The sequence below is a fragment of the Eleutherodactylus coqui genome, chromosome 7, assembly GCF_035609145.1.
Source record: "Eleutherodactylus coqui strain aEleCoq1 chromosome 7, aEleCoq1.hap1, whole genome shotgun sequence".
Taxonomy (NCBI): Eukaryota; Metazoa; Chordata; class Amphibia; order Anura; family Eleutherodactylidae; genus Eleutherodactylus; species Eleutherodactylus coqui.
Genome location: NC_089843.1, coordinates 196,139,640 through 196,397,070, shown reverse-complemented (window position 1 = coordinate 196,397,070; position 257,431 = coordinate 196,139,640). Strand labels below are relative to the sequence as shown.

General features: G+C 44.6%; 6 protein-coding genes across 13 annotated transcripts in view; 4 read left to right on the top strand and 2 right to left on the bottom strand.

Annotated features, from left to right (window-relative positions):
* The window catches only part of SMU1 (SMU1 DNA replication regulator and spliceosomal factor), a 16,289-nt gene extending 9,777 nt beyond the window's left edge, over positions 1–6,512 (top strand). Inside the window, exons 9-12 of the mRNA XM_066574224.1 lie at positions 1,560–1,686; positions 2,568–2,735; positions 2,905–3,057; positions 6,173–6,512. Of these exons, the coding sequence (XP_066430321.1) occupies positions 1,560–1,686; positions 2,568–2,735; positions 2,905–3,057; positions 6,173–6,271 (547 nt within the window). The 3' untranslated portion in view covers positions 6,272–6,512. The remainder of the gene's footprint in view (positions 1–1,559; positions 1,687–2,567; positions 2,736–2,904; positions 3,058–6,172) is intronic.
* A 10,910-nt stretch (positions 6,513–17,422) lies between these two features.
* DNAJA1 (DnaJ heat shock protein family (Hsp40) member A1) lies at positions 17,423–28,899 on the bottom strand. Its single transcript, XM_066574219.1, has 9 exons — positions 28,794–28,899; positions 21,176–21,331; positions 20,812–20,992; positions 20,632–20,736; positions 19,579–19,806; positions 18,872–18,986; positions 18,678–18,793; positions 18,491–18,591; positions 17,423–18,194 (listed from the first exon to the last, which is right to left on the bottom strand). The coding sequence occupies exons 2-9, from the start codon at positions 21,305–21,307 to the stop codon at positions 17,973–17,975; spliced, it is 1,200 nt and encodes a 399-aa protein (XP_066430316.1). The 5' UTR covers positions 21,308–21,331; positions 28,794–28,899; the 3' UTR covers positions 17,423–17,972.
* On the top strand, positions 28,693–61,341 carry APTX (aprataxin). Of its 3 annotated transcripts, XM_066574223.1 has the most exons (9): positions 28,699–29,051; positions 37,240–37,376; positions 43,704–43,750; positions 47,901–48,203; positions 49,355–49,417; positions 51,396–51,622; positions 56,425–56,528; positions 60,161–60,349; positions 60,532–61,341. In XM_066574223.1, the coding sequence occupies exons 2-8, from the start codon at positions 37,247–37,249 to the stop codon at positions 60,310–60,312; spliced, it is 1,026 nt and encodes a 341-aa protein (XP_066430320.1). In that variant the 5' UTR covers positions 28,699–29,051; positions 37,240–37,246; the 3' UTR covers positions 60,313–60,349; positions 60,532–61,341. The 3 variants fall into 3 exon arrangements, with proteins under 3 accessions (XP_066430318.1, XP_066430320.1, XP_066430319.1); XM_066574221.1 differs by lacking the exons at positions 60,161–60,349; positions 60,532–61,341 and adding an exon at positions 59,462–60,088 and having other exon boundaries at positions 28,693–29,051; XM_066574222.1 differs by having other exon boundaries at positions 60,161–61,341.
* Positions 61,342–65,808: 4,467 nt separating this feature from the next.
* LOC136573067 (actin-like protein 7A) lies at positions 65,809–68,739 on the top strand. Its single transcript, XM_066574218.1, has one exon. It carries the CDS (start codon positions 67,074–67,076, stop codon positions 68,325–68,327), a length of 1,254 nt encoding a protein of 417 aa, XP_066430315.1. The 5' UTR covers positions 65,809–67,073; the 3' UTR covers positions 68,328–68,739.
* Positions 68,740–68,850: 111 nt separating this feature from the next.
* On the bottom strand, positions 68,851–151,878 carry ELP1 (elongator acetyltransferase complex subunit 1). 2 transcript variants are annotated; one of them, XM_066574217.1, is made up of 37 exons: positions 151,731–151,878; positions 149,502–149,671; positions 144,011–144,163; positions 142,202–142,283; positions 140,777–140,857; positions 140,597–140,682; positions 137,721–137,820; positions 135,374–135,464; positions 131,996–132,119; positions 125,660–125,750; positions 124,512–124,742; positions 122,345–122,515; positions 122,153–122,246; positions 117,923–118,081; positions 114,462–114,571; positions 111,077–111,180; positions 110,078–110,131; positions 109,872–109,977; positions 109,573–109,688; positions 108,815–108,888; positions 105,534–105,612; positions 105,381–105,460; positions 104,044–104,181; positions 101,485–101,570; positions 98,834–98,979; positions 96,394–96,517; positions 95,176–95,273; positions 94,431–94,632; positions 93,925–93,986; positions 89,510–89,572; positions 81,642–81,702; positions 81,419–81,532; positions 77,851–77,962; positions 77,653–77,780; positions 75,853–76,007; positions 73,725–73,803; positions 68,851–70,820 (listed from the first exon to the last, which is right to left on the bottom strand). In XM_066574217.1, the coding sequence occupies exons 2-37, from the start codon at positions 149,649–149,651 to the stop codon at positions 70,756–70,758; spliced, it is 3,969 nt and encodes a 1,322-aa protein (XP_066430314.1). In that variant the 5' UTR covers positions 149,652–149,671; positions 151,731–151,878; the 3' UTR covers positions 68,851–70,755. The 2 variants fall into 2 exon arrangements, with proteins under 2 accessions (XP_066430314.1, XP_066430313.1); XM_066574216.1 differs by having other exon boundaries at positions 151,622–151,740.
* Positions 151,879–161,870: 9,992 nt separating this feature from the next.
* TBC1D2 (TBC1 domain family member 2) lies at positions 161,871–208,820 on the top strand. Of its 5 annotated transcripts, none has more exons than XM_066574212.1 (14): positions 161,871–162,079; positions 166,816–167,227; positions 169,227–169,362; positions 174,259–174,388; positions 175,694–175,785; positions 180,072–180,244; positions 182,260–182,640; positions 182,723–182,833; positions 183,945–184,135; positions 186,868–187,338; positions 187,494–187,614; positions 194,880–195,065; positions 204,641–204,762; positions 207,798–208,820. In XM_066574212.1, exons 2-14 carry the CDS (start codon positions 166,832–166,834, stop codon positions 207,997–207,999), a joined length of 2,712 nt encoding a protein of 903 aa, XP_066430309.1. In that variant the 5' UTR covers positions 161,871–162,079; positions 166,816–166,831; the 3' UTR covers positions 208,000–208,820. The 5 variants fall into 5 exon arrangements, with proteins under 5 accessions (XP_066430309.1, XP_066430311.1, XP_066430310.1 ...); XM_066574214.1 differs by having other exon boundaries at positions 161,871–162,132; positions 174,262–174,388; XM_066574213.1 differs by having other exon boundaries at positions 161,871–162,132; positions 180,075–180,244.
* The last annotated feature ends 48,611 nt before the right edge of the window (positions 208,821–257,431 follow it).

Here is a 257,431-nt window from a genome sequence, read left to right as displayed (position 1 = left end):
CAAAATAATGTTTTGAAGTGTTTTTTTGTTGTGGTGCTTTTGTTCCCCCCCCCCCCCCCCCCCCCCCCCCGTCACTTATTTTTATATAGATTTTTTTTTTTTTTTCGCTGAATTTTTTCTCTCCTTTATTTCCATTTATAGTTTTATTTTTAAAATGAGTATGTTTACACTAAAATAAAGTACAGGAATGGGTTCCATAGATTGTTTTGAACATTTGATGTATAATTTGTATGAGCTCGTATTACAGAGGGCATATGGCGGCAGTTTAGGTTGACGTCAGCGGTGGGTCATTTATTTTTTTATATATATATTTCTATTCTGTAACTTTTTAAATTTATTTTGTAACTTCTTTTTTAACATCTCTGTCCCTCATGACGTTATATCAGACTTCTGTGGGGTCACTCACCTGGTCGTCATCACTGCATTGCTCTCGTTGAGCACTATTTAGCCCGCCAGAGAGATGACAGAAACCATGAAAACCATGTGCTGCCTTCTCCTCCAGGCTCTGCTAGGTGCAGGAGCTTTAATCCCAAGCCGTATTTTTTCTATCGGCTGGTATTAAAGCCCAGGACCGAGCGCTGTACATTTGATCTTTAGTGGGTTAAAACTATTGTTCTATTACCAATTTGTCCCCGAACCATTAAAGTTTATGTAAAACACAACAGAAAAAAATGGAAAAATGTGTCTTTCAACTTTATTTGACATGAGTTTCTAACTCCTTGAGGACTGCGCCTGTTTGTATCCCTACATCCATGGTTGAGGTTATTTTGTGTATTTATTTAGAAGAGATGGGGAAAAACACGAATTACACAGAAAGGCAGCCCCATCGTAGTGTTAGGCCTGCCGGGCAGTGTACATTTGTGGGCACCAGCAAGCTGAAGGTTGGGGCAGCTATCCCCCCTGTTGAATGACTGATGAATTAGCAAGGAATATAGTTCTCTCGGTCCCCGGGCTATTGGCTGGGGCATTCACTGTCACTGCTACTCTTCTGCATCTGGGTCAGTGAACACGGTCGCTGCATCCGGATGGCCACAGCCCTGTACATGTCCATGAAAATGAATTTTGGGGGTTGTCTAGCTTTTAACTATTAACGACCTGGGCTGTGGATAGGTCATCAACAGTAGATCGGTGGTTTGTTGACCTAGACCCCCACCGATCTGCAGTTTGCTGGGCTGGTGCACTCGTGTGGAGCTGGTGTTTTGCAGGAAGTAAATGTCTCCATTCCCACTGCAGTGGCTTTCTTAGAATTAACCCCTTAACCTTATATGCTGTTTACATATTGCAGTGGTGACATTCCATATACACACATGACTGCTGCAAGCAGCCGCACACCTCAGCGCTGTACAGTGATTCATTGCAGCACATATGTGTATATGGACCATTGCAGCATGTAAGTAAAACCGGCTGCGGGGTGTGGAGCCGGTGAGTGTAGATTACTGTATCGGATTATACCATTGGCTGCTGATGTAAAGCAATAATGAAACGACTCTGACAACCGTTCGGCCCTGTTGTATTCATTTAATGGTAATTTATACGTGTTTATTTTTTTTTAAATTAAGAATCCATGGATTGAAATCTGGTAAAACCCTAAAGGAATTCCGAGGACACTCGTCATTCGTGAATGAGGCGACTTTTACACAGGATGGTCACTACATTATAAGTGCATCTTCTGACGGCACTGTGAAGGTATTGTACTAACACATGGAAAGGATATGGATTTCCCTGCTTTATTCAGTCTGGTAGTTTAATAAATATCACAATTATATATTTGTAATACTAATTACTCAAGTGTAATAAGGTGGAGAAAAACATAAGAGCAGGGCTCACACGCACCGATCAGTATTACGGATTCCACATTCGCCGTCCACCTGGACGATCCACGGTAAAACGCGGGCATTAAAAGGCATGCATTTTTGATTTTTCGTTCACACACACGGATACTAATTGCGTATTCAGAGAGCAGAAGAAAAATCGCAACATGCTCTATTTTGCCGCAGAATCTGTGCAGACGGCACATGCACAACACCGCGTCTATTGATGTCAATGGAGGCCGTCCAACCTGCAGCCCATACGCAATTAACATTCCGTATAGTCTGTGGGTACCCCCATCACAGAAAAGCAAACAAAAAAACCTATACTGCTCATGATTGTCTGCGGGACTCCACGGTCATACGCAATACAGGTTAGTGCCGTACACAGAGTCTGTGGCCGGGCTCACAGCCGGAATCCGTTACAGGGCTCCTGCATGCAGAATCCGATCCGGTCGTGTGAGCCCAGCCGTAGTTAACACAGCTGTAGTTGCATCTGTAGTATGTTTATTAACACACACATGTATACGTTTCTTTAAAAGGTTGCATAATAAGAGATATTCTAATGCCACTTCTGGATTGTTAATAGACTATGAATGTCAATGAGGTCTATTCACAACCTTTTAAAGAAACGTATACGTATGTGCGTTTATATACATACTACAGGTACAAGTCGTGTCTGCTGATGCCGGAGTGTTTTTTTTTATACCTTTGTATTACACTTGAGGGTTTCATTGCTTGTCCGTTCTGTCAATTAAGGTTTGGAATGTAAAGACCACAGAATGCGCCAACACCTTTAAGTCCCTCGGCAGCACCGCAGGAACGGACATCACAGTGAACAGTGTTAACCTGTTGCCCAAGAATCCGGAGCACTTTGTTGTGTGTAACCGATCAAACACCGTCGTCATTATGAACATGCAAGGACAGGTAAGGAGAGCCAAAGTGCCGGCACACGGGTTCTTGTATGATTGGGGAGTTCCTTTTAAGTCAAAGTATGAGGAAAAAAGCCTAGAATCGAGTAGGATCTTGGCTCTGGGCAGAGTGAGCTGTCTTGCATATATTATAATGTGTATTTTATTACTGACTTGCTGTCCAGATTGTAAGAAGCTTCAGCTCCGGTAAGCGAGAAGGTGGTGACTTTGTGTGCTGCACGTTATCGCCGAGAGGGGAGTGGATCTACTGCGTTGGAGAGGATTTCGTGCTCTACTGTTTCAGTACCGTCACCGGCAAACTAGAGAGAACTCTGACTGTAAGTAAAGATGGTCATGATATTCCTTTACTGTCAAGTATGGAGATTGCGGACATCCAAGTCACCCTTGTCTGTTTATCTGAACGTCTGACACCGAGCGCTGATTTAAACACGAAGAATGTGTTAAGGTGCTTGCACGGGGAACTATTTTCCAAAAATCGCTGGATCGTTCAGTGTAGACATGGCGAATGATGAGCAGTAAGCGAACAAATTATTGCTCATCTGTCATTTCATGCCAGCATGAAAATCATTGTTGGCTCGTTGGCTAATTGTATTAAGCTTGGTGCAAGTCCCTACACACAACCTTGGGGGTGAAGGGTGGAGACGCATCTTGTATGTAAAGGTAATTCTAGCTGGAGAGGAAAGTGTGTCCCTGAGCTGTGTGCCCACCTGCCTGCTGCCGCCACCCTCCTCCAGCGCCCGCCCGTAATTAGAGTGCAACACCTCGAAGCCTGCCATAAGTGTAATTGAAAGACCTTTTCTGTCTCTGTCCTGCAGTCAGATTAGGGTACTCCCTTCTCTGCTGTAATATGTTGCCCCCACAGGAGGTTTCTAAGAGGGTGTACAAACAGTAATTTCACACATAAATAGAAATTATGGGGCAGGGAAGGCATCAAACCCCAGATCATACTCCTAGATAAATTCAGACCAGCCCCTTTAAACAGATACCCTCTTCCGTCGATCTGCGCGGCACTAGAGATGGCACAACATGGCATGTGCTTGCTGGCACAAGTGGGCTTAGCAGTAAATGCACTGAGTGCAGGGGTTCAAACCAATACTTATACTTTGTATATTGTATACTTTATAAGGAGATGTTATTTGTGATTAGTGTTGCTTGGCTTGATCGAATCCGGTAAGTCTGAGCCGTTTTTTGGCGAAAATCGCTGGAAAATTGAATTTCCCATACTATCTGCTGCAGAGGTCAGCGTGCATCGATTCAGGAGCTAGGACCCATTGCTGATGTCACTAACTATCTTGCATATGGGCAGCAGTTTCATTGGATGCCTGCATCACATGACCTGACCATATACAACAGAGGCACTGTGTAAGTAGTGGCCATTTTACAGTTGAGCACAGAAGAGAAGCTGCATCACATTTATATGTCTATATAACACGGGGTCTGTTGTTGGGGACAGATTCTACGGAGGATATATTGTTAGTGGTGTGGAAGGTTCTATACCAGCAGGGAACCTAAATACGGGTCTATTGCAGGGAGCAGAGAAAGAAGCTGCATCACATGTATACGCTTATACAAAATGTGGTCTGTACATTGGGGGAGGGGATATTTCTGGTGATGTCGCTGTGTATAGCAGCAAAGCAGACAGACAAACAATGCTTTGGCATGGGGAATACTGCAGATCTCAGTTTGTGGTCCCAGATGTCGTTCATAATCGCCAGTCCGGCCACTACGAATGAATTGTAGACCGTACGCAGCTGGTAGTTGTGTTTTGGGAAATTCAATTATGCTGCAAACAGGGCGCCTTCTGTGACCTTCTGTTCTCGTATCGGGCCGCCCACGGATTGTGGCTTATTTAGTTAGCAGGGTTTAGTTTTCCGTTTTATATTAACAAAAAAAAAAACTGCAAACGCGCACAATGCATGTCAGCGGCCTCAAACAACGTTCAAAGTCGGCAGTCTGGCCATTATGAAGTATAACTAACAGCGGTTTTCTGCAAACTACAAAGTTAGCTAACACGTTACGTAAAACTACACTAAAAAGGAAACAAGAAAAACATAAAAAACAAATGAAAATCATAGAATGGTAGAGTTGGAAGGGACCTCTAGGATCATCGGGTCCAACCATCGTGACAGAAGATGAAGAAAGCAAGTGGCAGGGGATACATGGGTCAGGGGTGGAGGTGGTAGAAGACAGGCCAGGTTGACCCCTCAAGCAGCTCCACTTTCTGCAGGAGACGAGGCACGCCGCTGCCATTTCTTAGAAGTAGTTCTCCCCGTGCGTTACATCCGCAGCACAGGTCGTAGAGTGGATGGCACAGCATGCCTCAAGTACCAACACCTCCTTGTAGTTACAGTGACAGGAAATGACAACCTGAGGACTTCCTTAAAGAAGTGGAAGAACCTGCTGTTGTTCCTGTCCCAAAGAAGAGCTTTAATTGCAGATGGCATTTTGTTGCTTCAAAGAAATGGGAGGCCGTGCTATTAGAATATTCTTCTGGCAGCCATTTATGCGGAATCAAGACATCGTATTCTGTTGGGTGATCAACGCCTTCCTAACCGGAAAGGGAGCAGATAGGATGTGTGGGCTGCAGGAATGCCAAGAACCAGAGGAATCTAGTCCCGCTAGCGCCACCATATCTTCAGCCTCATCAACAGATGATTTTGAAAAATATTTGGACCCCGTAGCCCAGGCAAAGCGTCGCTGCAGAGAAAAGATTACCTTCCCATAGACAACAAACTGATTGATTATCATCAAATTTGTCACAAGCGCTCAAAGAATTAGAACGATTCGACCATTCATCAAAGCTGACTGCATGAAGCGATTCCTTTATACCCCGGAGTTGTTCTGGTGGTTACTGCTTGGCCACCAACACAAGTTAGTGGAGAGCGGCTGTTCTCTAGTCTTCAAATAATCAGATTTGAGGTCCTCCATGTAGGAGGATCTGATGGGGGCAATACTATTTCTGAGCATTAATTCAGGGAGGGCACAAATGTCATATGTTTTGCTAAACTCATCGTGTATCGCATATTTACAGATTGGTAACGGTTTGTATTCCAATAAATATATTTTATCTAAATAGGTTGATTAATTTATCATAATGGTGATGAAAAGCCAGATGTCACCGGTTTAATACAGTAAATGCATCACTCTAAAAACAGGAGTCATACAAAGCAGGCTTGGCTTACTGACTCCACCGCACTGCATAACCCCAAGCGGATCAGAGCTGGGCAGAATTGAGATCACATGACTGATGAATTATTTTTTTTTAAATCACCGGAGTGATGATGTCTTTCACCTTGAGTTAAGTGTGGCTCCTGACCATCACTCCAAGTTGAGAGTGTCTCACAGGGTACAAGAGGTTGGAGAGCGCTGCTCTGAAGTATATTTTGACATTAACTTACATTTTCCTGACCTAATAATGTTGTTCTTATCTAGGTGCACGAGAAAGACGTGATTGGAATCGCGCATCATCCTCACCAGAATTTGATTGCCACCTACAGTGAAGATGGCCTTCTAAAACTTTGGAAACCATAATGGGAAAAATCATATGATCTGGTGGAAAGAGACTGTTTGTTTTTAGAATTTTTTTTTTTTAGCTCTTTTTGTTTTTGTGAGCTTTTTTTCCCCATTGTAATGTAGTATACAGCTGATGTGAATATCCCAGTTGTAGTTCATGTCCGCATATATATGATGCCATTTTATAAACCTCTAACTAGAAATGTTCTGCAATGCAGGTGATCATTGTCCTATTTCAAATATAACCATTTCCAAGTGAGGAATGTGCTTGTTGTATAATCTGTGTGTACGGCGGTGTCTGCACTAAATGGAGAAGTAGGAAGGGCTTGACGAGTCTCGTTACTTTCAGTTCTAGGAAATTTGATTAATTCCATCTTTGTTCCTTTTTCCTTGCGTAGAGAATTCCTCATATGTGGGCAAGATGATCCAAACAGGCCGTTTTTTTTTTTAGGATTACTGTATATTTGTAATGTGATTTTGACAACACAAATCTGACTGCAGATGACTACATACTATTCCCCTCATGCCTTTTACGTTGGGTTCCTTAGACTGCACAACTGCTTGAGTTGTCCTAATGCTGCCAGTAACATGGAGACTGTATGGATAGGGCTAATTTTTTTTTCCGCTTTGGATGTTGAAAATCAAAATCTACTTGACTTCTTAATCTCGCTGGACCGCTATTTGTTAGTTGTGGAAATTAAATAAGACAGTATTCCTTCTGTGTCAAAAACAGTGGGAAAGCTTAAAGGGGTTGTTCAGTGGGTGTGTTAACAGTATCAGCCACCTTCATGGCCATTCTGCACAGCAGCATATACATAGTATGTTGCACGACCCCTTAAGCGTAAGAAATGCTAAAAATCAAAATTGAACCACCGCTGGAAGAGTCCTCTCCTATCGAGACGTTTATCCTGTTTTGATGCCACTCAACAAACTCTCAGCTGGAAGAAGAATATTGCTGTGGCTTTGGTAGTGTGAACACTGACCACTTCTGGGGAAAGACCAACCTTCGCTTTTGTATTAAATAGTAGGGTCACTCCGTCACCTAGAAAGCTCTTTTTGGAATATGTAGATTCTCAGAAACTGCCCCACATTTAGTGTCTCTAAGTGCTTTTGCTGCTCTGATGTAAGACTCTGCAGTATCATATCTCTTTATTAGTGAAAAGTAGACATTTGGACCTGAATCAAGGCCGAGTCCTCCATCACTTTATTCTCCGGGAAGGGTAGATAAAGTTCTCCGAACAATGAAAGCTCGATGATCTTTTTGATGTAATTGCCACAAGGCTAGCCACCTTTGTTGACCGCAATAACCATTCTGCCTCCCATAAAGCATACTCCTTTCTAAGACTATTTTGGAAACTGTTGACACCAGGGAAATGCAGTTTCTGAAGAGTCCCTAAGAACAACTTTTATCAGAAGGTCTTTAGCTAGAAACTTGCAACGGAAGGCTGAGTGTGTGGACCCGGACTTTTACTGGTTAGGCTTAGCCCTTTCTCAAATTCATTGTGTTGGAATCGAAATGTATATCCTAAAGATGGTTCCTCTGCTATTATCCTCCCTTGTTCATACCACACCTATACAGGGCTCTATTTGTTGCCGTTCGTTAGGTGGCCAACGGGTGAGACTACTATAACTGCAATTAAATAGGCTTGGTCTTGACTGACCTCCACCAGAATGTTTGAGACCTTTGGTACTACTTCTTTACACCGCCTAATATACAGTAGTGGGCTTTATTTGTTGCTGTTCCTCAATCGGCATCCGGTTTGCGATTTCTTACTCTTATAAACCTATGCTCTTTGGTAAGAGACTGTCAATTTCCATGTTGTCAGACCAAATACTTGCAGGTTCTCACATGGCTGACTGTTCTGAATTGCCAGATCTGATCTGAGCCACCTAAGATTCCCTGGCACATCCTCTTGGAACAGGCGCAATCACACGCTCCTTGGCCAGATTGGTAAGACTGCTATTAAGGATGCGTGGTCTTACCTGACCTCTTCCATGACTCAGGACAAAGGGCACTTCCTTGTTCATACCACCTCCTGAAGGCGGCCACTATATGGGCATAGGCTTTATTTGTTGCTATTCCTCAAGTAGCCAACAAGGTGGAGACTATGCCATCCTCTAAGACTATTATTTATTTTATTTTTTTTTTTACTAGTGCCTGTCTGTTTCCAGTCTATCAGACTCCTTGACATCTAGCAGCTCTGAAACGCCAGGTCTGGTGTGAGCAGAAGCCGCTATATGCTCCTTGACTCATCCATAAGAGCAGGGAAAACTAGGCTCTCTTTGACCAGATTGGTAAGACAGCTATTTGGGTGGCCTGAATATAAAAGAGGGAACAGGTGCTAAAGGTAAAGTGTCTCCAGATAAATAATACAATGAAGAATCCTATTCTACTCACCGAGGTCAGTTGTGAACACACAACATTATATACTCCTAATGGACAATCCTCAGACTACCGCCAACTCCACAGATGCCAAATGCCTGCGGTTCAGAAGAAGGGATTGTGATCAGATTCTGCAGCTAGGATGGAGTGCAACCTGGCGCAAATCCTTTTTAGAAGTTGTACATACAGAGAATAGGGCTGTAAGCACGTAAAATAGAGGATACTGCTTTCTCTTTTGTGTGCATACTGCAAGTGTGAATGAATCAATAAAAATCAATGTACTTTCATTCACCCCATTCATCACATATCATGCATGTGTAAGACTCGGTGAAATGAACCCTAAGGGTGGCTTCACAGGCAGCGTATTTTTCTGCAGCAGAAAACCCACAGCAAATACAGTGGAAATCTGCAATGGCCAAATCCACACTAAAATGGGTTGGAATCGGGTTGGGGTTTGATGTGACTCTGCTATGGATTTTAACCCTTGTAAGTAGGCACGCTGTGGATTTAGAGTGCGTGTGTGTGTGGGTGGTGTTATCTTTTATAAACAATGCGGAAACTTTCTACTCCCAGGTGCAAATATTAGAAATCTCCATATGGTTTGTACTGTTAATGCTGAAGAATATCTGCAGCGTTTACACTGTGTGTAAAACCGCCCTAAATGTTCCAAGGTGGATATGCATGCTCAGTCTTGCTTCTATCTCCGCTCCACTGGATCTGCGCTGAGTTGAGCTGGCCGCTTCTGACAATGCAGCATCTTCTCTTCTTATCAGAGATGCTAGGTAAGTGATGAGACAGAATTAATGAAATTGTGCTTACTCAGCATCTCCTGAAATGGCTGCACTATTTTGTCTGGGAAAGATAGTATTGTGGAAGTTGGGTGGAGTCCATTATACTCAATAGTGGCCATTGAGTGCTGTTTGTCTCAGTCAGACAGATTCCCATGATGGAACTTAAAAAAAAGTAGGCTGAATACCATTTTGAGCCCAGTGTGAGCCATCATGCATCTGTACAGAAGTAGCAGAACCTCTGGCTTTTACATGAATTGCATATAAAATTTTAAGCCAGTTTTCTCATCCGTGTCATTGGAGGACACAGCAAGACTAGGGTATAGTTGCTGCCACTAATAGGCGGACACTAAGCAAAGAAAGAGTCCCTCCTAGTAGCAATACCCCTCCTGCAAACATTGACCTAAATCGGTTTGCTAGGTGTGCCATGTGTCTGAGCAGGTCAGCTCTGCCCCTAATGCTTCCCTACATGTCACAGTCTTGCTTCTGGACAAGAAATGTCAACTAACCCGCTACTATATCATTGACTTCCAGGGTGCTATCTGTCCCCCTTCCCTTATAGTGGGGACTGTAGACAGCCTGGCAGTGAACCTCCTTTCACATGCCCCACTCTCTGTCCCAACGGTTTCCTGACCTGGGGTAGTCCTGGGTCTGCTGTCTACGACGTCCCCCTAAACTTAGTTGTGCCACACTCACAGACTAATCTGTTAACACATTAGTCTTGGTGAGAAGTGTCACTATCTAGGTCACTACAATTTGCGTATGTAGCCGCTGGCGCGACTCTGAAGTTCTCTTCGGGTTCACATTAGAGTAATGGTAACACTTTGCATCCCCAGCATCAGTCATGTCTGCATGGCATTGGAGAGTCCAAGGCCCAATGTACACGGGCGGATTTTAATGATAAAATCCACGCGAGAGATCCGCAGCTCTAGACGCCCATAGGTATGCATTAGCATCTGCAAAACAATTTAGAGCATGCAGATTTTTTTTTTCCCCTGGCGTGCGGATCGCACATGCGGGAAGAAATCTCAGCATGCTCCATTTTTCTGCGGATCCTGCGGGTCGGCTTCCATTGAAGTCAATGGAACCCATCCCATCCGCGGCACAGCCACACCTGCCCCTGTGGACATGCCGTGGATCCGCGGGAAAGCAGGAGATTTAAAAAAAATAAATAAAATTACACTGCCCATGTGCTCGACACGTCGCCAGCGCATCCGGATGCATCCGCCGTGCTGAAGAAAGGAGATCCGGCTGGCACAGAGGAGCCCGCACAGGAGCCGGACAAGTAAGAAAATCTCTTTTCTTGTCAACGTCTGCGGGCATAGCTAGTATCTGCTGCAGGATTACGCTGTGGAATCCGTGTGTGCAAGTGGACATTGGGCCTTACCACCTAATTGCCCTCTCCCATGCACGGAAAGGTATTCCTGCTGGACTCTGTTTCACTCAGGACTACGCAGCCACGACAAGCATTACCAGTCTTATTACTCTTGTAGAGGGGTAAGTGTATTGCTGCTAGATTCGGCACCAGACATGGCTGCAAGTCATAAGGAGTCTCGCAACGCACAAATCTCTTGCGATTCTGTCGCCCGTGTGAAGGCGGCCTCAGGAGGAATAATTGCATTAATTGTAGACTCTTCATTAGGCATGTCTGTGCATAGCTGCTCAGTTATGGTGTGCATCTGCTCTCCAAACGGAAGAGGAACGCGGAATCCCTAATGCAGGTGTGAAAGCACCCTTACATGGGCAGTATAATGGGTCACATCTATACTCGGTATGTTACAGGAGTACATGTCACTCCCAATGTCTGCCACATGACCCCCTGGAAGTTGTAATTGTATTACCGTTTTTTTTTAAATAAAAATGGCCCCCTCTGCTTTTTATGAGCATCAGATTGCCTCTTTCCATGAAGTGGCTTTTGTAGCAGGCAAAAATCTGTATCCTGACACTCAGTTTGTGTTGACGCCAGCCCACATTACCAACGCTGCCTTCTAATGACCCCTACCCAGGGACTTCCATTCCAGGGTTTTGGTTTCTGTATGTTCTACCATTGAATCTTGAATGGCATATATGATGCATTGTTTCTCAAGTCAGACGATAGCGGGTCCTCCTTGCACTCCGCTTTACATGTAATGAATTTAGACCAGGACAATGAAGCATGAAGTCTGTCTAGCGACAAACTTCAGTTTCCTCTTGTGGCATGCATGCTGTGGGTGCTTTTCACCCTATTTAGTGAGCTTTTTTTTTCCCTAAACCCACATTTTCCACTGTGGAGAACCTGGACGTGATAGAACAGATCCAGAAACAGTCTGGACATCGTGAGTTTCCGACACTAGTTCTTCTAATTGGACATCTATCCTGCTCAAATGAGTTTCTGGGATATTCTTTCCGAGTGTCCTGCTGTTTGCCCCTTAATAAACATAGGTGGAATGGGATCCTCCTGGCCCTCACAGATACATATCCTCCTCACGAATCCACTGTCTTCATCATCAGACCTCTTTCTCCTGATTGTCTCTGGCCCACTAGTTCTATCCGTTCCCAGAGATCCTAGCAGTCATTGCTGTGTGTACTGCCCACCAACCTATTTTCTTGGGGGATCTTAATCAGGTCATGGCTCAAGTGGATCCTCTGTAATTGTCATGTTTCTTCCTTTCACCTTACGGTAGATCCAGCCTTTTCTGTTAGCCAGGGCACGGTTATCCTTCAGTTACTCTTCTGTAGTCATTTTACATAGGGTGTTCCTGTTAACGGGCTAGGGTGTCACTCTCTGGGGAATGTGTTATTCCTTCTGCTGTCTCTTGAGAATAGCAGACACTTCACCACCTGATCAGCATACATCCTTGGTCTATCTAGCGGTGGGTCCATCTCTTAGTCTTTTGTTCACACTCCTAGGTTCTATAGAAGTAATTCCTGTACACTGTAAGGTTGATGTCTCGAGTCCCATTGGTTCGCAAGTGTTAATGCACTTTCAGCACGCACATTTTATTTTCCCACCCCTTGGGTACTACTCTTGAATGTCCCCATTTGGGGTACACAGCACCCATCCACTTTTTATTCTTTCTCCAACTCTAGTTATCCCTCCAGACAGGTCCATCATTTCTTCGTTGTTTCTACACAGTTCAATTTATTTTGCTGTACGGGTTCCACTGACTTCCATTTCTTAAACGGTGTTTCATCTCCTTGTACAAAGTGATTTAGATCAGTGTCTACAGTGTCTTTGTTTAGTGTCTGCAGCTCTACCCAAGGTCTTACTGTGCCCCCCACCCCAATGAACTTATTTTCCAGCAACAAAATTCCTGTTTTATCCCCTGCAGACTCCATCTCTAATTGTCACGCCTGAACTAGTGGGTGGAGACAGTCATACATATTATGGCCCTTTTACACAGGCCGAGAATCTCATGACATCACCAACTTGTTTGCTCTCAGACACCCCGTTGAGAATTGTGCAGGCCTCAGGCACATAACATTCAATGTTTCACATACCGATGTCCGCCCCCCCCTTCCCAAACTGGTGACAGCCTGGCATCCACAAACCCACCCCCCCAAGACCAGTGACAGCCCGGCACCTGCATATCCCCCCCCAAGAACAGTGGCAGCCCCCTCCCCCCCAAGACCAGTGACGGCCCGGCCACCCCAGACCCCAGTGACAGCCCGGCACCCCCACCCACCCAAGACCAGTGACAGCCCCGCACCTGCACACTCCCCCCCAGGACCCCAGTGACAGCCCGGCACCCGCACCCCTCCTTCCCCAAGACCAATGACAGCCCAGCACCTGCACCCCCCCCCCCCCCCCCCATCAAGACCAGTGACAGCCTGGCACATGCACCCCCCCCCCCCCCCCCACCAAACCAATGAGAGCCCAGCACTCGCAGCTCTACCGGCGCGCACACACACACACACACACACACACACACACACACACCAGTGACATACATACTTACCCACCAGCTGAGGACAGTCCGTCGGGGAAAGCTACTCTTATTCAACGCGAGCCAGCTGGTGAAGCCGTTGCCATGGAGTCAGCGGACTGCGCATGCACCTGCACCAGGCACGCTCACAAGGACCCGACCGGCCGGCAAGAGCTACTGCACTTGCGCGACTAGAAGATCAAGAGACACCGCTGGAATAGTCGTATCCAAGGACAACGGACAGGTAAATATAGGGATGGGGCACCTGATCAGGTAAGTATATATCTTCTGTATGGCGTATTTACAAAGCACACATTATATTACAAAGTGCTTTGTAATGGCCATACAGAAGTATATAGAGCCATTTCGCAAGGTGGGACAACCCCTTTAAGCTGATAATCCATTTTAACCAACTTTATGGCCCTTTTACACAGACCAACAGTCGGTCAAACTTCACTGCCGGATCATGGCATTTCACTCAATGCTTCACCTTTATGTGATGCGCTGAGTAGGGAGCGTTTACACTGAACGACAAACCTGCAATTATTTTTAAGTTGACTGAAAAGTCAGTCATGTAAACCTGTGAACAAATAGTGAGAGATTTCTGTGCATTTACACTGCATGAGTGCCGCTAAAATCATCCCGTGTAAATGGCCCATTAGTCTCTTATAGGGGACCTTAACTGCTACATTGTCTTCCATACACTACACTCAGCAATTCCAGCTCCCTTTACAACACCCTCAGAAGCAGCATGGAGGACAATATACAGCAGCACTTAAAGGGGTTGTCTCATGAAATCAAGTGGGGTTATATACGTCTGTATGGCCATATTAATGCACTTTGTAATATACATCGTGCATTAATTATGAGCCATACAGAAGTTATTCACTTACCTGTTCCGTTGCTAGCGTCCCCGTCTCCATGGATCCGTCTAAAATCGCCTCTTCTGGCGATTTTAGACGCGCTTGCGCAGTCCGGTCTTCTCCCTGGTGAATGGGGCCGCTCGTGCTGGAATCGGCAATGGACCGCACAGAGCCCACGGTGCACCATGGGAGAAGACCCGCGGTGCATCGTGGGTGAAGATCCCGGCGGCCATCTTAGTAAGGTAAGTAAGAAGTCGCCGCAGAGCAGGGATTCGGGTAAGTACTATATATATATATTTTTTTTTTTAACCCATCCCTTGTGTTTGTCTCGCGCCGAACGGGGGGCCTATTGGGAAAAAAAAAAACCTGTTTCGGCGTGAGACAACTCCTTTAACAGGGTATTTTGGGCACAGACAATGCTAAAATACATCACAATAAGCCATTCTGTAATAGCTTCACTGTACCTGGTCTAGATACTTTCATTTTCTAGGTCTCATAACTCTCTACCTGAAAAATATCTCTACTTCCTATGACATCTTGTCTGCATTTACTACTTCCTTCCCCAACCATAGCCTGCAATATCCTGTGAGCAGTGCTTGAGAGGTCAAAAGCAATAGCACTGCACGACTTATGTGCCGTTCAAAGGGCTGAAAGGTCCTGTCTGCCTGCTTTAGCAGGTTTTCTCTTGCACTTAGAGAGGTTGGTGCTAGTAAGTTGCAGGACCTGAGAGTGGAGCTACAGCACTGGCTGGGAAACAAGCTCTATGCATGCTAGAAGTTGTAGACAGTCTGCTGCTGTGTTTACTGTAGAAGTGATGCATGTGCAACAAGTGGAAAGAGGACTACACACTCAAAGCTGTTTTCTAAGAGATGGCTTGAGGGCCGTGTCACGGTGGCAATGAGTGTAACTCTCTAATAAAAAAAAACAAAAAACTTGCATACAGGTGGAGGAGAACAACATCATTTGGTCATTTAATGGAATTAGAATCCTGACTAGAGATAAGCGAGCATACTTTTCTTCCGAGCGGGCAAGTACTCGCTAAGGACAATGCTCGCTCATCTCTAGTCGTGACCCAAGTGACTGATTTAGATGAACTTTGTTATGAAATAAGACTAACACACATTTAAGTAAACTGCAGGCACACCATTTACTTTTGAACGTGGCAGTCTAAGAAATCAAGAAAACACTATAAATGTGTATGTACCCAATGATGACACTTGATTTCCTGACAAAGCACCCTAGTGGAGAAAGATCCTGTGATAATAGCAAAATTTAGAGAGACCGACTAGGCCTATACCCCTTTAACCCAACTAACACCCGATTAACCAACCTGATACACGAGCCAAATCTCCAGTACTCAGCAAGATTCTCTGGACCTGGCAGCGTGTTACTCTGTATCTTTCCGGCTACTTGATGGAAGCACTGTTGGAAAACATAACTATGCGGTACTTCCACCTCTGAAGGCAAACAGTCTAAGCTTGGTGGGTTGACGGATAGCTGAAGAGGATCCCTGCAGGGGTCAGTCTTCTCCAGTATCAGAACAGGGAGAATGCCAGTAGGAAGGATATCCTTTTCTGCCCAGCTTCTTCCTTTTAAATTTTCTAACAGCGACACAGCCCAGGTCTAAAGACTCATTTCAACCCTGCTGTGGTTAAAAATTACTTGAGAGCACTGCGGAATAAGTTGGTGCTATACACCTGACCCTGTGAACAGGCAAGAAAATGGGAGATTGCACGACTTAGCCATGACGTTCTCTCTCGTGTGATTTTCAGCCACCATGTGGGCGGCCAAAAAATTGCACCGCCTATATAAGAGCCCTTCTTCCAGCTACTCAAACTGTTGTACTAAAGTGATGTGTTCCACCAAACTAATTAAACCCCCAATCTGGCCACATCTCTAATTAAATTGAAACCAGCATCACTACCCTTCCTAAATGAGCAGAGGTTAGGACAGTTGTTCCCGATTTGACGTTAAGTACCTTACTTCTAGTGCCATACTTCAGGTCACTACACATGTAAACAGCTGCAGAGTGGTGGTGGCTACACAGGATGAACATCGAGTGGCAGATATGGTTTTAAAAAAAAAGTGTACATGTTGCCAGTACTTAACTGTAATTCCTACAGCACTTTCAGAACTTACATTTTGTGTCTGGAAAACCCAGGCTCACACAGCCATTGGTGTAACACTGGGAGTCCTGCACTGTTTTTCAGCTGTGGAGCTGGTGGTGACCTGGCATACTGCCACATATGGTGGCAAAATTGTACTGACCATGTCAGTGTACTCAAGCATGCTGTAGTGTGCAGTACACTTTGATTTATATTTACACCGCTATTGCCAATGTAAGTGTTATGGTTATATATGTGTGCCCATGATCAGTGGGCTCACGTATACACATGGAAAAAGGGAACATGCATTTCTTTTGCGCTTGCACATTATGGAATTTTGCCATGCTAGTGTGATTGGAACTGCATAAGGCAATGTACTTGTCTGAGTTACAGGATATGACATGGTAAACAGAGGTGTGATCACAGCCTTACAATGGAGCTGTGAATCCAGCACTGGAGGTAACAAACATTAGCATCTCTTGCTCCTGAAGACATCTATGGCCTGCATGAGATAGCAGCAAGCAAAGTCACCTCAACTTTATGTAATCCCATCTTTTAGTTTCTACTGTTGGAGATGGATTTCACATAAACTTATTATCCACTTGCTTAAGAGTTAGGAAAGATCCCAATGGCCGCATTTGTGATTTTTTTTCAGTGCGCACTTCACTTTTGTGAATAAGTTTTGCTGGTTCTCACATGTGCTTTGATAGCCAAAAAGGTTTGTTGCAAGCGCCATGGAGCATGGCACTATGCTATAGACCAGTCATGGATTTTGATTCCAAGCAACCTCAGAGTTAGCCCAGCTAAGGTGTGGGAAGTACAGTACAATGCAAAATCAGGGAGATTTTGCATTTGTACTTGCCTTTGTCACTACTGACATTATACCGATACATGACCCCTGCAGTGTCCAGCTGCCTTTATCAAAATTCTGTAATTACCGATTCAGGCTGACTGAACTTCCCTGCAGGAGGTACTTTTTTTACCCAAATGTGCTTTTGCATGTAAGTGAAAGCAGAGGCTCCAGTTCAATAAGTCATTTAATAGGATGTGGTTTTACACTTTATAAACACTTCTGTCAACCATCTGACGCATGTAAGTCCTGCTGGACACAAAACAAGGCAGGGATTCTGAGAGTTGTGTAATGTTTTAATCAGGCTGTCAAAATTATAATTATATGTATATAAATTAAGACCATGTAAAAAGTTTTATTCACAAGTACAAACTTAAAGACTAATGAGCCAGACTATCAGCAAAATGCTTGGGATTATTGTCAAACCAATGCCTGTAGGCAGCTAAGACCTTTCTGAAGAGTTTGAGAGTTAACATGCCATTGACCTGAACTCACAAGACATTTACACACCACTAGTGAAACTGCTGAGAACAAGTTAGACTTTAGGAACAGAGCTTTAACATTAACTGATTTCTTTATTCAATTGATACAAGGTTTCATATTAAAACATGTAGCATATGCACTGGCAGAAGAGTCACAAGTTCATCAAGCTTCAGTACTGAAGAAGCCTAAAACCCATTGCTCAGTGTTGTCTATGCATCTTCAGTACAGAAGTCAATGCCAGTAGCAAGTGGCTTTCAAGCCAAAGAAAAAAAATGCACTGTATTTCCATCTTTTCCACCAGGTTGGAGTCCTACCAGAAAAATACATTTTCACAGCTTCAACTTAAGAGGTCTGGCACTGAACTCCACCTCTTGGGTGTTCATCGTCATCATCATGATATGCTTCTCCGTTGTAATGTGAACGCCTCTGCTGAGACGGGTCAAATTCCATAAGCTCAACTTGCTCTATATCTTCGCTCTCTTCAGTGGCTTTTCTTGAAGGTAGGAGCTTTTCTAACAAAGGAAGTTTGTCTGCTGAAACGAAACCACTAGAAGGGAAGTTAACCTGCAATAAAGCACAGAGCAATGAGGGAAAAATGGCCAAGACTTGCCGTTTCTTTACAGAACTCTACAACATATGCTCAGTATGGGGTGTGATCACCTTCCACTGCAGCCCACATGCACACCGCTTTGTTGACTTAAGGGCAGCTAGACTATAGTACCAGATGCACACCATTATGGTCCTATACCACATAAGTGACACGACCCCTTGTTTTCTAGGACCACCACTTATCTGTTTCATCAGCTCAATATTTCCACTAGCTGATGTAATTCTGGAAATACAGAAGTTACATCACTTACCTGGAACTCAATAATAAGGCGTCCCTTCTCATATGGCCGGCGATAGATTGGCATACCTTCATTTAATACACATTTTATGTCTCCATGTTTGACCACCTGACCTGAAAGCCAAGACATGTTACTTTACAACGGGTTCTATGAACTCTGCAGTGATGCTATGGATTGGATTTGGAGTCAGTCTACTAACCGGCATGAGAAGTAATAATTATAGTCCTTGAATCCAATGTTGCTATGGGTTTTTGAAAACCACACAGTGCCTCCACAAGCTCGATTTCCATGTGCATCAAGAGATCTTCTCCCCTCCTGCAATAAGAAAGTAGTTAAAGTTTTCCTACTTGCAAATTCCAGAGACAAATCTCTGCACGGAATGTCACTTCATACCTAGTAAATAAAGCATGATCCTTTACATCCAGTACAATGATGATATCTCCTGGTTCAAGGCCAGGTTCCTGGTCACCCTCTCCAGAGAATGTGATCTTCTGACCATCCTTCATTCCTGTTGATGAATGGACTCCATGAAGTATTGTGTGAAGACATACCACAACCCACATAAGTATAATGCTACATTCACACGGGCAAGCATGATATCTGCCCAAGAAACTCAGCCCAATATCATGCTTGTCAACATGCTGTTTACCTGTGGATGCAATTCAATAACCCATTTAAAGGGAACCTGTCACATCTCCACAGCACCATAAACTAAGTTATGGTGCTTGGTAGAGGATGTGACAGGGAACCAGGTGATGCATTTTTTTCTTCTCTTTAAATAGTACCTTACTCCCACAATCCAGCACTGCCACACAATCTTTACAGCATTAAAAGAAAAATATATATATATAAAAAAAAAAAAAAAAAAAGGTACCTGTCTACCACATCCCCGAGGACCATAACTTGCATAATAGGTTCCCTTTAAGTATAAATCTGGGCTAGGTCATTAAAATGGTCTGGCCATAGCCTTTAGGGAAGGGTAAATTCTAGAGATAGTGCTGTGAGAGTTCAGCTTACTGCATATTTTCTTCCTTATGTCAGTCATGAAGCAGAGATGTTTTCTATGACACTTACAAGTCTATCAGTTCATTTCCACAAACCTTTGTCAATGTGAACTTCAAGAATCTTCTTTTCTCGGACAATCTTCCTGCCGTTGCAGTTCTTACAGCGGTCTTTTGGGTTGATTCTCTCCCCTTGGCCTTGACACTCTGGACACACAGATTGGATCTGCTGGACCATTCCTGGTCCTATTTGATGGATTCTAATTTGCATGCCAGAGCCTCTGCAGTTTGTACAGCATTCCACAGCCCCTTTTCTACCACCACGACCTGAAAGTGAAGTTGCACACATACATCAGGAAAGTTGGATTTAGACAAGTCAATGCTACAATACACAACCCCATGCAGAGTTTAGATTACAATCCATTTGTCATGCTAGGAGAAAACCCCAATATTAATTCTTCTGTAGAGACTGCTGTCATTTTAACTGCTTAGTCACTTCCAATATGCCTTTTGACAGCCACCAAAGGGCCTTATTCCAAAGCATGTGCCTTATGGTGCATCAGAAAAAGGCTAAAGGCGGATGCCATGCCAGGTATATAGCAAGAGCTTCTACTTTAACTGCTGGTTAGGAGAAACAACCAATCCTAGCCATTTAAACCCTTAAATGCTGCAGTTAATACCGATTACAGCATTTAGAGGGAGTGGCTTGCCATGGCAACCAGAGGCCTGGTAATGGCCTCCACGTCTACCATACAGTTCATAGATATTAGGCCCTACCAGTATAGAAGGGTTTCAGATTAAAACATAGCTCTATGTAATGCAGGCGGCTGTGAGGCCAGCCTTTTACGCAGTACGAGCCCAAAATCTTCCCTGTAAGTCTGACCTAGCAGGACAGTTAAGCAGATGTGCACCCCTGTTTTAGATGAACAGCAGTAAGGATTTTATAACATCACACATTTGATTTCCAGAACAGTTCAGCAATATTAAGAACACCCATTCTTATGAGATGAGGCACATACATTCTACTCTGCTCCGCTGACTAGTTCTATCTACGGTCAAAAAGTGCATCTTTAGAACTGGCTTTGTAAGGAAGTTACTTAGAAATCCCTTAAGGTAAAGTTGTGCTTGGAAAAATAAAGTGTCCCATCATACCTTCACATTTGTCACAAATGGTGTTCTTCTGTAAAGCCAGCTTCCGTGTTGCCCCGTTGTATAGATCTTCCAGTGACACCGAGAGCTGATGGACTACATTTTTACCTGCAGGCAATACTCTGGGTTAGCACAAAAACACCACACAACTAGTTTTAGTGAAGACAGCTGTATGCCTGTTACCTCTTCTTTCTCGCTGCATTCTTCCTCCTCCACCAAAGAACATATCAAAAATGTCCATTGGAGAGCCAAATCCGCCACCTCCCATTCCTCCCTCTTTGATGGCTTGCTCACCACCCTTGTCATACAAGTCCCGCTTCTTTGCGTCAGAAAGTACTTCATAGGCCTGGGAAATCTGTTTAAACTGTAAAATGCATTCCAGTTACCATGTAATTGTAGAATACTTAAAACAAACTGCTAAGCAAGCATTAATTACTCAAGAAACTTGGAAGTCCCCATCCCAATCCATGGCTACCCTTGGACAGGCTTTGCATAACCTTGTAGTCAGGTCCTGCTCAATCAAGTTATAAAACATGGCGACACCAACCTTCTCTCCTTCATTGGGATTCTTGTCTGGATGGTACTTCAGGGCAAGTTTTCTGTAGGCCTTTTTGAGCTCATCCTGGCTGGCATTAGGCTTCACCCCCAGCACATCGTAGTACCCGGTCTCGACCACCATTATTCTTCAGATATCTGCAGTCTACTGCAAAAAGAAGCATTTGTCTTTAATATACAATCCATCCCAGGACACCACAGGCTTACCAAAAAGACAGATAGTTAAAGGGATTCACAGATGCTCTACAGCAGCCAAAGAAACCTGTAGACTGGAGATATTAATTGACTTCTAGACATGTAACCTGTGCAAGGAGAAAGGGAGGTAGTCCCAGACGATCACCTATTGTGCATGGTAAATCTTGTGTTATCTGCATATAGGCATCACCTTTATTTATAAGCCTGGCTGACAGTGAGATGACCGCCGAGAAGCTCCCCTGCAGAACAGGAAGTGAAAGCCCATTACTAGGTTCAGTGGCCAGAGTGAGAACTGCAAGTTTTCTGGGCTTTATTCTAATATACCGTAGATCAAGATTACTCACTAAAACTTAGAGATGTCCAATATACAGGATTTAAACAGTCATTTTCCAATGACATTTCCTTGAAACCTGTAATCATGGATACATGCCAGCAAGATGAACCCTAAAGTAAACCTTTCTGCGATGTATCGCAGGTCTTCTGCTGCAGAAACACGACTTGTTTGTCTGAGCCCGGCCTAAGGAAGAATGTTATATTTTGTCAACTTTGTATTCTGCTCTTCAAAATAAAAGTTGTGCCGTCATTGGTGGCCGAGGGCAAGGAAGTTACTTTATGGTAGTTGTCACATGAGCCCCGTTATCTGCAGGACAGTTGTCAGAGCGCTGTGCATCGCATATTGTTGCTACCTTAAAGGGGTTGTCCCGCGGCAGCAAGTGGGTCTATACACTTCTGTATGGCCATATTAATGCACTTTGTAATATACATTGTGCATTAATTATGAGCCATACAGAAGTTATAAAAAGTTTTATACTTACCTGCTCCGTTGCTAGCGTCCTCGTCTCCATGGTGCCGACTAATTTTCGCCCTCCGATGGCCAAATTAGCCGCGCTTGCGCAGTCTGGGTCTTCTGCTCTCTTCAATGGAGCCGCTCGTGCAGAATGCAGGCTCCGTGTAGCTCCGCCCCGTCACGTGCCGATTCCAGCCAATCAGGAGGCTGGAATCGGCAATGGACCGCACAGAAGAGCTGCGGTCCACGGAGGAAGAGGATTCCGGCGGCCATCTTCACAGGTAAGTATAGAAGTCACCGGAGCGCGGGGATTAAGGTAAGCGCTCCGGTAAGCTTTCTGTACGTCCCTGCATCGGGGTTGTCTCGCGCCGAACGGGGGGGGGGGGGGGGGTTGAAAAAAAAAAAAAAACCGTTTCGGCGCGGGAAACCCCTTTAAGGTACCCAGAAGAAAAGCCTACAAGTTGTCCCGTCCCACAAAAACAGACCTGATGCATCGGTCAACTAAATAAAATTTTAAAAGTGCCCTGGTCCTGAAGTGCGGCGCCACGCAGGTTATTTATTTTACCTGTTCATATGGTCCAACAGTGGTGCAACCTCTATAAAATTTGGTGTCGTCATAGACTGACAGGTCAGATCTCACTGCGAGAATCCTTGCAGTGGATGTGACCCCGTGGCCCCCAGCAGTGACCTGTGGCTCTCCTATGTGCTGGCTGACGCCCAGCCGCTGCAGAGCTGTCACGTTAGCAGTGACTTCTGTGCCTCACACAAATAGGACAAGCTGCGATTTGTTTACCACGCGAGTTTTCACGCAGTAAAATCACGGCCGTCTGCGTAGGATTGCATCAACTAAAGCAATCCTATGGCAGCGTGCATGGGTGGACGTTCTGTGGGAAATCCCACTGTAGAATCTCCACCTGTGAGCGTTCACCCTAAATGACATGTAGAATAACTAACATTTATAACAGAATGCCATAAAAATGAAATCATGAACCAAACATTGGTTCATATATAAAAAAACTAGAACTTTGTCCTGCAAAGTAAGAGGTTACATTGTGTGAAGTTCTGACCGCGGGGACAGTAGTACACAATTTACTGGCTCTTAAAGCTAGAATTAGTTATGTCCCTGAGGCCGGGCTCAGCTGTAGGCCTGCCTCCCTGTACGCCTTGATACGTGCAAACTTGCAATTACATTACCTTACGTAGTTCCAATCACATTAGTGTGCCAGCATTGCATAATAAGTGAGCGCAAAAAACCAAAGTTGTGGCAGGTTCCATTCTGCTGCGTATACAAGTGAGACAGCCCATTCTATGGGTGCATGTATACGCACCATTGCAAAATTTTAAAAAAATATCTAACAGTGGTGTAATGCGCGTGACGAGTCCATGAGATGCACGGTACAATATCACTGCCACATGGGACAATACTTGGAGCCACGGACAACTCCACAGCAGTAAACGCTGTGCGGGCCCCTGGAGAATTTTACGCTTACAGCTGTGCAAGGGTTAAAGAATGCACTTCTGTAAACAGATCTGGTGCACAACTGTGGCCTGAGACATTCTACAATAAGTGACATTGCGCAGAGGGATTTCCATTATCTGCAGCTGCAGGTAAGGCTGGCGGAGTCATCTTGGGGTGGACGGGTTAGAGAGTCACCAGGGTTGAGGTCCTGCAGGACTGCAGCAGTTCGTGCGGCTCGAGGAGTGTCAATTACAGCCAAGACCCTTCAGACCAGCGTTCCATCCGGCCTCGTTCACTAAAGCTGTATAAGGACAGACGGAGGGGAGATTCAGGAAACACTTGGTCTCATTTTAAGTTTTAAAAAAGGCACAAGGCCCTGCGAACACGAATGGTCAGGCTGCGCGTGCGGGCGGCCTGCGGCGGACTCCAGCTGTGACCCAGCGTACCTCACTAGCCTGTACTGCATGTGTCCAGAGGCTCGGTGGTCATGCACATTACAGGCTTTTTGGTTGCATTTCCCATGTTGTCGCTTACTTATAACGCAGGTACCTGCAGCCTGTACATGAGGTTAGTTGCATATGGGCTGCGGGTCAGATGCCTCCATTGGCATCAGCGGAGGCTGTGCCCACAGACTGCATGGTAAAAGCATGCTGAAACTTCTCTTCCACTTGCAGAATCTGCAATCTGTATCCTGAAGGAAGACTTGAAAACTCATGCATTTTATTGTGGAAAGTCCACACGAAAACACCGATCGAGAAATCTGCAGTTCAAAGCTGGTCTTGTTAGCTCGGCCTTAGTGTAAATGACATGCGCCATATCTATGTGCCCTGGGCACCTATTCTAGATGGATCATGCCTAGATGCACCACTTTTCTTTGCCTAAACTTATGGGCATGTTAGAGGTGGTACATGTGGACGTCTCCCAATGACCCCCATCAACATCGGATTAATTAGATCCTGTGCAATAATCATTGGGGGATTAATGTTGCAAGAGACCCCCCCCCCCTCGCGCCAACTGCAGCACTGATCATGAATTCCTTGAAGCAAAGATCAAGTTCCATTGCATTAAGAAAGGCGCTCCATTGAGAAAATCCAACACATCTAAAATCCTCCAAATCACACACTGAGGTAGCAAACAGATTAGAAGTGCCAGGCACATCAGAGAAGCATCCAGAGGAACCATGGCCTGATACAGTCCAGTTATGGAAATGGCCAGTAAGCATTACTGCCTGGCACAGCGCTGTGATGGGTCCCACTGGTACTGGCAGCACTAGCTCTGCCAGTATGTTCTCTATGTCGTCTGCTTTATTTTGGGCTAGTTTCATTGCCAGAACCACTTTTGACTCCATAATGGAGCTCCAAGTCCACAGGCTCCACCTCATGCAATGGTCCAGGCATATATTCCCTCTAACTATCCTTGATCGTGTTGGTTACTCCGTTCCTTCCCATTTTTGCCTTTGATTGTGCTATTGCATGCTGAAAAAGGTTTTCGGGCCATCTTGACCTGTGAGAATAGGCCTCGCATATGGCTTTTCATGGCTTCTGCTTTGAGTTGTTTGCAGCGCTCATTCTAGTCCATTTCCTTGCCTCTCACTGAAAATCGGCATTTAGCTGCCGGCTGCCTTTGCTCCTTTATCGGCTCTTCTGAGGGTTTGCTCGGACAACCAGTAATATCCCTTTTCCTGCTTCTTATAGGCGAGATGCTTACTGGCCGTTTCCATAGCTGGACTGTATATCGGGCCGTAGCTCCTCTGGATGCTTCTCTGATGTGTCAAGCAGTTGAGTCCGTTTGCTACCTGAATAGAGTATGATTGGGGGATTTTAGAGGGGTCCAATTTTCACCTTTGTTAATGCTATGGAATTTAATCTTAGCTGCAGGGAGTTCATGGTCAGTGCGGCATTATTGTAGGGGAAGCATTTTCAGATGACTCTGCTCCAAAAGCCGTGACTTCGGATAGCAACCTGACATCTTCTACCACCTCTTTATGCATCTGTAAACACCTCGTTTGTAGAAGTGTCCCAAGGCGGCACTTCTGGAGAGAAGAACTAACAACTGCCAAGTTTCGTTGCTCTCAGTCCACAGGAAGTGGGTCAGGGGGAACTCTTTAACCCCTTAAGGACCAGACACTTTAGGGATTTTACCCATGTGGCGGTTTTACTGCTCTATTCTTTTCCTTTAGCTACCAAAATTATTTTTGCTGCGTTTTTTGTCCGTGACATATAGGGCAATTTTTTATATCTTTTTCACTGACTTTTTTTAGCTTTTTACCCACAATAAAACTAAAAAATAGAAGAAAGATTTTTTTTAACATTTATAATTTTTTTAAAATCTTTTTTATATTCACACTAAAATAAAGTATGGGAATGGGTTCCTCTATTTGCTTCGGACGTTTTGATATATAGTATGTATGGTTTTGGTTTACAGGGCGACCGTTTTTGTTGACGTCTGCTTTGTGTTATTCCCTTTATGTATATATTGTTTTATTCTGTTTTGTTTTACTTATTTATGTAATCATGTTTTTTACTATCGGTGTCCCCCATGACGTCATATAAGACCTCTGGGGGACATTCACATATTTTTTTCCCCTTTATTTGTAGCAGGGAATCCCAGGAGGTCACATGACCCCCGAGGCTCCCTTAGTGAAAGTACATGTTACTTTCACTTTCCCCATACAGTGCTCATTGAGCACTGTATATCGGGGAAGCAGGAGGCAGGAAGGGTTAAAAAGCCCTCCTGCCTTCTGCTCTGGGTTATCAGCTGTTGACAGCTGATAACCAGTTCCTGCCTCTGACTGATTGCAGAGCCAGGAGACTTAAAGCACCGCCCTAAGCCGTAATTTTACTATCGGCGGTGCTAAAAGCCCAGGACCAGCCGCCGTAAATTTATTGTGGCTGGTCCTAAACAGGTTTATGAACACTCCTTGTAAATGTCCTATGTTAAGTCCGGTGGCACTCTTGTGCTTCAGCTAATAATGGTTTTCCTGCTACTTCATCAGAATAAACACCCCCACACTGCACCCTAGTATCCCACCATTCACCAATAGGATCTCCCCCCCACCCCACAAGCTGCTCCCCAGCATCCCACCATTCCCCATGTTCCCCAGCAGCCCCCAGTACACCCCTCCATCTCCCCATGTTCCCCAGCAGCCCCCAGTACACCCTCACACCTCTCCCTAGCACCCCACCACTTCTTGTGCTCCCCCAAGTCCTGCCATTCAGTTGTACCACCCTACAATCACCTCTCAGCCCCCAAACATGCTTTACGATTCATTCCCTGAAACTCACCCCAAGACCACCACAAGCATCCCTGCTCCCCAGAAACACCATGTGCAGCTCATTTTAATACACCTCTCCACAATCCCTCCAGAGTAACCTATAGCCCCTTATCTAACCCTCATTCTCATCCTGCGCACCCAGAAACTGCCTCCGTCTCCACACCTCCCCCTACAGGTGGCAGCTGCTGCAGAGTGCAGGGAACTTCAAGGCTGCCCTGGAGGATGTCATGTGACTGGAGGATGTCATGTGACTGGAGGATGTCATGTGACTGGAGGATGTCATGTGACTGGAGGATGTCATGTGACTGGAGGATGTCATGTGACTTGCTAACATCAGAAGGTTCTTACTGAGTTTAGGATTAGCCATTACCCATCGATGCGTTGTTGCCCGGCTACGGGGTGGGGCGCCGATCAGTGTTGGATACTACGGCTACTGGAGAGGTCGGGGCGGGCATAGAACCTCCACCACCTTACATCTGCCATCTTACTTGTGGCCGTGACTTAGCTGATTCCAGCTGTTCTAAGGGAGGGCAGTTACTGACCTGCAGCTATAGGAGGAGTGGTCAGAACAGAATGAAGCCTTCTCTGATTTCATGTTGCTTAGCAACACTTGACTCTCCCCAGCACCACTAGACTTACCATAGGCACTGTGACCGCTCCTCACAGGTCAGCGGATGTACCAAACTGTAATTATAGGATTCTATGGTGGGGAGGATGTACCAAAGGCCACCGAGGGGGTCAAAGTGTGGAGCAAGAAAAAGCTGCAGGCTCGTTTATAGTAGATGAGCCACAGAAGACGCTGCGGCCCTTCCCGTTTCACCTCCTCCCTCCCCCATCAGCTCAGTCCGTCGACTTCCTTGTGGGGCGAGTCGTATTTCTCAGTGATCCCATATAATGTATGAGAAACTCTTAGGAAGTTCTGAGTAAAGTGAAATGGACCCCCCCCCCCCCAAAAAAAAACAAAACAAAACAAAACACAATTCGACCATCTTTGGGGGGGGGGGGGGCTTTTTATGGCACGCACTGCAGCATAAACAAAAGGTGACATGTTTGTTTTATTCTGGGGGAATTACAGCGATACCAAATTATTGCTGGGCTACAAAAAAAACCCTCAATAAGTTCCTGCCGCCTTCCTTTGGTACTTTTGCGCGGCCCGCTGTTTCATGTAGGAGGGCCTGTGATTCCTAACACCATTTTGGAGTTTAATTGCTTTTTTAACTTTGTTTTTTAAGGAAAAAAAACCTAAGACCAAAAAAAAAACAGGGCAGTTGTGGCGTATTTTACTGCCGCCGATCCCTGCGCAGGACGAGACCCAATCACTGCTGGATCACAAGGACGCAGCGACCACAGACAGGTCATCTTCTTACTAAGGGGCAGGGATTGTATTTTTTTACAGTAATTACATTTTTTCTAGTGCCCACCGAGGGGCTCACAGCCATTGGAAGCCGCAGGAGCTGAGCGGCACCTCGCAGTCTTGGACTGGACACCATGTCCATAACAAGGAGCAGCAGCGCCCCAGTTGCCATGGCGATGTCCAGGCTGGACAGTTGGGGCCCCATCCAACTACTAGTGACCAGTATGGAGGAGGCCACAGCACCCCTGGAAGCCCCCTGTGTTACTGAGCCACTGTGGCCTAAAGGGGGCACCAACTACCCCACAGGCAGCTATGGCGGCCCCCTCTATGTAGCACATGCCCGCCGAGGTCTCACACGACAGCCATGTCCGGCGCCCTCTACTGGTAACCGAGGAGGGGCGGCTCAGTAACAGAGCACCTCATGAACGAAGGGCCGCGGCCGTTGTGCGGCGGCTTCACAGACCCCCTTCCTCGCGAGGAAGCCCCAGCGCCCCACAGACGAGGCGCACATTCCCCCGCCATAACCGCCCGCCGCACTCACCAGCCGCTGTCGTCTCCGCCGTCCTTCTTCCTCCACCAGCAGCTTCTGGAAAGATCGAACAAGAGAGCCGCATCCGGGTCCTTATGTGAAGGAGGGCGGGGCAGGCCGCGTGACGTCAGCAGACCGGAACCGGCTCGCGCTGTACAAACACAACTATGGCGGCTGGAACGCAACGTTGGAGATTTGGAACGCAACGCCGACACGTCGGCGCGGAGGTGCAGATGGAGTGAGGCTGCTCGTACTAGTGACTATCAGTGGGTAAGGCGGCATGTGGTCGGCAGGTCGGGGCTGGGGGGCACAGTTACTGCTTGTTAGACCCCCGGGCTGGGGGCTTGTGCTGCTGGTCAGGGTCGCCTTTAAGCTTCTGGACGGTCCATAAAGGGGCGCTTTATCACCAGTGACTATATACAGTTAGTGGCGCCTGTTGGTTTCAATGGCTTTATTCACAGCTGCGTATTTTTTGTGCAACCGTAAAAAAAAACCCGTAGCCCGTTCTACCTTGCAGTCAATGATCGTGCGTAAATCTGCGGGAAACCCACGTATTCACTGCGCACTTGTGCACAAAGCCAGCAGGACGTTGTGCGTTTTTTCTTTATACATAACGGGGAGGCGGCTGCGTATGACGGCCCACTCCTAGACTGCGCCATTCCCGTCTTTGGAACACTTAAGTGCTTTCCTGCCTGTGTAAGCGACCGCCGGAGAGAGAAGACAGCGGAGTGGTCTCCCCCCCCCCCCCCCCGTACCCCTCTATGTGTCCCGGGTCCAGTCCAAAACTACATGGAGGATGAACGCAGGATGGATCCCACAGAGCCGCGTGACGGCCGCCTGGAACCTCCCCATAGAGGCCGATTGTCTGACCGAGACCAGAAGAGTTCTTGTGGTTTCCGCTGGCGACCCTGTTTTATCACTGGATGGAACGGTGTAGATGATGGGCGCTTCCCTCCGGAGCTGGCCCTTTAAGAAAACGTGTATCGGATATGGCATTGGTCAGAGGCCTCCCTTAAACTGATACCCTGGGGGCTCCTCTGATGTCACTGACCATATATGGAGGCCCTTGAGCGCTCCTACACTGAAGAGTCAAGCTGCTCTTCAGTCAGGGGCTTGTAGTACCAGAACCAGGGGCGTAACTATAGAGGATGCGGTTGCACCCGGGCCCAGGAGCCTTAGGGGGCCTATAAGGCCTCTCTTCTCCATATAGGGAGCCCAGTACTATGACTGAAGCATTATAGTTGGGGGCCCCGTTACAGATTTTGCATCGGGGCCCGGGAGCTTCAAGTTATGTCTCTGACCAGAACTGTCAGCGGGAACATGGCGCCCGATCTACAGGTGTTATAGAGCCGGACTGATCTAAAGGGAATCTGTGAGTACAAACATGGCGTCCAATCTGCAGGCATGATGTTGTAACCGAGATTCAGTAGAACTTGCATTTTATTCATTTATATCTCTGCTCATTCTGAGGGGAAGAGTCCAGTGGGCGGAGCCATCAGTGATTGACAGCTGTACATACAAGAGCTAGCTCTCAATCACTGATGGCTCCGCCCACTGGACTCTTCGGCTCAGAATGAGCAGAGATCTAAATGAATAAAATGCAAGTTCTACTGAATCCTCCCCATAAAACTATATATCCATCTGCTCGGCTCCTCCTTGTCTATAACATCATGCCTGCAGATTGGACGGCATGTTCAAACTGACAGATTCTCTTTCAACAAACTATATATGTGTCTTCTCCAGTATGCCCGCTGTGTATGAAGAGACTACATTATGTAATAGGTTTGTAACCATTAAAGAGGACATGAAGGAGGAAAACTGCCATTAAAGAGGCAGCGCCAAGTGTCCGTGCCAAACTAGATCCAGGCCGGAGTGGAAGCTGCTCCCCCTGTGTAGCGGCCGGCTCGTGTAACTGCAGGCGCAGCTCTCAGGGATATCAATGGGACCCCAGCCTGCATTACAAGCACAGCTGCCATTGATGTCACTGACAGCTGCGCCTGCCATGATGAGCACCAACCACTACACAGGGGTCAGAGCAACAGTGTCTGCTCCAACCCTGGTGTATCCCAGCACTGACAGCCGCCACTGTCTGGAAAACCCCTTTAATGTGCCCATGAATTGCCTCCTCTTACTGCTGCGCCGTCACCTGCGTCCCCATTCCATATGTAACCGTCATCACCGGCGCCCGCAGCACATCCTACGGCACGTCACTTGTATTATCCCGGATGGTTATCACAGCCGGGAGGTAAGTACATCAGCTGAGAGGCGGGATCCCCCCCCCAGCTGTGTATACACGGAGATATGGAAGACCCTGCGGCTGTAGGACAACACGGCGTCTGCATCAGGTGAGGACAGGTGTAAGTCTGTGCTGTGTACCTGGGGGCGAGTGGCTTCACAAAGTGGTGAGCTGCCTCTGTATACAGATCCCTGCCATACCTGACTCACAGGGAAATCCGTAGGACCCCTTTAGGCCACCTGCACACAGGCGGATTGTTGCTGCTGAATCCGTGGCCGCCATCCGTACCGCGGGTCCGCAGCATATACCATCCATACCAGGCTATGGGAAATCTATTCTTCCTGCACAGAAGCGGAAATCAATTGCGATTTCCACTCGTGGAGGAAAAAACAAATCGCAGCATGCTCAATTTTTGCGCGCATTCCATTGAAGTCAATGGAAGCCGTCTGGCCCGCGCTCCTTCCGTAATGACATTGCGAAAAGGTCGCACGTACCCGTATCATCGCCTAGCGACGGCACGGGAAATATAAACATTTGGAATATAAAAAGCTGTACTGCACATGTCCGCCGGCGAACGTCCGGACCATCCGCAATACGGATAAAAACGAAAGAACACCGGTACGCGGGATCGCCGGCCGATATTAATCCGATTCCTGCTGGAAGCCGGACTCTGATGGATTTATTGGCCTGCGTGTAAAAAGCCCGAATAATAAGGACTCCCTAACTCGGGCGTATTTAGGCTGCGTATTGTGCGCAAAATTCGCACTGCTAAAAGCCAATGGATTTCCGTTAGTGGCCATGCAGACGTGTGTTTGTGAGGCACTCGTGGAAAAAAGTAGCATGTCGTATTTTGGTGCTTTTTAGGCGCCATTATAGTCTTTGGGGGCATAAAATCCGCAGTAAATACACGTGTTGGGCGCATGAAATACGGCACAAATAACACGCAGACAACATTCGCCCGTGTGAGGGAGCCGTAAGGCCGGCTTTACACGAGTGTATGCGCGATTGTGCATCCCTCAGCGCAACATATTTATGCATAGAACAAGGCTTTTTTTGCGCATGTATCTGCGTAGTTTACGCTTTCTGCCTGCGGGGCTTGTTCATTTGTGCGCGGGACACGGACGCATCGATTGAAATGGCTAATTCATAATTCCACTGGAAAAGAGCACATCTGGATGCGTGGTTCACGCATCTCCTTGTGTATTGCACGTGCTTTTGCGCACCCCACATTGACTTCTATGGGGACCTTTTGGTGCACAAATACGCAGAAAAATAGAACTATGTAATTTTTTTTACGCGCGGCCAAAATACACGTACAAAATACGGAAATGTGTTCTATTCTCTGCGTATTGAGGACGCAAATATACGGGTCCGTGTGAAGCCAGATTTAGAGTAGAGGTCGAGACTGAGCTGCTGCCTGTGCGGACGCCACAACGTAGCGAGGAAAGGGTTAAGCTCAGGGAGGCAGCTGATGCAGAATTCAGGTGGGGGAGATAAAAGATGGTGGCACAGGGTGGTCATGTGACTTCCCAGCCTTCACCACAAGAACTAGCGGAGACAGCAGACAGTATACTGGAACTGGTGATGAGCATGTCTGGTGGTCTGCAGCTGAGGTTTTGCTGTATTGAAGGGGGAGCAGGGGCTACATACCCCACTTACTGCCTATACAGCAGGTATACCGGAGGAGTCCTCCCACCTACCGGTGGACCAAGCGTTAACATCACTCCTGGCATGTTAGGATGCAAAACATCTCACGCCTGTTGAAGTTGTAGCATCACATACTGCAGTACACCAACTCAAGTGTTCTGCAATATCTGCTTGTCCACCAGGTGGCAGTTGGTACAGAAAACAACAGCCAGCTAATGTTTGTGCTCCTCCTGCTGTACATACCCCTCATTCTCTTGAGGCTCTAGTTCCCCGTTGTGCTGCCTCTAGCTTGGATACAAGATGTGATACGGGCAGGCATGGAGGCTCTAGTACCCTGTTGTACCACCTCTAGCTTGGATACAAGAAGTGATACAGGTGGCATGGAGGCTCTAGTACCCTGTTGTAGCGCCTCTAGCTTGGATACAAGATGTGATATGGGACAAGCGCCTGGAAAAGGTTCTGAAAGACACACGGGTGTAACGATGGTGCCACCTGTCTCTGGATGGTGGGCAATAGAACAGTTGGAGCTGCTGGTGTTTATCGCACAACCAGATGCTCCTCTCTACTGGTGGTCTGTCAGGCGTCCTGAGCCCGGTCACCCTGTGTGCCCTCACACATCCACTGGTCCTAGCACTCTGGTCGGACGCTTCTCTCTACTGGTTGTCGGTCGGGGGCGTCCTGAGCCCGGTCACCTTGTGTGCCCTGACGCATCCACTGGGCCCAACACTCTGGTCGGACGCTTCTCTCTACTGGTTGTCTGTCAGGGGCGTCCTGAGCCCGGTCACCTTGTGTGTCCTCACGCATCCACTGGTTCTAACACTCTGGTCAGACGCTCCTCTCTACTGGTGGTCTGTCCAGGGCGTCCTGAGCCCGGTCACCTTGTGCTCCCCTCATCCACGGGTCCCAACACCTCCTAACAGGCTGGTCAGACACTCCTCTCTACTGGTGGTCTGTAGGGGGCGTCCTGAGCCCGGTCACCTTGTGTGCCCTCACACATCCACTGCTCCCAACACCTCCTAACAGTCTGGTCAGACGCTCCTCTCTACTGGTGGTCTGTTGGGGGCGTTCTGAGCCCGGTCACCCTGTGTGCCCTCACACATCCACTGGTCCTAGCACTCTGGTCGGACGCTTCTCTCTACTGGTTGTCTGTCAGGGGCGTCCTGAGCCTGGTCACCTTGTGTGCCCTCACGCATCCACTGGTTCCAACACCTTCTAACACTCTGGTCAGACGCTCCTCTCTACTGGTGGTCTGTCGGGGGCGTCCTGAGCCCGGTCACCTTGTGTTCCCCTCATCCACGGGTCCCAACACCTCCTAACAGGCTGGTCAGACACTCCTCTCTACTGGTGGTCTGTCGGGGGCGTCCTGAGCCCAGTCACCTTGTGTGCCATCACACATCCACTGCTCCCAACACCTCCTAACAGTCTGGTCAGATGCTCTTCTCTACTGGTGGTTTGTCGGGGGCTTCCTGAGCCCGGTCACCCTGTGTGCCCTCACACATCCACGGGTCCCAACACCTCCTAACAATCTGGTCAGAATAGCCGGTGGAGGACAATTCAAACACGCTGCAGTTTGTTTTCTGCATCCCAACGCGGTGCCATGCAGGAAAACATCGCTAATGTGAATGAACGTCTCGCAACGCACAAATCTCGCATGATTTTATCACCAGTGTGAAGGCGTCCTAAAGGGTGTAAGAGGATGATTCCAAGTTTACCCAGTGGCTCCCTGTGGAGACGTACACCGGGACAGGTAACCTCTCATACCATAGAGTTTGGGAGTGAGGCCCTGCAGTACGCCTCCTGTGGAGATCTGGAGGAATCCTTGAAACAGCAGAGATGGCCAAGTAGCAGCTACCTCCTCAAACCTGTCCTATGGACAGGAAACGGGAACTGAGGAGGTGAAGGGTGTTCTCGCCTTTAAAGAGATCTGGGAGGTTCCTGTTTTCTTCCCCAATGGGGAGCCAGGCTCTCATGAGTGTCATGGACATAAGGGAAAAAAGTTACAAGACCATAAAATCAATAAAAATGGAATACTCTTCTATCCTGGCCACTGCCCATCCAGCGCTTCAGCCCCGGGCCCTGCTGCACGGAATCTGGTGGAAGCAGGGGCAGTCATGTGCCTTCATGGTACATATGACCATTCAGCCAGACAGGCTTCAGCATTGAGTCTTCAATGGCTGCTGAAGCCTGTAAGTAACTGAGCATGACCACCCACCGCTTCTTCCAGATTCCATGCGGCACTCATCAGGGCTGCAACGCTGGATGGGGAGAAGCTGGGATAGGTGAACATTAAATTTTTCTTGATTTTCTAGTATTGTGTGTGTTTGTCACAATGTCCGTTGGTGCCAGTTCTTCTAGTTCCCAGCTTATCAGGTGGTTGTCAGTAGATCTCGCTGAAGTCAGAAGGATCTGACTACCAGTAAAGACTCTGCTTGTCTCCAGCATTGGTGTTGGACATTATTGCATGGTTGATGCAACACCAGAAAGAAATGAAAACCTGCTGGAACGAATACCATATTGGTCTCCTTTTCAGCAACGGAAGCGTATGGGTTTTATCCTGGGGTTCCGTTTGAATACCATTTTGGAGGCTTCAGATATAATCCTGATGGAACCCCAGGGTGTAACAATATTGTGGTGTGAACTGAGGCTTAGTAATAAAGCTATATAACGGTACGTTCATATGTAGCAGAAACTACACTGAAATTTGTGGCAAATTCTGCAGCATTTTTGATGCAGATCCGCAGCAGACTTCACCCTTCAACTGAAAGGGTAAAATGTTATGGATTTAGATTCGGATCTACACCAAAATACATAACACAAAATATGCTCTTGAACAAATCGTTTACCTCCCTAATCTCCCACTGCCTTTCTGGCGTGGTACAGGTAGTATTTCCAAAAATACTACTTTGGAGGTTCTTGCCCTAAGCTTACATCTTAGTTCCCTGAAATCGTGTTTAAGGACCTTCCACCTCCCTCTAACTTTGTCATTAGTGCCAATGTGTACCATGACCGCTAGATCCTAGCCAGCCCCCCCCCCAGTAATCTGTCCCCCCGATCCGCAATGTGTCGAACTCGAGCGCCAGGAAGACAACACACCGTTCGCTGATCCCGGTCTTTTGTGATGAGTGGCCCTGTCTAGGCACCTAATAATTAAGTCTCTCACTACCAGGACTTGTCTAGCCTGCCCTGCACTCCTATTCCCCTTCTTACTTTAGCAGATATCCCTCTGGTGGTCAGAGGGCATGTCATGCAGCAGAAGCTTAACCCTGTAATGGCATCCCCCTCATCTACCAACTTGGTAAACCTTGTTGGGGTGTTGCAGTTCAGGACTAGCCTCCCTGGATCTCTTCCCTCTGTCCCCCAGCTAGCTGCTAGCTCATCCTGCTCTCCCAAACTACCATCCAACCCAGTTACCCAAGTGAGTGCCCGCTCAGTGAGCAGCAAACTCTTTGACATATTGGCTATGTATCTCAGTGTTACAAGCTGCTCATTTAGATCCAGGATCTCTCAAATGCACAACACACTCGCATCTCATACTGCAGTCGTCACCCTCGTACTGCTGCTCAAGGACCGCATACATGGCACACGATGTACACTGGACGGCATTCATGGAGCACATTCTAAATGGGGATCGTACAGATAGATAAAATAAAAAATCTATATATGCAAAAATTCAAATAGACAAACCCTAAATAAATACAAGTGATTCTTCCAAAGTCCCAGACTCCAGACTCCAAAGTCACTAATCGCAAGTCACACACTTAAGACACAGTACACTTAGACTACAACCACGCTCACTTGTGTTGATTTATATAGACCTTATCTGTAATACTTCTGCTCCTCCTCTGTTGGTTTTTCTTTACTAGATCAGTTTTCCAATGGGTCAAAAGTTTATATCTACTTTGTTAGTATCTATTGCCATTGTATTTTACCTGCTTAATCCTTAATCCCAGCGTTAAGGGCCATTTACACGGGGCGATTGGCACTCAAAATTGGTTCAAATGAATAAAATTGAGTGATAATCGTCCCGTGTAAACGCCAAAAAAAATTGTTTACTATCTATTCAGTTCTCGTTATCACTGACTTTCAGTCAGCATAAGAATCCTCGCCAGATCATGGGCTTATCGGTCCGTGTAAACGCTCAAAGCTCCAAATAGAGGGTGAAGTGCAGAGTGAGAGGCCCACGATCCAGCGGTGAAGTCTGTCAGTGTACACGCTCTGCATGAGCGCGGACGACCCTAGTGGTGACGTTCACACTCTTGCGGTAGACTGTCGTCCCGTCTAAATAGAACATTGGGGCTCAGTTCAGGGTTTCCGTCTCGTTAGCTTATTGCAGATTTACTCTCATAGTTTATATCCTATTTATGTGATTATCCCATCAGTCGATGATAACTGGGATGTTCAAGCAGTCGCTACGTTTTGTTTTTTTTTCAATTGACTTCAACTGAAGACGTTTTTAGAACCGCTCTGTCTCTAAAACACGGACAAAGGTTGGCGGTTGTTTTTGACGTGCGGAAAGCCTCGCCGTGCCGCCTGGTGTTCATTTACTCTTTCTCAAATTTTTTGTTTTGTTTTTAGGGTCACAATGCTTGATTGTTGGTTAGTAAGTAAAGATAATCCGTGCTGCAGAATCCATCTGCCTCATGCTGAGTCGGTAACTATTGGGCGAGGGCCGGAGACACAAATAGTGGACAAAAAATGTTCCCGGCAGCAAGGTAATGTTATTGTTTTACGTGTTTGTGGCTATATTGACTACCTAAGGGCTTATTCACATGAGTGACATGCCTGCGCATGAATATGAAATCCATTCTTTTGCATGGACTGCAGTGCGTGAGCAGGGGTTTGTTTTCTTTCTTTCTTTTCCTTTTTCTTTTCTTTAAAGCGATACTCTGTCTTTCTATCTTGCCAGTGTGCGTTCTTACGCTGATGGAGGCGTTTTTCTGTCAAAAATGCCTTTCATGACGTCTGTGAAGTAGCGATCCTCCGGCGTGGCTTTTAGAGGGTCAGCAAGTATTTCCTTTTGGCATGCGATGTGTTTTACTGTCAGATTCTTTTTTTTCCTTTATCATCTTCCGTGACGCGGTGCGAGAAAATATTGCTCATTTATACGGCTCTGTTCAAAAGAATGCAGTTCATATTCGTGCAAAATTTGTGCGTTTCGCGAAGCACAAATCTTGCATGAGTTTCCCAGCCACGTGAAACTGGCCTGAGGCTTCATTCACACAAACGTATATCAGCCGCGCTTTCACGGCCGTCCGATATACGCTGCCCATCTCATGCATTGGTTTACAATGCATCAGTCCAGATGGGCGTATTCCCACGGCGTAAAAGTGCCTGGCCAGCCAAAGTAGCACATACAGTGCGCATTCCGGTCAGGCACTTTTTCGCCGGCCAGAAAAGGTAGTTCCTGTACTATCTTCTGGCTGGAATACTGTGGCGGCTCCCATCGACTCAATTGGAGCTGCCGGAGGTGGGAGTTGAGCAGTGTGACTGCTTAACTTCCATCCCCTTTCCTCCTCCTTGCTGGCTGTTTGCAATGGGATGGGGCGGGAGCTAGTTGCTAAGCTAAACTGCCTTCCCCCATTCAACAGTATCCCGGGCGCAGAGTATACTCGCCGCACCCAGGCTGTCTGAATGGGCGCACAAATTCAGAGAGATTTGTGCGCCCGTTTATGCGATTTTCGGTCGCACTGTGGCCGTGACACGGCCGACCGAAAATCGGCTACACTCATTTGAAAGAGTCCTGAGGCTGCTATTACACAAGTGTTTCTCCAATGCAAAACGCAGGTGGAGGAACACTGATTACAGTCGGCACCTGGACTCATCCTATTGAATGAAGTGATGCTTTTAGGTGTCAGCGAAATCGGCATTTACCATTACGTCCATCCTGACAGCATACATACATGGAGGTTGCCCTCTTGACCTCGTTGAGACAGGAAGGGGAGACTTCACAAGGCCACCTCCCACCACCATTCTCCAGTGTTCTTCCTGTCCCAACGGAACACGAGAGAGTTCCCATGTGTGCCGGAGGATGGAAGAGCCCTGCTGTGTGAAACTCGCTAGGATTCGGCGGTGAACTGTACTGGAAAACAGAGGCAGTCTCAGGATCGCCGCCCCCTGCAAATGCTGCTGCATCCCTGCAGAAGAGGACCCAGACTGAGCGCTCCCGCAGGACATCATGCTCAGTCCGGATTCCTGCTTAGGAGGACCGGAGACGGTCTTGGGATCGTTGCCCCTCTGCAAATGCTTTGCATCCCTCCGGAGCGGCCAGCATCTAGGCCCGACGTGGGGAATTGAGCGGAGTAATGATGTGAGGCGCCCCACCCCCAACGTGATGATGTCAGAAGCTCAGTGATGTCTGAAGGTTTTCGGTTGGCGCCTGGTGGCGCCAAATTCAAACTTACAATGACATTTGGATCCCCTAGAGCTCACCCTGTGGGCTACAAGCTCTGGATCACCTCCCTAAAGTCCAGACCAGTAGAAGGCATGGACAGCATGGAAGGTGACAGGGCAAACCCACCAACTGTGAGTAGTCCACTTGGATAAACAAATAACAGTGATAGCTCTATTCTGGGTATAATGGCTTCTCCTACATTCTTTCAGGTGGAAGCATCTAAACAAAAATTGGAGAGCAAAAAGAGAATTAAGAGATGTGCACTATGTACTAGCAAGTTAGATGGCAGTTGAAAAAAACGTATTTGCGTGGTATGTACAGCAAAAATCATAAAAGAGGAACAGTCCCTAGTGGACGGCCTCCGCCAGATGGTAAGGGAGGAGGTACAGGCTATAAGAGCCCAAACCAATCTCCCATCCCCAGCCTGGACCTTCTAGGCCAGCAAAAAGGGCTCAAACACAGATCCACTTATCATCCACATCTGAGCCATCAGAGATGGCTTATTCTGAAGGAGAAATCTCCAAATCGACAGCACCCATAATTGTGGATGAAGATAGTAAAATGTTTTACTTCTCAAATCAGGATCTGGAGGAACTGATAGCAGCAGTTCGCAACATGATAGAAGTGGCGGATATACAACAACCTAGATCTGTCCAAGATGAGATGTTGGGGGTCTGAGGTCTCGGCGCAGGAAATGCTTCCCTGTAAGTTAGCTCATATCAGAAGAATGGGAAAAAGCCGAGAAAGCATTATCTATGTCTAGAGAATTTAAAGACAGACTTTTGTTCGCACCTGATGACACAAAATTATGGAACGAAGTACCAAATGTGGACATTCAGGTGCCAAAATGAATTAGGAAAACCTCTCTACCTTTTGAAGATGCATCGCAACCAAAGGAGCTTACGGATAGAAAAGTAGATAGTCTCCTGAAAAGAGCGTGGGAAACTACAGCAAACCTAATAGTTGCTAATATAGCGGCCACATCTGTAGCACGATCCATGCACATATGGCTCTCGCAGTTAGTCACCTTTTAATACAAAAAACCTCTAGGAAGGAATTGGTACAGTGTATCCCATTACTCAGGAAGGCTACAGGATTCCTAGCTGATGCTTCAGCGGAGTCAGTGCGGTTTGCTGCTAGAAATGCAGTTTTGGGGAATTCCACCAGACGCGCTCTGTGGCTTAGAGTCTGGCCCCGAGATACTGCCTCTAAAAATAGGCTTTGCTCCATTCCATTCCGGGAGAATATGTTTTTGGTCCAGTATTAGACAAAATCCTGGAAAAGGCGGGAGATAAAAAAAAATGAGGATTCCCAACAGATTACGCTCCTAAAAGCAGTTCGGCCTTTCACAGACAGTCGTTTCAGTTTAAACACCAGAGAGGCAAGGGCAAGACAGGCAGCTGGTCCTATCCAAAAGGAGGCAAGAGTAAGAATCCCCTCTTTCCCCCTAGATCCGAATGTAAGTTAAAATACAGGTCTGATGGGGGGGAAGGTTATCTCAATTTGCAGGGAGATTGTCCCAGATTTCTGGCAATCCCTGGATTCTGGAGATTAGAATATCGGGGTACAAACTTGAGTTTTCATCCCTCCTTCCTTAGAAAATATTTGTTTACCCCAAATCAGACACCTCTTCTTCAAGCAAGATTGGAGGAGGGGGTTAAAAACTTACTACAGATGGGATCTATTATCCCAGTTCCTTCAATGGAACGCAGTTTTGGTTTTTATTTGACTTTGTTTTTGGTGCCAAAACCCAATGGTTCTTTTAGAACTATACTTTAGTTTAAAATCCCTTAATGAATATATCTCTAATCGTCAGTTTAAAATGGAAACTATTAACTCCACAATTCCCTTGATTACACAGTCAAACGTCGTGTACAGTAGGTTTACAGTTTACAGTAGGACGCCTACTGTCACATTCCAGTTAGAATGGGCTTCAAAATTCTCTATTTTCAATTTATCTGTCTGCCTTTTGGTATCTTGACCGCTCCGAGAGTTTTTTCCAAAATCATGATTGATCCAATTGGGTTCCTCTGGTCTTTAAACATGGATGTGTTCCAGGTTTTGACGTCTCAGTGGGGAATCTCCCAAGTTGACCTGTTTGCAGGAAAAACAAACACAAAATGTCGCAAATTCTTTTCCCTGAACCCCAAGGACAATCCACTGGCCTTGGACGCTCTGTCCCAGGAATGGGGTATGGATCTGGCATATGCCTTTTCTCCTTTCTATTAATAGTTCGGGTCCTTCAGAAGATCCGGAACCATCGGACCAGGGCTATTTTCATAGCCCCAGCATGGCCAAAAAGACCTTGGTTTCCATTGTTGATCTCATTTGGCGTTACATATGCCAATTACGATACAACTCAGACAGGACCTTCTGTCCCAAGGTCCGGTCTTCTGCCAGGAAATGCATCGGTTGAAACTGACGGTTTGGCTCCTGAACATCGCAGGTTGAGGGATCAAGGACTTCCGTCTATGGTAATAAAGAAACTCTTAAAAAGCCGTACAGAATCTACCTCTATGATATACTTGAGGGTTTAGAGGAAATTCACCCATTGGTGCAGTCCCGATATTCCAGATCTAGATAATCCTAATCTAGCAAAGATCTTAGAGTTTCCACAGGAAGGTCTAGATAAGGGTCTTAGCCCTAGAATCATGCGAGTACAAGTAGCAGCTCTTAGTTCTGTGTTCGATGTCGAACTAAGCGAGAATAGATGGATACGCCGATTTCTACAGGGAGCAGATCGGCTTAAACCATTTGTAAAGAGATCAATTCCTGCTTGGCACCTCAATGTGGTCTTGGATGGTCTCTGCGAACCCCAATTCGAACCTATAACGTTAATACCGCTAAGCAACCTGTCTATTAAAGTAGCCTTCTTAACAGCCATTATGACTGCTAGAAGAATTGGTGAATTATGAGCTTTATCCTGCAGAGAACCATACGTAAAAATTCTGAATTTTTACGTAGAATAGTCTTTAGACTGGGTCCTTCTTTTCTTCCCAAGGTAGTGTCCAAATTCCATGTGGAACTAAAAATAATTCTACCTTTTTGTCAGAATTTCAGGAATGATAAAAAAAACAGTGTCTGCATAATTTAGATGCCAGACGGGCAGTCCTAACTTATTTACAAGTCTCACAGATTTTTAGGAAGTCAGCTAATCTATTCCTCTAGTTCCAGGGTAAAAATAAGGGGAATTCAGAGTCAAGAGATACCATTGCTGGTATACACAGATGGATAAAGTTTGGCAATTCAGGAAACCTATAAATCCAAAACTCTATTGGTTTCGGAAGGGATAAGACCCCCCCTCCACCTCCCCAATGAGGGCTCTCACCTCTTCATGGGCCGAACGTAGTGAAGCCTGAACAGAGCAAATTTGTAAGGCTCCAACATAGTCTAGTATCCACACCTCTTCCAAGCACTATCGCTTGGATCTCCACTCTGTGAGGGATCTGGCCTTTTGGCGGAAGGTCCTCCAGGCCGTGGTTCTTCCATGATGTGCCTGTAATAATTTGGTATTGCTTCCATGTGTGCTGTCAGGATAGATGTAATGGTAAAACTGGAATTATTCTTACTGTTAATTCCTTTTCCAGGAGTCCATCATGATGGCACATACATACCCACCTTGGTAAATTACTGTATATTGTGCATATAACGGTACGTTTGCTTTTTGAGCAACAATAAAAGATTGAGCCACATACCTGTTGTGATAATTTGAAGTCACTGGAGATGGATGGTGAGAGGTGGCCTTAAGAACTCTCCTCTTTCTGTCCCAACGAGCTCAGGCCGGGCAGCCTCCATGTGTGCCGTCAGGATGGACTCATGGAAAAGGAATTAACGGTAAGAATAATTCCAGTTTTCTCTGGCCTACATTTGGCAGTGGAGAAACGTGCAGTGTAGTAGCAATTTACGATCAGCCCTTACTTATAAGATAAAAAGTATTAACTAACGATCTATTCGGTTTCCGACGGCTAAAAATGTTTTAATGGTTCTGCGCTATAAATGAACTCTGTCTCTAAAGATCGGTGTAACAAGTCAAGTTTGATACACGACTATTTGGTGTTCTAATCTGATACTCCCTCTGCTGGATACTGTGTCTTCAGAGATGGAGTATTTCTTAGTGCAGTTGACTAGATGTTTTAGGGGTTGGGTAATTGAATTGCATATATTTCTTTTTTCTCCCTGGCATTACATATAAAGGGGTTTAACAAAAAGTACACCAGGGTGCAAAAAATAGCCATTACTCGCTCCCTAGTAATTTCTCCAGTGCAACACCGCTGATCTGGTCTCCTCCTTAGCATTCCACGCTGACACGCGAAGCAATGACGTCCGAATATCACTCGTGATCGCTGAGGCTAGCGATTGGCTGCAGCGGTCATGGGAATGATGAATGTGACATCATTGCTTCAGGAATCAATGGAGACCAGAATCGGCTGTTCCGCTGCTGAACTGGCACTGAAACTCTCGGTGCTGTTGAGAAACACATCTGTTGTATAGAAGGCATACAAAAAACTTTGTTTTATTCCACATATGCTTTTAGTGTAGAAGGCTGTTTTTTGTTTTTTTTCTGTTGGATGGGTTCACAACGCACAAAAGCCAGAACACTGATTGTTACAATATTTCATGCTTCTAAACAAACTTTTTATTGTTGCAGTGCAATTGATGTCCGATTGCAACAAAGGATATGTGAAGGTCAGACAGGTATGTATTTCATATCGGGAATTATGGGTGTAAAGGAGAATGCCTCCGTATGTCACAAGTTATGAGAATCATTCGGATTTCAAAAAGTGAACATTCATCTAAGCGTTAACGGCTTGGTTTTTGTTGGGAATTCTACATGTCTGATAGGTGCAGTACTGTCATAATATGAATGCAAGCTGTTTTGGTTGCTAGAAGCCTTAAATGTTGTCACGTAGCAAGACGAGATGTGACCTCCATTAACAAAAGATGAGTTATAGTTAATAAGTGTTGATTCTTAATAGGGATAAAATGTTTTTTGTTTTTGCCATCCATGTCAACAATCAATATTTTGAACATCAACAGCTTTTTGGATGAAATAATGAATTTAAATTGTATTCTCTAGTGCAGGGCTGCACAACTTTTTCTGGTCTGAGGGCCACATTACCATTCTGAAACACTTCCAACAGCCACATGGGTAATCCTAAGTATAGGCCATAATAAATCAAAATTACTTCCACTGTAAGGACTCACATCTATTGGGAGATTGGGGGGAAGCTGACCCCCAATCAGCGCTCTAAAGAAGAGGAGACAATGAACATGGCTCTCTCCATGGTAGATAATGGATATCGAGGTAACAGCTTGGCATTTCATAAGTTCTATACTACAATGTAGAAAGATGAACACATATACGATGTCTAACTCGCATACCCAAGGGAAGGAAGACCTGATAAAACTCAGACCTCAAGGTTGGATTTCAGAAAGGCAGATTTTAATGAACTCAGAAAGAATCCGATGGCTGGATGTTCTTAAGGACAGAAATGTCCAAGAAGGTTGGGAAATATTGCAAAATGAGATTCTTAAATTACAATCGTTAACAATCCCTAAAAGAAGAAAGAATGGGAAGCATTTAAAGAGATCAGGATGGATGAACACAGAACTTGCACACATGTTAAAAAGGAAGAAAAATATGTTTAGCAAATGGAAAGAGGGGGGATATCTAAAGAAGAATATAATGTGGTCTGCAGAAACTTTAGGGCAAGTGTCAGAAAAGCTAAAGCTAATAATGAATTGAGGCTTGCAACAGAGGCCAAAAGCAGTGAAAAAGGATTCTGGGGGTATGTCAAAAGAAAAGTCAAAGATGCTATTGGATGCTTACAAGATGAAAATGGTGAATTGGTTAAGAATGATGTTGAGAAGGACGAACTTTTAAATTCCTATTTTGTATCTGTTTTCTCTCAGAAAGTAGATGGAACATTAATTGATCTTCCCTGTGCTATTGGGGCAATAAAAGAATCCAGGCTATTTATAAGCAGAGAGATGGTGAGGGAACACTTAGCTAACTTAAATGAATTTAAGTCTGAAGGTCCAGATGAATTACATCCTAGGATACTAAAGGAAGCAGCGGAGGTAACTGTGGAATCACTCACCATAATCTTTGAAAATTCCTGGAGAACAGGAGAAGTCCCAGAAGATTGGAAAAAATCTTCAAAAAAAAAAAAAGGAAGAAGGTGTATTCAGGAAACTACAGGCCTGTGAGTCTGACTTTTATACTGGGAAAGATCTTTGGACAAATTATTTAACAGCATGTATGCAAGTACTTGGATAAAAATGGAGTAATTAACCAGAGCCAGCATGGGTTTGTAACAAGCAAGTCATGCCAGACTAATCTAATTTCCTTCTATGGCAGAATCGCCGACCTGGGTTGATCAGGGAAATGCTGTGGATATAGTATATCTTGACTTTAGTAAAGCATTTGACAAAGTATCTCATACCATACATATTGAAAAAAATGATCAAATATGGAATTGGCAAGGCAACTGTTAGGTGAATTCACAACTGACTGAGTGATCGTACTCAAAAAGTGGTCATAAATGGCTGCACATCCAAGTGGAAGAATGTATCAAGTGGGGTACCACAAGGCTCTGTTCTAGGCCCAGTGTTGTTCAACATTTTTATAAATGATTTGGAGGGAATTGATGGGAAACTGATCAAATTTGCCAACGACACAAAGCTAGAAGGGATAGCTAAAACTAGGGAGGAGAGAGTATTCAAAAAGATGTAGAAAAGTTTGAACAATGGGCAGCGACTAACAGGACGGTATTTAACAAGGAAAAATGCAAAGTCCTACATATGGGCAAGAAAAATTAAAAAAAAGCACATACAGAATGGAAGGAACTGGGCTAAGCAGCAGCACATGTGAAAAAGACTTGGGTATACTAATAGATCATAGACTGAACATGAGTCAACAATGTGATGCAGAAGCCAAAAGGGCAAACCCAATTCTGGGATTTATTAGGGGAAGCATAGACTCTAGATCACGTGAGGTAATTATCCCCCTCTACTCTTCCTTAGTCAGACCTCATCTGGAATGCTGCGTCCAGTTTTGGGCACCCCACTTTAAAAAAGACATACTGGAGCAAGTTCAGAGAAGAGTTACCAAGATGGTGTTCGGTCTACAAATCATGTCCTATGAGGAACAGTTAAAGGATCTGGGAATGTTTAGCTTGCAGAAAAGAAGTGTGAGAGGAGACTTAATAGCGGTCTACAAATATCTGAAGGGCTGTCACACTGCAGAGGGATCAGCCCTATTCTCATCTGCACAAGGAAAGACTAGAAGCAATGGATGAATCTGAAAGGGAGGAGACAAAGTTTTTTTTTTTTTCTAATATGTAATTTGTGACAGTGAGGGTGATCAATGAGAGGGGACAGGTTGCCATGGGAGGTGAGGAGTTCTCCTTCAATGGAAGTGTTCAGTGGCTGGACAGACATCTGTCTGGGTTTATTTAGTGATCCTGCATTGATCAGGGGATTGAACCAGGTGACCCTCGAGGTCTCTTCCAACTCTACCATCCTATGATTTCATGAGCCAAACGGGTCAAGAGACTCTTTTCTCCTTATATATAGGGGACCCAGACATGGCTACACAGTGTACCCTTAGTACTTGCCTGTTCCTATTGCCCTGCTATGTGCCGCTTCTCTTCACCCTGACACGGAGCAGCCACACATAGATATTACGGTCTCCGGACAATTGGCGGCTGCACAGAATGACACTGAGGTCCGCATGTTATGTCCCCCTGCTCTAGAGAATTGTCCAGCAGTGCGGTGATTAACACAAGGTGGAGGCATCCCTGTAGTGATTGGATAGAGAAATTACCCTGGCTGTGGCCTTCAGGAGAGATTAACCCTTTAGTGACCAAGCTCTTTTTATTTTTTTCAACTTTATTTTTTCAATTCTCCGCTTCTGCTCGCAATAACTTTTTTTTATTTTTTGACATAGTTGTGCAAGGGCTTTTTTTTTTTTTTTTTTTCTGGGACGTCCTGTAGTTTGCGTTGGTACCATTTTGGAATACTTAAGACTTTTTGATTGATTCTTAGCTTTTTTTTTTTTCTTGTAGACAAGGTGACCAAAAAAGCGCATTTCTGACGTTCTTTAACACACACAGCAATACCAAATATGTGTTTTTGTTTTATTATTTTATAATAAATATGGCAAAGGGATTTTTTTTTTTTTTAAATTTTAGCACTTTTTTGAATAATTAGCAAGACTTTATTGATGTTGTTTTTCCTTTATTTTTTCTTTTCCAGTCCCCAGATGGGGGTACGAACTTGCTATAGTTCGATCGCTCCAGCAGTATGATGTAATACTGCGATTGGGCAGGCAGTCTATCAAGTCACCCCACGGGGATAGCTTGATAGGCATTCTGCCATGACAGCACTGGGGCCTTTCAGAAGGTCCATGGCTGCTGTGACACCCACACATCTTCCTGCGATCTCACTGCGGGGGGCCATACAAGAGCCCTGAACATCGGTCAGGAGATTTAAATGCCGCTCTCAGAATTGACAGCGGCATGTAAAGGATTACCAGCCCCGATGACCTGCGTGACTCGTCGGAGCTGTTGCCGTCGGCTGTCAGCTGTAAGAAACAGCTGACACCTGTGATGTATTGAGGGAGATCTGGACGTATGGAGGAAGGTAGCCGCACGATCTCCTTTCATACATGTCCTGAAATACCAGGACATAAGAACACTCTAGGACGGTCACTAAGGGGTTGAACAGCGGAGGGTGTATGCTGCCCAGCTGCCTTCTAGCTCCTACATAAAGCTGTCCGCAGTTCGGCAGTACTAAGTGCTGACAGACTCCCTTTAATTTTAAATAACTTCTTTTGTTGTAGACGGGAACGAACCCGAGTAGTGTTGAGTCGATGGATGTCGGTAAAGATCAAGAAGCCAAGCTGAAGCCGGGCCAAGTGTTATATATTGTAAATAGGCTGTATCCGTATGCAGTAGAGTTTGTTAAAGCAGCAGCCATCTCTAGAACAACAGATGTTCCAGAAACCACGAAAAGTGGAAGCAAGAGGAGCCACAAGAGTTCACAAGATGATCATTTGGAAATCTCCCCGAAATGTACAAAACTGGAATCTGAGGATATTCGGGACCAGACCAAAACTAAAGAGACGCCACCGCCTACGTCTGAGGTACGCGAACAGGCCGTGTGTAAAGAGCTGTTTCTGGAGGATAGCTGGGGGCGCCGCGTGCTGAGAGGGTACATTGGGGGATTTCTTCATAGCTGCCACAAACCCTATGATGGGACACCCCCACCCCACCACTTTGTTGTCCACTAGACAAGGTTTTCGTTATGTGGAGTACAGAATAGCGTCGTCGCCTGCGTTACTCTCCAAATATAACCAAAGAACATGGGAACCTTGTAAAACACCGTGGTGTCCGCTAATGCAGGGGAATGCTTGGGGGTTCCGTCACGGTGCTGTTTTTGGAAGCTGAAACAGAACCCCCTGAATTAGGTCTCACACAGATGAGTCGGGATTCTGCATGCAGGAGCCTGCAGCGGAACCCGGCTCTAAACGTGGCGGCGCAAAAATATTTCAATATGTATTGCGGATGGAACCAGCTGCTCGCCGCGGTAGATGCGCAGTGCATCATTTTCTTTCTAAACCTTTTTTTTCCCCCGCATCGCTGGGCGATGATGCGGGTAACCGCGACCGATCCGCAATGTCAATAGGCTGCAGGTCGGACAGCGAAATCCGCACATGTGGACTACAATTGTTTAGTTAACTGATAATCCAGGAGAGCTGCACGTTCTCTTAAGGCCGGCTTCACACCAATGGATTCCTATTGCTGAATCTGCGGTCGGTGTCCATAGCAAATCGCACGCATTGAAAGATATATACTTTCGCTTTTTCCTTCATGCTCATGGATACAAATTGCGTATTCTGCGAGCGGAAAAAAAAAATCACAGCATGATCTATTTTGCTGCGGGCGGCCCCCATTGAAGTCAGTGGAGGCAGTCTGATCTGCTGTCCATATGCAACTAATATTGCAGATGGTCCGCGGGTACCCGCGTCATCACCTAGCCAAGGCGCGAAAAATAGAAATATAAAATATATATATGTCCCGTGCATGACCGACAGTAGCGTCCACGGTCAGCCAAATTACAGATTTTGAAGGTACGCGGGGTCGCCGGCTGAAGTAAGAGCAGAAATCTACTGCGGGAACCCACACGTGGAATTCGACCCGGTTGTGTGCAGCCGGCCTAACAGAAGTGTGTTATTTGTTCTTCTGACATCTTTAGGTGTTTTGTGGTAACTTTTACTGTTTGTTAACTAAATAGGTTAAAGGCCAAGGACACTGGAGTCAAGGACTAAAGGCTTCTATGCAGGATCCCAACATGCAGGTGCCACTCATTTATATAGTAATGCTGTGAAGTAACTCCCTTAATGACGCAGCTCTTATTTCTTTTTTTTTTGTTTTGTTTTTTCCTCCCCACTTTAAAAAAAAATCATAACTTCTTTATCCATCCACATCGCTGTCTTGTGGCTTGTGTTTTGCGGGACAAGTTGTATTTTTCGATTGAACTGTGTAACGTACCATATGTTGTACTGAAAAACGTAAAAAAATTCTGAGTGCAAGGAAATGGTGTGTGAAAGGGTGGGGGTGGGGGGAGTGGAATTTCCGCGATCTTTGCGGGGAGGGTTTCTTGTTTCTACGGCGTACACACTGCAGCAAAAAAATGACATAACGTTCTTTTTCTATGGGTCAGTGAAATTACTGCAATACCAAATTTATACTGTTTGTGTGTGTGTGTGTTTTTGTTTTTTGTTGTGTTTTGCTATACTACATATAAAATATATTTGGGAAAAGATTTTCTGCCACCGTCTTCTTTTTTATTTTCTGACAACGTTCACAATGTGGGGTTAAGGATGCGTTAATTGGATAGATCGGACTTTTATGCACACAGCGATACCAAATATGTTCTACTATACAGACCTGAACCCCCATGACTTAACTGTACATCCTGAAGCAATACGGGGTTAAAACAACTTTCTTATTGCAGTGTTTTGGTTGGTATTTTGCATCTTTTGCAAACGAAACCTCAAGCTTTTTAGTTTCCACTCCTGATTTTGCAAAAGAATAACTGTAAAAGTAGTAGTTTAATTTGCACCGTGTGACAATAGCCAAAGGGTGGATTTCATTGGGTTGATCTGCACTTTAACTCCAGTCAAACTTTATGGGACTGAAGGAGACCGCTGAATACACTGCTGGTCAGTTTCCCTCATGCCTATATTGATTTCCGCTCCATTTACACTTCTCCACCCATTCCAATGACGGAAGGTCCCAGTGGTGATCAGCCATTTTTTAGCTACCTTGTAAAACCGCTTTAAGCCTTTATACTTGGATGCGTCTAATCACTTCCAACACTACATCTTACATAGCGCCTGAGGAAGGGCTTCCATGGATGATCTGCGCCCTAGTGTGCTCACATTAATGCGGATAGAATTGATGATTTCATATGTAAACAGAATACATGGAGAGGGCAGCTCCGGCACGCAAAGTTGGCATTACACACAAAAACCTTTATTCTAACACTTTAAAAAGCATGTGCACTAGCTGGAGACTCTTGTGCGTTTCAGCTCAAGTAGATGAGTCTTGACTAGAGATAAGCTCCATTGAAAACAATGGTCTGCCGGAACCCCTGAATTGTTTTTCATGGAAGGGCTTTACATATATATGTCGTGTGACAGCTGTGGTAGAGAATTGAAGAATTCCTCTGCTGCATCTGTCACAGATGTGGCAGGTGCGGCATCAGGGAATTCTTTTTACTGGCGGGGATGAAGGAAAAGTCCTGGTCACATATCTTGGACTCAAGCCTGGGACACTATTGGGTTTGCTCCACTCCTTTCCTTTCTTTCTCTCTTTCTTCTATTTTAAAGCTCACCTGTTTGAGTTGAAATGCGTAAGAGGTGTCCAGCAAGTGTGCATTTTTTTATTTATTTATTTTTTTAATTTTAAATGTTCGAAAAAAGTTTTTTCTTGGTTTAAATTTCAACTTCGAGTACTGGAGTCGCCCCCTTCAGGTCTTCTGTTTGCCTATGGCCAAGGGGGTAATTAGCTCCGAGCACCTACAAATGTGAGTAGTCTGGATAATGGTGACCTTTATCTGATTTCATATATGTATCCATTTCTTTATTAGTTTGTTATATTTGCTTAGTGTTATGGAGAAGGTCAGTATTGCTCATAATCGGAGATCCAACGATCGCACCTCAGTATCATTTATAATGGGGCTTTGTGCTCAGGATCTAACACTAGATGCGATGCAGTTGGCGTATACGCTGCCTTGTATTCATCCTGACACTTATTGTTCTATATCATAGGTTTTTAAAGATGACAAAGTTGTGGTCATTAAGGACAAATACCCTAAAGCGCGTTTCCATTGGCTGGTTCTACCATGGCAGTCTATCTCCAGCCTGAAGATGCTGCAGACAGAACACTTGGAGCTGCTGGAGCACATGCATGCCGTGGGGGAGAAGATTGCGCAGCAGCATTCAGTCCGTAGTAGAGCACCATTTAGACTGGGCTACCACGCTATTCCAAGCATGAGGTAAGAGTAATCCGCTGTAAATGATACTAGTGTGATTACTGACAGCGAACTTACGTACACAACTTCCATTGACATAGCTACATGAGGGCTCGTTATATGCAGTCGTGTTCTTCACTGGTACCTTATAATGTACTGCATAATTTACTGGAAAACTTTTGAAAATTTTTACGTGGAGTGGAATGAAGAAAAACCCACAATACCTCCATCTTTGTGGGTGAGGGGTTAGTTTCTACTGCATACATATTGCAGCAAACTTGACATTGGCCGCCTGCACACGGGCGGAAATCCCGCGGCGGTATTTCCGCCACTGAAAGTTTGCATAGGAGTGCATTACAATACGCACTCCTATGCAGACGGCCGCGGTTTGGCCGCGCAAAATCTCGCGCGGCAAACAAACCGCGACATGTCCTGTTTTTGTGCGGGGCACGCACTCACCTGGCCGCCGGCTCCGGTCTGTGCATGCGCCGGCTGCGCCGCAGCCGGCACATGAAAGAGCCGGGGCCGCCAGGCGCGGGTGAGTACGCGCTCGTCTCTGCAGGCTCTCAGGGTCGGGTCCCGCGGCGAGAATTCTCGCCGCCGGATCCGACCCCCTCGTGTGCAGGCGGCCATTAACTGTATTCTGCGGGTCAGTACTATTACGATACCAAATTAATATAGTTTTGCTGTACGCCTTTCAAAAAATAAAATATCCTAAATTACTGTATATTATATATTTTTTTCAGCCTTCTGCCACCATCTTCTGATTGCCATCACTTTTTTTTTCTTGGGAACGGCATGACCAAAAATACACAATTCTGTCAATTTGTTTTTCTGTTCCCGAGGCTCACCATGTAAAATAAATAATGGGTTTCTGTAATAATGTGTTACTTTTATAATATGGGAAAAGTGAGAGTGGGGGGGGGGGCAATAAACTTCATTATTATTTTGTTTCAATAATTAAAAACCTTAAAAATAAATATATAGTTTTTTTTTAGTCCTCACGGAGGACTTGAACATACGATTTGTTTGATCGCTCATACAGTATAATGTAATACCATAGTGGTGTATTATATTGCATTTTGACAGGCTGTCTAGGATGCCATGCTACAGGCACGCTTTCATAAGCATTTATTCATAGAAGTCTTGTGGGCCTCCAGAAGGCCTCTGGCTGCCATGGCATTTGAACGGCCATTTGAGACTCTTGAACAATGATCGAGGTATTTAGAGGGTTAACAGCCACGATCAGCGTTAGACACACGCCCACAACAGCCACGATCAGCGTTAGACACACGCCCACAACAGCCACGATCAGCGTTAGACACACGCCCACAACAGCCATGATCGGCGTTAGACACACGCCCACAACAGCCACGATCGGCGTTAGACACACGCCCACAACAGCCATGATCGGCGTTAGACACACGCCCACAACCGCCACCATCGGCGTTAGACACACGCCCACAACAGCCACCATCAGCGTTAGACACACGCCCACAACAGCCACCATCAGCGTTAGACACACGCCCACAACAGCCACCATCAGCGTTAGACACACGCCCACAACAGCCACCATCAGCGTTAGACACACGCCCACAACAGCCACCATCAGCGTTAGACACACGCCCACAACAGCCACCATCAGCGTTAGACACACGCCCACAACAGCCATGATCAACACTATCACAGACAGCCGACACTCTCCTTGTTTGGACCAGGACCAGCTCATGATCCCGCTCCATATAACAGCCCACCTCACCACCAGGACATAAATATACACTGTGTGATGTTCGGCTGCTTTCACACGGGTGATTTTGTTTGTTTTGTCCTTTTTTTTTTTTTTTGAGCTGTTTTTTTGTGAGGCAAATCCAGGAGCAGGTCCAAAATACGGAGGGAATACAATCATTCCATCATACTTTCTCTCTGTACATTCCACTCTTGCCCGTGTGAAAGTGGCCTTAAAGGGTTAAAGCATATCTGCTCCTTTTTTGTCATGTAAAAATATTTTGAAATGGGTATTTGTGAACTTAGAGGGGTTAACCCTTTCCAATCCACTGTCTGACCTCTGAAGTCATTATGATTTAAGGCTGTACAGCTCCGATGTTGGAAGACATCCGTCGGGGTTCTCTTACTAAATATCACCAGCCTCTCTGCTGTCGGATCCTATCCAACGTGTCAACTCATGCAGTACTGGCTTTAGCCAGCAGATAGCGCTGTTGTATAACAGCAGAAAGAGTACGCCCCCTAGGAAAACCAGGATACAAATTTGATTGGAAAGGGTTAAATAGCCGCATGTTGTTGGTTTACGGTATTGGATTCTATTTCCAAGAACTGCTTTCTCTGACGTGACTGGCTGTGCGCCCACCGCTTCAGAACTTGGGGTACTTTTACTCGGGCTGATCGTTGCCCTTGTGATCACTCAAAAGAACTATTCTATGCGACAATCCTCTCGTGTAAACTTGTTACCCAGCATGGCAGGTTAGCGAGAATCTCTCACTTATCGGTCGCTTGGTTTTAGCTTTCCTATAAAACATGGAACTCTGCTCAAGTGCTTGACTGTCATCCCATGGAGAAGTAACCTTAGGGTGCGTTCACACGTCGCTGAGGGTTCTGTCTTCAGGTGTAGATCTCTGGCTGCAGATTTTGTCAAGGGTTTTGGTGCAGCTCTGCAGTCCTTCAATTCGAATTCAATTGAAAGGTTGAAATCTGCATCAAATCGGCAACTTGTGAACAGAGCCTGAAGCCCCATTTACATGCAATGATGATCGCTCAAAAATCGTTCAAAAGATTGGATGAGTTACAGTTTGAGCCATCATTTTGCATAAACTAAGAATGGGAACTGATGCCCATTAGTAGCTTGATTTGCATGTAAATGAGGCTCCCTTTGTTGTATGCAGATAACAGCAGGGGGGTCTGTTATCTGCATACAGCTCCATTGTTATCAGTGCTTCCACGGAGAATCACAGCCTGCGGTCCCTGCTGTCAGCTGGCCAGCAGAATGATAGTTTTAATACTGAACTAAAAATAATCGTTCGGCAGAAAATCAAACGATGGTAGCTTTTACACGCTACGATTTTTGCTCAAAAGACATCGTTTGAACGAATTTTGAGCGATAATCGTTGCATGTAAATGGGCCTTTAGTCAGTGTACCCTCTGAAGCATGTTCTTTTTTTTACCCCTCCCTCCTCTCCTCACACTGACTTGGGGCCCTTTTAAACTGGACAACTTGTTGAGTGGAGAAGCCCGATGGGTCATCCTTCTGATGATCCTTTCTGTGCTTTTTACATCTGGTCCACACCCTTCTCCAGTAAACAGGCTGTCGGTCATAGATGTACAGCTGCCTGTTTACATGGGCTGATTATCGTCCAGCTTTTATGCGTGCAGAAACTGAACGTGAAATGATGCGCATGCTAGATATTTTATATCTTTATTTTTTTATGTATTTTTTTCCTACATCTCTGCACGGGTCTTGAACCTGTGATCCTATGATCTCACAGGTAATACACTACAGTACTTCTGTACTACAGTGTATTATCTCTATTCTTTGCCATGGCAGACCTGTCCGATTGCCAAGGCAACCCATCGGATCTCTATGGTTATATGGTGGAGAGCCGGTGACGTCACAGAGGGAGCTCCCTCTTTTAACTGCCTAATTGCGGGGATTGTAGTTCTCAGATTCCCATTGTGGCAGGGCCCTGGCAGTCAGTTACAGACGACTCCAGCTGTTAGTATTGCATTTTGTATGAACCTGTACCCCTATTTTGACTTGCATGTATGTTATGGGGCAGGAAGAAGTTAACAGGATTGGCCTGTTTATAAAGTGTTTATGGTCTGTACTTGGGATAGGTCATCAAGAGTTGATCAACGGTACTCTGCCACCTGGGATGCCTACCAATCAGCTGTTCACCGGGCTAGTGTGCTCATGTGCTGAGCCAATTGCTGCTGGAAGCAGACAGCTCCATTCCCACTCCAGTGGCCCAGCTTGGTATTACACACAAAGTTCCCATTGACTGCAGTGGGTATGGAGCTGTCTGCTTCCTGCAGAAATTAGCTCAGTGCATGAGCACATCGGGCTGCAGACCCCACCAATCTACTACCGGAGACTTATTCTTAGGATAGGCCATCGATTAGTTTTTAACTGCACAACTCCTTTAACCAAACCTGTCTCTGGCTAACTTTAGAGGGAGCGCTCACAGCAGGGCTGTGCTGTTTGTGTCTGTAGACCTGTTGGAGATGGGTGGTTTGTTTCAAGAACACTGACGTCCAGGAAGGACTTGATTTGAGGTCGGTGAGAGCCAGCGTACACTTGTCGTTAGTTTTTATGCTAACGGAAAGCTATCGCTGGATCACGGGCTTGTTGTTGCGTGTAAACGCTCAGCACTTCACATAGAGGATGAAGCACTGAGCGAGAAGCCAGCGATCCAGCGATGAAGTCTTTTGGTCTAAACGCTCTACTTGAGCGCTAACGACCTTAGCAGTGGATCGTAAGATGCGACTTTTTGGGATTGTAGTTTGGCGTACCTGGATTTAGGGGGTCTTGTCATGTGGAGACCCCGTATAAAGTTGTCTCTATTTTATACTGCTAATGTCTACTCTGCTCCTGCTGTTTGACCCTTAGAGCGCTTTGATTTATTTTCTTTATGGCAATGGGCTAGAAATACAGACTGAACCCGGTCAGGTAACCCGTTTGAGTGACAAAACGGAGTCAACGACCGGTTGACTGAAATATATTATTCAAGGGTTGGAGAGCTCCTCTAACTTAGCCGATCTCGGGAGGCCCTGTGCTTCGGTCTGTAACTCATTGCAGTAATGTATTTACTTCACAGCCATATTCATCTGCATGTCATCAGCCAGGATTTTGATTCTCCTTGTCTTAAAAACAAGAAACACTGGAACTCCTTCACGACCGATTACTTTTTGGACTCTAAAGGTAAGAATTGAACAATCAGATGTTTTAAAGCCTCGTTCACACTTCTGTATTTGCTGACTAGATTTCCTCACAGCCAGGAGCAGATGTTGCCACAAAGAGGATGAAATGGGGGTATTTTCTATTTCTTCTCTGGTCTATCTGGAAAAACTCATGGCACGTGCTGTTCCTCTCCGTTTCGTGGATGAGAAATAGGACATGCGGATTTACGTCAATGTGTGGTCCGTTGCAAGTTGCTCCCACTTACGGCTACGTATGCACCTAGCTTATGTATAAGGTCTGGATAATGCTGATTGAATTCAACTATTGAGTGACAGCTGCAGGCTACACTGTTGTATACAACTCAAGGTCATCCTTCTGGACTGCAGATGTAGCGCTGTAGGTAAAGGGGATTTCCAGGCCGTAGCGTCAGTTATTGCTGGAATACATCAGGGTTGGAGCGGATGCCGCTGCTCTGACCCTGTTTAGCTGCCAACGCTCATATTTGCAGGCGCAGCTCTCATTTAAATCAATGGCAGCTGAGCTTGTAATTGCAGGCTGAGATCCCATTGACTTCATTGAGAGCTACGCCTACAATTACGAGCCCCGCCACAACACTTGGGTCGGAGCAGCGGCTACCACTCCGACCCCGATGTATCCTTGCAATAACATCTGGTGCTGCCTGGAAAACCCCTATAAAACAAGTCAGTAATGCTACCATTGACACAGCACAGACTGAGATCAGTAGTTGAAGCGGTGCTCCCTGATGCACATCAACGATTCCATCAAGGACGCGGCACCGTGACCATATTGCAAACCTGCAATGGACCGTGGAAAAAGCCATGTCAGAGAATGTCAAAAGAACATCTACGTGTGAGTCGACCATGACAAGCTACGACAGGCCCTAAAAGAGCTGGGCGTATCGGCACACCTACTCAAGCTGATAAAATCACTTTCTACCAATCAAGAAGCCGCTGTGAGAACACAGTATGGGGGCACAGATTGTGTTTGTATCGGCAAAGGCGTCTGACAGGGCTGCATCGTCTTACCCTTCTTGTTTAACCTAGATGTGGAAGTGATCATACAGAAAATGGACCTAGACAAATTGGAAACCAGGGAGAGAATAGGTGGCAGAAACATCAACAATCTCCATTATGCAAATGACATGACATTACAGAAATGGATCTGAAGCAGCTGATATGGAAGATTAAAACTGAAAGTGAAAAAATGGGCCTCTAGCTGAATTCAAAGAAGACTAAAATTATGGCAACTGCAAAAAAATGTCCAAATTCAAATCAAAATCAGCAATGAGGTCATAGAATGCATGCGAGACTTCATCTTCCTGGATGCGAAAATTGACCAGGCTGGAAAATCTAGGCCAGAGATAAAGCGGAGGATAACATTGGGGTGAAGCGCGATGATAAACAGGGACAAAATCTGGAAAAGTAGGGATATCGGTATAGCAACTAAACACAGGAGAGTGTAAACCATCGCTTCCCCATAACCATGTATGGATGTGAAAGCCAGACTGCAAAAAAAGCTGATAGGAGGATTGATGTGTTGGAGCTGTGGTGCTGTCGAAAGCTGCTGCGAATACCCTGGACGGCGAGAGTAACAAACAGAGAAGTCCTGAATCGTATAAGACCCGATATATCATTGGAGGGGGAGATGGCCGGGCTCGCTCATGTACTTTGGCCATGTAATGCGAGCAAAGTCGCTAGAAAAATCTATAATGCTTGGACAGCTCAATGGCAAAAGGCCTGGCGTCAAAGAACATGATGGCTGACATTGTCAAAGCCGATACTGGCATGGATCTCACACAACTGGAACAAGCTGTTTAAAACCGAAAAACATGGGAGGGAGCCTTTAGGGGCGTGAATGACTAAACAGTGCTACAGTTGGCAATTGTGTTGCCCTAACCTTACAATTTATTACATGACATTATAGGATATATTTTTTAGGCTGGGGCCAGATGCAGTGAACTTGCTGTTCAGAATTCGCAGTTTACAGTCCAATAACCTATCCTAAAAAACTTTCAAAAACTAATTTGCACTGTAAAGCTGAGCATGCTACAGATTTCAAAACGACCATTCTGTTGCGGAAATGTCAGGGATTACATCATTTGTGGTACCTAGAGGGAAATTTGAAGCAGAAATTAGCAATTGTGCCTGGACCTGGCCTTAAGGCCCATTTACACTGGACGATTATCGCAAAAAATTTGGCAATCGTTTTAGCGATAATCGGTGGGTGTAAATGGAAGCTGGGCACCCACATATCCATGGGGGAGTGCTGATAGCATTGTTTTTGGAGAACAAAGGATCTGAGCCCAGCTAATAGCCTCCGGCTATTAGCCTGTGCTGAGTGAAGGCTTCATTAACGTACATAATTGGCATTTAAGTAGCTGAGTAGCTACTTGAATACCAATAATTTTCTATGCAAAATAGCTTGTGTAAATGGGCCTTTATAGTTGTTCCATATATCAGTCTTTGTCAGTGCTTTAGCCAGACTTCACATTCTAATTCAATTTATCTCGATTTCTGTCGGGCTTCTAGCACCATATGTTATGTGGGTAATGTACACCAATATTGGCACCTAGAGTTGCAGGAAAAGTAAGTGAACCCTTTCGAATTACTCATGGAAGTTAATGGGGTCACAGTGTGATTTACAAGTTGCTGAGACAGTGAGCCACAGTTTGCAAAGAGTGCAACCTTTTAGGAGTTTTTGCGATCTGCATGTTATGTTCACTGTAGCTTGCAAGTCACACCTGCAACCCCATTGACTTCAATGAGCGTTTAAGGTCACAGGTCTACACAGCAATCTTTGGTTGTAACCCTAACTAAACTAATACCACCCACACAGTTATGCCATTCACATCTCTTATTAAGCACACTGAGTTAACATCCACAGTAAAGAACAGATTTGTCAGTAACCAAGCTTTGTGTGTCTTTATTTAATAGGCAAATTGCCGGTGAAACTTTCAACTCCTCAGTTGAAACCACTTTACTTTTGCCACCTACTGTACTCCTTGAAGAAGTCATTAAGGGTACTTTTAGGTGGGATGACTGTCGTTCCTGTGCTTTCAGACAGGAGGAATGGCCAGTCAGTGACTAGAGACAGTGCACATCGGAGATCTCTTCTGGGAACCTGCCTCAACTTCCTGTGAACAAGTAGTTAAGACAACGATGACTGAATTCCAGTTTCTACAGAATGAGAAGCTTCTCACCAGTTGCTTAATCTTAGTGAGCTGAAACAAAGCAACTTAGTGATTTCTCTCTCAGCACCCCGTCTGACAATGATCAGTCAAACCTGCTCATTTGAGTGATAGGATCCTTTTACATAGGCCAACGATCGCAGTGGTTCACTTACTTTTCTCCTTGCACTGTGGATGTTTACTCAATGTGCTCAATAAAAGATGTGATTGGTTGTGTGGTGATTTTGTTTTGTAAGCCACAATTAGACAATCTGAAATAGCCGAGCACATGTTATTAGTTGGCAATGCAGAAATCCAGGTAATTCCAATTGGAGAAAAGTTTCTAAAGGATGCCTCCATCTGAACACAACCTCATGCTTGATACCGGTCTATGTTTTGCACGCGTTGTACTACTTGTATTAATGTGTATGTACCCAACTCTTTTTTTTTTTTTTCCCTCCTTCAGCGGTGATGGACATGGTAAAACTAAATGGGAAAGTGACTGTGAAAGATGGAGTGTCTGACCTTCTGAAGTCTTCCCTCCGCTGTCATGTGTGCAAATTACAGCAAGCCACCATTCCTCAGTTAAAAGAGCATTTAAAGAAACACTGCACCTAATCAGGACTGAAGAAATCCCAGTGTGGGATGTAGTTTGGTAATACAATATCGGCCATACAGGCTCTCGCTCTTAAGATTAGTTTACTGTTAACAGGCGCCAGCAGTAATACATACAGCTGACCTGTTTAGCTAATTATTACTTTTTAGTTCATTTTTGTCTTGTAAAGATACTTTATGGTTAGTTGGTTTTTTGACAGTTTCACTTTTTTTTTACTGTAGGTGTTGTACCTTTTTGGAGCACTAAAATTTACAATGTTTTTGAAAACTTTCAGCCCTATGTCTATCCCTAAAATCACCATCAGAACAGATCTCAAATGGTCACCTTTTTGGTGGTCTTAGACAACCTGCTGAAAACAGGCAGATCCCCTTATTCAGATGGCTGATTGCAGGAAACCATTGGCATACAAAAAAAGGCAACAAGTCCTGCAAAAATCAAGCGGTCGTCCAGCGCTGTAGCTGAAACAAGGTTCTATCTCTTGAAGATGGTGATACAAGTAAAAAAAAAAAGCTGTGAAAAATGCTTTTGTTGGCAAAAGTAGTAGAGAAAACGAAAGCAAATAGAAACATTTGGTTTTGCCGTAACCACCCTGATCTACAGAATAAGGAAAACATTGCTTATACCGCATAGTGAACAGATGCCTAAAATAAGTATCAGATTGGCATTTCCTTTTTTTTTTTTTGGCTGTCTTTTTTTTAAAAAAAATCAAAAATGTTGCTGCGCCGCAAAATGGTACCCATGAAAACCTCCTCTTATCCTGCAGAATAACCAGCCCTCGCGGAGCATCGTAGATGGAAAAGCTTCAGAAACGAGAGTTCTCTTACTGGCAGGAAAAATTGGCCCAACAAGAGCGGCCACAAAATCCACAAGGGGCCCCTTCACTGAGGCCGCTGTTTGGGTCATTTTACACAATGGGGCCATGGGGGAGATATTTCTAAAGACTGCAGATTCAGGGTAATAAATATTGAGTTTTGTTTTTCCAACTTCTGTTGTATTACAGGTTTTTGATTGAAAATGACTTAACTTTTTTTTTTTTTAACAAAAAAAAATATTATCCTCCACTTTGCTTTAGTTCTTGTGAAACGCCAAACGAGTTAAGATTTTGAAAACTTTGAGGCGCGCTTTTTAAAATAGACCGAAATCCGCGCCTGCTATTATACGCTGGGTAAAAAGACAGGGCTGGGTTGTAATTGAGCCCCTCGCAAGCAGGATCAGACAGCATTCAGCAAGAGTAGAAATCAAACAGAGGATTAGTGAAGAGACCACTGCATTATATGCAGACAATACAGTGCCATTTCTTGGGGATGCTGGGAAATCACTGGAAACAGCTATATGAATGATCAGTGAATATGGGAGTTACTCCGGCCTAGGGATCAACTGGGATAAGTCAATAATATTACCACTAGACAACCCTGGCTTGTCTGTCTGTATCAAACAGGCTCCGATTTGGGTGTGTATATACCCAGAACCTTCACAGACTACACTAAACTAAATCCAGACCCACTGTTTATTAGATTTAAAGGGGTTGTCCCGCGCCGAAACGGTTTTTTTTTTTTTTTTCAACAGCCCCCCCCCCCCCCGTTCGGCACGAGACAACCCCGATGCAGGGGTTAAACAAGAACACCGGACAGCGCTTACCTGAATCCCCGCGCTCCGGTGACTTCTTACTTACATGCTGAAGATGGCCACCGGGATCTTCTCCCTCGGTGGACCGCAGGGCTTCTGTGCGGTCCATTGCCGATTCCAGCCTCCTGATTGGCTGGAATCGGCACGTGACGGGGCGGAGCTACACGGAGCCCCATTGAGAAAAGAAGAAGACCCGGACTGCGCAAGCGTGTCTAATTTGGCCATTAGACGCTGAAAATTAGACGGGCTCCATGGAAACGAGGACGCCAGCAACGGAATAGGTAAGTGAAAAATTTCTTATAACTTCTGTATGGCTCATAATTAATGCACAATGTACATTACAAAGTGCATTAATATGGCCATACAGAAGTGTATAGACCCACTTTGTTTCATGGGACAACCCCTTTAAGCAAAGATTAGAGGTAGGGTGTAAACATCCCCTCTGGGTAGGGAGGAGAGCAAATTTAATTAAAATGTTCAGTAAGTATAGCAACCCTGCCATCCAGACCAATTTGGTACAATAGATTGTTCAAAGCTTTTCCTATAAGGTCAACTGCCCAGCCAGAGACCTTATATGGAGAAGAAGAAAAAAAAGTATAAAACAAGAGAAACTCTGTAAATACGATTTTCTAGGTACCTGCGTCACGCCTATCAGCCAGAACAGGGTTTCATGGAATTGAAATCACTAATTTCGCAGTAGCAGAAGTCCTAGATACATCTGTTTTTGAAACCAAGAAACATTGTTATATACCAATTTGCAAAACCGTCTAAACTCGCGGAGCCTAGATGTGGCCAAGAGTAAGTGGCCGGTGGATATTGGACCTACAGAGGACCCCCAGTGGAGCAAAATACTGCAGTAGACCCTCCCCCAAATTATCCGAGTAATTCGCAGATTATACTTACTGTATAGAGTGTACTGTACGCCTCCTTTTCTATATAAAATAGGGGTGAGGGACAGCTCTCTGTGTACAATGTAAAATCCATACTGCAGAACTAATACACTAATGATGTGATAATGTCCAAAACTTCAGATATTGGACAAAGGTGAGCGCTCTGCTGAATGCTATGTATGGGGTCACCCTGGACCTCACACTGCTGCTCTGTATCCTCGGGTAAACTATCTACCAGTGGCAATGGTGAGACTCATATATATCGCCAGGAAGTGGATAGCACAGGATTGGTTAAGGAAACCCCCCCACAATAAGAGAATTTAGAGATGAACTCAACAGATTATTACCATGGGGATATACCTCATACGTAAAGCGGACCACAAATACAAAGTTATGGTTAAATTGGTTGAGTACTTCAGGATTGGTGCCGTTCAGTTTACTCACTCGTATTCCATGGGGATGATTGTCACAAAAATGTAGGAAGGGAATGCTAAATGACTTGGAGAGTGAGCGGTGGCCCCAGGATTAAATATGAAAGGGGATAGAATTGTCAAAGTTTAGTTGCCTACACTCCAGGGGGGGGGGGGGGGGGGGATGGTTGATTGAACTGCAGAGATACATTTTTAGATAAATTGTAAACCATCTGCCTCTATAGACGACCAGATTCCACAGCAGAGGCGGCCTCTATGGACTTATGTTAGAATATCTTGCTGAAAGCATGAATGGACTAGAAGTTATTTACATGAGTGAGCTTTAACCCCTTAGTGACCACCCTATAGTGTTTTTACGTCCTGCAGCTGCAGGACGTGTATGGAGGGGAGGTAGCGCCGCTATCTCCCTCCATACAGCGCGGGCGTCAGCTGTTTATTACAGCTAACACCCGTGGGCAATAGCCACGTTCGGCCGATCGCGGCTATTAACCCTTTAAATGCCGCTGTCAATTGTGACAGCGGCATTCAAAATCCCCCGACCGCTGTTTGGGGGTCCCGCACGGCCCCTCCCCCCGCGGTGAGATCGGGGGATCCATGCAGGTGTCATGGCAGCCGGGGGCCTAATGAATGGCCCCAGGGCTGCCTTAGCAGACTGCCTATCAAGCCATCCACACAGGGTGGCTTGATAGACTGCTTGTAAGAAAGCAGTATGACGTAATGCTATAGCATTACCTCATACTGCAGGAGCGATCAAAGCATCGCATGTTAAAGTCCCCCAGGGGGACTTCAAAGTAAAGTTAAAAAAAAAAATCAATAAAGTTTTTCAAATTGTAAAAAAAAAAGTTATAAAAGTTGAAATCACCCCCCTTTTGCCATATCAATCACTAAAATCTAAATCATAAAATAAAAATATGTATTTGGTATCGCCACGTCCGTAAAAGTCCGATCTATCAAAGTAGTGCATTATTTTTCCTGCACGGTGAACGTCGTCCGAAAAAAAAAAATAATGCTAGAAATACACTTTTTTAGTTACCCTGTCTTCCAGAAAAAATGCAATAAAAAGCGATCAAAAAGTTGTATGTATTCCAAATTGATGCTGTCGGAAACTACAGGACATCCCGCAAAAATTGAGCCCTTGCACAACTACATTGACAGAAAAATAAAAAAGTTATTACGCGCACAAAATGACCGCAGAAAATAATTGAAAAAAAAATCTTAAAAAAAAATACAAGTACTACAGCAAAAAAAAAACTATATAAGTTTGGTATCGTAGTAATCGTACTGATCCATAGAATAAAAATATCAGGTCGTTTTTGTTGCAGTTTGTGCGCCGTAGACACAGGACGCACCGAAAGATGGTGGAATGTCGTTTTTTTTGTCCATTTCTCTCCGCTAAGAATTTTTAAAAAGTTTTTCAGTAAATTATATGGTACAATAAATAGTGCCATTGAAAAATACAACTCATCCCGCAAAAAACAAGCCCTCATACAGCGACGTCGATGGATAAAAAAAGGAGCTACGATTTTTTTTAAAAGGGAGTAGGAAAAAACAAAAATGGAAAAAAGCAAAAAAGCCCGGTCACTAAGGGGTTAAAGGGGTTGTCCCGCGCCGAAACGGGGTTTTTTTTTCCACCCCCCCGTTCGGCGCGAGACAACCCCGATGCAGGGACTTAAAAAAAAAACCGCACAGCGCTTACCTGAATCCCCGCGCTTCGGTGACTTCTTACTTACCGGTTGAAGATGGCCGCCGGATTCTTCTCCATCGGTGGACCGCAGGGCTTCTGTGCGGTCCATTGCCGATTCCAGCCTCCTGATTGGCTGGAATCGGCACGTGACGGGGCGGAGCTACAAGGAGCCGGCATCCTGCACGAGCGGCCCCATTGAGAAAAGAAGAAGACCCGGACTGCGCAAGCGCGGCTAATTTGGCCATTAGACGCCGAAAATTAGTCGGCTCCATGGAAACGAGAACGCTAGCAACGGAGCAGGTAAGTGAAAAACTTCTTATAACTTCTGTATGGCTCATAATGCACAATGTACATTACAAAGTGCATTAATATGGCCATACAGAAGTGTATAGACCCACTTGCTGCCGCGGGACAACCCCTTTAAGGGAGTGGGGTTGAATTATGTAATGGGTTAATGTCTGTTACAAAAAAATAAAGCATTTTCAATAAACATTAAAAAAAGTCACGGGGGAAGTGAACTTCCGACACCACAATCAGAGGGTGTTCATGAGCTAGCATGGCAGTCAGAGACTGCTGAAACCTCCAAGGGTTGCCACTAGAGATGAGCGAACGTACTTGTTTCGAGTAATTACTCAATCGAGCACCGCGATTTTCGAGTACTTCAGTACTCGGGTGAAAAGATGCGGGGGGAGGCGTGGCAGCGCGGGGGGTAGTAGTGGGGATCCCCCTCTCTCTCCCTCTCCCCCCCCCCCCACTCCCCCACGGTGCCCCCCGAATCTTTTCGCCCGAGTACAGAAGTACTCGAAAATCCCGGTACTCGGGCGAAAAAGGGGCGTGGCCGAGTAGGTTCGCTCATCTCTAGTTGCCACTCATAGATGCCTATCAATCCCTGAGGCTGGGCTTGAAAGGCAACCTCAAAAATTGCTATATACTGCAATACTGTAGTACTGCAGTATATAGTGCAAACAAATGATTGCAAGTTCAGGTTCGCAGTGGGGACTAAAAAGTATTGGGAAAAAATTAAACCAAAAATTAAGTTTAAAAACTTCCTCTTCTCATTTTTCTGGTTAAAAAAATAAACTACATATCTGGTATAGCCATGTACGTAAAGCTCCAAACTATTAAGATATCACAAAATTTATTTATCACACACAGTGAAGGCCGTAACAAAAAAAGGTGCCACCATTGTTTTTCTCAAATCCCCGCACCCAAAAGATGTGATCAAAAAGATGTATGCACCCAAAAATGGTAATAAAAACTACAGCTCTCGATACAGAATAGTTGACGGAAAAATAGTTATTCTGAGCTTAAAGGTCCAGTGGGCGGTCCTATCGGTGATTGACAGCTGTGTAGGAATGTATATACCGCCCACTGGACCTCTAAATTCAGAATGAGATTGAAATTAAGAAAATGCAAGTTGGGGTTCGTTCACACGGCCGTATTCGTGCTGCGTATCATGCAGTGGATAGAACGCACTGATTTGAATGGGTTCATACACTTAAGCACATTTTGTCACACAATGTGTGATCACAGGAAAAAATATGCGGCATGTCCTATCTCGGTAGGCATTTGAGCACGCTGGAGCGCATTGAAATCTAGGGGCTTGCGTAAATGCACAGAAAACTGTGATTTTGTGCGTATTTACGTGTGCAAACACAGTGTATATGCGCACACAAATACACGCCGGCGTGGACTAAATACTCTGCTGCGCAGACAGGCGACGTATTTGCATGGCAAAAATGCACTTACACCTGTGTGAACCTGGCCTTATACTGAACTATATCTGCTCTAGAACATGCTGCCTGCAGAATAGACCAGTATCAATGTACCAGGTTCCCTTCAATGCCTAAAGTACCAATTACCGCGTTCGCCCCTATTCATATGGTGGATTTTGCATCTGATTCGATGCAAAATCTGCATCCAAAAGTGCACCTTTTATTTAAATGGAAATCTGCAGTGTAGTTTATATGGCAGGGAATTCCCCACCCCCCACAGGGCGAAAAGGCTGTGTCTCATTGCTCCATTATCCCGCCACTATATGCACTGCTGACTTGTAACACTGTGTAAGAACTATGACATCATAGTAGTGGCAATAGTAGAAGCTACCTATAGAGTTGTTGCTCAGTGCACCAATGGAGGGCTGTAGCATGGACCACGTCAGGACTTCTAAAGCAATCCTTAAGAGGGGGCTGTGGGCTACAGCTACTGTTCTGCCCGGACCTGCTAAGAGAGCTCTGCTAGTTAGCAATAATGCAAACACAGAAGTACAAAGCACGGTAAGGGCAAAGGTCGTAAAAGATACAAGGCCAGTGATAATTGACATAGGAACAAGTTCTTGTAAAATTGGATATGCAGGGGATGCAAAGCCTTCGTTTATTGTATCATCTCGAGTGGGAAAGCTGGGAGATAACCTCAAGGAACACTTCATTGGGAAAGAAAGCGATATTTATTCCAACATCTCCCAAAAGTTTGCAGATCCCATAAGACACGGTATAATTGTGGACTGGGATTGCATTGAAGCTACATTGGAATACCTTTTTGTTGAAGAGATGAAGATCCGACCGATTGACCACCCCGTTCTGTTATCTGATCCTCCACTGAGCCCAATCACCAACCGAGAGAAATACACAGAGATGATGTTTGAGACCTTCAACATCCCAGCTTTCCATATAGCTCATCAGTCAAGACTATCTATGTACTCCTATGGAAGGACGTCCAGCCTCGTCGTAGAATGTGGCCATGGTGTGTCGTATGTAGTCCCCATCATTGACGGACATGTTCTGCCAAGTTTAATACGCAGAGCAGATTATGCAGGAGCGGATGTTACAAAATACTTAATGCAGCTTTTAAATGGAAGTGGCCAGACATTTAATGAAGAGCACCTGGACATACTAGAAGACATAAAAAACAAATATTGCTACATGGCCTTAGACTTTAATAATGAGATAGCTTCACCATCAACTAAGTACTTAATGGAGTATAAGCTACCGGATGAACAGAAAATCACTATAGGAAAGCAAAGGTTCATATGTCCCGAAATGCTTCTCCAGCCATCACTAATAGGTTCACCTCAACCCGGTCTTCAAGACATGACCATGACTTGTATTAATAGGTGTGATGCTAGTTTTACGGAGAGCATGCACAACAACATTTTGCTATGTGGAGGTATGACTATGCTCAAAGGATTCCCTGAGCGCTTTAGGAAGGAACTGAACAAGCTTCCATCTCATCAGACACCTTGTGTTGTAGCTTGGCCCGGACGACAATTTTCAGCCTGGAAGGGTGGCTCTGTCTTGGCATCCCTAAATTACTTCCAACAGATCTGCTTGTACAGAAGGGAATATGAAGAGTATGGTCCTTCCATCGTCTACAGGCAATGCTTCTGAGCAGTAACAACAACACTAAAAGGGAATATTTACCGCAATGATGCCAAATAAACAGACTAAAGAACATGTGTTCCCTGCGTGTGTGTCATCCTTACATGTTATTACTGACACTCTGATTGTTCTTTGCAGTACATCTACCTTTATCCATTGAGTCGGGCCGACTCTCAGACCCTTTATGTATCAGCGCTCTCCATGCGGTTCTGTTCTGTACGGATTCTTTCAGTTCAATCATTTACATGTTGGTTTCGGCTGTGACTATGATTCCAGCGCGTTCTTTGGCGGCAGGTCTTTTGCCGCTGACTACTCCAAGCATATCAGTGTATATACTCTTAGCACTTCTATTTATCTTAGGGACGGCAGACCTTTATATGCACCTAATATTACTACACCCGCCACAACAGAAAAGTACAAGAACATCTTGGGGTTTAGAGATACTAAGGCAACGCAAGAAACAGAATAGTTTGTACAAGTGAAGTGTAAGGAAAAGCAGTAGATTGTTACTAAGCAGAAGGCAAAAAAAAGCTGGTTTTGAAAATGTTTTAAGCTTTAATACATATAAACAGATCATATATAAATAACAGGCTTCATATTTGAGTGTACAGACCGGTGGAAGAAGTACGGCGATGTCAGCAGATACAAACAAACCCCCACAAGGACTTCATATATGCAGTTAGGTTCCAAAGTATTTGGATAGTGATACAATTTCATAATTTAGCTTTTGCACATGAGTAACAGGCGTCTCTCCGCAATTTAAGGGGTTTAGTAAAAATATTGCATTAACAGTTTACATACTGTAGTCCCTCTATTTTCACACGCTGCAAAACAATTGTGTATGGCTGGCCCGTTACCCTAATGTGTCATGAAATCCTGCACTATATGTTGGTATTGCTGTAGGCGCAAACAGGGCGGCTGCCGGCTACAGCGGGTGTTTGTTAACGGATTGTTATATGGTGGCACAGTCTTTCAGATAAGCATTTCTTTCTCGCTGTCTGTAACGGTTTTATGGGTAAAACTGGTCAGGAAAAGCTGCTTCACGACATCAAAGGCAAGAACAGTCAAGGAGGTCGGCACATCGATGTGAATGCCTACAATCAATGTAATAAACACAAATGGCTTATCTCATGTTGCCAAATAAAACTTTGCTAGAAAACATCTGGAACGTTCTGGAACAAGATTGTTTGGGGAGATGAAACCATGATGAACTTGTACCAGAATGATGGAGAGAACACAGTATAAAAGAGAGAGGATTGTGATCCACGTCATCTGTTGCACGTGACGGCAGTGGTATGGCACGGGCATGGAACTGGGTCACGGGTATTTACTGATGAGGTCACTGTGGAGAGATGTAGCAGGATGAAGTGTAGCGATATATATCTTCTCATTCAAATGTTACCAAACACAGGACCGTTCTTCATGGTATAGATGGATGACAACCCACAAGACATATGCAAAAGAACTCTCACGATTCAAGCGCTTCTTCGGGCATGCTCACAACGTGCATCTGATACTTAATCCGCAACAGAAATCTGAGGTCGGGTCTTGGAATAGTAAGTACCATGGATTTGCACGTGGATTTACCCGCAGTCCATATCGGGGGGTATTTAGCCAGTCAACGGGGCAAATCCTTGTATGACCACTGCATGCAGTTTCCACACCAACTAGAGTATTTTCTAGGACGTGGATTTCCACAGCATTCAATTGACAGCTAAAATGGCATGGATTTTGGTATGGAATCCACAGCAAAATTATGCTTGGTTAAAAACTTGATATTAATGTTTGCCGAATTACTCTTGAGTCTGTGAAAAAGGAGAGACTATGCAAAAAACAGCTGTAATTAGCAAACCATTAAAGCAATATTTTTCATAACCCTCAAAGCTGAAAAAGTGCCCACTTAAATCATGACTTGATGGCTTTATTTTGTGGTGATATATAGAAGTTAAAAGGCAATCTGTCAGCTTGAGCATGTTGTGCAGCCTGCAGGCATCATGTTATAGAACAGGCGGAGCAGAATTAGATCTAGTTTTATGGGGAAAGATGCAGTATAACTTGTATTTTCTTCATTTATATCTCTGGTCGTTCTGAGCTTCATAGTCCAGGGGGCGGAACTATCAGTGATTGACAGCTGGGTATGACTGTACATACAAGAGCTAGCTGTCAATCATTGATAGCTCCGCCCACCAGCTAAGAACGAGCAGAGATATATAAATGAATAAAGTACAAGTTATACTGGATCTTTCCCCATAGAACTATATATCCGTCTGCTCCGATCCTCCGGCTCTATAACATCATGCCTGCAGGTTGGACGGCATATTTAAACTGACCAATTCTCTTTAAATTATGACAATTGTGTCACTGTCCAAATACTTTTAGAGTCCCCGTATTTCTTTGTCTGCAAGATATTGATCTTAAATAGAGAAAGAGATAGTCTTTAGTCAAGTAGGTCAAGCTTCCACTGAATGGTTTTTCTAAGTTTCGGAGTGAGGCGTTCAGTGTCTGAAAAGGTAAAAGAAAATCGATTTTAAAAAAACAAACACAAACAATGGCTAGATTAAAAAAAAAAAAAAAACACGACTCCACAGAGTACTTACAAAAGTGCCTTTTTGATACAGTTTTTAAAGCCAAAACAAAAGTTGTAGATCGGAAAGAATCTTTTTTTTTTTTTTTTCCAATGTAACACCCTTCCCTTTACAATCCACACAGCAATAAGCCACATGCGGTGAAGGCGCCCTTAGCGAGTCGGCTTATTAAAGGGGCACCACAGCTTTGGAATGCTGGATGTCGACCTGATTTCACACTACTTATACCCCTGCATTTAGCATATATGTCAGGAAAGCTCTATTGGGTGATGAACTCCATTATAGTCAGTGGGGTCAACTAAGCAACGTTTGTCTCACTGGAGTGCCAAATCCAGTACTACATTGATTTTCGTTGTTCACGCCCTATGACAGAGTCGAATAACAGAAACCCCCGAGCACAGATGTAAACAGAACCTGAAACTGATAGCAGTGCAGCCAGCGGGTGATGGATCTGTTAGAGCAGGGGCACCGCCGGGAACTTTTGCTCTAAACACAAGGCCCGCGGTCCGAATCCAGCCCGCTGCCTTGTGCTATCTGGCCCGCGGCGTGCCGACGCCGCTCACCACTGAAGCGATTACCAGCGGGGGAGCCGCAGCTCCCCGCTGGTAATCGCGCTGATCCCGGTGCACACTGACCTCAATGTGCAGCCAGGATTCTCCTCCCCGAGTCCCCTGCTCATTAGTTCCGCAGGAGAGGACTCGGGGAGGAAGCGTGCCGGGCTGCACACTGACGTCAGGGCAAGCAGACAGAGAGCGACGCTGTAGTAAGTATATGGGTTGGGGGGATGCTTACTACTGAGCGGGGGAAGGGGGGGGGGGGCAACTTATTACAGGGGAAAGGGCTGCTTATTAATTGAGGGGGGGGGGGGGGGTTGGTGGCTGCCTATTACTGGGGAGGGGCTGCCTATTACTGGAGGGATTGCTTACTGAGGGGCGGGGGCTGCCCACTACTTACTGAGGGGCGGGGGCTGCCCACTACTTACTGAGGGGCGGGGGCTGCCCACTACTTACTGAGGGGCGGGGGCTGCCCACTACTTACTGAGGGGCGGGGGCTGCCCACTACTTACTGAGGGGCGGGGGCTGCCCACTACTGAGGGGCGGGGGCTGCCCACTACTGAGGGGCGGGGGCTGTCTATTACTGAGGGGCGGGGGCTAAATTATATGCTGCCCTATTTGTGTGCTGGGGGGGGATAGATTATATACTGCCCTATGTGTGTGCTGGGGGGGGGGGGGATTATATACTGCCCTATGTGTGTGCTGGGGGGGGGGGATAGATTATATACTGCCCTATGTGTGTACTGCCAGGACATTCTAAATGTCATAATTAAATAAGAATGCACTAAACTCCAACCCCCTTCATAACCCCGCCCCATATAACCAAAGTCCCACCCAACCCTGCCGGGCCTAGTAAAAATGGTCTTGCTTGAAGCCGGTCCCTGGTGCCAAAAAGGTTGGGGACCACTGTGTTAGAGGGATGCCTAACATTCACCCATAGGCTATAATGACATACGTTTAACGGATCTCATTAAACTGGATTCACAAAGTATTCTTGCTCTCTATTGAACTTTCCAGAAGGAACATCTGAATACCTAAAGATGGTATTTGAACGTATCCCAAAGCAGAACTCTTACTTTAATGAGGCACGGTGGCATCATTGGACTCCACTTGAGCCGCTTTCTGTTTGTTCTTTTTGGAGGATATAATAGTATATACTCTACTACACTACTGCGTCCGTCTGGTGTGAGATGAGAAGATTCTGCTCCTCGTCCTTAGAAACACGAAAAACAATACTCCCCTTGTCCCCTTCAGTGGCGCACCGGTCTCCTCAGCTTCAGGCTGGGAATTATCACGGCTAGGTTTACACTTGCTTTTTGTAGAATATTTCTTTGCGGTCATTGATATCAGATTGTCCCAGGCTTACATTAGTCTCTAAACTGTCTAAAATATCTGCTATAGTTTGTAACCTAATGGCAGGAAAATACTAATCATGGAAAATAAGCTGGAGTGTTTTAGTTGGGAGTCCCAGGGAAATCAATAACGTCATGATCAGATCATGACACAAAACAAAAAGATTAAAAGGGTTTTTCCAGGCAGCGCTGCTTGTCAGTGCCGGGATACACCGGGGTCGGAGTGGAAGCTGCAGCTCCTCCTCTGTAGCGGCCAGCACTTGTAATTGCAGGTGCAGCTCATTGAAATCAATGGGACCCCAGCCTGGAATTACAAGCACAGCTGCCATTGATTTCAATGAGAGCTGCGTCTTCAATTACGAGTGCCGGCAGCTACTCGGTGGGAACAGCAACTTCTACTCCGACCCCAGGATTTCCCGGCAGAGACAGCGCTGCCTGGAAGGCCCCTTTAAGAGTGAACCCAGCCACGAGTCACTTTCTCATGAAGCATTCTTCATCAGTATCTGTTAGCCAAAACCAGAAGAGGACATGTCACGGATGCCAGAGCAATAAACCATTTGACCTTCTAGAATAATCCATGGGAACGTAGAGACTTTAAATCATAATATCCGTTTTTGCATTAAGACTGGGTTGCATTTACTGCATAACATAACTGGAACAGAAGCAATACTTTCTCCTGTAGCTCAGTTATACAAGAACATTAACCTAGTTTTACTGCAAGAATTGTTATGTAGAACCAGGAGTGGAGCCTACAGAGAGAAAATATGCAAAGATGTGCTCCCTTTCCACATTTAAGACCAACTCTTGTTTTTGGTCTCACAAATACTGATGCCATATACTATATATTAGATAGCTCTATAGGACCCACCCCTCCCAAATGATGGTCAAAATCACACACTTCTGATGGGTTCTTACCTTGCTCTGCGGGTTTTGTTGTTCTCTGTTGTTGATAAGAGGACATTATGCTATTAGCAGTAGAATGAGGACCCAGAACCTGGAAATAAAGGAACATTGAACTGAAACACATCCGCAAATTGCTTATATGTGAGAATATGTAGGCCTGGTTTACAGACCGCAGCTTTTACATGCATTATGAATCCAAATAGAAAACTTAGGGGGTGGTCTAGTGGGCGGTCCTTTCAGTAACTGACAGCTGTGTATGACTGTACATACAGGGAAGACTGTCAATCAATGATAGCTCCGCCCACTGGACTCTTCAGCTCAGAAGTTTATACTGACTATTTGCCCATAAAATTATATATCCATCTTCTCAGCTCCTCCGGCTTTATAAAGGCCCATCTACACACACACACACACAGATAGCTTTCAAAAGATTGAAAGATCAGCGATCGTTTTGAATAAAGTACTAAAGGCCCATTAACGCGCAGCAATGATCGCTCAAACGACAGTTTGAGTGACAGCTTTAAGCGATAATTTTGCATAAGCTATTAAGTAGCTACTTGGCGTGCAATTGAAGCCTTTAGCTGAATGTAGTTAATAGCCAGAGGGCTCTTATCTCCATTCAGCTGCTTTGTTCTCTGACAGGAAACAATACTATCAGCACTACCCGCGGAGAACTCAGCGTGTGGTCCTGATAAGACCACAGGACGATTTTTAGGTTGACCAGAATTTAGCAATCAGCTAGCAGTGCATGAAAAGTGCACGATGGCCGCACGTTTAGACAAAATGATTATCGCTTAAACAATCGCTTTTTAGCGATTTTTGAGAGATCATCCCTCTGTTTAAATGGGCCTTAATAGGCACTAATTGCTATTAGTACTTTATTAACTTCATTTGCATGCTAATGGGCTTCTGGAAGCTGTTATAGAACTCGGCAGGAGTTCTGAGCTCTGTAATTAGCTCCATTGTTTAGACAAAGGCTCCCTTTGGAGAATTCAGCAACATGGACAGCAGACACAGCCTGTGGTCCTGCTTACCAGCTGTTCTGCTTTTGGGGCTGAGAACTGAGAACAGCTGTAACAATGTATCAGCTGTAATCAACTCTCCCTGGGCAGAACACAGCATGTGGTCCTGCTTATCAGCTGTTCTGCTGAAGGAAGGTTTTAAAGCAGAGCTGAAAACAGTCGTTTGTCCTAAGAGTGAAAGATGGACACATTTAAACAACATTTATTCCTCAAAAGACGGCTTTTGAGCGAATTTTGAGCAATAATCATTGTCTAAAAGGGCCTTAACATGATGCCTAAAGTGTGTAAAGCATGTCCCAGCTGACAGGTTTCCTGTAAGCCCATACTGGTAAATCCAGATGCTGGTTTAAAGACAATCTGTCATGGAGGTATGTACTGCCATAAGTATGTGGTCTGTGACTAAGTTCCCACTGAATGCAGGGGCCGCTATTTGGAGTTTTAAAGCTGCAGTTATCTTCACGCACCGTACAAATGGCTGCTCTGTGGTAAAGGTGCAAACATACTAGCTGACAAATAAAAGGCTTCAGACACAAAGTCGCAGCATGTCCTATTTTTGCCCAATTCTCGGACGAAAATGGCACATGTACATATGCAGGGTCCCGTCCGTGTGCAGTCCCATGTGAGTTGCACCTAAGAACATCCGGCGCAACTTCAAAATTATCTGTATGCAGGAAGCCTAAGGAAAGAAACTCCCCGTGAAGACATCCAGATAAAGCTCCATACAAGCCTGCATTACAGCTCCATTTATGAGCCAGAGAGGCAGAACTAAGTAGGGAGTCCGATCACATCCTGTAAGACTAGACAACTACTTACCAAAGCGAGTGCATCAAAACTCAGAGTAGTAAGTAACCAAAGTTTGGTACTTCTGGCCACTTTCTGGTTTGCAGTAGAGTACATCTTTTGGGAAATGAAGTGCAGCCATGTTGGTTCCACTACTGAATTCATTTCACAGAAATTAATCGTAAAACTGTCACTTTTTAGCCTCTTCTACCAAAAGCTGGAGCGCCTACAGATGGTGAAGCTGGGACTGTGTGTCTTAAGTTATAAATATTTGCCAAGTTCACCCTTAAGAACGAACCTTTTCTCTCCAAGACAAATGCAGCCTAGTTGATACTTACCGGAGCTGCGACAGATGGCGGTGTAGAGGGGGTCCAGATGTCTGGTATGGAGGCCTCCAACAACTGGAGCAATTCCTGATACACACGCTGTAGTTCTCTTGCATCCGTGTCATACAGAAACAGGACAAGCGCTTTCAAGAGACTATTCACCTCACCTGCAAAACACAGAAATTAAATGTTTTTCTCTACTGTTTTCCATCATTTTAATATTTCCTAGGCTTGTCAGAAATTTATTTTTTTTGTTCCATCCCATTTGGTGCGGATTTACACTTGGCTTTTGCTGAGGAGGAGCAGCAGATCTTACTCTGTCATCTTAGAGGCGTGAAATCTGTGGCAGATCCACAGCAAAATCCGCACCAGTGGATTTTAAAGTTTTTTTTTGTTTGTTTGTTTTTTTTAAATTTAAACTCGTTTTATTGAAAACTAAATAAATGACAACATCTTTTGTAGCATTGTAGTACATCCAAAGGCATGACAGATTAACATACAGCTGAGAACATAGGACAAAGGGGGCAATTCACCCCAATAACTAAGTCTTTACATAGAGGGAAAGAGAAGGAGTTTAGACCCATTGTTAGTGGGCCTCTGGTTCCAGCCCCAAAATGTGCCTGTTAATGGGGCGTCTCTGAATCATTGAAATAGAGGATGAGGGTAAGCGTGGAAGGTAGGACATTAGTGGGGAACCGTACCATAGACTCCACACCTTATAAAATTTTCCTGGACATCTGCGTCCTTTATAAACTTTAAAGTGCTTTTTGCTGTAAATTTTACGCTGCGGAAAATCCGTAACAGATCCACTACATGTGAACACAGCCTAAAACTGAAATCGCACAACATTTTCATCAATCCCAAGTGCAGCATATCCTTAATCCTTTTTAACAGATTTAATAAAAAAGACCCTATTAAATCCCTACCTATAAAGCAGAACCCCCGCCCTGACAATGGTGACCCTGCTCTCCTTCGTACACCCTTATTTTTAGTGAAAGAGATAGGTAGTAGGGAAACATCAAGACAGGTGGTAGAACAAAAGCTTCAAGTCAGAGATATAAATACAATCCAAGTTCAAAACTAAAACATCAGAATATATCATCTCCAAATTTAATCTGGAAAATACAATTTTGGAGCACATAGGGACAAGAACTACAACTTCGTCAGAAAGTGTAGAACAGTGTAGTGTTAAAGGGACTAGATTTCTCTATCAATAGCCTGCCACACCCAACAAACAAAAAGGAGTGCCGATATATCTCCCCCTCATGGTTGATCAGGGAACCAACATGAAATTAATGTCCTTAAAACAAGAAATGAGGATATCAAAAATACTTAGAAACAGAAATACTTGCGACCACCATAATAATTACTAGCAAATCACTGGTAAGCATCAGTGACAAAGTTCCATCAGCCAGTAATTCATACGTGCCAAAATATTGCAGTTTACTGCTAATACTGACCACCTCCCTCTTACAATAGCTTAGAAGGTATTAAATAAAGTATGCCCCCTCACGGTAGAGCCATCTTATCACATCCATCATGTAATGTAGGACAACGCTTCTCCTTAACAGGGCTGAGCTGCAACAGCAAACACAATCCATGAACAGACTTGTGCATCGCCCAAACATGGAACATGCTGCGATTCTTTCCGTCACACAGCATTGCTTCGAGAGACAAAACTCGCCCATGTAATCACAACCACTACAAATAATGGGTTGTATCTTCGTGCGTCTCGCAATGCGCAGAACTTGCACGATTTTCTCGGCCATGTGAAGGCACTCATCACTTGGTTTCCATGAAGCCACAACTCACTTCTCATGCTGTCCACTGTACGGAGAATTTCCCCCAGTGCTTCCAGAAGCGCCACATCTTCCAGGGGGCTGCCTTCCTTCAGACTGTGCTTTTTGCGTTCTGCTTTCCGACGGTTCTTAGATGATCTCCTGCAGGGAGGAGGAGGACGTCACTACTTGTGCCGATTAACACATACAATTTTATATTTGCACAACTTACGAGGAAATTCTTGAATTACTGTGCGAATATTTCCCACTCGTATCGCTGGCTGTCATGACGCTGCTGGTGTCGGAGAACAGGTCAGACTCGGGGCCTCCCGGGAGTTCATCATCTAATAAAACAAATATCAAGTACATTTTAGTGATCTACATTTTATGGGGCGTTGACAATATTTTTAGGAATAAAACAGAAAACTTCCAGGAACAAGAAAAAACAACAAATAGTTACAAGTTATTCTGTAAACTAAATCATGCTGAGAGAACTGCGGTCACAATTTATGACACAAACTGCACATCAGCCAACCAGAAACCCGTCACCGAGACCGCAACCTCTAAATTATCTAAAGGGGAAAAGGGTATTGACCCATCTAAATGACACAATATAGGCCTGTGGAAAGCAGATGAGTTATAATCCATGTGTATGTCTGGGTTGCATCCATGTCTATTGTGTGTCACCCCCCCCTTTTTTAATCCGACACTCAAAAAATATGGAAGGCGGTTCAATTTTATTTGTGGAAAAACAGAGAAACCACGGATGTCCTTTGTGTCCTGCATTTCTTTTTGTGCCCGCACTGACGTGACAGCATGACTGTTGTCTGAGAAGTTGGGCCACAATACGTTTTTTTTTTCTTTAATGGACAGTAAAAAAAAACGCAAAGAAGAAGAAAGAAAAAACAAAACCATGTCTTTATAGCCTCATTGACTGTAATAGGTAAGTGTGCTGTCCGTTTCCAGTCTGTTACATGGGCAATTTGCACAACCATGTGCTGTCTGTATTTACAGTAAGTCCCAGGACATACTTTTCAGAAAGAAAAAACCTGCTAAAAAGTGCCTGCATACTTTAGGCTGATGTCAGGGAGGTCTGGTGGTGCCTAACCTCCCTTAATGATCCAGCAGAGCACTAATAAAACATTCTGCCTTGTCATTGAGGGGAACTGTGCAGCGATACGCTCCATGGCTACACTGTTTTTTTTTTCCTCTCAAAACTGATCTAGACAAGTGAAAATGTTGATCGCTCACCAAATAATCTGAGAAACAAAGGCTGCTAGAAAGCTTACACTCCTCCCCTGGTGGTGCAGTTCTCCTCTGTAGAATATACAGCAGGCAGGGAGCACTGACAGGCAACAGAAAAGATGAAAGGTCCTACAATACGTTGAAGGACCTTTCATGATGTCATGGACCAGTAGTGTCTTGGAAGAGTCAGCCTATAGTAAGATAGTGTAACTTTACAGGTACTGTAATACCAGAACAGACCCTGGACAGCGCCATAGGAGGGAATATGTGAGGCGGAGACTTCTTGTCTGTGTCACAGTTCCTACATCATTCTTTTACACATAATAGAAAACCACCAAGTACAGAACCAGCGCTGCATTCACACAATGTACTGTGAAACCAGCTGTAATTGGCTGAAACTTTTCTATGTTGCAGTTGTGATAGTAAATGCCCCCTACTTAGTGCAAACCTTTTCACTAACCCGCTATTTGCAACACTGGGCTTATTAGGATTTTCCTCGTCAAACAGGCCTCTTCATGTATTTAGCGCATCCCAGCACGTCCGAGTGTACAACCTGGCGTCCATTCTAGTATAATTTAGGTCAGCTTCTGGCACAAACTATAGAGAAACCTGTTGGTCCGGGGGAAGCCACGTCCCCTCCTAACAAGCCGCACCTACTTTTCCGTAAATTGGCAGGGTCGGTGCAAAATGCAAAAAAATTACCTGCTTGCTCTAGAAATTGCAATTTTCCATCAGAAACGGGTGTAAAAGCTTTTGTAAATATGCCCCAAAGTATAAAGAAAAACTGGAGATGCCCAAAGCAGCAATTTAGACTCAGAGGGCAGTAAGGTGACTCCGTGGTTAGCATTGTTCCGGGTTTTGAATCCAATTAGGGGCAATATGTGCATGGCATTTATATGTCCCCGTGTTTATGTGTGTTTCCTCTGGTCTCCCCTCACTCCAAAAAAACCACACCGATAGGTTAAATTGTCTTGATAAAAAAACTGACCCTAGTGTGTATGTATTTGTGATAGGGAAAATAGGTTATAGGCCCCATAGGGGACAGGAACTGATGTGAGTAATGAAAAATAGAAGTACAGCACTACAGAGTATGTTGATGCTATACAAGTGCCCTTTTATATGGGACGGCTAGTGGGGTGCAGATGCCGGACAAGTCAACCCAATGATAACCGATCCTGTGTTTTTACACATGAATGATCCTCGCTAGTGAATGGAGGTGGAGCAGATAGGGATCATTCCAGCCCGCCAACATTCACAGTAAGCAGGCAGTCGTTCATAAGTGACTAGTAATTATTAGGAAATTATAGTGTCAGCGTTTCTGGTGGCTCTGCTACATGCACGTCACACACACAGCTGTGGTACATGGGTGTGTGACTGACAGACACACACAGCTGTACTGCATGCCATGTGCCTGACAGACACAGCTCTGCTACATGACATGCGCCTCACAGACGCAGCTCTTGTAAATGACATGCACATTGTACAACACAGCTCTGCTACATTATATGCGTGTGACAGACACAGCTGTGCCACAGTACATGCACGTTACAAACTCAGCTCTACTACATGACATGGGCGTCACAGACACAGCTTTGGTACATGACATGCGCATGGTACAAACACAGCTCTGCTACATTATATGCGCATGACAGACACAGCTGTGCCACAGTACATGCACGTCACAAACACAGCTGTGCTACATGACATACATCCATGCTGACTATACACATTACACGCACAGCACATAAGACAAACAGCCACTCGCAGTTCCACTATATTTATGCTGAATGCTTACATGACACACAAAGCTCCTGGATACAGTGAGGAGCCCCTGGTCATGTGATCCCTGACTCTACTCACACAGGTGATCACATGACAATGACAATGACAGGTCCTGGTAATTTCTGTTTGTTTATCCAGTATACAGTACTACCAAACTCCAGAATGGCTCCTCCCAAAGCAGTGACATCACCACAGGTCCTTCAGCCCACCAGTAGGTCGGTGTCTCCTGTCAGGACTGCCGAGTTATAGCTGACATAATAACAGCTTACTTGTATTCTCAGTGTGTTAGGACCTGCCATAACGGCGCCAGGGGGCTGGGCTATGAGACTCACTCACTCACTCCCATACATACATACATACATACATACAAACAGACAAGTGGTCGTTAGTAGTTTGATACTTTGTTTCGTTGGCCAATCCATCGTGCAGTTTTCTACATGCAGAAACTAAATGACGAACGTGATGTGAAAATATTCTTATTTGTCCTTCAGTCGGGGCAGAATTTACACTGAACAATAAATCGGTCAGATTCCCACTGGATTGTGGCAATCCAAATGGTTATCGGCCCGCATAAATGCCCTTTAAGCAAGAAAAATGAATAAATAGATCCACTGACCCGATTTCCTGCAATAGGGATAAAAATCGCCCTAAACGTGCCATAAAGTCTACAAATCAGATTATCCTATTTCCTATGTTGCTTGTATTTAGCGTAAAAATGACATCAATCTCAGTACTTCGTAGCATCATTACAAGACGCCGCACCATAGCGGTACCTAGTAAGCCTTGTCGTGCCTTTTCTTTCAGGTCTCGTACAACTGAAAGGCGCTGCTTGTGACGAATGAATATCATTTTCTGACCATCCAGGAATATCACATGACTTTTTTTAGCTAAAAATAAAAAAAATACCAGAAGTTATTATTACTAGACTGCATTAAACACCATAAGTCATTATTACACACTGCATATATAGATACTACTTAAAATGACGTTCTTTACCTTCTATGACAGCAGGCTTCACGTTTGTCTCTATTATATCCAGGCGTTTGTATTTGTGTATCTGTGGGGAAAATATAGTTACTAATGAAGAAACATCGAGACCCCTATAAGTAACCCTGCGTGTTCCCCCGCTGCACGATGCATTATATTTTGGGGAACAGGGGCTAAAATACAGCAGCCAGATATCAGTAAAACATGACAATGTCTACATGCAGAGCTTCAGTTGTCCTGGTGTCAGTGATGTAAGTACAGCATTTTTTTCTGGTGGTTTTGGCCATTGGCTTAAAAAAAAAAGCCACCTAAAGGCAGTTGGTTTGGTGCAGGGTAAAGGGGTTTTCCGATTTCGAATCCACGGTGTGACCGGGTGACGTCCCCTGCTAGATCAAACCTATATAAAAAGAAGATAACTTGGAAAATCCCTTTAAACCAACTGCACCTAAAGAAAAAAAATGTAAAGCGCATTCCACAGCTTTTTTTTATGTTAAAGCTCCTAATGCCGGCGCACCTTGTAACGTTTATTTTTAATCTTGCCCGTGCTGTATGTTAATAGTACGCAAACAGTCCTTTGGGCAGGATAGACAGTCTCTGCTGCCATAGTTATCTCCATAATCTGGTGTACCCCTGCTGGGTGACATTGTTGGGACTCTTCTATGGTGCCTCTAATTGAAGATGCCACCCCCCCAAAAAGAGGCATCGGTTGATTCTGCCCACAACAGAGCTAAATGATCTGTGGATGTGCCAGTTCCTGGTCGGGCTGGGCATGCGCAAGATTTCTATGGGCCTGTGGATAGCGTAGCAATAGAAAGTCCGGGTTTTAGAGACATCTTCGGGAGAAATGGTCAGGTCTGCCCCTGGACCATTCGAACACTATTAACATGCGGTACGTGAAAGATTAAAAGTGAATTTTACAAGGTAGGCGGGCATTAGGAGCTCTAGCAAGAAAAGAAGACGTGGAATAAACTTTATTTTGTTCTTCAGGTGTTTAACCTGCACCAAACCTAGTCATGGTCACAACTGCCGCAGAACAATAAAACTGCTGATAATGCAGTTTCTGAATATAAGTTTAAAGCGATTCCAAAGTTAAAATTTACTTTAAAAACTATATATACATGGAATATACTTTTTGCAAAAATTCCGTAGCAGATTTCACTCCACTCAATAAATAGGCTTGAAATCTGCAGCATAAGTGGACATTCTATGGCTATAGAATTGGCACCGGGGGGGTTAGTGCATATCTGCAAAATCTTGTCAAAGGAAAGTTACAATATGACCAGCAGAGGCATACGGGATGGATACAAAGTGGATTCATATTTACTGCCCTAACAGCTCAAAAGGCCTTGAGTGCACAGAATGTCCCATGCGGGGGAGATAAAGAATCCAGACCGACGGCCGGTGTCAGCACAACCTGTTCCCCAGGAAGGACCTATATCTTACTGTTTATACATTTTTGTACATTGTGTTTTGAGAAATCTATTACACATAGTTCCCATCAACTTGAGAGACTCAGATGTTAATATTCTTATAAAGGACCTTGAATTAAGTTGGAGACACTGTGTAATCCTAAAGGAGAGGGTGGACTTGCCTTGCCTAACCCCATGTCATTTCTTCTAGCGTCACAAATACAACATTTCAGGGGATGGGAATTGGAGGATACGCGGGATGGGAGCTTCAGTCTTCTGAAAACTCATTTCCATAATGCACATCTATTTGAGGCCCTGGAGACCTCCAGGTTTTGCTGGTAGCCCCCAGTTTCCCAACTTTAGCCCTCATGCATAGGGTCTGGTGGAAGGTCAGAGAAATAATGGGGGTCAAGGGTTTCACATGTTATACTCCTATCTGGGACAACCCGAGGTTACAGGAGTTGGAGAAGTTAGACGGCTTTCAAGGGTGGAAGGAGAGAGAGATCAGATGACTGTCTCAGATAGTGTCAGGGGCCAATATAAAATTCTTTGAGCAGTTGAGAGATGAATATGGTCTGCCACACACACAATTCTTTAAATATCTACAGCTCAGACATGCCTTCCAGGCAGAAAGATGCCTTGAGGATCTTGAATTTGGAAGGTTGCCACCGGCAGAAATTGTGGGAGGTTTTACTAGTACCAAGGGGAAGATATCCTGCATGTATTCCTATATGCAGGGTCAAATAAACCTGCGCTACCGTCTGGCAACTAAGAGTAAATAGGAGGAGATTGGCCCGATTGAGGAATCACTGTGGGCAGAAGTGTTATAAATGACTCCTAAACTGTCCCTGAGCAAGTCTCATAGGATATCACAAATCTATCTGTTGCATAGGGTATATAGAACTCCTGCATTTCTACACAGCATAGGTGTGAGATACCCTTCTGTGTAATAGATACAATTTGTAAGAAATACAATTGGAATTTACCCCATTGGTGTGTGTCCTGGGGTACATGAATAATGTGCCCCTAGGTGAAAATGAAAATTAGCAGTGGCCAGGATATTATAACTAGCTAGAAAACTGATAGCACAACATTGGCTGGATGAGATTCCCCCTGATCTAGCTGAACTTAAAAGAAAGCCACTCAAATTCTATGAATTATATGGATTGTGAAGTGCCATCTGAGACTATGGATAATCAAAGGACTCTAAAACAGTATGCTAAGACTGTGCAAGAGAGACTCTTGGGTTATCTTCCCTGGGGGGACTAGTTGTTGTTGCTGCTGCTTATGCGTTTGTGTTGTATGTACGCTAAAAGTGTCTCACGACGCAAAAAAAAAATTTTTTTCAATAAAAAAAGATTTGAATTAAAAAAAAAAAAAAATTATATATATATATTAATATTCTTGTTTAAGTTTACTAACCAATGATAATTAATGAATTATACTTATTATAAGTGAGGCGTGTTCTAGTCTCATAGCAAATGTATTTTGTATGTATACCCTTCTGCTTGCTAATGCAATAAAACAGATGACTTCAGGCCCCTTTAACCCCTTGAGTGGCAGGTTTCCTACCACCCTGTCGTGCCCACCAGGGCAGGTTTTTTAAAATGGTCTAATCATTGAATTTCAACTAGTTTTGCAGTTGCGTCTCAAGAGCCATAACTGTTTCATTTTTCCATTGACATGGCCATATAAGGGCTTGTTTTTTGCGGGACAAGTTGTGATTTTTTAAACAGGGGGGAGGAAAAAAAGAAATGGGGAAAAAAGAAAAAAGGGGCCATGTCATTAAGGGGTTAAATAATGTATTAACTTCCTTCTCTGGGTCATTACGATGCACATGGATACCACATGTGTGATTGTATTTTTGATTTTTTACAAAGTAAAGGGAGACAAGTGTTTTTTTTATTTTTGTAATAATTTTTTTACTTTTTTTTTTTTTTTAATTTTTTAAAAAATTTTCATTTTTTTTGTCCCTTTAGGGGACCTCCACAGGGACCCATCAGGACCCCTGATCACATTCCAGGGGTCCGATGGTGACAGCCCTTAACATGCTGCAGTGACAGCCCTTTACATGCTGCAGTCACATAGACTGCAGCATGTAAAGGGTTAACACAGCAGAGATCGGAGGTTTTCTCTGATCTCTGCTGTAAGAGCTAGTACCTAGCTGTCCTCTGACAGCTAACAACCAGCTCTCCCTGCCACAGAGACCATCGGCTTGCTTGACAAGCCGATGGTCTCTATGGCAACCTGTAAACAAAGCAGGACATTGCCGACATGTCGGCAATATCTTCTGCTGGTTTTTCAAAGCCCTTGCTTTGTTCTCTGTGGGACTGTGCAGGCAGAGCACAATGTTACAGCTTGTGGCATTGTGCTCTGCAGCTCCCATAGTGATACATAGCCCGGAAATCTTCCGGGCTATGTTGCTATGAGCAGTGGAGCTCGTCACGGAACTTTTCCGGGCGTGCCACTCAAGGGGTTAAACGGGACGAATATCGGGAAAATGATGTCCGACACTCGTCCCCGCACATACTCGCTCTTGTGCTGCTGCACGGGAACTAGCATGGCTAGCTCACAGCAGGGCAACTGGAGAAGATTTCAGTGCTCGCTTTTCCTGGCCCCTCTCCATTGACTTAACATAGAGGCTGTTCAGTACTGAATGGCTGCTATTTACACTGAACGCTCATCGTTCAGCTTATCGTCCATTGTTTATACTGCATAAACGATGGAAGATGAGCTGAACGATGAGCGGTCAGTGTAAATAGCAGCTGTTTAGTACTGAACGGCCGCTATGTTAAGTCAATGAAGAGGGGCGGGGGAGAGCGAGGAGTGAAATCTCCTGCAGCCTTCCGGCCCCCCTGCTGGCCGCTCTGTGAGGGAACCAGTGATACTAGCTCCCGTGCAAGAGCATGGGAGCGAGTGTATGTGGGGACGAGTGTCGGGCATCATTTGTCCGACATTTGTCCCGTCTAAATGGGCCTTTCCTATCACATCCAATAGACAGGCTGGACTAGATGGACAATGTCTTCATTCGGCCTTACATACTATGTTACTATGTGTGTGGTCGGGTAGGGTAGACTGGAAAAAGGAAGGAGCCACACCCCTCGCCCTAAGCCTGATCCAAGCCTGGGCCCGCCTCACGAGAGGAGGACAGGTAGTAACGATCCCCAGCCCTCTGACACCCTTGGTAGGGAATCCGCAAATCCCTGCCACAAGATCTAATTCAAATCTGGCTTTTATACCAAGTAGCCCGGCCCCGCGGATCCGGGAGATCGTAGACGCGAATGGGATATGTCCCTTGAACGAACTGAGGGAGGGACCTGGATCGAGGGAGGGACCTGGATCAAGGCCAGGGGACTGGATGCAGTACTTCCAGGTGAGAGATTATATAAGGACTCTCAAAGCCTCCGAGTCACTCACGGCGGAGCTCACCCCATTTGAGAAAATATGCGTCGACAGCACCCCCCAACACATGTAGTATCTCTGCTGTATGGGTTGTTGATCAATGAGCGGGCGAAGGGAGTCCGACTGAGATGGGAATCGAAGTGGGAGGAGGAACTGGGAGGCCGGCTCTCCGAAGAACTCTGGACCAAATCCTATACCCTCTCACACAAATTGTCAATATCGGCTAAAGCCCAGGAATTAAACTACAAAATAGTAACTCAATGGTACAGGACCCCGGACAAGCTCCACAGAATCTTCCCGGAAATACCAAACGAGTGCTGGAGGTGCCATTCAGAGGTAGGCATTATGAATGACATATGGTGGAGCTGCCCGATGGTTGCTTCCTTGTGGGGTGATGTTGCCAGACTGTACGGAGCAGTAAGTAGATCCCCCCTGAACCTGTCCCCCGAGATCGCCCTCCTCTCTGTTACCAGGCTCTTTATCTCACGCCAAAAAAGGGTTACTGAGACACTTCATCATGGCTATGAGGCATACCATAGCCCAACACTGGAGACAAGAGGGGGCGATGCCGAGGGTGACCTGGGTGAATGCCCTGGAATCTATTAAATACATGGAGGAACTTGTGAGATCGGACCGAGATCCGAGCCAGACAACAGATGACACACATAGCGCATGGACCGCATGGATAGACTTCAAGGGTTCGCCCGCGTTCTCCAGGTGGCTCGAAGAGGGGGCGACTTAGGAGACGGGGACGGAACCCCCTCAGTGGACTGATGGACGGAACTTAGCCTCAGCCTTGACCTTAAGCCAGGCCTGGTACTGGGGTTAACCTCAACATAGTGCTAAGCACTTACCATAACAACACCTTAACCACAACATCTACACGAGAGAGATGTGGGAACCCAACACCCTACCCACTACCTAAGCCCAACCTCCCTAACATCCCTCCCCCCCCCCTATCCTCTGGCTTCCTTTAAGCCTCCTTTCCAACCTGCTCTAATCCACTTTCACATTCTATTCTATATTCTTCTTTATACAGTTTTTTATTTCCACGCGTGCTAGGATAGCCCAATACAACAGCTAAAATTTATTTTGATTCTGGTTTAAACTAAAGAGGGCTCTATATTCCTCCCCTCGGGAGGCCCAGCCGATGGGGATACAGGGCGGATCGCCCACCCGCCTGACGGGTCTCCTCGCGCCTGATCCTCTGGAGGGGTACGCTTAAAGGTAGTTGGTTTCATAGTTGAAGGTTTTATTGACCGTTTAGTTATCTGATGGAAATTAGCAAACAATGTGTCTTTGTATCATTGCAAGATAAACATCCAACATTATTGTACGTAAACCTGCCAACAATGGAGATACAAGCACGTAACCTGTTACATGTAAAGTTAAACGAATAAACATATTTTGAAACCAATGTGTGTGTGGTCAGCGAGTTACTTCAAAGCCCAACTATAAATCAATTATTTTGGAAACCTAAAGACATACCTATGAGCAAATCTTTATGCTACACTAACAGAGGGTCAATCTATCCTGGAGATTTTTATGCAGAGTGTGGATGAAATCTGGTAAAATCTCATACGTTTAGTTGGAAATTAGCCACTTGATCTCAGAGTGCAGCATAAAATCAAGTTAGCAAATTTCCCGTGAATCAGTTTTAGTGTGAATCTATATTAGAAAGTGAAAATTGAACGATCTGACAAACTTCGAACTAGGCATACTCATCGGTGCTAGAGGACCAGTACTTCAAAAACTTCAAAAACGTGTGCATCAATGTCGAGAGAAAACACAGAATAGTGTGAGCAAGGAAAAACATCTACCGTAACTTAGCATGGCAGCACACACCTGGATTTGGATTGCGATTCAGTGATTGTCCCCTGCGTGGACGATCCTCGGCATTTTGCATCCATTAGCTAGAATAAAACATTCGCATGTCTGCTCACACGAGCAGACAGCAATTATGATTTCCACTTGCGGGGAAAAAAAAATTGCAGCATGTTCTATTTTCGCGTAAATTCCGCGTGGACGGCTTCCATTCAATTCAGTGGCCCTTCTGACAGCACAGGAGAAGCATTGATTTTATTAAAAAAAAAAAAAAAAACAACCCTGCACTGAGCATGTCCGACGGCAAGCCGTCCGGACCATCTGCAACACAGACAAATACAGGTACTCGCGGACACCGGCTGGGCACAGTGTCGGATTCTGCTGCGGTCTCCCATGTACAGCCGGTCTTAAGGGGATTGTGTGGAAGTACACTAATCATCAATAAAAGTGGTCAGAGGAGGATGCCAAGAATTGTTCTCACGAACAGGCAGTGTCAAGAAAATTGCAGCTGAATACACTGCTGGTGCTCCAAGTATTGTGTCCAAATGCAAAACTGGACATTCCTTGGAATCGATGGACTAAAACAGCAGACAAACAGTTTGAGTGCCAAGAAGAACAAGGCGGCAAGACTCCGGTGAGCAAAAGAGTGTAAAAACTCTGAGCAGCAGAAAAACATTATCAGGTTAGATGAATCCAGATTTCTGCTGCACCGTGCCGATTGAGAATTTGGCCCAAGCAGGATGAATCAATGACCCCTTCCCGTCAGCTGGTCAGAGCATATCAGGACTTCCATCTAGTCTGTGGCAACTGCAAGAAGCCTCCCGTCTACAAGAGCAAATATTCCTGCAGAACAACTTCATCACCTAGTAGGATCTACGTCATGACAAACTGTTGTGGGCCAGAAGACGTCCAACACACAACCACTGCACGGTGTATACAGAATTACTCACATGCTAAGTCCACCCCTGTTCCTTCCCTCTACATACAGTAGTTTCAGCATGTGTATTGCACATTGTGAGCCATCTTACAAATTGCATGTCAATTCAGTATATATGTGTAAACCTTGTATTCACCAATATCAGTGATTGTTAACAGACAGGACAGAACACAAAGTAATGCTGAAAAGTTACTTTCTGGCCTCGCTTATAATATTATATGGCATATTCGTAAACTTCGTGCAATTCTATGGCTCATATTCTTCACAGGCAATGCAGTTAACAGAAATCAATCAAAATATCTTACCAAGCGTAAGGAATCTTCCCAGAGCGCTCCTTCCAGAAGTAAAATAATTGCTTCTTCATAATCCTAAAAAATACATTTACCATTGTTGAGAAGACAATACTTTGCCTCTTTATCGCATATACCAGTATACTACTATTTGACACCTGAGGGGACTTTCATTAAAGAATCTCCCCGGTGGAGTTTTACTTTGCAGACAGTTTAAGACGACCTCGAGTGAAAAGCACAACTTTCCATCACTGCACCCCCCACCTGACTGTCTGTCACACTCTGGACTACAGTCATGTATACTGTACTCACATCCCTGCATTTCTGCTTCAGATAACGGATCCTCTTGAATTTTAGATTTCACCTACTTTCTCTTCCTCTAGGCTTTGCCTTCAGTTTCATGAACTCTCAGCACAGCACTACATGACCAGCTAGAGCCAGTACCATCTCTACCCGCTGGGAGACTGCGTACTTCTCTTCTATATAAGCTGACCTGGTTACTTCTTGTAGGAGCAGAGAGTAGAAACAAGTTTGTGTTTTTTTTGGAAAAGGTTGACACTTGGACTGGACAGGGGAGAACATTTAATTTTAGCATTATTACACCACAAGCAATCAACTAAGCAGTTTAACCACAAATATACACATGGTAAAAAGAGAGGCCAAAGTCCACCAAATCTGGGTCAGAGGGGTAAAATTCCCATCCGATGCAGAATTCTCAGTAAGGTACCTACTCACCTCTCCTCAGCCTGTAAGTAATCTCATAACAAGAGTCCCCGCTACATGTGACCCCCATCTAACCGTAAAGCCTTCATACAATCTTTACCTTATACACACACCATGGAAGGACACACTCCCACTACGAGCCTCTCTTCAGTTCTCTTGCACCCATTTTCTCCTGGATCCCTTTTTCTTTCCCCTCATCTACCTTATGAATGGGGCACCCTGTTCTCATTAGTCTTTCTTTGCTTCTCCTTTTCTCAGCCACCAAGAGCAACAAGTCCTGAGACCTCCCTTCTGTTTGTACTCTGTAGAATTATCTTGGTTTTCAGTGCTGTGTTGTGAATAACCACATATTGTGATGCCATTTTGTTCATATTTTAAGGGGTCACTCCGGTGATTTTCCCCCCATTCATGATGCCTCATTTATTTACTGAGGATTATATAAAAGTGGTCTCATTTTACTTTGGTTTGTTATTCCTTTCTGTCAGAAGCTTCTTGGCCTCTTTCTTCTCATTTGGTCATGTGATCTCAGTTCTGACCAGCTCAGCTCTACTTGGGGTTATGCAGGCTGAAACTAGTCAGTTTCATAGTCTAAGTGATACGGTTGCATAAATCCTACCACAAAAACTGCCTGGAGGGGCATACAAACATCCCTATCATATGTAGGGAGCATGCTCATAGCCTTATTGTACATGCTGTGAGACTCCGCTCGGAAGGTCTGTGACAGCTGCTGAAAACAGCGATGTGACGGAACACCGAATGGGAACAAAAGTAACCACTTATGTTGTGAATTGGTCACCTATTTGGTGTTTTTTTAATAAGTTTTCCATTTTATTTGGCGTATAGAAATAATTGACTACGCTATTCTATACTCCAAATAGTGCAGTGACAAACAGAAACCTTGTAAAACAAGCACCACATAGGTCTGATTCACAACAGAAGTGAATGGTTCCTCTTGTTTCTGTTCGGTATTCCTTCACATCACTTTTTCAGCAGCTGCCTCGGAATTCCAAGCAGAATCACACAGTGTTTACAATAATGTGATGTGTATGCTCTCTAACTGCTGAAGATCATGCAGCTCCTGTCACACAGGTATAATGGAGGAGACCACAGCTCGTCCTCCTGACTGTAAACTTATGGTCTGCAGCATATTAAAGGTGAATATAGAAGGTAATGAGAATTAAACTGTACCTCCAGCAGACAGAATAGTACAGCCTCTAGCTAGTGTTGTGCTAATGCATCATGGGATAGATTTGAAAGTAAAAAATCTCCACATCAAGATGGTGCATAAATCAATCATTCAGCGCGTCATACTTAAACAACCAATAATGTTCAAAAAAGATAAGTGAGTGACGACTCACCTGGTGCTCAGTGGAATTCTCTAGAGAAACTACTGGCACCCAGTATCCACGATGACTTTGTATAGCAATCCAATGTTCTGGAGAGTCGTCTCAGGGTTGCAGCCTTCGTTTAGGCTGTATGTTCCAAACAATTGCACTCCAAGTATAAAATACCCCCACACTCCGGAGCCCAGAACAATCAATGGTATATTCTAAATTCCATATGTTTCTTGCGACGCGTTTCGTCAGCAAACACCCGCCTTTCTCAAGCAATCCAAAAAATGCAATGAAATACAACTATACATTCTACCTGTATTACCATTTATCTAAAGGCTTATTTTACAATCATTCCATGATTATAATACATATATTGAGCTAATCAAATTCTTTATAAAATTCATACGGGGAATATTGATATACTAAATTCATCCATTTCCTTAATTAAAAACTTATTTTGCATATTAATTTTAAACTACCCCTTAGATAAAAAAAATGCATAAATTAATAAATTACATTTTCTCTAAGGCCTCATGTCCACGGGGAAAATCAGGCCCGCTATGGATTCTCTATGGAGAATCCGTAGCGGGTCCCTCCTGCCCCGCGGACATGAGGGCTGAGAATAAGAATAAACTCACCTGCTGCGGTCCGTGCGTGTCTTCCTTCCTTCGCGGCCGGATCTTCTTTCTTCGGCCCAACGGATGTGCTCGGCACGCCGGCTGCGTGCCGCGCGCATGCGCTGGGCACATCCGCCAAGCCGAAGAAAGAAGTTTCCGGCCACGAAGGAAGGAAGACCTGCATTGTCCGGAGCAGGTGAGTTTAATTCAGGCGCGGGTCTCCTGTGGATCCGGACGGCTTCCATAGGCTTCAATAGAAGCCTGCGGGAGCCGTCCCCACGGGAGACCCGCACCTAAATGGCGCATGTCCGGATTTTTTCCTGCACGCGGGACCCGCGCCTGCAGGGAAAAATGACATCCGCAGGTATTTAACTACCTGCAGATATCTAATGCATCTCTATGGGGCGCGGATCTGCGTGCAGGAAAAACGCTGAGGATTTAAAGCCCGTGGACATGAGGCCTAAGGCTAAGTGCTTTTTAATAATGGAATGATTGTAAAATAAGCCTTTAGATAAATGGTGATACAGGTAGAATGTGTCCTGCATACATATGGGGATATACCCATACATATAAAAAGAAGTTCATAAAGGATAATAAGCAAGTGAATGGATAAACATGATGTGGCTGATGAACTAAACATCGGAGTATAGATAACAATTTGTTTTAATATAAAATCACCTTCTAATGGGTTTTTATAGAAAACATTGTTTTTAAAGAAATAAATATAAAAGGTTTCTATGTAAACAAAATTGTTTAGATGTAACGCTTTTTATGTGCATACGGATATATACCCATATGGGAGGAGTGGAGGGGTATCTGTAATTGATAAGTCAGATAGCCGTGGGATCGGTGGGAAGAGCTGAACGAAGCTGATCTAAGCTCCGTGAATGGATGTGTAATGACCTATACCATCACGGGACAAGTGTAACATTGACACGTTTTTTTGTGAATGGATATGTCGAATGATGTGGTATGCCACGTGATCAATGTGACGTAGTGGGTCACGTGGATCGACCTGCCCGACCCCGTGACACCAAGATGGCGCCGATACTGGCGTCCTCCGGAGCAGGTTATGGGAGTTAACTTTTTAATCTTATTTATTTATAGTTGTATTTCATTGCATTTTTTTGGATTGCTTGAGAAAGGCGGGTGTTTGCTGACGAAACGCGTCGCAAGAAACATATGGAATTTAGAATACACCATTGATTGTTCTGGGCTCCGGAGCGTGGGGGTATTTTATACTTGGAGTGCAATTGTTTGGCTTTACTGCATGGAAGTTGCTGCAATACACAGTGAAGACCTCTAGAGTACGATAGGCAATTAGGTGATGGGGCAGGCATGGAAAAAGGTGTTTTCACTAGAGTGCCTCTATAATAAAATGTATTGTTGTTAAAAAAAAACAAAAACACACAACTTGATTACTGCATTTCTCACCCCGAACCACAGGACTGAATCTGATCAGATGAACACCTGCATGGAGTTTATATGTGTAACCAGTGCCCACTTGAGGTTCTTCCAAGTACTACAAGCTCCTGCGGTTCACAGACATTACAAGTAGCAATGCAGCGAGGGAACGCTTACTGTTATGCAGCACTGCAAAATCTGACCAACAAGTATAGCACCAGTTATCTTAAAAGGGTCCTCAGAACCAAAGTTCCACTTGGGTGTTTGAAAGCCACAACCACATGAAAACACTGTAAAAGGGGAAAGTTAAAAAAACAAAACTAAAAAAACAAAAACTCCTGGACTGTAATACCTCGGCATACTGCTCTAGTAGTACCGCTGCACTCTCATACTTCCGCTGCTCCACCAGTTTACCTGGAAGAGAAACAAATATAGATATATAAACATCACCTGGTAAAGCTATCTAGCTACATAGCACCACGGAGAAAATTGACTAAGCGCGACATTTCCTGCGGCGGGTTTACTACAATTTCCCCCGACGCATGTGGCGTTCAACACGTGAAAAGGCGACCACGTCATCATGCAATTAGCGCATCCCCCACACCTCTGCGTCTTGACCAGGCGTACATTTCTGACATAATTTAGGCAAGCTTCTGGTATAAAATATACACAAATCTGTCGGTCCAGGGCCGCCACACCCCTCCCCAAACAAAGGTGGGGCTGGTGCAGAAGGCTGAAAAGTTGCAGAATTTTGTAACTTTTCCACAGCAGAAAACTGTTGTAACGCCTTCTTAAATGTCCCCCACGTTCTAGCATGCATGAATGTACACAAGACCTGCTGACTATCATGTCACACACCTGATACACTCCTAGCCAACGCTACCATTTTGTCCTTGGAGTATTGTAACTGGGAAGCCATGGATAAGATATGCTGCCAACTATTACATGATACAAAAGCATCAAGAGCCTTCTCAAAACTGTCACAGCGGGCAAAGATGAGGCCAGCTTCTTCATAGTGTTGTCTGGAGAGTAGATGGTCTCCGTAAGCATCATTAATAGCCTGAAATAAGAGGAAAAAAATGAAAAGACATGTATGCTATACTAGGAAGCAAATACGGACTTTTTGTACAAGTTCGGCCAAAACCGGATATTGTGCCATTTGGCAAGTAGGAGTAAAAAAAAAAAAAAAATACAACAAACGTCTAATTATAAGTCCAGTGTATTCAGAGAGGGGCGCTGCTCTGAGTCCTCCCACCAGTGAACAATGGCGGGTGGTGGTGTAAGCGGATACACAGCCATTCACCAATCACTGCTGATGGCTACGGCGACTCTCAAAGGCGGTTTATACAGTGTTGCAAATGCTGCGCTAAACACTGTAAAACGCCTCCCATGATTTCAATGGGGCTTCTCAGACAAGCGTTCAAGTGACATCTGCTCTTTTTTACTGTGTTTCAGCGATTTTTAACCGCACCTCATCACCCATTGCAATGATGGCGCGCATTTAAAAATCCAGTTCAAATAAAAACGCAACGTTTTTAAAGACGCCCGTGTGAGAGCTGCCTAAGAAAAAGGAATCCGTATTTTCCTGAAACACCATGCTTACTTTATATTCACTGGAGCCAACAGGATGAAGCTTCAGGGCGTCGGTGTAGAGATTCTGATCTTTAACCAAATTTAAAAACTCTATGAAGTGCTCTGGTCCTGAGGAAACAAGAGGACTGAATGTTAGAGGCCAAGTCATTTATGCCCGATTTATATACATTGCTGAAGCTACCCCTCTAGCAAAATACTATGCCTCCAGTGGAGCCCCAATGTGGCTTACTCCATAAGCTCCATCAAGTGCCCCATCTACCCTCTGGAGTCTTCTCTGAATTACCCCGTCTCTAGGTCACAGCTTACCAACCCCATCATGGTGTACGCTCTTCATTTACATAGTGGCCGATGCTTGTAACTGCAGGTACGGCTTGCATTGATTTCAATGAGAGCTGCACTTGTAGTTACGAGCATCAGACACTACACGGAGGTCGGAGCAGAGACTTCCACTCCAACCGCTGTGTAATTGGCTCACTGTTAGCGGGAGCACGATCAGCTGATTAGTCCTGGAGTCGACGGACCACAGCCGATCAACTATTGATGACCTATTCCGAGGATAGGTTATGAATTGTATTCTCCTTGGAAAACCCCTTTAAGGAGATTCTGTCACCATATTTTTGCAGCCCTCTCCGAGGGCAGCATAGTGTAGTGCCTGTCACACTGATACGTCTGCTGTGTGAATCTCTGCAGGAGTTTTGGAGAAACTTGAATTTTATCAGTAGCAGCACAGCACATATTTATGAGCTACAGGCTAGCTGCAGCCACCCCTCCCTCCAGCCAATGATTCATCAATGCCTGCCTTTTACTGTGCATAGAAAGAGAAAGCTGCCAATCATAGGCTGGGGGGGCTACCCTGCAGCTCGTGAATATGAAGGACTAGTTCTGTGTCTGGCAGCTACTAATAAAATGCAAGTTTCTCATAAAGTACTGCACAGATCCACATCACTGTAATCAGTGTGACCGGCACTACCTTATGCTGCACTCAGATAGGGGTGCAAAAACATGGTGACAAGAGTTAACTTTAAGTGGACACTGGCCGTTTGCGTATGAACACAATGTAACTCAACTAATCAATTCCTGTTAATAGCAATTCCAGCTAGAGAGGTGCTGACTGTAGTGCTTCAATGACATTTCCATACAAATATCAGCTTATTAATTGAGGTAGTGTATTACAATTGAGGGGCTCGTATAGGTGTACATGCATGAATTAGGCAGGGCTAGTACTTACCACATTTGCTAAGATGTTCCAGAGCTTTTTTATATCTTTTCAAGTGTTTGTCAATGGTATATCTTTGATAATTAGTTTCCATCTTCTTTAGTGTATTGAGGAACGGAAGATATTCTTTTGGGTCCTAATACAAAAAAGCAATATTGTGATCCTTTCTTAGTAAGCAATGAGATGGAATGAGAAGGCAGCAGCTTCCATTGAACAATGTAGGAAGCAAATGTATCCAAGTCTCAAAAAAACACAAAAATGGCTACTTGCAAACAAAAAATCTAGTTTTAGTGTGAAAAAAGTGGCTTTGGACTGCAGCATAGTGAAACTTCTCATTATATGTGCTGAAAATAATACATTCTGCCAGACAATTGTAAATGGCACAGACCTCGCTTCCAGCTCCCACATAATATATGTCTAGGTTCCCCTAATGAACAAATAGCCCTGCGCTCAAGATGTGGAGTGAACTGACCACAGGGCTGTAAACTATAGCATTACCGCAGCAGCGGAGGGAAGCACTTCCCATACCGACCAGCCTGAAGCTGGTTTTCACGGATCATGGTCCCCTTGCGTTGGGCAGTCTGTCCTGCAGCTGGTTTTCATTCTAACAGGTATAGCCATGCCATATTACAGAAACGTACCCCCTTTCTGGGTTATTATCCCATAAATATCACTGGCACTTCGTGCCCGAAAGTTTTCTCCAAAAGAAGAGCTTCTATTAGACTACCATTGAACATTAATGCACACGTCAAGCACAAGGCTTGCAGGTCGGATGCGGCCCGCCGCCTCATTTTACATGGCCCGCTGGCCGCACATCAAACCTAACAGGAATTCTACTCACCCTGCGTGCAGCTCTGGTCCGACGGCGGCAGTACAGTCTGTGACCGCTGACCTCTTCCCCGAGTATTCGTGAGTGCACTCCTGTACGCAGTGCAGAAGCGAGAGGTCAGCGGTCACAGGCTCAGCAGCGGCTGTCGGACCGGGTGTTGTAGGCTGGGGAAGTGGAATGCATGTAAGGATGCTGCCCAGCAAGAGGCCGATAGGGGGGTTGCCATCATTACAAAGATTACTATGGGGAGGGAGTCACTATTACTACTGTCCCCAATGTAGAGGATAGCATTACTACCGAAGCCTATATGAGGGGCACTATTACTACTGAGGCCACTATGGGGGTCATTATTACTACTGTAGCCACTATGGGGGTCACTATTAGGGCTTTACATGGGCGTGTAGATATGCAAAAAAGAATGCAGACAGGCCTACTAAAATGGTGTGCAAATACACGGGTTTCCTGTGTATGTGCGCACGCCCATTTACTTCAATGCGTATTGTGATGCGTAATATGCACCAAAATGGGTCATGCCGCATATTTTTCCACATGATTGCACATTGTGTGAAAAAATATGCTTCTGTGAACAAACCCATTGAAATCATGTGCATTACACTGCTGATTTACCCTGATGAGAATGAGCCATTACTGTACAATTACGTGTACATTCGACCTTTTGAAGGCACCATAATGCTGATATACAATGGTGTGATACCCCTGCTTTAAATATACACATTTCTTCAAAAATGGACAAGAAAACTAAATGACCTGCACCTAAAGATTATTACATTCAACCATGAATATCCAAGTAGAAGGCCTCATGTCCACGGGCACCTACGGTTTCTAAGAGTGGAATCCTGCAGCGGTTTCCACCTGTGCCCGCAGCCTTGAGTCCAAAAATTACATTTTACTCACCTGTCCGGACGCTGAGGGGCTCTCCTTGGTCGCATCTTCTTTCTTCTGCCCAGCGGATGCGCCCGGCATGCTGGCAGCTTGCCGCACACATGCGCCATGCTCCCCCCTTTTTTAAATCTCCTGCGGATCCGCGGCACAGCCATAATGACAGCTGCGGGTGTGCCGTTGTAGGGGCAGCTACTATTGACTTCGGGATCCGCAGAAAAATGGAGAAGGCTACAATTTCTTCCCACCCGGGCAATCCGCGCAGGGGGAAAAAAAAATATAAAATCACATCGGCATGCTTTAAATTGCCCTGCAGATGCTAATGCATTCCTATGGGCTTCTAGATCTGCAGATCTCCCGTACAGGAGACACATGCGGATTTTATAATTAAAATCTGCCCGTGGACATTGGGCCTAAGACTCCCTTTATTTTTTTGTGGCAGTTTCTTTGTGCTTGTGTATAAAAATAAATAAATTAACCTACAGCTTTGCTGTGTTTCCCCAAAAAATGCCACTAACAAAAAAAAAAAAAAAATCCTTAAAAGTGAGGAAAAATGCAGCAAAAAATAAAAGCAGCTCGATTTGTAGTGCATTTAGTGTTTCCCTACTGACGTGCATACAAGATCTGAGTGTTACATGATCTGCTTAAAGAAAAGCGACAAAAACAACACTAAGTACAAGTCCTTTTTTTCGCTATGTGAGACCACCATAATCATCATTTCACCTTCTGTGACTTTTCTGTAACCATTATGACCAAATCAAAGTCATATGTCCCGAGTGAGTGGTCATAGAGCTCGTTGACATCCACAAGGAACAGCAGGTACTTCAAGGCTTCCTCTGCGCTCACAGCGTCCGGAGATGGCGGGCTCTCTGTAGAAGGAAGGAGGGTGCAGCATGAGACAAGCCGCATACAGGAGCAGCATCACACCCATACTACATCCCTGCTAACGTCGTGCAAGACCCGCTCTTCATGTCTACCGCTCCTTACTAGGACATAGTAACCGCTGCTTCATGTCATGAGCTCTTATAGAATACACTGCGTTGTGTGTTCTCTCAGCAGTGGGGAGGACAAGAGATGGAGTTGGGCAGAACTTACAGATACAGGTCTTGGTTCCTCGTATCCACATGCAGTATTAATATATTGTATCACTCTATTAACCTTCATTTATTACTAACGACCGTAGGCGGCATTCACATGGAAGAGCGCAATATTGGTCCGAGAAACTCAGACAGATATCGTGCTTGTGAAAGCTATTCTGCATGCGAACATGACGTGTTTTTGCTTTAAAAACAGATCACAACTATGTACTTGTGACTTCTTTGTTTTTGCACGCAAGTGCTTCTCATAGTTTTCAATAGTATAAAAAAAAACAAAAAAACGCATGACACTTGCAGTTTTTTATTTTGGTTCCCATAGGAAATAATGGTCAATACCAGTAGTGATATTTCAATCTTGCAGCATTGGTGCGAAATGACTTGTGAATAAACACATTGAGATCCATGTGTTATTAACAGGTACTGATTCCATCCATATCGCTATGGGACAGAAGTCGCTCGTGAGAATTAAAGTGAACGAACACTGTTGAATATATTGTACACAGAGGATTTGGAAATCTGCATCACAAATACTGATCTCCAACCCCTATGACAACAGACGGAGAATAGAACCAGCACAGAATAAAGGCCCATTTACACCAGCAGATGATCGCTCAAACCTCAGTTTGAGTGACAGCTTTGAGCGATCATTTTGCATAAACTATGAAGTAGCTACTCAGCTACTTAAGTACCAGTTAGGTGTGCAAATGAAGCCTTAGCTGAATGCAGTTAATAGATTTCAGTGAGGGCTATTATCTGCGCTCAGATCCTTTGTTCTCCACGGGGAAACAATGCTATCCGCACTCCCCGTGGAGAATTTCTGATAAGGCTGACAGATGATTTTTAGGTTGGACTGAATTTAACGATCAGCTAGCAGTGCACGAAAAGCGCACGATGGGCGCACATTTACACGCACCAATCATCGCTAAAACGATCGCCGATTAGCGATTTTTATAGCGATCTTCGGCTGGTGTAAATGGGCCTTAAAGTTTAGAGATCTACTTCATTTTCAGAGCTTGGATTTTCTAATAAGCCAAATAAAAGGCAACCTCTTCATTCCAAACTTACTACTTTCCTTGATGGCCAACACTTCAATCTACTATCCACCATCTACTGAAACATATGTATAATGCTGCCCTACTTGGACTCCCGTTCACGTCATTTGGGCTTTCCATTGAGGTTACGGTCACTTTTGACAGCAAGAAGAGCGGGATTATTAGTCATACGGAACATTAGAAATGGAAGCCACAGCACAGATGGGAACAGAGCTGTAATTTTAGGTTTCATCATGTACTATATAAACTACATGCAAACTTCCTTTGGCTTCCTGTTAGAAAATTAGACTAAATGAATTGACCTTTTCTTATAGCGCCCTGCTGGCTAAGTGTCTGCACAGAGAAGCTGTGCCGGATTGTAACAGCACTAAAGTGCTTCACAAAGGTTTTCAGGTACAGCCCCTGACCGGACGTCACGGCGAAGCAACCGAGTCTACTAAGAAGAAGGTCTGCAGACCCAAGAGAACACACTGATGAGCTAAAGGGCAGACCCTGACACTTCTTATAAAGAGGACTTTGCAAAGGACTCCAGCTTCTTGTTGCACTAGTCCTGGAACAAAGATGCATCAGCCGCTGGTTAAGTGGTGCGCTTATCTAGACAAGAGACCGGAGGGTCGGGAGACCACTTTTTTTTAGATTGCTATCAAAATGTTTGGGTTTGGAGAAAAAATAAAAAAAACTTTGCTGGAGAGTTCCACTCCTTTGCTGAATTCGGCATGGGGCAGGTAAAACTTTTTATGAATGCTTGGGCCATCTAAAAGACATGAAGGTGGAGGGTTCTGAATCCTTGACCTTAAGAGTCTCCTTTATGGCTGAAATGAGGCTGTTGACCAGAGAAGATACCTTGGAGATCTGTTCTTCAGTAAGTGAAGAATCCGAATCAGAAATCTCACCTTCTGAATGGGAGTTGTCCTTAGGCACCCAAGGGGTTCGGGCACCACTTCCATCAGACACCTATACGTGTGCTGTCTGATACTCTGCTGGCCCGCACATTGACAAGCATTTGCATGTCCTAATTCTCATCCATAATAGGGACAAGAACAGGACATGTGATGTGGTTTTTCATGAAGTTCTGCGCTCTCCTGCATATCCGGGGGGCAGGAGTTCCGCTGTAGGGAAGGGTTCACAGCTCTAGATCAGCTCTGTGGCCCCTTCATTTACCATGTCGTTACGTTTATTATTGACAGTATGATGCAAAAAAAAAATGGCAGCTTTTCAATCTTACCTCTGAGCTCATGAACTTTCTGAAGAGCAGTCTCCAGCTCTGGGACCGTCTTCCTGACGTAAGATGTGAGTATTGACAAACAGTATCTAAACAAGTTAAAAATAAAGAAGCAAGAGATTAGGGCGAGGGCTACCCTGCAATCTAACAGACGTTATTGCAGTAATGTTGTGGCTCACAAAGAACCGTGACCCACAGACAGGAAGAAATCCATTATTTTTGGTTTTCTCTGTTGGGTGACAGTTACAGTTACTTGTGAGCTGCAATGTTAATGTATTGACTTCTGTTACACTAGGAGGTTGGAGGGCTATATTGCAGTATTTGGCCTTGTAACCTTTGTCACCATGTAGCCCTAGCCAAAAGGTTTCTGTATATTACACAAATAATATCAATGAGCCTGAGGACAACGGGGGGTGGGGGGGGATACAAACAAGAACAGCTTGTTATACAATTAGAGATTTAAACTCATTTAGCACAAATTACATATATTGTGGGTAACAGATTCATTTTCAAAATAATTTCTTGACAAGTTAGAAGTGTTATAATGATCTAAGAATGCCAGCAGTTGGTAGAAGAAGCCAACATATGCAAGTGTCACATGGGCTTAGATTCAGGAATCTAGAATACATCTCATAATCGACAGCTGGTAGCAGAGATACAGAGACCGGGTCAAGTGACAAGTTACTGGTAAATTACAGTTGCAATCAAAATTATGCAGCCCCCACAACAATTTAGGTTTATTCGCCAAATGTACTAACTTTCAGCTGTTTTTGTTTGTTTTTTTCTTTTACAATCAAAGAACAATTTAACCCTTTCCAATCCACTGTCTGACATCTAAAAAAATTCTGATTGAAGGCTGTACAGCTCCAATGTCGGAAGACATCCGGCAGGGTATTCTTACTGTATATTACTGGCCGCTCTGTTGCCGGGGGCCTTTCCAGCATGTCCCATACCACAATACTGGCTCTAACCAGCAGACGGCGCCATTGTATAATGACAAAGAGAAAGCCCCCTAGGAAACCCTGAATCCAAAATTGAATTGCAAAGGGTTAAATAACACCACAACTAATATAACAAGTGGTTTCCCCAAATGTAACACAAAATGCCACTTTTAATGACTACCACAGTCTCAAAGATTCTTGTCCTGAACGGCTTGAATAATTCTAAGACTTAGTAGAACACCTTTTGCAGTTATGATCTGCTGCACACATGATGCATAACTAAATCCCAGTTTATGGCAAGGTTCCTGAGGAATCTTAGTGCATTCCTCATGAGCAATGGCTTTCGGTTCACTACTATGGATACTCTTGGATTTGCGTGCTGCAACCGCCTTCTGCAAATCCCAAAGATTCTCTATGGGGTTAAAGTCACGTGACTGTGATAGCCACTTGGAGGACTTCTTTTAAAACCTTGGACTTTGAGGCTTGCTTGGGATCACTGTCCTGTTGGAAGGTCCAATGATGCCTAACCTTCAGCTTTCTGACAGAAGGCATGACATTTTCTCCTAAGATTTCCTGATAATTCATTGAATCCATCTTGCCTTCCACACGCTGCAGGTTTCCAGTGACAGGAAGCAAAGCAGCATTCTTCATCCTCCAGACATACCGCTGGTCCATAAGCCAAAAAAGTTCAAAATTTTGTTTTATCACTTCACAGAACAGAATCCTCAAATTTCTGTGGCTTATTTATATGGGTTTGAGCATATTGGAGCCAACTTTTCTTGCCCTTTTGGCCCAGCAGAAGTGTTCATCTTTGAGTTCGGACATGAAGACCTTCAGGGTTTAGTATACAACTTACCGTGCAAACAGAAACACAGTGAATGTTGCCAATAAATCTCGCTGCAGGTCTTTTGCAGTCACTCGAGGGTTTGTGACATTGACAAGGAATCTCTTTCAGTGCAGCCAGTGTTCCTATAAATTGAAATTACTAACTAGGTTTCCAACTGTATCACTAGGAACATTCAATGCCTTTGCTATCATTTAGCAATGAGCTCTTAACTTTTTTGACCACTCTCTTGGCTTAAGTCGTTTACATGGGACGACTATCCGATGCTAAAGCACCTTACAGCCACCGCAGCAATGACCCCTCCTGTGCTTTTAAACAGATGTGATCATCACTTAGCGAGTGGAGAGGAAGCGGGCCAAAGGTCGTTCCAACTTGGCTCCACTCACAGTGTGGTTCACCTTTGGGGTGCAGGGCAACCCGATGGATTGAAATATGGCGAAATTAATAGGTTTTAGGCCTGCATGGTGCCCTACATGTACTGTGAGACCTAACACCCTGTATGTGCCATTTCTTGTGCAAGAATAGTAGAAGCAGTCGCTCCCCTCAGTACAAGGAAGGTGTGTGAGTGGTACCTTCACCTGTGCAATGCTCCTCCATATAGCAGTCTGCATGTTAAAGGATAAGTGGTGTATATACCTGCCCTCTTGTATCAGTGTATCAGTAAGTATATGGCCGCTTTCTGTGATTTGCAATGAGGGTTGGATCATTTTGATTGTCACTGAAGAGGTTATGGCCAAATATAATATCAAGTTAAACATCTCCATAATCCGTACGTACTTCTGAGGATTCAGCCTTTCCATAGAAGCTCTCATCACATCACAGATTATATCAACCTTCCTGGCTCCAGACTTCTGGAAAGAAGGGTCTGGAGAAGCCGAATGGGTGGGATACATTGTGGTAGTTACATCTTCTTCTCTGTAAAGCAAGATATTGCACAATCTGAAGAATTCATACAATGCAGACATAACTGGAATCACAGTTCTCTAGAAAATATTTGCTAAGAACAGAAAAGCTGCTAAAATAATAAAAGCTGCAAACTTACCTGTTCAATCACCCCTCCAGAAGTCCCGCCGGACCTTGTATACTCGTCTGGCAGTGATTACTTTCCCCATGTGCCCATGACCATATCAGGCAATCATTGGCCTCAGTGGTCGTGTGCCAAACATCCAAGCATCACTACTTAAGGAGCGTTTAGATGGAACGATTATAGTCTAAAAAAATGTTAAAACGAGCGGAAGTGAGCAATAATCATTCGGTCTAAACGCGAACCAGTGACTGAATAACGAACGAGAAGCGGGCGATTATCATGTGTTGTTCACTTTCAGCTGGTATAAAATAATCGTTGGCTCGTTCACATTGTGTTTAAACATGTGAACGCGCCAGTGAACGATTCTAGATGATGAATTCGCTTATGTATACAGGCTACACGAGCGAGCTGATGATGACCTCACCAGCTCATTCACTTGTGCTAAGGCTGGGTTCACACAGGGCGGATTTGCTGTGGTTTTTCCTCAGAAGAACTGCTTCTGCGGCAAAACCGCTTCAAAAGGTTAATTTGGGCTTGCGGATTTTTCAGCTGATTTTCGTGCAGAAAAATCCGCAAGCGTTTTTTTTTTCCGCAGCGGTTTTTTACTTAGAGGTCTATGGACAAAAAAGTGCTGCGGAAAAGACCGTAGAATGAACATGCTGCATCTTTTAAAACCGCGCCGCAGTTGCATTTCCGCACTGCGGCTGTGCGGAAAAAATCCGCCCTTGAGAACAGCTTTTTGGCAAATCTCATTTGTGCTGCATTGCACTGCAAATGCAGCGGTTTTGCCGCAGTGCAGATAGGCAACGGCAATCCGCAGCAAAACCGCAGCAAATCCGCCCTGTGTGAACCCAGCCTAACGATTCTTGTTCAGTGTAAGAGGAGTATCAGGCCAATAATTGCTGCAATGCTCACATGCATGTACGACACATCGGAGAACTAAACCGAAACCCCCGGCGATTGAACAGGCGAGTATAGGGCTTCTGTTTAGCTTAGCAACTCTTCTAAAGAGAAGCTTCCGATCTACGACAACCCTGATAAATGCGTTATAGTGCAATAGTCCTCCTCTATCGCTAGATGTACTTACTTGAGCTCAGTCAGAAACAAGTTGATATAATTCACAGAATCAATCTGCCTTACAAATAGGTCCACATGGTCCAGGAAAGCCTGCAGCAGAAGAGAAGTGGGGATTACTTAGTAATCCTGCAGATTGATGAAAGATGACATAAAACAGACGTACCTTGGGATTGTGATCATAAAATAAGTTCAGGTTTATTCGTAGTTTCCGCATACATTCAAAAGCATCTCTGAACTGACGGCTGGAAGAAACACATAATCCAGAGTGAGAACGTCAAGCTTTTGTGTTTTCCTACACTCCATTTTAGTATATCTGTATTTGAGACTTATCTTAGTACCAAGCATATTTTGGGATTAAGGGTACATTCTAAACAGGGATGTTCGCTGTGGAATTTGCTGCCAAACGTCTGCCGCGAATTCCGCAGACATAGACATGCTTTGCTTCCTCGTCCAGGAGCGAAAAATCGCTCTGCACTGCGCATGCAAGCTGGCTTCCCAGCCAAGACACTCGCGTTGGATCTGGAGAGGTGAGAATGGATCTCTGGGGGTCACCGGGTCTGATTCCGCTGCGAGATTTCGCAGTCTGAATCTGACCCTTCTGTTGGCAGGAAGCCTAAGGGTGTATTCACACGGGTCAGTTTCACGCACAGGTTCCGTCCGATAGTGGTATGGTAATAGTCTTGATTTCAATGTGCTACTCACATCAGCAATTTCTGAACGGGATGTATCACAAATATCAATGCATGTTCTGAAAGGAGTCGTTGGCTCATAGAAAAAGAAGTTTCATTACATAGCCATTTACCCATAGGTATCCATTGTAAATTTGGGTACAAACCTAATCTATGGGTACCCTCGCTCCCCAAGGCTCACTGTATGTGGCTATATCCCTCAACCGTAACATCAGCTTGTTCCCTCTAAAGCCTGTATGATCGGCAGGCAGATCATCATACCAGATAGCATGTCACATGACCAGGGGACACAGGGGTGTTCGTACCCAAATTTAAAGCCGACCCCTATGAATAGCGCTGCAATCCAGCTTACAGAAACAATACATCTTTCTCTGTGAACAACCTGTGGGACCCCATCATACCTAAAGCATAGGGTAAGAAGGTTCTTTAGGGAGCCCTCCTGCGCCATAGATGTGATCCCAGCCAATCCCTACGCAGGAAAATGCAACAAAGCTTTCAGTAGCTGTACATGCGGCTGAACAGAGAAAAATCAATGAAGGTTCCCAACTGTTAGCCTCCCGCCCGCTAATTACAAAGTGATGCTTGATCAAGCAATCACTTGCTATGGTGGGCAAACCCCTCCAAAGACCAATTTTGTTAAAGGAGATGTCCCGCGCCGAAACGGTTTATTATTTTTTTTAAACCCCCCCCCCGTTCGGCGCGAGACAACCCCGATGCAGGGGTTAAAAAAACCACCCGCACAGCGCTTACCTGAATCCCGGCGGTCCGGTGACTTCAATACTTACCGCTGAAGATGGCCGCCGGGATCTTCTACCTTCGTGGACCGCAGCTCTTCTGTGCGGTCCACTGCCGATTCCAGCCTCCTGATTGGCTGGAATCGGCACGTGACGGGGCGGAGCTACACGGAGCCGCTCTCTGGCACGAGCGGCTCCATAGAAGAAAGCAGAAGACCCGGACTGCGCAAGCGCGGCTAATTTGGCCATCGGAGGGCGAAAATTAGTCGGCACCATGGAGACGAGGACGCCAGCAACGGAGCAGGTAAGTATAAAACTTTTTATAACTTCTGTATGGCTCATAATTAATGCACAATGTATATTACAAAGTGCATTAATATGGCCATACAGAAGTGTATAGACCCACTTGCTGCCGCGGGACAACCCCTTTAACTTTCTCCAACCACTGACTAGTTAAAGAACGTTCTGCATTTTTGTTTTCCATTCCACTAGGTTATTACTAGTGAGTTTTTAGCTGACGTTTGGCACATACATCTAGGAAATGTCCTGACATGTACAGCCAATGTAAACTCCTTGGTGTGCGCAACTGTTCTTTTCAGTACATTTGAAAAGAAGCTTCCCCCCCCCCCCCGAAAAGTATTCCACACAGACACTTTTGGCATACGTCAAGTGAAGAAGAGCCACAAACAGCTACTATGTTACCAAAATCTCCATTTTGAGAGCACACGGTATTCTATGTATAAAGACACAATTTATGACAATCACTTCTGGCTAAAGACACGACCTGGAAGATTGTGAGGAAGGCATTTAGGCTACCCTTTAAAATTTCAAAGCATATGAAGATATGGAGACAACCAAAATTTAAAGAGGGGCAGGAAAGCAAATTATTTACACAATGGCAAACGAAAGGTATAGAGACCGTCCAACATATACTACATCCCCAGGAGCCTAGACTACAAACTTTCCCAGAACTCCGAGAAGCCTTTTGGCTGGGTTCACACTGGGCGGATTTGCCGTGGAAGTTCCGTTCAGAATTTCGACGTGGCAAATCTGCCTGCGGCCGCTAATCCCAGGGTTGGCAAGCCATGTGGTCGAGATGTCCATTCTTTTTTTTTGTTGCGGCCGCGTTCTCCTCTATGGGAGTTCCAGCTGCAACGGAAAAGCCTGCGGCCAAGTCACTCCAATACCCACAGCTAGGTGCCACGGGTTTTGAAGCAGCGGGAAAAATGCTGCAGATTTTAATTCTTATTTTGCCTGTGGACATAAGGCCTTATAGTAAGCAAACGTTGCCTATTAACACAGTGGCTTCAGCCGCTAACTCCAACATCACAGACAATACACACAAACGCAAACAATTTTTGTGCATGGAACGATTGGAATTAGAACATAGGGTGGAGTCATGAGTGCCAGGTTTTTTTTTAAATGGCGTGCGTCCATCGAGGAATGTTTCACTACACAAGAGATCGTAGAATGTATGAAGTCATTCAAGGATACCTCATGGTACCTTAAACTGCATGATGCAAACTAGCTGGGTAGATTAAGAATGGACTAAGAGAGGCGAGAAGAAAAACGAACAGCCAATAGCAGGCAAATTTTCGATTCAGAACGCCAATGTTCATGTATAATATCAGGTGCAGAGAGGGGTAGAGTGACCTTGGTGCCCAGAAGGCGAATTAGTTGAAATAGGTTGACAATAGATGGTACAATAAGGCAAAAAGTTATACAACATTCATTAACCCTTTCCAATCCACTGTCTGATGTCTAAAGACATTCTGATTGAAGGCTGTACAGCTCCAATGTCGGAAGACATCCGACAGGGTATTCTTACTGTAGATTACTGGCCGCTCTGTTGTTGGGGGCCTCTCCAGCATGTCTCATACCGCAGTACTGGTATAGCCAGCAGATGGCGCCATTGTATATCGGCAGAAAGAGAAAGCCCCCTAGGAAACCCTGAATCCAAAACTGAATTGCAAAGGGTTAACAGTATATATAAAAGATTCCCTGTTTACAAATTTACTCACCTATCCAGCCACTTGCGGATCTGTGCCAATACAAGAGCCCTGTGATGGATAGTTTCTAAGTTGCCCCGTGGCATCTATGAAAGAAATAAATTAAATCATGCATACAAATTGCAGGATGGGAGATGTTTGATCTGGATTTGTGTGCCGCCTCTGAAAATGACATTATTTCACAATATTTATTACAATATGGGCATAAATTAGATGGTTTGATGAGACGAGCAGGCCCCTATATTAGATGGTTGCTTCCGGGAAACTTGTTGGTTAGGCATTCATAAATAACGCAGTGATGTCACAACATGTCCACCTTGATTACAATTATTATAAAGAATAGTCCTTGGTGCAGAGACTGCTTCTACAGGAAGGGAAGAAGCGGCCTTTAAAGGGTTATCTGGGGGCTTAGTTTTATTCAAAAACATCTTCGGCCTGCAATACTAAAACAACAGGATTCATACTCACCCTTCGTGCTGCCCCGCCAATGCCATTTTGCCGTCTTTCCGGTCTCCGCTAGTCTTCACGTCCGGATGCAGGAAGCTGGCGATGATCTGATCAACAAATGGGCCATGTGACCGATGCAGCCAATCACAGTCTCCCTCCAGGAAATTAAGTTCAGTGTGGACCGGAGAGACGGCAAGACAGAAGCATGGAATGGCGAGTGTGAATTCTGTTATTTTACTACTGCAGGCTGAAGTAGTCTATGTTAGTGTTGTAGTTCTTGCTCTCTAAGGAAATTGCAACAATACAAGGAAACAGCAGCTGACCTGTAAGATCACTTTGGTGTCCTGGGGAACCACAGTGACGATGCGAGATCCTCTTTCCACTTTGCGAACAGTCTCATCATTGGAGTTTGATGTGCCACTTAGGAGTGCTTCTAGCGCTAGAAGAAAAAGTTGGAAAATGACGACAGACAAGGATGTCAAGGAGATCATTTCTGAAAATGATCCACAATCCAAGTATCAACACAACATATATGTAACCTGATCAGTGTAGATGGCCTCCAACAAGTTCTGGCTGTATGTTTAAATATACAGTCTGCCAGAGAGAAAGAAGAAAAGCTTACCTTTCAGTGTTGTATCCCTTAGTGGCACGTATCTACAGGTATGAGAGTGGGTAGTAAAGAGCAGGAATTCATCATATATGGCAAAGGAGGTTATATTCGTGGCAACCTGGTATAAGGGATCACATAAAAAAAACACAAAATCACATGAAATGTATGAGTGCCTCACACGATTCGAATGAGAAGAGTTAGAAACAAAAACCACTTACCAGCGAATTATTGATGAATAAATGGAATCTGTCCGTAAGGCCCAAGACAACTTCCTGCAATGTAAAAGGTTCAGCTGGTTGGACAAGTACAGAATTCTTACATATTAGTTGATGCACTAATGAATTAGTAGTAAAATAGTGGCCAACAGCGCTCTGGGTTGGACAGCTGACATAACTTATATGCAATCTACAGATGAACACACACAAGGGCTCCTTCACACTGGTGGGAAAATTGGGCGATTTTCTTGCGATGCGAGAGTGAGTGAAAACGCATAGTTATGAAACCGATTAATTTCAATGGTTTCATTCTCATTTGCAATGTCTTCACTCCTGAAATGCTACGTGAAAAATAAAATCACAGCCTCTCCTTTCTTTTGCGATATCAACAATTGTTTCCAATGGGGCTGACGGCAGCAGCGCCACCCCCATTGAAAGCAATGGGAGAAAATCGCCATCTCCTGCTGCAGCTGTGGCAGCCGCGCCATGGGATTCCTTCAGCCCCGCACCTTGCTCTCAAAGGGGCTGGCAGCAGCCCCGGCCCCACTAAAAACAAAAGCAGAACATCGCAATCCTCTGGCGCTGCTGTGACAGCAGTGGCAGGGGGTTCCTTCATCCCCGCGGGAACTCCCCTCATCACTGAACACTGTGACAGCAGCGGCAGGGTGTTCAGTGATAAGGGGAGTCCCCGCAGGGACGAAGGAATCCCCTGCCTCGCATTTTACCCACTTTTTGATCATTACACCCTTCTTACACCCGTGGAACCCATTTCCCACAAATTTTGTTCCTGATTAACCCTAGTAGCTAAAGTCTTAAAATAACCATAAAGCAAATGGACCTACAAGGGCCTATCCCATGAAGTCACATGTACTGAATGTTAGGAGGTCACTGCTGAGGTCTGTAGACGTTTTACTGTGAATGGACATTGTAGATGTACCTTATAGTTTCTGAAATGTGGTTTGTAACCAGTTAGAGTCCATGCTAAGCATTGTATCACTGTACCTCTCCTCCCATTTCTGTGACGGCAGTCTTCATACAAGGATGTTGAAACTTTACATTTTGGCCCATCGCATCCTTCCAAGGTTCTAGAACAGGCGATGGCGGCTCTGAAAAAAATACTGAGAGGTTGATCTAAACTCTGAAATACCGGTAATGAGTAAAAAAGTGTAAAGTTCTCCAGCTGGATTATATTACTTCAAATGTGCCCGTTCTATACCTGGTGGTGATCCCTCTTTCTATGCATCATGCCAGTGAGAGCTAGCATCACAATCATTAATTCCTATCCAAATGCTGTGAAATTAGGGATAGCAATTTAGAAGTGTCAGGGTCTGCCCTTTAGCTCAATCAACATAGTATGCTAATCATCTTTCATGTTCCCCAGTACTCTACAAATCAGTGGGCGCAGGTACAGCCAAAAGTCAGACATCAAAGTCCGTACTAAACGTACTATTTGGATAATAGGAGTGAGGGCCCATCTCGCAGAAGCTTACTGTACAGAGGAAGCGGGCCACGAGTGGTGTTCAGCCATCTTTTATATAACTATACACTGGATTTTCAGATTATGAGACGCCCCCTGGGTTTAAAAAAATATTTCATACTAATTTAAACGTCTCTGGGGTCTAACAAAGTGGAGAGGCTACCAGCATTACATTTGGTGTTCTAGTAAAGAGGGTGAACAGAGAACAGTCGGCTGCTATTAAACCTAGTGTGTCCATTCAAACAATGGCGCAAGCACACAAGTTCACATTATACACAGCACTGCTGCAGGCACACTGTACATGTACACGGCACACTCAGCTTAACTACATATACACACATATACAGATCTACTGCATACACAAACAGCTCTGCTACATGCATGCACACACAGCTCATATAGCTCTGCTGCATGCACGCATACACACCTGCAGCTGGTATGTTAAACACGGATTTGTTTTTTATTATTACCACTAAATCTCCCCATACAAGTGTAGTAATACATGACCCGCTGTGTGTACAGAGGAGGACTCGCACCCCGCGGAGACATGTGAGTGATCTCAGTGTTATCTGAAGGAGGAGACTTATGAGGCAGGAGGGGAAGGAACGTGCAGCCACGGTATGTATGGCTGCAGAGTTCTCCTGATCATTGATCAGCGCACTGTTGGATCATGGGTCTCTGACAACGGTGAGGGGTATCTGGAGCTAGCACACCTCCCTGCCTCTGGAGACCCGCCTACCTCTGAACGGTAAGGTACAGACACTTTCAGCAGGATTTTATGTTGCTGAGCACTTGAGTCTTACAGTTAGAAAAATATGGTACACAAAAGCTGTATGAGCCGGTCACAAGCCAGCATCTGTGTATGCAGATATGAAGTGCATTAGGGATGCATTATATGGATTGCGGGGAATATTATGGTTTCTAGGGATCAGGTTCTGAGAGAGAATGTAAAAGAGGGGTAAATAGAGAAGAGTTAACTTAGGAATCATCATAGGTCTATCTAAACTAACATATTATAGAGACAAAACAATGAATGTTTATAATATGTGTAAAGGCCTGTTTAGACGGGACGAATGCGGGATTAATAATGTGATATTTTAATAAATTGTACTTTCACGGTTCCAGAGATGCAATATTTTTTTTAAGTGACAACTGAGAAAAAAGCTTTTTCAAAAATTAAAGCTTTTTAAATTACAAAAATGTTTAACCTTTTTCTGAACTTGAGCTCTTTTGATCGCCTATACAATATAATGCAATACTTCAGCATTGCATCATACTGCATTTTGACAGGCATTTTATTAAGGCATGCCACAGGCATGGCTTATTAGGTAAACATTCATGCCAGCCTCAGAGGTCTTCACAAGGCCCCAAGCTGCCATGACACCTGATCAGTCACCTACAATCTCACTGTGGGAGAAAGGTTTGGGACATTTAGATGCCACCGTTAGAACTGACAGTGGCATTTATAATGACTAGTAATTATTAGGACATTATAGTAGCAGTGTTTCTGGTGGCACATCACACAAACACACACATTAGCTTGATTACCACACAAGACAAACAGCTTGGCTCCTCCCATAGCAGTGACATCACCACAGGTCCTTTAGCCCACCAGATCTCTGTGGTAGAGGTAGGTCTGTGTGTTCTTCCAGGACTGCTGACTTATGTAGGAAATTATTCTGGTGACGCAATGCGGCACAAAGCTCTGCTACATAGTACATGAATTATGATCCCCACTAGAGATGAGCGAACACGTTCGGCTCCGCCCCTTTTTCGCCCGAACACCGAACTTTGCGAACACTTCAGTGTTCGGGCGAAAAAGTTCGGGGGCCGCCGTGGCAGCGCGGGGGGGTGCGGCGGGGAGTGGGGGGGGGGAGAGGGAGAGAGAGAGGGCTCCCCCCTGTTCCCCGCTACTGCCACCCGCGCCGCCGCGCATCTCCCCGCCCCCCGGCGGCACCCGGACACTTACGCGCGAACACTGCAGTGTTCGGCAAAGCCGGTGTCCGGGTGCGGATGTGTCCGTAACGGACACGTTCGCTCATCCCTAATCCCCACACATCATACACACAGCTTGGCTCCCCCCACAGCAGTGACATCACCACAGATTCTTCAGCCCATCGGATCCCTGGGGTGGAGGTAGGTCAGTGTGTTGTGTCAGGACTGCTGAGTTGTGTCTTCTGAGAAAATAACAGCTTCAATGGTGTCACCAGGGGGCGGAGCGATGTTACCAGGGACGGAGCATGAGAAGCATTGACTCACATACTACAGACAAGTGGTCGTTAGTAGTTTGATGATATCTGTGACTGGGGCTGGATGTTAGGTGATAAAGGCCGGTTTCACACGACCGGATCTCAATTGCAGAATCCTCGATCATCACACAGTATTCTGCACCAATTGAAAGAACTGAACATTCGCATGTCTGCTCAGAGCAGATCGCAATCAAAATTTCCACGAGCAGATTTAAAATTGCAGCATGTTCTATTTTTGTGCATAATCTGCAAGTCAATGAAGGACGTCCGACCTGCAGCCCATCCGCATTTGACATTGCAGATAGGCTGTGGGTACCTGTGTTATCACCTAGCGACGGCGCAAAAAAAACAAATATTTAAAACACTAAATCTGTACTGCACATGACTGCGGTCATCCGCAATATAGAAAGAGAAGGTACAGGTGGTCACCAGTCGGGAGCAGAGCTGGATTCCGCTGTGGGCTCCCACATGCAGCATCAGTCTTGTGCAAATGCAGGCGGCCAAAAACAGCTGCCACCTGCCGTGTATGCAGTAGGCGCGGGTCTGCTCCATACAAAGTCACCGGATATCTGCTGCATATGTAAGGTGTACATATAGAAGTTTTTTTTTAAAAAAAGGCTAAACTATTTGTCATTTCTAAAGCCTGTAGCAATCGACTTACCCCAAAGATACTTCCAGATTTGTCCATTGGCTGTCTGTAAAGCACAAGTCTTGGTCTTTGTGTTGTAGAACACACTGATAATATGTCCATCAATGGATACAGCAGGTGTGCTATTGAGAAAAAAAAAAAACATACTAACTACATACATACAGTATGTCCTTTCTTAAAGGGACTCGGTCACCTACTTTCAGCCCTATAGGCGAAGCTTATGGGCTAAACGTAGATGACTTGCTGAGTCAGAGGATGTAAGTCTTAAGGCCCTTTTAGACGGGGCGAATGTCGGGTAAACGATGCCCAACACTCGTCCCCGCTCATACTAGCTTCCGTGCGCCTGCAAGGAAGCTAGGGTCATTAGCTCTCCGCGGGGCGACTGCAGGAGATTTCTCTCCTCGCACTCCCCCTCTCTATTGACTTAGCATAGCGACAGTTCAATACTGAACAGCTGCTATTTAAACTGAGCGATCAGCTCATCGTCCATTATTTATGAAGCATGAAATAATGAACGATGAGCAGACCGCTTAGTGTAAATAGCAGGCGTTCAGTATTGAACGACCGCTATGTTAGGTCTATGGAAAGGGGCATGGGAGCACGAAGAGAGAAATCTCCTGCAGCCGGCCCACGCCCCTGCTGGCCGCTCTGTGAGCGAGCTAGTGCTACTAGCTCCCTGCAACAGCACGGGAATAAGGACACACAGGGACGAGCGTCGGGCATCGTTTGCCCAACATTCATCCCATCTAAATGGACCCTTATACTTACCTTCCCCATTAGAAGTGCTGAAAGCGGCTGCTCAATACATTGAGCGTTGCCAAGTAATCTGCCTGTTCTAATTTAAGAATGGGTGGACTACTTGGCCTTCCTTCCAGCGCTGATACTGGGCGAACAGCGGAGAAGGTAAGCATAATACCTACATCCCCAGACACAGCCGGTCACCTAGTTTTAGCCTAGAAGCTTGGCTTCTTGGACTAAAAGTAGGGGAGAGTCTCCTTAACTTTTCTCTAAACCTAACATATTCCGAGATGTATGGCCCAAGATGTTAAAAACATTCTTTAAAAGAAAAAAAATAGACTAAATGTTTAATATATATATATTATTTTTAGCGAATGGCTGTGAAGGATGCCATCCGTTACCCATAAACCACTATGTTAAATTAAAAAAAAAAAAAAATAAATACTCTTAAATATACTTCTTCTCTCAGTGTTTTGAGACTGTATTAAATTGGTATCATGACAAATTGCAAAGTTTAACACAATTTAAGAAAAGTTAGACAGTACTTTCCCTTTTTTTTTCTAAGGTGGGATGGGGGTTCTGAGTGGGACACATGATGATGACAAACCTTGTAATTATAGGATTTTGGCTCCTTGTTGTTTAAAATTGTTGCTGAACTTCTGTATAAGAAGCATATTGCTGTTCCTATGTTAGGTACATAAAGCACCTGTAAGTAAGCGGTGTAGGTACTGCAGTGTGTGAGCCGGCTAATCAGCCATTGAACACTCTGCAGACAGGTTTTGGTGGGGCTGCAGGAGCAGGCATGGGCGTCAGACACAAGAAGAGCGTTGGATGCTGAAGAACGAGCCTCTGTCTCCAGCGAGCCAAATGTTCTTTAAGTGTGTGTACAAATGAAAGCATAGAGGAGTCCGCCCAATGTGCCAAGTGGCAGCCTCCCGGGCTGACAGAGAAGAAACGGGAGCCAGGTTAGTTAGGAAGGAAAAAAAAAAAAATACACCCTCAGACTTCGCTGCTCCTGTCCTAAAGGCCCATAAACTCCATTGATGGTGCTCACAGGATATGGCAGGCTCCTTTCAAACAAAAGCAACAAAATCCTGCAATTAAATGCATTACAAAGTTTTGTTTTTAAAGAGACGGTCACCTACTTTTAGCCCTATAAACTAAGCTTAGGGGCTAAAAAGTAGGTGATCCATGAAGCTGGGGATGTGACTGTTATAATTACATCCCCCATTGTTCCTCTGGTGTCGGCGTTGCTCAGTAGTTAACTGTTGTAGTAATAATAATATAATTGTGTTTCTTAAAGCAGCCTATGCAAATATATGTATGTATATATTCATATATCCACCTTGATAGAAAATAGCTAGCAGTGAAATGGTTAACTGGTTCATTCTTATGCTGGTATTCTGAAATACACTCCTACACAAGTTCTACAAGGTCCTGAGATGTGTTTCTCATGAGAAACACCTGTGATGCCCTCCGCTCATAAGGAGGGGGGCTACATTGGCTCGCTGCATTGGCTGCCCATCCACTGCAGAACTAAATTTAAACTGCTCTACCTCACTCACAAAGCTCTGCATGGCGCTGCGCCAGCATACATCGCCTCCCTACTGTCAGTACACCACCCAGCGCGCTCACTCCGATCGGCTAACACACTCAGACTAAACACCCCTGTAATACGAACCTCACATGCTCGCCTACAGGACTTCACCAGAGCAGCACCCATCCTCTGGAATGCTCTACCCCAAGGCATCCGGACAATTCCCGATGCACGAAATTTCAGACGTGCCTTAAAAACGCACCTCTTCAGGGAAGCATACCAAATCTCCTGACCTAGTCCCTCGCCCCTCCCTATGGTGCCCCACCCTGTTTGCCTTCTAATAAATGATCTGTACATGAAATTTCCTATTGCCTGTGTTCCCCAACCCCTGCACCTCCTGTACCACCCTCAACCCATTTGTGTCTAACCCAATGTACCTCACATTGTAATTGTTGCAATTGTTGTATTGTTTTGCATTTATCCATGCCTAAAAGCGCTGCGGAATAAGTTGGCGCTATACAAATAAAGATTATTATTATTATTACTTCTTATCTCATGTCTTGAATTCCTTAGTCCAGGCAGAGATATTGATAGTCTATTCTAGTGGCGTTTCCTAGAAATTACGTTTTCACCTAGCAACATACACCTGGGGCGTAAACATATGTTAATCATCAGTGTCGTTACCTACTAGGCCAATCATGAGTTGTTATGATGTTGGGAGGGGTATGCATTTAATTGGTGTGTCATATTCAGTATAACTGTGTTGTACTTCCTTACAATAAACCAGAAAGGTGTGGGGGCTCAAGGGGAATACCCCTGAGTTCAAATACATATATTCATGCATGAAGCTTCTCCATTAATACCAGTCTGGAGCAAACCAGTGAAATCTTCTGGAATATGATTTATTCCTATAACATAACCCATTACAAAATTAGAACAGTGGACTACATTGAGCAGCGGACTACGTTGCTGACACCGGGGAAATAAAGTCCCCGGACTCAATGGGTCACCTACTTTCAGGTCATAAGTTTAGTTCATAGGGCTAAAAGTAGGTGGCAGAGTCTCTTTAACATTGCATGTCTCACTTAAATCCCTCCCACCTCCCTTATGTATTCTCTATGGGTGGGCAAATATGTAAAACGATGGCAAAATAACATTTATACAATGCTACGTATAAGAAAAACAAAAATGTACATACTGGACATCAGCAGTTTGACCCTCGGTTGGGATCTTCACGAGGTAAACATTTGATTGACTGGAGTTCTCTCCCTGACTTACAACCAAAAAAGTGTCATCTTGCACCCACGTAAGATGGCGGAAGCAAAGAGGATGCGTGTTACACGATGGAGCTTGAAGTCTGCAAACAAAAAACAACTCTGTATGACGAAGACTGATGGAAAATATAAAAAAAGTTTTATTAAAAGATTATCTGAGGAAAAATGGCCACAAGCAGCCGCCTCTCCCACCGAGGTGCCTAAAGCATATTAGGATTTTAAATCTATTCCCCAATTTGGGTCTACGGAAACAATTCATTTTTAGGCTTCCGGCCTGTGAAGTAGTTTGTCATTAAAGCACAAGGATATCATTCCTTCACCCTGTATGCTTCATTTTTAAACTCAACTATTCTGATGTAGTTTATAGCAGACTGTATGTGTTATTGCTAAGAACTGTTTTGTACCGACTATATAAAATGTAACTGACGTTTCAGAGGACTTTCCAGAAGAAGCTGCCGTGTGTACCTGCGGAACAGCATGACTTAGCCATTATGACTTGTATCCAACCAGCATGATGGAGGACATTAAACAGCAGTACTGATCGGTGTAGATGCAATTTCAGTAGCTGTGACAAAGTAAACACTTACTATTACCTGCAGCAGCATGTCTATGTGAGTCTCTCTGTCTCCAACACTGCGTAGTAGAGAGACTTTTATGGACAGAATGAGACAACACCCTCCTCCACTTTCCTGCTATCCATCTAGTTATCTTTGCTATTAGAAACGAACTTCACATGATAATAGGCAACAGTCAGCAAGTTAGAAGGAAGGGGGTCATCGAGTACCCAACACTATTAAGATGAGTTTTCAACAAAGCAAGCTATCACATAAGCATACTTGTTGAAAAGTCTGAAGAAGGGGCTGCGTCCGCAAAACAAGTTATTTGTGCTGGCAGTAATTTAATTAATAAAGAAGAAATTGGGTTAATCCCTTTGCTTTTTATGCGTTTTACATTACAAGGGCTGCGCCCTCCTTTTTACAATCAAGCATTTCTTTGTCACATTAACTATGGTGACAGTAATTAGACTGGCAGCAGCCTACTAACTATTCTATAAAAACCTATTCTGAATTTTAGGAAAAGCAAGTAGGAAAAAGCCCCGCTTTGGACGCCAAGAACTTTGACTGTAAGTTACCCATTTAATGTGCACGCTTTACATTTTATCTATGCTTGAAAAAGGTGCTATATAGCGCCGAAACGCGCTGCATTCGTAAACCCAATAAAATAAGGTTTTATAACCATTAGACCAATTTGGGTCTTGAAAATACCCTTTGCCCCGAAGCGTGGAGCTTTTTCCTACTTGCTTTTCCTATTGTTTGGCTGCAAGCTCCTGCATACCAGAGAGCTTCTAAGCTCCGAGACGTCTCTCCGCTATAAGAGCCCAACCGTATACCAGGTGAGTTATTTTCACTATATCTACTTACACTATGGGGCGCTGATATATGTTGACACACTACCTTTGCTTATTCTGAATGTTGGGCCTCTTTCAGACAAGCTTGTTTTTGCGCAGTAAAGGCACGTGAAAAGATTGCGGGTATACTATACTAAAGATCGCGTGAACGGGTTAATTCCAGCTATTTCAATTAGCCTGTTCACACGATCCGAGGGGCATGTTCCAGCTCCCATAGGAGTCTATGGAAAGCACGCACAAATGATAGGCCAGGTCCTATCTTTTCTCGCACGATGGAGCTTAGGTGCGAGCTTTGCAGTGCCTGTCTTATCTTTGGAAGGAGCGAGGATTTTGCGCATGTAAAATTCTTTCATCTGAACACTTCTACAGGAAACCATTGGCTCTAATAGAAGCGCTTTCTGTACGCTCCACTAATGCGCTAAATCAGCGCTCGTGTGAATGAGGCCTTAGGATCACATCACTAATACGGGTCGCTCCACCGTTCTCTTCTCTTGCATAGCAGGAAATGGCATGGCGGCTTGTCCCGTCAAAATAGGCACTGCACTTAGAATCAACCTATGCTTATGTAATAGCCAAAGTGATAACTATCAAACGGGCAACTCATGTGAAGTCTGTCTCTAGTAACACAAGCACAAGACAGATTAGAGAAGGTGGGGGGACTGTGCTTGCTGTGGGCTTAAGATGTCCATAAAAGTCTATGGCATGGGGCAGTGGGACTAAGGCTGGACTCATACAAGCAGATCAGGCCTACAGCGGATTACAGCTGGTGACCCTGTGTAAGGCACTTTGCTGTATTGCATATAACCGCAGAGGCTTGCAGTTGGTCCATGCGCAGTACAGGTTTGTTCGTATTTCCTGTACCGTTGCTTAGCGATGACGCGGGTATCTGAAGCCCATAAGCAATGTTAATTGTGTATAGTCTGCGGGTCGGACGTCTCTATTGACATCAATGGAGACCGTCCGCACGGATTCCACGGTAGAATAGAGCATATGTGAAGGAAAATCCATGCCTTTCAAGGTGTTTCCAATTGCAGAATCCTTAATTCAAATCTGGTCATGTGAGATATTGCTGTAGCCAATAGTATTTACTGTTTTACAGCTAATAGAATTACAACTACACTGCTCAGTACTGCTATATAATGTCCTCCATGATGCCGATACTTGTGAGGGTGAGCTGCAGAGAGAAGAGGCCCTGCTGTCCTATGTGTGCAGTGTATGGCGACATTATAGCAACTAGTTGCTTCCAGCAGCTCAGGGTAAACTAACAATAGATAGAGCCTGCAGAGTGGAAAATTGGTGAAAACGCAGAATAGAAGTCATATTGTTTATGGCTATTGCCAGAAATACAGCTACGCCTCATGTACACATGTAATATTTACTCTGAAAAGAAACATCTTGAAAATGAGATCAGCACTAACAGTCCTTTATAATAGAAGGATAATGGCTATGCAACAGTCCAATCTGCCACGTCAGTTCATCTCAGTGCCAAGATCCATATAAAAAAAAACAAACAAGCAAGCTGACCTCGGCATCTGCAGATTCCACTTTTATTAGATCCACATTGTACGAATGAAGTGCCCCGTCCTGGCTGTGGAGCAGCCTTCGTCAGAGTTAGGCTCACACGGACGGGTCGGATTCCCTCATGTAGATCTTTACAGTGAAGGACCGGAGATTATTTACGGAAAATTATGGAAGATCGTGGATGCAAACATTTTACCTCGCAGACATACAGCGCATCATCTGCACAGAAGAAAGAGCTCTCTCCTGACAGCATTCCGACTTTTCTATCTGAAGTAGCGAGAGTTTCTGACGCTCATATGTAACATTAATTGCTTATGGGCGACAGAGCACTCGCATCCATTGAGTTCAATGGAGGCCGTCCGCGCAGATTTCACGCTAAAATAGATCATGCTGCGATTTTTCTTCCACAGTTTCTGCCCGCACGTCTGAGCGAACTAGCCAAAGTTGATGCTTTTTGATGCCCGTGTCTCATCCAAGCAGATGCCGATCGTGGAATTCGCAATTCAAATTTGTCCGTGTGAGCCCGGACTTATTCTGAAGAGTCACCTAAACGTGCGGGTGGACTTTAAAAATTGTGGACTATGTAGTCTTCTATATTTTACATTTACGTACTAATAAACCTAATAAGTGAGCCGATGCATTCACATTTCAGGATCATGCAGATGAAATAGTGGATCATATCTTGCACAGCAGTTCTTATATTGTCTTTTATCTATATGGTCTTTATATTATTGTACAATTCCCAATCCACTTATATATTCATTAAAGGGGTTTTCCGGTCGAAAATACTATTGATGACCTATCGTCGGGATAGGTCATCAATAGCTGATCGACCAGGGTCCGCCGCTCGTGACCACGACCGATCAGCTGTGCGAGCGCAAGTCGTCAGCGCCGCAGTAACAGAGGTCAGAGTGGAAGCCTCCGCGCCGACCTCCCATGTAGTGGCCAACGCTTGTAACTGCAAGCACGGCTCCCATTGATTTCAGTAAGAGCCGTGCCTGCAGTTATAAGCACCATCCATTACACGGATGTCGGCGCAGAGGCTTCCACTCTGACCTCTGTGTTATTGCGGCGCTGACAGCATGCGCCTGCACAACTGATTGGTTGGGGTCCCGAGCGGCTGACCTGGCCAACCAACTACTGATGACCTATCCTGAGGATAGGTCATCAATAGTATTTTTCAACGGAAAACCCCTTTAATCCAACCGTAGCACGCATACATTACCTGCACTCCTTTTCTAGTAGCGGCATGCTAGCGTCTAGTTTGCATCCATTCCCTCGTATGGCTTTCACGTTAGACTCCTTAGTCGTGTCAATTCCTGCAAGACAAAGCCAAAAAACAAACCCCTCTTCTATATTCTTAAGGCCAAGTAACAAACACGTAGCTTTCAGTCGGCTATATAAATACTTTACGGACCATATCTGCAGATATACAGCGTATTGTCACAATCAAGGACCGCAAAGTCACTGCTCTTGTCAGGATCCGCACGGAAAACAACATCATTCACAAGACGGGGGAACTGCATGTGGAAGGTGCACATTGGAGGAGGAACCACGGCCTGACCAAAGGACGTCACCAAAACCTTATCTGTACGGGAAAAAGGGGAAATGTATATCATGTAACGTTACTTCACTGGAGTCACTCAGAAACAACAGATCCAAGTACTTTTAAAGTAATTACAGATTACCGGATTTTTCGGACTAGAAGATACCCCCGGGTTTAGACAGCAAAAAAAAAAAAAATGGGAAAAAAATTTCATACTAGTTTTAAACATCTCTGGGGGTCTAATAAAGTGGAGGGGCTACCGCAGTAGCTTTAGCATTCTATTATAGTTATTAAGGTCAACGGAGAATAGTCGGCTGCTATTATACCTAATGTGTCCATTCAAACAATGGCGCAAGCACATAAATTCAGATTATACACACATTGTACAAGCGCACAAAACACTCTGCAGCATACACAACTGTGCGACACACACACACAGCTTTGAAGCATTCACATACATACAGCTCTGACACACACACACACACACACACACACACACACACAGCTGGCATGTGAAACACTAATGTTATTAACACTAAATTCCCCCATACAGACCCCCTCTAGGTGCTCACATGGTTATGGCATCATCTACGGTCCTGCTACTACTACAAGACCTTTGAGGTTTGCTATTATCCATCCCTGTGTGTACCTCAGAAGACCTGCCAAGAAGGCGCAGCCAATTAATAAATCCTGCCTCCACAACGTGATGGCTGTGATTGGTTCTTGGAACGCCGTGGCTCAGCCAATCAATGCAGCGCTTAAGGACCCAATCACAGCCATTGCTTTGTGGAGCCGGGATTTATGAATCCCATACCCAGGAAGTCATCTTGTGTGGGCAGCTGAGAACTGCAGGAGAGCTCTGGAGAGCAGAGGGAGGGACTTGGACCGAGCCTGCTAAGTATAATAAGACATCCCTGAAAATAAGCCCTAGCGCCTCTTTTGGGGCAAAATTCATATAAGACAGTGTCTTATTTTGGGGGAAATACTGTAGTCAGAGATGGCCAGCTACGAGAGACACCAATAAGTATAAACTAAAAGTGATTATTGAAATCTTATCATTTACAGAGAAAGAGGAAAACACAAAATAGTCACATATTACTTAAAGGGGTTGTCCCGCGCCGAAACGGGTTTGTTTTTTTTTCAACCCCCCCCCCCCCCCCGTTCGGCGCGAGACAACCCCGATGCAGGGACGTAAAAAAAAACCGCTCAACGCTTACCTTAATCCCCGCGCTCCGGTGACTTCTATACTTACCGGTGAAGATGGCCGCCGGGATCCTCTTCCTCCGTGGACCGCAGCTCTTCTGTGCAGTCCATTGCCGATTCCAGCCTCCTGATTGGCTGGAATCGGCACGTGACGGGGCGGAGCTACACGGAGCCGGCATTCTGCACGAGCGGCCCCATTGAAGACAGGAGAAGACCCGGACTGCGCAAGCGCGGCTAATTTGGCCATTAGAGGCCGAAAATTAGTCGGCACCATGGAGACGAGGACGCCAGCAACGGAGCAGGTAAGTATAAAACTTTTGATAACTTCTGTATGGCTCATAATTAATGCACAATGTACATTACAAAGTGCATTAATATGGCCATACAGAAGTGTATAGACCCACTTGCTGCCGCGGGACAACCCCTTTAAAAGGGGATTCCAACTCTTTAAGAAAAAAAATGCTGACCTATCCTGAGGCCATCAATAGCGGATTGGCATAATCCCAACTGGCGGACGCCTGCCAATCAGCTATTTAAAGGGGCCACTGTCACAGTTTACAAAGCAAAAAAAAGACAGCTCTGCAGTCCTCAGCGTAGTTTTGCAAGCATTGAAGTGAATGGGTACTGTGCCTGCAATGCTACACCAGACTACTGCACAACGTACAGAGCCATGTACATCATGACAGCAGCCTGGCGAAGAGTTGATCAACATGGATGGTGGGGTCCCAAGCTGCAGACCCCTGCTGATCAGCTATTCTCCTGAGGACAGGCCATCAATTGTTTAGAGCTGGAGAACCTCTTTAAAAAAGAAGAATACACTCCTTCAAGTTCTTACCCCCATCAACAACAGCCACATCAGTCGGCCCTCCGGCACCGTGTCCACCACTGCAGTCTGTACTCCAGGTCCAGTCATAGCAGAAGTACTGCCACCCAGTGCATACAACATGCAGTCTGTAGGAGAACTCGGGGTCCCACTCTACGGACACAACTCTCTGGTGTTCCTCAGTCCCAAAACGTAAGCTTTGTTTCAGATACCAATGATAATTTCCAACGACCCACAGCTGAACTAAAAAAGGGACAACATATGGTAAAATGATGCAAAACAATTAGAAGTCAATGTCATGGCGAAGAAAAGGCGGGAGCATCACGAGGCGAACAAGAGTTCCATCCAGCTGCTTTAGTCCTTGCGGTCCAGCATAATAAAGTGCAACGCTTCGGCTAAAATGACTGCAGCATTCAAGCTTGTCAAAGGCATGTAAGCAAAATAAAGGCAGAGCAAAATAGCACAGGCTGGTTAATGTACTGTAGTTACACAACATAATGGAGGCCTTATAAAACCACTGAGCTCCATGTAATCAACTTAGGCCGCCTGTACACGGCCGGGTCGGATTCCACTGCGAGAATTCTCGCAGCGGGATGCGGACCCCTGCTCCTGCACAGCCTTGCGGCTCACCCGTTCCCAGCGTCTCCCCTGCTCTACGATACGCTGGCTGCCACCCAGCTGACGTATGTGCGGAGCGGAGCCGACGCGTCGCCAGTGACATTTCTGAGCGGGCCTCTGCGAGACCCGCACAGAAATAGAACATGCCGCGATTTGTTTTCCGCGTGTGTTTTCACGCGGACCAATCGCGGCTGTGTGCATAGAATTGCATTATCTAATGCAATCCTATACAAGTGGGCATGGGGGGGAAATTCTGCGGGAAATCCCGCCGCGGAATTTCCGCCCATGTGCAGGGGGTCGTCTACAGACAGGGCAGCGCCACATACTGTATACAGCAACCAAAAACAATATAGTAAACAAAAAAGTGTTGCAAAGAAAACACAGCCTTACCCTCCCTCCACCTCCTCCATATAGCAATGTGCAGCCCTGGTGCCCCCTTGTCCCACAAGCACTATTTGTGTATATGATATGCAGTATATACACTGTATATAATACACACAGGTATATTCATCACAGTTGTGTTAATCCATTTCTGTATTTACCATCAGTATTCAGTTTTGAACCCTCCTCATCAATACCCTGTAGCCAAACCGCTAGAACGGTTGAATCGGAGTTCCACAGAAGTTCTCTCACCTGTTACAAAACAACAGAAAGTAATAAAATACTGTATATTGCCTATTTTTTCTAAACAATATACAACGAAAATAAAAAAGTCTTCTGATCCAAAATGGTGATGTTCCAAAAGCTACATTTTATCTACTGACTTACTTTCTGAGAAAGGTTTTCAAATAGACATGATGCCCCTCACACTCAAAATACCCCTAAATCATAGTGCATGACTTCAGCCTCCACATAACAGACCTCACTGTCATGGCACCTCATTACATCCACATAGCAAGACAGCAATGGCGGTGGTCCAGGGCAGTCCTTTACTCAAATATGAGAGTGCCCGACCCACTGTGCCCATGTCCGTACCCCCTATATTAGTACCCCTCTAAGGCCCCTCTCAAATCTGCAATAGGGCTCCGTTAGGACTTTCCATCGCTCTGTTTAAGTTTTGGGAGAAGAGGAACAGAATTGAAAAGGAAATACACGGATCTGGTTTTCCACAAAAACTCCTTGATTTCAAGAAGTTAAAAAAAAACAAACCTCTGCACGCTTTCGTTTCGCTTCCGATCGGTTTACATTTTGCTAACTGAACAAATAGACTGTTTTGTTCCATGAAAAATCAGCAACCGAACAAAAAGATTTTATTCGATTTCCATTTTTGTTTTTTTAAACTCCTTGAAAAATCAAAAACGGATTCATTTGAATCCCTGCTTCAAAAACAGAACAGAGAAGCAAAAAGCCCTAGCAGAGCCCAAGAGCAGGCGAGGAAGGGCCGTAATATGGATTTAAAAAAGGAGAACTGCCCGAGCCTGCGCTAACGATCATTACAGATTAACGTCTCTGAAGCTTCTCTGGTAATGTGTCCGTCTGGTTGCTGGGTACTGACTACATAACATAAATGGGGATGTCAGGCAGCTACCAGAAAGCCTTGTAGAAATGACTCCATTAGACTTGTAATACAAAGTGTGACTGGTGGGGTCTGACCACTAGGACCCAGTGAGAGAGTGTAAGGTTTGTTTAACAAGCCGTTCTGCTTCCACCTCTGCTCTCCATCTCGGTTTCTTTCTCACATGCCAGAAACCCAGAGCGAACCGCAGCCTTTAATGTGCGCAATCGAAACCACTTCTCCATTTCCTAGGAATTCCCCATCCCAGACAGTCTTGTCAGCTGGAGAAAAAAAGTTTCATCCACCCTTCCTTTCAAAGAAAAAAAAAAACAGAAACTTTGGGAAACAGGGACCAAAGTGGTCTTCGTTCCACACGCCCAAGCCCATGCTTCATCCAGGTTTTCTTCTCGGTTCAGTTTTCGGTAAGCAAGAAAGAACTCAGAGACGGAGAGCATGGGCGGACCGGAAGCTGTAGTGTGAAGACAGCAAGTTATACTAGACCTCTCTGAACCTTTCCAGCCAACAACCTCTTCACCTCTGCAGTCACTTATAGCGGACGCCCATCTCTCTTTTTGGATGATGTACATTCGGTTCTGTTCACATCAGCTTTGATCTTTTTATCAGTAGCAAATAGCGGTCTATGCCTCCGAAGGCTCCAAGATACCCCACTTTATAGGCGTAGGGTTTGTTCATACAAGCGTTTTTACACAGCTATGTAGCAGCGTTTTCTCGGCCGTCCGAAAAACGCGACCATCTGTGGCATTGTTTTCCGAATTTGCAGCGTGTAAAAACATTGCACCGTAAAAAATAGAACATACATAACCGAAATCCGCAGCTGCTATTATAAGCTGGCAGCTCCCATAGACTCCTATGGGAGCAGAAAAAAAAAAAAAGAGGGGGAGGCAGTATAGCCACATCCAACACAGGAAAAAGCTTACGGGTGCCTCTATTTAGGCACTGAAGTCATTCCGAGGATTTATGCTGAGTGAGGGATTTCTGGCTTGCGTCGTATTTTTTTTTTTGCAAATACATCGCATCCAGTCATGTGAATGGATGAGAAAACGCTAATTAAGCTCGGGACTTGTTCGCGAAAAATCATCCATTCATGTGAATTAACGGTGCGTACGAGCAAAAGTAAAAACACATCCGCTCGAGTAAAGAGCCCTTACAGTGGGAAGCACTACTTTCACCGTCCTCTGTTGACCCTTACAGCCTGCTCAGCACTACACAGCACAGTAGTGTAGCAACCAGCAGTGAAATAGTTACACGCCGTTGTACCGTTTTCAATGAAGGCTTGTGTAAAGTTCAGGTCAGGAAGGGAAAATGGGAGCCGTGGTGCAAAAAACGGAGAAGTTAGAATTCTACTCTAGAATCCTAGCAGGGTCATACGAAGGAAGGGGATATTGGGGGGCTGTGATGGCACACCGTGGCCCTGTTGCCCACCTGTTCACATAAGTAGGGCCATTTAAAGCCCAAGTTCCATGGTACAGTGTGCTGCATATTACAGCCAGACTCCGTGGTCCCAATAGTTCTGCATGTCTCTGACTGCTGGAGAATCCAGATCCCCAGAGGAGGCGGAGCCTGTGAAGGGTGCGATACAATGCCATCCATCACTCAGACTCACATTTAAAAAAAAAAATATATTATAAAAACAGGATTTTGTGATTTTTTTTTAAAGCAGTATACTGACATCTACTAGCCAGATGTAAACCGAAAGGACACTCTTTTGGCCTCTGTCTGGCAATGAAAGGCTATGGACAAATTAGGCGTGTATCTTGGGAGCTTTGTGGCTATACACACTTAGGCTGCATTCCCACGAACGTATATCGGCTCGGTTTTCACGCCGAGCCGATATACGTCGTCCTCAACTGCAGGGGGAAGTGGGGGGAGGATGTAAGAGCCAGGAGCAGGAACTGAGCTCCCGCCCCCTCTCCGCTATTTGCAATGAAAGGAGGCGGGATGGGGTGGGGCTAAGTTCTGAGAATTAGCCCCGGCCCCGTTCCGCCTCTCCCCATTGCAAATAGTGCAGAGGGGCGGAGAGGAGGCAGAGAGGGGGCGGGAGCTCAGTTCCTGCTCCTGGCTCTTCCATCCTCCCCCCCCCCCCTGCACATGAGGACGACATACACTACCGTTCAAAAGTTTGGGGTCACCCAAACAATTTTGTGTTTTCCATGAAAAGTCACACTTATTCACCACCATGCGTTGTGAAATGAATAGAAAATAGAGTCAAGACATTGACAAGGTTAGAAATAATGATTTGTATCTGAAATAACATTGTTTTTACATCAAACTTTGCTTTCGTCAAAGAATCCTCCTTTTGCAGCAATTACAGCATTGCACACCTTTGACATTCTAGCTGTTAATTTGTTGAGGTAAGCTTGAGAAATTGCACCCCACGCTTCTAGAAGCATCTCCCACAAGTTGGATTGGTTGGATGGGCACTTCTGGCGTACCATACGGTCAAGCTGCTCCCACAACAGCTCAATGGGGTTCAGATCTGGTGACTGTGCTGGCCACTCCATTACCGATAGAATACCAGCTGCCTGCTTCTGCTGTAAATAGTTCTTGCACAATTTGGAGGTGTGTTTAGGGTCATTGTCCTGTTGTAGGATGAAATTGGTTCCAATCAAACGCTGTCCACTGGGTATGGCATGGCGTTGCAAAATGGAGTGATAGCCTTCCTTATTCAGAATCCCTTTTACCCTGTACAAATCTCCCACCTTACCAGCACCAAAGCAACCCCAGACCATCACATTACCTCCACCATGCTTAACAGATGGCGTCAGGCATTCTTCCAGCATCTTTTCATTTGTTCTGCGTCTCACAAACGTTCTTCTTTGTGATCCAAACACCTCAAACTTGGATTCATCCGTCCACAACACTTTTTTCCAGTCTTCTTCTGTCCAATGTCTGTGTTCTTTTGCCCATCTTAATCTTTTTCTTTTATTGGCCAGTCTCAGAAATGGCTTTTTCTTTGCCACTCTGCCCTGAAGCCCAAAATCCCGCAGCCGCCTCTTCACTGTAGATGTTGACACTGGTGTTTTGCGGGTACTATTTAATGAAGATACCAGTTGGGTACCTGTGAGGCGTCTGTTTCTCAAACTAGAGACTCTAATGTGCTTATCTTCTTGCTTATTTGTGCAACGCGGCCTCCCACTTCTTTTTCTACTCTGGTTAGAGCCTGTTTGTGCTGTCCTCTGAAGGGAGTAGTACACACCGTTGTAGGAAATCTTCAATTTCTTAGCAATTTCTCGCATGGAATAGCCTTCATTTCTAAGAACAAGAATAGACTGTCGAGTTTCAGATGAAAGTTCTCTTTTTCTGGCCATTTTGAGCGTTTAATTGACCCCACAAATGTGATGCTCCAGAAACTCAATCTGCTCACAGGAAGGTCAGTTTTGTAGCTTCTGTAACGAGCTAGACTGTTTTCAGATGTGTGAACATGATTGCACAAGGGTTTTCTAATCATCAATTAGCCTTCTGAGCCAATGAGCAAACACATTGTACCATTAGAACACTGGAGTGATAGTTGCTGGAAATGGGCCTCTATACACCTTTGTAGATATTGCACAAAAAACCAGGCATTTGCAGCTAGAATAGTCATTTACCACATTAGCAATGTATAGAGTGCATTTGTTTAAAGTTAGGACTAGTTTAAAGTTATCTTCATTGAAAAGTACAGTGCTTTTCCTTCAAAAATAAGGACATTTCAATGTGACCCCAAACTTTTGAACGGTAGTGTATATCGGCTCGGAGTGAAAACCGAGCCGATATACGTTCGTGGGAATGCACCCTTAGGCTGAGCTCACATGGCATTATGCGAAAAACCCTGTGTGAGCCACACAGGGTCTTACCGATGTGGAGCCGGCTTATTGCTGCGTATGGCAGACATATTGTACTGCACATGACAGCGTGTCTCACACAAGCCGTAATGCACAGACTTCCAAGTCTTTTTTGTTGAAATTTCCTGCTCTGTCACCTCATGAAGGCGCGTATATATATGTCGCCCATATACAATGTAAATGCATATAAGTGGCGTTGATTATGCACCTATAAGGTGCAATGGGCTCTCCCGTGTGTCATGTGTGGCGACATACAACATGCTGCATTCTTTTCTGCACTTGTGTATTGCTCAATTCTTACACGCAAATATGAGCAAAACGAATGCCTGTGAATTACCACGTATCAGGCGAGCATACATCGCAGGCGTAATACGTGGTAATTAGAGATGCGCGAGTATATTCGCTAAGGCACATTACTCGAGTGAGTAGTGCCTTAGCCGAGTATCTCCCCGCTCGTCTCTAAAGATTCGGGGGCCGGCGCCGGTGACAGGTGAGTTGCGGCGGGGAGCGGGGGGGAAAGAGAGGGAGATCTCCCCTCCGTTCCTCCACGCTCTCCCTCGCCGCTGCCCGCCCGCCGCCGGCCCACGAATCTTTAGAGACGAGCGGGGAGATACTCGGCTAAGGCACTACTCGCTCGAGTAATGTGCCTCAGCGAGTATACTCGCTCATCTCTAGTGGTAATGCTACGCTCGTGCGTGAGCCCGGCCTAAATGTAGAAATTAAACATAATGTGAAGAGATCCCTTTGCTTCTTCAAAAGCGCTGTTACTTACATTATGTTTAGACTTGCGAAAGACGCTCAGTTCAGCACCGATGCAGCATGGTATTAAGGTTTTCCGTTACAAACAGGTACCGCAACGCAGTTGTGTACAGAGCATTACAGGGGCGTCTCACACAAACGGATTTTAACTGTGGACTCCATGCCAAAACGTAGGCATTGAAAAGCATGTATTTTCGATTTTTCCTTCACGCTCGTGGATACAAATTGCATATTATGCGAGCGGAAGAAAAATCGCAGCAGGCTCTATTTTGCCATGGCCTCCACTGAAGTCAATGGAGGCGTCTGACCCGCAGCCCACACGCAATTAACATTCTGTATGGGCAGCGATTCCCTGCGTCTTCGCTTAGTGACGGCGCAGGAAATACAAACAATGAAAAAGAAAAAACTGTACTGCACACGACCGCCGGCGAGCGCCACAGTCATCCGCAATACAGAGAGATCAGGTACGCAGGGTCACCGGGCGGGTCACATTCAGAAGCCGCTGTAGGCCTCCCGCATGCGGAATCTGACCAGTTCGTGTGAGCCCGGCCTTTACTGGTGTGAATTTCAGGTCTTACTGCCAGCTGGTCATTTACTTGTCTGTGCCATCACCAGTATTAGGTTGGCATGTTAGGGAAAAAAAAAAAAGTTAAAAAATGCTGAATTTACTGTCTCTTAATGGTGAATTAACTACATCTGTAAAATGAAATTGAGTTAAGAGAAAACAGACTGCCAAGACAGCAGGCCAATGTACATGAACCAGTCAACCGGTTCTGACTTACTTGAACCTCTGCTTTTGCAAAAGGTAGTGTGAATTCTCCATGTGCAAGCCCGTTCTTCTCAAAGAAAACCACGTCCCGTTTGTTGGGCTTGCTCTGAGTCGAGGCAATCAGATTACCGGAGGGTCTTGAGGTTTTCATAGGGAAAAAATATATATATATATTTAAAGGGGCTGTCCCATGATTAGAGACCCCATCCCTCCACCAGAATCTAGCAATCATTTTAATTTTAAAACTCATGAGCCCCCCCCTCCCCCAAATCTTTAACTAGTTGAGACTCAAAAAGAGAAAAAAAAAAAAAAGCTACATACTACCCCTAACCTCGCCGACTTATCAGAGAAAGTTGCCAGGCACTTTCAGTTTGCTGCTCCCAGAATGCCCTGCGGCTACATACAACTTCAGAACACAAGTCCTCACTCTCTAAAGAACCTTTTAGACACAACGATATTTGCTCAAAAATCACTCGAAGCCGCCTTTTGAGCGATAATCGTTGTGTTTAACTGCACTGACATCCTGCAGTTTTCATTTAGCAGTTGCTGATCTTTCAGCAAGCCGAAAGAGAGTGATCAGCCTCATCAGGGATTCACAGCGGGATACAGCTGATACTATTGTTTCAGCTGTATCCCGCTCCCTGATCACAGGCGGGGTATGAAGTACAGAGCGGTCCAGCTGTGTTCTTCATACCCTGCCGGGTGCTCTGAGCGAAGAACAGCTGGATGCAGAAGACAAGCGGCCCCACTTGTCTCCTGCATCCCCGCTCGGAGCGCAAGGTGATCGTTCAACGTTTGAGTGATCATCTTGCGCTGTAAAAAGCACACAATAATTATCGCTCAAAGGATTCTTTGAGCTATAATCGTTGTGTGTAAACCAGGCTTTGGATGGATGGATGCTGGGCCTGCCATGATGCATGGGTGCCAGATCAGGAGCTGCAAACCATTAAAGTGACTTTTTCAGAAAAGTAAGTGGAGATGGGGGCTGCTGCCTTTTTTAACGGGTTTCAGAGTTTACAGTTTTGGGAAGTTATACATTCTATCTATCTATATAGTATAGTATGCAACAGAAGATTTCAGGTTACGTTAGGGCATCATGTTATTATTCATCTAGGGTCGGTGCATAGTTTAGTGTGCTACAGATTATTTACAGATTCCATTATACGTTAGGCCATCACATTATTTTCTATCTAGGGTTAGTGTTTTATATATACATATATACATACATACATACATACACACACATACGTACATCAGAGCACCATACTATTATCTATCCATTTCATAATTTCTGTGGGACAATATTAGTTTTTTGGGGGTTTTTTTTATACACGGTTCTCTTTTATAAATATCCAGGTGGTTATACAGTTTGGAGGAGGCATATGAAATGCTCTGCTCTGACTCAGATTCAGAAACTGAGACAGACGCTTTTTCAGACATAGCTTTCCTTGTGAGTGACAGCGACGGCGCTTCCGATATCTCTTGTAGGGCTGCCAGCACAGACGTACAAGGAGAATTAGCAGGGCCCAGTAGCGCTGCAGCGCAGGAAATATCAGTTCCTCCCATTGAAGTCGCCAATCTTGTGTGGACACCCACATCATTTACTCCCAAAATAGCTGACTTCATCGCCACCCCATGAATAAACCCTGGATGTCACAAATTTCTCCCTCATCGATTATTTTTCAATTTTCATAAGTGTTGAACTCCTGATTGACATAGTCCGCTACACTAATCTGTATGCTAGACAGCACATTGCTCAGCATCCCTCTTCTACGCACGCAAAAAATTGGAAGCCCACAACCCTGTAAGAGTTAAAAAAAATTCTTGGGGCGCACGTTAAATATGGGAATTGTCAAGAAGCCCACGATCTTACTGGGCATCTACTCCAACACATGCCACACCACTATGAAGAAATATTACGATTTCTTCACTTCAATGATAATCTGCAAGCCCTTCCCAGAACAGATCCACACTTTGATCGTTTATTTAAAATTCGGCCATTAATGACATATTTAAATGAGATATTTAAAACTCATTACACCCCAGTAAAAAACCTCAGCATAGATGAGTCCCTACAAGGGGCATCGCCTCTACACGGACAATTGTTATACAAGTGTTTAAACTCCTGCGCACATCAAACACCGGAGCATGTGGAACAACCGGTAAAAATAAAAAGGGCTTTCCACAGAGCCTGGTGGGAAAACATTTGTAAAAAAAACCAAAAACCTAAAGATCGTACTTTCGTTTTTTTTTTTTCCGAACTGCTTTGCATAAATCACTCAAATAGTGGGGTCAAAATGCTCACTATTCCCCCAGATGAATGCGTAAGGTTGTCCAGTTTTCAAAATGGGGTCATTTGCTGGGGTTTTCTCTTGTTTTAGCAGCGCCTCTACAAGCGTGCAACGGAGCCTGAAACATTCACCGAAAAAACTTGTGTTCCAAACGCTCCCGGGTGCTCCTTTCATTTTGGGCCCTGCCATGTGTCCCCATATAGGATTATGGCACAATGGGCATATTTTTGAGCACTGGAGAAACAGTGGTATCTATTTTGCGATGTATTTCTTAGTTTTAATGTGCTCTGCACAAACAAAAAGGCTGTTTTTAAAAGGACACATTTGTGAAAAAAAATGAAATTTTAATACTTTACACATGATTTGCATTAATTCCTGCAAAAAATGTGGCATAAAAATACCCCCCCCCCCCTCAATGAAGACCTTAAGGGGTTTTTATTCTTTCAAAATGGGGTCAAATTTCGGGGTGACTATCAGTCTGACACCTATAAGCCTCTGCAAACTTGGGTTGGTGTAAAAAAGGAAAATGTACTTCAAAATTTTAATAAATACTGTTAGATCTGTAAGTCGCCTAAACTCGGCAAAAATCCAAAAAAGGTCACAAATATGTTTCCAAAATAAAGTAAACAGATGGAGATATTTGATGTTAAAAAATTGTACAGTATAATATATATATATATATATATATATATATATATATATATATACACACATATATATATATATATATATACACATACATACACACACACGATATACAGCTGCTGAAAATAGGAAAACACATCGAATTTTTAGAATTTTCCGTCAATTTAGTACTTTCAATAAAAACATACAAATCATACTGATCTACTTTTCCCACTAAATGAAGTACAACATGTGTCGAACAAACAATGTCAGAATCACTTGGATATGCAAAACTCTTAACAAAGAGTTATTCTTTGTTAAAGTAACACATGCCAGATGTCCAAAGTTTGGCTTGGTCCTTAAGATACAAACGGGCTTGGTCCTTAAAGGGTTAATAATGTAACAGATTTAAATGTAATCCATTTTAATAGAACAAGGGTGAAAAATATGTTTTCATCTGTTAACATAAAACTCACTTCCAAGACAACGCCTGCTCCAAGCCATCCACAGGTTCACTGGTCGACTGCAAGGACAGTTCTCTGTTCCACACTCTTACCTTACGGGAGCCTGGGGGTCAATGCAGAAGAGTCAGCTGTACGCATGGCATTACATGTAGAAGATTCATTCTGATGCTACACTGTAGCGTAGGCTAGAATCAAATACAGGGTAACCATAAAGCATCGAAGAGATGACAATACCATCCCGTAGATCTACAGGAAGTCTGCTTACACCGGACAGCGAGCTTTGGAATCACATGATACAGCTGTCCATAGTAAAAGGGTGCAAACTGTATGGATAAGACTGAGCAGCAACAAAAGAAATGAGTTTGTGTTATATGAAAGAAAAACAACTGAATCTGCATTACCGCATTCCAAGATTCATAACATTTTATTTTTCAAGCAGTGGAGCCATGCGAGATCCTAATTTTTGTAGAGAGAGTTGCAGTTTTTATTGTTACCAGTTTAAGGAACCAATTGGTACCTTGTGATTGCACTGCAAGGTGCCAAGAGGAGACAGGAGGAACCCCCTGTCATCTGCTTACATGCTGCAGTTGCAATTGATTGTGGCATGTAAGGGGTTCAACTGCTTGGATCTGAGGTTTCTCTGTTCCTGGCAGTCAAAGCAGGAGCCTGGCTGTCAGTAGTCCGCCAAGCCAACACCTTAACCCCTTCATGACATGGCCTATTTTGGGCTTAAGGACGCAACGATTTTGGCCGGATTTTCTTCTCCATTTTTCAAAAGTCATAATTTTTTTATTTTTTCGTCTATGCAGCCATATAAGGGTTTGTTTTTTTGTGTGCCGAACTGTAGTTTTTATCGGCGCCACTTTTGGGTACATAGACTATATTGTAAAACTTTTATTTATTTTTTTTATGATAACAGGGAGAGAAAACGCATCAATTCTGCCATAGATTTTTTTTTAATGCGTTAATCATGCAGCATAAATGACACAATCTATTTTTTCTGCGGGTCAATACGATTACAACAATACCAAAATTCTTATTTTTTTTAGGTTTTTCCACTTTTCTGCAATAAAAACCCTTATTTTTGGAAATCTTTTTTTTTTTTCTAAATCGCTGCATTCAAAGTCCTGTAACTTTTTTACTTTTTTATGTACGGACCTCTATGAGAGCCTATTTTTTGCGCGACGAACTGTAGTTTTTATTGGTACTATGTTTGGGTACATAGGGCTTTTTTGATCCCTTTTACTGCGGTTTGAGGGAGGCAAAATGCTAAAAATTAGCATTTTGCCTCAGTTTTTTTTAACGCTTTTTTCCCTGCACAGTCAAAAGCATGTGCAACTTTTACACGTGTCGTTACGGATGCGATAATACCAAATATGTGGGGTTTTAATTTTTTTTAACCTTTTTTTATGCTAAAAAAAACAAAACTGCCCTGCCATGCCTTATCGCTTATACAGCGATCACAGGCTATGGCAATACAGGACGCCAGTGTCTGGCGTCCTGTTGCCAAAGCAACTAGCCGGGCTCTCTGCGATTATATCGCGAGAGCCCGGTGACGTCACAGAGCATTGAACCCCTCCCATGCCGCGATCTAAATAGATCACAGCAGGGAAGGGGTTAACAGCGGGGGCGTATCTCCGATGCACCCCCGCTGTTGCAGCGGGAGGCCGGCTATGGCTGACAGCCGGCTCCCACTGCGGGATAGCACAAGATCATAAGTGATCTCGCACTATCCCCAGGACGTAAGTGCTGTATGTGCAGGTTGAAAGCCCATTAGTGACCGTTGCAAAAAAAGCATATTGGTGGTCACTAAGGGGTTAAATAATACGAAGTCTACTGAACTAGTCAGATGATATTGATATTTACAAGATCTGCAATTTTGTGCAAAATTTGGAGGAAATATCATCTTAATCCTTCTATATCATCTGACAGGTGGGTGACTTTAGTTACAAGTTATAGAATGAATGAATGAATGAATGACTGACTGACTTGAATGTGTGACATAATCTAAATACACAGTTAACGTCACAAAGAATCACTCACAGGGAAAAGTCTCATGAGTTTCCAAGCACTAATAAATTTGCACACACTATGAAGCTCCTGCCACAAAACCAGCAATAACCGTGATAGGAAGGAGGTCTCCAGTGATCATGAAGGAAGTAGAAAATACTGCAGAGAGCGACGGGAAGAGAGCAGCCAAAGACTACTGTCCTGTGCGCCGCAGGTCCACAACCCTCCACTACGCAGGTGCAGTGAATAGAAACCACTTTATCCATTCAAACGCATTGTAAGGTCCATTTCTAGTAGCGCTACTAGCCATAAATAATGTCATGATTGTGGACTTCTACTGCCGTCCTACCTGTCTCTGGACAAATGGCACTCACTGCAAAGAGTTGACCATCTCCTCTCCAAGTAACACGAGCTTTCTGGTCATCCCAGGACATAGCAGGTTGTACATTCTGAAACAAAGGAGTTATATTAACACGGGAACAGTTTAGATAGATATATATACAGATAGATATAGATATATTACACACACCTTTATAGGTTTATAATAGCGGTCTGGAAAAGAATTTCAACAAAGTCAAAGGTGTATTCTGGAGGGTGGCCATATTTTTCAAGCTTTCATTCATCCACTGGATAGGTGAAAACTAAGATCTGTGGGGTCCAAATGCTGGGACCCCATGTTCCCATTTCCCAGTGCAGGATGGCTTAATCCCAAATGCCTAAAGCTGAAGTGAATGGACCTCTGGTCTCACATGCACAGCAGCGACTCTTCTTTGGTGCAAACAGATAGCTGAGCACTATGCTCCGCGCTTTTCATCAGCCCCATTGAATGAATGGAGCTGCTGCCATTCCACTCATCTCATAATGGAGCACAGGGCTTGGATATTTCTGTCAGTCCCGTTGAAATGAATAGAGGGGCAACGGCTCCATACATTCAATGGGACTGATGAAAATAGCTGAGCATAGTGCTTGTCTGTCCGTGCCATAGAGGTGAATGGAGGCACTGCCGTGCGTATGCGACCAACGGCCCATTCACTTCCAGCAAATTTCAACACTGATTTTTAGGAGATTTTCTGGGCGTGCCACTAAGGGGGTTAAGCCACCTTGCACTGGGAAGTAGGGGGATCATTCTTGGAATCAGAAAGGTTCCCAGCGGTTGGACCCCCACTCTTTATGGACAAGCAGGGAGATACTCGTCTAAGGCACATTACTCGAACGAGTAGTGCCTTAGCGAGTATACTCGCTCATCCTTACTTGATAAGCAATCTACAATGGCAGGCAGCCCTGGGGCCTCTCAGAAGGCCCCCGGATGCCATGGCAACCAGCGATCTTATGGGGGACCCCCAACCATCGATCGGGGCTTTTAAATGCCACAGTGTCAGAATTGACAGCGGCATTTAAAGGGTAATAGCTTCGATCAATAGCTCTGCTTAATCGGGTGTAAGAAACAGCCGAAACCCTCCATACATACCCTGAACCTGCAGGATGTAACTGTACGCCTTATAGCATTGACCCTTTGCAATCCACTGTCTGACGTCTAAAGACATTATGATTTAAGGCTGTACAGCTCAGATGTTGGCAGACATCCGTCTGGTTTCTCTGACTGTATATTGCCAGCCTCTCTGCTGTCAGAGCCTATGCAACGTGTCACCTCATGCAGTACTTGCTTTAGCCAGCAGATAGCGCCATTGTATAACGGCAGAAAAAGAGTAAGCCCCCTAGGAAAACCAGGATACAAATTGGATTGGAAAGGGTTAAGGTGTTAACTCCAATAATTATTAGTTTGTGTCAGCCCACATAGATTTAGGAAATGTGGACATCACACTTTTAGACACCGGGTCCATCTGCTCTGTCAAAGCAAGTGGCAGTAATGTGACTTTTTCAGACCAGTCAGATGATGTGTGACAAAGGTAATTTCCTTGGTTTGTAGAGGTCCTATAAAATAATTATACTGCTCTCAAAGTGGAAATCCCCCATTGTAGTTTACAACAGAGTGCTTTAAGACAAGGTTCAGCTGAAGCATGACTATTGTTGGCCGCAGTCCAGAGCTCCGCACTCATGCCGATATCTGCTTGTATCACCCACACGACTGTCTGTTATGACAGGAGGTAATAATATCGGTCATTGTAACATCAACACGAGTAACAAAGATAGAAAAAAGGAGGGTGGAGCTAAAATACTGGTGGTGAAGGCCAAAACTCTAAGCTAGCTGAGAGGTGCTGCAGCACCTCTTTCCTCCCTGCCTCCCTATCACATACAGGACGTCTGGAACATGCAAAAGCCTTTGGAATGGTGTCACCCCCAGGCATCCTGTTGCGTTTAATCCAGCCAAACTGACAAAGGGGCTCGTCCCCGAAATTAGTTTTCACTTGCTGGTTCTCTATGTTGCTTTCACTATCGCATCTTAACATTCAGCCAGCTTAGAGTGTTGCGCCTTCACAACCAGTATTTTACCACATTCTCTTTCGTAACATCAAGTCAAGTGTCTTTGGGAAAAACATGAGCCAGATGGCACCCCCCCCCCCAGGTCTAGAACCAATATAACTAATGCGGAGACATCACACCCCCACTGCTTCTTTTAACGACATTTATGAAGGCTTCTGGGCAATCTGATATTTGAACCTAAAGAGTTATAGCAGTTACAGCAAATAAAGCTTATTAATGATATACCGTATTTTTCGCCTTATAAGACGCACCGGTCTATAAGACGCACACCCGTTTTAGAGCGGGAAAATAGGGGGGGGAAAAAAAAAATCAGTACTCACCTCCCCCGGCGTTCTGCGGCGCTGCTGCAGGCTGTCGCTCCCTCCTGGTCCCCGGCAGAGCATTGCTTTCTGGACGCAGAGCTTGAAATCCCCGCCTCCAGAAAGCTAATACTGTGATTGGCTGAAGGCGCACGTGTGTTAGCCAATCCCAGCCATTCAATGATGTCACTGAATGGCTGTGATTGGCTGACGGCGTGTGTTAGTGAATCACAGTATTAGCTTTCTGGGGGCGGGGATTTCAAGCCCAAGCCCTCATAAGTCTATGTAAACAAGTTATGGCTCTTGCAATGCAATAATGAAAACTGCTTTGCCCTTAGGGCAAAAAATAAGCTGGTCACTAAGGGGTTACAATAGTGGGTGAGCGCTTATTGCATTCTGATACTGGACATGCACAGGCACCCCTAAATAAAACCAGTGAGGACTTTACATTTCCGTTTCATGCACTTCTAGGAGGACACGTTACCGTTACTTTCGGTCTCGCCGCCTGTTTTCCTTCAGATCCATGGAATTGGGTTTCCTTTTTGCCCCAACCGACTGTAATAAATTTACCTGCGTAGATGGGAAACATAAAAGATGAATAAGTTACTATAACTTTTTTATGTTTTTGCCAGTGGAGACGTCACATCACACAAACACAGATTACCTTCTCCGAAGTCCTCCTGATGGATCGGGATTTCAGCAATTGGTTCAAAGTCTTTGGTCATCAATATAAGGGTCTGCTGACCTAAAACAACACATATTAGAGGAGCGCTCAGTCAGGGCTCAACACGCATCTACCAAATCTATTCCAACTAGAGAATGGTAAACTACAAGTCAGATGTCTAAAGCTTTACATTGTGAGACGTAGCCAAGACTAAGACACAGTTCAATGTTATGCGAAGCACCGAAGCGAGCTCGGGCCGCTGGAGCGCGAGGCACAGAAGCGAGTCTGGGCTGCTGGAGCGCGAGGCACAGAAGCGAGTTTGGGCTGCTGGAGCGCGAGGCACAGAAGCGAGTTTGGGCTGCTGGAGCGCGAGGCACCGAAGCGAGCTCGGGCCGCTGGAGCGCGAGGCACAGAAGCGAGTTTGGGCTGCTGGAGCGCGAGGCACAGAAGCGAGTTTGGGCTGCTGGAGCGCGAGGCACAGAAGCGAGTTTGGGCTGCTGGAGCGCGAGGCACAGAAGCGAGTTTGGGCTATTCTGCTTGTAAAAACATACAAATAAATCAGTTTTGCTTTTTCTATCAAAACCAAATCATTTGCTACAGATTGCCCATTACAGTAGGGTGCGTTCCCTCTCTTGCACTGCCTCCATGATGACACCAATTGGATCCACTGTTGAAATTTGCTTGAGCTGAGATACTGCACTTTTTCTCATATGGTCAGATGGTCAAACTCAGTCCGATACCGAACTCTAAAACTCGTGAGTCTGGGTGTGAGCACATTGCGATTCTGCTTTTTTTTTTTAAAAATGCATCATGTCTACCATGTTTCACAGAAAATAAGACCCTGTCTTATATTAAATTTTTGCCCCAAAGAGGTGCAGGGTCTTATTTTTGGGTCCTGTAGGTGTATACATACTAACTGCAGCAAATAAAAAGGCTGATTTTTTTTATATAAGTTATGTACGAGAAGCCCCAGAAATATAAGGTGCCACATCCTCCAGTCTTCACTCATATTTATCGATGGCTAGTAGAGATGAGCAAGTATACTCGCTAAGGCACTACTTGCTCGAGTAATGCGCCTTAGCCGAGTATCTCCCCACTCGTCCCTAAAGATTCGGGGGGCCGGCAGGGGGCGGGGAGCGCCGGGGGAGAGCGGGGAGGAATGGAGGGGAGATATCTCTCTCCCCGCCGCAACTCACCTGTCAGCTGCGGCGGCCCCTGAATCTTTAGGGACGAGCAGGGAGATATTCGGCTAAGGCACATTACTCGAGCGAGTAGTGCCTTAGCGAGTATACTCGCTCATCTCTAATGGCTAGACTTCGCTGACATCCATTGGTCTTGCATTATCAGCGCACAGCAATCAACGAGTAAAACCTGACACTCTAACATGCAATTAAAATATTCTCATCTCCCCACTAATAGATATACCTGTTATAAGGAGCACAAGTTCCTGATCAGGACTCCAGCTCATAGTAACAATACCGCTATCCACCGTGCCGACACATTCCAGCTGTGATGCAAAAACATCATTAGTGCTCAGATATACAAAATAATCAAAAGGAAAACTATTCAAATTGGAATATTTCTATCCAGATAGAAATTGAATCAAATGGAGACCAAAGCATGCAGTCGTGGTCTCCAACTGACTAATAATAATAATCTTCATTTGTATAGCGCCAACATATTCCGCAGCGCTTACATAGACAGGGGGGAATACAGAAAGACAAAAAATACAAACATTACAGAACCACGGTTACATAGTAATCAGTTGATGGAAACAATAGGGGTGAGGGTCCTGCTCCACAGAGCTTACATACTACAAGTAATGGGGTGATACAGAAGGTAAAGGGGCTGGAGATGTGCATGGTATGGCGGGTGGAGAGTGAGGGATGCTATACATATAAACAATGGTCAGACATTTAGCCGTGTGACAGCAGAATCAGCATGACTACAAAGGCAGTTGAAGCCTAGCATGGATTGCACTCACTAGGACAGGGAGCATGTTATCAGGCGACGTACAGAGGGGTTTGGTTTAAGGGATGTGGTATGCCCCCTGAAGAGGTACGTTTTTAGAGTATGCCTCAAGTTTTGGGAGTCAGGGATTCTGTGGATAGTTTTGGGTAGCACATTCCAGAGGACTGGTGCTGCTCTGGAGAAGCCTTGGATTTGGGAATGAAAGGTTCGAATTAACGTGGCACTCAGTCTGATTTCGTTAGCACAGTGTAGGGCCCGGACTGTGTTGTGGATTGAGAGGAGGGTGGCAATGTAGTGTGGCGCAAAGCTATGGAGAGCTTTATGGATAAAGGTAGTGAGTTTAAATTATATTCTGTATTTGACGGGCAGCCAGTGCAGTGACCGGCACAGGGCAGAGGTGTTTGAGTAACGGCTGGACAGGAAGATGAGTCTGGCTGCTGCATTCAGGATGGATTGGAGGGGGGGGGGGGGGGGCTGGCGCGGAGGAGGCCGATCAACATCGAGTTGCAATAATCGAGCAGAGAGAGGATGAGGGCAACAGTTAGCCTTTTTAGCGTATGCACGGTGAGAAAAGGGCGGATTCTTGCGATGTTCTTGAGGTGCAGCTGACCTGTTCGGGTCACAGATTGGATGTAGTGGGTAAAGGAGAGATCAGAGAATATGATCTCAAGGCAAATGGGGATGTGGTCGGTTAATAGAGGGCGGAAACACCAGTAGGTCAGTTTTGCAATGCAAGTATGTGGCTTTGTCCGGAGTTCCCACTGTTTGCAGTTTTTGGGCATTTTTCTGATAAAAACCAGGGCGAAACACACAAACGGGTGCATGAATGCAGTAAGAACCTAGTCTGACTGACAGTGGAAGTAACAACTACTTCCTGCTAAAAGCAGGCCAATCTAAAGCTAACTTCACATGTGCGATATTGGGCCGATATTGCACTCACCACAATGGATTTTCCCTGCTGATGTGAGGCATTTTTATGCCAAAACTGCCTCCCATGGCTTCAGGGAAGTAGCGATCCTCTGCTGCGGCTGTCAGCCACAGTGGAGGACCACGGAGTGTCTCCTATTGTTTTCAACGGGGAAAATCTTGCATCGCATCACACCCCCAGCCCAATTGAAAGCAATGGGAGATGCGATGCGAGAGCATGCACAAAGATAGGATTACTGCCCTGCATCATGGTGCGGAAAAACATTGCTCAAGTGAACGACCCAATTCAAAAGAATGGAGTTCATATTCATGCAGAATTTAAGGGCTTTGACTTACGTGGCCGGTGGTCAGATTACAGAGGATGACATCGCCGGTGGCAGTAGCGATGCACACAGACTCCTGGTCAGGAACATCCTGTATGCCAACAACATGACCACTTCCATCATCCGGTAGGAAATTCTCAATTGTTAAAGAGACATCTCTAATGATCTAGAAAGAATGTAGGAATCAGTTAGTTACAATGATAGAGCGCACAATACCGGATATTAGCTGTCTAGGGCCGGTTATTTCAGGTTGATGTTTTCAGTCCATATAGCGGCTCCTTCACACCTCTATTACTCTGCTATATCTTCTATACCTCCTTCCTTAATTTCAATCACAGAAGTGTCACCTGTCCTGTAACCACCAGTAGACATGGCGCACACCAACAACTCCCCCAACTCAGCGTCCAGCTACTGCTCACATCTTACCCACTCCAGACCATATCCAATGCCCTCTGACACCCCCTCTCCGACTCCAGACCATACCCAGTGCCCCCCGGCACCCCCTCCCCCACTCCAGACCATACCCAGTGCCCCCCGGCACCCCCTCTCCCACTCCAGACCATACCCAGTGCCCCCCGGCACCCCCTCTCCGACTCCAGACCATACCCAGTGCCCCCCGGCACCCCCTCCCCCACTCCAGACCATACCCAGTGCCCCCCGGCACCCCCTCCCCCACTCCAGACCATACCCAGTGCCCCCCGACACCCCCTCCCCCACTCCAGACCATACCCAGTGCCCTCCGGCACCCCCTCTCCGACTCCAGACCATACCCAGTGCCCCCCGGCACCCCCTCCCCCACTCCAGACCATACCCAGTGCCCCCCGGCACCCCCTCCCCCACTCCAGACCATACCCAGTGCCCTCCGGCACCCCCTCCCCCACTCCAGACCATACCCAGTGCCCTCCGGCACCCCCTCCCCCACTCCAGACCATACCCAGTGCCCTCCGGCACCCCCTCCCCCACTCCAGACCATACCCAGTGCCCTCCGGCACCCCCTCCCCCACTCCAGACCATGCCCAGTGCCCTCCGGCACCCCCTCCCCCACTCCAGACCATGCCCAGTGCCCCCCGGCACCCCCTCCCCCACTCCAGACCATACCCAGTGCCCCCCGGCACCCCCTCCCCCACTCCAGACCATACCCAGTGCCCTCCGGCACCCCCTCCCCCACTCCAGACCATACCCAGTGCCCTCCGGCACCCCCTCCCCCACTCCAGACCATGCCCAGTGCCCTCCGGCACCCCCTCCCCCACTCCAGACCATGCCCAGTGCCCTCCGGCACCCCCTCCCCCACTCCAGACCATGCCCAGTGCCCTCCGGCACCCCCTCCCCCACTCCAGACCATGCCCAGTGCCCTCCGGCACCCCCTCCCCCACTCCAGACCATGCCCAGTGCCCTCCGGCACCCCCTCCCCCACTCCAGACCATGCCCAGTGCCCTCCGGCACCCCCTCCCCCACTCCAGACCATGCCCAGTGCCCTCCGGCACCCCCTCCCCCACTCCAGACCATGCCCAGTGCCCTCCGGCACCCCCTCCCCCACTCCAGACCATGCCCAGTGCCCTCCGGCACCCCCTCCCCCACTCCAGACCATGCCCAGTGCCCTCCGGCACCCCCTCCCCCACTCCAGACCATGCCCAGTGCCCTCCGGCACCCCCTCCCCCACTCCAGACCATATCCAGTGCCCTCCGGCACTCCCTCCCCCACTCCAAACCATATCCAGTGACCTCCGGCACTCCCTCCCCCACTCCAAACCATATCCAGTGCCCTCCGGCACTCCCTCCCCCACTCCAAACCATATCCAGTGCCCTCCGGCACTCCCTCCCCCACTCCAAACCATATCCAGTGCCCTCCGGCACTCCCTCCCCCACTCCAAACCATATCCAGTGCCCTCCGGCACTCCCTCCCCCACTCCAAACCATATCCAGTGCCCTCTGACACCCCCTCCCCAGTGCACTTCGAGATGCTGCTTACACCTCACTGACCAGTCCTATAAATGCTCAATATCCGAAAAATCTGGAAGCTGCCCTGACGTAGCTAAAGGATTTATGGCACATCGCTGGGCTCTTAGTGTCCCTCATATCGCTACAAGGGGTGAAGCTAACTTCACAGTGGTGAGTGCAATTTGGGGCCGTGAATCCCAACCCCATATCACACCCCACCATGTGATATCCTCAGGGATGCAAGGTGTTTTCATAGGAAAACAGCCTCGCATCACTTCGGAGATGCAGGGATCCTCTGTCACACCGGCTGCAGAGGATCGCAGAGTTTCTCCCATTGCTTAGAAAACAATGGGGCTACAATGTGAGATTACACAGCCAGATAGCATCGCCATGTGGGAAAACATCGCTCATGTATAATCAATGGGGTTCATATTCACACGTCTCAAAATGCACAAATCTCGCATGACTTTACCAGCGGCGTTAGGCCAGTCTGATAGTGTTGTAAGCGATGGCTCATTCGATCATGGCACCAGCAGGGGGCAGTGTGCCACTCCACCGCAAAGGCAGTATTGTAGCGCTCAGCAATGAGACCTCCATACTGGAACACAACTGTCATCGGCTCTCCAACAGAACAGTTATGGGTTGAGGCATTACTGGCAGGACACATAGCAGAAGGAAAGGTGATGCAGCGGCACTTGGTAAGTGCGTGGAAAAGGTCCGGGCAGAGACAGGGGTCTGTAATGAAGGGACCAACTGTGTCTGCATGGCGGATAACAAAACTGTTGGATCAGCTCCTGCGTGTCAGCAGATCAAATGATCCTCCCTGCTGGTGGGCCGTTGGGGACTTGGCAGTTCAGTGGGCTTGTGTGACCAGCACTCCATACAGTCCCCCCCTCATTGCAGGGGTGCATTAGCCCACAGTGAGGAGGACGGGGGACACGGGAGTCCTGTTCTCTGGATCAGCAGAGATCTCAGTGGTGAGACCCCCACCGATCATCAAGTTACCCCCTTATCCTGTAGATATCCTATAGATAGGGGATAACTTGCTACTCTGGTACAACCCCACTAATGACGAGGACATAGGAACGCTCTGGTTTGGGGCTTACAATGCTATGAGGGGCTGCGGGGAATTCTGATCTGCCGCTCTCCTCTTTTTTTTTTTTTTTAACTCGTTTTATTGAAAAGTAAATAAATTACATCATTGTAGCATTGTAGTACATCCAAAGGCCTGACAGATTAACGTACAGCTGAGAACATATGGCAAAGAGGGCAATTCACCCCAATAACGAAGTCTTTACATAGAGGGAAAGAGAAGGAGTTTAGACCTATTGTCAGTGGGCCTCTGATTGCAGCTCCGTAATGTGCCTGTTAATGGGGCGTCTCTGAATCATTGACATGGAGGATGAGAGTAAGCATGGAGGGTAGGACGTTACTGGGGAACCGCACCATAGACCCCAAACCTTATCAAATTTTCCTGGACATCTGCGCCCTTTATAAACTATATAATTATATGGAATAACGGAATTGACCAATTTCCACCACATTGACACTGAGGGAGTCCTATCATCCATCCAACACAATGTTATTACTTTCCTAGCTAAGAAAAGTACCTCTCTCAAGAATGGTGCTGCTGTAATGGACTGTAATAAACTACATGAAATGCCTATTGCAAATATGTGCCTCTCCTCTACACCACTAACACAGCTTCCTATCTGAAAGTGCTGATTAACTACTCGCTCACCAGCTCCCACCGCGTTCCTGGCAATTTACTCAATATGGCGACTCCTTACTCTAGGAATTTCAAGATGATGACGATAGCTCCTGGAGGGAGAAACCCCTTCAAAGCAATAACCAATCAGCTACAGATTCGTACTTCATGACATACCAAGGCTGCATTCCCATGAACGTATATCGGCTCGGTTTTCACGCCGAGCCGATATACGTCCTCCTCATCTGCAGGGGAAGAGGATGGAAGAGCCAGGAGCAGAAACTGAGCTCCCGCCCCCTCTCTGCCCCTCTGCACTATTTGCAATGAAAGGAGGCGGGTGGGTCGGGGCTAAATTCTCCAGATTAGCCCCGCCCCTCTCCCGCCTCTCCCCATTGCAAATAGTGCAGAGGGGCGGAGAGGCGGCAGAGAGGGGGCGGGAGCTCAGTTCCTGCTCCTGGCTCTTCCATCCTCCCCCCCCCTTGCAGATGAGGACGACGAGCCGATATACGTTCGTGGGAATGCAGCCTAACTATGTATACTGTCTATAAAACCCCATGCAGCTTGATTAGAATAAAGAATAGAGATGAGCGAGCGTACTCGGAAAAGCACTACTCGCTCGAGTAATTTGCTTTATCCGTGTATCGCTGTGCTCGTCCCTGAAGATTCGGGTGCCGCTGCAGCTGACAGGTGAGTCGCAGCGGGGAGCAGGGGAGAGCGGGCGGGAGAGAAGGAGAGAAAGATCTCCCCTTCGTTCCTCCCCGCTCTCCCCTGCAGCTCCCCGCTCCGTGCCGGCACCCGAATCTTCAGGGACGAGCACAGCGATACTCGGATAAAGCAAATTACTCGAGCGAGTAGTGCTTATCCGAGTACGCTCGCTCATCTCTAATAAAGAAGTTTCATTCAGCTGAACAGCAAGTTTCAGTGTGATTCTTCCGTGCATGCACAGGCCTCGGGCCTTCTAATCAGAAAGGGGGCAGATATTCATCATTAGGTATATTAGTACCAATCTATAAAATTGTCAAGTCTCCTCATCAAGTATCCCGAAGAGGCATACTTCACGGCTAGTAGGGACAGGGATTTCCAAAACCTCAGGAGAGGAGGTCCGTGACCTTTCCCCAGAAGTCTCGAATAACGGGACCAGAGTCGTGTGGGCATCTAATGCACTTAGATGATGTTCTGCCCATTCTCTGCAGCCTCACTGGAGTAAGGTAGCACTGATGTACAATGTATAACTGTATCATTTTGTTATTAGCCGCAGGGGAGACAAATAGAGGCGATTCTAGTAAATCTTGGAAGGAGCTGCCTTTGCTGCAATTAGTGAGGAGTACAACGTGGATATGCAGCCCTGTTGACCTTGGGAGCGTAGTATACCTATCGGAGGGGGGGGGGGGGTAGTGTGATATAGAGGGTACAGGAGATGGGAATTGTGTCTGATTTGTAGGAGTCTGAAGAAATGGGTACGAGGTAGTTCGTATTGCATAGTTTCCCCACTCAGAGGCGTCCTGCAGGGGAAGCAGTTCTGTTAGACCAGCATTATACCATATGGGGATGTCGGCCACAATATCGGTAAATCTATTGATTTAGATTGTCTCCATACATTCGAGGCCAGTTCATGTATTGGGAGCGTTATACAAGTTAGTGAGGAGGGCGGCTCCAACACTGCCCACAAATTAGGGATCTTTAGGAAATGAGCTAAATGTGACTCCGAATTAGGGAGCGGGTCATCTCTCAACTTCTGTGATCTAAGTGTCCCCTCCTGCTAACGGGTGCGCTGAAGGCGGCGGTATATTGTCCACAACTGCTGGGAATGTAGAGGGAAAAAAGTGAGATTTAAAGGGAAGAGTTGAGCGATCCGCTACCTGCTCTGTATTCGGGTCCAACTCCAGGAAGCCATAGCTTGATCCGATGAGCAGCGTCCCGGTGTCGGTACGTATAGTCATGCATTGTGGGGAGCCAAGACCGTGAGCCGAGCCGCAGTGCAACGACTTCAGCAACTTCAGGTTACGCATAATGATTAATTACAAAAGATCTGTGCAAAAAAGATCAACGACTTGTGAGAACAGGAGACAGATATGAAGACAGCGCGATGTTTGCTGGTTGATATAGTGCATGGATGGCTGCCATATACAAAACATCACTCCTTATACTCATCATCCAGGCTGCAACACGGGCATCAGCGTCATGTGATCATGGAGCAATGTACGCTCTATGGGTACTATGTAACAAAGCAATTTATGGTTAAGGGCGCCATCCAGGCAGCGCCGGCTGTCAGTGCCGGATACATTGGGGTTGGAGAGGAAGCTGCTGCTCCCCCTGTGTAGCGTCCGGCACTCATCAATGGGAGTTGCACTTGTAACTGCAGGCTGGGGTCCCATTGATTTGAATAAGCGCTACGCCTGCAATTACAAGTGCTGGCCACTGCACAGGGGGAGCAGCAGCTTCCACTCCGACTCCGATGTATCCCAGCACTGACAGCCGGCGCTGCCTGGAAAACATCTTTAACAATGTAGATGCCGGGGTCAGACTACACTGTCTAAGCAGCGAGCCATGTGCCCAGCTAGATGCATTAATGAGGTGCCGCTAGCATGGCAGCCCAAGTCTAATGAAGGCTCCTAAGGCTGCTGTGCTGGATGCCTATTGAACCCTGCTTGTGGAAGTGTTACATACTATATACTGCAATACAGAAGTATTGCACCCTGATGTCCCCTAGAGATACTAAATAAATGTGAAAAACAAAAAAATAGTAGGGAAGAATAGTCCCTTGTCATTATGTCAAATCATCAGGCCTGCTACAGGTTGGGTTTCTATGGAGTGGGATCATGACCTGATCGCGCTCCAAACAAGGCGGAGCCAGCGGTCTGTGCTAGCAGACACCCGCCTACAACAGCCGCGATCAGCACTAACACTGAACATGGCTGTTAGCCCTCAAATCTGCAGTTAAATGCTCCGATTGTTGTTTAGGGGTCCTGCCCACCAACCCCCTCCTCTATGTAATTGTGGGGTGCCTCTCAGATGCCATGGCAGCAGGGGGGGGGGGGGGGGGGGGGGCTGCTGAAAGGGCTGCCAAAAATAAGTGCCTATGTCAAAATGCGATATAATGTAATACTATGAAATACTGTATGAGCGATCAAACAATCGCAGGTTCAAGTCCCGTACAAGGACTTTAAAAAAAAAAAAAGGTTTTACTTTAACTATTAGAATAAAAAGTTTAATAAAGCCCCTTTTCTCATCTTAAAAATAATTTGAAAAAAAAAACTAAAACAAAAAGCAGATTATCCATCACCGCGAACATAAAGGTATGATCTACCAAAGTAGCACATTACTTATAAACGAATAACGCCAGAAGCGTGCAGCTTTGGTTGAGCATCTACAAGAAAAAATAAAGTGATCAAAAAGTCGTATGTACTCCAAAACTACAGGACGTCCTGCAAAAAAAACAAACAAAAAAAACAGCCCTTGCACAACTATGGCGACAGAAAAAGTAAAAAAAAAAATTAAAAATATAAAGGTATGGCAGCGGTCAAAAGATGGCGGCAGAAAATCATTAGATTTTTTTTCCAAATAATTTTTTGTTGTTAAAGCAAAAAGTTCAGCAAAAAAAAAAAATAATAAAAAAGCATATAAATGTATCGTAGTCATCGTTCCGACCTGCAGAATGACGTTATATCGTTTTTTGCGGCAATATGCAGCTGGTGGAACGGTTTTGGGTTTTTTTTCTATTTCACTCCACTTAAAAGTTTTTCAGTACATGATATGGTACATTAAATATCACCAGTGAAAAATACAACTCGTCCCGCAACACACGAGCCCCCTACAGCGATGTAGACAGAAAACTAAAAAAACTTATAATTTTTTGAAAGCGGGAAGGAAAAAACAAAAATGAAAAAAAAAAAAAAAAAGGCTAAAAAAATTTTTAAATATTCTACACCCAGGGATCCTCACCAAACATGTAAAACCCCTCAGAGACCCCGGAGCAGACCTGGGGACACTTCCTGGCAGCACACAGTCTATGGCGCTCTGCACACTGGCAGCACACGGGCTGCGGTACCGCCGGCACTCAGGTCAGGTGTAGCTCCTGCACTACATACCTGTCCACGCTCCCTGCATACACGACACGGCGGGCCGGCGCAGCAAGGAGGCGTCACAACCTCCTCAGTATTCTGTCTGCCACCCAGTAGCTGCATTCTATGGGGGAGCCATCTTACCAGCTACCACAGACCGCTGCTTGCTCCAACGGACAGACCACTCAAAAATGACTCCAGTCATGAGAGACTGAAGAGGAGATGTTCCTCTAGTGACTCGGAGAGTGACCAGGGCGGAACCTTTGTGCAGGTCCATGTGTACGTCTGTGATTGCGGTCCCCTGTAGCTGAGGGGCGTGGCCTCACGCGGTTGCCCCGGGATACTGGTGTGCGTACAGATATATACCTGCTCAGCTAATAGATATATATACTGTTTATAGTGGAATGAACATACACATCATAAGGCCACTCCCACACACACTCCTATACACTATAAGGCCACTCACACACATGGTTTCAACAGCGTTTTTTAACGCACCCCATCATTTTGATTGGTGATGAGTTGCGCCAAAATAAAGCACACAACGTTTGAAAGTCGCAGGTTTGCAAGGCCCCATTGACGTCGATGGAAACGTAACGCAGAGTTCAAAACGCCGCAGTAAAAAGCGCATGTATTTGTGTGCCCACAAACGTATCTGTAATAGCCGCAGCATTTTTTTTAATTCCCCGCCCTGTTTCATAGCGGGGCTGTGTGTGAATTGCTGCACATGCGCAATATATTGCGTGCTTACAGCGTATCATACACAGCCTATATCAGTGTACAGGGCTCACGCTGCATGGTATACAGAGAAAGAAAGCATGCTGCGATCTATTTCTCGTGCGTATGGATCCAGAGTCTACACGCCGGTGCGCAGGGATCAGTGAAAGTCCATTAACTGCATTAATGTGTCCATGCGACACGTATAATACGTGGTTAAAAATACGGTCGTGGACATAAACCCTGAGGGCTTAAACAGACGCGCCAATACTCTCGCCTCTACGGAGCGTATTAGCGCAGGAACCAGTGGGTTCGGTTTTTTGACTACATGCGAGTCTGAAAAAGAAAGCGGAAGGTTAAATCTGCCTTATCCTTTCTCGCGCGTTAACGCTACGCTAGTAAAAAATGAAACCATTGCAATCAATGGAGTCGCTTCGTTGTGTGATTTTCAAAATCATGGTCGCCCTAAAAGTAGATGTTTATATGTAGAGATGAGCGAGCATACTCGCTAAGGGCAATTACTCGATCGAGCATTGCCCTTAGCGAGTACCTGTCCGCTCGGAAGAAAAAGTTCGGCTGCCAGCGCGGGTGAAAGGTGAGTTGCAGCAGTGAGCAGGGGGGAGAGAGAGATCTCCTCTCCGTTCCTCGCCGCTCTCCCCCCGCCGCTCGTCGCTGGCAGCCAAACATTTTCTTCCGAGCGGGTAGGTACTCGCTAAGGGCAATGCTCGATTGAGTAATTGCCCTTAGCGAGTATGCTCGCTCATCTCTATTTTTAAGTTTCCTGGACAGGACAGACATATAGTTTATAGTGGAATGAACAGAAACGCCACATCAGTACATGCCTAATAATTTTATGCCTGAAAGACGTGAAATTAACAGATATCGCACATAGCTAGGCGCCCAGTAAGTTTTAACACCTAAGGGCGCCTTCACAGTGTCAAGAAAATTGGGCGATTTTCTCGTGATGCGAGAGTGAAGTGAAAACGCATGATTATGAAACCAATGAATTCCAATGGTTTCATTCTCATTTGCGATGTTTTCGCTCCTGCAATGCTGCGAGAAGGAAAAAAATAAATAAAATAACAGCAAGTTCGATCGTTTTGCGATATCGCCAATTGTTTTCAATGGGGACGGCACTGCAATGGGAGAAGATCGCGATCCCCTACCACGGCTGTGACAGCTGCAGCAGAGGATTCTGTTGCATTTAGGGCTTACACCTTCTTTTCAATGGGGCCAGTGGCAGCAGCGCCGGCCCCATTGAAATCCTAGTGAGAACATTGCAATCTCCTGCCGAAGCTGTGGCAGGGGATTCCTGCATCCCTGCGGTGAGCCCCTCTCATCATTGAATACTGTGACAGCAGTGGCAGGGTGTTCAGTGATGAGGGGACTCCCTGCAGGGATGAAGGAGTCCCCTGCCACTGCTGTCACAGCAGCGGTAGTCGATTGAAACGTTCTCCTATTGCTGCTGCTGCCCTATTGAAAGCAATGGGATGAAGGCAACCCGCGTAGTGATGCTAGGCTGTTTTCACATGAAAACGCCTCGCATCCTGGGTTTTTTAAAAGGTTTGCAAGAGCGATATAGGGGCCGTGAATCACAGCCAGATATCGCCCTCCCCAGTGTGCAGGAGCCCTTAGGCTTCGTAGCTTTTTGCGGCCACAAAAAGTGACAAATCAAAACTATTGATTTCAATGCTTTCGTTTTGACTAGCGGGATTCTCACACGAGGAAACAGGACTTACCCCATCTTTCCCCCATAGTTTTTCTACATGCAAGAAAAGATTCGGCAGGACCTTTTTTTTTTTCTTTATTAAACATGTGCACAATAGCCAAAAAAAAAAATCACTGGTTCAGTGGAATGAACGGTACTTGTGGGTTATCTGTCACCACTTTTTAAATTAATTTCACAAATATTTCACCCATGTGTGTAAAAAAAAAAAAAAAAAAAAAAAAATTATTTTTGTTTCTTAAATTCTATTTCTCCAAAACTTAAATAAATATAATATTATTCAGGTGGTGGAAACACTGTAAAGCCTGCAAGATTGCATCCATAATAGAACTGGTGGCCGATACCCACTGCTACCGAATGAACGTCCTGTACAAGATAGACGGGGAATGAACAGGATATATCTGACAAAAGTGGATTCCTAACCATTTTCTAGTGGAAGATAGATATGGAATGAACAGATATTCTACATATTTACATGCCTAATAAATGTCCGGTGCATAATAGACGAGGAATGAACAGGATAGATGTACAGTTTAAATTGAACTGAGCACAAATTCCACATAACTACTGTGTTTTCCAGAAAATAGGACATACCCCGATAATAAGACCTACTCCGGTTTTGGGTGGAGGCTTGAAATATAAGGCCTCCGCCAGAAATAAGACCTAGCTATCCTGCATTAAAAAAAAAACAAAAAAAAAAAACAATAATCACCTGGTCCGCGGCATCCCGATGGTCTCCTGTGGCGCTGCGGCAAACTGCAGTGTCCTCCTCGTCTGCCATCTCAGCTTCTTTCTGGTGACTGGACTTTGAATACCTTGCCTCCAGCAAAGCGAGTGCCTCTTTTGGGGCAAAAATTACTATAAGACAGGGTGTTATTTTCAGGGAAACACAGTAGGTGCCTAATATACAGGGAACATACAGCATGTATGAGGAATGAACAGGCTATACATACAGTTGGAGTGTAATCAATTCATATTCCATATAAGTAACATAGTTCGTAAGGCTGAATGAAGACAATGTCCTTCTAGTTCAGCCTGTTTAGCCTCCTGTTTTGTTGATCCAGAGGAAGGCAAAAAACCCCAAGAGCAGAAGCCAATTAGCCCTTTTGGGGAAAAAATTCCTTCCCGACTCCCTAATGGCAATCAGACTGTTCCCTGGATCAACCCCTAATAGTTCCTACCTGCCTGTATACCCGGATTAACAAATAATCTTAGATTTATAGTTTATAATATCCTTCCTCTCCAGAAAGACATCTAGTCCTCTTTTAAACTCCTCTATGGATTTTGCCATCACCACTTCCTCAGGCAGAGAGTTCCACAGTCTAACTGCTCTGACAGTAAAGAATCCATTTCTGTGTTGGTGATGAAACCTGCTTTCCTCTAATCGTAGCGGACGCCCTCTTGTCACCGTCATAGTCCTGGGTATAAACAGATCGCGGGAGAGATCCTTGTATCGTCCCCTCATGTATTTATACATAGTTATTTGGTCGCCTCTTAACCTTCTTTTTTCTAGAGTAAATAATCCCAATTTGGATAGCCTCTCTGGGTATTCCAGTCCCTTCACTCCATGTATTAATTTAGTTGCCCTTCTTTGAACCCCCTCCAGTACTGTAGCATCTCCCCAAGGTCCTTTTCCATCTCACTTTTCCCTAGCAGTACCCCATTTAGTGTATATTGGTGACATCTGTTTCTCCTGCCCATGTGCATAACCTTACATTTATCAACATTGAACTTCATTTGCCATTTTTCTGCCCAAGCCCCCAGCTTATCTAGGTCCACTTGTAGCCATACATTGTCCTCCGTTGCATTGATTATATTGTATAATTTTGTGTCATCTGCAAATATTGATATTTTGCTGTGCAGTCCCTCTATCAGGTCGTTGATAAATATATTGAACAGAATGGGGCCTAATACTGAACCCTGTGGCACCCCACTGGCGACGGTGGCCCAATCAGAGTATGAACCATTTATTACCACCCTCTGCTTTCTATCTCTGAGACAGTTCCTTACCCAGATGCACACATTTTCACCCAATCCGAGCTGTCTCATTTTATATATCAGCCTATTATGTGGCACGGTGTCAAATGCTTTAGAGAAGTCCAGATATACGAGATCAATAGATTCTCCCCGGTCCAGCCTAGAGCTTACTTCATCGTAGAAGCTGATCAGATTGGTCTGACATGAGCGACCCTTCATGAATCCATGCTGGTGAGGAGTTATTCCCTCGTTCTACTTGAGGTACTCATCGATGGCATCTCTCAGATACTTTTGCTGTGCCTGGTTCACGTGGAATGACTGGGATATGTACATAGCTTATAGTGGAATGAACACATACTCTACGGGATTATATGTATAATAATTGTCCTGTGCCTGACACATGTGGAATGTATAAGATATATGTAGAGTCTGTAGTGTAATACTGCAGGTTTGGTATGAATAGATGCTCAATAAATATCCTGCGCCTGACGCACATAGAATAAACAGGACAGATGTATAGATCATAATGGAATGAAAACATTCTGCGTAGATGATAATATTATCTTTGGGCTGGGCTCACGTGAGCTTATTGGCATTGCATATTACATGCGCACGATACGTGGTAAATGGTGATCAATAAAAGTACATTGATTTTCATTGTTCCACTCACACTAGCATATTTATTGCGTATGTTACGTGTGTAAAGAACGCAGCATGTTCTATTTTACCACTTATTACGCACATACAGCTCTATTGTTCTCTATGGGTATGTTCGAAACACAATGAATACGCAATTACATTGTGTACTATACAGATATACATGAAAGCTGTATGTGCCAGCCATATTTGTGTATAGTAGGAAGTTCCTTAGGTTGAATGAAGGATAAAGAGGAGGTCAGGTTTACAAGAGGGCGTATATAAGTGGAAAAGAATTAGGGAATATGGTAGGCCTCCCTGATAAGATGTTGAAAGGGTGTGCATGAAACTGTGGGCATTGAAAATTAACCTGATTGTCTTGGATAGCGCATTCCAGAGAACTGGTACCTCTCTGGAGTGTTGGAGTAATCCCTTAATTTAGGCCGCCTGCAGACGGGCGGAAATTCCGCGGCGCCATTTCCCGCGGACTTTCCGCCCTTGGAAGCTGCCATAGGATTGCGGCAATCCTAGGCAGACGGCTGCGGTTTGGCCGTGCGAAATCTCGCGCAGCAAACAAACCACAGCATGTTCTATTTCTGTGCGGGGCTCGCACTCACCGGCCGCTGTCTCCGGTCTGCGCATGCGCCGGCTGCCCGGCAGCCGGCACATGAAAGATCCGGAGCTGCGGGGCACGGGTGAGTATGCGCTGCTCTCTGCACGCGCTCGGGTCGGGTCCTGCGGCGAGAATTCTCGCTGCCGGATCCGACCCGGCCGTCTGCAGGCAACCTTAGGTGATACTCAAGGGGTATCAAAGCCTCATCAACCAGCCCAGTTGTCTGTCCGGTGCACCGGAGAAGAACACAACATGGAACAATTAAGTGTTGTGTAAAGCGCTGCTGAAGAAAGTAGCTCATTCACAGGGGTTTTTGTTGCAAAACATAGAACAAAGAAATATGTAATGGTCCAATCCCCGTGGACAACACCCTAATTTACACCTTATTGCAGTAGAAAAGTATCAAATCATTCCAAGAATTTAATACTGACGTGTGAATACATAATGTGACATGTGTATACATTAGCTGGATTGATAAGAGTGAGGAATTTGGATGCAATTACTTAACCCCTTCCTGCCACAGGACGTAAAGTTACGTCATGGCAGGCTGATACTTAAGACAACATTACGTAACCTTACGTCATGTGGATCTAGCGGGATCTGAAGAGATCTCACAACATCCGGAAGCGGGAGCTGGTTGTTACTGATAGCTGGCGTACCGTTGCTATCCTGGCCTCCCACTGCAACAGCGGGGGTGCATCTGGACAGTAACCCTCGCTGTTAACCCCTTACACGCCACAATCTATGTAGATCGCGGCGTGTAAAGGGTTCACGGAGGGAGCACACTCCCTCTGTGACGTCATCGGGGAGGGCCGACGGGTTGCCATGGCAACAGGACACCAGCTACAGCTTTGTCATTGCCTATGATCGCTATAACCAGCGTTAAAGCATTGCAGGATATAGGTCCTGAAATGCCTTATCATAGCAATCAGAGCTGCTATGGGTCAGGTCCCTGCCTAAACAGTGTAAAAAAACAAAAAAAAAAGTGTAAAAAGAAAAAAAAAAACTCTTTTGCTCATTTTCCCCTAATTATATAATTTTTTTTAAATTTAAGAAAAACCCCACATATGTGTATCATCGTGTCCATAACGACCTGTGCTAGAATTTGAGCACACTAGTTATGGTGTTCATCAAAAACCTTATTCATTTTACCTCAAAAAAAGAGCAATAAAAGCGATCAAAAAAGCCATATGTACCCGAAAGTGGTACCCCTAAAAACTACAGCTCATGCCGCAAAAAACAAGCCCTCACAGAGCTCCGTCCATGAAAAAGTAAAAAGGTTATGCGGCTTTGAATGCAACAATGCAAAAATAATTTCCACAAGAAGAAAGCGGAAAAAACTAAAAAAATTATGTTTTTGGTATCGTTGTAATCGTACCGATCCGCAGAAAAAAATTATTTTTAAAGTGTAATTTATGCTCTTTGATTGACGCTGTAAAAAAAAAAAACAATGGCAGAATTGATGCGTTTTCTCTCCCTGCTCTAAAAAAAAACAAACAGTTTTACAATACATTTATATGCAACCAAAAATGGTACAAATGGTACAAAAAAATAGTTTGCCATGCAAAAAAGAAGCCCTCATACGGCCATGTCTACGGAAAAATAAAAAAAGTCATGGTTAAAAAGTGGAAATGAAAATCCCCCAAAAAGTTGTGTTCTTAAGCCTAAAATATGCAGCGTCTTCAATAAGGTCTCCAGAAAATGCTCAAGCCCAAAGTATCAATACACTTAAATACTCTCACAGGAGATGTCCTGAAGGTGGAAGGTTTAGGTTATGGGGGCTGAAACTGTAATATAGGCCTGGAATGAACCGGATATATGTATTGTTTATAGTGGAACACATATTCCATACAAGCAGATACTCAAACATTTCATAGACTTGTTCCTTATGGAATGAACGGGCTATACATAGGGTTTATGGTGGAATGTATACTTATTCCACATAGATGCCTAACAATGTTCTCGTTCTTGATCGATGTGGAATAAACAGGATCTACGTACAGTTTATAGTGGGATGAAGACATTCTATGTAAGTAGACGCACAATTTTCCGGTTGTTGCGCTACAACAAGGGGGGACGCACGTACCTGCCTTTCTTTCTCTTCATCTGTACTGCAATGGCTCGCCGTCGGACATGCGCAGTATACTTTTTTTTTTAAAAACTCCTCCATTTACTGCATCATCGCCTAGCAATGACGCAGAATCTGTGAACTTTCCACAATTTCAAATGCGGAAGGGCCACGGGTCAGACGGCTTCCATTGACTTCAGAGGAAGCCGTCTGCGCACTATCCGCTCAAAAATAGAACATACTGCGATTTTTTTCCTCCGGAGGTAGACGCCCGCCCCAGATTCCACAATGTAAATCCGCCCGTTGCAGGCGGCCTAAACATACTGACCTATAGAATAGTTACCTTGTTGTTTCTACCACATGATAAACAGTGAAAATGCAAAAATCAATGGTGGAATTGCTTGTACTTTAATTTGCAGCCCCGCCTCAAAAAATATTATGTACCCGGAATGGTGCCATCGAAAAATATAATCTGTCCCACAAAAACCAAGTTCAATGAAACGATGAAAAAGTTATGGCTCCTGGAATGTGACAAATCAAAAAAAATCCTGTTCTTGTAAGGGCTTGTGCTAATGACCACAATTTCACTGCCGCGTGATACACGGTGAATGGAGTCACGGAAAGTACACGGGTTTTCTTAGATCCATTCACATTAGCGTGTAATATATCCGCATGTGAAAAGGATCACAGCATGTTCTATTATTTCATGTATCACACACAAACAACCCTATTCTTTTCTATGGATGGCATATACATTGCATATAGGCGACTTTGCATATAAGAGACAGAGCAGGGAATAAAAAAGAAACAAGTCACACTGCGCTTCACCGCATGCATAAGATTTGCTGCCATACGTAGCGATAGCCAGCTCCGCAGGATGGTTTTATGCATACGGCCATGTGTATGAGCCCTCGTTTGAGCCCACTGTTTGCAATGGGAAGGGCCCCATCCCGCCCCTCCCATTGCAAACAGTGGCAGGGGCGGGAGCTCAGCACACTAGCTCCCGCCCCGTCTTGCCTCCTCCTTGCAGAGAGTGGCAGCGTGTATACGTCCATGTTAACCCTTAATGGGTTAACTATAATCTATTGTTACAAAACATCTATGTCTAAAACACTGGACAAAAAAATAAACACCAGTAACATACTTTATTTTATATAGTTATAAAAAACATGCGGTGGAGAAATATCCTAAAACTTGGGCCAAGTGGATTTCCTTTAAGAAGAAATAACTCGCACTCCTCAGCTGAGCCTATCAGCCAAGGTATATACGGTACGTCTTTAATATAATGTATTTTTCATTTACTGCTGTGAATGGATCAACAAGCAGCGCTCCTATTCCCCTGCGTTCCTGTCCTACCCTTCACCTTTGTTAACTCTGTCTCACTTTTTGTAATTCCATTCATTGATGTTGCAACACAATTTTACAATTACGATGGTTGTGAGAATTCGGGTGTGCCGTTACCTGTACCCCTATCCCCTACTGTAAAGAATGTATATATAAACAAAACACATGCATAAAAAGTAGAAATTGTGTCCCTCCGATCGGCTCTACGCGGGGACAGATATCCAATCGAGTGATAAATACACAGATATAACCATCATAAGGCCGGCTTATACGAATGGGTCAGCTATCCGCAGCGGAAGACCTGCGATCCATTGTGGAAAGTAATTGGGAATGGTCACAGAAGATCGAAGATCTCTCGTCCAGCCGGAAACGTTTCTCTGCTAGTTCCGAGTGATTCTGCCGCTCATACAGAATGTTAATTGCACATGAGCTGCGGGACAATTGTATCCATTGACTTCAATGCATGCCTTCCACACTAAAATAGAGCATGCTATGACTTGTTTGCTGCTTGCAGAATACGCAATTCGTACCTGCGAGTGTGAAGGAAAACTCAAAACTACATGCCTTTTAATGCCAGTGTACTGTGGATCTTCCGCGTGGACGGCGATCGCAGAATCCGCTCGTGTGAGACTGGCCTTAATAGTACATAGTGAAATACCTATACAGACACCATACACAGTTTACATTGTAAATTGCACCCCAACACGCGTTTACCCCAAATGCTTGATCCACGATGTGTATGGTGTCTGTGTAGGTATTTCACTATGTACTATTTATGATAGTTCTATCTGTACCCGTGTAGAGCCGATAGAACGGACATGATTTCTCCTTTTTTGCACGTTTTTTATATCTGTGTCTGTAACTATATGGAATAAAGTATGTTAGTGGTATGTTTTTGCCTGGAGTCTTAGACATAATAAGTGTGGTGTTGTATCGTAGTACAAGCCCTTCTATTAGTGTAATTATCACCTATTGTAACGGTTGCATTTATTTAGCCAACATTGCGCAATGGCCAGATCAGAGAAGTATGTAAGTATATCCTACATGTTGCTGACTGACTCACTGCTGACTTTCGCAATACTGTAGGTCAGCAGGAATGGGCATGCAGGAGCAGCACCCTCCCCTGACACCAGTATTTCTTCATGGAGACGTCATTGTGCGAATGGTTGAGACGGACGGGAAGAGTATAACAGGAAGATGTCAGTCAGCAGGCTGAGGGGACAGTCAGAGTACAAAGGGGAGAGCTGCTACAGAGGAATGTCTGCAGGGAACTAGTTCTGCATCAGCTTGTCCAGGTGAGTCAGCAGGAAGTCTGCGTACACTGCGGCGGTGGAAGCTACTCCAGCAGGTAAGTAGATATATACAATTATCTCTGTATATACAATGGGGCTCGGCTGTATTCTACATTCTCCACTTGTGGCATGTGTCCCATGAGACGTGTCGGGGGGTCACTGATAGTTGCCGCACAGCGTGAGGATGAGTACAGCACGATCAGCACTCAGGAACGCAGCAGAAACTTTGGCTTAATTAAAGCAAAACTTTTTATTCCTCCAACAACGGGAAACCGTGTTCCAGGTCCTGTGCCGTTATTAGTGTTAGCATTGTTTTACTCACCGCTGTAGGGTTATTTATGTATATCTGGACCCAAATCTCACAGAACGGATCATTAGGTAGCTGTACATTCTTACTTCCATTAGCATGCAGCCTGCGGGCTCTTCAGACAGACAGGCGTATTCGCACAGCAGCTCAACACATCTGCGCTATGAACAAGGTAGCATCTGCTCATTGTACTGTACTTTTTGCGCACGTAGGACTTGTTTTTTTGCGTACAGGACACTAGGCACATCCTCAGTTAAATGGCTATTTAGCCTAATGAGGTCCAGATGTGTTCTTTTCATAGAATTGCGCAGGGCATTACGCATTTCTGTTTGCCTTGCGCACACATTTGCGCACCTCCCATAGACTTCTATGGTGACCTTCGGAGCACAAATAGAGACAGTCCTATTTTTGTACGTGTGCAAGAAATGTGTGTACAAAATACAGAAAATGAGAACGAACCCACTGATATCAATGGATTCTATTCGCTTCGTGTTGCATGTGCAATTTTTGAATATGCTAATTTGCCAGTCTAAAGGAGCCGTAAGGATATTTGACTTCAATGGAATCCGCCTAGAAAGAGAGCATGCAGCAATCTTTTTTCCCCCACGAGCGCCTGCTCCAGATTCCGCAGTGCAAATCCATCCGTGTGCAGCCGGATAATTGAACTCTCCATGTTCGCATCTATGCAAAGAATTATTAAACCATCTCTTTTTTTCCATTCTATTCTCAATTTTGTGTGTGTGTTAACCATCTAAGGACATTCGCTATAAACTTATACGGCTGGTGGCTGCTAGATAGCACCCACACTATAAATGCACAACACAACAATGGCGCACCAGCAGCAGAGGGTGCCAGCTACGACATCCAGCTAACAATGGGGCAGACCTCTTCCAGCCTGCGCACGGCTCCCTCACTGGAAAAATACATAAAAAATGCATTTTTAACTTCTTTCATTGTGCAAAAATACAAAAACATGAAAAGCTATCGTCATCACAATAATTAGTGTTGTCCTGCAAAATGAAGTGCTGTAATGTTATTTACAAGAAAAAAAGTTATAAAGTTTTTCACTACATCCTATTTTCACGTAAGGCCTCATGCACGGCCGGATTTTTGCCGTGGAATCCGGAGCGGTCGGCCGCCTCTGAGTTCCGCAGCCAGTATCCTCCATAGCATGCTATGAAAAAGGGATTTTTCATGCACACGAGTGGAAACCAATTGCGGTTTCTGCTCATGTTTGAAAAATTGCAGCATACTCTATTTCCCTGCTGTGTCCACACGGACTGCTTCCATTGACTTCAATGGTCTGGTCCGTGGCCCGTCCGCAGATTCTGTGGGAAAAGCAGGAGTTTGAAGAGAAAAATCTGTACTGCGCGTGCCCGACAGCGAGCCGTGCGGACCATCGCAGTACAGATCAAGATTCAAGAAAGCAGGTACTACTGCCAGGGCCGGATTCCACAGCAGAATCCTAAGGGTACCTTCACACTGGCGAGGTAATCACACGTTTTCAGTGCGATGCGAGAGTGCGAGCTCTCGCAGGAAAGTCCCACACATGTTGTTCTATGACAACCTTTCCACTAGCGATGTTTAAGGGCAAGCTGCGATGCGAGGATTAAAAATCGCAGCAGGAGGATTGTTTCAGCGTTTTGCATTTTTCTGTCGCCCATACAGTGCAATGGCAAAACGGATTCTCGCATCACATCAAGCTTGTGATTTTGCTGCGATTTTTAACATTGCAATTTTCTCGCAGCGATATGGCTATCGCCAGTGGAAAGGAGCCCGAAGGGTGCCTTCACACTTCACACGATACAGAGTGGAAACGCAGAATTACGAAACCAGTGATTTTCAATGGCCTCATTCCCATTTCTGATGTTTTACACTCATCGATGTTGCGACATTTAAAAATCGCAGGATGTCCTATCTTTCTGCAATTTTTTAAATTTTTTTTAGCCCATGTTTCCCTATGGATTGTTTTTCGTGCAGTCCGTTTTTAACATTAGAAACTCTTATTGGCAATCGTGCGAGAAAAATCGCGGCGGCAACGATGCAATGTGTTATTTCTCACAAGAAAAAGCATTGCTTTCGCTCAAAAATTGGATGAAAAAAAAACCGTGATTTTGCTGCGAATTTCTAATGATGATATCAGGATCGCCAGTGTGAAGGAGGCCTAAAAGGGGCTTTCTAGACCACATTTGCTGCCAGCGCCAGAATACACTGAAGTTGGAAAAAGAAGCTGCCGCTCCCCCTGTGTAGTCGCTGGTACTCATAATTGCAGCTCCCATTAAAATCAGTTCAACCCTAACCTACAATTATGAGCACCAGCCACTTCATAGGGGTAGGAGCAGCGACGTCCGTTCCCACTGCAGTGTATTATGACACTGACAGGGGGCGCTACCGGGAAAACCCCTTAAAGCAACCTTTCAGGCCTGGAGAAACATAGATGTCTGCACCAGCTTCTCTGACTACCTGATGCACACTGTGTATTAGAAGAGTCACAGAAAATGGCCATATAATTACCAATGTACTAATACAAGGTAGAAGCACCACCTACCTCAACCTGCTCCTACGTTTGGCCCTTGGCTGACTGCATTGCACAGGTGAAGGTGCTGATGAACAACCCCCTCCTTATACGGAGGGGGGCGGCTGCTTAGTACTATGTTCGCACACAGATCTAGCATACAAAGGGTGTCAGGGTGAAATATCAACATGTAGACAGCCAAAGTACTACCCGGAGGAGCACTGTAGAAGTGCAAGGTACTGATGAACAGCCGCTCACATATCTACCTTGCACTGAGGGGAAAGGCTACTTAGTGCAAGTATAGTACTAAGCAGCCCCCCTTTTCTCAGTACAAGTGCTTGGGTACACCTTTGGGCCCAATGTGCATGGATGGGTCGGATTCCGCAGTGGGAGACCTGCGGAAACGACTTTTAATTACTTGCGGGATTCCAGATGATATGTTTTTTTTCGCACAGATAAAAATAAAAACGCAACCCCACCTACCAGCCTAATCTCTACCTTAAAATCCGCAGTGCATCCGCATTGTATTTGCGGATTGTCCACTCCCATAGACATCTATGGAGCCTGTGTGCATGGAATCTGCACTGAAGTGGAGCGTGCCTAAGGCCAGCTGCACACGAATGGGGCAGATTCCGCATACCTGTAATTTTCTGGACTGCATATGGTCCAGATGGCCCACGGTCGGACATGTGCAGTACAGATTTTTTTTTTAAACCTCTGCTTTTCCCGCATCATCGCCAGATGACAATGTCAATTGCGGAAGGGCCACAGGTTGGACGGCTTTCATTGAGTTCAATGCAAGCTGTCTGCGCAGAATCCGCTCAAAAATAAAGCGTGCTGCGATTTTTTAATTTTTTTTTTGTCTCCGCAAGCGGAAAATCGCAATTGATTTCCACCCGTGTGCAGGAAAAAGATGCTTTTCCATTGCATGTTATGGAAGGTATTTAATGCGAACGCCTGATCCGGATTCCACAATGCAAATCCAGTCGTGTGCAGCCGGCCTAAAGAAGGTGTTTGAGTGGTTGTTCATCAGTATCTGCACCTGTACAATGCTCCTCCATGTGGCTGTCTGCAGGCTGAGGTAGGTGGTGCTTCTACCTGCCCTTTTATCTTGCATTAGTACATGGGTAAGTATATGGCCATTTTCTATGATTATTATGAATGGTCCTTTCTTCTGTGACTCTTAAGAGGAGGAGGATCCTGGATGTGGGATTGTGAGCTTGTAAATTTTGGTCAAATATTAACCAATACCTCGTATTAATCTGTAGCTTTTGTAACATGCAGTATGGCTTTAAATCAGGGGGGTAACTATAGAGGATGCAGGGGATGCGGTTGCACCCGGGCCCAGGAGCCTTAGGGGGCCCATAAGGCCCCTCTTCTCCCTATAGGGAGCCCAGTACTATGAATAAAGTGTCATAGTTGGGGACCCCGTTACACGTTTTGCATTGGGGCCCAGAAACTTCAAATTATGCCTCTTAATGCTGTGGCGATCTCCCATCATATATCGTGGGCGCCAGCTGTACCTGGTGGCAACAGCTCAGATGAGCCGAGCGGCTGATCAGAACTGTTAACCCTTTAAATGCCGAGCTCAATTCTGATAGTGGCATTTAATTCCCCTGAACGATGTTTGGGGTCCTGTACGGCCCCCTGCGATGACATTGCAGGGAGCCGTGCAGATGTCATGGCAGCTGTGGGCCGTCCTGGCAGAATGCCTATCAAGCCATTCCTGTAGGGTGGCTTGATGGACTGCCTGCCGGCTAGCAGTATGATGTAAGCCACTTATAACCGACTGAAGGGGGGGAAAAAGGAAAAATAGCAGTTGTGTCCCAAATGGCTGCATTCTTCTGGGGTTAAAGTAATGCATGGATGAATAGATGATCATATAAAACTCATCTACAGATTTATTCTTTATTTTAGGGCTCTTTTTTTTAAGATGACTGAAACAGATGGAAATGACAAGGTAGCTGATGTCCGTGAGGAGCCACCTAAAGAAGCCGGTGCGCCAGCGAAGCCGTTGTACGATGCAGCAGTTGCTGAGACGAGCGGACATGGCGCAGCTGCCACCGCTGATGTTCCTTCCCCTGCTCACAAGCCCACACAGCTCTGTGGATATCTGTACAAGCTGGGGATGAAAGCCCCTCTGAGAGCTTGGAAGTGCCGCTTCTTCAGCTATGATGGAAAGAAGTGCCACTTGCTCTACTACAGGACGGCGACGGATGTGTGCCCGCTGGGAAGCATTGATCTGCACGCTGCCACCTTCCATTTCAGCATGGAAGCTGAGGAGGGAATATTTGAAATTAAAACGCCAACAAAACCTTATATCCTAAAGGTCAGTGACTACTTCAAATCCATTTCTTACTTTCACTAAAGGCAAAATACATGTAGAATAGAAGTAAAACAAGCCAGTCACTTCGCAAGGGAAATATATATGCACTGGTGGAACTATAGGGGATGCGGTTGCACCCGGGCTCAGGAGCCTTAGGGGCCCATAAGGCCTCTCTTCTCCACATAGAGAGCCCAGTACTATGAATAAAGCATTATAGTTGGGGGCCCTGTTACAGGTTTTACACTAGGGCCCAGGAGCTTAAAGTTACGCCTCTGTATGTACGTAACAGCTGATGGCTTCAGTTTCCACCAGGCGAAACCTTATGATCCGCAAAATGGTGCCGCAGGAAAAAGAAGTGGAAAAATCAGTGCCAGCGACCATACCCACTAATATACTGATATAAAACACAGCGGAAGGTGTAGAACTAGATTCCTTAGCATGGGGCAAAATACTGGTGAACAACCACTCACACACCGACCACATATTGGGGGGGGGGGGGGGGCTGCTTAGTATTATACTTGTACATAGATAAGCCATACAAAAGGTGGCGGACCACTTGATAAGTGTAGTGCACCATGCAGGCTTACAACCTACTAATGACGCCACAAACGATTCAACCCGGCAGGCTTCCCTGCAAATTTAAAGTGAACCTGAGATGCACCGTCACCCTGGGCTCCCTCAACTGCTTGCTGCAAAAATAATGATAAATGCCGACACACGCGAGCTATTGGTTAATATTTTGGCCAAAATATGGAAGCTCGCAATGTGCAGGAAAGGTCCTTGTTTTCTTGGGAGTCCCTACATTAACATTACAAATCACTGGATTCAATAGCTTTCCTTAAAAAAAACAAAACCAGTTTCCATTTAAATAAACAGAATAAATAGTGCGGTCAGCTGCGCTCTTTATTCCATTGTAAGAGAATGGACATGCTGTGTCTTCAAAATCCGCGCCGCTGTTGCATATCTGCATTGCGGCACAGCGCAAAAAAATAAGCCCTGTGAGAACAGCATTTTGGCCAAACTCATTTGCACTGCATTGCACTGCAACCGCAACGGTTTGGCCGCAATGCGGATGTGCAACGGCAAACCGGCGCAAATCCGGGGTAAATACGCCCTGTGTGAACCCAGCCTAAAAGACGGAAATGAAACTACATGGAAATAAACAAAAGGTAATATTTACGTTTTTTTTATAAAAAGTCTTTGAAATAAAGGAAACCTTTAATTCGTATTTTATTTCTGTTTCTCTGCTGCACAAATGGAACAGAGAAACTGAAATGTTACCTGGGCCGAACGCCAGCGTGAGCGAGCCCTTAGCAGGCTGACTGTAATGAGTTTATCATGATCCACCCTGCAAACCCTCAACCTCTTTTATGTAGCACTGGCTGCCAGACTTCACGAATAAATGCATACCAACTAGAAAAAAGGTATTAGCAATGTGCCTTGGGGCCCATTTACACGCAGTGATTAACGCCCAGCGAATTTGAGTGCTAATCATTACATGTAAACGTGAAGCCACCGTAAACGTGAAGCCACCGTGCGCTATCTGTTCACTTGTCGCTGAGTTTCAGCCTGCATAAAATAGTCATTAGTTCGTTCGCTTGTCGTTGGGTTTAAACGGCATTTGTTCAGTCTTTCAAACAACTTGAGGGAAGGGGTGATAGGTTGCCCACTAAACACAATGACTCATGCCACAGTAGACAATGGCTTTTTCTTTGCACTAATTAAAAACCTAGTGTTTACATAGCTAGCGAGGAAACGGCGAGGATTTCATAGGATTATCTTCACGTGTAAACACTCAGCATTTGAAAGCAAAAAAGTTGTTAGTTTGTTCAAACGACAATTGTTGCGTGTAGAAGGGCCTTTCCTTACAGCTTCCTCAGCGGTTGTATAGCAGTTTTGCCCTTCAAGTTAAATACAGAGATGACCAAATCCCACGAGGTTGCCCCACAGAGAGGACGGTGCTAAACTGAGGTTGTCCCTTTTATCTTGTGTTTTCTCGAAGGCTACCAACAATCATGCCAAGATGTACTGGTTGCAGCAACTGCAGCGAAAACGATGGGAATATTGTAATAATGCTTCAAAACTTCAGACTGGGATGATTTTGCCCTCCGATGTGACTGACAATCATCACAGCACAGGTATGTACAGGGAACTGTAAGTTGTCACTTTGTATTCATCCTCCTAGAGCTGCAGTGTGTGAACCCGGCGTATTACTCATCCTCTACTAATCCACATATTTGGTAAAAGGGCTGACATTTAAAGGGGTTGTCCCGCGGCAGCAAGTGGGTCTATACACTTCTGTATGGCCATAATAATGCACTTTGTAATGTACATTGTGCATTAATTATGAGCCATACAGAAGTTATAAAAAGTTTTTTACTTACCTGCTCCGTTGCTGGCGTCCTCGTCTCCATGGTGCCGACTAATTTTCGCCCTCCGATGGCCAAATTAGACGCGCTTGCGCAGTCCGGGTCTTCTGCTTTCTTCTATGGAGCCTTTCGTGCAGGATGCCGGCTCCGTGTAGCTCCGCCCCGTCACGTGCCGATTCCAGCCAATCAGGAGGCTGGAATCGGCAATGGACCGCACAGAAGAGCTGCGGTCCACGGAGACAGAGGATCCCGGCGGCCATCTTCAGCGGTAAGTATTGAAGTCACCGGAGCGCGGGGATTAAGGTAAGCGCTCCGGTAAGCTTTCTTTACCTCCCTGCATCGGGGTTGTCTCGCGCCGACCGGGGGGGGGGGCTTGGGGGGGGGGGGTTGAAAAAAAAAAAAACCCGTTTCGGCGCGGGACAACCCCTTTAATTCTAAAGGAACATAAACTGCATAAAATAAGTTATAAACTAATGTCAATTCAATGAATGGAAAATAAACGTAATAGTATTTTCTTAACCCTTAGGGCTCCTTCACACGGGCTACAAAATCTTGCTACAAAATGCATTTATGTGAGGCTGATGGTTTCCAATGGGTTCTCTCAGGCTACAAAACATCTCATGTGAACGAACCCACTGGGAACCATGGGCTTCACATACATGCAGTTTGTAGTGAGATTTTTACCCAATGTTTCCCAACGTTTTCAACCTTCGGACGGCCCTATCAAAAAACTGGGTGAGGTCATGGTTGTGGCTTATCACAAGGTATGATGTTACCTCCGTTATTCTGAGCACCCGGTGACCTCTGATGAGGTCAGCGCCGCTTGCTGCTTCGGCATCATCTGACCAGCAACACTGCGCTCGCTAGAGGCCACCAGGTACCCGATGAAGGAGGTGGTGAGAGGGAGCGTGGTGTCTTCTGAAATCGGCTACGGAAGCTGATTTTGAATTTAAATCCACACCGATGGTGCATATTTTAACCCTTTCCAATTCACTGTCTGACGTCTAAAGACATTCCGATTGAAGGCCGTACAGCTCCAATGTCAGAAGATGTCCGGCAGGGTATTCTTACTGTGGATTACTGGGCGCTCTGTTGTCGGGGGCCTCTTCAGCATGTCCCATACTGCAGTATTGGCTCTAGCCAGCAGATGGCGCAATTGTATAATGGCAGAAAGAGAGAGCCCCCTAGGAAACCCTGAATCCAGAATTGGTTTGCGAAGGATTAACTGTCTTTTGCAGAAACATTGTGGGAAATCCGCAGCATTTCCACTACGTGTGAATGTACCATAAGGTTGGATCGGTACTAGTGTAGTATGTCTACACTGAAAGACATGTGTTGGCCGGGCTGAACTACAGGTAATGCCCAGGTCACGCCCACAGCTGCCGATTAGCTCCCATACACACACCTTCACAGATTTTCATGCCCATGTCCGAGCTCCAAGCTGAGCATCTCCCCTGGACCTGTGTGATCTGCAGAGCATCCCCCTGTAGACAGGACATCTGTGAGGAAAGGAGACTACAGCCCAGAGAGGGTCGTGACATGGATGGTGAGACCAGTGGAGCGGAGATGTGTGAGCCATCAGAGGGCTGGCCCAATACGTGGTGATGGGAGAGTACAGCCCGAAGATGGGCGCGGCATGGATGGTGAGAGCGGAGGGGACAGGGGAGCAGAGATGTGTGAGCTGTCAGAGGGAAGGCCTGATACACGGTGAGAGGAGAGTACAGCCCGGAGAGGAGCGCGGCATGGACGGTGAGAGCGGGGCCGACAGGGGGGTGGAGATGTGTGAGCTGTCAGAGGGATGGCCTGGTACGGGAGGAGAGGAGAGTACAGCCAGGAGAGGGGCGCGGCATGGATGGTAAGAGCGGGCCGGCGGGGAACGGGAGCAGAGATATGTGAGCTGTAAGGGGGATGGCCAGTACATGTGTGTATGGGGAGACATGTACAAAATGTATGGACGTGGTTGTGGGAATCTGAAGGTATGTGTGCGTGAACTGAGCATTACCTGTAGCTCAGCCCGGCCAACCAATGTCTTTCAGTGGAGACATACTACACTAGTACCGTCTGGATCCACACGTGGCTGCTCAGCTGCAAAAAGTCTGCCTCAATACCTGAACCATGTATTTTTGTGTGTTCACCCCCTTGTTGATAACAGCTGAATTCCGCAGTGGAAATGGCGATAAAATGGACATGCTGCAGAATTAAATTCTGCAGGGTTTTGTGCAGATTATTTCTGCAGCTTTAGGACGAGATTTTCAAAATTTCATCCACTTTGCTGCTACTGTAAATGCTGAGGAATTTCCGAGGCAGATCTGCCCACTGTCGACCCAGCCTAAAGGGTTTTCAAGGCAGTGCTTGCCGGGATGCATCGGGGTAGGAGCACATGCATTGCTCCAACCCCTGTATAGTGGCCAGTACCTGTAATTGCGGGTGCAGCTCTCATTGACATCAAAAAGATTAAGGCCATTAACCCTTTTAAATACTGTTTTTAATTCTGACGACTGCATTTAACTATCCTGGGGTTCCGTCTGGGTATTCTGGGGCTTTCTGTAGGCCTCCAGGGCTGCCAGGATCATTTGTCTATTAAATGCTTGTCTGTGGCAGGTCTTTAATAGGCAGTCTGTTAAAATACAGTATAATGCAATACATTAGTCTTACAAGTTCAAGTCAACTACGGGGTCTAATAAAAATAAGTAAAATAAAGATTTTTGCCATTATTGTTAAAACATAAATATTAAGTGCTTAAGAAAAACTTTTCCCAAACCACGCATCTAAGAAATGCAAAAAAAATAAATCTAAAAATGGGTATTGCTACAGTCGTTGAAGTCCAGTTCAGTATGTTATCACATTATTAATCCTGCATGATTAAATCTGACAGAAGGAAAAAAAAGGCTTTTTTTGGTTACTCTGCAAGAAAAAAAAAATCAAATAAAAAGTTTTGAAAAAGTCGTATGTTCCCCAAAAGGGCAGAAAGTGTAGAAAAAAAATCCAGCACGTCCTATTCTGGTCAGTAACGCAGACTGAAATGAGACATGCAATGTCCACTGTTTATGAGTAGCGGCATGTGTTTGTGTGCTGTACGATGTGAGTTGGGCCCGGGATTATCAGGCACAATTTCCACTGAGCTATCTGAATAAGGCCGAAGGGTTTAAACAAACAATCTGGATGACCATACCAAGCCAAACCATGGCCACACAACCTACTGGCAAAATTCTATGGTGGCTATTGTCCGCCATGGGTGGGTGTAGTTTGGTGGTGTGTGGTCGCCATACCGGTGTCATAATTACAACACTAGAATTAATGTCAGTACATAAACACAACCCCAGAACTGAGAACTTTGTTTATTCTCTTTATGAAAAGTTTCAGACGGGAGTATAATGGGTACATTTTACAGCTTGACCGCAGGTCTACAGAACTAAACTTGCAGCATGATGGGGATCTATGAAGTGAGTGGGATAAGAGTAGAAGTAGATGTACAAAGACCTCATGGTGCCCCATAACAATACTCAACAATCACCCCCCCCCCCCCCCCCAAAAAAAAATTTTTTTTTTCTGTCAACCATAGTTGTGTGAAAGTTCATTTTTTGGCATGACTGTAGTTCCTATTATCATTTGACTTTTTCATCATTTTTTTATAAAACAAAATTCTTGAAAAAGTGTGACTAAAAATGTGCAATTCTGGCATTGTATATTATTTAAACATGTTACTATTTTTGGCCTCACAGGGGATTTGAACTTGTGATTTAAAGTATTACATTACACCACATTTTAATAGTCATTTATTCAAAAGGCCCCCAGCTGCCATGGTAACTGAACAGCTCCTTGCCATCGCATTGTGAGGGGCCATTTGGGACCCAGAACAATCAAGCCATTAAGGCTGGGTTCACACGGGGCAGAATTTCGCCGCGGCAAATCCGCATGTGGCTGCTAATCCCGGGATTAGCCAGCCATGTGGACGAGCTTTCTCAGAAATCTCGTCCACACGGGACGGCAAATCCGCTGCGGCTAAGCCGGCAGAAGCCGCCGCTGCAGCGCGGATTTGCCGACCGCAGCATGTTCATTTTTCTTTTTCCGCTGCGGCCGCGCTCTCCTCTATGGGAGTGCCGACCGCAGCGGAAGAGCGAGTGGCCGGGCCGCTTCAAAACCGCCGCGGGTTTTGAAGCAGCGGTTCTCCCAGCAGAAATCTCGCGGCTTTTCGTTGCGGCCAAACTGCGAGATTTCCGCCGAGAATCCGCCCAGTGAGAACCCAGCCTTAAATTGACCATGGCATTTACAGCATTACCAGTCTCGATCAGCATTAGTTCTTACCGCTGCTCTTGGGGGTGGGAGTCAACTATCGCCGATAGCTGGCACCCATCTTGTATGAAGCAGGATCGGCTCGCGATCCCGCTCCATATAAACCCCACACACCAAGGAGGTAAATGTACGCCCCATGGTGTTCAGGGATTAGGCGTCCTCCGAAGTCCATGGATTGGGAAAAGGATTGGGTATGTTGGATATATATCCTCCTCGGTAGATAAGCCTCTGGAGAGAATAAATGCAATATATCTTCCATGCATCGTACCAATTTGACTGATACTGTCGTTATCTCACACTAGCTTGGATATATTTTGGAATTAATTTCTTATCTGTATGTTCTAATTATACAAAAAAAAATTTGTCCACTAGAAGGCGACTTCTTGTCTCCCGTGAAAACCCCAACTGAAGTGGTGGGGTTAAATTTTGCCTTAATGCCAGCTCCCCAGGAATCAACAGCACTTCAAAATATCTCCCTCAAGCATCCATGGAAAGAAATTCAGTAAGTGGAATCCATAATTGTTCTTTTATTCACTTAACCTCTTAAGAGCCAGGTTGTTTTGGTCCTAAAGGACCAGGCACTCTTTAGGGATGTTACTGATGTGATGGTTTTACTGCCATATATTTTTTTTAAATCTTTTTGTTCTCTGATATTTTTTCTTAAGTTTTTTTTTAATGCAGAAGGGTTAATGCAAAAAATAAATACATTTATAGTTGTTTGCTTTTAAAATTAGTATTTTCATGCTAAAAAATGAAATGGGTTCCTTATCTTGCTTTGGACATTTAGATATACAATTTGTATAGCTTTGAATTATAGGGAGTAAATGGCAACGGTTTTAGGTGGTGTTGGCTGTGGGACCCTTTTTTTTTTTTTTTTTTTTTTTTTCAATTTTATTTTTTTACTTCTTTTTGTAACTTTTTTTTCCAAACATTTAATTCCCCCAAGAAGTCATACAAGACCTTTTGGGGGTCATTCACTTTGCCTTTTTTATTATTTCACACCTTTGTACTGTAGCTGAGGCATCCATAGGTGACCCAGTACAGGGAAAACCATCTCCCTATAGTGACAGTAGCCACTAACAGAGCTGATCAGAGTCTGCAGTACTGCTGTAGCAGGGGGACCACGCAGGTTTGAATTGCAGAAGTAGCTCTATATAGTGCTCATCGGGCGCTATGTAGCCTGTAAAGGACAAGGTAGAAGCGGTTAAAAACATTTTTGCCTTCTCCTCCGGGTCCTATGCTGTGACTAACAGTTGAGAACCTGATCTGCTCCTGCTACATGGGCTTCAATCCCGCGCCATATTTTTGCTATTGGCTCAGATTAAAGCCCAAGACCAAGCGCCGTGTATTTGCTGTGCTTGCTCCTTTAAGGGTTTTAAGGGGCTCTTCACTTTTCAGAAATGTTTATGATGCAGCCGTTTTTATAGTAGTATGTAATTTGCATGCTGTTAATGTAGTCCTGTATCTCTGACAGTGGATGTGATGTGCTTTATGTACAGGCATGTCATGTTATTACAAGAGGACAAACTGTATTAACAATTTCCCCTTTGCTTACTCTTATTTCTTCTTGTAACTTTCAAATATTAAATTAAAAAAATGTGAAAAAAAATTAAAACGAAAGAAAATTCTGTGTGGATGAAAAAGATATTAAATGTCCCAAAAACAAAACAGTAAAAAAAAATTTTGGAAGCTGAAGGAAAAAAGAATAGAGCCCTAAAACCACCCCATGGGTAACATCTGTAATGTGTCCGGGCCGTAAGGCGTTAAGATGACAAATGATCATTGATTTATTTCTTTGTTATTCCAGAAACACGGTTCGTAATATCTGTGGCCCAAAGCCGCCGCAAACAATAAGTAAAAGTGTCTTTCATTTCCAAGAAGCAGAACCAACAACAGAAGGTATTTGGATTTTTTTATTGAATATTTAGCAGCGTTTTCTACATATAGCGCATCATGTTTGATGATGACCCGCTCTAAACCACCACTTCAGTTTCCTGGATCACAGGCCTGCAGGTTCCTCCATGTTAGAGCTCGTGGCTCAATGCAATGAAATAGAAGCAACTGTTCGTAGGATAGACCTTTATGATCAGTAGTGGTCTGACCGCTGGGACCCCCGCTGATCCCGAGAATGGGAGTCCTGAAAGTCCCTGCATAAATGGTGAAACGGTTGCACATGTGCACTGCTGCTCCATTCCTTGCGTTAGGAGCTCCAGAAATGACTGAGCACAGGTACTCGCCAATTTACAGTACTCGCATTAAAATAAATGGAGCCGCAGCACGTATGCACAGCCTCTGCTCCGCTCATGCACCTTTGGTGTCCTGTCTACACGGATCATTCAGTTATCTGCCATCATGTAGATAGGGGCTAACTTCTTTAAGATCAAAAGGGACTAATGCAATCTGTGGATTATAGAAAAATAGTGTATCCTCTGAGCTGGACTGAACTAAATTTTCCAGATCCCTTTAAGGATAACTAGCTGCTGTCGGGATTCAGTTAGCCTCACGATTTCCTCCCAATCGTATATCCTTACTGGTGAGGAGTTGGCAATGACGTCCCCAACAAAAGGCCCAAGTAACCGCTGCATCCAATCACCGGCTCCCTTGAGCCATTGAATAGCAGTGCTGCTGTGGCCCAGTGTCAGGTTGTCATTCCACTTCCCCGAAGTGACATTCAGCAGGGACCAGAGAGTCGGCAACGGTGGAGGAGCATGGAAGGGCGAGGATGTGTTTTAATACTGCAGGCTGAGCAAAGTTTTACAGAATGTTATGTTCCCGATGAACCCATTGGCGAAAGGTAACTAAGGTAGACCCATAACTCCAACCTATCAAACCTCTGTCACATGTGATACCTTAAACTCCTCCTCCGGTCTCAGGGCAAGATGTTATCCTGGGACCAGAGAGTTACTGGACACGATTAAGGGTGAATGCCCACGGACAGATTTGCACCGCGTTTCCTGCAATGAAAATTTGCGCGTGAATTCCGCAGTGGCAAGGTTCTATTGAAGCTAATAACTTTCTGCCTACCAACGCACACATGCCGATTTTTACCACAGATTACTGCAAAACTTTTTTGTTTTGAATCGCGGTATTTCCGTGGCAGAAATCTGCGGATGTATCCCGCATCGCTCGTGGGCATGAGCCCTAGGAATGGACAAAGAAACCACCAGGGCGCAGATCAGTTTGTGCTTCCAGGTCTTTTAGATCATGCAATGAATTATCTTCTTATATTCAGCCTATGTTATAAAACACACTTCCTCCTCCAGTTACTATTGTTGTCGGAGCTTCAAAGGAACTCAACAGAGTGTTTCATCGCTCCGAATTATATGTGGGAGGTTATGTACACAAATCACTGACACATGACACCAGCTAGTATCATACGACAATGAAGCTCTTCTGTCTTTATTAACATCATCCCGGTACAAGTATACCCTAGATTATGCTGCAGAAATAACCCCCCCCCCCCCTCCCCCTGTAATCATAAAAACTTAATTGCTCTGGGTGCTAATGGTTTAACATATGTCATTGCCTTAAGGTGTGTGTTACTACTCATCCTAAGAAACAAAACGCAAGAGTAATAGGCTTATTCTGTGTTCATTGTTCTAATAGCTCCTCTCCCAATGGAGGGGGTCAGATCCCGCTACCTCAGGACGTTCTTAAACCAGGGATAGATATGGAGTATGTGCCAGCATCTAATACATATCAGTATATCACAAGAACTAAAAAGGAACAAATACATATCTATCTAACCATCCATTCATCCATCCGTGTTTGCATAGGCTGATGTGGAAACATATGAAAAGATATATAATAGAATACATATATTATTACTATAACACTATAAGGGCTCATTTGCACAAGCACTGTTTTCGCACTGTTAGCAGCGCACAGAGCGCGTTTCTAATATTGTAATAGGAGTCAATAGGTTCCTATAGAAGCGTTCAGATAAGAGAATGTTAAACTCGCATGTCGGCTCTGAGGTGTGGGCAAAAGTAGGACCTGTCCTATCTTTGCTGCGTGCTTTCCATGGGCTCCTATGGGAGCTTGGAAAGCACGCACCTCGGATCGTGTGAACTGGCAACTTCAAGTAGCTTGAAGTAGCCCATTCACACGATCTTTACAGCACTGTAGCCGCCGTCTTTTCTTGCTGCTATTGTGCAGGAAAATGGCGCTCATCTGAACAAGCCCTAATCCTGAGTTTTCTTCTGCTCTGTCACATACACATTCTTCCATCCATGTGAGAGCATGACTTCCCTTAAATCCCCCAAGTGTCTTAACCACTTGAGGACACGTCTATTTTGGCCCAAGTGACGCAACTATTTTTTGTGGGGGATTTTCATCTCAACCTTTCAAAAGCCATAACTTTTTTTTAAATTATTTTTCCATCGCCATGGCCGTATGAAGGCTTTTTTTTTGCAGTTTATATTGGTACGATGTTTTGGGTACACATTATGCATTGTAAAACTTTTATCAGAGGGCATGGAGGGAAAACACATCAATTCTGGCTTGTTTACAGCGTTAGTCATGCAGCATAAATGACATGATACATTTTCTACTGGCTGGCACAATTATGACAATACCAAAATTATTTTATAACTTTTTTTTTTAGGTTTTTCCCTTTTGCAAAATAACGAGCTATAGTTTTTATTGATACTAACTGAGGTACATACAGCTTTTATGATCATTTGTATTACATTTTCTGGGAAGCAGAATAAGCATTTTGCCTCAGTTTTTTTAGTTTTTTTTTTTTTTTTTTTAATCTGTGCAGAACAATCAATCTGTTCAATTTATTGCATGTGTAGGAAAAGCTGGTGCCCTGGTGCCACTCTCCCTTGAAAGTTGTGAAGCAATAGGATGAAATATCCAACTTCACTTTTTATTAAGTGAAATTAAAAGCCAGCAAAAATACGAGTTTCGGCGTGAACCCCTTCATCAGTCATGCTGGGAGAAACTGAAATATAGAAGGGTAGGTGCAAATTACAACAAAGTGTAAGGCCGGCTGCACATGACCAGGTCGCATTCCACATGCGGGAGCCCACAGCGGAGTCCGGCTCTGACCGCGGTCAGCGACCCTGCGTACCTGCTTTCTCCTGTCAGTCGTACGTAGTACAATGATGTGGGATCCCACAACTTATCCACAATGTCAGTTGCAGATGGCCGCGGGTCAGACGGCTTCTATTCACTTCAACGGAAGTCGTCTGCAAATCATTGTGATTTTAAATCCGCTCACGGCGATCGCTGTCCGCTCATGTGAGCGAACATGCAAAAGTTCTATTCTTTCAATGGATGCGGGGGATCGTCCGTGCGGGTGACTGTCGCAGATTCTGCAATTTAAATCTGCCCATGTGCAACCGGCCTGAAGAAAATGGGGAAAACAAACCAAAAATAATGTATGGAAATACAAAGCAAACAAAGCATCATAAATAAAAATATTACAGTCAAAATCATTCAGCTAATATATTCACAATACTTGTTTGTATGAAATAGAATTAAATACGAAGTAAAATATATAGAATAATATGTATAAAATAGGTCGCATAAGATTATAAATAAGCACGACCTACAATGAAAATAAAACGGGAAATTTAATCTAAAGCGCAGTACCCCCTCCCCTTTCTCCCTCCCTTTCCCCTTCCCAGGGTTGTGTTACAAATGTGTGGCTGAATGGCTTTGATTGGTGCATCAAGTGCTGGCTCTGATTGGCTGAGCCGTGGCGCTCAATAACCAATCAGAGCAATCTTTTGTTGGAGGCAGGATCTTCAAACCCTGCTACCATCAAGAGATGTTCTGTCGGCGCTGACAACTGAACGGAAGCCTGCCGGAACACCATGGAGGAGCGGGAGGGACCTGGACGGCGCCTGCTAGGGGAGTATATAATGCCACCTGAAAATAAGACCCTGTGCCTCTTTTGGTGCAAACATTAATGTAAGACAGAGTGTTATTTTCAGGAAAATGCTGTATATATTATACTACCCCTTTGGCTACCATTTGTTTTGAATGCATGTGTTTTTTAAAATGTTAGAATTTTTTTTTTGTCATGCTCATCAGTTCACCAAACATTAGTTATTGGAAGTGCCATAAAACACATTGCTGTTATTTGCAAAGTCCAAAGTTCTCAGTTCTGAGAGTAATTGTTACCATGATTTGTCTTCTTTGGGGTAAATGTAACCACTTTGTTTTTGTTCCAGTAGAAGTATCTGCAAAACAATCTGGGAAAATGTCTCCTTCACTTAACTTTGCCAGGAAAGCAAGGAAACGGAACGAGAGTCCCACGTCCAGTCAGGAGAAAAACTCTCATGAAAAGAACAACAATCCACAGCTCCAAATTCAAGCAATAACTGAAGAATTAAAGTCTCAAAAGGTACACCGCAGTGTATGAGCTCATGCCCACAAACGTATTTCCTTACAGTCTAGTGTGGCAGAGAGTGCTAAGGCAGCAGAAATGCAGTCCTAAGCTCTCGCTCACGACCTGAAGGTTGCGGTTCAATCCCTGCTTGGTTTAGGTTGCTAGCTCAAGGTTGACTCGGCACTTCATTCTTCCATGGCCAGTAAAATGAGTGACCAGCTTGTTGGGGAAAGGTGATGGCAAACCACCCCGCAAATACAGTCTGGGATTTCCAGTTCCTCGGTTACGTGGTAACACTTTACTATATGCATGACATTGAGATTGGTGGCGCCTATTGTAGGTTTATGTAAGCATGATTTTCTTTGGGAACTTCTTATATGTGTGACCTGAGGGGATATATTTCCCTTGTATTAATGCTGCATTTCCTTTTATGTTCTGTGTTTTTAAATGCTTTTATTATGTTGGGAATTCTCAATAAACAATTTTTTTTTTAAAGAAATTCTTTATTTATGAATTTTCCATTTTTCCAAAACAAGAAGTTAAATCACTGCTAGGCCGCCTGCAGATGGGCGGAAACTCTGCGGCGGGATTCCCCGCAGAATTTCCGCCCCTGGACGCCTGCATAGGATTGCATTACAGCACGCAATCCTATGCAGACGGCCGTGGTTTGTCTGCGCGAAATCACGCAAGCAAACAAACCGCGGCATGCTCTAACAAAAACCTCACTCACCGGCCGTCAGCTCCGCTCTGCGCATGCGCCGGCTGCCCAGCAGCCGGCACATGAAAGAGCCGGAGCTGCGGGAGCGGGTGAGTCCGCGGTGCTCTCTGCAAGCGCTCGGGTCGGGTCCCGCTGCGATAATTCTCGCAGCCAGATCCGACCCGGCCGTCTGCAGGCGGCCTATAGTAATGCAATGAAATTGACAACCTACAACCCAAAGAGTGGTACAAAATTCCCCAACTGGATTAAGACAGTGCTAAACCTTAAAGCACATACAATAAACCCCTGGAGGTGGGCCCATTCAGGCAAGTGTGCAAGTGTGAACTGCAACTATGCTTGGTCCCGAATTTTGCAACTCCTGTGAAGAGGGAAGAACACCCTCATCAAAGATCAATCCCCAACCCATTCCTACCCACACTTCTACCCAATCCCCACCCACCCCATGTACCCTCTATATGCCTCTATTCTTGTGATAGTGACGAAGAACCTCCTAATTTTAAACCGCTTACTGTGGAGTAACATTAGAACAGCGTAAAATGGAAAAACAAACCATAGGAAAGGAGAAAAAAAAGGAAGAAGAGGAAAGAAAAAAAAAAGGGGGGGGGAATCAAAATCTAAAAAGGAACGGAATAGAACGGAGGAAGAGTACATCGTAAGGCATAGTCTTGCATTTGTCCCCATATTATTTGGCAGGACCTTGGCGTACTGCAGCATCCCTTTCTGAACATTACTAAGGGCGTAATTCCGCTCTCTAGTGCTCTTATGAGTTGTATATGTTTCGGAATTCCAAAGAATCCTGGAATTCGATCCAATAAAACCAGGTTTTCTGAAACTTATCTTGTGTACCTTTTACTGAAGCTGTCAAATCCTCCATCTCCATTATCTCTCTAACCATTCTAAACCACATCTTAATTGAGGGAGACACATTCTGCCGCCATGGCCTAGGAACGATTTTTTTTTTATGATAAATTTCTACAGTCCAGTCTTGGACATTTATTTTTGGGTTCTTACAGCAAGGAAATGCAATCAGCTCCTCATTATGTTATTTTAAAGTGTACCTGAGTTTTCAAAAAAATGTTTCAGAATGTTGAATGGAGCAGAATATCCGATTTGTTATTTATTGATTATCTGAATAATGAATCCTATTGGGGAACTCCTATAAAGGATGTATAACGTTCCATTTCTTGTCGGAGGGATGCCTAATATATACTTCCTCTGTTATACTCAATCTGCAAGAATATTGTAAACGATCTGAGATGATCAAGTGAATAATTCCTGGGATATAAATTCTCCTTCCTATTGATTCCACCAGGATCTTGTGAAGCTGCTGCACCGCGCTCTGGAGTCTGCGCAGGAGGAGAAAAGAGCGTGCACGGAGTATCTGCACGCCCCGGAGGAGGAGGACAGGCTGGAATTAATACGACATAAAGTAAGGCAGATTGTGGACCTGAGGCAACGAGGGGAGGTCCTGGAGCAGGAGAAGCTGGAGTTAGAACAATGTATTGGCTTGAAGGAGTCTCATATCGGGGAACTGAAGGAACACGTTCAACTGCTAATGGAGAAGAACAGTGCAAAACAGCAAGTGATCATGAAGCAGAACGAGCAGCTTCTCATCCAGATCGATAAGGAGAATACTAGCAGTGTGGGAAGGGAGACTTTACAGAGACAATATAGGAAGATTGACAGCTTAATGGTAAGGAGGACGTTGTGTATGTAGGCTGTGAGCAGTAGAGGACATCAGCAGAACCTTAAGACTTCATCTTATCTCTCTATAGGATGACATTAATGCCTACAAAACGCAGAATCAGTTCTTAAACTCTGAAATCCATCAGGTGACACGACTATGGAGAAACACCGCTGAGAAAGAGACCGCGCTGCTCATGAAGGTAGTGATCATCAGACTTATTGGCTGTCGCAGGGATTAGTTAATTCAGGCTGCTTTCACACCTGCGTTGGGGTCAGTTCAGGGTTTTCGTCTTTCTTCCTGTTTTTGGAGGAGAGATGCTGAAATAAAACTGATCTGTATTTTTCCCCATTGGTTTTAATAGGGTTTCAAAAAAATGAAAAGCAAACGAAAAGGTTTCCGTTTTTTGGGTTTTTTTAACGAAAAAATAACGATTGCGTTATTTTTCTGTCCAAAAAATAAACAAAAACTGACGAAATGGAGGAAAACTGAAGCTTTTTTTTTTTTTTTTTTTTTTTAACCCCATTGATATTGATGGGGGAAAAAAGCGGATATGTTTCTTTCCATTTTATTTCAGTTTCTCTCCTCCAAAAATGGAGCAGAGAGACTGAAACCCTGAACCGACCCTAATGCAGTGTGAACCCAGCCTCAGCAGTACACATGCCCAATGAAGGTCACACGCTGTCAAGTTGTTTAAGCCCCCTGTATAGCAGGTTGAGGGCAGTGTTTTGTGGCTGTATATAGTGTCTACTGCTTCTGAACACTCATTGGATTGTCTTTTATAGATCTACTGTAAATCTTATATTATACAAAAAAAAAGGAAAACCCTTAAAGAGACCCTGTCATCAGTTTGCACCACTAAAGGCAACATGAGGTAGCATCAGTCACATTGATTGCAGTGATATTTCTGCTGCGTGGATCTGTGAAAGAGTTTCGGAGAAACTTACATTTTATCAGTAGCTACAAATGCACAGAGGACTACTTAAAGTAGTTCTGGATTTTCATGAGCTGCAGGCTAGCTCCACCCACCCACCTTGCCTTCCAGCCAATGGTTGACAGCTGTCTACTTATTACTGTGCAAAGAGAGAGAGCTGACAATCATTGGCTGGAGGGCGGGTTGGGTGTGACTAGCTTGTAGCTCATGAATATGCAGGACTAGTTCTGTGTCTGGCTGCTACTAATAAGGTGCAGGTTTCTCCAAAACTCCTGCACAGATGCACACAGTGGACAGGCACTACATTATGGTGCTCTCAGTGTGGGGTGCAAAAAATACACAACAACCTTTTGATTGAATTAATTCTTTTATTTTTCAGTGTTCTTACCTGGAGGCTAGGAACTGTCAGATAGAAAGCAAATATTTAATTGCACTAAGAAAACTGCAGGAAGCGCTGCCGTATCTGGATGCAGAATACTCGGAAGTCATCAAACGTTTAATAGAGGATGCCTTACAGTCCGATATAAAATCGCCTCGTCAGCCGTCATCTATGCACTACAGTCCTATCAGGTAGGAGGTTTAAGTGAGCGAACAGAAGGGTCTAACGAGATGATAGAAAACGGAAGAGTCAACTTAAAGAAATACTAAAGTTGGAAATGCACGATAAAAGTAAAAAGGCAATAAATTTGCCCAAACTGTCAGTCTGCAGGATTTTCTACATTATGCTGAAACAGTCTTGTAGAAATCAACTAAAGGAAACTATGTGGTGGGGACCCTGTGTGATTGGCCCTTTTACCCATCCATAATCTTTCCCTTAATTTCTGACATTATATGAACTTATCTGGTAGTACGGCCCTGCACAACATACGGCCCGCGGGCCACCACCGGCCTGGCGGAGTATTTCTGGCGGACAGTGATAGAAAAGAGTACGATGTCAAGAGGCTAATCGCTAGCCTTTTTACATCATAGTCATGTTACAGTCCGCGGCACAATCATGTCATGCTAGCCGCTAGCAATAAAGCCTAAACTTTTCCGCTAGCAGGTAGTCTGACATGACTGTGCGGAGTAAAGAACCTTCATTGAATGACAGTCATGTGACCGGCTATGCGCTGCATAAAATGGCTAATCACATGACTGTCATTCAAGTCAGGGAAAGTCCTAAAGGCCATGGAACCTGCAGTATTTGGAGCCATGAACATATGCTTCAGTAAGTCCATTGCAGGGTAAAAGGTTATGGTATTCCGCTTGAGTTGTTTCTTAGGTCCTTAATAGAGATGAGCGAACGTACTCGGATAAGCACTACTCGTCCGAGTAATGTGCTTTATCCGAGTACCGCTGTACTCGTGCTGAAAGATTCGGGACGCTCCGCTGCTGACAGGTGAGTCGCAGCGGGGAGCGGGGCAGAGCGGGTGGGAGAGAAGGAGAGAAAGATCTCCCCTCCGTTCCTCCCCGCTCTCCCCTGCAGCTCCCCGCTCCGCAGCGCGTCCCGAATCTTTCAGCACGAGTACAGCGGTACTCGGATAAGGCACATTACTCGGACGAGTAGTGCTTATCCGAGTACATTCGCTCATCTCTAGTCCTTAACTATATTGTAAATGGAAATTGTTTTAGTTTTTTTTAAACGTTTAGTTTATTTATTACACTATAGAATAGATAGGTTTTTAGCGGCTTACTTACAAAGTGAGGCACTAAAAACCTATTTTCGCCTCCAAGAGGATTGCCAATTTTAACTTTGGCCCATACCAACTGCCAAGTTGTGTCGGCCTGTGATAGTGCATAGGCTCTATGAATTTGCCAATGTAGTCTATAGAAAACTACTAGTAATTATTAGGAAGTTATAGTACCAGTGTTTCTGGGGGCGCAATGCGCCACAGAGCTCTGCTACATGCACATCATGCACACACACAGCTGTGGTACATCGGCATGTGACAGAGATACACAGCTGTGCTACGTGACATGCGCCTGACAGATACAGTTCTGCTACATGGCATGTGCGTTACAGACGCAGCTTTGGTACATGACATGCACATGGTTCAAACACAGCTCTTCTACATTATATGCGTGTGACAGACACGGCTGTGCCACAGTACATGCACATGTTACAAACTCAGCTCTGCTACATGAAATGTGCATCATAGAAGCTGCTTTGGCACATGACATGCACCTGACAGACATGACATACGTATGGTACAAACGCAGCTCTGCTACATTATATGCGCGTGACAGACACAGCTGTGCTACATGACATGCACATGTTACAAACTGAGCTCTGCAACATGACATGCACATCACAGCAGAGATACAGCTCAGGGACATGACATGACATGCACGTGACAGATACAGCTGTGGCACAGTAGATGTGCATGTTACAAACTCAGCTCTGCTACATGACATGCGTGTCACAAACTCAGCTCTGCTACATCATATGCGCATATCAGAAACACAGCTATGCTACATGACATACATTCATGCTGACTATACACATTACACGGACAGCACATTAGACAAACAGCCATTCACAGCTCTACTATAGTTATGCTGAATGCTCACATGACACACAAAGCTCCTGGATACAGCGATGAGCCCCTGGTCCTGTGATCACTGACTCCATCCACACAGGTGATCACATGATGGTGATGTTATTACAGGTCCTGGTAGTTTCTGTTGCCTATCCAGTATACAGTTTTACCAAACTCCCAGAATGGTTCTTCCCATAGCAGTGACGTCACTGCATGTCCTTCAGCCCACAAGATCTCTGTGGTGACGATAGGTTGGTGTCTTCTGTCAAGACCGCTGATCTGTGGTGGTGGTAGGTCAGTGTCTCCTGTCAGAATCCCTGATCTGTGGTGGTGGTGGTAGGTCAGTGTCTCCTGTCAGGACCGCTGATCTGTGGTGGCCGTACATCAGTGTCTCCTGTAAGGACCACTGAACTGTGGTGGCAGTAGGTCAGTGTCTCCTGTCAGGACCGCTGAGTTGTGTCTCACATAACAGCTTAGTCATATTCTCAGTTTGTTGGGACCAGCTATGACAGCGCCTGGGGGGTGGGGCGATGACTTTGCCTGGGGTTGGGGTAATGACAGCACCAGGGGCAGAACATGAGAATCACTCACATACTAACAGACAAGTGGTCGTTAGTAGTTTGATTCTCTTAAATTCCAAATTAGCATTTGCTTGTAGATTTGTGATAAAATTCTCTTACTTTCTGAAATACCCATCTTTTTTCGTTTCTGCACCCAGTAGCCATGTTTAATGTTCTGTATTCTGTTTTCTGTGAGAAAGTAAAGCCTTACTTCTCATTCCAGTGAATATGATGATTATGGATTCATGATCATTCCAGAGTACGAAGTTGAACACTTAAAACTTCTAGCCAAAATTCAGGCATTGGAAATTCGATCAAATAAGCTGCTCACTCATGACGTTGTGGACAAACCCTTACGAATAAAATGGAACAACATGGGTGAGTTGTCCCACTCAGTGGAGCTCAAAACTCTGGTGAGATGTGGTATCCCAACAGAACATCGCAAACGTGTCTGGAAATGGCTGACTAGTCAACGGATTCGGATCTGTGACAATCATTACAAAGATCTTCTCAGAAAGTGTGAGAATGCTCAACATCCAGCCAGTCAGCAGATAGAACTTGACATACATCGCACTTTGACCAATAATAAGAACTTTAGCAACCCTACCTCGGAGTTTATTCAGAAGCTAAGAAGGGTGCTATTGGCATTCTCATGGCAAAACCCCACTATTGGCTATTGTCAAGGACTGAACAGGTAAAAAAGCTAAAGGTTGTATGCAAAACTCGGATTCGATAAAGGTTATTACAATTGACTGCTTGGATGCTCCTTGCATGATGAGAAACTAGAAAAATGCTCATTTTAGTCGTCTACCATATTTTAAAAAATTCTTTGTATTTTTTCTTATGTAGGTTAGCAGCCTTGGCGCTTTTAGTTCTGGAGGACGAGGAGAGTGCATTTTACTGTTTAGTTGATGTTGTTGAGAATATAATGCCAGCAGAATACTACAGCAATAATCTAGCAGGATCACAGGTAAGACTTTTTATTTGAAAATGTTATTTTTTTTTTCTTTTAAATGCCAAAACTGATGTATTTTATAAACACAGCTTTGAGTTGGAAAGCCAAACTTTGGGACTTCCTATCTTCCCATACTGTAACTTCTGTATAGTAATTAGATTTTGTAAGCAATTTACTGTAAAATCTCGTCATGTTCATTGGGGACACAGCTTTGACCTTGGGTATATAGCACCTGCTGACTGGAGGCGGACACTAAGCAGACTAACGAGTTGGCCCCTCTCGCTTGCTATATACCCTCTGTGGGTACTCAGCTAATCAGTTTTGTACGCAAGCAGTAGGAGCGTCCCAGTGGGGCTTGTTACGAAATGGTAGTGCTTAAAATAATTTTAGGAGGGCTCAGTGCGACCCTAGACTAACAAAAAGAGAACCCTTATCGGGTGAGTTCCTTACAAAATCTAGTTTTCTCATCTATCATTGGGGGAGACAGCTTTAACCTTTGGATGTTCAAGAGCAGTGGGAAAATATAAGAAGCCGCATGTGTAAAGAAGCGCAATCGGCTCTTTAACTGCGATTTTAGCATTAATGGGTTCCTAGGCATCCATTATGTTCAGAGACGGAGCATTAAGGGGTCTGAGAAAACCGACTAATCCCCTCCGCCCAATGGAAAAGGCAGCTGTCCAGCAGCTTCCAACAAGGCACCCATTTTCTGAGAAATATGTGCCGTAACACAGCCTGAACATATGATATCTCTGGCATGGTAACCCTGCATTGCTGTGAAGCCGAGCCAGTGCAAAGAACCCTCTTCGGGAGCCCAAGGATCCACTAGTGTCTTCGGGAACACCAGCAGAGACTTGGGGGACTGAAGAATGACACTGGAGAAAGGTAAATTTGTAAATTATGACTGAGCCCACTTGTGACCGGCTTGTCCCATAGGACTAGATTTCATCAACGTAGTTCAAGATACCACACGCAGTGAGGTAACATGCAACCAGATCATAATGACCTGCTTTTGATGACAAAGAACTTCCGCCCGATAGAGCCTCCCGCTTAGAAGAGAGACGAGTAGACAGCACCATTAGAAAAGGGCGAATGAAACTTAAAAGAGCTGAGAGTCCTCTAGCAGGAGACCTAGTTGAACGTCAGGGTCCATACTGTAAACGCACGCCTAGGCAGGTTGTCATAGTGACAGCACCTCTGTTGAAGGGTTAGTAGGAAGCACCCCAGGGAATGCATTGGAGCTACTGCTACCAGAGAGAATGGCAGATGGAGACACACTGCTCAAAAATACCATTAGTATCAGCCTTCTGAGACTGACAATGGCCACGGCCTTCACCTTCTGCATGAAGCCCACAGACCATGAAGAAACCTAAGAAAAAAGGTGTCTAAGTTGCCAAGCCAGGGTGGCTATCTACCAAGATGTCACTGCCACCGCATGACTCCCACCGGGCACCATAAACGTGGCATAAATGCCAAATTACCTTTGGATGCGAGTCTCGCTGGTCCCTTTGTAGAACTCTCCAGAATCGAGAGGGCGAGCACTAAGAATTGAAATCCGTATTAGTGTATACCGTTTCACGGTCTCCTGCAAGCAATCGTGCAGCAGGAAATGGTGTAGGAGGATCGCAGCATGCTACTAATTCTCTGACTAAATGCTTTGTCTCCAGGACTGCATTCTTACCTGCGTAGGAAGGCTACGTGGAGAAATACTGTAGGAGCGAAGTCATAGACCACTCTGACTACAGAGTACTCCTAATGGCAACAGCCCAGACATCTCTAATAGGAGAATATGAGGCCTGTTCTGCCGCCAAAACCTAGGGTCAGTGGCAGACTCTGCCTAGACAGGACCACTCCTGCATCCCCAACGACATGTGACCCACGTCTGTATGGACATCACTGACTGAGCTAGCAGCACAGTCTTCCTAGAAAGAAACCAATGTTAGTTTGGTTCCGAGACTGCCTGGAAAAGGATTGGTCCCATAGTGGTTCAGCATGTAGGAGCCGACTGGAGGGGAGCTAGTAGATGGATCTACCGCCCCAGGCCCCTTATCGGAGGACGAATCCCCCCCCCCCCCCCCTCCTTCCGGCTTACCATTTATACCTAGATAAAACAAGACAAGATATTTTGACTGACTGGACGTCTATCCCATATAGCGTCCAGAGCGCACATAATATGCAGCTCTGGGCAGCCCCAGCCCGCGTCTCATCCTGTAAGTGGGGAAAGCACTAAAGCTGCCCACTAGGACACTGCAGACGGGCCACCATAGGAAAGCTAGCTGTCAGGTAAGGCACCCCCGTTCTGGAGTGGAGAAAAGGAGCAAGGTGTATGTGGACCTTCTGTGCACAGTACTCCTTCCATATTGAAGGAACTACAGTTGTCAGCAAGCCCGGAGTACTGCTGATAACCAGTCTGAACATGGCTGGATGCAGTCTTGTACTGCATTGAGAGCACACGAGGCACGTTTCTTGCCTGTCGTCCTGGTGCAGTGACTGAGGAGCAGGTTATGGCCTAGGAGACAGCGGGGTAGAGATTGGCCTTGTCACGGTGGCTCTAGCATCTCCCACCCAGAGGGTAACCGGTGACCTGTCCAAGAGCCAAGGGCAGGTTAATAAAGGGCAACCCAAGTGATGGATTACCTTCCGTCCTCTTTTGTCTAGTGACACCACTGTTTCTTCCACAGTGGGTGATTCCTGGATAGTGGAGTAAATCCTCTCCTGTGTAGCTTCTGTGGGGGGATTCCTGGGTGATGGAGTAAATCCACACACACGCGGGTACAATTTAAGACACAACCCCCGGAAACGGACAGGCGTCTGGTCGTTTTACTTTACTTGAAGAACAGAGCAATTCAGTAGCTTCTTAGAAAATGATGTGACCGGGAGGACTCACGGGACGACAGGAGAAACCACAGGCCCAGTTATCTGTAGGTCCTTGCCTGGCATAATCTCTTTGTCTGTCTCTGCGCCTGTCTGCGCCTATCTTCTTTCCGCCAAAGTAAAATGGCTCCCCAGCTCCAACAGAACTCTCCTCCACCATCGCCTGCCCTTGCATGAGGAGGGGATGCAGACTGCTTGGTAGAACAAAGGGGGGCTCTATGGCTGGTGGGTCACATGCAGGAGTACCAGGACGTGCTGACTTTTCTTCTGAGGGGACCGGGCAGACAACAGAACGTTAATTCCACTCTGTTCGCTTGCCTCGGTTGGGTTAACAGGGAGAGTCCTGCCTCCCCATTAGCCCTGGTCCATCCGGAAAAGGAAAAATTAGCCCGAAACCGTCCACCTCCTACAGACCCTAAGCTAAAACTGATTAGCTGAGTGCCTGCAGAGGGTATATAGCAAGTGGGAGGGGCCAACTTGTTAGTCTGCTTAGTGTCTGCCTCCAGTCAGCAGATGCTATATACCCAAGGTCTAAACTGTGACCCTCAGTGATACAGTTGAGAAAACACATTTTATGTATTAATATTTTATGTTTTTATCATTAAGCTAAAGTTGTTACATTTCTTCAACCTAAAACTGACGTTCACTCTTCATTGTTATTTATAAGTCATCATTAACCCCTTCCCCATGTGTACTCTATATAAGCGGCACACGTTGGATGTCATTGTATGGAGCAAGCTTAAAGGAGATGTCCCGAGGCAGCAAGTGGGGTTATACACTTCTGTATGGCCATAATAATGCACTTTGTAATATACATTGTGCATTAATTATGAGCCATACAGAAGTTATAAAAAGGTTTTTACTTACCTGCTCCGTTGCTAGCGTCCTCGTCTCCATGGTGCCGACTAATTTTTGGCCTCCGATGGCCAAATTAGCCGCGCTTGCGCAGTCCGGGTCTTCTGCTGTTCTCTATGGGGCTCCGTGTAGCTCCGTGTAGCTCCGCCCCGTCACGTGCCGATTCCAGCCAATTAGGAGGCTGGAATCGGCAGTGGACCGCACAGAAGAGCTGCGGTCCACGAAGATAGAGGATCCCGGCGGCCATCTTCAGCGGTAAGTATTGAAGTCACCGGACCGCCGGGATTCAGGTAAGCGCTGTGCGGGTGGTTTTTTTAACCCCTGCATCGGGGTTGTCTCGCGCCGAACGGGGGGGGGGTTTAAAAAAAAAAAAAAAAACCGTTTCGGCGCGGGACATCTCCTTTAACCCCTTAGTGACGGAGCTTTTTTGCTTTTTTCCATTTTCGTTTTTTTTTCCTCCCTTTCAAAAAATTGTAACTCCTTCATTTATCTATCAGCGTCGCTGTCTGGGGGTTGTTTTTTGCGGGACGAGTTGTATTTTTCAATGGTACTATTTATTGTACCATATGATGTATTGAGAAACTTTTAAAAAATTCTAAGCGGGGAGTAATGGAAAAGAAAAACGACATTCCACCATGTTTCGGTGTGTCCTGTTTCTACGGCGCACTAACTGCAACAAAAATGACCCGATAACTTTATTCTATGGGTCGGTACGATTACTACAATACCAAATCTAGTTTGTTTTTTTGCTGTACTACTTGTATTTTTTTTTAAAGATATTTAATTTTTTTAAATTATTTTCTGTGCACAATAACTTTTTTATTTTTCTGTTGACATAGTTGTGTCAGGGCTCATTTTGTGCCATATGTCCTGTTTCAGTTGGTACCATTTTCACATACAATTGACTTTTTGATCCCTTTTTATTACATTTTTTTCTCGGAGATAGGATGACCAGAAAAGTGCATTTCGGGCGTTCTTCTTTTTTTTTTTTCCGACCATGTTCACTTTGCGGGGTAAATAATCATTACTTTGATTGATCGTACTTTTACGGACGCAGTGGTACCAAACACGTATTTTTGGTTTATTATTTAGATTTTTTTATTGCAAATATGGCAAAAGGGTTGTTTTTTTTAACTTTTATTACTTTTTTAAAAAATAATTACTAAAGCTTTATTAATCTTATTTTTACACTTTCTTTTAGTCCTCCTAGAGGACTACAACCAGCGATGCTTTGATGGCTCCTGCAGTATGACGTAATGCTATAGCATTACGTCATACTGTTTTTTTTTTATAGACAATCTATCAAGCCACCCCACAGGGATGGCTTGATAGGCAATCTGCTAAGGCAGCCCTGGGGCCTTTCAGAAGGCCCCCGGCTGCCATGACACCTGCACGGCTCCCCATCCCACCACAGGGGGGCCGTACGGGACCACCGAACTTCGTTCGGGGGATTTAAATGCCTCTGTCTAAAGGGTTAATAGCCGCGATCGGCCGAACGACTGATTGAGGCTATTTTCTGCGGGTGTCAGCTGTAATAAACAGCTGACGCCCGCGCTGTATGGAGGGAGATAGCGTCCGTCACTAAGGGGTTAAGAGCTGAGCCCACTGCGCACATGGTGCATGTTGGCTCTGTTTGTCGGCTGACACTCAGTTGCAATAGCCACGATCGGTGTTAACTCCAATTGTGGCTGTTAGCCATTTAAATGTTTCTGTCAATTCTGACAGCGGCCTGTAAGTGTCCTGCTCTTGATTGATCAGTCGCAGATGGCCCCCATGTGATGAGTGCCACCCGGATTTCATGGCAGCCTGAGGCCCTCTGAAGGCCCCAAGGGCTGCAATTTGTGTCTGTCTATTACGACAATAGTACACGGCTTGTCAAAATGCAGTGCAATACTACAGCATTGCATTATACTGTATAGATGATCAAATGATCGCAAGTACAAGTTTGTTATTATGAAGGGATGTTAGTGGGCCGCACCTTGAACAGCATAGCAGCGTTTGCTGATGTACTGTTATTGACGTCCTCCAGGCAAACCTTTCCCAAAATTTTACAAGATCTACAAAAACTGGGGCCATTGAATGGGTATACGCAAAAACTTTCCAAATATGAGCTGCTGATGTTGAATGGGCCATCCAAACCATGAACATCGTCACTCCCAATAAATTTTAAAAATCAATAAACTATTTAGGCATAGAGATCACTGGATTAAATGCAGGGCTATATCCAGCTAGTATACTATGTAATATTAAGGCCGCCTGCACACGAGCGGGTTGGATCCGGCAGTGAGAATTCTCGCCGCGGGACCCGACCCGAGAGCCTGCAGGGACGAGCGCGTACTCACCCGCGCCTGGCGGCCCCAGCTCTTTCATGTGCCGGCTGCCGCGCAGCCGGCGCATGCGCAGACCGGAGCCGGCGGCCGGGTGAGTGCGTGCCCCGCACAAAAATAGGACATGCCGTGGTTTGTTTGCCGCGCAAAATCTCGGCCGTCTGCATAGGAGTGCGTATTGTAATGCACTCCTATGCAAACTTTCAGTGGCGGAAATCCTGCGGGAAATCCCGCGGCGGGATTTCCGCCCGTGTGCAGGCGGCCTAACCCTTTTTAAATTTTTTTTAATTTTTGTTTTTTCTGACTCACTTTTCCAAAACTCGTAACTTTTATTTATCCATCGACATAGCTGTCTGAGGGCCTGTTCTTTGCAGGGCAAGTTGAAATAGAAATAGAAAAATAATGTAATTTTGCCATCTTTATGGACAGGGGAAGGGTGTCTGTTGTGTACACACTGCAGCAAAAATGACAGATTTATGTTATAGATCCATACAATTTATGACCATGCCAAATTTATAGTGTTTTTTTTATGTGGTATTTTTTCCTGTACTAAAAAAAAAAAATCTTTTATTACCTGTATAGTTGTGTGTGGGCTAATTTTTTTTCAGTATGTACTAATATTTTTTTTGTTGAAGACGGGGTGACGAAAAAAGATAAAATTGTATATTTTCTCTGACATTTCCCGTGCAGAATAAATAATATATTACTTTGATAGACCGGACTTTTACGGATAAAGCAATACCAGAAATGTGTCGTTTTTTTATAATTATAAATATGCAAAAACAGTGTTTTAATAGAAAAAATAAAAGGTAATAAAGTTTAATTAATAACTTTTTTTTATACTCCTTTTAAAATTTCTTGGATCACTTGGACTTGTGATCATTATACGACTTTTTGACAGGCAGTCTATCAAGATGTGCCACATGTATGTCTTGGTAGACAATCTATCACAGCAGCCCTGAGGGCCTTTAGAAGACTCCAGGCCGCCATGGCAACCAAATGGAACCTCATGATCTCATTGTGGGTCCCCCGAACACCAATCAAGGGTTTTAAATGCTACTGTCAGAATGGACAGTGGCATCTATTTTTCTACTATAACTTGTTTTGGGGATGAGATGTTTTCTTGAATGCTTGTTGTACATATTCGTATGTTCTACGCTCCTAGTTTGATGTTAAGCAGTAACTGCTATTTATATGGTATTCCATAAAATAACTTTTATTTTCTAGGTAGATCAAAGAGTCTTCAAAGATTTCTTTTCAGAAAAACTTCCCCGCTTGAGCACGCACTTCGAACAATACAAAATTGATCTATCGCTTATAACTTTCAACTGGCTCCTTGTGGTATTTATTGACAGCCTGGTGAGCGATATTCTCCTACGGCTCTGGGATGCGTTCTTGTATGAAGGGACAAAGGTAGGTATATTCTTTATAGTTGGAATTTCGGCACAAGCATAGAAGGGAATTACATACAGATGCTTACACTCCTCAGCCTTCTTGAATGATCATGCAACCCCCACTGACGTCAACAGTTGTCGCTTGGTTTTTTCCCCCTCTATACGTCTTAAGGCCCATTTACACGCAATGATTATCGTTCAAACAAGTGAAAGTGAGTGATTATCATTATGTGTAAATGCGAAGCCATTGTGCACTATTCGTTCACTTGTGTATCGCTGAGTTTCAGCCTGCATAAAAATAGTCGTTAATTCATTCGCTTGTCGTTAGAAAGACTGAATGACTACAGTTTAAACCTAACGACTTAAGAGGAGTGGTGATTGTTTGCCCAACTAATCAAAATGATTCATGCTGCAGAGGACAATGGATATTTCTTTGCACTAAATAACCCCCCCCCTCCCCTAGAGATTTTTTACATATATACACGCCCACCTAAGCAAACAACATATACTGTGTTTACATCTAAACACTACCAAACCCCTCAGCTAACAAGCAAAATGCTGAGGATTTCAAACGATTATCTTTACAGGTAAGCGCTTAGCATTTGAATGCAAAAAGTCATTTGAGTCATTCGTATGTTCAAACGACAATCATTGCGTGTAAATGGGCCAACAGTCTCCCTCTAGTTATGGCTGTAAGTAATTTAAATACATAAAACAAAATGTCAGTGACACTAAACCCATTACTAACAGACTTCCCAAGATCACCACAAATTACACCGCTACACTCTGATTGGTACTCTTGTGTATGGGCTGTGGTGACCAAGCCTAGACCTTAGAGGGGGAGACAGCAGTGAAACAAGATGGTAATAAATGGTGGCTCTGCTGCTCCTCTATGAAGGTAATACGCGGCCTGGCTCAGCTGCACACAGTGGTAAAATCAGGCAGTTCTTATAAGCTGCTACCCGTGGAGTCGGGTAGAGTAAGATGTTAGTCTGTTGCGATGCCAGCCTAGTCATGGGTAGGGACCCGTTTCAGACAGAAATAATAAATATAAAAAGTGGATAACTCAAAAATAATGGTGGTAGTAGTCCTTGTCCCTGGAGTATTACGTGTAGTACCTCAGTGCAGTGTATTGATGATGGGAAGACACTTCAGGAAACAGACGGTAGCTGATGAAAATGGTTCAACCTTAGATTTGCAGGAAGAGAGGGTATTTGACTTCATATTTACATTTACTTGCAGTAACTGAATCACATTGACTTGAGATATTTGACAACTTGGCATTGCATTAGTAGACATGGCATTCAAACATTTTCTCAGGGGAGAGGGGAGCTGTGGCAACAGATGGGAGAAACACACCTCAAGCTTTCATCCCTGGCTTTGACTAATGTTTTGCAGACAAATTACTGACTTGTTGACTTGTTCCTTTCCTGTACTCCTCTTTTCTGTCTTTCTTCTCTCTTTCTCTCCTCTGCTAAAACTCCAACACCACTCTTCTTGTTAGGTACTCACACTTCCTCTATGGCTGAGCTCCAGGACTAGACTGCCTAACCACATGCAAATGCTAGTTTTTATACCTCTCCACTAACCTATCCTTGACTAAAGGAAATTCTCTCTACCCAATCCCAGGACTAGCTAGAGGTGATTGCAGAATGTAACCTAACCTGCTCTGTGATTTGTCAAAGTCATTCACAAGTTAGCTAGAGAAAAAAAAAAGTACCACACCTGATTGTGTTTGCCTTTTTGGCTGCTGCATCACATTGTAGACTCATGTTCAGTCTATGATGTATTAGTATACCCAAGTCTTTTTCACATGTGCTGCTGCTTAGCCCAATTCCTCTGTTCAAGCTTTTCAAGATCTTTTTGAATAATCTTCCTCAAGAACTTGCATATTTGCTGTTTAATAATTTGTTCAAAGATCTTTCCGAGCATAGAAGTCAGGCTCACAGGCCTGTAGTTTCCTGGATCCAACTTTTTTCCTTTTTTTGAAGATGGGGACAACATTTGCCCTCTTCCAATATTCTGGGACTTCTCCCATTCTCCAGGAATTTTCAAAGATTATCACGAATGGTTCAGCAATTGCCTCCGCTGCTTCCTTAAGTATCCTAGGATGTAATTCATCTGGACCTTCAGATTGGATTCATTTAAATTAGCTAAGTGTTCCCTCACCATCTTTTGGCTTACAGATAGCCTGCATTCTTTTATTCCCCCAATAGCACAGGAAAGATCAGTTGATGCTCTATCTACTTTCTGAGCGAAAACTGATGCAAATTAGGAATTTAAAAGTTCAGCCTTCTCAACCTCATTCCTAACCAATTCACCATTTTCACCTTGTAAGCATCTAATAGCATCTTTGACTTTGGGTCAACCCCCCAAAATCCTTTTTCACTGCTTTTGGCCTCTGATGCAAGCCTCAATTCATTTTTAGCTTTAGCTTTTCTGACACTTGCCCTACAGTTTCTGCAGACACCTTTATATTCTTCTTTAGATATCCCCCCCCCCCTCTTTCCATTTGATAAAAATATTTTTCTTTCTTTAACGTGTGTAAGTTCTGTGTTCATCCATCCTGGTCTCTTTAAATGCTTCCCATTCTTCCTTCTTTTAGGGATTGTTAACGATTGTGCTTTGAGAATCTCATTTCGCAATATTTCCCAACCTTCTTTCCCATAGTCTCCCAACATTTCTGTCCTTAAGAACATGCAGCCATTGATTCTTCCTATCCTCTCTCTGAGTTCATTAAAATCTACCTTTCTGAAATCCAACCTTGAGGTCTGAGTTTCCTCAGGTCTTCCTCCTCTTTTTATCCAAAATTCAAGGATGACATGATCACTGCCTCCTAAGGTCCCAGCCACTTTTAAAGCCCATTTAGACACAATGATTATCGCCCAAAATTTGCTCAAAGCCATATTTTGAGTGATAATTGTGTTTAACTGGGCGGCCATCGTGCACTATTCATTCTTCATTGACTTTTAGCAAACTAAAAGTCAGCAATGAGCCTCATCAGCGCTGCATGCTGAGTTCTCAGCAAGATACCAGCTGGTATCATTCTTTCAGCTGGTATCCCACACGGAGCTCTCAGCGATCGCTCCGAGAACAAGGCAGTTCCTTCTGTTCTCTGCACTATCAGCTCAGCAGGATACTAGCTGAAAGCTCTGAAAACAAAGCAGCTTATTGCATATACAAAGCAGCTGCTGTTCTTGGGACTGTCAGTGGTACCCCGCTCCACCTGCATTTAACTATTAAGTACCAAATTAGCTACTTAAAAGTTTATGCAAAATTGGTCGCTCAAAACTGTCACTCAAGCTGTCGTGGGCCTTTACTGTAAATAGGCCTTTACTTCCTCAACCATTCCCTCCCTGTTGGTAAGAATTAGGTCCAAGATAGCAGATCCCCTTGTTTTCTCTTCTACCTTTTGGAAGATAAAGTTGTCAGCAAGAGTGGATAAGAATTTGTTGGATCCATTAGTTTTACCTCAGAGAGATTCCCAACAAATGTCTGGATAGTTAAAATCTCCCATAATCACTATGTCATGCTGTCTTGAGAGCTTGGCCATCTGATGTAGAAAGAGTTCATCCATATCTTCTGCTTGTCTAGATGGCGCATAGTAAATGCCTACATTGGTGTACTTTCTGTTGTTCTCTCCTTGTATTCTTACCCAAACAGTTCCTACAGAATGACCATGCTCTGAAGCTTGAATCTCTGTGGAGATGAATGTTTTCCCAACATACAACGCAATGCTTCCTCCCCTTTTTTTAAGGTCTGTTTCTTATAAATAAGTTATATCCTTCAAGCCTTGTATTCCAATCATGTGTATCACTCCACCAAGTTTCCGTGATGCCTATGACATTATATTTCTCTTCCTGTGTTAGGAGCTCCAATTCTCCTTGTTTGTTTCTCATGCTCTGTGCATTTGTGTAGAAACATTTTAGTTTGTGATCGGTGTCTCTTGCTTCTCTACTTTCCTTCTGAATTTTTTGTCTTTGTTCTTTCTTTCCACTTCTAATAGCAAGGTTCTCAAATGTATTAATTAGCTGTATATTTTTATCTGGCCTTTCACTTCCCTTCTCATATTGTTCTAGTTTAAAGCTCTCCTAATGAGAGAAGCAAGGCGCCCACCAAATATACGCTTACCTGTTTTTTGTAAGGTTCAACCCGTCTCTAGCAAGCAGTCCATCATATAGGTAATTCACTTCATGGTCTAGAAATTCAAAACGACACAGCCAGTCGTTCACCTCTAGAATCCTGTTCCATCTCCTTATTCCATGGCCATCCATTGGGAGGATGGATGAGAAGACCACCTGTGCTCCTAGTTCCTTCACCTTCTTTCCAAGGTCTTCAAAGTCTCTGCAGATAGCTGCAAGGTCCTTTTTTGCAGGGTAATTTCTTCCTACATGTATTGGTAGGAATGTGTGGTGTTTTGTAGGACTGAAGAGTCTTGACAGCCTATCAGACACATCTGCATATAAAGGTGAAAGCCCTCACTGACGGACTGACTGACTTGAATGACTAGCCACTAATTTACTAACTTCCCAATGTCATACAAGCATGAAATTTGGCAGGAGCATTCTTTAGGTCCTAAATAGGAGAAGTAAAGGGGTCACAACACGAAAATTCAATGCTAAGTGCAAAAGTATTGGCACCCCTGTGCAATGTACCAAATCTAATTCTCTAACTTCCCAATATTATACAAACATTAAATTTGGGATGATCATTCTTTAGGTCCTTAATACAAAAATTAAAGGGGTCACAACTCGATTATTCAATGCTAAGTGCAAAAGTATTAGTACCCCTATGTAATGTAACTTCTTGGTGTCATACAAACATGAAATTTGGCACGACCATTCTTCAAGTCTTAAAAAGGGAAAAGTAAGGAGGTTACAACTTAAAAATTCAATGTTAAGTGCAAAAGTATTGGCACACCTATGTAGTGTACCTAATCTAATTCTCTAACTTCCTGGTGTCATGCAAACATGAAATTTGGCAGAACCATTCTTTAGGTCCTTAATAGGAAAAGTAGAGTGGTCACAATTCGATTATTCAATGCTAAGTGCAAAAGTAAGTGCACCCCTGTGTAATTAACTCCTCGGTGTCGTACAAGTGTGAAATTTGGCACGAGCATTCTTTAGGTCCTAAATGAGGAGGGTGGGAGGGGTGGCACATTCTGCAGAGGGACATCCGTACATGCAGTTTGAGAAGAATCTAACGCTCCTCTATGTGTATACATATTTTATTCCTCAGTTACTCTAAAGTAACCTTCACTTCATAACATTTTCTGCGCAAACAACGTGTAAACACCTGTATCAAATTAACTCGGGTGGGGCTGGGTATATCAGCTAGTCTTTGATATGTGCACTTGGAAGACAGCACACGTCTTGTGAGGTGTCAGGTCTGCAGACAGCGGCCTCTGTTCCTCTCGATAGGGAATCCCCCACAACCACTATTCTCCTTTTTCTTCTTCACAACAGCAATTTTTCTCCATTCAAGAGGACTCTGTGTGCTGACTACACAGTTCTTTGTTGGTAGAGTCATTTCTTGCTGTACTTCTTTTTCCTCTGCTCTGTTCTTTGTGGGTAGAGTCATTGCTTGCTCTACCTCTTTCTGCTTCTGCTCAAGGACCTGGTACTGGTTCCCGAGCAGTATGGATGCTGGCTGACTCCTGATCCTCCTGCTTCTTTGAGTCACATGCTTCAATTCCTCTGCTTCTGCAGGTACACTGGGCATTTCTTTTCCTTCAACATTTTGAAGACTTTCTTCTGCTCTGTCAAGAAAATCCTCTTCACCTTCTTTAATCAGCTTCAATGTGGCTATTCTCTCCTGAAGACTTTGCACCTTTTCCTCCAGTAGAGACACAAGCTTGCATTTCTGCAGGTGAAGTTTGGCCTTCCTCTGGTAGGTCATTTTTATAGCATAAATATTATATAAACTGGGGTTTAATATGCACTTATGAAATAGACAGGTACTTTATAGACCAATCTAGTATATGTATAAATGCACATCTACTCATTAGATCTAAAAAACGGATGTTGCTAAGAAAAAGAGAGGGAACAAAATAACTTTTTAAAAAGTCTTTCAGTGCATTATAGGATACATTAAATGATAAGATATTGAAAACTACAACTCATCCTGCAAAAAACAATTCCTCAAACGGGTATATCGATGGAAAAATAAAAGTTATAATTTTTTGAACGCAAGGAGGAGAAAGGAAAAAAAAACAAAATTGCCCTTGTCCTCAAGGGGTTGAATAATCACTCCTACCAACATCCCAGAACAAAATGTCTCAAAAGACTGAAAGGAGCAGATATAGGACCAGCAATTTTTGAAGAAATTATCCCTTACTAGAATCCTTCACTGTGTAACTGCTTATTCATTCATGTTGACACTGTTCCTCATTTCACTGAGGGAACATCTGGCAAATATCACTTCAGGCTGTATAGGATAGCAATATGAGTTAGTCTGATTTTAGGGCCACTCCATCCTTTATACGATCCATTTCATCCTTAAATGGTGCACTCGCCCTGACAAGAGCAACCCAATAGTATCTGGCCCTATAAACCCCTGTTGGGCCCTACAATTGACAAAAGTCAAATTTAGAAGAGCAAACTATTTTATTAAGCATTCCGAAATCGTTTTATACACTACTCGATTTATTTTGTTGTATTAAGAAGTTTCTAAGGAGCCACAAAGTGTTTCTGCAACTGATGGTTGTGGATTACTCAGAGGAAAAACCCTGTCAGAAAACTTATAAAGAAGCAAGGTGCATGAGGGAATGACAAGGTGTATGCCATCCTACACACGTATGGCATCCTCATAAAGGGCAATTGTTGGCAAATCTTTTTATGGCCACTTTTTGACCTCATTCAGGGTCCCTTGAACCCCATTACATGAGATTAAATTATTTCTTGAGCATAGTGTACTATTTGAACACATATATCTTGAACTCCCACAAAGCATGCCCCTTATGTTTAGTTAACTGATCATCGGCGTGTTTCCTGGGTCACATAGTAACAGCGCAAGCTGCATAGTTGAATTACTGCAACATATCTTGGCACTAATCACCTCATGTCTCACGACACTCATAAGTGTTACACGGCACGGAATGGTGATACCCGTACAATCACTCCTACCATAGCCGTACCTGTGATGTCACAGCATTCTCAATGTGCCTCTGTCATGGTTGGGGTTTTATTCATCATGCTCGGATCTGAAGGGTCACCATGGAGACCGAATACACAATGCATATTCCGAAGTGTGTACATATCTTTTCAGTCAAATTGTTGCTACCTGTAATGTTATAACTTCAAATATAAATTAATCAAGAGATGTATTATAAATATAAACTGCCCAAATGTAAAAGTATGAAAGTGTGATCACTACAGTAACTGTTAATAGTCCAAAACGTAGGTATTATATGACAACATCAGTTACTCATCGTACATAATCTAATCAGAAATACATGCCTCCACTAACAAAACTGGGGTCATTCACTTTAGAAAAAAAAACGTCTGAGGGGCGACCTAATAACTATGTATAATATATCAGGGAACAATACAGATCTCTCCCATCATCTATTTATACACAAGACTGTAACAAGGGGGCGCTCTAAAACACCTGAACCTGCACAAATCCTCAAACAAAGGGGTATTAAAAGGGTTGTACCGAGATCTAGTATTTATCCCTTGCCCACACCAGAGGGGATTACTTGATGATCGGTGGAGGTCCAACGAATCCTAAGAACGGGGGCTCCTGAAAGCTATCACATGAATGGAGTAGAGGTGGCACAATCACTTTGCCACATCGTTCATTTACATGACACCACCATAGATTGTCAAGCACTCAGCAATTTCCAGCTCTGTCTTTGAAATGAATGGAGTGTCCTCCAATCCATTTTGGAAGGCCTATCTTGACTCCCGTTTTTAGGATCAGTTGGTGTCCAAGCGATTGGACCCTCACCAATCATACCCTGTTTCCCCGAAAATAAGACAGTGTCTTATATAATTTTTGCTCCCAAATATGCGCTACGTCTTATTTTCAGGGGGTGTCTTATTTTTCAATGAAAAAGAATTCACATTTATTGTTTAACAAAAAAATGAACATTTATTATATACCTCACAGTACCGTAGTTGTCACCACAAACCACTATAGCTAGATAAACTGTAAAAACAAAGCAAAAATTACTCAATGACCGTCATGTCATCATTTTCTGGCACATCATCATAAACATCTGAACCCGGAATCTCCTGCTGAATTTCTTGACACTCCATTACTTGTAAAATCTCTCATGCCTAGCAACTGCAGTGTCTTTAAACGAGCACTTGTCAAGGTAGCCTGCTCGTGGTGCATTTGCAATGCAACTGTCAGTGATTTTCTCCCATGAATTCTTCACCCAAGTAACGACCTCTCAAATCTGTCTGTGGCCGCTAATCCCTCAATTGGCCAGCTTTGTGGGCGAAATATCTCAGAAATCTCATCCACATGGGACAGCGAATCTGTCATGGCAAAGCTGTGAGAAGCCAGCGTTGTGGTGCGGATTCACTGGCCACAGAAAAGCGTGCAGCCAGGTTGCTTCAAAACCCACGGCTAAGTGCCGTGGGTTTTGAAGCAGCGCTTTCCCAGCGGAAATCTCGCGGTTTATCGCTGTGGCCAAACCGCGAGATTTCTGCTGGAAATACGCTCTGTGAGAACCCAGCCTTAAGAATCACACACAGGTTGCCTGACACACAGAGCCATAAAAAAATAAGGGCTATAAAGTAACGTACCTGTCTGCAGACTTTAATTACCGGTACTGTATCACCGACAGAAGGTTCTGTACCACTTGTAATCAGGGATGGTATTGCTGCTTCCGGCCACCAGGGGGAGCTCATCACAGCAGAAGTGTACAGCAGAAACAGAATGTACAGTATGGCATTTTCTGGCCAGCAGGGGGAGCTCAGGACAGCACATTCGTACAGCACAGCAGGGACAGGATAACGGCGGCAGGAGAAGGGGTAACGGCAGACTGTCTGCAGATCTACCGATACATCTGGCGATAGGAGACAATGGGGATGTCAGCAGGGGACGGGCCTCTTGACATGCCTGCACATTTACAAGCGATGGTCGCGGAAGGGAACATCGGGATTGGTGGCAGGTGACTGACTGACTCTAAAAAGAATCACAGCTGCATGCTCTGGTGTTCTGTTTGGCAGGCATGCTTACATACAAACACACTTTACTATGCCTTACTTTCGGGGGGGGGGGTGCCTTATATTTGGGACTTCTGCAAATGTCTTACTATGTCTTACTTTCAGGGGGTGCCCTATTTTCGGGGAAACACGGTAGTTATCCGTGAGATGGGGAATAACATTAAATCTTTGTACAACGCCTTTTAAAGCGTCACAGCTCTTTAACTATGACAAGTAATACATCTCTTTGTACGGTTGCAGTGTAACTTTTTTCAACCACACCTTCATCTCTCCTGATCTCGGAGATTGGACTCTTTGAGGGGGAAGAGAAGGAAACCTTTGTGCCTCATCATTCCATCATTGTGAATAAGAGTCTAAACAATAACTCAAGCTTCACTTTACTATTTCAAGTCTTAAATCTTTGTTCTCTTTGCAGGTTATCTTTCGTTATGCACTTGCAATATTTAAATACAACGAAGAAGAGATTTTAAAACTGACTGAAGAAACCGAAATCTACCAGTACCTTTCGTTTTTCACTAAGACCATTTGTGATGGCAGGTAAATAATTACACTGGACAATTACTACTTGTATTGTAACTTCTATCAGAGCATTATTAGGGTAGCTTTGTGACTCTGATTTTGAAAATGGCATTGGTTTTGCTAGATTGGCTTTAATTTTTTTTAGACCATTATTACACTGTTTCCCTGGAAATAAGACATAGCACAATTTTCCAGACTTTTTGAGGATGCAAAATGATTTTTCAGGCTTTTTGAGGATGCTTAAATTATATAAGCCCTACTCCAAAATTAAGCCCTGCTAACAGTTAATTAAAAAGTCAATTCAAATAGTGTCCAGGCAGCTATACGTGGAAAAAAGTTAAACCTTTTTGAACAAAAATTAATATAAGACACTGTCTTATTTTTGGGGAAACACGGTACTCCATTCAAAAATGCAAAAAGTACCAATATATTGGTCAGGCAAAATCGGGGGTGGGTTGGCTGGCTGATTTTAGCCTGTAAGGTAAGCAGACAGCACTGGCCCATGAGTAGTGGCCCACTCTACTCGAACGGCCCATTCAGACGGGTGATGTATAGATTTTTTTCCCCCCATCCAAGTGCACTCGGACCGGTTATATCCAATTAGGCTATTCACTAAGTCAGCACGTTCTATTCACCCTTTCTACCTGCGCATATCGGACAGTGAGAAGACAAACCAAACCCTGCTGCATACTTCAGCAGCTACAGGCCGTTTTTCGTTCTGGCTTGAGTTTGGTTCAGTTTAATCAGATTTGCGTTGCTTTAGATAACAAGCTGTTGGGTCTCATTGAAGTCAATGGGATCATTATTAGAGATGAGCGAGCATACTCGCTAAGGACAATTGCTCAATTGAGCATTGTCCTTAGCGAGTATCTCCCCGCTCAGGATAAAAGGTTCGGCTGCTGGCACAGGTGACAGGTGAGTTGCGGCAGTCAGCAGGGGGGAACGACGGGGGGAGAGAGAGATCTCCCCTCCGTTCCTCCCCGCTCTCCCCCGCAGCTCCCCGGCAGCCAAATCTTTGCGCCCGAGCGGGCAGGTACTCGCTAAGGGCAATGCTCGATCAAGCAATTGCCCTTAGCAAGTATACTCGCTCATCTCTAATCATTATACAGTATACTTTCATTATGATCTGTTAAAAACGAATTCATCATGGATCTGTGAGAAGCAAAAGCTCTAACACCAGTGTGAGCACAGCCTTATGCTGATTTCAGCATGTAATTTAGTGCATCAGTTTTGGCAATAGCTGGTCCTAAAATAGTATGTCACTATTATAATAAATGTAGGAAGAAATTGTAAAACACCAAAGTTTAAAGTGCCCAATATAGTTTTTTATAGTTTTACAACTCAATACTGGCTTCACAGATGAGACTTTTAAAGGAAACCTCCAATAAAAATACTTTACAAAACAATGTTACTAAGTCCAAAACTGTTTTCATAGAGGCCACTAGAGCAATCACAAGGTTGACATTTCCTCTTTTCTATAGCTAAGGGTGCTTTTACACTGAACAATTCTCTTTTGCATGAGCGAAGAAGCCAGTGATGTCATCAGTAGCTCGCCTGCTCTTGTGCAGTCTGTGTAGACAGGCAGAGTCATTGTTGACTCCTTCAACAAGAGTCTTTCAGTATCGTTCAGTGTTTCAGATTTGCTATGTGAAATGCTGAACGAGCCAACGAAGATTTTTATGCCTGCGTAAAATGAACGATTAGCGAGAAGTGTCTGATTCTCATTCATTGTTCAGCCGCTGGCTCACATTTAAACTGTACAATTATCGTTCACTTTCACTCATTTGAATGATAATTGTTCCATCTGAAAGCACCCTTTGTCAGCTTTACTCTATAGTCTGGGTAAGGTTGTGCAGAGTCACCTCATTATTATTATTAGTGTGTGAGCGATTTAATGACAGCAGTACTGTACTGTAGAAGTCCTAAGTATGGCAGACCAACACTATACAAGTATATGCACTCAGGTAAGGTTTTGCATACATTTACTAATGTCGCACCCTGGTCATTAGGAGAGGGGATTTCTGGACACAGAAATCTATATTTCTCTTTCAATTGACTACCAGGGCTTCCAGCGATCAGCTGTAATCTTTTTGAGTTGGAATCCATCAACAAATGTTCAGTCTCCCTGCAGCGCCTCCTCTGAAGGGCTGATGGCACACGTTTGTACACACCACCAACACACAATAAATAAATTAAATTATTTATAATATATAATGTATGTGTTGGTGTGTATAAACGTGTAGCAATCCATATTGCCCCCTCCAATATCACCCCAGTAATAAAGATGACATTTGAAGGGAGTCTGTCACTTTTAGCCAGATGAGCTAGGCTGAAAATAGTTGCCCCACTGAGTCCGGAGATGTGAGTGTTATATTTACTTTCCCTGTCATTCCCCTGGTGTCCGTGTTGTAAGCCAATGCTCAATGCATTGAGTGGCGTGCTAAGTAGTCCGCCTGTTCTAATTTTAAAATGGGCGGACTACGTATTGAGCGGTGGCTTCCAGCACTGACACTGGCCGAATGACATCCCCGGACTGAGTGGGTCACCTACTTTCAGCCCGTAAGCTTAGCTCATAGGGCTAAAGGTAGGTGACAGTCTCTTTTAATATAGTAAATGTTTCTTACTGGAGTGATATTGGAGGGGAAATATAGTTTTTTTTGTTTGTTTGTTTAGTTTCAAAAGCTTTTATTTAATTTTTATATAGCTTTATACATTGATAAGCTGGATAATCCCCCTCGCAGGGGGATCTTCAAAAATAACAGTCATATAACTGCCTGCATTTGTAAAACAACCCTTCAAACCAATTAACATGAAACGTAACAATAGGTTTTCCACTCATTATTATGGTGGAACTGTTATAAGTTAACATTCCCGATAGCGCCGTCTGATGTGTCTTAAGGAAATTTCTTCTATGATGTCATAAGTCCTGGCATATTTGGGATAAAAGTATGGCTTTTTTTCATGTATTTTTCATTGCGTAACCCATGCCAGTTACGATAATCTTTCTTTAAACTGCTTTAAGCAAGATGTGTATTCTAACTTCACCTTCTCAGGAAATTAATGAATATTGCATTTAATGACATGAATCCTTTCCCGATGAAGCTTGTGAGGAATCGCCGTGCTGTACATATGGAGAAATTCAAAGTAGAACTTGTTGAACTAGAAAATCTAAAACGGGAGTATATGAAGAGTAAACAGGACCTCCGCAGTCCAGGCAATGACATGGGAGTTAGTGACGACGACGAAGATACATGAACATGTGCGTTGCTCCCGGAAGCATTCCTTTGGTGCTGTGTGTCAATCTGCTGAACCACTTCATGAATCATCCTGTTAAAGATCGCTTTATAGCAAGCTTGTTTTGTATTTGAAATCTGTTTTATTGAAGGTTTTCAGAAAAAGCATTAAATGCAAACACAATAGCATGAACAAATACAAAATAAGTCAGCAAAGATCTACCCTTTTATAGAAGGTATACAAAGATTCTGAGCTGTCAAACTGTCCGCCTGAAGGTTCCCCATGACTTAAATGCAAAGAGCAAAGGCTTCTTAGGATAGGGGATAACTTGTTTGGTTGGTGGGGGTCTCCACACTGAGACCCCTGCCAATCTTAAGATTGGGGGTCCCATGTTCCTTGTTGTCGTTACTGCACCCCCCTGCAGTGAGGAGGGGACTGAATAAAGATGTTCACACAGATGCACTAGCGCTCCATTCACTTTCAGTGGGACTTCAGAGATACCCAAGAAGCACCTGTTTGGGTATTTCCGTCAGCCCCACTGGAATGGGGCTGATGGAAGTGAAATGTAGCACTGACCATGCATGCTTGCTCAGCCTGCGCTCCCGTCATGCTGATGTCACTGTGGGAGAAGAAACAACCCCTGCAGTTGCAGGCAACACGGAAGTCCCACTTGGGAGATCAGTGGAGGTCTCGGTCGTGAGAAATCTTGAAATCTTGGGACTACACCTTTAATTCTATTTTGGGGATATGAAAAGAAAACAGAAATGTCACCATTGTTTTTTGGATTTTGTTTTTATGATGTTCATTCTGCAATAAAATTTAAAAAAAACATGATGACCTTATTCTCTGGATCTGCAGCATTTTTGTGTTATGACTTTTGCTCAAAAACACTTAAAAAAATAAAATTAAATAGTTTCCCTGTAGCCACATTATAATAGAGCCACCATAAACTGTCTGCCAAAGTATACCCTGCCGTCCCCTCAGCTGAAGGCCTGGTCCTCGGTTGCTGCACATGGATTTTTTACCTTTTCCTTTGCATTTTTATGGCATGTTCTTCGCCCTCAACAGAGACAAACCCCAAAAGTGTGGTAGCTGAATTGCTAGAGCTGATGCTTTGTGGTCCTAGGGCATGTTCCACCTAGAGTTGCAGGTTCAACTATGACGAAGAGCAACCTCCATCTGTAGTATGTCCATTCTCAAATGTATCAATAAGGGAAAATTCACTATACTGCGGCATTCCATCCCAGGGCTCCATCTGAATCACCAAAGACTATTTCTAGACAGAACCTCCAACAGAACTGTAGATATTAAAGAGTTATTTTTGGTGGATAGAGTATTTTAGTCAACTACAGAATTCTGTTTTCAAGAAGTAAATGGAAAACCTAAAGTGGAGACAATTTTGGACTCTATTTAACTAATTGAAATCTATGTTTCCAGCGAGAGTTCTGTCGGAATCTTGTTTTTGGTGATTCACACAGCAGATAGTAAAATGGAGTGTGATCCCACATTTATATGGGGCGCAGTCAGACTCTGTGCCTAGGGCACCTTCACCTGTAAATCCAGCCATGCAACAATGCCGGGGTAAACCTACACCTCCATAAAAAGGTGTATGTGCAGATTTAAAGCCCCTAACTGACCACCATACGAAGGTATATTGACGGTCACTAAGGGCTTAAAGCATGTGAGATTGTGCAAACTTGCTGTTGAGCCTCTGCAGCTGAGTATTCAGGTCTATCCCTCAGAAATCCAGGAAAACAAGATATCCCAGATTAGCTAGGAATACGAGAAAAATATCAGGAAGGACAGATATATTGCGAGCTAGTGGAGCAGACTGACTGAGCAATGATTGAAAGTCAGTAAATCATGTAGGATAGGGGAGGTAGAAAAAAGGCAATTTATAAGAGTGCAATTGTTTGTATGCCAACTAGGATAGCTGACTGTCACTGGTTTGTGCTTGTAGAGTTTGGATGGGGGTACGGAAGATTCAGCCGTAATGTGCCTAATGTCCCAAAGCAGAAAATGGGAAGCATTCATTCCTGTATAGAACGCAGAATTGTAGAACAAGCTTGTAAGTGGGCCAGGCCTATGAAATACAGGCTGTTTCCTGATAATGCAGGTCGAAGGCTGTACAATGGGGGGTTTCGAGAATGAAATTGTAGAGGAGTGAGATCTGTGAGCAGGGCTAACCAAAGAAGGAAGAGTAATGGAGTTGAGAGAGACTCTAGAATAGGTGTGTCAGACTCCCTTCCACCGAGAGTCACAGCAGCTTTATGGATGCTTTTCAAAGGGCTAATTATTGTAAGACTGTATAGTGTAGCTTGTTCGCAAGAGCGTATTTGCATAGCTTATTATGCGTTCAATTTTTGCGCATGTAATACGCAGTAAATAGAACTAATTGAGTTCAATGGGTTCGTTCACACGAGCGTATTTTTTTTCATACGATGTGCAATTTGCGTGAAAAATACGCAGCATGACCTATTTTAGTACATATCTGGCACTGCAATAGACCATTAAAATGAATGAGTTTGTGCAAATGTGCAGTGACTATGCAGGAAAGGGGTGCATTCCACACCCCTGAGAATGGGAATAAAACAAGTTGTAAGTTACCTTGTTAGATTATGGTGTTTGTCAATCTTTCCTGGACAATTTAGACATTTTTTAACAAACTGATTAGGAAATCAAATATTGTTTTTAAAAATGAATTATAATAGCAACATTTTTTATGTAGATTGTTACAATCCTAACAGGGCAGTCCTCAAGGCACCCCAACAGGTCATGTTTTCAGGATATCCTATAGTAAGAACACCTGTGACAATGTCTGAGGCACCGACAATAATTACATCACCTGTGCAACACCGAGGAAATCCTGAAAACATGACCTGTTGGGGTCCCTGAGGACTGGAGTCGGGAAACACTGTAATAGGGTCATGTAGCTACTGAATGATAATGTACAAAGAATGTACTGTAGGGCAGATCTACAACCTTTGTCAAAAAAGGTTGTCGTTTTGCTGCAAAACTCGGCATGCAGTTCCATCTCAGGCAGAGCGGTAAATGATGAGAGTTGTGGTGATTAGATGAACGGTCTTGTCACCGGAGACCCTAAAAGTGGTTCCCCCCTTGGCCTATAAAAGGATCTCGGAGCCTCTGTGTGTAATGACCTCTTCTTTCACTTGTGTAGAGCTTGTTGACCACTAGACGCCTCTACGACGCAGAGAAAAGATTTCACCCCGCTACCAGAGTCTGAAAGGGGCGCATTATTGGGATGTGAGAAACCAGGTGGTTATCAATATCAAATTTAAACGAGCAGCACAAAGCAGGAATCCTTAAGCAGGCTTCATAATATCCAATAATTACAGCGGCTCTACGTTAGAAGCCTGTGCTCCAGGGAGTTCCTGCGCAGCGGTCCCCATGTTGCCGGTAGAGCTCTCCACGCATGTGCGGTACAGTCCTCCATATTGGCACGTTATGAGGGGAAACTCCTCCTGTATAGCGTAGAACCACTCTAGCAATGACATCAGAGAGGAATCACAAGCCCATTGGCTACCCGTGTCAGGGAGCACTGCGCATATGTCCGATGGCTTAACCCTGGTGCTACATTTAGGGCAGTCTGTGCACAGCATAGATCACGGGACCTAGCACGTCTAAACACATAATTAAATGGTTGTAGAGCTCACACGCATCTCAAACCATAAGCATACATAATTGCACCAGGTAGATGTATATATTTTTATGTTACCTACTTATGGTGATCACAGTCTTGTCATTCATATGGGCTAAAAAATAAAAATAATGCCTACCTGTGGGTACTAAAAATGCTCACAAATGGGCTCTTGATCAATGCAGGCCATTCAAGGGACCTTAATAGGTCATATATCTAGGTTGTCTTAGTTACAACCAAAATAGAAATAATGGCCCCAAATATATCGGTGTACCACACAGTGTGGATAAATAATAAGAATCTTTAATAATATTTATTTGTATAGCGCCAACATATTCCGCAGCGCTTACATAGAGAGGGGGAAGACAGACAAAAGTACAAAAATTTACAGAACCACGGTTACATAGTAATCAGTTGATGGAAACAATAGGGGTGAGGGTCCTGCTCCAACTAGCTTACATACTACAAGTAATGGGGTGATACAGAAGGTCTTTTCTCACTGTGGAGACGTTAAAAACGCTTATTGTCGCCCTCATCCACTCCCGGCTCGATTACTGCAACTCGTTGCTGATCGGCCTCCCCTGCACCAGACTCTACCCTCTCGAGTCCATCCTGAATGCGGCAGCCAGGCTCATCTTCCTGTCCAGCCGCTACTCGGACGCCTCTGCCCTGTGCCGGTCACTGCACTGGATGCCTGTCAAATACAGAATTCAATTTAAACTCGCTACCTTCATCCACAAAGCCCTCCACAGTGCAGCGCCCCCCTATATCGCCTCCCTCATCTCAATCCATCAACCAGCCCGGGCTCTCCGCTCTGCTAATGAAACCAGACTGAGTGCCCCTTTCATTCGAACTTCTCATTCCCGCCTCCAAGACTTCTCCAGAGCAGCACCTGTCCTCTGGAACGCACTACCAAAGGCTACCCGAGCAATCCAGGACTCGCAGAACTTCAGGCGTGCTCTAAAAACGCACCTCTTCAGGGAGGCATACCGCATTCCCTAAACAAACCTCTCTGTACTCCGCCTGATAACATGCTCCCTGACCTACTGACTGCAATCCCTGCTAGCCATCATAAACCGCTCCTGCAGTCACACCGATTCTGCCGTCACACGGCTAAATGTCTGACCATTGTCTATGTGTATAACATCGCTCACACTTCGCCATACCGTGCACATCTCCAGACCCTTTACCCTCTGTATCACCCCATTACTTGTAGTATGTAAGCTCGTTGGAGCAGGACCCTCACCCCTATTGTTTCCATCAACTGATTACTATATGTAACTGTGGTTCTGTAATGTTTGTATTTTGTCTTTCTGTATTCCCCCTGTCTATGTAAGCGCTGCGGAATATGTTGGCGCTATACAAATAAAGTTTATTATTATTATTATTATTACTATTATAGAAGGTAAAGGGGCTGGAGATGTGCACGGTATGGTGAGGTGGAGAGTGAGGGAAGCTATACACAAGCATACACAGACATTTGGCCGTGTGACGGCAGAATCGGTATGACTGCAAGGTTCAGTTGATGGTGGCTGGCAAGGATTGCAGTCAGTAGGTCAGGGAGCATGTTATCAGGTGGCGTACAGAGGGGTTTGTTTAGGGTATGCGGTAAGCCTCCCTGAAGAGGTGCGTTTTTAGAGCACGCCTGAAGTTTTTCGAGTCCTTGATTGCAAGGGGATCCTTTGGTAGTGCGTTCCAGAGGACCGGTGCTGCTCTGGAGAAGTCTTGGAGGTGGGAATGCGAAGTTCGAGGGGCGTGCAGTCTAGTTTTGTTAGCAGAGCGGAGAGTTCGGGCTGGGTGATGGATTGAGATGAGGGAGGCAATATAGGGGGGGCGCTGCGCTGTGGAGGGCTTTGTGGATGAAGGTAGCGAGTTTAAATTGAATTCTGAATTTAACAGGCAGCCAGTGCAGTGACTGGCACAGGGCAGAGGCGTCCGAGTAGCGGCTGGACAGGAAGATGAGGCTGGCTGCCGCATTCAGGATGGATTGGAGAGGGTAGAGTCTGGTGCAGGGGAGGCTGATCAGCAATGAGTTGCAATAATCGAGCCGAGAGTGAATGAGGGCAACAATAAGCGTTTTTAGCGTGTCTGCAGTGAGAAAAGAGCAAATTCTTGCGATGTTCTTGAGGTGCAGCTGACATGTTCGGGCAAGAGATTGGATGTAGGAGGTAAAGGAGAGATCGGAGTCAAATATGACCCCAAGGCAGCGGGGGTGCTGTCAGGGAGTTATCGTGGGGCCACACACTGAGCTGGAGATGTCAGGATGAGGTCGGTTAGTGGAGGGTGGAAATAACAAGTCAGTTTTAGAGAGGTTAAGTTTTAGGTAGAGAGAACATAGTGTTAGAGACCGCAGACAGACAGTCGGTGATGTTTTGGAGGAAAAGTGCAGAGATGTCATGAGAAGAGGTATATAGGTGTGTGTTATCAGCGTAGAGGTAGTATTAGAGGCCAAAACTCCTGATGGTCTGTCTGATAGGGGCTGTGTAAATGGAGAAAAGGAGGAGTCCGAGGACCGAGCCCTGGGGGAACCCAAGGGGAAGGGGAGGTAGAGCCAGCAAAGGAGACGCTGAATGAGTGGTCAGATAGGTAGGAGGAAAACCAGGAGAGAGCAGTGTCCTTTAGGCGAAAGGAGCTAAGCATACTGAGGAGGAGTTTGTGGTCAACAGTGTTGAATGCTGCGGAGAGGTCGAGGAGAATCAGTAGAGAGTAATCGCCCCGCGATTTGACTGTCAGGAGGTCGTTTGATACCCTTGTAAGGGCAGTTTCTGTTGAGTGTTGAGGTCGGAAGCCTGACTGTAGAGGGTCTAGGAGAAAGTTCGCTGATAGATAGCTTATAAGGCGGGAGCAAACTAGGCGTTCTAGTAGTTTGGAGATGAAGGGAGGTTAGAGTTGGCAGCGTCAGTCGCGTCAAGAGTTGGCTTCTTTAGCAGTGGGAATATGATGGCGTGTTTGAAAGAAGAAGGAAAGATGCCAGAGGTCAGAGAGAGGTTGAATATAGTGGTGAGATGAGAGATGACCACTGGGGAGAGGGATCGGAGGAGGTGTAATCCACGAATCACACAATGAAAAAATTCATGTGAAATTAAATTAATCTTTATTGAAAAAAGATAATTGAATACATGATCAATTGCTACTGCATCAGTGTGTCAGCCATATCATCCCACCACGAAAAGAATATAAACCATTTGGGCAATGACCAAAAATCAGCACCGCACCAAAAAAGAATCCATCAGTTATATTCCTAATTTGAAAAGTATGCTCCATCAGCGAATGCCTCCTCTTGGCCATCTGAACAGGGAAAGAAAAAAAAAACCCACAATAAATATCTAACAACAGAAATATAAAAACAACACGTAAAGTGATACAGTTAGAGATGAGCGAGCTTACATGGTAAGGCGATATATTCAAGAGAGCATCGCCTTTTTCAAGTACCTGCTGGCTTGTCCCTGAAGATTCGGGGGGGCTGCAGGGGTCGGGGCGGTGCGGGGCAGCAAGGGGGAGCGGAGAGGAGAGTGAGAGAGATCCCTCTCTCTCCCGATCCCCTTTGCAAACCCCCGCCCCCCCCCCCCCCCCGAATCTTCAGGGATGAGCCAGCAGGTACTCGAAAAAGGCGATGCTCTCTCCAGTATATCGCCTTACCGAGTATGCTCGCTCATCTCTAGATACAGTACATAATTTAAAACAATAAGACATGTATGTGTTAAAAGAATGGTACCGGGTTATATTCGATGTTAAGACCCCTAGGCTGGAGGGTATCCAGCTTAAAGATCCACATCAGTTCTAAATATTTCAGTCTACCTTTCCTATCTCCACCGTGAAGGGATCTCGGAACTCCATCGATGACTCGAAAATGAAGTTGACTGATTGGGTGGCCTGCTTACAAAAGTGCCTGGCGACAGGTACATCCATATCACCAGTTTGGATCATGCTCTTGTGCTTGGAAATACGTTTCCTAACTTCATTAATAGTCTCACCTATGTACAGCAAGCCACATGGACAGCTGATCATATAGACAACATGAAATTATGAGCACATAAACCTTCCACGTATATTAAATTTTTGACCCGTGCTAGGATGCGAGAATGAATCACCCTTAATAAGGTTGCTGCAACTCGCGCAACCCATACATGGATAGCAGCCCTTCTGTTTAGCCAAGATGAATGTGTGACTCAGGTCCCCATGGGTAACATTTCCGTTAGTGTGAACCACCTTATTCCTAATGTTAGAGCTCCAAAGACAGCACATCATCGAAGGAGAATTAAAATCCTTTACAACAGGGTGACGTGTGCAACAAAGACCAATGTTTTCTCACAATGCATGACAATTGACCACTAAGGTACTCTTGCTGCGCAGTCGAACGCCCCTTGAGGTGAAGCCCTCATGGGTGTTGGACTGCACAGCACTACCACCAGCGTTATCAGGAGTATTGGCAAAATGTACCCGCAAGGTCCAAAGCAAACCAGTTAGTAGTAAGAACAGGCAAAACAATAAGCCCCATGAAAGGACATTCACTTGCCATTCCAGTCAGATTTAGAAGAGATGTTCAGAACAATGGAGTTATTACGTATTGGTGCTGGTTCCTCAGGCAAGTCCCGGATCTTCTTTGGACATTCAGGCTCCCTTTTCTACTACCTCTTATGCTTTCTGCCTCCCCTTCTTTTCTTGCCCTAACCGGGGATCGATCCCTCCTGGGAAACGGGGGACGTTTCAGGGTACTGTTCGGGTAGAGTATCCTGTGTTGACTCATTTGTCGAATCCGAAACTGTTAATGACCATGGTCATTGGGCGCTCATTCTCCGGCGGCGGTTAAGTCTTTGTCGGTTAAATGTGGGCCCCTTCCTAGAAGGCTGAGGACCATGGGTGCCAGATTGCCAATTGTAGATATGTCCCATTTTATAATCTTCGGCATCGTGATGCCACTTTGCCTTTTTCCTAAGCTCAATCTCCTCTCTGAATTTTTTCAGGGTTGTGTCAAGCTTCTTCATGAATGCCGAAAACATATCCTCTGATAACAAAGAGCATAGATCTTTCTCCAGGTTGTTCATTATCTTCATTTGTTCAGATATTTCTACATGCAAACACTCCAAGTTGAGGAGGATGAGATAAATGGTGTACTTAGAGATACAAATGAATTTGGAGCAAAACTCTGCGTTATTCGGCAACAAAGTTGGCTGTATGTGGGGTCTCAATCCCCTTGGGATGCATCTTGCCGAATAATATTCCTTTAAAGTTATTGCATGTAGACGTAAGGAGATCAATTTCTTACTGCACAGTTCATAGTTGCGTTGAAGAGTATGGCAGCTCGATGTAGCAAGGAAGGAGCCGTCAGACTCGATAACAGATAATATGCGTTGAGCATCTGCCTCAGTGTATGCAAACACAGTGGAATGACCTGGGATTCCTTAATCCAGGTGCAGGGATAAAACAAGACACCCAGAGGGTGCTCGCTGACTGAAGTCCATAGAGATATATATTAAAACAAAAAAATAAATGGCAGCAACACAAACCAAAGTCCAAGTAGTGGGGAAGACTGTGAAGTGCATGCTCAATCAAGGATCCGGACCTCTTCAAATCCTCCACACAAAAGTGTTGGAACCAGTGGATGTGTGAGGGTACACAAGGTGACCGGGCTCAGGACGCCCCCTACAGACCACCAGTAGAGAAGAGCGTCTGACCAGACTGTTATGAGGTGTAATGACCAGTGAATATATGAGGGCACACAAGGTGACCAGGCTCAGGACCCCCCTTTCCTGCTCCTATAATGCAGAATTATCAGAAGCTCTACTGCTGGAACATCACTGTAATGTAAAGAAAGGGACAGTTTGTAGTCTATTGCTAAGAAGTGCCGGGAGTACAAACAGATGTGAAATGTAAAACAGTAGGAAATTCATGTGTCATAGGCTCTGTGTAGCCACAATTTTGGGAAAGACAACCATGTGATGACACTGGCCCTTGAGTCACTGGCATAATTCAAAGCTCCTACAATTAGTAGCATTGGCCTTCTTATGGTTCTGTTATATATTTCGGCTGCATCAGCTTAAGTTTAATTGTTCGTTACTTAGACATGATGCGATGCTCAAAACTTTGTCTACACGAGCGCGTTTGGCGATCCTGCTGGGTCCCGCTTCCAAGGCAGTTCTACAATGAGGTAAAATGTCACCCTATTCCAAACCTTAAGTGGCCTTGCCCAAGCATAAGAGCTTAATATCCCTGCTCCGTGAAACATGCGAACCAGGTACAATGACCCCTAACTGTAATTATAGCCATCATCTCTGTAGCTCCTTCTAAATCGGTGATTGCGGTCACATGATCACTGTTATCAAGTAAAAAAAAAAGTTTAAAAAGTTAGTTTCATCTCCCCTTACGGGTCATATCTGTGAGGGAGGATGAAATTACGTAACTAATTTCCCCGGATTTATCCGCGGAGCCTACCCTGATTTCTGCACACGCGCCTGTAGCCAGTAGATGCCGGCGATCATGTAGAAGTTAAAAAAAAGTTCATGTTTCACCTCCCATCACAGATCCGATCCATGAGGGGAGGTAAACTTACCGAAGACCTCTTGCAATGTCCCCCGACGGGATCTTTATCCACGGACCTTTCCCCAACTTCGGCACATGCACCCGTTGGCAAAATGGAGGACGCAAGACCAGAAGCTGGTGAGGGCCGGGAAACTTAAAATCTCCTTGCTCCTGCCTACTAAAGGTAGCCGATGGCCTGGAGCAGTGACCAAGGACCGCGGTGAGCAGTCCCCGGTCATGTGATCGACATTATCCAATAGATAATGGCGATCACGTAAAAGTTAAAAACAGTTGAACTTCAATGCTCCTTTCTGTTTGGATCCTGTTGTGCAGCCAGACATACGATTAGGGCCACAATGGGTATGTTTCTGAACATGGGACAAATAGGGGTATCTATTTTAGGGTGAAAGTCTTTATTCATATGTATGCTGTACAAAAAAAAACGTTTTTTTTTAAATGACATAATTGCCAAAAAAAATGAAAAACTTAAATTTTTTCCTTCTGCTTTGCTTAGATTCATTCAAAGACTGTAGCGTCAAAATATGCAGGACATCCTTAGATGAATTCGTTAAGGGGTCTAGTTCTCAAAATATGGTCATTTGCGGTGGTTCTTCATCGCTTTGTCGTTTTGGCTGCTCAAGAGCTCTACCAGTGGGCAATGGGGCCTAAATCACCTTCAAGCAAAATGTCTCTTGTGAAAGCCACCGGCTGCTCCTTTCATTTTGGGCCTCGTTGTGCATACAGACATAAGATTAGGGCCACAATGGGTATGTTTCTGAACACAGAACAAACAGGGGTATCTATTTTGGAGTGTAAATCCTCATTTTCATGTGTACTATAGAAAAAAATATATGTATTTAACGCCTTAATGACGCGGCCCTTTTTTTTCCATTTTCGTTTTTTCCTCCCCCCTTTAAAAAAATCGCAACTCCTTTATTTATCCATCGTTGTCGCTGTATGAGGGCTTGTTTTTTGCGGGACGAGTTGTAGTTTTTAAAGGTGCTATTTATAGTACCATATAATTTACTGAAAAACTTTTAAAAAGTTATAAGTGGAGTAAAATGAAAAAAAAAATGACAGTCCGTCATCTTTCGGTGCATCTTGTTTCTACGGCGCACAAACTGCAACAAAAACAACATGATAACTTTATTCTATGGATCGGTACAATTACTACAATACCAAACTTGTATAGTTTTGTTTTACTATATTACTCTTTTTTTTTTCGAAGACATTTAATTTTTTTCAATGATTTTCTGCTGTCATCTTGTGCGCGCGATAACTTTTTTATTTTTCCGTCGACATAGTTCAGTGAGGGCTCATTTTTTGTGGGATGTGCTGTAGTTTCCGATAGTACCAATTTGGAATACATATGACTTTTTGATCACTTTTTATTGCATTTTTTCTGGGAGACAGGGCAACTGAAAAAGCGCATTTCTGGCGTTCTTTATTTTTTTTTCGGACGACATTCACCATGCAGGGTTAATAATGCACTACTTTGATAGATCAGACTTTCATGGATGCGGCGATACCAATTATGTATTTTTATTTTAGGATTTAGATTTTTATTAATAGATATGGCAAAAGGGGGGTGATTTAAAACTTTTATAACTTTTTTTTTTTTTTTACAATTAATAAAAATGTATTGATTTTTTTAACTTTACTTTAAAGCCCCCCTGGGGAATCACAACCAGCAATGCTTTGATCGCTCCTGCAGTATGACGTAATGCTATAGCATTGCGTCATACTGCGATTTGACAGGCAGTCTACCAAGCCACCCCACAGGGATGGCTTGATAGGCAGTCTGCTCATGCAGCCCTGGGTCCTTTCCAAAGGCCCACGGCTGCCATGACACCTGCACGGCTCCCCCGATCTCACCGTGGATTTAAATGCTGCTGTCAGAATCGACAGTGCCATTTAAAGGGTTAATAGCCGCGATTGGCTGAACAGCTGATCGTGGCTATTGCCCGCGGTTGTCAGCTGTAGTAAACAGCTGACGCCCGCGCTGTATGCAGAGAGGTGGCCCGCGACGTAAATGTACGTCCTGGAGCGGGAAGGGGTTAAAATGAAATATTTGGAAAGATATGAATTTTATTTTCCCCCAGTCGTCTCCACGACAGCACCAATTGAGATTGCCTCCTCCTGATAGGACAGGAACAAACTGAGAGGTTAAAAGCTCCCCCCCCCCTTCCCCACTTTCCTCAGTGTCTTCCTGTCCTGCCAGGAGGCAGGATCTCTGAGAGGAGCTGGTGGAGAAACCAGCCAGGATTACTTACAGGCGGATCGGAAGGCAGTGGCTCACCCTGTCCTCCCTTCCCAGCCAGACGACTCCCGGGACGCCACATGGGGTGGTAACCCCCGGGCCAGGTTCCTCCCGCGGCAGCCCATGGGGGGTACAAAGCGGGAGCCTCAGTCCCCCTCGTCCTCCCTGCAGAAGTTACAGCGCGGCGCTCCAGGAAGCCCTCCGACGGCGGGGGGCGGGGCGCCGCGTCACGTGTCCAGCGCGATGACGTCATCGCATCTGCATCAGGAGCGGAGGGGGCGGGGCTTAGCGCAGGAGCGCGACAATTTAAAAAAAAATAGGAACCTGAGAGAAGCCAGAACAAACCAGCACTACAGGTCGCAGGGTGTCTGCAGCACCGGTATAGTAATGAGTGCTCCAGCCCCAGAGACAGCTGAAACCTCAGCCTCAGCGGCCGTAAGTAGCCAGTGCGGCAAAAAATACAATGCAATTATCCAGTGTATTGTGTATGGAAAATTGCATATTTACCCGCAAAAAATACAATGCAAATATCCAGTGTATTGTGTATGGAAAATTGCATATGTACCCGCAAAAATACAATGCAAATATCCAGTGTATTGTGTATGGAAAATTGCATATTTACCCACAAAAAATGCTTTATTTGTCAGGGGAATATAAAAAGACATCACCCCCAGAACAAAACTCAGAAAATGCGCGGATTGCGGGATAAAACTGCCAGCTACGTACCAGAGGCCTCTATGCAAGGCATGCGTAGCTAGGCTAGTTAAAGAGGAATCAGGAGGACGTTAGGAAGCTGGTGAAAGAAGAGGTAGATCAGCCCTAACGTCACAGCTGGCGCCGCCAGCGAAACGCCAGAAAAGGGCGTATGTTCCTGACGAGCCTTCCGACTCAGAGAGTTCCATCGGTCGGAGCAAGAGGAACAGGCGGCCGAGGAGTCCTCAGATTAGGAGGACTACAAAAAATACTTATTCCATCAGGACGACTTAATGGAATTGATTAAGTCAGTCAGGGCTACACTAAAAATGGAAGAGCCCAGAGAACCACGTACCCTACAAGATGAGATATTTGGGGGACTAGGGGAGAGGCGCAAGCATACCTTCCCTGTCCACAAGAATATCACCAAAATAATCCAAAAAGAGTGAAGGACGCCGCACAGTTTAAAAGATCCCATGGATCGCAAAGCTGAGGGCCTTCTAAAGAAATCATGGGAGCCAGCGGCAAACAGACTTAGGCCAGGGATCGCAGCCACTTGTGTGGCGCGAACTCTGGGGGTACGGCTAGAACAGCTACAGCTACACCTAACCAATAAGACGCCGAGGGAACAGATCCTAAATTCCCTTCCGATCCTGCGTATGGCAACAAGTTTCCTAGCGGACGCCGCGGCCGAAACTGTCAAACTCTCGGCGACAGCTACAGCCCGGTCTAACTCAGCCAGAAGAGTGTTATGGCTGAAATCGTGGTCAAAAATAAGCTATGCGCCCCAAAAACCCCGGAAGAAAAGCCACAGAGAGGGAAGACCTTCTTCCGGGCCCCAAGGCAACAGCCAGAGACCTACCGAGGCAGGGGCAAGACAGGCCGCTGGAGTTACCACAAGGGGGGCAGAGGAAGGAATATCCTCTTTTACCCCCACCAGGGGGAGCCAAATCAGAGACCCTGACGCCATCCCCGTAGGGGCAAGGCTGGAGGGCTTTGTGGATCAAGGGGCCACGATTTCCGAAGGCCCATGGATCCCAAAGATCTTACAGCAGGAATACCGGATAGAACTGGTGTCCCTCCCCAGAAGAAAATTCATTATCACGGGAGGCTCCAAACAGTTACACCTACTAAGGCAAACCGTTGGGGACCTGCAACAACTAAATGCAATATCCCCCGTACCGCAAAACGAGGAGACCCAGGGCCATTATTCCAGGCTCTTCCTAGCAAGGAAACCCTGTGGGAAACAGCGGATGATAGTGAACCTGAAACCTCTGAACACCTGCATCAGATACAGAAAATTCAAGATGGAGTCCATCTCCTCAACGATAAAGTTGATTCCCAAAGGAGCCTACAGGGCATCCATCGATTTAAAGGATGCTTATTTCCACGTACCGATCCACGAGGGGTCCCGGAAATACCTAAGGCTCGCAGTGGATATGGGCAAAGGAATAGAGCACCATCAATTCAGATGCCTGCCCTTCGGGATCTCCTCAGCACCCAGAATCTTCACCAAAATTATGGCGGAGGTAGCCGCCTACCTGAGGAAGAAGTCGGTCCAAATAATAGCAGAGTCCAGAGAACTCCTAACGAAAACACCTGAGGATAGTGCTAGAACTTCTCCAATCCTTGGGACGGATCATAAACTGGGAAAAATCCAGCCTAGATCCCGACAAACAGAAAACGTTTCTGGGTATAACGCTCGACTCAGAATCGCAATGCTCCTGCCTAACCGAGGAGAGAATACAAAAAATCCGACTGCTAGTCAAAATCTTTTTATGGAGACAATTATGCACAATTCGGGAAGCCAGGTCTCTCCTGGGAAGCTTGATTTCAGGCATTCCAGGAGTGGCATGGGCCCAGGCTCACACCAGAGCCCTGCAAGCCTCAGTCCTATCCACGTGGGACAAAAAGCGGTCCTCTCTAGGGACAAGAATGTACATTCCAAGCGCGGCGAAAACATGCCTGCGTTGGTGGGCATCCCCAGAGAACCTGCGGAGAGGGGTTCATTGGCCACGAAACCCAGCCACTCGCATCACAACAGATGCAAGCGCCTGGGGATGGGGAGCGCACGTGGGGAACCAGTTCTTTCAGGGCCCATGACCTCAAAGAACAAAAGAACAGTCCTCAAATCACAGGGAACTACAGGCCGTATGGCAGATCCTACAGCAGTTAGGGAACTCGCTACGGGACCAGCATATAAAGATATTGTCAGACAATATCACCGCGGTCGCCCATATGCGACACTAAGGGGGCACAAGATCTCCCGCTCTGCAAAACATTGCACAGAAAAATTTCCACTGGGCAGAGGGCCGGATCCTCTCGATCACGGCAACCCATTTGAAGGGGACGCTAAACCAAAAGCGGCCTTACTCAGCAGGAGGCAAATAGACCCAGGAGAATGGTCTCTCTCCCTGAAAGCATTCAGAATCCTGATCAATCAGTGGGGGACCCCACAATTGGACCTGTTCGCAACCAGGGAAAAATGCCAAAGTAAGCAATTTCTTCTCCCTCCGGCCAGGAGATCGTCCGACAGCAGTAGACGCCCTAGGCCAAGACTGGGGAGAAGGGCTGGTGTACGCCTTCCCCCCTATACCGTTAATCCCCAGAGTCTTATATTTCAGAACCCAGGTATGCACACTAATCCTGGTGACCCCCTTCTGGGCCAAAAGAAGCTGGTTCGGTCTTGTAGCAACTGAGCGTCCAGGACCCAGTCATCTTCCCTACCTGGACAGGTCTTCTATCGCAGGGCCCACTGAGCCATCTGAGCCTAGACAGGCTCCACTTAACAGCATGGCTCTTGAGGAATCCTCACCAAAAGAGAAGGGATTCTCAGAGAGAGGAGTAGAAACGTTAATGTCCAGCAGAAAAAAGACTACCCACCTTATCTACCAGAAAGTTGGAGAAGGGTCTCCTCATGGAGACAGGGAAGGGATCGCGGGGATTCTATCCCGGACATCCCTCTAATCTTAGAGTTCTTGCAGAGGGGCCTAGAGACGGGCCTCTCTCCAAGCACCCTGAAGTTCCAGGTCACAGCCCTTAGCGCCATATGTGACACAAAGTTCTCAGACAACAGATGGGTCAACAGGTTCCTAGCAGCAGCAACTAGATTACGGCCTGGGCCCATAAATCTTTTTCCAGACTGGAACCTTAACTGGGCCCTAGGGGCCATGACAACGGTACCATTCGAGCCGATCGAAGCACTACCCATAAAAATGCTTACTATTAAGACCATTTTCTTAGTAGCCATCACCTCCGCAAGACGGGCTAGCGAGCTGTAGGCCTTGTCCATTCGCCACCCGTTCCTGAAAATCTCGGCCACCGAATTAGTACTTAAAACGGACCCGGCGTTTATGCCAAAAGTAGGATCACATTTTCATAGGTCCCAGGACATAATAATCCCCTCAAATTTTAGTAAACCTAAAAACGAGGAAGAAAAAACCCTCAACTGCCTGGACGTTAGGAGAGCAGTCCTAGGCTACATAGAGGCGACAAGCCACTGGAAGCGGGACGACAACTTGTTCATCCAGTTCAGTGGCCCAAATAAAGGGAGCAAAGCAGCAAAAAGCTCCATAGCCAGGTGGATCCACCTGGCCATCAGAGTCCTATAAGGCCCTCGGGAAGGAAATCCCTTTAGCTCTGAAAGCCCATTCTACAAGGGCAGTAGCATCCTCATGGGCCGAACATAGCTCAGCTTCGGTCGAGCAGATATGCAAAGCCGCAGCCTGGAAGAAACCCCACATGTTTGTTAAACACTATAGGGTAAAAGTGCAGCAGGACGAGGACAGGGCCTTCGGCCGCAAAGTCCTCTCGGCAGCAATCCCACCCTAGGGAAACTTTAGTTGGTACGTCTCAATTGGTGCTGTCGTGGAGACGACTGGGGGAAAAAATGGATTATACCTACCTGATAATCAGGTTTCCAGTAGTCTCCGCGACAGCACCCGTACCTTCCCTCCCTAAATTGATAGAAAAGAAACTATATAATATAAAGAAACATATATATATATATATATATATATATATATATATATATATAATATAATTTTATTAAAAAAAAAAAAAAAAAAAAAAAATTTTAAGTTGAGCTCCTACCCCGGCAATTCGTTAGAATCCACTGAGGAAAGTGGGGAAGGGGGGGGAGCTTTTAACCTCTCAGTTTGTTCCTGTCCTATCAGGAGGAGGCAATCTCAATTGGTGCTGTCGTGGAGACTACTGGAAACCTGATTATCAGGTAGGTATAATCCATTTTTTTTCTCCTTTAAATTGCATTAATTCCTGAAAAAAAACCTGTGGGGTCAAAATACTCCCGACTCAGTGAACACATTAAGGACGAAGTCAGACAAACGAATTTTTCACACATTATTGGAGAGGAAAAAAAAATATTTAAAAAAATGCGCATTGATTGTAGAAAAATCATGTGACCGGGTGCATTTGCACTCACATGTACCATCTTTTGCAGGTGCTAATGTTATTCCTATAAAAAAAAACGCACATGTGACCGCTTTCATTGGAAAGCATTGGTTCTAATAGATGCGATTCGAAAACGCACCTATACATGTGTTTAAAATTTGCTTGTCTGCCCTAAGGGGTGTAGTTTTTAAAATGGGGTCATTTGTGGGGGTATCTATCATTCTTACAACTTTGAGCCTTTGAAATCTTGGCTTGGTGTAGTAAAACAAATGTTCCTCAAAATGTTGATAAGTAATGTTAAATTTGTACGTCTCCTAAATGGTTAAAAAAATCAACAAAGTTTTTCAAATGTGCGTCCAGAATAAAGTAAACAGTTGGAAATATATAGCTTAGCAAAAATTTGTACAGTATGTTTGCACATATTTGAGATATTATAGTTGAAAACGTGAAAAAATAAACTTTTCTCCAAAATTTTCCCAATTTTTTTGCACTTTTAATAAATATACACAAATTCTATTGGTCTATTTTTACTATGTAAATGAAGTACAATATGTGGGGAAAAAACATGTCAGAATCGCTTGGATATGCAAAACCTTTACAGAGTTATTCTATGTCAAAGAGACACATGTCGGATTTCCAGAATTTGGCTTCGTCACTAAGGCGCAAACAGGCTTCGGCACTAAAGGGTTAAAAGGACTAAGCAAATAAACAAAAAAACACAAAAATGCACACTGCTAACTGCAAGGTCGGGTTCATCTGCACTAGAGTCTCCGGTTGGAGGTTCTGTCGCAAATCCAACACTGGAAGAAATAGCGCTGCATGCGGCACTTTTTCTTCTGTCTAAAAGCTGGCCAGCTGAGTGGGAACTGAATGTACTCCATTGTAGTCAATAGGGTCCGCCCAACGCTGTTTGGTTCTTGTGAGAGGGTGAGACAGCCTTCAATATGTGTACATTGTTCTTGTTACTGTAAATAGTCCACTACTGTGTGTTTTATTATTTGTCCACAAGAGGTCGCTGTTCTACAGAAAAGATTTTGGTCAAGCTGTGAGGTGACAGGACCATGGTAGCCTGTGATTGGAGCACCCGTTGCCTGGTTACAGCATGCGCATGGGAGGAGAAAAAATAAAAAGCGTGCGTACACTGTGAGGGGACAGTTGGTTGAGGGAGCCATCTGAGTGGAGCTACGGAAGAGGGAAGGAGGTCGAATCCTGAAGGGACCGGAGCTGCAGCGGATTCAGATTTTGACCAGATGCCCGCTGGATGGGAGAAGACTTGCTGCCGGGGATGTTGCGGAACAACCGGAGCGAGACTGGATATTGTGTGGACAATACTGGATGCCGCTGAGGAAGTGAGTAACGGCTCTCTGCAGTACCGCACACTTTTCTGGAGGAGCCCCTCATCTGTCTAGACTTTTTGGCTGATCATACAGCAGACCGGTCTACGTGCACGCAAGACACCATATTTTGGCGCCAAGTTACTTGGGACTGCGTTTTGGCCTGTAGTTAGACTAGGTAGGGTTATGGACCGTGTCAGGCCACACTTCAGCGGGATCAGCATAGTGGCTGGCAGGCCACATCCAGCCGTCAGTAAGAAGCTTCTGGAGAACATTCACCTGGCTATATAGTCGCTGTTCTTTATACATGTTCCATATTGTATTGGGTCTGGGGGGATAGAGTCAGTGTGGGTAAGTTTGTAAGCTGTTGTGCTTTGTTCCTTAGTAGCGATATTAATAGGTAACAAGGGGCCGGTTTATTTAGGCCTGCCCGTTAGGTAAAAGCATAGTCTATTATAGTGGCGCCCTTTGGGGAGTACACCGGTACACAGCTTACATTCCGTCCTGAGACAGAGCTGTTCGGCCATGTGGATTCCCCTTTCATGCTTCCCAAACGGTGCAGGAAGCTGGAACCCTGAGCGCAGATGTGAAACCACCCATAAGCCGACCTCACATGGCCGTAAGCAGAATCTATTTACAGAGGCCCACAGCTGGAATCCGCTGGGGGCCTCTGCAAATGGATTCCAGCTGTGGGCCCTGTGTGACCCTGCGTACGACAGCGAAATTGTATTGTGCATGACCGCATACTCACGCAGGCGGTCATTTGCAGTACATCTTTTTCTTGCGTATATTTCCCACACCATAGCTCTGTCAGTGACTACTGTTACACCAAGGTGATGTTTTCCCCTGTAACTCATATGGATGCTCCAGCTACAGTGGAAAAGTATGTCTAAAAAAAAAAAACTTCAATGTGAATGAACCGCAGAGTTCTTATATGACATTACGGGGGACATAGATGTTTAAAAAAATAGATACAAAAATGAGTTAAAAAAAAAGAAAATGACCCACCAAACCGTCACCATATGCACCCTGTAATCCAAAACTATACAGATTATATATCAAAATGTCTGAAACAAAATGAGAAAACCCGTTCTTGTACTTTATTTTAGCGTGAATACGCTAATTTTAAAAACAAACAACTATAAATTTTAAAACATAATTTTTAAAAAATGTTTTACCCCTAGTAAAACAAAAAAAATGGGAGGAAAAAGTCAGTGAAAAAAGATATAAAAATGATTCGTATACGTCACGAAAAAGAAGCGCAGCAAAAATAATGTTTGAACAAAAATAAGAGCAGTAAAACCACCACATGGGTAAAATCCCTAAAAAGTGTCTGGTCCTCTTTCTTGGTTTTTAAGGGGTTGAAGAGCAGCAAGTAGGTTTCTCCCTGCAGTGCAGCCTGGCATCTGCCTTACTTAGTAAATGACTAATGCTGGCCCTGGTTGTAGGAACCCAAGAAGACAGAAGAAGTCATATTTTACAATTTTCCCCTTGATTTTAACCACTGCCTAGGGAGTTCTCTATATAATCTACAGGATGTGATGGTGATATAATAGTTATTGCATTATCACAGTAAGAGCAGATAACTGATGACTTGTGAGATATGCTTATGTATTGCTGCTGGTTGAAGTTCCCAGCAATTATCTCTTATCTGCAGTATAGTAAATGACTGCTGAATCATACATAGCATTAGATAGCTCCTGGCTAGACAAAACTCTCACGGACCAAGGCCTTTCTCCTAATCTGGTATCAAGATGATATAGCATTAAATAAATTATCCATCTGTCTGAGGAAGAGGTCTGCGTACCTCAAAACGTATTGCTGGTTTGATTTTATGAAATAAAATGTTTGGATTCTACACCGCTGATTTAATTAACTCTATAAAAACATTATTTGACTTCACATACGTTTACTTGGACTCTAGAGTAAACAAACTAATTGGTTCTATAAGACTACACTGACTATGGGCCACACCTTTAGTGATCCCTGTTGCTGCCCCAGTAGTAACAGGTGACCCCTATTGCTGCCCCAGTAGTAATAGGTGACCCTTATTGATGCCCCTGTAGTAATAGGTGACCCCCTATTGCTGCCCCAGTAGTAATAGGTGACCCCCTATTGCTGCCCCAGTAGTAATAGGTGACTGCTATTGCTGCCCCGGTAGTAATATGTGACCCCTATTGCAGCCACGGTAGTAATAGGTGACCCCTATTGCAGCCCCGATAGTAATAGTTGACCACTATTGCTGCCCCGGTAGTAATAGATGACCTCTATTGCAGCCCCAATACTAATAAGTGACCCCTATTGCTGCTCCAGTAGTAATGGACTCCCCCCTATTGGTGTCCCCCAGTAGTAACAGGGCTCCCCCCTATTGCTGTCTCCAGTAGTAACAGGGCTGCCTCCTATTGCTGTCCCTCAATAGTAAGAGGCTCTTCCTTTTTGCTGTTCCCCAGTAATAACAGGGCTCCACCCTACTGCTGTCCCCAGTAGTAATGGGTTCCCCCCTACTGCTGTCTCCCAGTAGTAACGGGGTTCCCCCCTACTACTGCCGTCCATAAATATTCAGAGATGTGGAGCATCTGGCGTAGAAAATACCACATTTAATTCAAATGAGAGATGTTTATTGTTATTATTTCATTTTACATTTATTGTTGATTTCTTATCCTTTTAAAGTTAAATGATACTTAAAATCTAAATAAATATAAGCAAACTAATAAAATTGTTCAAATTAAAAAAAAAAATTCTAAGTGAAGAAAACCAGGATTTTCCTATGAATTACACGCTGCTGTTGTAAGACCAGGTATGCTTTACTTCTATATTATTGTATCTGTAGTCCTGTGCTTCCTTTGCTTTACAATAAAATATGTTCAAAGAATCACCTATAGAGTACATGTGTGTTATATGGTGCCTGCGGCCTACCTGATGGGTCTGAGTCTTTTCACATCATACAACGATAACAATATACACAACAGACCCCTCTGACTTATAATTGGCTCCGCCAGGGTGCTGACATGGCTAATAATGATTTGTGTACAAGTCTACAGATTAGTCTTCCTCCAAAGCAAGTAATATAGTATGTAAGGCCGAAAAAAGACATATGTCCATCCAGTTCAGCCTATTACCCCCCAATGTTGATCCAGAGGAAGGCAAAAAACTCCAATGAGGTACAAGACAATTTTCCTCATTAAGGGGAAAAAATTCCTTCCCTACTCCAATCTGGCAATAAGAATAATCCCCGAATCACCGACCCTTCTGATGTAATCAGTGATATAACATGTAATATTGCATCGCTCAATAAAAGCGTCCAGGCCCCCCTTATTCCTTTTTCAAAGCCACAAATCTCAATGCACTGCAATACTCTCCATGTACCAAATGTATTTGTCTTGCAGCTGGGGTCTTCTGTTGTCTAGCTGTATCTTTCAAATGATCTTGAATTATTTTTTACAGAATTTTCATTGGTTCTGCCTTCATACTGAAGAGGGCAGGTATTCTTTGAAAATTGTTTCTCTTGAGCAACACTAAATAAAATTCCAGGTTTTGAGGGAGTGGGACACATTTTGCAGAAGGAGAGCTGCTAAATTTGTTGTTTGAAAACTGTTGATCTAGATAATCTCACTAGTAACATAGTGTGGCTGAGAAAAAGGCTTGTGTCTATCCAGTTCAGCCAGAATATCCCGCTCCCCAGCCAAATGTTGATTCAGAAAAAAGACAACCCCCCCCCCCCAAAAAAATAGTAAAGGTAGAAGCAAATTTTCCTCATTTAAAAAGGGAAAAAAATTCTTTCTGACTCCAATCAGGCAATCGGAATAATCCCCGGATCACTGCCCCTTCTGAGTAATCAGTGTTAAAACATGTAATATTGTAACGCTCAAGAAAGGCGTCCAGGCCCCTTTTATACTTATGTAGTGAATGCACCAGCACCACATCCTCAGGGACAGAGTTCCATAGTCTTACTGCTCTTACAGTTAAGAACCCCCTTCTGTGTTGATGATGACACCTTCTGTCCTGTAGACGTAGAAGTTGCCCCCTTGTTACAGTCACAGTTCTGGGTATAAATAGATGATGGGAGAGATCTCTGTATTGTCCCCTGATATATCTATACATAGTTATTAGAGAGCCCCCTTGTTACAGTCCTGGGTGTAATAGATGATGGGAGAGATCTCTGTATTGTCCCCTGATATATCTATACATAGTTATTAGAATGACCCCTTGTTACAGTCCTGGGTATAATAGATGATGGGAGAGATCTCTGTACTGACCCCTGATATATTATACATAGTTATTAGAGCGCCCCCTTGTTACAGTCCTGGGTATAATAGATGATATGAGAGATCTCTGTACTGACCCCTGACATATCTATACATAGTTATTAGAGCGCTCCCTTGTTACAGTCCTGTACATACAACTTTTTTTCCGTCCATGTAGTTGAGCGAGGGCTCATTTTTTGCGGGATGTCCTGTAGTTTGCGTTGGTACCATTTTGGAACACATATGACTTTTTGATCGCTTTTTATTGCATTTTTTCTGGGAGATAGGGTGACTGAAAAAGTACATTTCTAGCGTTCTTTAGTTTTTTGTCAGACGACATTCACTGTGCGGGGTAAATAATGTGATATTTTGATAGATCAGACTTTTACGGGCGCGGTGATACCAAATATGTATTTAGTTTTTTTTAATTATAGATATGGCAAAAGGGGGGGTGATATTAACTTTTATTACTTTTCTTTTTACAGTTAGTAGAACTTTTCTTTTTCTTTTTAGCCCCCACAGGGGAACACATCATACCGCAATCTGGGGCCCCCAAACATCGTTCGGGGGAAATATAGAGTAAATAGCCGCGATCGGACACCCGGCTGATTGCAGCTATTACCCATGGGTGTCAGCAGTGATAAACAGCTAACGCCCGCACTGTATGAAGAGAGGTCGTCCCGCGATCTCTCTTTATACATACCCTGATGTTGCATGACGTAAATGTACATCATATAGCGGGAGGGGGCTAAACAATTTGCCCAGTATGCAAATTGATATTTTTTGGAGAAGTTTCACCGTAGCAGATAGCAATTTTCCCCAATAAAAGTATAATCTTGCAAACCTCAATATTGCTGCAGTTTATGTAAAACACAACTAAAAACAAAACTGGTTGAAGCATTAAAGTAGCCTAATACAGTAGATTGCACTGCCTTGTCAATGAACACAGTGCAACTGAAACCTGGCTACATTCCATGACAGATTAACCTGAAAGGTGGAACAGAAGTTAACCGCAGGTCTTTAGTTTGCAAATCACTGGCTGGTAAGTTTTAGCTTCCTGTTATGAAATGATCTGTATTATGACCGGAGAACAAATGTTATTAGGTAATTAATGATACGTCAGCCATCAGAGACACTGATGCTGCATGCAGGGGCGTCACTAGCACTGGAGATCCAGGCACCTATCCCAAACCTCTAGACTAGCGATCTGAATCTCCAGGCAAGTGCTGCAGTCAACTGTATCGGCATCATATTTTCTATTTAGCATATCGAGAATGCAGCAGCAAGGAATTTGTGAATAGGGATCAAGTAATATTTACATGTAGCTGTACAATAGGCCCCCAGAATGAATTTCTCTGGTGCCTGGGCACTCCATTCCAACCCTAGTAGTAATGCCCCCTTAGATGCTAGTATTGCTCCATTTAGGTGCTAGTAATAATGATACTATTAAATGCCCAAGAGGGAAAAGAAGATTATACTCCCTTATTCCTCTGATCAGCGCAGCATTCCTTTCCTTCCTGGACTGTCGCCATCCCACTGTAGAGGCTCAATGACACTACATAATGTTTCCTGCACTGGGCCGGTAGCAGGAAGGAAAGGAAATGCTGTGCTGATCAGTCGAATATAATCTTTATTTTTTTTCTCTTGGGCAGTCAATGACATCATTATTACGAGAGCGTAAGGTGGGTATTACTACTAGAATGTAAGGGGGGGCGTTACTACTAGAACATAAGGAGGCTGTTACTACTAGAACATAGGGGGGGGGGTATTACTACTAGAATGTAAGGGGGGCATTACTACTAGAAGGTAAGGAGGGTATTACTACTAGAATTTAAGAGGGGCATTACTACTAGAACATAAGGAGGCTGTTACTACTAGAACATAGGGGGGGTATTACTACTAGAATGTAAGGGGGGCGTTACTACTAGAACGTAAGGAGGGTATTACTACTAGAACGTAAGGGCGGCATTACTACTAGAATGTAAGGGGGGCGTTACTACTAGAACATAGGGGGGGTATTACTACTAGAATGTAAGGGGGGGCATTACTACTAGAATGTAAGGGGGGGCGTTACTACTAGAACGTAAGAAGGGCGTTACTACTAGAAGGTAAGGGTGGCATTACTACTAGAATGTAAGGGGGGGCGTTACTACTAGAACGTATGAAGGGTATTACTACTAGAACGTACGGAGGGTATTACTACTAGAATGTAAGGGGGGGCGTTACTACTAGAACGTATGGAGGGTATTACTACTAGAATGTAAGGGGGGCATTATTACTAGAACGTAAGGAGGGTACTACTACTAGAATGTAAGGGGGGGGGGCGTTACTACTAGAACGTATGGAGGGTATTACTACTAGAATGTAAGGGGGGCATTATTACTAGAACGTAAGGAGGGTATTACTACTAGAACGTAAGGGGGGTATTTCTACAAGAATGTAAGAGGGGCATTACTACTAAAATGTAAGGGGGGCATTACTATTCCCCCATTCAGCATAGTTTCCTTTTCTTCCTGCACTTTTGCCGACTCAGCATGAGATACAATGTAATGATGCCATTGACCCTCCTATGATGAGCAAGTGATAAGAGAATTAGACAGTTTCACTGCAGAGATGCAGTGTTCCATTTGGACTGCACGAGCGCGGACATCACGGCTAGTTGTTAGCGCTCATGCAGAGTGTTTAGACAAGCAGATCGCCACTGCTTCGCGGACTTCTCACTCAGTGTTTCACATTCTATGTGAAATGCTGAGCTGGCAGCCTTTGCACTCGGCAAGAAGTCAGTGTTTCTGCAATAATTTTCATGCTGGTTGAAACTGCAAGCAAATAGTAAATAATGGCTGTGCACTTAGACTTGATGATTATCGCGCAAATTCGCTATATTTCTATGCAATAATCATCCCATGTAAATGACCCTTAAGACTGAGTAGGAATGGCCACCTCATACCCAAACCTACCACTGTGTTCATCCCAGCCATAATCCATCTTTTCAACCCATCACTCACCACTGGTGTCTTCCCTTCATCCTTTAAACATGCGACCATCACATGAATGCTTAGGAAGCCATCCCTCTTGATCTGTCCTCTCTGTTCAGCTACTATCCCATCTTGTCCAATCACATCGCAGCTTTCATTTTAGAGCAAAAAAATTAAAGCTATGCTGTTATTGGTTACAATGGGCAACTAAGACAGTGTGAAAGTAATCTAGAATCATGTTTTGAGTGCAAGCTTTTCATGACAAGCTTTTCACTGTGCATCCACATAGGACAAACACATGTAACATTTATGGAGGGGACCAGGATGGAGTTCTGGGCCACTACACTATAAGTCCATTGCCTCAGTGTAACACCTATCTTTCAAACCCCACATACGAGCCCTAGCCACTTCCTGCCTCCTTCAACTCAAACACATCTCACAGATATGATTTTTCCTCAACTAAAATGCTAGTGCATGCCCTCATCATCTCCCGTATAGACTACTGCAACATTTTTCTCTGCAGCCTCCTATCCAACACTCTTGTTCCCTTCTGATCCATGCTCAATTCTACTGCCCGAATAATCTACCCCTTCCCTCATCACTCCCCTACTTCTCCCCCCTGCCAATGTACCCATTGTCCAGAGAATGCAGTTTAAAATAATATCAATTACATATGAGGTCACCCACAACCTGTCCCCTCCTTACATCTCTGATCTAATATCCCAATACCTCCATACATGTTCCTCACTAGGCCTCCTTCTTTGCTCCTCCTCCAACTACTTCTCACACAATCGTCTTCAAGAATGCTCTCATGTGTCACCTATACTCTGGAAGCCGCTACCTCAACACATCGGACTCTTCACCATCTTGGAAAGCTTCAAAAAGTTACGTCTTCAGAAAAGCCTGCACCTGAGAACACCCCTGCTGCCACCACTACGATAGCAGCTTCCACCCTCACCTACTGTCTCCTTCTCCCATCCCTTGTGGACTGTAAACTCTCATTGGAAGGGTCTCCTCTCTCCCCTCTTGGATATCCGTTTTGAAATCATATTGTCTATCTTTTTCGTATACGCAGCGATCTAGAATTAACACTGCTTATCTACAAATAGCAATAACAAGAAGAGCAGTCATTTTGGTCGTTACCTTTGATTTGACTTCTTGGAAACTGATGATAAATGCATATTATATCAGCATGTTCAATCAATGACAAAGTTACAGTTTTCAACAACAGTTTCTGAGAAACTAATTTAAAAGTGACAACATACGGCTGCACATTCTCTTGTCATTTTTTAACCCCTTAACACCAAACAGATGTAAGTTTAAGGACCTGGCTGCCTGGTCCTTAAGACAATGGGATCTAAGCCAGTTAGAGCTGATCGCAGCTGTTGTGGGCGGGTGTCGGCCATCACAGACAGCCAGCACCCACCTTGTATGGTGCAGGATCGACTTGCAATCCCGCTTCATATAAACACTGCACACCCAGGACGTAAATGTACACACTTTGGTGTTAAGGGGTTAAAAACTTGATGATATTTATAAATATAAGTCCAAATAATGAGTTGTGTTTGATACAGATTTCCATGCTTGTAATGCGTTTTTACTGCCCTGAAGGCTAGGAGTATAGGAAAACATAAAAATATTTAAATTCTGTTAAACTTGTTTTTAATGAAAAATGTGAAGAATGCGATAGAATAATAATGGCACCTGCCTGTGAATGTCAGGGTGTGGCAGAATACAGAACAATTTATGAACTCTGACAACAACTTCCCTAAAAGTGCAAAAGTTGCATTGAGGTTGGCGGTTCATTTATTACAGGATGACTTTAGTTGAAATACAAGTTCTTACTATAAAAGTGACAAGCAGCTATAGAGATAATTTTGCTTCACATTTTGACAAGCTCAGAATGCTAACTTGACTAATGCCCGAAAAATTTCAGTGCCCGAATAACTTCAGTGTCCGACAGCCGTCCCAGTGATGGTTGCTGCTATACTTTTACAGAGGAGCGATCATTGCTCAATGACTGGAGGGCTGGGGGACTTTCCGGCCTGTAAACAGAAAAAAAATTGGCTTCTACCCCTTTTGCCTTCCTCTAGATCAGGGGTGTCAAACTCATTTTCACCGAGGGCCACATCAGCCTTATGGTTGCCTTCAAAGGGCCGACTCTAATTGTTAATTGTAAGACAGTATAGTAAAAGTGAACCCCACAGTGGCCCGATTGGTAATAAGGTCCCCCATAGTGGCCAGGACACTATTATACATATATACGCACACACAGGCGCACACTATTATTTTTATTTATATAGACAGGCGAACACTATTATACACATATATGCACAGACGCACACTATTCTACACATATACGCACAGACGCACACTATTCTACACATATACACACAGACGCATACTATTCTACACATATATACGCACAGACGCACACTATTCTACACATACATGCACACAGATGCACAATATTATTACACATATGCGCACAGACGCACACTATTATACATATATACACACAGACACACACATTACACATATATTTATATATATATATATATATATATATATATATACACACACATACATACATATGCACACAAGGCCACTTTTATATACACATTTTTTTACTTACCTGCATCCAATGTGGTCCCACTGGCAAGTATACCGGCTGCTCTCTTCTTGGGGAGCTCCTGCATACTTGGGACCCTGATGTCTCCCCAGACCTGCAGCCATGAATAGAGTTAGGGCCGGTGAGAGGAGGTCAGCGCTGACCAGGCTCTCAACCTGCAGCTGCTCCTCCTTAGAGTCGCTCTCCTCACTGCAGAGATCATGTTCTCTGCAGTGTTCTTCCCTCCTCTGCGGCCGTTGTCAGTCTGCTATTGGCACTCCTCTATTACTGTCTGCACTAGACAGAACAAGCTGAGAGAAGATCGCCTACTGACAGCAGCACGGAGGTGAGGGAACTTACTGCACAGCCGGCGGACCACATAAAATGAGGTGGTGGGCCGGATTCGGCCCGCGGGCCTTGTGTTTGACACCTGTGCTCTAGATCAACATGGCAGGATAATAAATTGGCTTGGATAGACATACTGTACTGTGCATACTGTGATTGCTGATAGAGTGACCTCAACAAAGTGATATGTCTCAGTGTAGAGACTGTTAGGATTCTGATCTTCAACTTTCCATCTTGTCTCCAGTCAGCCATCCTATAAGATTCAAATTATTTTTCTCTTTACAAACTAACTCGTGTCTCCTTTAAGAATTTTATGCCTTTTTAGATTAATTCCCTTTTACAAATTGAGATATGAATTTTCTAGGTGTGCAGCCAGCATTACTAGTGCAGCAGATTCTCAGGCTCACGTATCAGTTGTTATGTCTTGAGGTTTAGTGAGAAAATGTATTGTTTGTCTATTTTTTTCACTCAAATGTCTAGTTCTCATAATTACACTTTCTATCCATTAGAAAATCACTTGTATACAGCTTTGGTAAAAAGCCACTCTCTTCTTCTTCTTCCATATAGGTCTATGTTTTTACAATAAATTTTAGAATCACTCCGTCCCTGATTAGCTGAGCCAGCGGCACTCATGATCCAATCACAGCACTCGCTTGCTGGAGGCGGGGTATTCAAAGCCCCGTCACGAGAAAGAGAGTGGTATGTCAACGCTGAGGACACAGCAGCCTGCCGCAGCGACGGCGACCAGTACGAGGGATTCCGACACTGCTGGCTAGGTGAGTTTTGCTGTTTTTATTTTTCTTTCATGTAGTTTAGCTAGAGCTTATTTTCAGGGGAGGGTGCATTATCGGTGTAGGGCTTATTTTCGGGGAACACAGCATTTTATATTACGAATCCATTGTTTTGCTTTAACATAGAAGGGATTTATTGCATGATGGTCACCTACAGCGACTGACGGACCCCATTGATGATAATGGAGACAGTTGGGTTTCATGGTGTCCATGATTGTACGGGAGAAAAGCGCAGAATTCTGTACTATTTTTCTGCTACTTTTGATGGAACCTGTAAAAGAGGATCCTAGTGGAGCCTCCAACGTAGATGTGAAGAGAGCCTAAATACAACCTCAGCAGATGGAAGAATTACCTGTAGAGATTATTATCGCCATCCATTCAAGACCAGCATTTGAAATTTCCCCCATTGTCCCTTGGGATAGGTATGTAGTGTGCCCTAGCGTCTCCTGTGCCCTTATGTTACTTTTGCCATATAAGCATTCCTATAGCATTCTGGCCATACTCCACCCAGCCTACAGATATAATGAGAGGTGTAACTCCAAGCCTCTGGGCTCCACTGCAAAGTCTCTACTGGTCTCCTCAAATGAAGAAGAGAGACATTATGGGTCCCCTGAGGCTCCAGAGCCTGAGTGCAACTGCATCCTCTGCACTCATTATAGTAATGTCCCTAGATATCACTGCCTTACAATTAATTGTTTGTAGTGCAATGTTTTAACTGTATAAACCTGTAATCACCCGCATATATGTGAATCATATACCTTACAAATAAGGAATAAGGACAGGTATATAATTCACATGTAAAGAGTTATTATAGATGATCCCCCTGATGTGACCCCTCATAACTGACATTTAATGACACTCGGATACAGAACTTTGATATCAATGGAGAGAGAAACTCAAAAAGTGTTGTTGCACAACATCCAAAATGTTTTCCCCCTCAGAATGATGCATGTGACCCCCTTTATCATCGGACACATATGGAGCCTGCAGTCATGTTCCTGCCATACATGTTGTAGCAGATCATGACTAATGGATGCAATGGCTTCTGAGATGCCACATATCATAGTGGGCAGTAAAGGGGGCATATAGTCTCTAATCACAGCGTATAAGGTCCAGGGAACGTGCAGGATGAGGGAGGAGACCACTGTTGTCACCTCCAGCACGGCCAATCCATCTGTTTAGTGGTATCAGCTCACTTCTGACTTCATTGGGATAATGGGGGGGGGGGGGGGGGGAGGTTGGGGACTCATCCAGTTGGAATATGAAACCTGGGATTTCCTGTTTCGGCTGCAGCAGAAGCCATATCTGTAGGATGTCCAGGTATGAAATCCCAGGGATTGTTCCTTATGGAAAAAGAAGGGGCCGTACACTGTCCTACAGGTTATAGCACAAAACACATTCACCGCGGGAATATTGCCCATCTGCCCCATCTAGACAGGTGGGTTTCCCCTGCCCCAGATCTGGCATTACATTTGTACCTAAAAAGGTGGAAGCGACTTCATCACTAAAGACTAAAGACTCCACGAAACCGTCGCTTCCCATTGCAATTTGCACACCGCCGAAGAAAGAATGTCACCATGTTTTATCGTCTGGGTTAGGGATAACATTGTAGGGATAACATTGTACATGTTTGCGCAGAATTTTCCACACAGTTGTCGGAGGGACATCCAATTCTCTGCTCACTCTGATGGTGGATTTCCAAGGGCTTTGTGTGAAACTTTCACGGATGCGCTCCATTGTTTCTACACTTACTGGTGGACGGCTGGATGATTTTCACTTACAGATGCAACCTTTTTCCTTACAATTGGAGTACCGTGTGGACCAACTGGGTGGATCTTCACCAAATTGTGTCAGAAAATGATGTTGTGCGCCAATAACAGCCTGGTGGATGTGAAAATCAAGGATCCAAAATGTTCTCCTGTCTTTGTTGGAAGCTTTCTTGTTGCATATCCCCCTAGTAAAGACCACGGCAGAATAAAACCTCTTGGGTCTCATTTAGCAAAACTATCTAACTCTAAGGCTGTCCTTGTTGCCCATAGCAACCAATCACAGCACAGGTTTTATTTTACTTCAGCAGCTTGAAAAATGAAAGCTATACAGCATGAGGACAGCGCTTGTGTGAAAGAGCTTTAAGGGTGCATACCCACTAGTGATATTTTTTCTAGCCATGCAAGAGTGAGTGCCTCACAGCGCAGAGAAAACTCTGCGATATCACTCATTGTTTTCAATGGGGCTGGTGGCAGCAGCGCCAGCCCATTGCAAACAGGCAGCATATCGCGGACTTCTGCCACAGCTGTGGCAAAAGTCTGTGATGTTATCCCATTGCTTTCAATGGGGTAGGCACTGCTGCGGCCCCATTGGAAGCAGTGGGTTGCAGGCAACTCCTGCAGCTATAATTTTTGGGGAAGTGCTTGAACTATAAACCATTCCCTGAAAATCAGCCCTAGCTGTAAAAAAAAGAATTATACTCACCTAGAAGAGCCGTCTGGCTCTTCTCTCCGGCCTGGCAGTCTTCTTTTGTGCTCTGTAGGTCGGGGATTGAAAAATCTCCGACCCCAGAAAGTGCTGGTCTCATTGGCTGACCGCTCAGCTGATCACAGGCAAGGCTCAGCCATGGAATGACGGCTGAACACTGCCTGTGATTGGTCAAAGCGCTCAGGATGAAGGAATCGCCTGCCATAGCTGTCACAGCTGTGGCAGAAGTCCGCAATGTACTCCTTATGTTTTCAGTGGGGCTGGTGCTGCTGACGCCGGCCCCATTGAAAACACTGAGCGATATCGCAGATTTTTTCTCTGCGCTGCAAGGCTTGAGAGTAAGGCCGTCACAGATATAGAATTTAAAAATTGAAATTTTATTAGGAATTATTTTAAAAATCAAGGCCAACCAAAGAAAAACAATTACATAAACGTATAGTGACAGGACAGACAAACAACTAAAAAGAGGGATCTTGGGATGGGTGAGGGAGGGAATTATGTGTCACCAACTCCCGTCTAACTATCACCAGGATCCTCAAGAGTCACTTGTGATTTAGTTGATGGGGCAGATCCCCCTATCAAGGTAAGTATTCAGCACTTGAGGTGTTGTATGATTCGTATGTTCTCCAAATGGAGACTGTTTTTTAATAAAGGTATATATGTTATACGAATCAAGCAAACCACTTTTCTTTTGGGACTCTTGTAGTTTTTAATGTTTGAATCAATGTCGTTTAGTGCATTTGTTTTCACTGTTTTATACACTTTCTGTTTAGATTGCTCTTCAAACCAGTATGGTATTGAGTTTACAGTGTTTAAAGCTTTTCTGTTTATATTGCTCTTGCTCGACGCGTTTCCCTATCGCGGTACTCGATAGTTCATCAGGAGGCGGGCATCGATAAGCCCCTAAATAAGTAGGAAAAGATTTGTTTTAGAATATATATCAAAGATGATCACTAGATAGGTGGCTGAAACACGCCTGTCACTATTCAATAATAGAAGATTCCTCAGAGTTGCCTAGTTTATATAATAAACTTGGACCCTACCAATCGTATGGGTCTCAAACGTGCTCTAGTCGTTCAGAATCCAGAAAATCGATTTAAGCTGGATATTTCCGGCTCACATAAGGTCTGCCACATTCATGCAGCTCTGGTGTAGAATAGAAAAGCTGTGCATCATGTGCATTCATGAAAATGATGCATATGGTGTGTATCAAAGCTGCCAGAGTTAGTCTGTCCAAAGTGGAACCCAGGTTAGCATAGGACTGTCATATGTCCTCCAGGACTGGTAGCTCCTAGGTTAGTGGCTGTAAGATTAAATATCTATTCGCCCAACAAGAAGATAACGTACGGGGAACAATATCCCAAATCAGCCTAGGAACTACTAGTAACTACCACAATGGCAAAAAGCATTTTTAAGCTAGCTAGAAGGCTTGCATTAGTAAGACGAGGTCAGCTCTGGTAGCTTGTAGAGCAAGAGAGAAGACATATATAACTCAGACCTACACACAGAGACCTCAGATGCCTGCAGCTCACCACCAGAGCCACAGGCTCTGCTGGAGATTACTCCTAGCACTCCTCTTTGCCTTGCTCCATGTCTTCTCTCTTGCTCTACAAGTTAGACGGGAGTTGGTGACACATAATTCCCTCCCTCACCCATCCCAAGATCCCTCTTTTTAGTTGTTTGTCTGTCCTGTCACTATACGTTTTATGTAATTGTTTTTCTTTGGTTGGCCTTGATTTTTAAAATAATTCCTAATAAAATTTCAATTCTACATCTGTGACGGCCTTAGCTTCGACTATATAGATATCTCATACCACTGTGATTTAAGGCTTGAGAGTAAAAATCGCAAGTGAAATAATTGGTTTCATAATCATCGCTCTCGCATTACAAGGAAAAGTATCGCTAATGGGTAGGCACCCTGAAGGTGAGTTACGGGGGTCACATCGTGAAGATCATATGTAATAACCCTGTAGAGCATGAGTTTTCTTTTCCTTACTTTACATATGTACCAAGTTTTTAAGTGGCACAGAATCAAATGCTTTGGAGAAGTCATGCTATATTGATCAAGCCATCGTCTTGTTTCAGACATCAGACTAAGAACAAAGCTTTAGATAAATCTTTACTGTAGCTCTGTTACTGCACTTTAAGGCTGGGTTCACATGGGACGGATTTGCTGCAGAAATTCCGTGCGGAATTTCTGTGTGGCAAATCCGCCCACAGTTCCTAATCCCAGGATAAGTCAGCCATGTGGATGAGATTTTGCAAAAATCTCGTCCACACGGGGTGGCCAATCCGTCGCGGCCAAGATGGGCGGAACCGGCAATGAGGCACGGAATTGACAGCTGCAGCATGTCAATTCTTTTTTTTTTCCGGGGGATTTCTGTCCCGTGGGAACCCAGCCTAACAATCTAGATTTCCATTGTAAGGCATTGTCTAGTAGAAACAAACATCTAGGTGACTGCAGGCTGTTCCATCAAGGAGTGCCAATCTTGTTTCCTCCAGTCAGTCACTTGTGGAAGAATCTCAAACAACTGGTTTGGCGATGTATATTTATTGTCATCACTAGAAAACAAGAAGGGAGTGTACCGAGCATTTGTTGGTGGCATCAACATATTGTTCAGTGCTTACATTTTTTAGTGCACTAGAATATGCGTTTTAGCCCTTAGCAATGGACTATTTTTTTGCATTAGGGGCCAAACAATTGTCATTGTCGCATTGCAAGAGTCATGACTCGTTGACAGCCGTACAAGGGCTTGTTGTTTTTTTTTAGACAAGCTGTATTTTTTAATGGCCACACTCTGGGGTACATATAATGTGTTGTAGAACTTTTATTACATTTTTTGGGGTAAAGATGGAAAAACAACCCCGAAATTCCACCATTGTTTTGGGGTTATGTTTTTATGGCGTTCAGCATTCAGTAAAAATAACCTGATAATTTTCCTATCTGGATCAGCACGATTACTGTGATACTAGGTTTATAGAGATTTTTATAATAATATTTACTACTTTTGCACAATAAAAACACATTTTTAAAGAAAAATAACTGAATCTGCATCACCACATCCTAAGATCGCTGGCATTATTACTTTTCTGCCAGAGGAGCTCTGTGATGGTTTGTATTTTGTGGGAAGAGTTGTAGTTTTTATTGGTAATATTTTGAGGTATATGTGACTTTTGGATTGCTTAAGAGAGAGGGCAAGGCTGAATTCCGGGAATTAGCTCCGCCCATTCTGCCTCCCCTCATTGCAAATAGTGCAGAGGGGTGGAGAGGGGGTGGAGAGGAGGCAGAGAGGGGGCAGGAGCTCAGTGCACTGCTCCTGGCTCTTCCAGCCTCCTCCCCCTGCAGAGAGGGATGCAGTATATCGGCTGGTGTGAATACGCAGCCGATATACGGTCGTCTGAATAAGCCCTTATATTGTATCTTTTGGGAGGCGAGCAAAAGAAAAATATCAATTCTGGTATTACAATAGTTTCTAAAATTATTTTTAAGGCATCTGTGATAAATAATAAAATATTTTCATTTCCTGGATGGTTACAAATGTGGTAAGACTTATTATGTGCTGCTTTTTTAAGTGGTATTTTATCCATTTAAATCCAAATTTTATAGGGAAAATGCCTATTTTTTTAACTGGATTTTTTTCCTTTTTCAACTTTATTGAACATCTGTTGATGTTATTTTTGTAATTCCTCAATGGGACATAAAGATGCAATATTTCAATCACCAAGATTGCACTGCATTACTTAGGTAGTGCATTCTACTAAGACTACTATAGCAGCCTGTTAAGGCCCATTTACACGGGACGACTTTCGTGCAAACGATGCCTGACACTCGTCCCCGCACATACTCGCTCCCGTGCTGTTACACAGGAGCGGGTATCGTTGGCTCACAGCGGGGTGGCTCGAGGAAAAAAACTGGTTTTATACCACCAAAACCAGAATTAGGTATCTTTTTTACAAGTTTCAAGTGATACTACTGGTGAACAATTTTTTATTGGATTGTCTTTAAATTGTTTGTTTACCTTTTTTATTTAATAGAATGTTATTGTGGTGTGCCATAAACTGGTCGCACAGCTTTACCAGAATGTGTTGACGAACATAGTTGGAATGTCGTAAAAGGTTATAGAGAACACAATACAACATATTTACTATTGTTAAATGTACCAGTTTTATTGTACAAATTGCACCAGTAAGCTGTCTTGCAGGTTTTGCACCACATTTATGATCTGTTGGCACAACATTTTGTCACAAAAATTGGCACAAAACTAAGCCAACTAATAGATGGCATATAAGCTGGCCCTTCTTTAGACTGTCTATTCTATTACCCAGCATTAAGGCCCATTTACACGCAACAATTATCGCTTAAAAGTTGTTCAAACGATGGCATATGAGCGATAATCGTTGCGTGTAAATGCTACCATCGTTGGCTGAATGATGATTTTACACTGCAGGGCTTGGAGCTGCAGCACTCTTGGGGGTTTGAGAGTTCTATGTGTCCTTACATTTTGTGCCCTATTTTTATAGACTGTCGAAGATTTTTTTAGACGCAGACAACTCTGTCATCTGTGCTCATGCATGGGCAATCCTCATATGTGATGTCCTGAACCATGTGATTTGGCCTGGAGTCTGTGAAAGGATGCTGTGTCTTTCAAACAAGTTGGGAGTTTGGCGTTATGGATAAAATGACTAAGGATGCATTTGTGTTTGGGAGTCTAGCATTATGGTACACTGGGGAGTAGCTAAAGGGGGTGCAGAAGGAGCAGTTGCTACCAAGCCCTGGAGCCTTAGTGGGCCCAAATGCCACGCCATCACATAAGAAGGCACCAGTGTTATAAACAGAACATGGTAGGTAGTGTATTGCCTAGCTGCAGCACTGTCTGGGTTATGTCTGGAAATGTAACTTTTGTAAGTCCTGTGATCTTGTCATATAAATGTGTTTGCAAAAATAAAAGAACTTCAAGTAAAAGGAAACTAATGTGGCTCAACAAGACTGTAGGGAGGGCAATAAACAAAAAAAGAGAGCAAAAACAACCCGAAACTATTTTTTAACTATAACAGCAAAAGGATTTGCACCGAGAGCACTGGCCCTTTAATAAATAATGCAGGAGAAATCATTAAGGATGATGTAGAAAAGGCAAACCTATTAAATAGTTTCTTTTCAAGCATATTCACGAACGAAAAGGAATTGCCATATGAGATGCAGGGGACCAAAATGAACCCCTCACAAAATATCTCATACCTAATGCAGGAGGAAGTGCGGAACCGGTTAAAGAAGATTAAAATCAATAAATCGCCAGGCCCAGATGGAATACACCAAAGGGAACTAAGTGATGAGATAGCTAGGCCGCTATATCTTAATATTTATGGATACTATCAGGACCGGGGTTATACCACTGGATTGGCGCATTGCCAATGTGGTTCCAATTTACAAAAAGGGTCCAAAAGTGAGCCTGGTAACTACAGGCCGGTAAGTCTCACTTCAGTAACTGGAAAAATATTCAAGGGGTTTCTGAGAGATGCCATCGAAGAATGCCTCAACGAGAACAATGGTATAACTCCTCACCAGCATGGATTCATGAAGGGTCGATTGTGTCAAACCAATCTGATCAGCTTCTACGATGAAGTAAGCTCTAGGCTGGACCTTGGAGAGTCTATTGATCTCGTATATCTGGACTTCTCTAAAGCATTTGACACCGTGCCGCATAATAGGCTGATATATAAAATGAGACAGCTCGGATTGGGCGAAAATGTGTGTAGTTGGGTAAAGAATTGGCTCAGAGATAGAAAGCAGAGGGTGGTAATAAATGGCTCATACTCTGATTGGGCCACAGTCACTAGTGGGGTGCCACAGGGTTCAGTATTAGGCCCCACTCTGTTCAATATATTTATCAACGACCTGATAGAGTGGCTGCATAGTAAAATATTAGTATTAGCAGATGACACAAAATTATACAATATAATCAATGCAAAGGAGGACAATGTATGACTACAAATTGACCTGGATAAGCTGGGGGCTTGGGCAGAAAAATGGCAAATGTTGATAAATGTAAGGTTATGCACATGGGCAGCAAGAATGGATGTTACCAATATACACTAAATTGGGTACTGCTAGGGAAAAGTGATATGGAAAAAGACCTGGGGGTACTAGTGGACTGTAGACTAAACTGGAGTAACCAATGCCAGACAGTTGCTGCAAAAGCTAATAAAGTCTTGGGGTGCATTAAAAGAGATATAGGGGTGAGGGAAGAGAACATTATTCTACCGCTATATAAGGCACTTGATAGGCCCCACATGGAATACAGCGCACAGTTCTGGTCACCGGTGCTCAGGAAAGATGGTACAGTGTTTGAGGGGGTTCAAAGAAAGGGCAACTAAACTAATACATGGAATGACGGGACTGGAATACCCAGAGAGGCTATCAAAATTGGGATTATTTACTCTAGAAAAAAGACAGCTAAGGGGTGATCAAATAACTATGTATAAATACATGAGGGGATGATACAAGGATCTCTCCCATGATCTGTTTATACCCAGGACTGCGATGGTAACAAGAGGGCATCCTCTACGTCTAGAAGAAAGCAGGTTTTATTGCCAACACAGAAAAGGGTTCTTTACTGTAAGAGCAGTTAGACTGTGGAACTCTCTGCCTGAGGACGTGGTGATGGCAAAATCCATAGAGGAGTTTAAGAGGGACTTGATGTCTTTCTAGAGCGGAAGGATATTACGGGCTATAAATCTTAGGTCAATTGTTAATCCGGGTATACAGGCAGGTAGGAACTATTAGGGGTTGATCTAGGGATTAGTCTGATTGCCATTAGGGAATTGGGAAGGAATTTTCCTCAAAATGGGCTAATTGGCTCGTGCCTCTTTTTTTTGCCTTCTTCTGGATCAACAACTTACGAAAATAAACAGGCTGAACTAGATGGACATTGTCTTCATTCAGCCTCACACACTATGTTATTGTGAGTGGTTGTTGTTGTTAGGGTTGTCGGTAGCGTTTTGGTTTTGGCTTTTTTGGAGCTGTATGGAGTGTGCTGTTGGAGTGTGGCCCGCATTCAGGTAGCTTTAATCTCCATGTGGTGAAGATGGAAGAAGAGGAGAGGTGACCTAGAAGTCTTTCCCTATATTTATCAGTTTGTCAAAAGTGTGAAAATAGTCTCCCTGGAAAGGGTTAACCAGACACAATCACATTCATCATACTGTACTTTACTGCAGATTTATGGAACAGAATCCTGTTTACACGGAATGGTTATGGTTCAAAACAATAGTTTAACCGAGCGAAGGTGAATGATAACACTGTGCAACCAAATGTTAAAACAATTTCGTAACAGAAAGTAATTGATGTTTCTGTAGAAATTAAAACCTGCTGTTTACACAGGTAAAAGTGAATAATAGCAGCATTTTCAAATTATGTAACCCCTTAGTGACCAAGCATTTTGTTCGTTTTTAAAAAATCGCAACTCCTTTATTTGTCCATCGACGTCGCTGTATGAGGGCTTGTTTTTTGTGGGACGAGTTGTATTTTTCAATGGTGCTAGTTAATGTACCATATAGTGTACTAAAAAACTTTTAAAAAGTAAAAGAAAAAAATTAAAAAATGACATGATATCTTTATTGTACGGGTCAGTGCCATTACTACGATACCAAACTTGTATAGTTTTTCTTTTGCTGTACTACTTTTATTAAACGACATTTAATTTTTAAAAATTATTTTCTGCTGCCATCTTCTGCATACAAAAACTTTTTAATTTTTTTGTTCGCATAGTTGTCCGAGGGCTCATTTCTTGTGGTACATCATGTGGTTTGCATTAGTACCATTTTGGAATACATACAACTTTTTGATCATTTTTATATGCATTTTTTCTTGGAGACAGAATGACCATGAAGCGCATTTCTGGCATTCTTAATTTGTTTTTCGAATGACGTTCATCATGCGGGGTAAATAATGCATTACTTTAATAGATTGGACTTTTACAGATACAGCAATACCAAACATATATTTTTGTTGATTTTGATTCTTTTATTTAGTCTAACCAATGCCCTGTAAAAACACATTCATTAATTACATCTTACTGGTGGTTGATCCACAGGGTTTACACCATGTGGAAACATACCCTATATGTCACATAAACCTACCTTTATAGTGTTCAGTCAGCACGCGGTGTGTAACAGTAATGTTGAAATAGTTGCACAATCACTTTAGTTCTTTTTATTAAGCAAGGTTAATGGTGAGCCAACTGGATTAATTGTACAGGCATATCTCAAAAAAATACAAAACAACGACAATTGGATTACATTATTCCCCATAATTGGAAAACCTTACGTGGCAGAAAAGAACGGACATTGTATTTGCATTCAGCGCACTAAAGTTACTGTGAGCCGCCTATCTGCTTATCGGTTACAAAAATTGTATTGCACAATGTAATAGTTCAGACTAAACAATCGACTGACGAATAATAAATCATTTGCTTTTCGTTCATCGTTCATTATGTGCAGGCATAAAAATCATCATTGGCTCGCTCACTAATTGTTCTGCTTACATCCCGATCATTCAGTTGTTTTTCGCTTGATGAGCTCTACCATTTTTATTGGTACCATTATGATGTACATGTGGCTTTTTTGATCACTTTCATTGCATTTTTTGGGAAGCAAAACGAACATAATCAGCATTTTGCCTCTGTTTTTTACGAGGTTCTTTTAACCCATTCCCCCTGTAGGACGTAAGTTTACGTCCTGGCAGCAGGGTACTTCCCGCAACAGGACGTAAACTTACGTCCTGGGGATAGTGCGGGATCACATATGATCCCGCGCTATCCCGCAGCGGGAGCCGGCTGTCAGTCACAGCCGGCGTCCCGCTGTTAACCCCTTCCCTGCCGCGATCTACTCTGTGTCTCCGGCTGGCTCTCGCGATGTTATCGCAAGAGCCCAGCTGGTTGCTATGGCAACAAGACGCCGGATAGCGGCGTCCTGTACTGCCATAGCCTATGATCGCTATAGTAAGCGATAAGGCATGGCAGGGAAGAAGCCCTGCCATGCATTATCGCAGCGATCTGAAGTGTAACAGTAAAAGTCCCTCAGAGGGACACAAGTGCTGTAAAAAAAGAGAAAAATAAAGTTCAAAAAATAAAAATGTAAAAAAAATGTAAAAAAACCCATTTTTTTATGCTTTTTCTCATATTAGCATAAAAAAAATGTTAAAAATTAAAAACCCCACATATTTGGTATCAACGCATCCGTAATGATGCGTACAATACATTGAACATGCTTTTTATCCTGCACGGCAAAAAGCGTTAAAAAAAATGCTAAAAAACTGAGGCAAAATGCTAATTTTTAGCATTTTGCCTCCCATAAAGCGCAATAAAAGTGATAAAAAAAGACGTATGTACCCCGAAATCATACCAATAAAAACTACAGCTTGTCTCGCAAAAAATAAGCCCTCACAGAGCTCCGTACATTGAAAAATAAAAAAGTTATAGTACTTTGAATGCAGTGAGTTTAGAAAAAAATAAGAATTTAAAAAAAAAAGGGTTTTTATTGAGGAAAAGTGGAAAAAAAAAAATTATAATTTTGGTATCGTTGTAACCGTACCGACCCGCAGAAAAAAATGTGTTGTATCATTTATGCTGCATAATTAACGCTTTTTAAAAAAAAACAAAAAATCTGTGGCAGAATTGATGCGTTTTCTCTTCCTACGATCATAAAAAAAAATAATAAAAGTTTTACAATGTAGTCTATGTACCCAAAAATGGTACCAAAAAAATCTACAGTTCACCACGCAAAAAACAAGCCCCTATACGGCCGCGTTGACGGAAAAATAAAAAAGTTATGGCTTTTGAAAAATGGAGATGGAAAAATACCAAAAATCACTTGGTCCTCAACACCAAAATAGGCTGTGTCATTAAGGGGTTAAAGGCTGGGTTCAAACGGGAATGAAATCTTGCAGTATTTCCGTGCAGTCACACGAGATTTTACGGCAGAAATGCAGCTTTGCGGAAACGGGGAAAGAACTGACGTGCCGCGTCTTTGAATTCCATGCGTCATGTCAATTTCAGTGCGGCTTGCCCGCAATGGATCGGCCGCAGCATGAAGACAAGATTTTTGTAATCCCAGGATAAAAAGTTGCAGAAAGTCTGCATGGACATTCCATGGCAATTACGCCCTGTGTGAGCCCAGCCTTACAGTTTTTGCAGTGCAAGATATATAGTGTGTTCAATTTATTGTATAGGTCGTTACAGATATGATGATACCAAATATGTGCTTGTTTTTTAATGTTTTACTTTTTTTTATACAAATAGGGAAAACTGCGGAAAAAAAGTTGTGTTTTTTAACATTTTTATTTAATTTTCAACAATTTTTTATGTCCCTGTAGGGGACTTGATCCATAACAGCTATGATCGCTATGGTAATGCATTGCAGGACTTCTGTACTGCAATGCTGTATCACTTACAATAGTGATCATAGGTAATGGCAAGCCAGGACACCTGTATCTGGGGTCTTATTGCCATGACAACTCATCACGGAGGGTTGAATGCGTCACACGCCCTTTGCATACACAATCTATATAGATCGCGGTATGTAGGGTGTTAACAGTGGGGATCACTGCTCTTATGTATCCCCGCTGTTGCATCAAGAGGCTGGCTATCGGTAACAGCCGACTCCCACTGCTGGATGGCGTGGGCTCAGAAGCTGAGCTCGCACCATCCACAGGACGTACGTTTATGTCCTGTTGCGTTAAGCACCTCGCAGCCAGGACGTAAACTTATGTCCTGCAGCAGGACATAAGGGTTAACAGTAAGGATGAGCGAGTATACTCGCTAAGGCACTACTCGTTCGAGTAATGTGCCTTAGCCGAGTATCTCCCTGCTCGTCCTTAAAGATTCGGGTGCCGGCACGGAGCGGGGAGCTGCAGGGGAGAGCGAGGAGGAACAGAGGGGAGATCTCTCTCTCCCTCTCTCCCGCCCACAATCCTTTGCTCCCCACCGCGACTAACCTGTCAGCCGCGGCGGTCCCCGAATCTTTAGGGACGAGCAGGGAGATACTCGGCTAAGGCACATTACTCGAACGAGTAGTGCCTTAGCGAGTATACTCGCTCATCCTTAGTTAACAGCTGCTATTAGTGTGAGCTCTGATCATGGCTGTTGTCGGCAGGTGTCAGCCGGCAACTGCACACAAACCTCCAGGCCCAGAACATAACTGTACATTCTGGAGTTTTAAGGAGTTAAAACTAAAATAAACATTTCTGTTTTTTTCCCTACTGATTTCAATGGGTTTCCAAAAAAAGCGGAATGCATTTAGTTTCCATTCAGTTTGTTTACTGGAGCAAAAAAAAAATGGAGCAAAGGAAATGTTTGATTTTGTTTTCATTTTGTGTTTCTGCTCCAAAAACAGAGCAGAGAGTTGGAATTATGAATGACAGCCTTAACGGAAGTGTGAATTGTTAAAGAAACTATGATTTAGGGAGCTCAATCATTTTCAGCTGGGCTGTATATCATAAAGAAACCAAGAGATACTTACCGATTGCAATAAGAGTCTGGTCGGACCCATCATGTGTATTATTATGAGAGACCCTCATACATCTGATGGGAAGCAAATAGAGATGAGCGAACCTACTCGGCCACGCCCCTTTTTCGCCCGAGCGCTGCGATTTTCGAGTACTTCCGTACTCGGGCGAAAAGATTCGGGGAGCGCCGTGGGCGAGTGGGGGGTTGCAGCGGGGAGTGTGGGGGAGAGGGAGAGAGAGAGGGCTCCCCCCTGTTCCCCGCTGCTACCCCCGCTCCACCACGCCTCCTCCCGCCCCCCGGCGCCCCCTGAATCTTTTCACCCGAGTACGGAAGTACTCGAAAATCGCGCTGCTCGATTGAGTAATTACTCGAAACGAGTACGTTCGCTCATCTCTAGAAGCAAACATAGTAATCAATCAAGTTTTTGACAAGACTTGGTTAGAAAATAAATCTTCAAAAGCGTAGTTGTGGAAAATACCAAAAGTTGCCATGTTATAATACCATCAATCAAATGTTGATTGTTTGGCCTAACTTTGACGTATTCCTAGCTGCTTTAATTTCCTTGAGAGATGATAACCCAAGCACTAAACCCACTTCTTTCCTAGAAATGTTCCCCGATACCAGTCAGTAAATTCCACCAGAAAGTATAGTAAATGTTATAAGAAACAAGTCCAAAGAATATTAAAGGCTACTTGACTTCACTATCATCTCCCTTCTTTTTATCCTCTCTGAAGCATAGGAGCTTGAGCTTCTCCAAGGCCAAGTAGAATGCCTACTTTCTCTATGCCTATCCAAAGTCTGCCCGAAGACGAGCCGACATTGTGAAGTACAAGGCTGTCCATTGTAGATCACAAGCTCCGAAGCACTGGACTTACCTGCAACATCTTTCCGGTTCAGGCCTTGCTATTCCTACAATTCATGTGCTAACCATTAATGGTATATAGTAATAGTACAATAACGTATGTTTTCAACATAGTATTACATAAATTCAACAAGTTAATATATATCATTAATACAAATAACATATCTGAGCAACAATTCATTATATGTAGAAGTTTAAGATGTGATCAAAATATGGAAAAAAAAACTTTCGCGCTCCGTTAAACTGTGTCGGTGTACATTAGGATCTTACTTGTTAGGGGGTGCCCGATCTCCTGGCACCCCTCACATCCAGAGAAGCAGAAAAGCCCAGCTGAGAAGAACGTGTTCTTGTAGATGCGTCGCAGCATTGTCAATTCGTTTTAAACATATTAAATTTCATCTACAAGAACACGTTCTTCTCAGCTGGGCTTTTCTGCTCCTCTGGATGTGAGGGGTGCCAGGAGATCGGGCACCCCCTAACAAGTAAGATCCTGATGTACACCGATACAGTTTAACGGAGCGCGAAAGTTTTTTTCCTTATTTTGATCACATATTCTTTCCTCCTCAAATGCATTTGTTTGGAGTTACTTTCTGTCGCTCTCCCTCTGGGATGTCCTAGGACCGCTGACCTGCATCTATTCTATTGGTACAAGAGGCTCACGTGGATCTATAAAACTGACCGGTTCCCAAAACCTTGGGACCGGTTCAGTTGCGGTGAGTCCCTCTGTATACTAGTTTCTTGTCTATTTTTTCCCACGCACCATTGGAGCGCCGCTTCTGACCTATATTGTTTATTAGAAGTTTAAGATGTCAGTGGAATTCAACAGTGTATACATTCCTTGATATCATCGAGGGTTTTGTTTCCCACATAATGCACATCGCTGTTTGGCTAAAGGGATGATTGTCATAACATTGCCAATATTATCTTTTCTCCTTAGGGAGAGCACCTAGACAGTGAGTGAGGAGACTCAAATGGCCACGCACGCTCCTCTGGGTAATATGCAAATAAGGGAGATGGAATAAAACATCCACAGTGCCACCTATTAAAAGGCAACATTCCTTCAAGCCAAAGTCAGACTTTTTATACAAGCCTTGTAACAATGACTGGGAATTAAACGCAAAGCCAGACTCCATGTACATACAGCTGTTTCAGGGTTTTTGCCCTTCATCGGTGTTCAGTAGGAGTCTGGCTTTGCTAGTAAGAGGCCTGGGACGGGGGTCAGAAAAGCTATCATTGTACATACATAGCTGTATGTACATGGAGTCTGGCTTTGCTTTTAATTCCCGGTCATTGTTACAAGGCTTGTATAAAAAGTCTGACTTTGGCTTGAGGGAATGCTGCCTTTTAATATGTGGCACTGTGGAGGATTTATTCGATCTCCCTTAATTGCCAATATTCTAACACTGTTGATGCTACAACAGTAGGGGCAATGCTGTCCAGTAACCAGACAACCCCTTTAAAGGGGTTCTGTCATAAAAAAAAATTATATACTTACCTGTTCCTCCCCCGTCAGTCTTCTTACCGCATCTACTCCTTCCCGATTTTCTCCTGTCTCCTCCAGTTCCTTGGCCGGATCCTCTTCTTCCTGTAACGAAGTGTCCATTCTTGGCATTCTCCTTTCGGCAGGGCAGTGTACCTGGTCACTAATGACGTAGCGTTCACCGCTTAGCAGGGAATGTTGAATCCTCGGCAGCCTGCTTTAGAGCGACTATGCATATGCGATGTCTCGCCGCTAATGTTTCATAGTGTAAATACGCCATTACAAGCGTAATATTGAGTTTTAGGGCACTCTCACGCATGTGTTCAGAAAACGCCACCTCAAATCGCGGCACTTGACCACGATTTTGAGCTGCGTTTTTCAACACATTGTACAGCATTTTTTTTTTTTTTTTTTAAACTCGTTTTATTGACAAGTTAATAACATAACAAATACAGAAAAGAAAACAGTAACATTGTGCAGTACAAAGTCTTACATGTAACATAAGCCAATCGGGCTTGTACATTTCAGTTTGTGTCATATTTGGTGAGTTTTCCCGGCCCTGAGCAAAGGGAGAGACAGTAGGCATGCAGTATAATATCGTGTTGTAGGAGTAATAGAAAGGTGGGGAAGAGTAAGGGTAATGGGGGTTCATGGGGGGAAGTATAGCTGTGCTAAAGCCCATTTTAAAGCATAGGTCTGTTGTGACTTTTATCTTAGGCACTTGAATATGTACTTGCATCGGGATGTGCTAATCGACTGGGCGTGTTACGGTACGGGGCTAGGGCCCTCAAAGTGTTTTATTTATTTTCAGAGGGAGAAGGGAAGAGTATAATGATATTCCGGGTGGCTGACCGTGCGCGGGGCCGAGTCCCCCTGTCTCACCGCAGTTCCTCGAGGGTTTTACTATCGCCTTTGTAGCGCTGATATTGCTAATGCGAGCGGCTGCGGGGGATACAAGGTCAACGAGGAGTCACACCACTGGCCCCACACCTTTTGAAATTTATCCGGGCATTTGCGGGCTTTGTATATTATGTTGTTGTAGGGTATAATTGAGTTTGTGGTTTTCTTCCACATTGCCACGGTCGGGCCCCTCTGGTCCATCCATCTCATCGCGATGACCTTCCTAGCCATGAACAGCACCTCCCTTAGGAATATTCTGTGATAATGTTGCCACTGCTCCTCGTCGAGGATACCAAAAAGGCAGATTTCTGGTGTGACAGGGATTGGGATTTCAAGGACTGTGGATAACAGGTCTATGACTTCGTCCCAGTATGATCGGATCCGCGGGCAGTCCCAGATCATATGCCAAAAATCAGCGTACGAGCAGGTGCATCTGATACACTGTGTGGATGGAGTCCTGTCCATTTTATGTAGTCTCACCGGGGTGAGGTAACATTGATGGACTATATAAAGTTGAGTCAACTTATTATTTGCTGAGGGGGAGACGGACAGCGGCGACTCCAGCACCTCTTGGAACGTCTCCTCCGTCAACGTTGGGATCAGGGACTTCCACTTAGTCAAAGCGGGGGGGATTTCCCTTGTGGCTTTTGCAATTGTTAGATGGGAATATAATGTCGAGATAAGTCCGCGGGGCCCTTGCGATCTTAATATTCCAATTAGTGGGTAATGGGATATAGTGCTACTCGTGGGCGGAAATTGGGTCTGGAGCGCATGTCGGATTTGTAGGTATTTGTAGAAGTGAAGTCGAGGTATTTGGTATTGGGCCTGGAGCTGCTCAAAGGATAGCAGGATATTAGAGTTGTATAGGTCTCCTAAATGAGCTATCCCATGCTGTTCCCATACCTCTAGATCAGTTAGCAACCGCAGCTCACCCAGCCCAGGGTTTCTCCACAACGGCATGTCTGCGGCTATATCCGAGAATCCGCTCACCTCCCTTGCCTGGCGCCAGACCCGCATAGCCAGTCTATGTATAGGCAGTATTTTGCCCCTCACCGTGGCGGGGAGCTCCAGCAACGGCCAGAGGCCAGAGGTGTTCAGAGTCTGGGCCAGATGGGCCTCTGAATTGGGCAGTGGACCGTTTTCCAGCCAGCATTTTAAGTGTATCAATTGGCCGGCTAGGTAGTATAGCAGTAAGTCTGGGAGTGCCGACCCGGCTTCGTCCTTCGGCCGCTGTAGCGTGGAGAGTTTAAGTTTTGGGCGAGAGTTGCCCCATATGAAGGAGGTCATAAGGGAGTTCATCATTCGGAAAAATCTAGTCGGGACTGGAACGGAGATGTGCTGCAGGATGTATAGACACTTTGGTAAGACTATCATTTTAATCAGATTAATACGACCCGCGACCGACAAGGGTAGTGCTCCCCATACTTTAAATTTGGATCTATATAGGTCTATTAATGGATAAACATTCAGATCTAGGACTCTAGTAGTTGTATTGGTGATCTGAACTCCCAGGTATTTGAACTCTCTAGAGACTCGTAGTCCGCACAGTGAGTCCATTGATTGTAGGGGGTTTTGTGTGGATACTAACATCAAGGCGGACTTTGACCAATTTATCTGTAATCCTGAGAAGGATCCAAACGTGTTAATGACGTCTATGGCATGAGGCAAGGTAGTTGTTGGGTCTGCCATAAAGAGCATAAGGTCGTCAGCGTATAGCGCCACGCGGTCCTCCCGATTTGAATCCCGTGGTATAAGGGGCTTGCTCGGAGCATAAGGGCCAGTGGTTCCATAGCCAGGGCGAAGAGAAGCGGGGAGAGGGGGCACCCCTGTCTAGTACCTCTATACAGGGGAAAATACGCGGAACAGGTGCCGTTCACGGAGATTGCTGCCAATGGTGTTTTATAGATTATAGAGATCCACTGGATAAAGTGGTCTCCAAACCCAAATCTCCTCAGCACCTGGAGCAGGAAGGGCCACTCTATGGAATCGAAGGCCTTGGCTGCATCTAGTGAAGCCAGGGCCCAGTCCGCTTTATCTGTCGCTCCGATTTGCGTTATTACCTGCACCCTGCGTAGGTTTTCTCTTGTAGATTTGCCCGGCATAAATCCAGTTTGGTCTGGATGTGTCAGGTCTAGAATGACGCTATTGAGGCGTCGGGCAAGCATTTTTGTCAGGAGTTTATAGTCTGAATTAAGGAGGGATATGGGCCTATACGAGCCACATTCCAGGGCGTCTTTTCCTGGTTTTAGGATGAGTACAATTGTAGCCTCATAGAAGGATGGGGGTAGTGTTTTATTGTTATAGGCAGCATTATAGGTCTCGAGCAGTGTGGGCAGGAGTATTTCTTGGTACTTTGCAAATACCTCTACTGGTAGGCCATCTGGGCCTGGGGCCTTAC

Bases quoted from the DNA above. Each gene is read 5' to 3' on its own strand.
- DNAJA1 (XM_066574219.1), bottom strand. From the start codon at position 21,307: ATGGTGGTCGAGACCGGGTACTACGATGTGCTGGGGGTGAAGCCTAAT. The intron at 20,993-21,175 runs GTTGGTGTCGCC...TGCATTTTACAG, and splicing joins ATCCCAATGAAGGAGAGAAG to TTTAAACAGATTTCCCAGGC. The intron at 18,592-18,677 runs GTTAGTAGACTG...CTTGGCTTTCAG, and splicing joins AATTATTACTTCTCATGCCG to GTCAGGTGGTCAAACATGGA.
- APTX (XM_066574221.1), top strand. From the start codon at position 37,247: ATGCTTGATTGTTGGTTAGTAAGTAAAGATAATCCGTGCTGCAGAATC. The intron at 37,377-43,703 runs GTAATGTTATTG...TTATTGTTGCAG, and splicing joins AAAATGTTCCCGGCAGCAAG to TGCAATTGATGTCCGATTGC. The intron at 48,204-49,354 runs GTACGCGAACAG...TTAACTAAATAG, and splicing joins CGCCACCGCCTACGTCTGAG to GTTAAAGGCCAAGGACACTG.
- LOC136573067 (XM_066574218.1), top strand. From the start codon at position 67,074: ATGGAGGGCTGTAGCATGGACCACGTCAGGACTTCTAAAGCAATCCTT.
- ELP1 (XM_066574217.1), bottom strand. From the start codon at position 149,651: ATGCGTAACCTGAAGTTGCTGAAGTCGTTGCACTGCGGCTCGGCTCAC. The intron at 137,821-140,596 runs GTAACGTGTCCT...CCTTTGTTTCAG, and splicing joins CGGCGAGACCGAAAGTAACG to AATGTACAACCTGCTATGTC. The intron at 104,182-105,380 runs GTAAGTACATCT...CTTGCTTTACAG, and splicing joins TTGTTTCTGACTGAGCTCAA to AGAAGAAGATGTAACTACCA.
- TBC1D2 (XM_066574212.1), top strand. From the start codon at position 166,832: ATGACTGAAACAGATGGAAATGACAAGGTAGCTGATGTCCGTGAGGAG. The intron at 182,641-182,722 runs GTAAGGAGGACG...ATCTCTCTATAG, and splicing joins GGAAGATTGACAGCTTAATG to GATGACATTAATGCCTACAA. The intron at 195,066-204,640 runs GTAGGTATATTC...TTCTCTTTGCAG, and splicing joins TCTTGTATGAAGGGACAAAG to GTTATCTTTCGTTATGCACT.